This window comes from Haliotis asinina, chromosome 9 (genome assembly GCF_037392515.1).
Source record: "Haliotis asinina isolate JCU_RB_2024 chromosome 9, JCU_Hal_asi_v2, whole genome shotgun sequence".
NCBI classification, from domain to species: Eukaryota; Metazoa; Mollusca; class Gastropoda; order Lepetellida; family Haliotidae; genus Haliotis; species Haliotis asinina.
In genome coordinates, this window is record NC_090288.1 from 46863572 (window position 1) to 47125742 (window position 262171).

Sequence of the window (262171 nt, forward strand, 5' to 3'; positions counted from 1 at the left end):
CAAGTTCTGGATTTATGCATCAATCCTGCTTGACAACGGTACAAGAATCTGTACCGAAACGTCTCAATAAAGAAGTTATCCATAACAATTTGTCCTATTAGAGCGTTCCGGTATTTGCCTTATGATCTCAGTGACACGATACCAAACCAAAACTAGTAATGTCTCTGCTGCACCCCTTTGCTGGAGCTTGATTTAGTACTGATCCTCATGCGATTTGCATTTGCACAATATATATTTCAGAATGTAAGTGGAAGCAATTAACTGTCAAAAGTTATGTACATTAGATGAAACAAATTGTTGTACAATAAATTTGTAATAATCGTGATATTGGTACTCGATGTCCGAAAATACGTTTTTACTTTCTTCATAAACTCTTACTATCTGAATTCTTGTTTGTAAATAAACATGCAAATATGAAAATCGACATCGTAAACATATCCTTGAACAAACTTCATATGACCTGCACCTGTGCGATTTTGACACACATGTATTTTTCATAAAATTCAGTGACGTCACTTAACAATAGGGGCTGTCAAGTGCATCCGTAGCTTACACCAGCACAGGTTCCAGAAAACAGGGGAACAGGTCCGTTCCAAATTTCTCATGAATACCAAAGAGGAATTGTAATGTTACTGAAAGCATGACAGAAAATGTATTACCTCCTCATACAACAGGAGGATTGTTCTCTCTAATGTTTTCAAAAAACAGTGTTTATGACCAGTATAGGTTCCAGAAAACGCTCCTTGAAAGTTCCATGCAACTAAAGTTCTATTTAAAGTTAATGAGAATTATCACGTTCCCATATAATTTTCCAGATTTTCCGGTGTTCAAAAGTATGAACTGATTGTTTTTTATGAGAATGTCCATTGGTCAGTTACATGTATTTTTCACACAAGAAGTAGTTATAGAAGTCACAACCTGCGTCATGCAGACCAGTAGCATCTATAGAAATACAGTGCTGACCACTCTGTGCTCCGTTTGGCTGGCCGTCTGCCCAATTATTGTACGACATCGCGACCGCAGTTCTCTTCCCAATAAACCCATTCGCCCGTCGGTCGAGTCGGTCTCCTTGGATGTACGCTGTAAAGCAGTGATAACGAGAGGTAAATCTCCTGTCAAAATAATGGTCATATGTTTGCATAAGGAGAATATATATTTATTAAAATGTTGTTCAGATCATTTCACAAAGATAATGTTATTTTAATGTATGCAGAAAAAAATATCTTTTAAACAATACCAACTGCTTTGAGTGACATTTTAGAAGTTGAGAAGTAATATATATATATACTTGTTAAATTCCTTCTGGACAAAAGTACAAAAATGTATACTAAAACATCGCACTTATATCATAAAACCAGGCTTTATCCATATATTTGGCGGTAAAAACCTTTGAGAAATACAAATGTTATACTGCTATCTTCTTCTTTAATAGTATTTGTACCCCTGACAATAATATATTTCATACTTAACCAGAAATACAGACATCAGTTATCTCAGTTGACTTGCTAACAATTTTGGTTCTTTTGGTTTAGATTTCACTCACTCACGACACATGTCTATGTTATAACATTATTTAGTTTTCGATGAAAAACTTTCTGAACCAGATCTTTTATTTTCATATCATTTACAGAATAAAAGGAGAGTGGCTCGTTGATTAACAGGTAACATGTGTTAAAGTAGAAGTCACTGGCAACTGACAATATAAACTTAACTTGCTAAAAGATTTATGTGCACTTCAAGCCTTATGCAGCGGGAGATATCGTTTGCCGCATTTCTTATGTTGCTTAAGGACATACAGTATGGTTCAAAATTATTGAGAATAGCTAAAGCATTTCATATTATTAAACGAGAACAAATCAGATAAAATTGAATGTATTGTGAAAGTGAACTGACCTTTGCATGTTGTGTAGGTAACAGTTTAATATTTTATCAAGTCTCCTTGAGCTTCACGGCACAGTCTAAGACGGGTAGGCATACTTCCTATCAGAGAGGTTAGTGTTTCGTGAGTTATGCTGTCCCAGTATCGGACCACTTCTCTCTTCATGTCTTCAATTTTTGTCGACCCCTTTTGATTCACACATTCCTTCATCATCCCCCAAATGTTCTCAATGGGATTTAAGTCAGGACTATATGCAGGAAATGGTAATGCAGTCACATTTTTCTCCTGAAACCACTGCTTGGCATGTTTTGCGGTGTGTTTAGGAACATTATCTTGCTGCAAAATCCAGTCATTTCCATAAAACACATGTGCACTTGGAAGGAGAAAATTATCTAATATGTTAGTGTAGCGTTGACTTGTCAGATTTCCCTCAAACACAGCGGGGTCGTTCCTAATAAGGATATCCCTCCCCATACATGAAACTTTGGGCTGTATTTAGGTCGTCGATACAACGGTGCTGACGCAGACTTTGTCCATATTTTCACATTATTGGGATATACCCATATTGAGCTTTCATCAGTAAAAATCACATTTTCCCAGTCAAAGTTTTCATGTGCCAAACACCACTCAACACGCCTGTCTTTATGTTCTTGTTTCATGAAAGGAGAAGGAATTCCAGTCTTTTTCTCCCATCCAAGATCAATCAAATTTCTTCTAACTGTAGATTTTGATACAACTGTTGATCCCCTTTCTATCATTTTATACCTGATGTTGGAGATGCTTGCCCTTTGCTTTTTAGACGCTAAAATTCCCAGCCGGACGCGATCTGAGAAGTCCAATTTTCTGGGTCTCCCTGCTCATTTCTGGTGCCCAAAATCCTTTCCCTCTTTAAAATTCTTCCTAATCCTATACACAGTAGAAAGAGGAGTTCCTGTTCTCTCTGCCAATGTATTTACATCATCAATTCCTTGATTACACAACTCAAAAATCAACCTTCTTTTATCTTCAGCAGACATTGTTGACAGTGCTGAGGAAAATGACGTCTGCTACAAATTCAGGGGAGGTAACTCTAATTGTACTATACTCAGTAGGCCAAGATGAGTTACCTCCCTTATACCATTACTTAGTTTTAAGTATCAGTGAATCAGTTGAGGTGTTAGGATAGCTCAAAGTAAGAAGAAAAATTCTCAATAATTATGAACCAGACTATATGTTCTATTGAAAGTTTATTGCAATGAAAATGCTTACTTCAGTTATTTTCTCAAGACATGTCATCACTTAGAAGCCATGCTCTGACGTTTAAATTTAGCACACATACAATTTGACTTACCCATACTAATGTGTTCATTACACTGACGATACTTTCATCTTGATCCCGTATATATGTATACACTCATGTGTTTATAAAATTCTGTAGATTAAGTTGAGGATGTAACATATGTCACTCGTCCGCCTGTACATGTAACTTGCAAAGGACAAATTTAAGGATTAAAATACTTTATACTCGTAGTCTAATAAAACACACACAAAAATATTAACAATATGACTTCACAGACTCCATCGTTCACGTGGAACACGAAACAGACCAACAGATTCTGTTTTAGTGTTGAGTTCAGATTCCCTGGCATTCTATTGTGTTGACATCTCAAACTGTACTTCATCACATGATGTGATGAAAACAGACATTCAACAATAAAAAGAATTATTTACTGACTGAAAAGAAGATCAGACTTGCAATAAAAGGGATTCTTCGGAATCATTTGACCCAGTTAAAGAATAAATCTAAATTTTCCATAAAATTGAAAGGCAAAAACATTTCACGATATCATAAATCAGACAATGATCGTAAATCTGTGTGTACGTCCTTTACATACAAATAGAAATATGCTAGAAAAGGTAACACTGTCAAAATATTAGACATCATATGATCCTGACTGCACGAGTTTTTTTAAGAAATCCTGTTTCTTGTCTGTGTCGACCTTGAGAATATTTGAAGCTCCGTCGCTGATACATTTTTCCTGGCCGCTGCGTATTTCTTGGAGGAGTGGTATTTGTAGCAAACGTCCAAATGAAGTTCATACTTGTAGCCATTCATCACATCGCACACCGGGTTTGCTGGAAGTTAAAACTGAAAGTTAAAATTACAAGGATTGGGTTCTATTGTGCAAGAAAACAATATGTTGTATAATAGTATTCTACGTGAAGATGATGATTGTGTGACGTCATAATATGTAGCACAATGGCGCCATATACTATCAAAGAAAACAAGAAAAGGATATTGATGTGTTAACATATGTAAAATAGTTTTTGGTCTGGGGATGGATTTGGAAACGTCAAGAAAGGACACTGGAAACAAATGTTCTCTTGACTGTTAATTCGTTTTCACATGAGAATTTGGAAATCCGTTAATGTCGTTTGAATGCTTTAAACTGGACTTTTGTTTTATGTATGCCTCCTGGATAACCCATTTGACCATTTTCTGTTTGAGTTAAACTACGCACCTTCGTCCCTCTCTTAATCGTTTACATATGCCAATCAATTCATTAGGTCCAAGTTTGATTAATGTGGAGGCTCTTCAGGATAGAATTTTATTTTGTACTTTTGCATGTATTTATTTCTAGGATGATCCTTAGATGATGTATGTCGAGGCTCACGATGACAGCAAGGAATACCACAGCTATTTTAAGAGTGTCAAGGTTGTTTAACACGATCTGAAATTTGAGGTTGATTTTGATGATAATGGCGTTCTGCTGAACGGTAGGGCGATGGGAGTAAACCAGGGGAAGTACTTCATCAAATCTGCCCAGAGTAGGTTATTTAAGGAGAAACTGTCTGAGAAGCCATTGAATCGTGTGTACATGCACTATGTGGAACAGAACAATAATCCACCCGACTCATTCGCCTGGATGAAATTGGCTGGTCTCAAATGTGAAACTGAGGGACTCCTTTTCCGTCTCACTCACAGTCACTGGAATGTGATTCTGAAAGAAAATGTTTCCATGAAGTGCCGATTGTGCAATGAAATCACATAGACTGTCCAACACCTTGTCAGTGGATGCCCTTCCTTGGCACAAACAGCATATCTTAAAAGACATGATGACATGGATCGCTGAATTATAACCGTCTTCGCCATGCCTGTGGCTTGGTAATATTGACAATACAGCAACTACTTGTTTTTGATGATTTCCAGGGCTATACATTCTTGTCCCTTCATATTTGACGTATAGAATATGACTAATGACCAAATAACCGATTCACAACTGCCAGTGCCTAGTTGCTACAAGCTACATAGGAAGTCTGTCTCCCACATGCAGTTGGCCACCGTAGTTGGACGTTTGAATCAAACATGGTGCTGATGTGTTTCACCACCCTTGGACAAAATTACAAACGAGCATATAGTATGTGCAGGTGATACATTCATTAATCATGAATGCAAACTATTCAATCATGTGATTAAATCTCAACATGTCCCATACAGATATAGAATTGGAATGGTAATATCAATATACATAGGTAAAAATGATAAAAATGATAAAAACGACCTTAGAAACTACAGAGGTATCACACTAACATCTTGCCTTGGTAAACTATTTGAAAAGCTCTTACTCAAACGAATTGAAAACACAACCATCAATATCCCCCGCATTACCTCCAATTTCAGTCGAAGTCAAACTTGTTGCCATGGTAACGCCAAAAAGATTTCCAAAACTATCAAAAGGCACCAGCACACCACTTGACCAATCTATGTGTCAAGTTTAGTGAAGAAATATTGAAGTTTCAGAGTTCTGCTCCGGAAAAGATAAATGTGCACGGACGGACGCACTGACGGACGGGGCGCATTGTTATACCTCCAGCAGAACCCTTTGCGCGGGATAATAAACTGCTACAATTTGGATTTCGAAAAGAGCATGGTGTTATTATGTCTGGGTTTACTCTCATGGAGAGTATACAATAGTTTAACCATAGAGATTCCCATCTTCACAGCCTTTCTCGACAATTCAAAACCTTTCGACAGAATTTGGCACGACGGTTTTTCTATGAGCTTCATGAACTTGGTATTAGAGTATAACAGCCAATCATTTCTTGCATACCATGACGAGAGATCAGAAATGTACTTGATCAAACAAGGTGTTGGACAAGGGAGGGTTATATCCTCTTGGTCTTTTCTCATTTTTTATTAATGACTCAATTGCATCAAAGAAATAAAGGCTCTCTCTCTCTCTTGACCCTTTATGTGAATTTTGTATGAAATGGAACGATAATGAATACTATGTTATGCTATTATGTCTGTGTTATAAGGTGATAACTACCTGCTAATAATAATGATGATTGATATTCAAGCTAGCTCTTGTGAAATATGTTATGTTTAGAACATTTTGTAAATCACTAAACGCTCTGTTAATTGTGTCATTATAATGTTAATGACCACTCTAGATCTGGTCTCATAGCCAAAACATGCGTCATAAACTCGATCTGTTCTGTCACTAACATGTTGAATGTTCACCATATTTTGACAAACGTATCGTAAAGAGAGCGAATGATAGTATTATAACTCTGACATGAAAGGGATTCAAAATTAAACTTACTAATACCACCCTATCTTAGAAACCGTTCAGGCTGTGTCACTGCTTCGTAAATGTTAGTATGATTTTGATGATAGCCAGGGAACGGTGCAGAAATCGTGATGAAATGCGTCGCATTCACAACACGTGAAAGCAAAGTGTAGTTGGAAATATATCTCATTCATTCTGGTTTGAACTTTATCAAATGATATTTATTAACGATCATCTGGAACTTGCACAAAACTCTGGGCAGCAAATCCTCGTGTCTCCTCTTGGCAAGGATTGGGGACTATTCCGTCCTGACCTTCAAGTCAAACAAAATGTGAATTAAAAAAACCAATAAAAAACCGGACCGATTGCTTGTGAGTCTACCACGACAATGTGGTAAAGATCCTATCTTTGAGCAACGTGTTTGTTTTAGAATACTTCGATTTCAAACTTTACAAACTGGCTTTTAGGTATACATAACATATTAGCGGTTGATAATGCAGAGAAGAGGCCTTCATTTTGAGTAACGCTTAATACTACACTTTGAAACAGTGGTATTTAGGTTGATGTAATAAGATTCGATACATATAAACAGAATTCAGAATACATCTGTGAAGTTTATGTATTTAAGTAATTATGTTTTTATAGCCCGTGCGCCGACATCCAGCTCCTCTGCTCAGAGGCGGTTTGTTTTCCCTAGATCACTAGATGTCAATATCAACCCCCTGGGTAGTATACAACTCGACCGCTGGGCGCTATGAGTTCATGTGGCTTTCTCCTCCTAACGAGGTACCCGTTTATAGCTTGGTGGACTGGGACACTTAGTCGCAGTACTTTGACCAAGGCTCACTACACGTAGCTGTACCCGCAACTAGTTGTTTGCACGTATTGATGTGATCATCATCTGGTCATATACAGACGGATTCGAGGGATCTTTTAAGTGCATAGGGTTGTGTACTGTACACTAAGGGTTGTGACTACACAGAACACATAGTCACAGTACTTTGTCTAAGGTCACCGCACGTTGGGGTACCCGCAACTAGGTCTTTGCACGTATTTATGAAGCCGCCGTCTGGTCATATACCAAGGGATTCGTGGGTTCTTTCAAGTTCATAGAATTGTGTATTGTACACTAAGGGTTGTGACAACACTGAAGGAGTCTGCACACAAACTTGACTCCAAGGTTTTCATTCCCGTTTACAAGTGCCCCCGATCCCGACGCCTAAACCGCGCCCCTCAGTGATGTGTATGTGTCTGCAGTCATTGTCATAGAAATAAATCGCTACTTCCGGAGTTCTATGTGAACGTTATTTTCGGTTACCATTATTACTTTGAGGGGCTGAGTAATAATCAGCTCGGTTCGCCCCAACAGTTCGTTGTTGGTCTTGTTGTTCGTATTTGTGAATAATTAATATTTCTATTTCCAAGTTCTTGTTAACAAATTTAAAATGGGAAAATTAGCTTACAGTCAAGATAGACGACTTGACGCAGAGTTACAATTGAACAGTACATCAACTCGTACAATTATGGAATATTTTATGAACACTTCTTTTCTTATTTATATTTGTGGAATGCTGGGTACAAACCAGGGTTAAGTATTCCAACTTATACCAATATGTGCGCACATGCACACGCGCGCACAGGCACACCCCCAGTGTGGTCAGGCGTCATCCTTGATCTGTCCAAGGATGCCTGAACAACCATTTTAAGAAAAAAAACCTTCAGACCAGATTTGAGGTTTTGTGAAGTAATCGTAAAGCACTGTACATCCTGAACACATAAACACGTAAATAACAGCAAGGTACATCCATCTCTACAAGCCCAGACTGTTATTTGTATCACGTCCAGTAAGTCTTCCATACTGGCAATTTATACAAACGGCTGTTCACAAATATCCATACTGACAACAACATTTATTCAGATATTTTATAACACTTCACTACAACTGCTCTCTTAATTAAGTGATGTAGGGATGTTTCCATTGTGGGAACACATAAGCAAGTCTTCCATCGTTAGTATCTTAAAATGTCACGATTAATGTTCACATTACGATCAAATAACTCAAACAAATGACAAGTATTTTGATAACAATGTAATGTGTCTTAAAGAAAACGTTCCGATTCTTTATACATCTGTACTGCTATTAACTGCGAGGTTACCTTCCACTTACGAATTCATACCCCATGAGACTTGGTCGACATGAGTTATACATCAATCAAGGAAGATGTTCATCTATTATAAAATCACAAAGGTTCTGTCCATTCTGTAACACTGTTGAGAATTAATTTCACTTTTTATTTGTTTGTCCTGTATATAATGATTTAAGGCAGATGTATTTCCCGCAATGCCTACGATCACACAAGAATGCTACAAAACTATATTCAATACTTTCAAGTAAAGCATCCCTATTACAACATGAGACAGCTCTATTTATCCATCACGCGCTCATATTGAGAAGAGATTCACTGTAACGTGTGTCATATGGTGCATATGTTGTACATACTATACATATATATTTTGTATATGGACCACTGGCCTTTATGCAATAAACTGATTGGTTGGTTGGTTGGTTGCTTGCTTGCTTGCTTGCTTGCTTGCTGGCTTGCTTGCTTGCTTGCTTGCTTGCTTGGTTGCTTGGTTGGTTGCTTGCATGGTTGGTTGCTTGGTTGGTTGGTTGTATTTAGCTTTGATAGAAATGGATCGCCGGGAATTTGACATCAACAGTTGAAACAGAAATAAGTCAAACTCTTGTGCATGCGAATGTTCTAAAAACTAAGATGTGTTAACTGATGCTGCGCTTACCCTTAATACGATAATTGCAAAATCCAGTACGTTTTGCGTCGGATCCCACCTGTGATTCGAACCCACGTTACCAGAGTCAGGCACCTACTGGCCAACACGTAGAGTCAGGGATCCAACCTACTCAACCGTCTCGGTTTCCACAAAATGGAAGTCTGGTAACTGGTACTCTAGATCACCTGCCACTCTAGGTACCTTGTGTACCACTGAGACAAGTGTAAACAAATATGCTCATTCACTTCCACAGCAGTTTGTTAAAGGTAATCTGATTAGGGATTATTTGTGTAAAATGCATTTGTTCAGTGAAGGCTGCGATTGTAAATAGATTTGTATCGTCATGAACCCTACCATGTTAGAAATGTTGCACATTGTCTAAGATACGCATCGTTAGGCCACTATTTGTATGACTGACTTGCGTAGATTGAAAACCATTAAGTCACACGACCACTTAAACACACAAGCAATCCCTCAAACAATCATCTTTCATGAGGTGTACATGTATCCATCAGTTCCTGATTAAATTTATTTTAAAAATCACTTGAATCAGATAATGATATTTTCCAATGCCTGAGCACAGTGTTACTTGCTCTGTACATACACAATTACCACATTTGGCTCTGTTCAGCTGACGATATTACGTTGACAGACTGAGCAATAATCATTTTGGTTCTGTTCAACTAACAATATTACATTCAGGGACTGAGTAATAATCAGTTTGGCTCTGTTCAGCTGACGATATTACTTTGAGGGACTGAGTAATAATCAGTTTGGCTCTGTTCAGCTGACGATATTACTTTGAGGGACTGAATAATGATCAGTTTGGCTCTGTTCAGCTGACAATATTACTTTGAGGGACTGAGTAACAGTCAGTTTGGCTCTGTTCAGCTGACAATATTACTTTGAGGGACTGAATAATGATCAGTTTGGCTCTGTTCAGCTGACAATATTACTTTGAGGGACTGAGTAATAGTCAGTTTGGCTCTGTTCAGCTGACAATATTACTTTGAGGGACTGAGTAATAGTCGGTTTGGCTCTGTTCAACTGACAATATTACTTTGAGGGACTGAGTAATAGTCTTCGACTGACGTTTTTCTCCAGAAACAATAATTAGAATACTGCTGAATGACGCTTAAGATAACTTACAGACAGTTATGTGTTAGTCAGTGTAACGTGGACGGGAATTTGGCCAACGCGGAGCCAACATGTGTAAAATAGTTGTCTTTTGACTTGTCTTAAACCCTTTCCAGCTAGTGTCAATCTGTGTGTGAAACGGACAGTTAAATTGAACACAGTGAAATACGACATTTCTTATAAAAACTCAAAACAAGCATAAATTGTATAAATGCTGTATTCAGGCAAAATATGTGTCCCAAGAATATTATAAAGTAAAAGCAACAAGCAGCACCAAAATGGCTTATTCGTACGACCTATATACATTTCACAGAAGAAACACTCTCACGATATCGCAAGGGAGATTACTCGTGTTATCAGATAATTGCAGATGACTAGACTTACCAGCTAACTACAGATGGCTACAGTTACCAGATAACTATATGTGGCTACTAGTTAACAGGACAACTACAGGGTAGAGTTACCACTTAATTACAGATAGCTAGAGTTACCAGACGTACATATGGCTAGACTTACCAGATGCCTGCAGATAGCTAGAGGTACCAGATCACTACATATGGCTAGATTTACCAGATGCCTACATATAACTACATATGGCTAGATTTACCAGATAATTACACATGACTACAGATAACTACAGATGCCTAGAGGTACCACATGAGTACATGTGGCTAGGTTTACCAGATAACTACAGAGACCACAGTTATCAGATAACTACAGATGGCTACAGACAACAACAGGTGTATAGAGTTACGTGACAACTACCGATGGCTAGAGGTACCAGATGGCTACAGAGACCACAGTTATCAGATAACTACAGATGGCTACAGACAACAACAGGTGTATAGAGTTACGTGACAACTACCGATGGCTAGAGGTACCAGATGGCTACAGAGACCACAGTTATCAGATAACTACAGATGGCTACAGACAACAACAGGTGTATAGAGTTACGTGACAACTACCGATGGCTAGAGGTACCAGATGGCTACAGAGACCACAGTTATCAGATAACTACAGATGGCTACAGACAACAACAGGTGTATAGAGGTACGTGACAACTACCGATGGCTAGAGGTACCAGATGGCTACAGAGACCACAGTTATCAGATAACTACAGATGGCTACAGACAACAACAGGTGTATAGAGTTACGTGACAACTACCGATGGCTAGAGGTACCAGATGGCTACAGATAACTACAGATGGCTACAGATAACTTCAGATCGTTAGTGTTACGAGATAAATACAGATGGCTAGAGTTACTAGATAATTATATATGGCTAGAGTTACCAAATAACCACAGATGGCTAGAGTTGCCAGATAACTACTGATGAACACAAACTCATGAACAGCAAATTTAAATTAGCGTCAAGCTAAATTGAAGAATTACTGATGATCACTTTATGGCCTTTGATATATTTACATGTGAATGACATATCATAGTGCCTGATATCTCGCAGTTATAACACTCTATCAATGATAGGGACATTGCCGCTCTTCACAACATTATCAACCTCCGAAAGCTAGTTTCGTTTGCCATCCCTGGAAAATATTCACGTGAAACTACCTTTGAGGTGTTCAACTGGGAGAAGCAGCACCATCATATCATCCTAACGGGTACCCATTTAGTGCTGAGTGAGATAGGCTTAAATAAATGTCACTTGGATAAAGCGATTCCACGTGTATGGATCGATTCCCAAGCTATTGAACGGGTCATCCATCAATCTACTCCACAACGGCGATGTGGAACCACACTTGAGCACGCGAGTGAATTCAGCTAGTGTTACAGGGGCTGGGCTCAAAAATCAAACAGTGTTCTCTAAGATAGCTATAGCAGGCAAGTCTCGTGTATGTTTCCAAGAAATGCCCTTTAGCAATATTGTACAACTAGCTTGTTGTTCACAACAGGAAAGGAGGGCATACAGCATCAGGGAGATGGCACTGAGATTGAAAGGGTCGACTTTCGGAAGCGGGCACAGTGATGCAGGTGATGTAATAATAATAATGATAATGGATAGCATTTATGTAGCGCTAATCTCCGAAAGGACTCTTTGCGCATTTCTCTCACAAAAATTGGATGGAAAAGTACACATTAAGGGAAAGCCTGTTTGAATAGGAATGTTTTTAAACCAGTCTTGAATGAACTTAGGAATTGCGCAGTTCATTTGGAAGAGCGCAGTTCATTTGGAAGAGCATTCCAGACTGAGGGCGCACTGTATTTGAAAAAGCGCTGTCCTGCTGACTTTAAGTTGTATTTTGGGACTTTTAACAGTTTCTCACTGGAAGAACGGAGAGTTCGTGGAGCCTTGTATGTAGATCAGACTGACAATGGAGTGCAGCTACCAGTGGTCACAGCAACTCTGTGTTTTGAACTTGGTCCTATCTCTTGTAGTTGGAGTAATTGGAGTAGCCGTTGTCGGTGTCGCCACCTCTCATGAGTTTGTTGTAGGATTTCTCCAGTTCCTTGAACTTCGGTCTCTGCTTTGGTTCATGCTCCCAGCACCTCTGCATCATATCGTAGTTCCTGCAATGAAGATACTGTCATGTGAAGCAGGAGGACATCAGGACTAGCAGATATGTTAACGTATTTCGTTACAACATACGTCTCTAGTCAGTATATACACGTATCTCCAGGAAAGATATACACACGAAACTAGTCACAATACGTGTCTATAGCAAGTATACACACGTATCCCGTTACAACACGTGTCTCTGGGGAAAATACACACGAGTTTCGTTCCAGCGCGTGTCTCTGGGCAAGATGTGCCCGTGTCTCTAGGCACTATATACACACGTCGTTACAACACGTACCTCTAGGAAAGATATACATGTATGTCGTTAGAGCACGTGTCTCTAGGCACTATATACACACGTCGTTACAACACATACCTCTAGGAAAGATATACATGTATGTCGTTAGAGCACGTTCTCTAGGCACTATATACACACGTCGTTACAACACATACCTCTAGGAAAGATATACATGTATGTCGTTAGAGCACGTGTCTCTAGGCACTATATACACACGTCGTTACAACACATACCTCTAGGAAAGATATACATGTATGTCGTTAGAGCACGTGTCTCTAGGCACTATATACACACGTCGTTACAACACATACCTCTAGGAAAGATATACATGTATGTCGTTAGAGCACGTGTCTCTAGGCACTATATACACACGTCGTTACAACACATACCTCTAGGAAAGATATACATGTATGTCGTTAGAGCACGTGTCTCTAGGCACGATGATATTAGTTACAATGTGTTGAATGGACTGAACTCGGACACATGATAAATCTCCATATCAAATTCGCGAACACGTGGTAACGAATTTATCTCAACGAGCACCCTCACTAAATGCTCTAAATCTGGATTGCAAGAATGAGACAATCAAGCTGGCGGTCAGTTGTGTCTGTATACATTTTTTATTAGTGAACACCCAATGTTTTGGTTCATACCATTGCATTCAGCACACAAAAGGTCGGTCTAGAACCGTGCAACGGTTCTCAGTGATGGCATGGGTCTCTGGAGAGATTTGACTCCAACGAGAACGTCTGTAGTCCTTTTGGCTCAAAAGCGGACAGGTGAATTGTAGTTCAGCTCGAAAACTAATAAACCTAACATACTCAATGAGACGCTGATCATAATCAGAACATCATACCAACTCTGTGAGGTTTTCGCAGAATATTTTTCCTTAAAATAAACAAGTTGTCTAACAAACTGTCATTAAAATATTGACACAGTTCACTGTTTGTCACGAGGGAGGAGTGCAGAGAAAGGGACTGCCAGGTGTGCGTGAAAGCATAGGGACAGCACAGCATAGGTTCAAGATCAGCCCTTCATCGAGTATATTATGCTTATTAGTTTTCGAGTGACATTGCATTTCATCGGTCTGCTTTTGAGACAAACGGATTATAGTGTTTGTTTACAAACAATGCAAACAAGGGCGATAACTTTTGACATGTTGTTACTAGGGACGCGCGCGATCCAGTTTAACATTATACCTACGGCATGTGACAGGTTTTGACCAATGAATAGCCGACTGCTGTGCTGTGCAAGTCGCGATAAACACGTATGCCGTTACGACACATATATTTAGACAAGATATACATGTAGATATAACATATAATCCATTTTATAATGACGTTTGTATAAACGATACAAACAGATTTCGTTAAAAAAACAACGTCCGCAGGAAGTATATACAGGTATATCACCATAACGCACACCCTAGGTCATCCCGACACACATTTCTCTTCAAACATGTTACATGTAATTCGTGATACTCACGTGTCGTCAGCAAATTCTGGACGTGCCATTCTGTGACCTGCCTTGACCTTCAGCGGCAAGTCGCCTGTCTTTAAGCCAGGATAAGGGTTGTCACCTGAAAGGTTGAAGTACTTAAAATAAGAAGATGTACGCTCGCTCAACCTGATACAGTACATAGAATAGACCCCCATCACCTGACTGATTATAGAGAGTACACCCTACATCTTCTGGGGATATGAAATACACCAGCACCTCCTGACTGACTACTGAGTATATACAATCCTCATCTACCCCATTCCTGAGGATATACAATACACCAGCACCTCCTGACTGACTACTGAGTATATACAATCCTCATCTACCTCATTCCTGAGGATATACAATACACCAGCACCTACTGACTGAGGTACTGAGTATATACAGTCCTCATCTACCTCATTCCTGAGGATATACAATACACCAGCACCTCCTGACTGACTACTGAGTATATACAATCCTCATCTACCTCATTCCTGAGGATATACAATACAACAGCACCTACTGACTGATTACTGAGTATATACAGTCCTCATCTACCTCATTCCTGAGGATATACAATACACCAGCACCTACTGACTGAGGTACTGAGTATATACAGTCCTCATCTACCTCATTCCTGAGGATATACAATACACCAGCACCTCCTGACTGACTACTGAGTATATACAATCCTCATCTACCTCATTCCTAAGGATATACAATACAACAGCACCTCCTGACTGATTACTGAGTATATACAATCCTCATCTACCTCCTTCCTGAGGATATACAATACACCAGCACCTACTGACTGAGGTACTGAGTATATACAATCCTCATCTACCTCATTCCTGAGGATATACAATACACCAGCACCTCCTGACTGACTACTGAGGATATACAATCCTCATCTACCTCCTTCCTGAGGATATACAATACACCAGCACCTCCTGACTGACTACTGAGTATATACAATCCTCATCTACCTCATTCGTGAGGATATACAATACACCAGCACCTACTGACTGAGGTACTGATTATATACAATCCTCATCTACCTCATTCCTGAGGATATACAATACACCCAGCACCTCCCGACTGAGTATATGCAATACACCCTGCACCTCCTGACTGACTGTGTAAACTCTATCTCCTGAGTGAGTGTATGCAACGAAACCTGACCCTTCTGACTGATTATATACAATACACTGTACCTCCTGACTGAGTATATACACTGCACCTCCATCCTCTTAGTATATACAACACACCCTTCACCTCCTGACTGAGTATGTAGAATTTATCCTCCACATCCTGACGGAATATATACAATACGCCCTCTGTTTCCTGACTGAGTACATACAGTACAGCCTCCACCTCCTGGCACATTAGTAAACATACCATATGATTAAAATGTATACATGTTAAAGTTAATGACTAGTCAGGAAAAGTGTATATTTCCTGGTTCATTCAGAAAATGAACACATTTCCAGAAAGAGGGCCTGGTTTTCTTACACATTACAACTTTGACCTCACTGATATGCAGTCAGTGACTAAATGTGACCACCGTTGGATCATGGTGTAAACACACAAAGTATTCTGCATGCATTTCATACACTCTCCATGTCCTTCTGGGAGACTGTCTTACCTAGGGAGAAGATCTCCCACAACACGACGCCGAAGGACCACACGTCACTCTTCTCTGTAGCATCTCTGGTTGACTTGAAGCACTCAGGGGCCATCCATCGGACTGGAATACGCTCCTGGAACACACAGTGAGACTAATAGCCTTAAAGCATCCTGATCCATGAGACCTTTCCTTCTGACTACCATTCTGACACGTTCTCCACACCTGTTTACGCCCACGCCCATTGCGACTCCCTTCTCCCACAGGCCTCCAAAAACATTTGTTAAATGCCCTCCTAATACAATCACAATAAAGGCCTCTTACCACATGTTCATAAGAATGTAACATCACCAAACCATTCCTGTCCACTCATCCCCACACCCATCAACCCCATATCGTTCAACAATTCACTAACATCCCATAAACCACTCCGCAAGCTTGCAATAATTACTTGAGGCATATACACCTTTGATATTTGTTTTGTATATTTGGTTGGATCATTCGGGTGCACCATACATTGATTTCAGATAATTACGTGCTATGATTAAAGGTGAAAATCACATGCAATACGTAAACCCGTGATTAAACAAATATTGAATCTTTAAAAAGTAATCCGTGTCAATATGCAAATATACGCCCTCAAGCTCTTGTCATGTGGATTGCTGGCATGCAGTTGGGGTCCATTGCAATAGGTGTTTGTCTGGCATCCATCGACTATCAACAGACTCCATGGAAGATACTAACTACCCCTTAACGTCAATGTCAGTATTTGGATCGATCACGGGTGACAGCTTCTAGGGAGGATACAGCCCTTCCCAGAACGGCAAGACTTCATCGGTTTATTTCAAGGAGCATGTCATGTTGCATGTAGGATTGGCGTTCACGTCGGCGTTTGTCTAACAGTAAGGATCGGACCAGAAATTCGTTCTTAAACTCAGCGCCATATGTCGCCACAAACCATATGTCGATTATTTTGCTCGGGTTACCCCTCACATATCTTAAAACTTGAACTTGTGACGATCAAAATCTGATTGCAAAATGAACCCTAAAATCAGACTTACTCAGTCTCTCCAACTTCTGATTTTGGACTCAACTCACCCTCCTACTGGTGTCAGCAGCCTCGTCATCTCCATCTTCTGACATGATGGTAGGGCCAAACCCGGCAATTCGCACGTCAAGCAGGAAGGTCAGCAGGATGTTCCTTGCCGCAAGACGCCGATGAACGATCTGAGGCGGATGCGGAGATATTGGGTACATTCTTACCATTATTATTTTAGTACCACTAGTATTAGTGGGGGATGGGGCAGGGAGAAGTAACAGTAGCAGTAGTAGCAAATATCAGTTATGCGCATCATTTATTGGTTCCGGGATTTCAGAAATATACAGTAGCTGTACAGTCGTTTTGAGAGAGTACATCTTGCCTGGCCAGAGAAAAGATGAAATAGGCTTTGTATCTTTTATTAATTGTTATATGTGCCACATTAGCCATATCCAAGTGACAAGTTAGAGTAACTTGTACACATCATCTTTTTTGTCATGAACTGACGTATCTGTCATACCCCAACTTGTGCCAGGTAAGCCATTCCTTGAACAATTCCATGAGCCAGCTGGAACATCCGCTCTAGAACGTCATCCGTCACTGCACCCTTCTGTTGGACCAGCCAGGTCTTCATGGACCCCATCTCACAGTACTCCAACACCATCACCGGACCCCCTGAAATGCAGAGCCTCATCTTACAGTACTCCAACATCATCACCCGTCCCCATGAAACGTATAGTCTCATCTCACAGTACTCCAACATCATCACCCGTCCCCATGAAACATATAGCCTCCTCTCACAGTACTCCAACATCATCACCCGTCCCCATGAAACGTATAGCCTCCCCTCACAGTACTCAAACATCATCACCCGTCCCCATGAAACGTATAGCCTCATCTCACAGTACTCAAACATCATCAACTCACAGCATTCAGCCACCATCACTGGATCCATGCTATTTAGACGTCAATGCACTGACGTCCTTGACGTATGTATCGCTCATTTCAATGGGAGCACATTTACCCGAAATATGGGTACATCTCTTTGTACATTGTATTCTCATCCGTGATATGCATATCCTCGTTCAAATCGTCGTCCGGGCCGAAGACCTGGGTTCGATTCCCCACATGGACACAAATGTGAAACCCATTTCTGGTGTTCCTCGCCATGGCAATACATGTATAGCTAAAACCCCAACCACTCACTAACTCACTCGCCCGAGCTAGTTATAAAGACTTACAAACGTCATTGTCCACGACAGCACCGACCATTCTGAGGATGTTGCGGTGTTCACCAACCTCATTCAGGTAATAGAGGATCTTGCCTTTCATCAGCTGGCGGTCTCCATCATCATAGTTCTCTGTGGAAAGATGAAAAGGAGTTCTGTACGTTATGTTTTGGCAATTTAATTTCAATACATTTTTTATTCCAGATATTTTAACGAAGGTGTACTTTCGTCAATATTTCAGAAATGATACTGACGTGTAACCTATAATATTTTTTAAGATTTTGAAAGATTGAAAAACGCAGATGAAATGCACGTTGCTTCATACAAACAATTGTCACAGTAACCTTTCAGCATCTTGGCGACGACAGTCTCGGCGTTACTGCCTGCCCGTGAGAGGGTTGCCTTGTAGATCTTAGCGAACTTCCCTTCGGTTATCATCGTGTCGAGCGTCAGTCTTTCTGAAGACAGCTGCACTCCTATCGGAATGTCGTAGTCGTTGCCACCGTACACGTAAATGTCGTCATCAACAGCCTTGCCTCGCACCTGCGTTTATACGTTAAGATAATGTATAATAAAAATCACCTGCTTCAAACAATTATCAGAACCAGAAGTTGGTTGGGTGGTTGTTTTGTCTAAGGCCGCACTCAGAAATATTCCACCTATACCGCGGCGGTGTGTAAATAATCCAGTCTGGACCAGCCAATCTAGTAATCAACATCAATCTACGCAATTGGGATGTCAGTGGCGTCACTCTATTGTCTCGCCAGGTTCCCCATTTACAACAAGTGCACAAGGTATTTTCTGAGGAATTATTTCTAAAGTATATTATCGTTGGATAGGTTTAATCACGTCCGATCCCGTTAGTTACGAGGGTTACTGAAGATCAGTTCTAACCGGGAAATTCATGGGTTAAAAACCAGAAGTAAGGGTATGAATGATAACTCACAGATTGTTTGGATAATGCACACATAGAAATTTTGAATGAGTTTGAATGTGAACGATTAGAAATAGGGTCGCATATGTGTCCAATTTAATTTTAGGAATTACAGAATGTTTGGCGCTATCGTACATTATAAGTCGTTCACTGGTCGCGAGGGGGCCAGTGAACAACGTATTTATCTTACCGAACACCTGAATTTTAGTTTGAACTGTTTGAAGCACTTCTATTGAATGCGACATTTTGCAGACGACACAAGGTAAACAGATTTAGAGTTATCTCCCTTCCATTGATTTTCAATCGCAAAACATCGGTAATTTGCATGATTCATGTGTGATTCAATGTTATTCGAGGTAAAAAAGTACTACCATAAAGCACCAGAAGAGTTCGGAATTCCCAGCGGTGTACATGGAAAATAATACATCGCCTGTAAGCGGGGTACATTTAAAACAATAGAATAGCGCTTAGCCATTCAGAAAGCGACATTCATGTGTGAGGTACGAGGGGAAGTCAATATGTTCATAGGACTCGATATAAAACAGAACACAATGGTTGTGATATTGGTTTTATTTTTCAATATAGTCTCCCTGAACCTCGATGCATTTGCCCATTTGTCTTTGAGACTGTCTATGCCCTTGAAATAGAAGTCTTCAGATTGGTCCCTCAGCCACGCCTCTGTTGTTGCCTTGAGGTCATCATCATTGGCAAATCTTGTTCCACGCAAGTGAGATTTCAAATTGCGAAACAGATAGTAGTCGCTGGGGGCCAGATCTGGACTGTATGGGGGATGGTTTAGTTGTTCGAAGCCACATTGTTGAAGAGAAGCTTGTGCAACACGGCTCTTGTGGACTGGTGCATTGTCGTGGAGAAGCATGACTCCAGCTGTCAACTTCCCACGCCTCTTCTCTTTGATGGCCGCTCTCAATCTTTTCAACAAGTCAGCATAGTAAGCCCCTGTGATCGTAGTTTTAGGTGGTTTATAGTCTATGAGAATCACACCCTTTGAATCCCAGAAAACGGTTGCCATGATCTTGCCAGCAGAAGGTTGTGTTTTGAAATTCTTGGGTGCAGGAGAATGCTTGTGCTTCCACTGCATGGATTCTTGTTTGGTTTCAGGATCCCAGTGATGAATCCAGGTTTCATCCCCAGTAACCAGACGAGCATGAAAGTTATCAGGATCAGCGTTGTAGATGTCCAACAGCTCACGACTGGATTCAACTCTCTGGTGACGATCATGTGCATTTAGGTTACGAGGGACCCATCTTGCGGATACCTTGGACATGTGCAGGTGTTCATGGATCACTGTGCAAACACTTCCATGTGAAATGCCACACGCTGAAGCTATCTCGTCCGCCTTTATTCTCCGATCGGACATAATTAAGCGTTGGATCCGGGCAATTGTATCTTCTGTAATGGCTTCAGAAGGTCTTCCTGACCGTGGGTCATCTTCCAAGGAGCTGCGACCTCGCTTAAACTCAGCTGACCATTTTGCCACAGTGGAATATTGAGGGGCTTCCTCGCCATACACATTGATCATGCGTTTGTGGATTTCGGTTGCATTCACACCTTCTTTAGTGAGAAACTTGATAACTGCACGAAACTCAGTTTTGGAGGTTTCCATGATTTGTGCAGGGTAATCGTCTTTTAAAGGCTCTAACTCTCAAGTAAATGCTCGAGGAAGGTTGGGTATCAGTATACAGAGTCACAGATGAATCAACTCAATAATGACACCAATGACAACATCACCAAGGATATATCAGCACCCACTTCTATGAACTTATTGACTTCCCCTCGTAAGATAAACGGCAATGTAGTGGCGGGGAAATCAAACCCTTCTGAACGTGCGAATAAAGGAGCTAGCCGCTTTTGTGCGAGGTTTGGTTTCTTTCTTGCTCAGGATAACAGCCATGATGAATATGTGCCCAGTTACATTTCAGGAATTCCAGAGTGTTAAGCACATGAGTACATAAGACAATGTAATAGCGGGGGAATCAATTATGCAAACCTTTCTGGACATGCGAGCGAAGGCGGTAGCTGCTTTGGTGCGAGGTTTGGCTTCCTTCTTGCCCAGGAGAACAGCCATGATGCCAAGATGCCACAGAAGGAACACGCCGACCGCGATCACCACCAGCAGGATAACGCCTGAACAAAACAGATAAACCTGAACTGTGCTTCTCACTTTGGATTAGGTAACTCTTGCTTTCCCAGAATAACCGCTTTTGAGGTTTCACTTTTCTCTAGGAAGACCTCTTCCCGGGTTTTCTTTTTCGTTAGTAAGACCTCTTCCCAGACTTTACTTTGTATAATCATCTTTTCCTAACTCTGTATGAACATCAACATTCAAATGATATATGAGTGTTTGAAGTCAGTTGAAAAGTATCGCTCAAGATTAAGCTCAAGGTGCAAATGTTTTCTCTAGCAAGACAGGAACTACTACTCACAGATCTGTAGGCAGACACTCTACCACACAGCCACAGGACCGACGAAAGAAGTGGGTTTGAATTATCGATTTATGGCTACTGTCACTAAATTGATTTACGTACGCTTCTGTTAGTGTTATGAAACTTCATTAAATGATCATCTACATTGTAACTATCCATCAGAGCCAGTATATATGTTAGAGAAAACACTTCTTCTCGGTTTTGAAAGACAATGAAAACTATCAAAACCTCGGAGGCGTGTTTTCTCCTATACATATCCCTTCAAAACAGATTGCATGAGCGAGTTTGGTCATTATTTTCAGTTGAAAAGTCTCTTATGATTTGTGAATATGTCATCTACGTGCATTAAATTTTGAACATGTCACGAGGGGCTAGAGGGCTAGGAAACTGATCAGGGCTGACCACCGAGGGTCGAACAATTTTGTCCATGCCGCGCAGCCATGTGGAATCACACTTACAGTTTACACATGTATGTAATCAAGACGAATCAGTTATTCTCTGACTCATAGTAGTGTCGGACTACACCCGATGCAATCAGTCCCCACGAAGAGTGATGTGTTGCACTAACACATGACAATACTTACTGATAGCCACGCCCGCCTTCCCCCCAGCAGTGAGACCTGTGGACTGAGGGGCCGGTCCTGTTGACAGCATACAGATAATGTTTTACCCAAGTTAGAGACAGGATACACATACCTAATACAGAGACAGTAGAGACAGGATATAGTCAGTTCAAGGATAAATGTTGTCATACACGTTCACAAGTGGCTAAAGGGCATTTGTAAAAGGACAGTATTTTGGGAGCATGGCAAATGTGGTTAAAACATAATGTTTTTACTTCCAGAAGAAGAATCGGATTGCTAAACAAGCAATATATTGCTCATGTTAATACCGCTCCGGGACACAAATAACTTAGATAAACAGTCGTGAGGAGAAGAGCATGCAACGGTCTGCTTCTTACTGCAAGAAACGGCAGTATAACATCAGTTGTATCAGCATCATGCAGAACAATGAATGCATGAATGAATGAATGAATGAATGAATGAATGTCTTTATTTCCTCCAAAATACATTCGAAGATTAAGCATTTATGATATCAGTCAACTACATATATACATATGATATTAATAAAGCACATATATTTATAGCAGATGGATATTTACATGAGTGGTAGTTTAGAAAGTATACATCAAAGAGTCTTTTAAGGCATAGATATAGTTTGAAAAGTTTAATGTGATGGTTTGCCACGCTGCTTCGTCAAGGCCAGGGATCTGAAGTTTGGCACCACAAAAGAGTACAAGGGCATCTTCATCATCCAGCATTTCAATTAATACATATACATCTATATCCAGTATGTCAAGTAGTGTCATATAAAAATTATTTCGTTGGCTCATTACAGATTCACTATGTAAAATAAGGTGGGCATCATGGTCATGGCAGTACGTATTACAAAGCGTACATTCCTTTGAGAATTTGGCTTTAAAGCCGACTAGTACAGTAAGTTGTATACTGGCTTTATAATCTGGGTACAAATACATTAGAGTGTAAAGTCTATGTAGACTCAGTGTTTGGTGTATTACAGCATATCTGGACATATCTTCTCTTATGTAGAGTCTCAGTTTCCATTGAGCTTCTTCATAAGAGAAGATAGAACATACAACTATTCTTCTCCAAACTGTCTTTGACGGAAAAATACCTGTTTCCACATAAGTTACTACATATATCAGTAGATTGTACTTCCGTACAGTGCATAACAAAGTGTTGCAAATACTGCGTGAGTGAATATCTAAGTGAACTGTGAGTGATAAGAACGCACAGAACAGCGTTTTCGTTGATGAATGACAAGCGTTGTTACATAATCTTCCTAGGAATAGCAATCTACACTTATCAATGTATCCAACCATTGTCCAGAGACCTAGGTTGGCACAGAATCTGTTGACATACGTCTGTTGAACCCTTGAATACATTTAGCAAAATATCGTTGGGTATTTTCCAGCAGATCAATGTTTTTGCCATATAGCGGAGGCATGGTTTCACAGCCATAGAAACTTGTAGGTAAAACCATTCTTTTCCATATATTAGCACATGTAACAGGATGTAAGTCAGTATTGTTAAGACCCAATGAGGGTAAGGAACTTATAGTTTGCCTGGCCTTTTGACAGTTAGCGAGAACTCTGTCTTTACAAGACAGATCTGATGAAAGTAGAACACCACCATATTTTACTGATGAACTTGTATTAATTGCGATGTCACAAAACGAGAATGAGAGCTCAGGACAAGATTGTTTTCCTTTCCAAAAACCTACAACAGTGCTTTTAGATGCATTGTATGTTAGGCTCCATCGGGAAGCATAATCCGAGACAATGTGAAGTGAGTGAATTCTGCAGCCCACACGGGGAGGTACTAAACAGTGTTGTATCGTCGACTAACAGGATTGATGACACGTCTATACCATATACACATATACCATTGTTATTGCGTCTTAGTTCAGTTAATAAATCATTAATAAAGACAAGGAAGAACCATTCAGACAGGACTCTACCTTGTCCTACACCTTGTTTTACTTCAAATGTATCTGAGCTATTTCCGTTGTACTTTACAAAAGAAGAGCTGCAGGTGTAGCTATGATATAGCAGATTCCACATTTTTCCCGTTATACCCAAACTGTAGAGTTTTAGGAATAGACCGTTATGCCAAATGCGATCAAAGGCTTTCTCATTATCGAGAAACGCTGAAAAGACTTGTGAGCCACGCTCAACATAATATGTTACGCAATCATTGAGCATGAACGTTGACATAATGGCACCATGTTCTTTTCTAAATCCAAATTGTAGAGGGTCTGGAAAATAAGGATTAATATGACTTATATAACATTGAAGACGTGACAGTAATAGTTTTTCAAATAGTTTTCCTATACAGGGGATAAGGGTGATACCTTTGTAGTTTTGGGGTTTTGAACCTTTTCCTTTATAAAGTGGAACATTCGTACTCAATCTAAGGATACTGGGAAAGTAGACAGCTTTCATAATTGCGTTATATAAGACGCAAAGCTTTTCGACCAGTGCGGCACCTCCATAGATAAGGTGTTCATTGTTTACATGATCTGGTTCAAGGGATTTGTTACGATTTAGATTGACCAGATGTTGTTTCAACTCTGAAGACTGGATATCGGCATATAGTACAGCGTCAGCATGAGTAGAATCATTAGGATGTGAAATTATATCTGCTAGTTTGTTATCTACAGATGCTTTAAATTCACCATCAAACGTTTCGGCGTGGTGCGGAAAGGCAAGGTTAGTCATAGTCAGCACCCCTCAGGTTACAAATGGCCCCTGGTGTGTCCGCTTGGGTATTGTTAAACACTAATTGGTCAACCGTTGACCGCAGGCGTCTAAGTTTACGCACAGATTTAAAGAAGGTATTAATATCAGTTTCCGATGTAATTTCGAGTTCACGAGATAGATCTTTGCGTTGTTTTCGCTTTGCCTGTCGATGTAAACGACGAAATCGCGCTTTGCACGTTTGTATTAGAGTAGAGACAGGATATAGTCAGTTCAAAGATAAATGTTGTCATACACGTTCACAAGTGGCTAAAGGGCATTTGTAAAAGGACAGTATTTTGGGAGCATGGCAAATGTGGTTAAAACATAATGTTTTTACTTCCAGAAGAGGAATCGGATTGCTAAACAAGCAATATATTGCTCATGTTAATACCGCTCCGGGACACAAATAACTTAGATAAACAGTCGTGAGGAGAAGAACATGCAACGGTCTGCTTCTTACTGCAAGAAACGGCAGTATAACATCAGTTGTATCAGCATCATGCAGAACAATTACATGCGTGGAGTTAGTTTCTGACTAGGCGTTCTCATCCTAGATATCCTGTACAGAGGGTTCAAAAAGTACTTTAGCAATATAACATATAATTTATTCTGTATCGGAGTTTAAAGAACTTCTTTTGTAATATCACATGTGATATACCCTGTATCTACACACCTGTTCTGAACCGGAATTCTACAGGGTCACTCATCTCCCCACTGTATCCAGTGATAAGATGGGCTGTGTAGTTAGTTTCCGGTTGCAGGCCGGTCAAGTCGTAGAAGTCGCTGTCACGATGGATCTTCTCCTTGGTGGAGGCCCCAGTGTAGTTGATCCAGAGTTCGCTGACTTCGTAGCAGCTGGGGGAGTTGACCCATGAGATGCGGACTGTGTTGAAGCCATTCCGGATAACTCGAACGTCACTTGGAGGAGAGTCTGGTAATTTGAGGATACATTCATACAAACACATAGATGTAATGGACAGAAGGAGACTAGAACATGTCAAACCAAAGTGGCATTTAAAAATGTTAGATCAGAAATATATTTAATCAGAATACAGACATGTAGATGAAGTTGAACTCACATGTCGCAATGTTCAGACAGAATAGGTAGGAGAGGTTAAACTCACAGATCGCAATGTTCAGTCAGAATAGGTTAGGAAGTTGAACTCATAGATGGTAGTGTCCAGTCAAAATTGGTAGGGGAAGCTAAACTCCTAGATTGTAGTGTCCAGTCAAAATAGGTAGGGATCGAAGCTGAACTCACAGATCGTAGTGTCCAGTCAGAATAGGTTAGCAAGTTGAACTTATAACTCGTAGTGTTCAGTCAGAATTGGTAGGGTGTGTTGAACTCCCAGATCATAGTGCTCACTCGGAATAGGTAGAGAAAGCTTAACTCATAGATTGCACTGTTCAGTCAAAATAGGTAGGGAAAGCTGAACTCATAGACCATAGTGTTCAGTCAGAATAGGTTAGGAAGCTGAACGTACTGTTGGTGGAGGAAGAAGAGTTCAGGAACGATATTTACCAAATAAAAGCTGACAGACGAAGAAAATAACAACAGAACAGAATGAGGAACGTGTCTTGAGGAACAGAGGATAAAGACACCTAGGAGATGAAATTTACCTTTTAAGAGAATATTTGTAGTACGTACCGTTAAGCGTCGCCAGTTTATAACATAGACCTTCATTTATTTAGAATAAAGAAAATGCACTGAAGTTAGGATACTCACATTCACCTATTCCACTAAAACTGCGGATATTCTTTATCTGAAAATATATAACGATATATCACAAGCCTTTTATCAATGTTCCTTTAACCAACTGCAGCTTTCTTGAAAGAAAACAGACGCAGGGGTTCTCAAGGGATACCAAAGAACTCTTTGACAGTATATCTGATGACACTTTGACGATATACGTAATGACACTATGCCACTCTACCAGATGACACACTGCTAGTCTACCTGATGATGCTTTGACAGTCTCTTCGATGACACACTGAAAGTGTACCCGATGACTCTTTGCCAGTCTACCTGATGACACTTTGCCAGTATACCTTATGATAGTATGCCACTCTACCTGTCTACCTGAGGTTAAGTTCACAATCTACATGAGAACATTTTGAGCGTCTTACTGGCTTAGCAAAAAAGGTATATTACAGCTAACACGAGCACATACAACGGAGCCATCAACTATCCCAGCTATATGGATGCAATCTTTAAATAATGGAGTCTGGACAAGCCAATCCAGTTATCAACATCATGAACATCTATCTAGGTAACTAGGATACGATGGCAAGTGTCAACCAAGTCAGTCAGCCTGACCACCCGGGTCTAACCCGTATTTTCACGGTTCTAATTTGAGTTGCAACAACACAGAGTACACACTGACCTCGAGAGAGCGCGTGGTGCTCAGCATGGCCGCGTTGGTCACCGTGACCTCTAGGTTCACAACTTCCGTTGCAAGACTCTCCTTCTCCACCTGCAGCCAGCAATGGTTGATGGGAAGGCTGAAAGAACTTCGGAAACAGTCATTGGATGGCGTGCAGCGGCACAGTGCGAGATCTGCGTCGCACTCGGCTTTCTGGGGAACGGAAACAAAGGATAGTTTGTCAAAAGATACTGTTGAGCCCTTAATTTTGGGGGAACCTGGCTACAGTGAGAAAATTATTTCCAAGTCACTTTTACCAACATTCCAGCAATATCACAGCGGGAGACTCCAGAATTAAGCTTCAGACATTGTACTCATGTGTGGAGTCGAACCCAGGTCTTCGTCGTGACGAGCGAACACTTTATATTGGGCTACTTCATCGCCCCTCTGGGTATAGACACCTCTGTTCTTACGTAGTGTTCAAACTGAATCTAAAATTCATGTATAAACTATGGTGCAAAATTCTGAGACAATTCAAATTTTGGCAATGGTCTTAGCAATTTTTCAGCAATATCACGACACCAGGAATGAGCTTCACACAATGTGTCCACGTAGGAAATCAAACCCGGATTGTTGGCGTAATGAGCGAACCCCAAAACCACTGGACTACCCCACCGCAATGCAGGGAACAAAGTGCGAATGAACTCAGTTTTACGCCGCCTTTATAATATCCCACCAATATCACAGTGGGAGACACTAGAAATGAGATTCAGGCATCGTACACATGCGGAGAGTAGAACCGTGACTAGCGAACGCTGTAACCACTTAGCGTACTCAAACCATATTGGGTGAGAGAGTGAGTGAGTTTAGTTTTACACCGCACTCAGCAGTATTCTAGCTATATGGCGGCGGTCTGTAAATAATCGAGTCTGGACCAGACAATCCAGTGAACAACAACATGAGCATCGATTTGCTCAATTGGGAACCGATGACATATGTCAACCCAGTTAGCAAGTCTTACCACCCGATCCCGTTAGTCGCCACTTACGACAAGCATAGTCACCTTCTATGACAAGCATGGGTTGCTGAAGGCCTATTCTCTCCCGGGACCTTCACGGGTCCCATATTGGGCACCGCGAAGGTAATTTAATTCAATTAAATTTGAAGTGTGTTTCTACTGACGACCTGACGACATAGTGACGACTTAGTTCAGATGACATCTGAACTGAGGTCAAATGAAGCAATAGCCATGTTGGGCACCGCGCGGGTAGTTTGATTCATTTGAATATGGAGTATGTTTTCAACCCGACGATATCTTTTGTATGTTTTGTATGTAACCAGTTAACACTTACATTCAGTTTGTAATGTGTCCGACTCAACGTCCCTGTACGCGTCACATTCCCTGTGCTGCGACGCACAAGACGCCAAGAAACCTCCTGTATTCCGCTGTCTTCATCAACGGCCGTCACCGGAACACTGTAATTCACCAATATCTTCAAACAACAGTTCATGTGACACACGCAGAGATGGATTACATGGAACATGGACCAGTGTGATGTCAAATCCATTATTGTAATGGTGATCATATACACAGACAGATTACTTTATTCACACTCAGAAGACGATGCAAAAATAGAGAGGATAATATGCTTACAGAGGGGTGGTATAAACACAGGGAGGATGTATGTAGGGTAAAGTGCATACTAGGCAATGCACTATACACAGGGAGAGAAGGATATATACGCAGACAGGAGGATTTGCGTATAGAGAGAATGATACACGTGCAGAGAGGAGGACATACGCACCGAGAGGAGGATAGAACTGCAAAGAGGAGGCTGCAAGCACGGGGAGGAGAAAACACGTACAGAGAGCAAGGTACACATACCGACAGAAGGACGTACGTACAAATTATTAGGATGCAAGTACAGGGAGGATGACATACGTACCGACAGCAATATATACGTACAGGGAGGAGGATACAAGTAGAGAGAGGATGACTTACCTACAGAGAGGAGGACATATATACAGAGAGGAGATATACGTACAGACAGGAGGGCATACGTACAGAGAAGAGATATACGTATAGAGAAATATATATACGTACAGAGAGGAGGATATACGTACAGAGAAGGGATACGCGTACAGAGAGGGGGACATACGTATAGAGAAGAGATATACGTACAGAGAGGGGGACATACATACATAGAAGAGACATACGTACAGAGAAATATATATACGCACAGAGAGGACATACGTACAGAAAAGATATATATGTACAGAGAAATATATATATATATATACGTACAGAGAGGAGGATATACGTACAGAGAAGGGATACGCGTACAGAGAGGGGGACATACGTATAGAGAAGAGATATACGTACAGAGAGGGGGACATACATACAGAGAAGAGACATACGTACAGAGAAATATATATACGCACAGAGAGGACATACGTACAGAGAAGAGATATACGTATAGACAAATATATATACGTACAGAGAGGAGGACATACGTACAGAAAAGATATATAAGTACAGAGAAATATATATATGCGTACAGAGATGAGGATATACGTATACAGAAGCGATGTACGTACAGAGTGGGGACATACATACAGAGAAGAGACATACTTACAGAGAAATATATATACGCACAGAGAGGAGGACATACGTACAGAGAAGATATATACGTACAGAGAAGGTATGTATACGTACAGAGAGGACATGCGTACAGAGAAGATATATACCTACAGCGAGGAGGACATATGTACAGAGAAGAGATATACGTGCAGAGAGGAAGACATACGTACAGAGAGGAAGACATACGTACAAAGAAGAGATATGCGTACAGAGAGGAGGACATATGTACAGAGAAGTGGACATAGGAAAAGAGAAGATGACATACGTATAGAGAGGAGAATAGACGTATAGAGAGGAGGATACAGGTACAGAGGGGAGGACATACCGGATATACGTACATCGGATGAGGTTAGACTTACAGAGAGGAGTAATGGTAGGTCCCATTTTGCACATTTTTTGTCAGAGTTTTCAGCTGAAGATCCGGCTTGGAGTCATCAAAGCTGACTAAAGTGCTGTCTATCTTCGTGTTATTCATAATATCCGTGGCTCGCACCCAAACTCGGATACTATCACCGTTGATTCGTCTTTCATTTGAAATCGTATATTTTTCAGCAAGTGCTATCTCCTGCCATGATGCTGGTTGAAGTATTGTGGATCCCCCGGCATGATCCCGATGGTAGGCGACTTCAAATTTCACAATACCTCGGACATTGGGGATTGAAGCTAAAGTTCTTGCCCCATCGTCAACGTCATCGAACGTTATCCTCTTGATCGTAAAGGTAGAGGAGGCCGTTTCACTTTCGATGTCTGTAAACTGAGCGGGATAGGCCGCCACTGCATTCAGAAGGTTGGACTTGTGGTGAACCTGGTTAGAGAAGTGTCCTCCCCATTCTACTACGACATCAGCCTCCAGACTCGTCTGCCACGTGTGGTTGGAGGCTGCTGAGGCACTGGATATGAACAGTCGATCTTCGACACTGACGTTGACGTTAGACGCGTCGTCGTAGAGAAACAGCCGCCGGGCGTAGCGGGAGTTGTTTGCGAGGTCGGAGGCCTCCAGAATGACAGAGTACATACCAGGTGCAGGCGGGGTATACCTCACCGGGAGGGTACCGTTATTCTCAAACCACGCCCTGTTGACAAGGGGTTGGAGGGGACTTTTTTCCCCCAGCTTGCCGTCAGCGGTTACGGTGTCCAGACGGAATACCTCCCATGCGTAGCGGTGCATTCCAGACAGGCTGTCCGTCCAACCGTCCCATTTAATTTCGACCGGTGTCTACAACATAATTGAACGGGTACCAAATAAAGCTCCACATTAAATCATTTGGGCAGAACGAGGCTCCTCCGCGGCCATTAGGGGCGGGGGTATAGCCTAGTGGTTACCACGTTCGCTCGTCACGCCTAAGCATCGGATTCGATTCCCTATACTGGAATATTGCTAAAAGTGGCGTAAAACCGCCCCTATCAATAGCATATGCGTGATACACTCGAGGTAAAACATCGCCCAGGTTGCAGGCATTGCTTCCTGCGAATCAGCGTAATGTAGCTATGTGAATTTAACCGCTCCTCTCCTCCCCACCCCCGGTGTAATGACGTGATAAGATGGTATCTGATATCGTTGAGTGAGTGTGGTACGAGCGGACCCTTTCACCATTAAGCTACCCCACGGCCCCTTGTGGTCGGAACTGATGAAAGTGTTAGGGTTTGGTGGAAGAGTGTGTACAGGGTGACTCACACGAGTAATGTCTCTGTCCAGGGAGAGAGGTGATGTTCTACAAGATGATCCACCGAAGCAATGGGTAGGTTTAGTCAGGTCGAATTTGAACCGGAGCCTCTTGGAAGAAGTCAGCTGGGTGTAGTCCTCATTCTTGTAGAAACTCTTAGTATCAGGATTAATCAACTCCCTCCTGCCCCCGCTGGTGAATGTCAAGGTCACTTCAATCCTATTCCACATAAAAGAAATTGTTGAATAGTATACGGGGTCGTCGTTAACAGACAGTCATGCATATGAGCAAGCAGATGTTTATTGGAAGTAAACAATGACAGAATAGGTGTTTACATCAATACAGGTCTACACCATCATCACAAACAATAACTCCCTATAAAATCATCATCACCAATTTATTGTATCATCGTCATGAAAAGTCCCTGTATCATCCTCATTAAATCACTTTATAATCATTACATCTAATGCTCTGTATCACCACAACAACTATTTCACTATGTCATCACCACCGCCAATGTATTGTATCATCGCTATAAAAAGTCCTCTCATCATTTATAATCAGTACATCTAATGCTCTGTATCGTCACAGCCTCTAATTTCTCTCCATCGTCATCCCCCCACTTCTGTTTCATCGCCATCACTGATTCTCTATGTCATCACCATCACTAACCCTTATATTCCCACCAGCAGCACATGTTCTGTATGTTTCTGCCCGAGTACTTACTCATCTGCATTGGTAATGGACTGGTCGAACCTTGGCTCTTTAACTGAGCAGTTCCAGTATTGGACCGTACCCATGCCCCGTCCACCTCTCTGTTCACAGTCGTAGTTCTCCTCATTGGATGTGTACCGTCTACCATCGCCTATGAACAGTAAGTGCCTACAACTGGATCACCGACAGCTGTTTCACAGTCAGTCAGCAATACTGCACTTATATGCCATGGCGGCCTGCCGATGGAGCCAACCGGTGGCAGACAGCATGAACAATGCTTCCTGGGGTTTGATAAGGCGCAGTCAGCATGAACTCGTATCCTATGATACGCGTATCCTATATTAAACTCACGCCTCTAATTTGACCTTTAACCTAGTGCCATTTGAAACGTATTATTTCTAACGTAGATTCGACACCGGTAAACGTATTTCGACCAGGACGCCATAACACAATATACATGAACAGTTGAAGCAAGGAGCGATTATTTTAATATTACCAAAAGGGCAAATGAACGACTTCAGACATCGGTAAAGATGTAAAATAAATAAAGATATTTGAATACGTTATTGATACACGATGAAATACTCCAGCGTGAGTATGCTGTAAGTAGTATATAGAGGATGGTGGCGTATCCTATAGGCTAAAGCGTTTGCCCGTCAAGCCGACGACCCGAGTTCGATTTCCCACATGAGTACAATGTCGGAAGTCCATTTCTGGTATTCTCTGTCTGGAATACCATATATCCCTTGAATATTTATAAAAGCGACGTAAAATGGAAGTTCAACTCACTCAATATTCTCTCAGTATTCACACACACACACACACACACACACACACACACACACACACACACACACACACACACACACACAACACCACCACCACCACCACCACCACCACCAGTACTAATTCTTCTTATATCATTACCACTATTTGTTCCAATATGATCCCCACTACCAATTCAACATCATTACCACTGTTAATTCCTGTATCACCACCACTACTAATTCCTATATCACCACCACTACTAATTCCTTTATCACCACCACTACTAATTCCTATATCATCACCATCGCTAATTCCAACATCATCACCACGACAAATCCATTCATCATCACCACCACTAATTCACATGTCATCACCATCACTAATGCTTTGTATCATTGACTGCTTGCGACCTACCTGTATCCAGCTTTGTGTGTTTCACTTTTGCAGCTGCATTGGTCACACCAAATGTGGAACTGCGCACATAGGAAGGATTGGGATACTCAATAATTGCGTCAAACTGGGCAGCACCGTCTATCTGTAAATAATTAAATCCCTTTTGGTTGGACCAGATGACGTCCTCGGTGTCAATGTCCGGGTTGGAGGAGTCCGTGATGAATTCATACATCACCATTCCATTGAGAGCGGGATCTGTAGACGTCTTCCGACTCTCCAGACGGGCCCGGCATTGAAATATCCTAGGTGCTTGGTCCCTCACTGTGTAGATAAAAAAATACGCTAGTGTTTGGAAATACATGTACTTGAAATCGAATACATAATTTTCTGTTCACGCACTCCTATATCGTGAATACTTGTCATGGTTGTTTTGTGAGTTTTTAACGCTGAACTCAGCAATATTCCAGCTATATGGCGTCGGTCTGTAAATAACCGAGTGTCCACCAGACACTCCAGCGATCAGCAACATGAGCATCGATCTACGCAATTAGGATACGATGACTTGTGATCATAGTCATGCCTGAACACGCGATCATCAGTTGAGAAACTATAAACTGTTAAAAAATAAATATGAAACAGGAGAGCATGCTAAGTGTCCGCTCCACCGAGGACACAGAAGTGCTTTCGCAAAGTTCAGATGTGGTGTGGCCCCAATAAGATTTAGAACGGGGAGATCTGAAAATATACCGCATAGCGAACGATTTTGTTTTAATTGCCAAAATGTAGTCGAGGATAAAATCCATGTTTTACTTTTATGTCCAGCTTTTAACTGTATCAGAAAAGAGCTTATGCAAAAATGTGTTTTGAATAACTTTCATTGTAAGGATTATCATGCCATGTTCCCCGGATGTAGTTTTTAGCGTTACCAAAACCTGTCATGACATTATATTTAAAAGGAGTGCATTTTTTTTATGGGTACGTAACATGACCGTTTTATATAACCGTATTTTGTATGTGTGTATGTGTGTGTAGATGTGACTGTCTGTGTCTGCCTGATCATGTTAGTCACCTCTTACGACAAGCGTAATCTAACCCGGGTCATCACGGGTATGGATGTCTCTGGAAAATCAGACGCTGACATTGGTGTTTTGTGTTCAATGTATAATGACCGATTAATCTTACTTACAAGCCAAGCAGGTCTCTTGAGTGAATCCGGACTGACAAGTACAACTTCTAGAACAGGTTCCTGGGAAGCAAGGAGCTCGGTGGGAGCAGGGTTCAGCTGAAAACCGAATGGACACACTCAGTAGCTGGTATGTACAGGTTACAGACAACATGTATGTGTAAATTGAACTCTTTGTAGTTGTAGTAAGCGATTTTAATGCAAATGTGATCTTTCGATTTTCGGGGTGGTGAAGTAGCTAGTGCGTAAAGTGTCCGTTCGTCACCCTGAAGCCCACACACTGTAATATTGCTAGACTATTGATGACAGTGGTGTAAGAGCATACTCACTCTGGTTTGGTTATTGTTTTTTAGTGCAGCACTCATCGTTATTCCAGCTATATGGCAGCGGACTACAAACAATCGAGTCTATACAAGACAATCCAGTCTTCAGTACCAAGAGGATAGATCTACACAAACTGAATTCGATGACGTGATTGTCTCAACCAAGACAGCGAGTCTGACATCCGCCCGATCCCTAAAGTCGCCTCTTACGACTTGTATGGGTTTCTGAAGACCAATGTGACCAGGATCTTCACGAGGCCTAAGGCGGTCGTAGCCCTCATAACATAACATAGATTTACGAATGCCATAGCCCAAAGATACAACGACACGCTGGCTTTCAGGGAGCGCAGTAGTCATTGACATTGGTAACGTTCTTGCTTAAATGTTACTGTGTGCAGAAGAATCAGTTTTATGGTCGAAAACAAATCTGATTCTGTGACCTGGTCTGACAAGAAAGAGGTCTTCAACATTCCAAGTTCCAACCTTCCATATACGTCAAACAATTTCCAACAGCTTCATACATTTCAGGAATATTTTTGAAGCGCAATCAACCATGTTTTTTCTTACGTAGCTTCCACACAGTAGAGTGCGAATCTTAATCAGGAACTACTCTCATTCAAGGTGTAGACAAGCTTAGGAAAATATTTCTGCTTGATGGGTATTTGAATATTTGACTCGTCATGTCCAAAACAGAGTCAGGTAAAGTTTCATTTTTAGGTTTTCATCATATGTGCCTTAATGTTAGCACGTAGACACGCTTTGTGTGTGTTTGTGACCCAAGATAATCAGGATAAAGACGCTCTATTGCACAATTCAGACACCGAATACTCAATACGTACTTCCTCGGCAAGTCGGGCCATCGTAACCGGATCGGCATTTGCATCTGCCAGGGGCAGTGCACGTTCCTCCATTAGCGCAGGCGGGATTACAGACAGCTGAAATACAGGAAACAGTAAAGACTCTCAAAAGACAGAATCCACTGAACAGACCCTTGAAACGGATGCTTGGATATGACAATCATTCGACGACGAGGGTGTCGTTTAGCAGTGGACTCTCATGACCTACCAGTTACTTTCTCAACAATCGTCCTCGGCTGTGATATATCTGGTATTAAAAGCGGTGTAAAACCAACTCAATCACTAGTGATGACACACTCAATATCACATCAGAACAACCACTTAGAGAGCAAGCATTAAAACGATGGCTTATTAGAACAATCAATCAACAAATCACTGAACAGTCTCTCAACTAGATAGGCAACAAACGTTCAACCTATGAACAATCTGCATAGTGTGTATGGAACATGCGTTGAACAATAACAAATTGAGACAATCTGTCACCTAAATATGCAACAATCATTCTACCAATGGATTCTCAGAACATCTGTGCAATCCATTTGTCAACCATTTAGGCAACAAGTTTTCAGTCAATGACATATCAGAACAATTTGTCAACCACTCGGGGAACAGGCATTCAAACAATGGCTAATTAGAACAATCTGTCAATCAAATAGATAACACTCTGTCAACCAATTAGATAAGAAGCATTCAACAAATGGATTCTCAGTATAATCACTAAGGCAACAAGCTTTCAAATAATAGCGGAATATCACAACAATATGTCAACCAGTTAGGCAACAAGCATTCAGCCAATGGAACAGGTGTGTAATCAAGGCATATCAGAACAAGGTGTCATCCACTTGGACGACAAGCATTCAAACAATAGCTTGTTAGAACAATTTCTCATCCACTTAGACGACAAGCATTCAAACCATAGCTTGTTACAACAAGCTGTCATCCAGTTAGACAACCAGCATTCAAACAATAGCTTGTTACAATAATTTCTCATCCACTTAGACGACAAGCATTCAACTAATGAATTATCAGAATAATTGCAGTCATACTTGGAGAACAAGCATTCAACCAATGGCAAATTGGGGACACTCCTTCAACAACTCAGTTAACCAATTAGACTACAAGCAGTCAGTCAGTGTCATGTCATAACAATCTATCAACCAATTAAGCCACAAACATTCAAAACATGGATTGGCAAATAATTTGTCAACCAGTTAGACAACAAACTTTCAGTCAGTGGCATATCAGAACAAGTTTTCGACCAATGGCATATAAGAACAATATGTCCCCAGTTAAGAAACAAACGTTTCGCAATAGCTTATAATAACCATCTGCCAATGAATCAGAACGCAAACATTGATTCAATGGTTCATCAGAACAATCTGACAACCAATTAGGCAACAAACTTTCGAGCAATAGTTAATGAAGCTCCAATTTCTCGAAACAAACTTACGTCTGAATTTTGACTTAAGTTAGAGTTTTACTCAAATTTGAGAAAACTCATTTCCCAGAATGAACTGAAATCGAGATTAAAAGCAAACATATTAGACAATTTGAGTTTGGTGAATAGAATACTTAAGTTGTCTGGACTTTATTCATTCTCAAAATGCAGCTGAGTTAAAAATGCAGCTGTTTCAAATTGTTAAACTAAGTTTGAAATTTGTGTGAAAACTTCAGTTTGTTTCGACAAACTGGCACCAGAGCAATAATTCTGCTTGTGGAAAATGCTAGAATAGTCATGGGTCCCGTTTCGCAAAACTCTCGCAAGCCTCAGATCTTGCAACATTTCTCGTAGCATTCCTACTTCCTGTGTTACAGTATAGGGGATACGATTGCTGCGGGAAAAGTTACGAGATCTTCGGCTTATGAGAGCTTTGTGAAACGGGTCCCTGCCCATTAGAACTGAAACGAGTTGAAGGACCCAAAGAAACAGGAGTGTAAGGAACAGGAGCCGGTGGCGACTTGGCCAGAGTACACGGGCGTGATGTTGGTAACGGCATCTTATATGAAGAGAAAAAAATAAAGAGGGATCCATCGAAGAATCCCCAGCATCGGGAAATGGTTTTTCGATCCAAATGATCCTGACACTAATCTGTTTTATATAGTATTTTTAGAAGCAATTTTTATACCATGCCCATTCCACTCCCACCTCCTGCCCGTTAGGAAACCTACGTTCATCACAGCGACTGCCTCGGAAGCCTGAACAACAGAACCGCTCTGTCCTCACAACCGGCTTCCATACAGTCCTGTAGGCACAGCACCTGCAAACACGAAGTCTTCATAACTGGTCCCTTCTCTATCAGTGACATGGACTGTTGATAGGAATGTAGAATATACGTTGGACATAAATCGTTGCGTGGTCCATACAGCCAAGGTCACAAATCAGTTGTTGATAAGCAACGTCAGGTGCGCACATTCTTTGGATTAGTGACTCCTGGGTGTTTCTAGGACTATAGTCCTGCCCATGAAGATCACATAGAAAAAAGGCCAACTGTACAGATTTGTTTCATGGGAGCATGCGTAGGCTGGTTTTCACATAGCCACTTAATTTGAACAGTAGTTCTTAATGTTTACAAGACATGAGGGATATAAATTTATCTAGTGATAGGTAATGACAATAACACTTTGGTAGAAATTAATTTCTTACATTACTTAAATATGAGCAATATAACATGAAGTGAAGTTCATCTCCTATTGTGTTCTTACACAGTGTACATAATCATGCATTTTTAATAATATTACCCCATCTGCCTTTTTCTACTCGGAGTATGGATACAAGTTCTAATACAGGTAGGCCGCATGATTACATTAAATGGAAGGTGTAATAGATAACGTTCGAGGTAGCTGAATGACTTAAAAACATTACAGTGGCCTTTAGTGGATTTTGATTTACGTTCATTCCAGTGTTGATAAAACTGGTTGCATAGTATGGAGTTCAGGTTAATTTTAAGCCAAGTGTTACTTGTGCATGTTTGAGATATTCATATATTGATTAAGCCAGAACATTCCAAATTTGTTTGAACAACACTGATACGAGGTAAATATCTAGCGTGTGTACTTTATCCAAAGCATGACCAGAAACTTACCCTTGCCATGTTCTGTAGATACATACACGTACTCTCTCAGTCGTGCAGACAGTCCTCTGACACCATCCCCTGTAACAGGCAAAAGGTTTGTTATTAAAAGAACGATATCTTTGCCCGGTTCAGTATGACCATATCAACAAGGGGTAAGTTAGGCTCTTGTAAAGACACAAATTCAGAGATGAATAGAGCAGTGTCAAAATCAAATAATAAATTTGCCCATGACCACTGACGTAATGTTCCGACAGATATACACGTGTCACTATCTCTATGTATACTTCTATATTTTCTACAGTCATGAAGATTTACAACAAAGAATGAATGAATACACACTGAGTTTGTGAGTGAGTGATTTAAGGCTCGCTTAGAGCATTTCAGCCACGTAGCGACTAAAATATATTATAGATTCATGTTAAATACATATACACTATGCAAAAAGAAGAAACTCAGAAGCCAATGTATTTTCACCTATTACTTTTTCCTCAGTCACCAGTTATTTCCGCAGACGCTGTTTACATTCACACAAAGATGAAGTTTAGAAAATGTATCGTACATTTTTTATTTCTTTGCCGCAGCTACATGAGTCCAATATTCTCACAATAACCTGTGCGATTCGTTTTTGGAAGAATGTACATAATAAAACGAAGGATACCTAAATGACTAGATTGTTTGGAAGAGTGTATATTACATCAATAATACAACGAAGAATAACAAAATAACTAGATTATGGAAGAGCGTATATCATAAATCATCTCAACGAAGGATACCTAAATAACTAGATTATATGGAAGAGTGCATATTATAAAAAACATCTCAACAAATGATACCAAAATAAATAGATTGTTTTTAAGAGTGTATAATATATCACTATGACAACGAAGGATACCAAAATAACTAGATTGTTTTTAGAGTGTATATCATAAAACCATGCCAACGAAGGATACCAAAATCATTGGATCTTCACATATTTCTTAAAACTAGCTCAAGGCAAATTAGAATAGTTCGAAAGAATTAACTATACGATATAGATATTGGTCAGAGATCGCTAGCAACGGAATTGTAGGCACGTTGCTAAGTACTACTTACAAAATGTTTGCTTCTTTGCGGTATTTATACCATTCCTTCAGCTGATAGCAGTTGTGCGGAATGTTAACAATCTGGGTAAAAAGTTGGATTATTCTTCAAGTAAAATTGGTACAAGGTAAGGATTTTCGATGATTGAGGTGGGCTTGCATAGATACCCTCTTATAGGGGACAAACCCCCTCAAGGGCGCGACCACAACAAAGCACATTACAGTAAGTATTCAGATTTTACATCTCACTTATAAATTTGTCAGCTAGTAGATACTTCTTTATCAAAACACAATCCGTAAATGAGAACTTATATTATTAAAGAATCTTCATATTTAGCGGATTGAAGTACTTACAAATGTATCCCTTGAGATAGAAAACTCAAGCAGTACATGCTTGACTGTGATTCTCCCCATCACAAACTATACAACATGGATGATTTTCACGTGGCAATAAATACTCATGAGTGTATTTTGTATGGCCAATTCAACATCATCGGATAAGTAACAGCTTAGTGTCAGCGTTTTTTCGTGAAAAGACCTTTGGCCCACGTACAAAAACAAGATAATATTTGATTCATCAAATCTGGGCTGACAACCCATACTGGTGTAAACGAGAGTTAGTTTATTGGGTGTAACTGGCGTGTACATACTCGGGTGACCCACTTCTGTTGTATTAGATCACGGATATAATCTACGGTTTTGTAATCAGAGGTGGTGTGACAGTCGAATGTACGAAAAAGGTCACAGGAGATATTACCAGGAAAAAAGTAACGGAAAAAACTAACAGTGTTTATCTAAATACTTCTATAAATACTTAATTAAGATTAGAATCAGCTTTGTCATCTTAGTTTAGTTATATAAAAACAGTTACTTTGATCATCATATTTTAGTTAATAAATATATAAAAGCAGTTACTTTGATCATCTTATTTTAGTTATATAAAAGCAGTTACTTTGATCATCTTATTTTAGTTGTTGATGTTGCTTGTTTTTGAGCAACTTCTCACCTACTCAGCTTACTTGATAGTATAAGCCGCTTTGTAAAGTAAACTATTAATCTGTAAAAACAAATCTCTCTTGGGCAATTACCTTGACTATCTTGACCTACTCAGCTTACTTGGTAGTATAAGCTTGTTATACTCTGTTGATCACTAAAAAAACAAACAACTGAAAAAGTGTTTAAGAGGGTGAAAAAAATGTGAAAACAATGTGCGAACTGAGGACAGGATTTGTAATGTGCTTTGTTATACTTTGTTAATAAAGAAAAAAAACAAACAGCTGAAAAAGTGTTTCTTTTTTACATGTTACTTTTTCCCAACAACATCTGGTACATTTTTCCGTTTCTATTTTTCCTGTTACTTTGTTCCAGCGCACCATGCCGGTTGTGTTGATTGCTGCGTTAGCAGCAGCGCATGCCCTTGTGCTATCAGAAATATCAACATTGCTGGATCACCAACAGAGCACTTATATTCAGTAGCAAGATCATTATATAATTCACCAATTTCAGCTAAAAGTAGATATAGTGGGACAGAGACATATTTGGTAGATCAATGCCAGCAGCAGAAAGGAAATGTTTGATTCGTCGTCCTGAAGGCGGAATAAGAGAAGACTTCTGATCCACATAGACTGAGATTAAAGACACAGTTACATGTAGGGAAATACTCGTTAGAAGAGAGTTTAGTTATATGCCGTATACATAATTTTCATGGCATTGTTTTAGAGGCCTCAATGTAGAGACATCAATTCATGCCGTTGATCATTGGATTGCCTGGTCCAGACCATGTATGTATGTATGTATGTATGTATGTATGTATGTATGTATGTATGTATGTATGTATGTATGTATGTATGTATGTATGTATGTATGTATGTATGTATGTATGTATGTATGTATGTATGTATGTATGTATGTATGTATGTATGTATGTAGGCATGTCTGTATGTATCTCTGTATGTCTGTATGCATGACAAACACGGAAATATACATTACTTCACTAGAGAAATTATTGTTTAAATTTATTTGGGATGACAAAATGGAAACTATTAAAACGAACACATTGAAAAAAGATTATTACTGAAGAGGATCGAAGTATGATTGAAATTAAAGCCTTTGTTAACGCCTTGAAGCTGTCGACACAGAGTAAGTACATGAAAACAATCAAATTTAAACAATCCATACACTTTCCCACTGAAGGATATCTTAAATTATGGTGAAAATCTTTCAGGATATTGTCGATGATGAAATCGGTTTTGAAAGTATGTTCTTAAGGCAGTGGAAACGATAATGTAACCGATATATAATAGAAGCTGACAACATTAATGGAATCTTAGCTTTTGGAATCACCTTCAAGATTGGATTAACCAAAGTATACAGCAACTGCAACTGACAAAATTCATTGTTTGGTTTGTGACTTTAGAACAAAATCCAATATTAAATCATATAATTATCTCTGCTAAAAGACACATTTACATTTGCACCAAAAATGTACCCAAAATTGGACAGTTTCTTAAAGATTTTAAAAGATACATTAAAGGTAGAAAGGTTTAGTTCCCAAAGAAATAACGATTATGACAAAAGTGTTCTCCATTGCTCCCAACAGTCGAACCTGACCACCCTTGATGCTTTTTCTCTTTTATTTTGTACTCTGCAATGTAGATCTGCTCGCCTATATCTTGTATATGCCTTGGATACCTGATTTGAGAACAGTCGTTTTCCTTTTACTTTCTTACTTCTGCTTGCTTCTTTTGTTTAGTCGTTTCTTTTTTCTCTTTCTCTCTATCTCTCTTGTAAAAAAATAGAATCTATAACAATTATATTATTTTGTAAATTGGTATGGATGATGTAAATTATGCAGTTTATATGTAGTGCATATGTGATGTAATGTGAGGTATATACAGGTACAAGGTATCTGTGACGTAATGTGAGGTATATACAGGTACAAGGTATCTGTGACGTAATGTGAGGTATATACAGATACAAGGTATCTGTGACGTAATGTGAGGTATATCCAGGTACAAGGTATCTGTGACGTAATTGAGGTATATACAGGTACAAGGTATCTGTGACCTAATGTGAGGTATATACAGGTACAAGGTATCTGTGACGTAATGTGAGGTATATACAGGTACAAGGTATCTGTGACGTAATGTGAGGTATATGCAGGTACAAGGTATCTGTGACGTAATGTGAGGTATATACAGATACAAGGTATCTGTGACGTAATGTGAGGTATATACAGGTACAAGGTATCTGTGACGTAATTGAGGTATATACAGGTACAAGGTATCTGTGACCTAATGTGAGGTATATACAGGTACAAGGTATCTGTGACGTAATTGAGGTATATACAGGTACAAGGTATCTGTGACGTAATGTGAGGTATATACAGGTACAAGGTATCTGTGACGTAATGTGAGGTATATACAGGTACAAGGTATCTGTGACGTAATGTGAGGTATATACAGGTACAAGGTATCTGTGATGTAATGTGAGGTATATACAGGTACAAGGTATCTGTGACGTAATGTGAGGTATATACAGATACAAGGTATCTGTGACGTAATGTGAGGTATATACAGGTACAAGGTATCTGTGATGTAATGTGAGGTATATACAGGTACAAGGTATCTGTGACGTAATGTGAGGTATATACAGGTACAAGGTATCTGTGATGTAATGCATTATAATTTACCTTGTACATATGATGAATTGTGTTATTCATGTTCCGTGTAAATGTTTTCTATGTAAAGGCTTAATGTATCTGTTCTATGTTGTGGTATGCATGTACATGTATATATGATGCATTGTGTTGTGCCAGTAAAGGTATAACTGGTATATTTTTTGTGAATGCCAATGTATATGTGATGTATAGTGTAATGAATATACGGGCTATATATGATGCATTGAGTTATGCATGTACAGGGTATATATGTTCCATCATGTAATGCATGTACGGGGGTATATACCCCGTACATATATATATATATGGCGTTTTGCATGTACATGTACGGAGTACATGTGTTGTGTTGTGTAATGCATGTCCGGGATATATGTGATGCATTGTGTAATTCAGGTGCAAGGCATATGGTGTTATGCATGCTCAGAGTATGTATGATATATGCATGCACGAGATATATACGTCTTATTATGCATTATATTTACAGTGCATGTAGGTTGTATTTATATTATGCATACAGTGACAGTTATTTGTTTCAAATAAAAGATAATAAACTTAAAAACCCCAAAACTTGCACTTCTGAATTGCGACTGAACGCTTATAATTTTCTTATTTGTTTTCTCATAATCAGCAATGCTTATTGCATGTCATGAATAAATGATGATTGTGTTTTAATTGTGTTTAGTTTTTGGTTGCATCTTAGCCTTAATAATAAAGGAGCTGTATATTCTTAGAACTCTCCCCGTTGCTAGAGAGAGAGGGGGGGAGGGAGGGAGAGAGATAAAGGGAGAGAGAGAAACAATGCTGCCTTGGTAAAACGCATTGGCCACCATAAAAGGTTACGAGAGAGTTTTAAAACATGATGGGCCATATTAAATATGAAAAGTAGCGTTTTTGTTTCCATCATTAAAATACTTTTATGCGGTTAATATAAAAATATCAGAACCATTCATGTAGCAACAGTGAGTGAATGAATGGGTTATTAGTTATCTCCATAATATTTCAACCATACTGTGAAGCGAACAATCTCATTTCAAACAAACAAATAAATTTCATTCAAGTTAACGAAACATTTTGCCAGTCGGCTCTTCACCATTAGAGGGAATGATTTTTGTTTGCTCACTCATGATTTGTTTTCTCCATGCCTGTTTTGGTTTGGGTTTTGGTTTTGCTTCCCCCTTCGCTTTAATACAAAATGTGTGCCGTCATTTGGACTCCCATATAGATAATATATGTTTTCATATTCATGAAATACATGTACATACATCATCTAAGTAAGCACAAATACAGAGTTAAGGTTCGGTGGGTCTCACAAGAGATATCTGACTCCAAATTCTAAAAATGTCACTCAAAAAACAACAAGCATTAGTAAAAATATGGAACAGTTATGAGGTTATAGTTACGTATATATTTTGTGTGTGTCTTGATAAAGTTCAGCTGTTTTCTGGTTTTCACAGTGAGTAAGTTCTTTATTTCCGTTCACCGAAGTGACAATAGACTAGATTATATCATGGAAAAAGACCATCTTCAAGCAGGAAGGAAGACCATGATGGAGTGTAGAGATGTTGTTTCTCATTTTGTTGGACTTTGTGTATGAACCGTCATTGTCATTTCCTTTCTCACCCAAGCCACCCCTGCCAGGCCGTGTGGGATTATTTAAACCAACAAACCCAGTCGACCATGCCTCCTCTAACTAATTTAATAAACAACTTGCCCTACTGGCAAAAAAAGGAACATCCAACGAAAACCTTGTATTATTTACACATATTCACTTGAAATAATCCACAATGTATCAACCATATATCATATTGTATTGTATGTAAATATGCGTGTGTGCTTTGTCACGCCTTTTATGAATTATGAGAATATAATCCTGTTTTGTTCTGGATATAGGGTATAGAATATGATCAAAACTACGCTTTTACAGCCAGTAAGATCTTCACTTTGAGCTGTGTGGTATAGACTATGTGCACATAACTACCGACTTACAGTAAGATCTTTACATTGATCTGTGTGGTATAGACTATGTCAACATAACTACCATCTTTACATAGAATAAGACCTTTACATTGATCTGTGTGGTGCAGACTATGCGCACATAACTACCGCCTACATACAGGAAGACCTTTACATTAAGCTGTGTGGTACAGACTATGTCGACTGTCTTTACATACAACAAGATCTTTACATTGCGTTCTATGGACTATGTGCACATAACTACTGAAATACAGTAAGATCATTACATTGCTCTGTGTTCTATAGACTATGTGCACATGACTATCACCTTTACAGTCATACAGTAAGCCCTTTACATTGAAGTGTGTGGCATAGACTATGTCGACATAACTACCGCCTTTACATACAGTAAGATCTTTACATTGAGTTGTGTTCTATAGGCTCTGTGCCCATGGCTACCGACTTTACATACAGTAAGACCTTTACATTGAGCTGTGTGGTTTAGACTATGTGCACATAACTACCGACTTTACATACAGTGAGATCTTTATGTTGAGCTGTGTGGTATATTCTATGTGCACATAACTACCGCCTTTACAGTCAGTAAGATTTTTATATTGAACTGTGTGATTTAGACTATGTCGACATAACTACCGCCTTTACAGTCAGTAAGATTTTTATATTGAACTGTGTGATTTAGACTATGTCGACATAACTACAGCCTTTACAGCAAGTAAGATTTTTACATTGAGCTGTGTGGTATAGACTATGTGGACATAGCTACCACCTTTACATACAGTAAGAGTTTTACATTGAGCTGTGTTGTATATTCTATGTGCACATAACTACTGCCTTTACATACGGTAAGATCTTTATATTGAACTGTGTGATTTAGACTATGTGCACATAACTACCACCTTTACAGACGGTAAGATTTTTACATTGAGCTGTGTGGTATAGACTATGTCGACATAACTACAGTCTTTACATACAGTAAGACTTTTACACCGAGATATGCGGTACTTCGCTACCGCCATTACAGACAATATGACCTTTACATTGAGCAATGTGGTAAAGAATATGAATACTTAGCGGATGCCATTACAGACAGTACGACCTTCACACAGAGCTATGTGGTACAGAATATGTCTCCATAGTTACCGCCATTACAGACAGTACGACATTTGCTGATGCGGGTTTGTACTGATCCCATGCTTGTCGACAAGGAAGCGACTATGGGGGTCGGGCTCGCTGGCTTGCCTGACACATGTCATCCTATCCCAGTTGCGTAGGTTGATTCTAACGCTAGACGGTCCAGTCTCGATTGTTTACGGAAGGTCGCCATATAACTGGAATATTTATTGTACGACGTTAAACAACAAACCATCCAACCAACTTTTACATTGAGCTATGTGGTATAGAATGTCTGCATTTCTCAACCCCTATTACAGAGAGTACGACTTTGAGCGTCAACGTCCCTCAACATGTCGTGCGTTCTTACTCTAGGACAATACGGATGTAACGTTATCCGTGTCGTTTGTACAGCGAATAGTTACATGACATTATTGTTCATATGTAACATTGTCATAATACGCCACTAGCCAGATGACACCAATCATCCTTGTGTTCAGGATATTTGTCATGTCCCCTTAAGTCCGCGGTTCCTGTCTCCTCAGTCACAAGTGTGCACGCTGACCAGCTGATGCAGATATCACTTCCCTGTGTATCTTAGTCTACTGAATTTCAGAGAAATGTGTTCAGGGAACTACAGCGTCCGTCATCTATTCAACGTCCTTATTCTAATCGTCTAACGCTATTTCAATCCGGGTTCAAATGAGTGAGTGAGTTTAGGTTTACGCCGCACTCAGCAATATTACAGCTATATGGCGGCGGTCTGTAAATAATCGAGTCTGAACCAGACAATCCAATGATCAACAACATGACCATCGATCTGCACAATTGGGAACTGATGACATGTGTCAACCAAGTCAGCGAGTCTGACCACCCGATCCCGTTAGTCGCCTCGGACAAGCACTATCGCCTTTTATAGCAAGCGTGGGTTGCTGAAGGCCTATTTTACCCCGGGACCTTCACGGGTCGAGTTTCAAATACTGCGATGTGTTGGTGATTGACCATGACAATGTTTCGTCATTGTCCCTGGTCCCTGGTATGCTTATCAACATTCAGTTTCTGGCGATCTATAGCACATATGTATTGCCTATAGTGAAACATTTTTTTACGATATTGTACTAGTCGTAAATTAAGAACCGTGATGTTCTTGTTGTTTTACTGTTCTTTGATGACATATGTCTTTGTTTTAAAGTTTAATATTCAAATAATATATTTTTCTCGTCACGAAACTGCCTAAATATTGCCAGTATGATGCTAACTAGTCACTCACTAATTCTGCCATTCCATTGTATCTTTTGTATCATATCTACCTTAAATGTCTAACGTTTGCATATAAATATTCCCTTTTGAATAATGAACCTGAACAATACCTTATTTGTGCAAGCATGATAAAACTGTATGTTGAAAGCGAAGCTCAATGGGCTGCAAAGTCTTGAAGGTCCCAAGTAGTTTCATCTATACACGTCACGTCTCACTTGAAAGAATCGTTCATAGTGATTCACGACATATAAAGCTAACATATAATTTAGTCCTAAATTATTAATGAGAGATAGCGGAATGGTACCGAAGTTTTTAACATTAACAACTTAATCACAGTATTGTTATGAAACATCATGACTAATGTGTAATATGTACAGAATTTAAAGTGTGCGTGATATTGAGGGAATCATTGAGGAAGAAAATTGTGCTGATGCCTCTATATTTATCACTCCAACTACCTATGACGGAGAGTCTGGCGAGGATGATGGGGAAAGTATTCATAGCATGACAGGTTGCTTTTAGAGAGTTACTATTTAAGGTCAAATCAGCGATAGTGTAGCCATATCGTGATGGGAACAATTTAATTTCTATCAATTCTAAAATCAGTCAATCCAGAACGTAAAAAAACTGTCATCGAAGGACAGTTAAAATATAAGATTATCACAGCTCTTAATTCAAGACTAATACACTATCATAAAAATACACCACTAAAGACAATAGTGCAATATATAAATGGGCTAGACCACCAGCAAAGCAAAGCTGATCACCATGCTAGGAACTATAGGAAACTTACATTGTAGATTGCCCTTGCTACCTACATAGACCCTGGCTGGTGCTTGTGGGAAAGTTAACCCATAATTTCAATCACATAAATGCAACGTACGTTTAAACATTGCACCCGATAAACACACACACACATACACATACAAGTGAAATCCTTATTCACTTACTACAGATGCATTGACACATGTAAATTTTGAAAACACAAATGACATGCTGTGTCAGTGTAACTAGTCTACTCCAGATTACTGCTGTGTTACAATTAAGACAGAGACAGAAAAGCCATTTGAACTTACCCATAAGCTGTGCTTATGAGGGCGGCAACGGCTAAAGTGATTGCTAGCTGGCGTTGTGTGTCGGTCATGATGTAGGCGACGAAACTGAGAGAGGGAAGCTGCATGACAGGCTTTATAGTCCCACGACCACAAGTCACACGAGGAACTAGTATTATTCAAAAGCGTGATCATGATCATAACTCATAAGCTACATGACTGGATTTTAGATATTCATTATGATATGTTTGTCCCAAAGTGATACATTACTAATTAACGCTTCAGATTGCCTCGACGTCTTTGACGTATTAAATCATCGTCATCGTCGTCGTCATCGTCGTCGTCGACATCATCATTTTCATCACAATTCGACAAAAAAAAGACATGCATATGCCCCACACTGAAAATATTGATGTTACTGAGTTTGTTTTTCGATCGAAGTACAAATACCCTTTGTTAGAAAATTAATAACTTAAAGTCTTTAGAGTCCATTCTTATCACTCATCAAGTCAAAGGGAGCCATGAAAGATGAGAACGAGTGGCAGTAAGAGCTTGATGCTACGAAAGATATGAAACGTGACACCCGGTGGCAGCTAGACATGATACCTAGTAGCACCTAGATTCCAGATGAAACATGAAACGTGACACCCAGTGGCAGCCACTTTTTCACATGGAACGTTAGTTTATGGGTCTCCCCACATGACGTAGATGTCGATCGTTACTACACATTGGCTTGGAAATTGTATTATTGCTCTTCTTGCAATTGATTAACTGTATGCAGTCCATCACACAGATTCAAGTTGGGTTACATGCTCCTCGGACACGGCAGTAGTCATGGTAATGTAACGGAGGTGGTGGAAGAATGCAGTCGATGGAGAGGGATGTCTTCATCATTCAGATTAGATGAAAGTTTCATATTTTATTATGCATTCTGTCGAAGCCAGCATAATATGCGTTTGTTTTAGATTTGAGCTATTTGAAGTTTCTGAGGAACAATGAACATTATTTGGGAAAAACGGTTTAATCGCAAATGTCTCTTTCACTCCTACACATCCGGGCCAGTGTGGTTCCCACCGTGATCGCGTTACGAGCACAGAGAGCATATCCCCACCCTGAGTCGTGTCAGGACCTTAGTGTAGATTGTTTCAATGTATTGCATTAATTTTCATATTCCTCGTAAACAGCGGGTGGCAGCTATGGCTCGTGAAGATCCGTGTTAGAATTGGTCGTCATGAAAGGTTCGTTTGCCTCTAAAAATGCGTCAGCTCCAGAAGGATCGTTAAGGCTTGTTTCCCTCTGAAAATGTGTTAGTCCCAAATGATCGGAACGGTTGTTTGCCTTTATAGATGTTACAAAAAAAATTTGTTTTGATTTGTTTTGTTTTGTTTTGCTTTTGTTGTTTTTAGGAGGGGGGGGGGGGTTGTTAGTTTTTTGTTGTTTTGTTTGTGTTTTTTTTTTGCTTTTGGGTTTTTTGTTTTTGTTTTTGTTGTTGTTTGTGATGTTTTTTGGTTTTGGGGTTTTTTTGTTTTGTTTTGTTTTTGTTTTTTTGTTTTTTGTTTTGCGTTTTTTGTTTGTTTTTTCGGGGGTTTGGGTTTTTTGTTTGTTTGTTTGGGGTTTTTTGGGGTTGTTTTTTTTTTTTTGGGGGGGGGCACAAAAGAAGTGCCATTGATAACCTCTGGAGGTTCTACTGCACTATTTCAGAATCAAGTGCTCCCCGAGCGAGTTGCCAATGTAAACATCTGCAGAGATAGATACATGAACTAGTTGTGATTCAATGGCATAATGTAAGATTTTTATGATTTTTTTCTTTTTCGAAGCACGTCAAGTAATTAAAACTGACAACAGATTTAAGTATTTCGTGCTTCGTCATTTTTTTCACCATGACTAATGCTCAGTGTGTACCTACATTTTCAAGTAGTTGACGTTTGATGCGGAACTGGGGTTGGTGTGTTCTGCTTCCTGTGCTCGGAACTTTGGCAGGTTTTGTCTTTAACTGGACTCAATGTTTTTATTGTAGTTTAAAGGTCAGACTGTAGCCAGCGAGAACTTGGAATGGCTGTTGACAGGTTGGAGCATTTTAAAGAAAATATAACGTTACTACAGAAGTCTACAGGAAAACATTTGGCTTTGTGTAACCGGAGCGAGAGGCAGCAGTGACAAAGCACGACAGCACTCCCACTATAGTGGGATTGTTGCTCTGCGTCGGGCAGGCATCGTAGGCACGGTTTGTGCTCGGTATCTGCATGTCTTCAGAGGCAAACAGACAGACAATGTTTCATTATAGTCTCACCTCGTGTTTACAGTATAAATCAATAAACAAGTTATGCAACAAAATATCATTTATGAGCCACCCATTATATGGCAATAATGGCTAAATATACATTTTACATTGTAAAAAGACCTACACATTGTAGCTTACCTTGCCGCTTTTCCGAAGAAGGTTTACACATTTTGGCTGCTAAACAGAACGGTTCAACTTCTGACGTGATAAACTTGTGACAACCACTCAAACATTTAGAAACACAACATATTTCTTCACATTTGACTGAAAGAGTGTTTGTAACATCGAAATCAAGTAGACAATGAATCAAACATGACATTCACCCTAAACCCTCTCATAACAATTAAACATACGTGTATGTTCAGGGGCATGTTGGTGCATCAACCGGTCTCAACGCTTGACTCCACAGCGCAACATCATTAGCGCTTGGCGGAACGACCAAGGGAGGTTACTCTGTAGATACGTTTCAACTCCTTTGGACTGGAACGATATCGTCTGAACTTGTTCTTCCCATCTCCCTGCTTACAACTAGTAATCGCTCTATTGCATGTACAATGTATTTTAATTGCCTGAGGAAACGAACGAAACTTCATTGTTAAAAAAGAAATGCATATATGTGTACTCACATGTACGTTAAAAACTGTATCTACTTTTTTTCGTCTGTAAAGTTTCAGATTTTTCTAGCATAGGCAAAGTAGTGTTATAGATTCAAATGTATCAAATGTGTTTTAATATCATAGGTAATAGACGTCATATTTGTTTTAACAAATTTTATTTCAAGAGAATGAAAAAGGATTTGCAAATAAGCGCACTGGACATATATAAATGCCTCTCCAGAACATGTATATATTTGCAGAAGCTATATAGAACTAATCAATTGCCAGTAATGTAAGGGAATACACTGATACCACATGTTTGCTCTTTGAATGAAATAGGGTATTTAATTGTTGAACTTCATGAATAGTTTCATCAGTCACGTTAAATGTTTGGTGAACAGAGGAGATCAACCTTTTGTTAGTTTCAGAGTCTGCAACAAAATTACCATATAAAACCAAATGCATATCGTATCCATCATATTGATAAAAGTACCCTGAAAACAGTAAGTCATTATACAGCGGAAAGGTAAAGAAATAGTGAATATTGCCTTCTTTCGGATAACCGCAGTGGCAGGCCCAATTTGAAGAGATGTGTCTGTCGCACTTATGAGAATTTAAATCGCTACACCTGAAAGCGCATGGATTACCTGACGGTGTTTGTTTTTACCAATATTGATATCAAAGAAGAACGAGGCATCTTTACAAGTAATAATCAGTGATTGTTAACAGGGCATCCATTGTTCCATTGTTTGATTACATCATTTATAAAGGATCTACCATAGAGAGTGAGATCTGCAATAGATGTGGTTTAATGGGGTTCTTGAGGGGCATTTGAAGTCGGTATACTAATATACGACAAATGCTATGGATGTCAACTTCTTCTTCCACCTGACGAAGGGGCGAGGAATAGCCCAGAAACATCGTGACGAAGGGGCAAGGAATAGCCCAGAAACATCGTGACGAAGGGGCAAGGAATAGCCCAGAAACGTCGTGACGAAAGGGCAAGGAATAGCCCAGAAACGTCGTGACGAAGGGGCGAGGAATAGCCCAGAAACGTCGTGACGAAGGGGCAAGGAATAGCCCAGAAACGTCGTGACGAAGGGGCAAGGAATAACCCAGAAACGTCGTGACGAAGGGGCGAGGAATAGCCCAGAAACGTCGTGACGAAGGGGCGAGGAATAGCCCAGAAACGTCGTGACGAAGGGGCGAGGAATAGCCCAGAAACGTCGTGACGAAGGGGCGAGGAATAGCCCAGAAACGTCGTGACGAAGGGGCGAGGAATAGCCCAGAAACGTCGTGAAAACAATAAAGCAGAAGTTGACATCCATAACATTCGTCGTATGTTAGATATTGTTTTAACCTATTTTTGTTCCCTGAGAACCTGGTTTGGCACACCTTTGCTTATGCCAATACTTCACCGGTACATATATCATTGAAACAGATACACAACAACTGGATACAATTATATAAGTGCTGTGTAGGTGCTTATAAACCTTGAGCTTGCAACTACACTTCATTGATTTATTGCATTTCATTGTCTAGAATAGTTTATCAAATCGTTTAGATTTGAAGATGTGTTCTTTGAGGGGCATTACAGAAGTTGTGAAGGTGAAGGAAAACCAAGTTCTATGGAAAGTCAACTTCTTTATTACAATGATTGCGACGTTCCGATGTAGGTACAAACACCGTTATCAACCAAGTGATGATATTAGTTTAATTTAATGTCGCGTCTTCTTCCTTTTAATGGTTTAGACTTTCTTGCGATATATACGTTTCATAACCTACGACAGATATTAGCGAATTTGTCCCGAAATTGTTTTATGTGTGATAGTAGGTCGGAGTTTCAGTATTACTCATTTTTACATGATTAAATATCGAGGTACAAAACACAGATATAGGATCAAAGCGGATCCTTCACTATATCATAGAGGCGTTAGAAAATCCGAATCGACTACATTGATGAGATACTTTATTACAGTCAGTATTTTCAAATAACGGCATGTGGTGGGCAGCCACCATTCCCTATGTCCCGCTGTTTAGGTTGGAGAAATTCAGGGTGGACCGGTCCGATCCCCGTGTCCGTCACGGTCGAGGGATCAGGTACTGACGAACTTTCAGCATGTATTCGTCACTGACTGTTGGCGATAAACATTAATCATTCTGGATCATTGCCCTTCAACTAGCTTGACTCCGTGTCATTTGCAGATCCTTTATTCCTTTATTTACTAAGCAGGGAAACATTTCTTCTCAAAATCTTCTACTCACAAGTGCATGTGTAGACAAAAAGGATTTGTAAAATACTGGATACCCCAATGAGGTCAATTACTTGTCACAACAACCTATACACGTGTAAATACGGTTTGTCTTCGTACCGGGCAATGCTCCCGCCCACCTTCCCAACACACACACACACACACACACACACACACACACACACACACACACACACACACACACACACACACACACACACACACACACACACACACACACACACACACACCACCTCATTACATTTTACACACACACACACACACACACACACACACACACACACACACACACACACACACATACTATGAGTGGTTCTGGACCATCCCCATATAACCCATGATATAATAACCTATCCTTCCCTCACTCATCTTAATTTATAAATCCCATAATACGGCCACTTTTCATCTCCCCTGCAAAAAAGTGGGACTAGTTTATATAAGATCAATCTAAAATATTGACTTCAGCGAAACATTGAGAAACATTTTAACATGTATCTTCTATCATGTCGTTGGTTTCTGTCATTAATGTCTGTTGGACTTGTTGTATGCCTTGTTTTATATATTTTTTTCTCGTCCTCGCTTATTGCAGAACTTTTTATGACGAATCTCTTCTTTCATTTTATTGTATTTTCTAGTTCACTTAGTATCAAATGAAACTCTTCAGCTGAGATTTTATTGTCATTGAGTGCGGTACCAATATGATTTTCTATAGTGTTTAACTTTGCCTCAGCAAGGATGCTAATTTCATCGTGTTTCTTTGCTTTACGATTCAATTTGCGGGATACAAATTTAAACACCGTCCCAGCTGTTCCTGTAATTATAGCTGCAAATTCAAATCCTAACCCCACCGGTGCGACTAGGATTGTTGTCAACAATCCAGCTCCTACTGCTTCTAATCCCATACTAGTTGTCATTAGTGTGGTATCAGCACCATCTATATAGTTTAAAGCTCTATTGTATTTCTTATGTAGTGATGCTTGAATTGTTTTATTTCACATACCTGTTTAAGTCGAAACTAAAGTTGGATACAGCTCCATTCTGTGTGCCTATAATATATTATTATAAATTATTTTTAATTATCTGTCATTTAATTTTTGATTAATATATTTAAGGCTTATGAGGTTTAGATTATCATACAGGTAAATGGGTGAAATATTAATAGGTAATATTATGTTTTTATCTACAATACGAACCCCATCTGGGTGTATTAATGGTTCATAGCCTTGCCTTATTATAACTCGGAAACGTTTATTCTTATGTCTTTTAAACCCAATTATTCTCACCCCATCTAAAAGTATTCTTGGCTCAGAAATCTCCGCGAGATACACGTCTATAATTAATGTGGTGTTTGCTTTCTTACCGTGATTTGAATCCGAAAAAAATCGGTAATCGTAAATACTGCGAATGACTGAACTGGTATTCAAGTTGACTGGAGCTAACATGTTGCCTGGTAATCTGGTATTCGTAATACTTGTATAGTATTATCTTTTAAGGGATTAAAGGACGTGAGAAGGATCCCGTTTTTAGAAATTTTGGAAACAATATCATTTTGATTAAAAAAGATGAAAGGGTTGGTTAGTGTTATTTTAATTAACCATTCAAGCTAATCTGCTAGTGGCATTCGTTCATATGCCTCGTCTCTAAAGTATAAGAGGTACGGGGTGCCTTCTTCACCAGGTGAATTGAATCGCTTTGTGTCACCTAGATGACCGAGTGTTACATTGGAGTGATTGATTACCATTGTTTATATAATTGTTAGAAAATAGTTTCCAGTTGTTTTGCTAATAATGTTTCAGGCTTTAACTTCAAACTAATAAAATTTAAGTGATCGGATAGAAAAATCTTGGTTAGAGATATATAATGTCTTCCTAGGTAACGACGACACCTTGCAGGCTTGTTCGTGATTCATGCATCACACGCACATAAATAGAGCAAACTGGATTCTCTTGTTTTTTAGATCAATTGATTTTGATTCCCTGCACGATCTCAGTAGGATCAAATCTTGGTTGACCTAGGTAGACCTGGATGACCAGCGTTGAATTCTCCGGTAGTTTTTCCATTAGGGAATACACACCGTTAAATTCAGTAACCAACTGCAATACTTCGCTTTCCGTGGGTTTACCCGATAGCATGTGAACTGCTATAACTCGAGACTGGTTTAATGCACACACTGCGCCTCTGTAATGGGACGTAAGCTACGAGCATGGTTCCGTTATTTACGACTTTGTTTAGGTAGTGGTCTTTGTTTTCCGTGAAAACGCACGGAGAACCTAGTGTTATGTTGAGAAGCCAATCGATTGAAGATGGTAATATCACCCACTTGTTATCGCCAGTGAGCATTAGATAGTATGGTTTGTTTTGTTCAACGTTCATTCTTTCAAAGTCATCTAGATCGAGCGAGCAATTTACCACCAAACGATGGGTATATTCTCCATTCATCCTCGTCGTTGCGAACTATATCATATCGTGTGTTGCTGATAGATCTTGATGTGTCTAGATTAAAAGTACTACCAGAATCACCACCGACGGCGGGAACTTCAACGCGTTTGTAAATGTTGTTCATAAGCTTTATCGCATATTTTGCCATCTATTCCTAAGTCATCAAACCCTCTAGTATCTCCTAGATCTCATAATATTTATATATTATATAATAATAATATGTCTAAACCCGAAGTAAGTTATCCAAAAAACGATAATATAAATGCCTCTGACTTCACACACATGAAAATCTTAGTTGATGTGGATGGTTCGTATTTTAAAACCCAGTTTGTGGATGTGTTTGGAAGGTATAAGCTATTAGTCACTGATGAGAAATCTGTCCACGCGTGGGTTTAGTAACCCGATGCAGTTTTGGCAGAACCAACTCAATTTCGCGATATGGTGCGCTGCGAATGGGTGCGGTCTGACGTTGACAGACACTAGGCCTGATGCTTTGAGTAAATCAGTTTTCACGTTTCACGTATACTACCAGATCAGGCATATCCTCAAAGTGTTCAGCGCTCCGCTTCCACAGGACAAGGCGTTGAATGTAACGAACAACATATGTGATAGACGTGCTTACGAAAGGATTTGTAATGAATTCGGAATTGATCCTAAGACTGATTGGCGTTTACCAGGACTGGTCTAAACCATGGTTTAGGAATTCCTTACAGCGATGGGCTCTCGGTAAAAGCAGTTAAAAAAGATTTACTAACAAACTTTATGAAACGAAAAATGTTTAGTACGGAATTTTTTTCCATGCATTAGATGATATTGTTCCTAAACCTACCAAATATGGACCAAAACCAGTGAAAGATGCCAGTGATAATTCACTAAAACGAGGTATACTTAGGCAGGACTTTGGTCTGTCGAGTAATGAATGGAGAGATGATCGTATCAATTTTAAAGGCGACGTTGCTTTCACCATCCAAAAAGTGGAGCAGCCTCCCGGTTCGGAAGATGATTGGAAAATATTTATGCTGGATACATCGAAAGGATACATTCGCGCTGGTGTTATTCGTGTAAACGATTCGATTAGAACGTACGCGTGGGCTATTCTCGGGGCTCAATCACTGACGCGCTCCAGTTTCATAGGTAGTGGAACTGCTTACGACGCGCAGAAACAGTTCGTGGCTAATACTGCAGCTGAGGATGCTATTGCATCACCAGTAGATCTACCTAGTGCTATAAAAAGATACCAGGACACTTTGCAATATGCCAGGTCAAAAGTCGACTACGTGTTTGGTGTGGGATTGTACATGGCTCCGAGCGATATGCGTCTGAGAATCAATAAAATAACGGGCTACAACAATGAAATAATTATCGCTACGGCCGACCAAAAATTGGGTGTTAACGACGACGTCAACGTCTCCCTCGTACAACCCCATCAACGCATACTGGTGAAACGGGTATAGTGACATCACCACCAGAGCAAAGGGTTAAACCAGGGGTATCCCCCTCAGTATCCTCCACAGTGCAGGCGTCCACTCATCAGCATAGTGATAGTAAAACAACCCACAGATTTTGACTAAGCCACGTGACGGTTTTACCCAGTGTGGTGAGCAACCACGATACAATACTTCCTAGTATACCGGACAGAGCTTCTGCGACCATACCAGCGAGTTTAGCCAGGGTTTCCCCGAGCGATCTGAGAGTTAGTAAAAGAAGTATCTTCATCGTAATCGATATCAGAAGGAGCAGTAGCTCCAAAATCATCCATCTCAAAATCGTCCATATGTTTTAAATTATATTATATTAATATTAATATATAAATAAATATAGTGTCATATGGTAGAAAGCTAAATCCTTTTCGAAGATTTAGAGAACCACTAGGCGTCAAAGCCGTGCTTAAGTCGGTTACTTTAACAAATAATCCTAGTAAGATAGACTCAGAACCCTGAATTCTTTATTCTCCAGAAACCGCCAACGGCGGTACATGTGATAATCGTACATACATTTATATAACATACAAGGCAGCAGCTTACATAGTTGTAAAAGATAAAATAGCGGATAATATAATTTCATTTTTTAAATGCGCTAAAGATATTATTCAGTAATTTAGAAACTTATGGTCGCTTATGCTGGTAGTAGATATGAGCTTTTTATGGATTTACAAACTTTGGAATACTAGGCATTTCGTAATTAGAGACTTGTCGCAGTTGGAGAGAAGCTTCACATCTAAACAAATAGTGAAACTCATCTCCGACATCGTTAGACACACAAAGTGCACATTGTCGGTCTTCACGTGGAATACCCAACCATCGGCCAGCCTCAATTGGTAATTTATGGTTAGATGTTCTATTTCAAAATAGGGTAGTATATATTTCTCTTCCAAATTCACCGTAAAGCATATAATTTGGGGTGCTGTTTCTAAAACCGGAAGCTAATTTCAGAAATTTGAAGTGGACTCCTTCTATCATTTCTAAGTTCTCGTGTCCCCATATCTCTGAGCCATACAGTAGAATTGTAACAACCATATCACCAAATGCATCGACAAGACAATCTAAAGGTAAATTAACATTCATGGATTTCTTCAAAAGGCAATACATTGCTTTGGTGGCTCTCTCCCTAAGTGCTTTAATTGCTTGGACAAATCGCCCATTCCTGTGAAATTTAATTCCAAGGTAATCGTATGTATCAACAATATTTATAACTTCAGTTCCAAAGGTAAAGTGAAATTTCGAAGATTTCGCGGGGGCGCTTCCAAAGATAACAACTTTCGTTTTGGATAGGTTTACGTTAAGTTTCCATTTCTTACAGTGATGAAAGAAGACATTCAGAGATTTCTGTAAATCATTTGGATTTTCACTGAAGATTACGGCGTCATCTGCGTATAACAATATAATAAAATGGTATAAGAGGTCAATACTGTTTGCTTGCATTTCATATTTAAAACCATTACAACTACTGTCAAAGAGATGTCGTTCAAGATCGTTTGGGTATAAAAAAAACAAAAAGGGCGATAGGTTTTCACCTTGTCGAACCCCCTCGTAACACAGGAATTCATCTGATATAGCATTTCCAATCATTACTCTAGATTTTATGTTATGATACAAATTTTTTATGAGTGTGAAAAATCTCCCATCTATCCCAGTTTTTGTTCGTTTATGCCACAACCCAATTCTCCAGACTTTATCAAATGCTTTAGTGAAATCTACAAATACTGTATGTAGTTTCTTGTTTGAGAGTTTAGTGTTTGGATCATCATTTGCATAACAAAAATGTTATCACTTGTGGAAAAGCCTTTCTCTGAAGCCTGCCTGTGTTGAGTTAAGTATGTTGTTGGTATCTAAGAATGTAATTAGTCTGTTATTTAACACTCTTGTAAAACGTTTACCAAGACAACATAAGACTGTTATTGGTCTGTATGGGTTGGGATCAAGGTTTCACCCTTTACCTTTATAGATTGGCTTAACAACACCAGTAAGCCATGAGTCCAGTAGAATACCTGATGATAGTACAAGGTTGAAATGTTCTATCAATAGAGGCATAAGTAGATCGATTGAATCAATATGAAATCATTTTCGAGTAAATCAACGCCCCTTGCCTTATTCCTTTTTAATTGTTTTACCGCAAATTGTATTTCTTCTAGTGAAATATCGCTGGTAAGGGTTTCAGTATTGAAAGTATATGTCTCAGTCAATTTCTCGTCCAAATCAGCCTCCTTTGCTCCGAATTCCTCACTTATTCCAACAAACTGATTATGAAAAGCGTCAACATCGGGGTTATTTTCAATCTGTTTACCATGCGCTTTGTTGAGCATTTTCCAATATTCTCTAGGCGAGCTCTTCCTATGCATCTGGAATATATTATTGATTTGATGTTGATAGTTTCGTATGTGTTTATTTAAACATTGTTTTAGTTCTTAGACATTTGTCGAAGATGTGCTCTATCAATAGCTGAGTTTGATTTTTTAACTTTAAATCTAGCTTTTTGGAAGGATTTTCTGCTGTTCCGGCATTCCTGGTCAAACCAGGGTTTATCTGTATTCCTTGAATGAGTAGTGTTTATTTTTTTATGTTTCTTTTCTCCAAATGTTGCACAGGCGGCGTCAGTAAGCACATTCTCACGCTGTTGATCACCTGTTCATTCACCTGTAATTCACGCGCTGTACGTGCGCGCTCAATCAGGTCACACGCCTTGCCTTGATTGATATTGTTATTGAATGTGGAGGATAAATCAGTGTCATACTTTTTCGGGTTTCTACTTTCAAGTGGAATTCTGTCTGGAGTACCTTTTGTGTTTGTTTGGATATCTGTCTGAGGAATTGTGGCCCTGAGGGAGAACTTTACCGGGCAATGCACGTCAGAAAACAGGGGTGAGTAATCTAGAATTTCAAAATGTGCAAAACGTGATAGACAGAGGGGAGTAGTTATAACATAGTCAACAACCGTTCTGTCTTTACAGGTTGCCTTATCGACATTATGATCTTTTCCTAAACGACCATTACATATCAATAAATTAAGATGTTTACACATGTCTATAAGTTTAACTCCGAAATTATTTGTCCGGTCTATATTCTTTGTTGACCTTTCATGAGGTAGATTTAGTTCGTCTAGAACTAATTGTGGTTTAAGTTCAATGTTCAGTTCATTGAAGTCTAATCCAAATTCATCTATAATGTGTTCATCAAGTGCACAATAATCACTCAGATTTCTAGTTCTTGCATTAAAATCTCCAAACACTGTAATATAACCACGTGTTGAGGCGAGATTAAGCATTGATGTCTCAAGTTCTGTAAATACACCATGATGCACATATCTTGAACCCTCTGGGGGTTGATCAGTATTTACAAGTGACTTACATACTCTGATCCATAGCACATACTCATTGTCATCTTCTACTACAGATATGTAATCATTAAGATTGTTTCTGATTGCAATCCCTAATCCACCAGATGTTATCAATGCCTTTTGTGGATGCTTGAGGTGAACTGTGAAGTTTTCAATGTCAATCTCATCCAGGAAATCTAGTCTCCTGAAAGCCTACAAGGTGATTTTCTGAAATCAGGGATAAGAACTCGTTGCAATCTTATCTTTTTCTATGACCACATACATGTAAAGAGAGACAGTTTAGAATAGTTGTACCAACACCATCATTCACAACATCACCATCAACACAATTGTCTTGAACATTATCAACATCATTTTCATTTCCTTCAACATTGTTAGCAACACCATCGGCATTTACATCAGTGACATCACTGTTATCAATCGCGGTAGTGTCACTTACAACTCCATTAACATGTCTGTCAGTGACAGTGGTATCACAGTTATCAGTAGCGTTAGTGTTGCTTATAACACCATCAACATCTATATCAGTAATAGTAACATCACTATTATCTGCAGTGTTCACACCGACAGTGACAGTAACAACACTGTTATCACTAGTGCAGGTGTTACTTACAACACCATCTAAGTGTATGTCGGTGACAGTGATATCTCTGTTATTAATAGTGTTACTGTTTCTTACAACACCATGGGCATTGACTTTTCCGAATCTGTCATTTAAATCAGCAATATGTGTTAAGTAGTTGCCACTAGTGGCACTAGCGCATATTGAATTGTTCAGGTAACGTTCAGAATCACTTATATTACCTGTATCAGTATTGTTACAAACATTATATTCATGTTTTGTATTACTAGGTATAGATTTAGTGCTCAAAGAGCCACCATTATCTCTACTGACATAATCACGTTTAGATAAATCAGGTGGAGTTATTAAACATTGAGATATCATTGCAGTCTGGTTCTTAGAGTCACAAACAGCATTCTTAGGAACATGGTCACTGTTGATTTCAAGGATGTTTAGGGAGTAACTACTGTTACATCCAGGATTGAAAAATGGTACATGTCCTTTAGCATCGACACATGCATTATTCTCACGACCACCACCACACCCCTATCGGGGACCCGCTTTGTCAGGGGTGGGGCGATAAGGGGGTGGGGGCACTGATGTTTGAAGCACTTTGTCAATGTACAGTTTGTCGATATTTAAAAACATGCATCGGTTTGGTCTCTTCGCCTCTTTCAGGGCAGGAATCAAGACATCGCGTCTGTATTGGCTTAAGTCGTCGGGGAATTGTTCATAGATGGAATACGGTGTGTTTCTTAACATTTTCTCTGCCGATTTGGCGAGATTTATCTCTTGTGTATACAAGAACTTTGCTGTGAGGGCGCGGGGTCTGCGGGGTGGTCCATCTCCACAGCTTGGTTTCCTATCCTATGAACTCTTTTGAAATGTAACTATCGATGTCAATCTGGTTTTTAATGAACTCTTTGAGATCCTTTTCGCAGTTTTCCAAAGAAGACGAAACTTCCGTTTGGGGGATGTTTGAGAAAATGAAATTGTCCCTCATAGATCGGCCTCATAGATCTATCACAGTTTCTTGTAACTTCAAATATTCTTGTTTCACGTCTTGCATATGGGGTAGGTATTTTGACATCTCATGTTGCATTTGCTTTATATCATCCTGCAATTTTAGTTTATCTCTTTGGAGATCATCGAAACATGCACTCTTGTAACAGGTACTCTTGAATATTTCGTCAACCCTCGCTTTCAGGGTGTCCAACTCTTGTATTTTGATAACGAGCCTAGCGACATTGCCTTCAGTATCTGACACATTCTTTTCGATAGAGTCATGTTTAGACACCTTCGCGTCTAGCTGCTCTAACTTTGCCAATATGGCTGCCACACTGGGTGTTGGGTCAGGGGCTTGACTTGAAGAACACGTTGGTAATTTGGGGGCGGAGGCAGATAATATTGTTGGTCGGTGGTTGGTGTGTGTTGTATCGGGGTATTTGCTTGCAGTGTATAGACATTATCTAGAGAATGTCTTACCAACTCTCCAGTATTCATCATGGTGGTGAGTGCGTCGTCTCTCGCCGTGTGCGAGTCAGTTGAAGATGACTTCTTCTTCCGTTTACCTTTCTTTTTTGTAGGAACAGGTTCTGCATTCAGTTGTTCAGACATGCTGGTTTACATACAGGGTTGATATGGTCATGATTTAGGCATTGTTCATCCATTTAAAACCCTCTAACAGGAACATATTGTCAGAGCAGTTTCCAGTTGCGACCTACCTCCTCGTGAATAATGTGGGTCGTGCTATAGTCAAGAAGACCACCATAAAAATTAGTGGTAACGAGGTGCTTAGTATAGATGATAGCGATGTGTATTACCGTTACACGGACCTATGGAAAAGTAAGAGTGAACGCGAAGACGGTGCGTGTCAGGACTCGGTAACAAAACATCGAATAGGTTACGTATCGGATATATTTTCACGTCAGAAGAGTTAGACAACATATCGGTCCGTGAACAAGCAATCTATGAAGCGTATGGGAAAAGGTTTTGTATCCCACTAGACTTTGAGTTACTAACTGGGCATGCACTGTTTTACCAAGCCGCATTGGGTGACAGGTTGGAATACGAACTCACGTTCTATGATTACATAGAACATCATATCATTAGAGTTCGATAAAGGTACTAGTCCGGATCTTGCCAGGCAGATTCGAAATCAGTAGCCTGGAAAAATGACTACCCTCTACGATAGGATACCGCTACAAAGAATGGTAGTACTTGATAAGAGCGACACTGTATGGAATATCAACATGAACGTCCCGGCGCGGTCGTGTACAACCTCCAGGAACCAGTGACTCAAGTCACCAAGAAGAAGAACCAAAAAAGAGTTGAAGCTGGTAGAACAAATACCTTAGTCAGGCACAATAAACATAATTACAAATTATGAGTGACAGCAGGTGGCGTAGTAGCCACTGCTGTTGTTTCAAAATATATGTTGTTAGGGAAACCCCCACGCCTCCAACCATAACCAGTGGGAGTTCCTCACACCCGCGAGATCGACCCTCACATTATGTTATAATCAAAATTATATTTCCATTAATATATATTATGTCTGAGGGAAATACATTCGTTAACGATGCATACCATGCATTAGTGGTTTCCGGATTAGCAGTGGGATATGCTCGGTTAACTAAAATGATTATAAAACAACCTGCTATAAAACTTCGACTTACAAGATATTTTTATGCTAACTATGAATAGTGGTATGGCGATGGCCACCAAGGACGTTCTGGTAGAGCAAGGTATTATACCTGAAAATATTTTAAAGTATTGAATATAATATGGCCACAGTTGCAATGATAGCTGGTGTGGCTCTTGTGAATGCATTGGCATTTTCAGGGAGTAATTTTCTATTTTCACGATTTGGAGGGTCAAACGAGTCTGAGGTAGAGGCAGAACGAAAACGACATGATATAGCATTAGAAAAACTACAGGCCGCACAGGCTGAAGACGTTATGAGACGAATGAAGAGACTAGATGTTATCAATACTTAACTCCAGCGCGAAAATCATTCCGTTAGAACTTTCAAGGACGTCGATGAAGCTATGAAAGAATACTACGTTTTATATATGTTGTGAGGAATACTACGTTTTAACGGGTAAACAACACAGTACACGTCGTCAGTTTGAATCTCCATCAGTAGTGAATCCGTATCTGTGTACAACACTTCACATCTGTTTCCATACTGCTTCTTTATAGTAGAAGTCAAACATTAGGTGTTTGGATAAGTCTAGAATGCTCATACTCACGTAAACAGGGCGATTAAGTTTAATGTGACTCTTTTCATATGTATAGCTGCCAAGTCATCGTCAAAAATTGTACGCAGGACCGGCTATCAGTGTCCTGACATTGTCTTCCTCGCTTGACCGGACGAGCTTTACGTTAACTCGTCCGTGTTCATCCTGATATAGGGTTCCAACCAGAGGCTCTGGTCAACCTTCAGTATTCTATGTACTTTAGTAAGCTTCTAAAGTGATAAATACAGCTGTAAGTTACAGTAGTGAACGATATACTTTGGGTTTTTTTCATCAAATTAGGCACAAGTTTCTCAACATTTGCTAGCGGTCCATTCATAAGGTTAATGGTACTCAGACATCCAGTCTTGGTTAATCCTCAACCGTTCGGGTGCCAGGGTGTAACTGTTGTGATATCTATGAAATCCCTCCGGGTATTCAAAGTCCACTTCGAGTATATAACCCTTGTTTGAATCCGGTGTAATGCTCACGACGTCCATTTGCTGGTCAGTCAACCATTCACATCCACCCGTAGGTAAATATTGACTCATGGCCCAGCCGTACAGATTCTTGGCATCCAGGTAGAGTAGGTGGCTCGAAAGTCTCTTAGGGTTGTAGCCTTTCACATACTTGCTTTTCGCTTTAGCATAACTTTTCGATACCATAGAAATACCACCGCGTAACCCTTTCTCAATAAACAGATGCATATCGTAAACTGTGAATAATTCTAATCCAATACTGGTTTTCTTCAGTAATGCATCCCACGAGAGTCCTGGACTCGAATAATACCATGCAGGGTCCAATCCATATTGCTTTGAACATGTTTTTCTAGATATCTCAAAAACATCAGCTAACAGTAACACATCCGTTTTAAATATAAATCATGGTAATCACCCAGATTCTTACACCCAATTTTTCCCATACCATTTTAGCATGGTCGTAATCATCGTGTGAGACAGACGCATCAGAAAGCTTACTGTAGATTCGGTCAATGGAAGGTAATTGTGTTTCATGAAACGTAGACCAGTCATCCATGTATTCATACGGCTAGATTCCCTTACGTAGCAGCAAAGATCTAGTTTCGTCTTCTGTGTACCGATTAGTTATAGCTAAGTCGTTAAAGTTATTAGATTGTGAAATACCACTGGAATGTGAATAAGTTTCTGATTTATCCTTAGCTTCAACTTACACTCATTGTGAGCTGCACCTCTGTATTTACCAGTAATATGACAATGATCTCTAACTGAATCCCCATTCAGAGGTTTACAACAAACATGACAATGTGTGCTTTCATTGTGGGTTTTCCCATTCGTATTTTATTGTATAATTTTTTCGTAATCTTTATCTCTTCGTTTTGTAAACATTTCAGAAATTCTTCAGCTGCACCTGGACCTCTATAAAATAACGGGAGGGTTAGTTTGACCATCGCAACGAACGAACACAGATCCAAGCCCACATGCTTGGTTCCTGTACTCTTTGTGTGAAACTTTGTTCAGGGCATTGAGATACGGTATGATGGCTTCGAAATCAGCGTAGATAATGCATGGTACTGGCATTTTATTTTTATGGTTGGTAAATTCCAAGATATTGTTGTTTTCTTCCGGCATATCTATTCTATTCCTTATGTTTCCATTGATTATACAACAGTTGGCTAAAATGCTTGATCCATGTGTAGTGATACTTTTCACCTTGTTGTACCATAAGTATATTGATAATTTTACGAGCCTCCTTATACATTAAAGCACTTATCCTATGTACCACTACATTTTTACCTTCATGTCCGAATACGTTTATAGCTAAGTCTGATTTTGTTTTTCTAATTTTGGGACCTGAGAGATGGCGTGCGTGCGTGCGTGCGTGCGTGCGTGCGTGCGTGCGTGCGTGCGTGCGTGCGTGCGTGCGTGCGTGCGTGCGTGCGTGCGTGCGTGCGTGCGTGCGTGCGTGCGTGCGTGCGTGCGTGCGTGCGTGCGTTCATCTATACCTTCCCAATTGATCCCATCATCTTCTGGATAACTGGAAAGCCTACCAGAATGTCTTTCAGCTGGAAATTTAGCAGATCTTATCGTTATATATATATATGGGGGTCTGGTTGTGTTGTTGATAAGATTAACATGGTTTATCTGTATATTGCAAACTATGTACCACTGAGAGGTGGAAAGTACTTACCATTGCCTGAGTATTTTAAGAAAGAAAAACTGCTTAACGTTAAAAACCCTGGTGATAATTGTATGATGACAGCGATAAGAACCGATCCCTATTTCTCAGGTCATTTTACCGAAGTTAACACTCTTTTTGGATATTCAGGTTTTGGAAACACCAAAACAACATGTCATGTTTGAAGGATATATATATATATGTGTGTCATCATCTTTATTTCCTCCATTAGGAGATTATTACGGAGATATTTACAGATTTGGACAGACGAAAGTGATTTACATGTTTTCAAAAGAGGTGTTAATAATTAAAGATTGGGTTTGGTTAGGAATTCCGGAGCAGAGGAACATATGTATATGATACCATGTATCTATTATAGTTCATGCGTTTATGACATCTGCATAACGCCTGTCACTGCTCGTAGTTATGAATGGAAAGCTCCCTTTGGTAGATGGCCATGATTTTCAGTACAAATGATGCGCTTAGGTCACAGAAACGTTCACAGCAGTCAGAGTCGGATATTGGATCGCAGGGTCGTCCGATCAGGTGCTGAAGAAGAGACTCGTCATCAACGCTACTTAAAGTTACTGTGAACTGAAGTGGGAATTTGTCGGTGATGACAGACCAGAAGTTGTCATAACGGTGCCTCAGATGGCTACATGATAACATCACGTGTCTCAGTAGGTCACTGTACACGGTGTTGCACAGGTTACATCGTGACTCGGTTTGTTGGGGAACTGCTACCCATATGGAAGCTAGGTGAGTGTATTGTTTTATGTACTCTCGGTTTCTGGTTCGGATCCAAACTGATGCTGGTCCCGGAACATCATGTAGCATTCTGAATCGTGCAAAGTCTGGGTCATAGTTTGTGCGTTCTCTCCATTCAGAGCTGTATTTGGTAGTAATTCTGTGGGTAATTAGTCTCTTCCACAGGTATTTGCTTGGTCAGACTCTGGTTGTCAAGTACCGATTCAGAGTGTCCAGCAGGTTGTACCTCCGTAGAACATTTATTATGTGAGGTATGAAGCCCATCTGTTGATTGTTACGGTGAATATATAGTCTTCTGTATAGTCTTCTGTGGAGGAGCCTCTTTGACAGGTTGCCAGGTGAAAGTGAACATAGTCTGTGGAAAAACATAAGCTGGCGCTTTGAGATCTCTTCTGTAATAGGCATCCAGTTAATCATACTGAGACACATATCTGTTCTTGTCATTACTTGGAAGCCTTGTAGCGATTTTGCCATATAGTGCCACGTTGTGGAGAGGTGGCGTATATCCTGCTGAGAGAGCTGTGTCCACAGTTCGCAGCCATACAGCATACAAGGTAGCACTGTCATACGGACAGTATCTGCCGATATGAGGGGATTAACACCTTTGGGTTTTACACCGATGTCCATTAGAGCATGGAAGCATGATTTGACTTTCCTACAAGCTTCCCTTACAGCATCTCCATGCTTAAGGTTTCTGTTCAGTTGTACTCCCGAGTGTTTGGTTGAGGCGGTTGCTGAGACGATATCACCTGTTATGCACCACTTAAAGTTTGAGGTGTAACCAGGTTTGGACCCAAACACAATAATGTGGCATTTGGAGGGGTTAAGTTCTTTCCTACATTCATACATGTAACTTAACTGAAGTTCACTCAAGCCACTTAACTTGAAACATAACAAGACCAAGTGGGTGACGGACAACGCACACCCAGATCACAAGTCATGAAGTCAGAATGCATAAAGGATTTCATTAACATTCTAATTAGATGCTAAGTGATTAGTTGAGTGTTTAGCTTTCGTCACCTGATGTTACGTAATCGCTTTGCTCCTTTTTTGTGATAAAAAATGAAATTGAAAATGAAATGCATTTTTTAACATGTTGCAATTTCTACAGTGACTTAAGATATGGCCTGTGGACCTTTGCTGAATGTCTTCACCCATCTTTCTGTGAACAGGAACCATTAAGCCAGCTACATATACTGATGAAGAAACAACAACTATGTAACTCCTTAACTGCACTTGTAAATAAGTTGTTTCTATATGTATGTATGTATGTATGTATGTATGTATGTATGTATGTATGTATGTATGTATGTATGTATGTATGTATGTACGTATGTATGTAATGCATGTATGTAATGTATGCAATATATGTAATGTATGCAATATATGTAATGTATGCAATGTATGTGTATGCAGTGTATGTAGTGTAATTAGTGCGTGTAGTGTATGTTGTGTATGTGTGTAATGTAAAGTAATGTAATGTATGGTTGAGAATGCCACGCATGTATTGTGTAGTTATGTTTAATATTTAACTATACATGTGTTTTAAAATTAAAATTATATTTTATGGTCTTAACGTTAATTAGTGTCTAATAGACCTATTGGCCCGACGTTACTTTTAGTTTGTAATTCCTATGCCATTTTTATTGGTCTATGTAACACGTGACACTTAAACTAATAAATAAACTAAATAAACACAATAAACTAAATAAATAAACTTTTCTTCTTCTTCTTCTTCTCCTTCTTCTTCTTCTTCTTCCTGACCAACAGGGCAATCGACGTCTGTCATAAAGTCGTACGCTTTGTTATTTATGTACCACAAACAGCGATATAACACTAAATAATGCATCTTACTCGTATTATGCCAAATCGAATTTGCGATATTTTATTATTAGACATCATCTGCTTAGATATTTTTACACGGATGCAGTTAGTTTGCAAGCAACAGACATCATAGCATGATCTTATGTGGGTATTAGCTGCAGGGATATAGGGGTGAGACGGTGCATGTGTGTGTGTGAGTGTTGAGGAAGAGTTTTGATTCAATATTGATTGAAGGAAGTGTGTATATGTCCTGCATGTGAGAAGAATGTGTTGTATGTTTTAGTTTCGTTTCATTTAAGTATAAATGAAGGGGAAAAGACCCCTTAACTATGTGGTGTATTGGGTGGAACTTGAATAAATAATCTCTCTCTTCATAACATGTGTCACGTGTACAAGTAAAGGTACTGTATCACACCTCTTTTGTCTGTGTAATTACATAATGTGACAAAGACAGAACTCAGTGTTTTGTTTATGGTGTATTGTCTGATAGGTGTTAAGTTCAAATTACAGGTGGTCAATGATTGAAGTTGTGTATTGCATATTGTCTTTAGCAGACAGGCAGACACGTGAGTGTCAATAAAACAGACTTTGTCTGGGAAAGAGGCTGCTCTTCATAATCAGTATGCTTTTCCATAGACAAGAGTTAAAACATTTCAGTTTTCAAGCTGAGCATTTTTTAAGGGTCACATGGAATCAAAACACAAGCATGATTAAGACACAATGACTACTCATTCATGACATATTATGTGCATTGCTGATTATGAAAAAAAACAAATAAACAAAATTATAAACGTACAATCGCAAATCAAAAGAGCATTATTTCGTACTAGTGTTTGCATACGTGCATGCTGTAAATGTCCCAATAATGTCTCGTCGATTGAGTAGACATTGTGTTGACAGTAACGCAGGCATTATATTCAACAGACCAGCACAAACGGCACTACTGTTACGTTTGAACTTCCACAGTCAATAATACGTTTTTCTCTCTCCCGGCAGCCGTTATGCAAATGGTCACACACGACTACTCGGTGATGTGTATCGGCCTCTACCTGTAGTATGTACTTACTACCATGCTGTTCTTCCCAGCGTCAAGACCAGGGATGACACAGGATGATCGAAGTCATCATGAAGTAATTGTAACGTATTAAAAACCCCGCAATCTACTCATGTACAAGCTCACTTGAAATCGGGATTTCTTAAGATGAATTTACGCCAACATATGAAACAGGGATAATCCACATCTGATTATAGTCTCCCTGTTTCAACGACAAGAAATCCATATCACAAGAAGTCAAAACAAAGGCCACACATATCTTAGATGGGTCCTCCTTTGGTCAAAAGTTCTAATCTGAACTGAGTGTGTGCAACGCGATTCACACCCGTGTACAACGCGTGTCACACAGGTCTCACACGCACGGTCAACGGGTTGCACGTGAGTGACCAACGCGACTCACACGTGTTTTTCACGCATTGCACACGAGTGTAAGGGGAATGAACTTTTAGGCATTAGTGTATTCTGGTTGACTGCAACACTTCACTCCTGTAAATTGTTTTGCATCACTTTCTATTCAATCACCGATATTAAAAAAAAAACTCTTGTAACACAACAGTTTAGTCCCATGAACGTTTGCACTTGCATTTCGTATGTTGTAAAAAACACGAAATTACACGAGTAAAATGGAAACTATGCACCAAGTTACCCTTATCAAAATAGGGTGTAAGAGCTAACCAGGTTTATTCTCTTACATCATGTTAATCGAGTGAAAACCAGGAACATGCCTCGTTTAACAGCAGAGCAGAGGGTGAGAACAATCGGTATGTTACAGATGGAGCAGACGCAATAGCATGTGTCGGGGACAATGGGATGCTCCAAATCCACCATGGGAAGATTTATCTCTGCGACAGACAGGCAGTACTGCAGACAGGCCAAAGACTGCTAGACCCAAGGTCACCACCCAAAAAAAAGACCGGTATTTACGGCTGTTTCACTTGACGAACCGGTACGTCAATGTAACGTCATTAGGCGCCAACAGCACTGGGCAGCCAATCAGCAGGCAGCGTGTGACCAGGCGACTCCGCATTTATGGTCTCTGTGCCCTTTTGGGAATAGGTGGGTCGTCGTATTCACTGCTAGGGATGGCCACACTCGACATTGAACAATATGTGCTGCCGAGAAAGTTGTAAACGCTACCAGTCGAGCCTGTATTGGTGATCGATTACTGGAAAATGCATCCCAATGTGATTCATGTGATATTAGATCACGAGCTGCATCGTTTTTCTTCTTCTTGTCCATTAAATACCATTTCTGAATGAATGTTTTTCACAATGAAACATATAATGTTAGCATATCTTAGATTATCTTTGCTTACGTTTTGTTTTGGACCAGAAAAATATTTGGTGGCGTTTCGTGTGGACGGTGTAATTCATAAGAAATTGTCAAAGTTTCCGTGCAGAGTGACGCCATGACTGACGCAAAATGACGCAGAGCGACAACAGCAATCACCAGCATTTCTGGCTTCCTCTCTTGCTTACAATGAAAACAACAAAAAGATATGCCAATACACTGATAATCAGAATCATTGTGATTTCTTAATCTCAAATTTATGTACAATCGATCCCTGAATCAAGTGAAGGGTCCTCGATAAATCCTGTGTACCCTTGTCAGCGAAGCCGCCGTTTTGTCAGAAATCGGTCATCGGTAGTGATGTCATAGGTCAGCATTGTTGTACATATCAGGCAATTTCCCTGAGGTGAAGGTCAGTTGAACAAGAGTAAATACAATCGCCCTAACCTTCCGATCATACTTGCAGCATTATGAAATATATCATTCAAATATTCTTTCATGAAACTTATTTCAATATCTACATTTTGCCTCATTCAATATCATATCAAACGTGCATATAGGGTATATCTTTCTTGTTCTTTGAAAGAGTTCGATTGTTTGAATATTATATATACCTGTTTACACAAGGGTCAGCGGGTCAATTGTAACCATAATTGTCTGAATAATATTTATACCTGTTAACACGAGTGTCAGAATATCAACTGTAACCATAATTGTTTGAATACTATTTATACCTGTTTACACAAGTGTCAGAAGATCAACTGTGCCCATAATTTCAACATGTACTTTAGTTCCTGTGATTTACAATATTCAATACATTGGAACTAATATTGATCATATGCTCAGGTTGACGAAAGGTTATGATATTAATGCCAATGATTTATACGTATTATGAATAAGCACACATATTTAAAGGCATTGTCTTGCTCATTGAATTTGTTTGTGTCCTTTTACAAACATTGAGGTGTATTGTTTGGCCAGGTGCGCGTTTGTTACTAATATTATTCACTATCACTGTTGTTGATAATATAATGTATTCCTATTCGATTAAAAATATTGTGATCACAGGATATCAAACTCTAACTGTCTTTATACGAAAATTGTTTAAAAGTATATAAAACAAGTCATGTCTTAATTTGGAAAACTAATATGTCAACTAAAATGTTGTAATCTTTCCAGTAATTTACATTTGAAGAGATGGCTTGTACTCGAGTGCTATTGATGCATAATAAGTCAAAATATATCTACACAATAAAGAGAATATGGGAATATAAGAACTAGTTCAAATATCGGGCAGGGTCCTTCTCACGTAATATGTTGTCATCTTAGTTTCCTTGCAAATTGTGAAACTACCAAAACATGTCCAGTCAGATCAGGGATCTTGGTATCAGAATAATGTGGTTCACCGTGAAGAAAACATGACAAAATGACTCTGCAGTCAAAACAAAATCTCTACAAGTGACTTCACTTACAATGAGCTTGTATTAGGCATAGTGGAGTTATGCCCCCTTATCTTTTTACGTGTTTGACGATCACAGATGAAAAAATAAATTCCAAATGTATTGGAAGTCATTTATACGATTGAGAATCTAATGATATACATAACCAAACCAACATTTTTCATTTTTTCATATATATTCTAATATATAGTAAATATTTATGATATGTACATTTTATTTGTATAATGATATAATATTACTGATGCCCTTTGTAAGCCTTGAAGAGGCAATTTGATATACATGGCATCCCGCCAGTTTCAATAATTCCCAAATGATATTGAATCTACAAACTATACACTTTGCTGTACATTTGTTTCAGGTGTACTCATTAAGTTTCTAGAAAGTATGTTCGATCACTTGTCTTATGAAGACAACGAGAGGCCGAACGCGTCTCAATACACCTGTGCAGCATATCTGTGCAGAAATCTTTGTTCTGGTTTCACAGATTGGCATAGACGTTTGAAGTACGGTTATATTCCTTCACCATTCTATAACACAGTTTGAACTGATCCTGCAAGAAGAAGGAAAAACAACCAGTCCCACAGGAAATGTCCAATCTGACAGCTTAGCAACAACGATATCAAAGTATACCAAAAACTGTTGTCAAAAGGAGACGACCTATTTCTATCAGATTGTAATGAATATATAATTTTAATGAATATTTTGTAGGAATAATATATAATTGTGTAATATCTTCATTGAAGGAATAAGTCGTATCTTTTTGAGAACAGTTTTAAACCAAGAATAATTGTATGTCCTCCTGACTTCACCAAAAGTATACGTAAGTACATATATTTCAGACATGTGCAAGATTTCCGTTTAATTTATAACAACATGGGCAGCCCAAACAATTACGTTTCGATTATTTGCTTGTAAACTGAACCAGACATTGCACTCACAAAGGACTGTATAAACTGTGGTCGAACACGCTGTAGTTCCCTGATGGTGAGGAAGATGTCCACGTCTCTGTCCAGTCTCAGTCTGCTGATGATGTTCAGGACACTGCAGAAGACACCGCTAACGCAGGCACCATCGCTGGTGAACAAAGACCATCACGTCATGTTGCATAAGATATGACACATCCACAAATAGACAATATAATTTTCGCATTTGTCGTCTTTTCATTTAAACATTTGCTTTCACCTAAATTCGAATCATTGTGCATCCTCGTATACTCATGGAATCCACCATGCATTAAAAAATGATTACTTTTCAAACCATTGCATCTTTGAACATTTTTCCAATTAAACATGTCTCCATTTAAAACTATTTATACACAGTTATATTACAGCATTCAATTATTGTGTATCAACCATTCAAAAATGATTTCTTTGGGTAGAGCCACTCATAAATCCGTTATAAGTTGACACGAACCATGTTCGTTCATATTACCTGACAGTGGGAATATTCACGGCCATTGCGTGCTGTAGTGCCACAGTCTTCTAAACTGGTCCTGGCTTTGGTTTAAACGAGCACGAAGCGCTGATCACGGCTATGCTTCACACTATGTTTTAATGTTCGTACAGTAGGGAACGCTCATAGGATTTAGTTATACGTATACTTGACCTACCACGGACTGGTGCAACAAAACAATCACCACTACACCACATAACACATGCATGGGGAGTGAGTGAGTGAGTTTAGGTTTACGCCGCACTCAGCAATATTACAGCTATATGGTGGTGGTCTGTAAATAATCAAATCTAGTCAATCCAGTGATCAACAACATGAGCATCGATCTGCGCAATTTGGAACTGATGACATGTGTGAACCAAGTCAGCGAGCCTGACTACCCGATCCCGTTCGTCGCCTCTAGCGACAAGCATAGTCGCCTTTTATGGCAAGCATGGGTTGCTGAAGGCCTGTTCTACCCCGGGAATCACATGTATGTAGACGTAGGTGTTGGAGAACGAATCTTAACCACTATTTATGAACGAGACATCTTGTGTCTCAGAATTCTTATCAAAGACGTGTTTTTCATACTGTATACAAATTGCGTCACATAGTTCTTATCAAAGACGTGCTTTTCATAAAATGAAATAAAATAAAATAGCATATTTGAAAATGCATACTGGCAGTGGATGAGGATGTTATGGTCACCAGAGCTGATGATTCTGTCTACCTCGTTGATCAGCTCCAGGAGTGAAGAAGTCCTTGAAATCATGCTAGACGACTGGAGGCGGAAGACTGTGACCGAGTGCTTGTTCTCCTGTGCAGTATTGAAACACGCACAAGGTTATTATGAACAGCTTAAATCTCCAACATACGGAATGTATATTCATGTACTTGTCTGACCAATATAATGCAATTCTCAAACTAGATGTTCCGGTAATATCAGTGCACGTTATGTATTCTCGCTTTAACTGTTCTAACATTTTATGTGTCCTCATGTTCACTGAGATTAAAAACTTGACTTTACAGATTTTCAGATTGTCTGTCCTGAAATGCTGAGATGAACGCTAATCATTTCTGTTGGTTTTTAATGTACAGTATCCAGTCCAAAAGTAATCTTTGGCCCCCGGACATAATGGCATATATTCTTGCGAGAGTTGTTACATTTGTGCCATTTTAGCTTGCATTGTGTTATTACATGGCCGTACGATATTAGTTCATAATAAACTATTTGAATGAAAATAACAAATGAACAAACCAACCTCCTTTTCATACGTAAGCGTTAACCTTCTCTCAGTATAACATGCTCCATGAAATTCAGTCTCCTCTTGTGTGATACTGAATGGTGAAACTTGTAATGCATTGCTATCTTTGGGGTACATCTCATCTGTCTCCTGGTTCCAAAAGAAATATTACATGCATGTTAATGCTCACTGACGACAGCAGTATCCTATAAATCATCCTTAGCGATTGTATGTAAATCTTGAGAACGAAGAGAAGCAATTGACATCATTCATTTGTGAATGTTTGAAATTAAGAAAAAGACAAACATTTTACCTGAGATTCATCCAGACAGACAACAGTGAAGCAGTCATGGTCATAGACCAGTCTCCAGAAGTCTACCACAGTGTCTGGCAATGGGGTCTGGGTGACTATCATGGTCGATGGTCGAATGATGGACTGAAACATTTGAAGGCAACCAGTTATACAGCAGTACTTCCTCTTGCCCGAATCTTAATGGTTATGTTATTTTGAAGTTACGCAATATTTCTATCAGACTTGGTGGTTCTACATCACATGACATAAAGGATGTATATGATAAAAATTAACAACTGTCATTTGTGATACTGCGGTTTAAAATTACATCAAACCAACATACCGGCAAAAACACTGCATTGATGTAGTCATTCCGACCTGGAACTGGAGTACACAGGTAGGGTCTGGATTTGTTTCCTACAAGAATACACAATGTGATACTTTATCATAGTTCATTCTAGAAATCGAGTAGCTATGATTAGGTTGGGCCTTCTGAAGTCAGTTTGATTGAGATTGCAAAGAACTTATGTTTTTATCTCTTCAGCTGGAGAGTACATTTTACAAGACGTGTGTACCAGGGAGAATACGCTGGTTTCTATTTTTACTCGAGTTCTCTGGAAGCAGTGCAGTGATGTCTTCTTCGATGTGTGATGATTGTTCTTGGAGTAACTGAAGAACAAATAAGGAACCTTTATGTATCTACTATGCTGTGATGATACATTTACATTGTTTGTTTACGTATACGTCACAAGAAAATATAAACAGCTCAAGAAAGAAAATAGTCAACTACATAAAGGAAGGACGTCACAGCAATGTCGGCATTTGCATACCTTAAAGTGCTCTTCCAGCATCTTCTCTTGGTCTGATGTAAACGTGTCGTTAACACCAAACGTTTTGTCAAACTCAGACGAAGTGTAGAGTTTGCCTCGACTACTGAGAGCCTCCAGGACCACGTCATGCACAAACTCGTACTGTTTCTGTGTGGATTGAGTCATGTACATACATTTACAACACAAACTCTACAATAAAAGAATATTTTTAAATACTGATTTAATATATCACTATTTAGCAAGTTAATTTATCAACGTTGAGTACAACTTTAAATATCACATTAAATATCCAGTCTAGTAGTAAAATATTCACCTCCATACCAGAAGTTGTAAAAGTTGAATTCTACCATAATATTATAATACCTATAATACCTTTCACAGACGAGTTCAATTCGCCTCTCGCGCCATGCCGGATTACGCAGTGCGGAAGGAAGGAGTTCGATTCTAAATCGGTTATGGTAGAATGGAGATAAACGTACTGTGTTGGGGAAATTGGATAAATGTAATGCAGAATTGATAGTCTCTAAAATTTAAATGATTAATTTATCTCCTATCTGTATCTGTTTATCTCCTAAATGTATTCTGGCAAAGCCGAAATTTATCACCAACCGTTAGATTTAATTACCTTAGATACTTTCGGGATTTACGTACTCACCACAGTCTGAACCATGTTCATCCTGTTCTGTCTCATCTTGCTGACACACATGAACACGTTGATGTGGTTACTCTCCGCTTCATCCATCAGGTAGTCCAGGGCAATGAATGCTCCTGTTCGGCCAACTCCAGCACTGAACAAAGGAATGTCACAGTAGGAAAAATAGCATTTGTCTGAAATGTTATACATTCGTGAGTTCGAATCTTCTCAATACAAATCAGTTGAATCACCGCAGTGGTACAGTTCATCTATACGCTAGTAAAGCAGGGACGATGCATAGGTTCATGGGCTGAGCGAGTAAGTGCTTGAAGATTTTTAGGTCACGACGGCAACGTTTCATCCTTATCATGACTAACACCAAGTAATAATTTTAGGATAAAACAGGAACATTGTGAAATCCGCTCAGCGGAGGACAGTAAAACCAACTAGAACATCACAGATATGAATATAAAATTAAAGAACTGTCGGAAATAGAAGGAAAACTGTTTTTCTTGGCTGCTACACAGTATCCCAAAAATTTACACAATTGCAAATAACATATGTCGAAATGACCGACATCGGCCTAACGGGGTATTCAGTTAGATACGTAATAGGATATATATTTTCCACGCCCTTAGGTATGTTCAAAGCGCTACAGAAATGAATAAAAATATGTAGAAAGTAGAAGATGACTGAAATTATGTGAAGTATGCTGAGAAAAGGTCGGTTTTCAGTTTTGCTTTAAAACTATCCAAACTGTCACAGTCTTTGATGTCACATGGAAGAGCATTCCAGATGACTGGTGCTGTGTAGGAGAAGCTGTGGTGTCCGAAGGATTTCAGTTTGAAGGAGGGTATCACAAGAAGATTCTGAGAGTTGGAACGCAGACTGCGGGCTGGTACATATGATTGAAGCAGGTCAGAGAGGTAGGAAGGGGCCAAGCCATGAAGACATTTGTACGTCAAACAGAGTATCTTGAAATCGATTCTTGCCTTGACTGGAAGCCAATGGAGTTCTTTAAGGACATGAGTGATGTGGACACGCTTGGAAGTTCTACTGATAATGCGAGCAGAGGTGTTTTGAATCCTCTGCAGTTTATCAATAAGATTGAAGTTGATGCTAGAAAGAACACTATTACAATCGTCGAGCCTGGGTGTTACTAGAGCTCGAGTTGCTGCAGAAGTCAAGTACTGACGAATGTTGCTGATCGACCTGAGACGGAAGAAGCATGCTTTGCTCACTTGGATAACGTGGGCATTGAACGTCAAAGTAGAATCGATGTGAACGCCAAGATTCCTCACAGATATCCGCAGCTGCAACTTTGAGGGTGACAGCATCCACCTCGCTTAGTTGTTGTCTTGTGCCCACAAGGAGAGCTTCGGTTTTCGTGTCGTTCAGCTTGAGCTTATTTGTAGTCATCCACGTCTTTATGTCTAGTGTATAGTCAGCGATTCAACTCTGATGGGTGAAAGGATTCCAGAATCTGAGTGTCGTCAGCGTAAGCATGGTGAGACATATCGTGATCACTGACAATGTTTCCAACATGCCATGTGTGTAGCGCAAACAGAACCGGACCAAGAACCGATCCTTGGGGCACTCCGCAGGAGACAGCCACAGCTGGAGAGCGCTCTCCGCCCACAAGGACCGATTGATGTCGATCTGTCAGATAAGAGGAAACCCACTGAAGGACAAGGTCACTCAGTCCATAATGATGCTTCAATCTAGTCAGGTGTTTAGGGTGGTCAACGGTGTCGGAAGCCAAGGATAGGTCCAACATGACCAGAGCTGAAATCTTACTCTCGTCAGTGGCACGTTGAAGTTTGTCAGTTACCTGGAGCAATGATGTCCCCGTACTGTAGTACTGCCGGAAGGCAGACTGGAAAGAATCAATGAGATCGTGACTTAACAGATCTTCTTTGAGAGAGGAATGACCTGCTTTCTCAATGATTCTGGATATGAAAGACAAGTTTGAGACAGGCCGAAAGTTTTTCAGGTCTTAAGGATCTAGGCCAGACTTTTTCAATAGTGGTCCGACCACCGCACCCTTGAAACTGTTTGGGAACGCACCATTCTGAAGACTTGTATTGACAATCTTAGTGATGGATGAAATCAGCAGGTCCAGGTGTTTTATCAGAAGTTTGGTTGGAATGGGATCAGAGTCACAGGAAGTGGGTTTTGACGAACGAATGAGTTGTTCAATATCCTTGAGACTAAATGTTCTGAAATGTGACAGGCGGTTGCCTGTAAACATTGGTTCACTGAAATCACCATCACAGGCAAGGCCATGACGAATTGTCTCAATTTTTGAGATAAAGAAGGAGTTGAACAAGTTTGCCAGTTCCTTCTGTTCCTTTGCTGGAGAGTGAGTATCTTGGTCTCGTCCCTTTCCAAACAGTTTGCCCATGAACCGACATAGGGATGCTGGCTTACCTATGCTGTCGGTTATGCTCTGGAGACAATAGTTCCTTTTAGCTGAAATAATCAGCCACCATTGCAACACTGCCAATATATTTGCCGATGTATTTCTGGCCGAGTACTGTGCCATTGTCTCTCTGCTCTGCGCCGTAGACACTTTGAGTGACGTACAACGTCTTCATACCATGGGACATGAGGACAAAACTTCAAAAGATCAATTTCTTCTCAACTGCAGGAGCATGCTTATCCAAAAGTGATGTAAGAGTATCACACAAGAGTTGAACAAGTTCGTCAACGTCAGAAGGAGAATCACTCAGTAAATCGAGCCTGAAAATCTCAGATGGAATTTTACTGATGTTTCGACAATGCAAAACCAATCGCTCGTTCGCTGGCTTTATCAGCTTTAAGGTGAAGAAGACACTGAAGTGGTCCGAAATCTGCTGGTCCTTGACTTGAACGTCACAAACAAGTTTGAGATCACCATGTGTGATAACCCAGTCCAGAATATTTCCAGACTTAAGAGTCGGTGTGATGACATGCTGAGTCAACGAGCGAGAGTTCATGAGCTTGACAGATTTGTTTACCTCTGGGTGGTCCTGAGCATTGAAATGCATGTTAAAATCACCAAGGTAAACTGTACAGTTTCTGGAGTGTGATGCAAAAAGAGCGGATGACTCTTGATGAAAGGTACTGTTTGACAGTTTGGTTTTGTCAGGTGTCAACATTACCTCCATCTTTTCAAAAGATTTAAGACTACTGTTGAAATCTGTAAGACGAATTGTGAGTGTTTTCCTGTAGAGGATCGCAAGACCACCGCCTTTAGAGTCGAGTCTTGGATGATGCACGAATGAATGAGACATTGGCGTCATTTCAGCTATCTTAGTCTCATCACCAACATTCCTCAGCCAGGTTTGGGTAAGAATTAGCACATCTATATCATCCTCAATGATCGTATCATTCATATCTACACATTTATTACGGGTTGACTGGGCATTCCAAAAGGCATATTTTAGGGGAGCTTGAGGGTGTACTTGGACTAGATTATTGTGGTTAACAACACGACAGGACACAGTTTTTGAAACGTTTGGGAAAACATTCTGACACACAGCAATTTTCCTTTTAATTTTCCTCCCTGCTCTTTTTCCTATCTTGGTTCTCTTGCTGACTGAGATCCCAGCATTGCGTAATGTTGTCAGGAGCGAGGCGTCGATATGATGATGTAAGACTCCACTCTCACCCGGGGTCCAGGGTGAGCAGCCTGGGCTGGCTGGTTGATTGAGAGGCAAAAGATCTTCCCTGCTGTAGACACCATATGGCTAAGGTTGATTAACACTCATTTTGATCTGGGTGCTGTGGGCTTGGGGAAAGGCAAGGATGTGAATATTTCCATACACAGTAATGTGAAAAACGTCAAATATAGCATACTCAACATAGTGACAGTTTTGAAGTCTGAAATTTCACACAAACGATCCTGGTGATGACATCTTTGACAAATTTGGTCAGTGTAACAGGTATTCCACAAGAATATCAACAAAATAGGAAGAGCTACTGATTGCGGCTGCCTAGCGCGACCAATGTGCCTCACGTATCTAGAAAAGCATGTTTACTCGCAAAATCGCGCAAAAGTTATAATAGCGGCTGAAAACAATAGATCAGATTATAGGTGGCAAGAAGATCGCTCAGCCAGGTATGACGAAGGACCGTCGACTCAACTGGCATGAAATACACGTGCTGCCTACGGGCACAAGGGTCCATCTCAAAGATACTTTATGCCTTTCCGCCTGTGTTGTCTCGTCTCACGATTAACATCTTATGTGTCTTTTTTCATAACGCTTATGTTGAGATACGTAAAAGTGTATGATATATATATAGAAAAGCTCAATTTAGTCACCTAGTTAAATTGTCTCAATGTATATATTACACAGGTGGCATAACCACCCGATGATCGGCAGGACTGGATACTATTTGTAAATTCTTATGATATGCCGTTTGCTTCTCCAGTTTAATTCCCGAAATGATTATCTTATCTCAGCTGATATCTCTATCCCAAGCCGGACCCCAACCACCGTCTGTGACTACCCGTCCTGACGTTTTTAGAGACCATTCCTACCTCTTTCCTTTCATAGTCGTAGTGAAACTCATGGTAGGTACATCCGAAACAGTTTCCGTATTGTAGTTATTATTGTTTGCGCCAGCTATCGTTTATAATGAAGCCAAGTCTACTTTTAGAATGGGCATTGAAAGAGTGTCATTTGTAATAGAATATCATCTCTTCATAAAGTCATGGTCTGTTATTGATAATATAAATAAATCGCTTTGCACTTAGAAACACCGCATCGAAAAAACAGTTTCTTTGGGTTTTTTTCTATTTCCAACAGTATTTTAGTACGTAACTCTAAAACAGTTTCAGTTCCGAAGACAGTAAACTATAATCCATGGTGTGTGATCAGCAATGTCAGCAAACCGGAGAATGCCTTTGTCTTGGTGGTCTGTGAGATACACCTACATCGTATATGCATCACCTTCTGTGTTACCTGCAGTGCACCACCATGGGTCCCCTGTCCATGTCCCCCTGTTTGACCAGTCTCCAGAAATTGACGAGGGCAGGAGCAGAAGGAACGCCATGGTCAGGCCAAGATGTGAAGTGATAGTGCGTCACAGTCCTCTCGACACCCTGTAAACACCAGACATTTTTGCTTTGAATGCCCTTTATTTGACGATCTGAGAGCATCACTCATACCACGTTTTTATCATGTATATCGTTCAGAAAACAAGCTAGCTCTGATATTTACTTCTCATAATGATACAGTTATAAGCAACCTTGCTAAATATAGATTTTAGCTATGAAAAAAACGTGTAAAATATGTTGTATCCAGCTGACGATGTGTTCACATCTCTGTACAGTTATACCTCTGTCTTCATTCCGTCACTTTTAAGGCGCTTCATGCCTTGCCACGTCATTTCTTGAATCCATCTGATGTGTATGTGCTTAAAGGGCCGGTGGCACTTTTACCGAATAAACAAACATCACATCACTCTGACACTAGACATACAATTGTAACAGTCTATGACGATTCACTTTCAAGTAAACATTCCACATTGATTCTTCTTGCACAGTGTAGCTTAAACCGGTGGTTAAAAGTGGCTTAACAATACGCACTGACTTAGTATTTATACTAACCGAGTTTTCTACAAGAAACTCCGAGACTGTATAGTCAGTCCTCGCTGTCACATTTTTGTTGGTAACTTTACAGTCTGCGTATATTTCAGATTTGCCTCCTTCGGGCCAATACTGTTCACACTTTTTCTGAAAACATATACAAATAATGTACTTTTAGGGTAGAATAATTTTAAGTTGAATGTACTAACGAAGCAGAATGTATTAATCCTATTCCACAGCGATTTAATTACCCCTGACTCATCCTACCTTGTTCATCTCCTTCAGCCTCGTCAGCATGACTATCTGTGTGACGTCCTCCTGCCACACCATCCGCCAGAAGTCAGGGACTGTAGTCGGCTTGGGTCCTTGAGGAAAAACAGTACGTTTTATAACCCGCTCATGTCATATATTTTATTCACGTTAACCATAAAAATATAACACACAAAGTCAGCTGCCTTGGCTGAGGGGGTTACGCGGCTGACTTTGTGTGCTAACGATTGGGTGCCTGACTTTGAGGGTGCGGGTTCAAATCCCGAATGGAACTAAGCTCAAAAGAATAATAGAATTTGTACTTTACTCAGAAAGTGGAATCCCAAACATAACATATGTTACGGTTGACCACTATCTAAATTGCATTTTCTAATCACACATAAATGAAATATTGATTGTATATAAAAAGTACATAAATATATTATACATACCTTGTGTTGCTATATACCCTGTTTTGTTATCATATCCCTGCGAAAAGGTACACAGGTGTGTTAGTTTTGATACTGATATCGATAACTAGAGAACGTAACAGTACAGCAATGATTTCACATAAATCTGTTATGGTAGACTTTTCTATGCTTTCATCACCAGTTATTGATCGTTGAAAAAGATTAGGTGAAACGTTCACACTCACCGTGATATAATTGGCATTAATGTAATCTTCTCCTCCTTCAGTCAGCACTACCCTCGATTCATCATCTGATTTACCACAACAAACATCTTTACTAGGACTGATATAATTGGCATAAATGTATTCTTCTCCTCAATCAGCTAGCACTACCCTCGATTCATCATATGATTCACCACAACAAACATCTTTAGAAGGACTCCACGGTATTGCTTTTCAAAGAAAACAGAATCCTCCACTATGATACCTAATTTTAAGATTACACTTATTAGAACCATAACCTATATGTTCAGGGAATTGTAATGTAGAAAATAGGATTGACATCCACAATTAGTGTCACTCACTTTCAAACACTTACGTTCCCAATGTATCACAGTATGTATAGCAATGTGGGTACATGAATCGCAATATATTGCAATACATTTGCCAATCTGTCATTTCATGTCTACAGTGTACGTGAAGTTGACTATAACATTTACAGTCATATTTCATCTGAAATACTCTTATATACAATCTTCATGTAGAATATGGACTTTGCAAACGTCAGGTCATATGTTACAAGTATTTATATGCGTTGATTTGATTATTAGTTTCATGACCCCTTTTCCCGAATGCGTATCAGCCGCAGGATGTTTCAAGGAGGATGTTTCAAGGTAGGTACTTCTACAAAACTAGAACATAATATACAATTCCGCCTCCTTCAAACCAGTATGTTATATTAGTGACCAGCAGCTTGATAGACCTCTAATCATAAAGTTCTTAACATCACTGAGTGACAAGAAACAATACATTCTTTGACTGATTAAAGCTAACCTTCAGCTAGAACTTTTACACCAAGCAGATACAGAATAAGGTATGTGTGATGTGAGTGCTAAATAACAGCAAGTGCTTTAGCTAAGGAAGATAAATCAGCTGTATTGTAGCAATTTTGCGTACTATTTTAGAAATGTCCATAATGTACTTACATGCATACAGAGCAAGAAACCGATTCTTCGATATGTTCTCAGGTTTGATTGAGACCTCGTGTGGGTGTTTTGCACCATATGGGATCGCCTGTGGCACAAGATAGTACAAGATAATTCAGGAGAATGCACAAACGAGTTCACACTCGCATGGAACACTGTATTGTTCTGCTTACTGTACAAGTATTTTCACATTTGTGTCCTTTGATAAATACAACCACAGATTCCTGTATCTCCTGTATCTGTGAACTATACGTGGATAGTGATAGTAAGATAGAACACGGGACAGGACGATCCTTTTGAAGAAGCTGTTGATATCTGTATGAAGCTGCTGCCCCACTCTGCCAGCTGTACTGTTGCTGAATAGCTAGATAATGTAAACTATTTGTTTCCTTATCACTGAGCAATTCAAAATACATAATGACCATTTGCATATAGACAAAGAAAAGGCCTGACGAATTCTTAAGAATCATATGTAAATTCTCACATGCTAAAGGGCGTATCAGGCACACCTGTCTTTAATTAGAGTAAACAGGCCATCCATGATTGCATGCCAAAACAAACGATATGCAAACCTGAAATTCGCTTTCAAATGAGTCTTTTTTCCTTTTCTCAGATATACACTGTTTCAGATTATCCAGCCGCATGTGAGGTGGCACCCAGTTGTAGTAGGTGGCGGCAGCATCGTTGCCTCCGTCGACTTCGGCCTCAACAGAAAACACAGCATCCTCATCTTCCTCCACGGAGGATGGTGGCTTCGAGGCAGATTTACTGGATGATGGCTTGTCTGAAACGTCTGAAAGGGATTTCAAATATACATTATGAATGCGTGTGAGCAGTATGGTCACCAGCTAACGACTGTTGACCTATTTAACTCGACGTTTCTTGCAGTGTGTTAGTTACAAAATGTATACGCCGTCATGCAACTCGCACAATACAAAAGGTAAAACAAAGTAGTTTGTCTTACCTTTGTTTCCTTCCGTGGGAATCACGTCCAGTTGAACAGGTACTCTCTCGTTTTCGTATTTCCGTTTTCGCCTGTAGAAAATCATACAAATATAAGGATCTTTAGTACAAGCAAACGGTCGTGTGGTATTATAACACATGTTAAGCATTCACATTGTTCAGAAGTGTGAGTGAGTGAGTGAGTGAGCGAGTAAGTTCTTTTTTACGCCGCAGTCAGCAATATTCCAGCTCTATGGCGGCCAGAAGCATAAGAACTGCATACATCATGAAAGAATACTCAACAGATAAGCTTATTTCAGTGAATTCACGAGGGTCATTAGACTTTATGAATGATGCTGAGCAGTTACCGTTTCCGGAAAATGAGAACGGCCATGACAACTGCTATCACTACGACAGCTGCAGTGACGCCGCCAACGATTCCTGCTGTGGGCCCATCTCCAGCAAGAGCTTTCAAGAACAAGCAGGAGACATAAGGTAAGTCCATAACTAGTTGCAGCAACTGAATTAGACCTCAAACTACAACGCTGCAAGAAAGCGAAATAAACAAATTTGTTTGGTTTTTTTTCGGTGGGGGGTGTTTTGTGTTTGGTTGGGTTTCTTTTGTTTGGTTTGGTTTGGGTTTGTTTTTTTGTTGTTGTTGTTGTTGTTGTTGTTGTTTTTGTTTTTTTTTCCCTCAGAATCTCGCTGATAAACAAAGACGGGCAATATGTATATACTATTGTGGTCCGAGTCGGCCATAACTGAGCTGCACTGAAGTGTCACCTCGTCAATACTGTGGCCCCAGCAGCATGGAGTAATTTTTGTACACTGTGGACAGGTTGCAACTCTTGCTTAGTGATGGCATGGGTTTCTGGAGCGTATTGCCTCAAACGGGAGCGGTTTTGCAATACTAAATTGAGTCATTGTCTAATGTTTGTTTACAAATAATGCAAACAAGGGAGATAACTCTTGACGATGTATTGTTACTAGGGACGAGCGTGGCCCAGCTTAACAGAAAATATATACCTACGATACGTGACCGGTTTGGGGTAGCCGACATTGCTGTGCAAGTCGCGATAAGTAGCGTTAGTTGTTTTTATATTAATTGATAAGTTAGTTTGATTAGTTGATAAAGTTGATAGAAGCGTAAGCTTAAAGTTTACTTATAGAATACCACTTTATGAAAATCTTTAAAAATTCAGCATCATTACGTACGTTGTATACATAACATCGAGTCGTCATTCATCCATCCTGCTGCACATCCTCCAGGACATGTTCCATTTGTCTTATCACAGACGACACCATTTTGACAGTTACCACACTGAATGGCGCAGTTGTTACCGTGGTATCCATTTGGACATGCTGCAAAGGTCGTGTAGCAGCCTCTATTAAAAGCTGTTTCTAAATACTGTTAATAATATCACCTAATACAGATACAGGATAAATAATACAATAGATATTCATGTCGTTTCCAAGGAACCACGTGAATCTAAAATAGGGAATCTTAAACTATGGCAATAAAGCTGAGCTTTTACGTCCATTAGATTTTTTTAAGTCTGGGCATGACCTTCACCGGTGTTTTATGTATGGATTTACATATCTGTAATATTATGACTAATCTCCCTGAAAGTAATGTCACTGTTTGCGAATATCACTCCTGACACAACATTTGATTAAGGAGCAAATGGTTAGCTCCAGACAGTAAATCCTGTAAACAGTCTGAAAATGAAACCCAAACTTGAGTCAGCTAGATATGGACGTGCTTCGTTTATCGTATCTTTAGACGCATAGACATATTTACCTTGATTACACTTGTCATTCATCCATCCAACTGCACATCCCTTAGGGCATGTTCCAGTGACCTTGTCACAGGTGACACCATCCATACAGTTTCCACACACGGAGACGCAACTGATACCAAAGGAACCATCCTGGCATGCTGCGTAGACAAAGGCCTATAAATATATCTCCGTCAAACTGGAATGAATATACTCATCATACTCCAAAGCCGTATTTATATGTATATAATACCAATTTCATTAGATTCAAGAATGAGGTGTCATTTGTAATCCTGCTGCGCATGCCAAAGGATACATTTACCCATTTACAGACGTCGAGGTCCAGACCTTTTCCACACTGGGAGGTACATTTGCTGCAGTAGGAACCATCGGTTCAACAAATAAGCCAGAATTATAAACTGATAAAATAGCTACCAACATGCATCCAAAAGCAGTCTTTTGCTGCACCCATTAGGATGACATCAGCACTCACGTTGATCACATAACTTTGTGTCGTCATTCATCCATCCTGATGCACATCCGATTGGACACGATCCGTTTTTCTTGTCACAGATGTCACCATTCAGGCAGTTTCCACACAGGGCTAAACAGTTGTTATCATAGAAACCATGTGGACACGCTGAAGGAAAGAAAGAAGACCTAGACTCCTCTCTATTATGTCACTGAGATGATTGTTTCGGCAGTTTCCATACTGAGAGTCGCAGTTGATTCCATAAGAACTCTTTTGGTAGTTCCCAACATGATTACATCACAACTTAACCCTGTGAAGCTGACCTGACCTTTAGACTTAATATTTTTCACAAGAAACATGTATACAAATGCTGTGCCAGTCGTTCAACATCAACACTGTGACTCACGGCGTTGACACATGGTGTCGTTTATCCATCCTGCTGCACATCCATCAGGGCAGGTTCCGTTTGTCTTGTCACAGCTGACGTCATCCAGACAGTTTCCACACACTGAAGAGCACTTGATACCAAAGGAACCGTCCGGACATGCTGCAAACGCATAATCACACTGAATAAATGGTATGGTGGTATCGTACTGTACAAGATCACATTTCACTTATAAACCCATCCGACCGACATGTGTCTTGTTATCCTGCTCAATGGATGTAATCGTCACTCACGTTATACACAGATGGCACCATGGGGGTAGTTTCCATACTAGTAGGAACAGTCTGCCAACTCAGAGACAATATATTCTCACTGTAAGAACGGGCAGGACCAAGAGGTCTAATATGCTTACAAACGTAGGGACATTCCTTTGACTTCAACATTGTGACTCACGGCGTTGACACATGGTGTCATTTATCCATCCTGCTGCACATCCGTCAGAACAGGTTCCGTTTGTCTTGTCACAGCTGACGTCATTCAAACAGTTTCCACATTGTGAAGCACAGCTGATACCATAGAAACCATCTGGACATGCTGCAAACACATGAACATAACGAACACATGGCGTGGTATTATTGTGGTGTACAGAGTGACATCTTACTTAACGGTACCAGCCTGCTTAAATCTTAATTAACCCACCTATCCTGCATAAGTATATCTCAAGCTGTCGACAGATGACACGATTGTGGCAGTTCCTAAACTGGGAGGCACAGTTCATACCAGAACAATAATCATAAGTGACATTCCTATTGCTAAAAGTATACTTTAAACGTGCCAACGGGCAGGACCATGAGGTACATACATATGGACATTCGTTTGACTTCAACATTGTGACTCACGCAGTTGGCACGTGGTGTCATTTATCCACCCTGCTTCACATCCGTCAGGACAGGTTCCGTTTGTCTTCTCACAGCTGACGTCATCCAGACAGTTTCCACACAAGGAGGAACAATTACTTCCGTATGTGCCATCTGGACAAACTGCACAAACAATCGCACCATTTAGTATACAGCTATGTGATCAGATATCTATGACAGACGGGTATACACGTTGTGACCACAAGACACCATGACACACAAATCCCTTGCGAAGTAAATACCTCTTTCCGATTCCCCGGAATAGTGGTAATATCAGATTGGCACTCGTCGTGACAGTACAAACACAAACCACAAAGGTATGTCGCGTTAAATCAACATACTTATTACTTTAAGAGTGTAGCTATTATTAGGGGGTAACTATGGGAGCGAAAACAACCATTGCGATAGCGACCATCGATTGCAATTTATATTATTGCAATGCTTTGTTTTGTTTTCTGTTTGTTTGTTGTTGTTTTTTTTTGTTTTATAGTTTTTTGTTTGTTTGTATGTTGTTGGGGGGTTTTTTGGTTTGTTTGTTTTTTTTTGGGGGGGGGGTTGTGTGTGACTTTTTTTTGTTTTTGTTTTTTTTGTTGTTGTTTTTGTTTTGTTTTTGTTTTTGTTTTTGTTTTTGTTTTTTGTTTTTTGTTTGTTTTTTGTTTTTTGTTTTGTTTTGTGTTGTTTTTTTGTTTTGTTTTTTTGTTGTTGTTGTTGTTGGGGGTTTTTTTTGTTTTGTTTTTTTTTGTTATGTTGTTATTTCTTCGTTGTGTGTGTGCGTGTGTGTGTTTTCTGTTTGTTGTTGTTTTTGGTTTGTTTGTTTTGGTTTGGTTTTCCCATTTGAAGTCATATCCTAAATGAATGAATATTTTATATGAAACAAAAACAAGCTGAAACAGTTTCTATTTTAGCAGCAAACGAGAAGCTTAAATCCCAGATTATGTGAGATAACAGGGGCAGGTAACTCTAACTCCGTGTGAACAAATCTGGTTCTTCCTTCATTTTGCAGTGTCCATTAATCGCAGCTAAGTCAATTACTAATCTAACGATAGTAACACATAGTATCTATGTATCGATACTTCTTCCTTTCTACTATCGATCAGATGCTATCGCTAACTTAACAACTGCAATGCTTCGATAGTTCAATGGATCGTTACAGCCCTAGTAACTATGTGTAATGAATTTAGGGACATACCAGATTGACTACTCGATAGTACAAATACAGATATCAAAGTTACATGATCCTATGTTTATCTTCATTCCCTACTGAGATTGCATAGGCGAGAATGCTGTTTGTGCATTAAAAGAATCTGGACATCGCTTTGTTTTCCTAACAGGTTTACGCTGAATGCATTTATAATACATAGTTTTTCAATTTTCACAACTTTATATCCGATTCAGACTTACTCATCTTCTGAAAGTAACATTTTCTCCACATACAAGAGTAAAAATATATATCACGTTCTATATTGTCTACATTCTGCAGAAAACTGTTTAGTCCCAGGAAAAATGTCCCTATTTGAAGTCAAAAGGTGATCAAGCTCGCGGTGAACTGTATTTTACGTATTCGTGCGTTGTGCTTGGGCTATGTATAATGTCGCTTTGTCTGCAGTCTGAATCGAAACGATATAAAAAATATGGATATGACATTGATGCTAAAGCAAATAGCACTGCAACAACTTAAAGCATAACCTGAAAGAGAAAGTGTCATTTAAAGTGAAATTTGATAAAAAGACGATTCATAAGTATGCAGAGCGAATACGTATATGTCTTACAGGTAAGCGCTTCAGTGGTAAACATGAATAAGAATTAAATATGTATATATAAATGCGGACTTTATCGAATTAATGTTTCATACGATACCTGTTTGACAGTCGGTGCCATTGAATCCTGGGAAACATCCACTAGGGCAGTCACCGGTGATCTTGTCACATATATCAGAACTGTTAACGCATCGACACTGTTTGTCACAATCTTCAGAAAACCACCCGTTACTGCAAACTGAACATCATTCGACAATAATCATCTTCATTTGATAACACAGACGAGATGTAATCTGTTAACTTGTGAAAATGACTTTAATTGTGGTCTTTGAGGGTGTAACATCATGGAAGCATGTGCCATAATTTCGGACATCGAGACTTGGGTTGAATAGTGAAAACTCTGCATCCCTGTCAGATGATAAAATTTCCAAACATTAACACCCAGCTACTATCATAGCTTACCAAATATTTGCACTTCACACAGTGTAAGGAATTTCTCTGGACCGGGTATCCGTATTGTGACCGTGGTTCCTGTCAGTGGTTGGCGGCAGGTTACGTCAGCAAGAGGAGGAGGATGTTCAGTAGATGACCAGTTGTAGCACATCTGACTGCCCACAAGTATCTCCATGCCGTTGCTTCTCTCCTGAACTGTACAAAAATTAATGTAAAATGTAATTAGTATTAATTTCGTTGTATCCATGTTAAGTGTCAGTAGGATATAGATGACTTGATATGAAAGATCATGAAGAGAAATTAATCTATTGGTTCAAATAAATAGAATGCATATGATTTTCTAGAACTACAAAATTCAAAGGCAGAACAATCTCCTAGTTGTAACCACACATCTGTCTACATGAGAACATCCATGAAGATCCGAACTAGAATTCGCCCTCTGCCACCCGTTCTTGTGGTAAGAGGCTACTAACAGGATCGGGTCGTCATGTTCGCTGATTTGACTGAAAATGCCATCGTATCCCAACCGTGTAGATAGTTGATCACTGGATTGCCTTGTCCATACTTGTCCATAGCTAGAATATTGCTGAGTAAGGCTTTATAAAACAAAAAACCCCGAAAACCAAGCTTACATCAGGTAGTAATACCTTCCTGAAAAAAATGTTTCTTGAGCACGGTGACGTTGAATGTTTACACAAACGAAATTTAAAATTACAACAATGGCTTACCATGAATTAGAGATATGTATAACAATATCAGTACATACATTTCAGAAGCAGGTTGAACAAATCGTGACAGGAAAAGAATTCTAGAGTACTTGCTGAAGAAAGTGGACACCAGCACAGACTTTAAACATGCGTTTCACACCTCATGGTATTACTTGTTTGACAAACCATAAAAATAGAAAGTCCCACTCGACCATCAACATCTAATAGTACATTGTATAGAATGACACAGAGGGAATAGAAGCGACAAAACTCTTTCCATAACCACAAGAAATTTCTGCTACAAGCGGAGTCGATTGTACAATTCCGATTATATCATGAGCATGTGTTAATGAACCAGTAGTAAATAGTGAGTGAGTGAGTATGTTTGTTATATTTGGGATTACACATCCATAGTAAGTACAAATTCTAGTACTTTTTTTTAGCTGATTCCTATTCGGGACTCGAACTCGCACCCTCAGAGTCAGACACCTATTCGCCAGCACACAAAGTTAGTCGCCTAACCCGCTCACCTGCGCACCCGCCCACAACTAATCCCATTGAGTGAGTTTAATTTACGCCGCACTCAGCAATATTCCACCTATATGGCGGCGGTCTGACCAAACAATCCAGTGATCAACATCATGAGGCATCGATCTAAGCAAAGTGGGAACCTATGACATGAGTCAACCAAGTCAGAAAGCCTAACCACCCTATCCCGACTACTAAATGGTGATGTCAGGTGTTTAAGATTACTATCTAATTATTTACGATGTATGCTTTAATGCATCATGAAAAACTGTGGTATTGCTATAAATTGTTACCAATCCTTTATCCTCTGTCCCTGGTCTTCAGTCAAAGGTTACTTAAAATTTACGTCCCACTTGAATGTGACATGCGAAATTTCAATCGACTCTATGACATAAACTTTGAGCGCATGGCTCAACTTTGAAATCACCTTCAAATATTCAGGCAATAAAACACATTATATTATTGTCAAAGGTAGAAGGGTATACTTAGCCCCAAATATCTATCACCTGCCACATATGTATGGTATAATCACTACTTTTACAAGATCTATCATTACAGACAACGTGATTGATTTTAAAATCGGGCTGCGTCCACTCCAAACGACCTGCATTAATCTTATACGTGTGAACTCACGCCTTTCACGGATATAGAGTCTGATGTGTTGTATCGTCTCTGGAACTGAAGTATTCAGATTCACAGTCCAGGAGGGATTTGTCTTTTTCTTTGAATGAGCGCATGTCCGTGGCCTTCTATTGGCATTTGTGGTGGCTGTGCCGTCAACACCAAGTGCTGCTCCATACTCATTATCATCATTGCCCAATGTGCTACTCTGGGTGCTAGGCTTCCTCAAAGCAACGTTTTCTGAAATATGGATACATAATTAGCATCACAAGTATCGGTAAGCTGTAATCATTGTTTTACACATACCCATCTACTCATCTACCCCACACTCATGTATTCACAACATCAACCCATCTAATCCATACTCACGTTTCTGGCAGTAGTTACCGAACCATCCTTCCTGACATCTGTCTGGATCACCGACCTGGCTACATGGAGTAGAGGGGAACACGGCACAGGCAGTAGTGCTTCTACAGTGACACTCTGTTTGAAAAGAGGTACCTCCGTTTGACTGATTTCTGTACTAGTTCAAACATATTGCCCATTACAATGAAAACAGTGTTAGGATGAGACGACAGCAATGTTTTTGTGAAGCAAACCAACAATGAACTTATTTAACTTATTTCACATTCTGTGAATAACGTTCCTACCATAGAGGGCCGCAGAGACACAGGCAACAAGTAATCCCATCCAGAACCAGCACATGCTGGTTATCCAGAACCAACAGAAGCTGGATGCCTAAATGAAAAGATAAAGAATAGGGAATTTGCCATATCTGGATCACAAGAATCATTATTATACCATTCTGTTTTATATGATATTTCAACAGGTTTTGCAAATTAGAATTGAAAGAGCTTTACGGCGTATGATACGGTGTGGTTTCTTCAGAAGACAGAGCATCTGCTCAGCTGAGTATCATGTTACCGCAATGTACCTGGGTACTACGACCGTTCATAATATAGGGGATTAGATGGGACTATAGTATGGATTGCAGTGTACAGAATATCTTTCACGTAACCTTTTGTGTACGGACAGATCGTTAGCTCCCTTCATAAGAACAGTTTCTAAATTTTTCATCCGCCATTTTCCCGAATTTAGCAGATGATAGGTTCCCTACTATTGAATCGATTTGGTAAAAGCTTTCGAAATTAGTTGCCATTTCCAAATACCAAAGTAAATAAAAAGTATATGTTTGTTGAAATGTAACACGAGTGCAACAACCTGAAGCAGAGCCTCACGTCATCAGGGAGCTTCAAATTTTCACGTTTATGTGATATTCGTGTTTAGACATATTCTGCCATAAAAATAACCGAATGCATACATATTTAGCAATATTCCAGCAATGGCGTGGTGGGGGACACCAGAAATGGGCTTCATACACGGTGCCTATGTTGCCAATGGAACACGTGCTTTTGACGTAACGAGCGAAAACCTAACAGCTGGGCTACCCAGCTGCCCGATATGGACTCTAATACATTGTTATATTACGTCTTATAGATAGTGCAAGAACATGGGATAATGCATGCGTGTACAAGTCAGTATGCTGCATACGTACCTGCTTCATGATGCAGAAAAGTTTCAGTGATTAGTGGTGAAGAGTGATATCAATTCGCAAAACGACGACCTCCTGAAAGTGTAATCCTAAAATGGTAGTGTTGTACACAGTACACATCGTACAGATTGCTGCACCAGAGCCAGAGCTGGTACTGACAGCGCCTCATGGGCTGTAGAATAATTCTCATTGGCAATGTTACTGATGGTACACTATCATACCTGGATGATTTCTGTGTTCAGAGATGGACAATGCTCTCTATATATCATTACAGCGAATCAGACCTGACAAATTGTCCTTATTGGCCAAGACACAAGGAGTAGGTTAATATTTAAGGTCACGTCAGCAATGTTTCAGCTATATCGTGACGAGAACAAACACGACGTTTATAAAGAATATGTATATTTTATAAAAAAAGGACAGCAAAACAGATAGACTATCACAGTTCGAATAAAATCTAGTGTATGAACCTAAAACTAATAGCACTATTTCGACCAAACATACTGTAAAACAGGCAACAGATCACCAATACCAAACACAAAGAATTGCGTGACGTTCAGATTACTCCATCAATTCTGCAGCTGATACTTCAGTCAGCTAACCCCAATAAGATGCCAGGTAAGATGCGAGGTTTTGTAAGATCAACAAATATTAATGACAAATCTCCGTATGCGATCTGATCAGGATGGTAGAATGATCGCTGTGGCACATGCAAGCTTTGATGACTACAACTACATTTTCTCTGTGATGTCATAACTCAGAGAGTTCTCGCTAAGATGGTGGATGGTGAAGAGATTACAGATGTGAACAGAATAGCATGTTAAGGAAGCATGTTCTTTCGAGAGGAATAGTAGTCTATGTACATATAACAATAATGGTACTCTCTTTCTCTCTCTCTCTCTTTCTCTTTCTCTCTCTCTCTCTCTCTCTCTCTCGCTGTGTGTGTGTGTGTGTGTGTTCGAACTCACGTTTACATGATAACTGTTATGCAAAGTATTCATTTTGTGATGATTAGCATCCTTACCATTGTAGTTTGAGAAAGTACGGTGATACGATATATATGGCTTTGGACTTGTTACGGACTGAATCATCAGGGCGATCACCTCACTACGCGCCACACACATAATCTTGAGGAGGATATCACCCAGCACTCGCTACAACATGAATCATAGTGTAGACCATCTTTGGGCTCGTTACAAACTGAATTGAAGTGCAGGTCCCCTTAACGCCCAGTAGAAACTGAATAATAGTGCAGATCATCTCACTAACTGGATCATAGTGCAGATCATCTCAATAACTGGATCATAGTGCAGATCAACTCGGGGCTCGTTACAAACTGAATCAGTACAGCTCGCCTTAGCCCTCGCTACAATGTGAATCATAAGGCGGATCAAATTTCAACGAATAAAATATCGAGTGTCCACATGAATGCACTTCTACAGCGTTTTAACGGGACTGGCTGTGTATGAAGGAGACGCATTGCATTTTCCTGACTGAAGTATGGCAGAAATAGTGACGAAGTCACTTAAATAAACTCAATCATTCACAATGTATAGTCACAATGTAGTTGCTACTTTTCGGTATATACCATCCCCAAACACGCATATTAACGAATCTTTATCATGTAATGGCATTCTGTACTCCCCATTCAACTGTCTTCACCTTTCACCAACACCTTGAAAAACAGGTAAATTACATATCATAAAAACGTAAGGTAAACCAAAAGCCCTATTTGTCATATCATGATCAGCTGAAACGGGTTCATGGGTGTTCACGGAAGTCTATACAGATATGAATGCATGAACGTTGGCCGAACGATTTCCAAGCTGAGCTGCGGTATTTGTATATGATTCTGTATCACTGAAGTGTGATCCTGTTGTGTTTACAATAGTCTCCATGAAGATAATTAATAGGTGAAATAGGATATTTAGGAAAGCGCTGATAACATTGATGAAGCTCATCATCTGGGTATACTGGTTGTTACTCACATATACACATGGATTAGAACGAAACGTATGTCAATACGCACCTCACAAATCAATACCTCACAGGAGAGCAGAGCAGAGGGTGTACATTTTCACAGGATGCTAGCATTCTACACTACTTGGCTACCAGGAAGTGGTAGCGTGACACAGGAAAAGTGTCATATGACCGAGATATTGTGTATATTACTTTCCGGATGGATCGTTGCAATCATTCTACTACAGTTATAATATTAATATTATTAATAATAAGCAAGTGAATGTATTGATATTATTGAACAATGTGATTGGCAAGATTCAGGAAAAGCATGATAAATACACAGACCTCGCCTTCGAAATGTCTCGCTTGCATCCCAAGTACACTGTCGTCAGGCTCTCCATTGTTCTCAGTGTCCTTCGCTTGGTACCTCCTGATCCCTTCGCGCAGATCAGGAGGGTGCCCGGGTTCACCATCGGAAGCACAGCCCTTCTGACACTCTGGGTAATGCAGAAGGGTGCAGTGTTGGTGAGTCATCATATCCTCCGGACAGTTCTTGGTGGGTTCGACTTGGCAGCGTTTCCTTGGAGAAGTCCCATTCACTGCCTGGGCTGCTTTTAGAAGAGACTAGGGCCCTGAGCTGATGAGGAGCCTTACCCACCTAATTGTGCCAGGATCACCCGAACCCTTTTTTGCTGCATATTATCTTTAATCTGTAAAGCATAATAATAAGAATGATAATGTGTGGGGTTTTTTTTAAATAAACGCAAGCATGCACTCACTTGTGCATGCTCAGTGTGCTAGCGTATTATTACCCTGGATAACTCAAGCTGTCTGTGAGCCGCTAGGTTAACAGTCACACATGACTTAATCACATCAGGTACCCATTCTATGTTGGCTGAACAGAGGCAATTTATCAACTAACTCACTTGTGTGGGGTGAGACGGAATGTGTCACTTTTGCTTTGTTGTGGGGCAGATCTAAAATTATAGAAGGAAGTGTCGAAGGGTTGTTTCAAACGTTGCTTTGGTTCAACTGATTTGTAACCTTGACTGTATTGTAGAACGTCCGTGTGTAAGAATTTCCAGTTTTACATGCAATAATCATCACGTTTCTGTTTTGTGTAGAAAGAAAACTAGCCGTAAAATCACCAACCGTTAAAGGCAAGATTAGACGTGAATATTATTGCCGACACCAGGTATTCGCGAAACGGCTAGCCTGCTGCAAACCCCTTTAGATGTCCTTATATCTCCCGGATTCACCTGTTGTCAGTTACTACACACACACAGAGAGAGAGAGAGAGAGAGAGAGAGAGAGAGAGAGAGAGAGAGAGAAAGAGAGAGAGATAGGGAGAGAGAACGCGAGAGAGAGAATTTATGAATTTTATTGCAATGTCGTTTTTTTGTACTTGTGCGTGTATTGTACTAGTCATTGTGTTGTACTTTAAAACCGATTTGGACCCCGTTTCACAAATCTCTCGAAAGTCTAACGCCTTGTAACCTTTTCTCGTAGCATTCGTAGCTCCTATACTGTAACATAGGAAGTAAGAATGCTACGAGAAAAGTTACGAGACCTTAGGCTTACGAGAGGTTTGTGAAACCTGATGTTACGCTGCTATGGAAACAAAACAGTTGGTCATTCGTCTAATGATACAAGAAATGCTTTAACGAAACACACCCTCATAACAAGACGCAGAGATTTACATTTCTTATAGAGATGGATAATGCAATGTGTTTGTTACGCCCATTTGCTCTGACACAGGGAACAAGAGACCTAAAGGTTGAACACAACCGGTTGGATGTTGTTCCAAATCTCATCTAAAGGAAAGAAAAATCGTTCCTTGTGTTTACACAAAAGTAGAACATGATCTCTACCGGTGTGCCCCACTGGTGTAAACCATTCAATCTCTTTGGCTGTGATGTCACACCATTAACGCTGTCACAACATTGTAACATACGTGTCCTCGCACGACTGTAAAACCTGAAACCTAAACTGTGAACGGCATACAGAATCTCAGAGGTTGTCAAATCCAAGTAAGGCAAAGCTGACCGTGAAATAGGAAGCTCATTTAGGCCTATCGCTGGACGTCCGTGCCTGATGTTTTGCTTCCGTAAGTTAATACGTAAGTTAATTCCCTTAAAGGAGAATACTGAACCTATTTTTGGATGTATGGAAAAACGCATCCTGTTGATCACTTTTCGTTATCAAAATTTCTCAAAAAGTTTGTAAAACTCGCAAAAGAAACGTGAAAAACGGATTTCCGCCTATTACAGAAAAACTGACAGGTAATGAGGAGAAGCGGTATCACCTGGCATGAGGTCAAATGTGACTATTGACGGTGGCTTCCTTGGGTTATATTTGACCACTTGACACTGACCATGGATTCTGAATCCGTGTTCCCGACGTCATTTTTACCAGGAAGATAGAGCGTACCAATAAAAGCTGATTTTACATCGTGCAGCAGAAACGTCCAGTGAAGATGAAGAAGACAGACAGACAGACAGACAGACAGACAGACAGTTTTATTCGGTAATATACGGGCTTATGGCCCAATTTACAGTTGAGATATACTGCGTTTATAATGTCACGTGAACACAAATTAAAATAATTATCTAGCAATAAATATATGTTTTAACAAAGTTGGAACTGAATGTATAAGAAGAGGATTATGAGATGTTAGTAAATTTACCGTTAACATGTTGTTTGTATGGACATGTTTCATATGTGGAAGTTATCTCTCTCTCTCTCAAATCTTTATATTTATCGCAGACTAATAGTACATGAAATTCATCTTCAATACAACCCAGTTTACAGTTTGCGCATTCACTTAGTTCAGTATCTTCTTGTTTATGCCTTCTGGAAAAATTAATATTGAACTTGTTTAGGGAAAGTCTAAATTTACACATGGCTCTTATCAAATCCTTGTTTTCTAATAATGTTAATTGATTTTATCGAATTATAATGACATAAAAAGGATGAAGATGAAATACTATTGTGCCAATTTTGATAATACATATCTTGCAATGTTTGTTTTAATGGGGATAGAAATAGCTCTTCATCACCGAAGTCTTGCTCAATCCAGACAAAAGAATACCCACAAGTAAACACCAAAGTTCTAACATTTGAAACCCAGTTACAACTGGTCTTACCATTTTCATCGAGAGTTTTTAATACGTTATAACAATGATAAGGATATCGATGTCGTTCCATCTTTAGTTATTTACATCAATATTTGACCACTCTAACTTGGCTAAGAATGAAAAGAGGATAGCGAGCTATATCGCCTAAGATGGCCTTATTTGAGGCAAATTTCCCAACCCGTAAAAAGCGTTTAAAGTGATCTATGATGACTGAACTTTCTCTATTGCCTCACAATATTTTGTACCCCATATCTCTGACCCGTGTAACAAAATCGGCTCAATTTTCCCATCAAAAATAGAGCACGCTGTAGGAAATGGAACATTTACAAATTTTTTAAACAGTGTATAAACTGGAATAAGAGCTTTGGACGCTTGACATGCTAATTGCTTACAAGATACTGACCATGATAGTCTAGAAGAAATGAGTAATCCTAAATACTTATAATATGTCTTAATTTCTAAGGGAACACCATCGTACGTCCAGTGTTCATGCTGAGCAATTGTACCGCCATTTCTAAATACAATGACATTTTTTTTGTAAGTTGACTTCCAAACCCCATTTCTTACAAAATGAGGACAGCACGTTTAATTGTTTCTGCAGGCCACTGACAGTATATGAAAAGATAGCTACATCATCAGCAAAAGAAGTAACATTAAATCAACAATATCCGTGTCACAAATACACCACAACTACACTCTTTATATACTTCTGCTACGAGTTCATTAATGAACAAGATAAATAGGGCTGGGCTTAAAATGCAACCTTGTCTCACGCCACAAGAAGTGGAAAACCCTTTTGTTCTACCAGATGAAGTTTTAATACAAGCTTTTACAGAAGAATACACACTGCGAATGACGTTAAACAATTTTCCACGACAACCTTTAGTGAGCAGTACATATAACAATTTCTTTCTATCAACGTTATCAAAAGATTTTTTAAAATCAATAAATGCACAATAGAATCTACCTCTAGGCTTGCATAAATATTTTTTACACAATGCTTGCAATATGAATAGATTATGAACTGTCGAGTAATTTTGGCGAAAACCAGCTTGACATTCTCATAAAAGATAATTTATATCTAACCAAATTCTAAGACGGTTTTCTATAACAATAGTGCACAATTTACCTGTGACATTCAAAACAGAAATACTTCTATAACTGTTGAGGTCGGAACGTTTACCCGACTTAGACAAAGGCAAAATCACACCTATATTCCATGATTCTGGAACATCGCCAGTATATAAGACCCTAAAAGAAGTTTCAAATAAGGTATAATAATATTTCCCGACATTTTAAAAAATTCTAGGGGTAATCCATCCTGACCTGCAGATTTACCAATTTTTAAACTCTTCAAAGCATCTACTATTTCTCTATCAGTTGTTTCATCTGACAAAAGATCATCAGTGATAGGCAAATCATTACAATCTTCACACAAAATGAATTTATAAATTTGGAGATAAAACAGTCAAAATCGTTTACATCAGCATATTCACCTTTCGGATTTAACAACTTGTCGAAGTAATCGTACCAAATATCAGGAGATATCAAACAACTTGGAGCATTCCCATGTATTGCTTTTTTAATGTCTTCCAAAACTCTTAAAGTCTCCAAGCTCGGCAGACTTCTTTATATCATCACATACTTTGATATTATAAAAACGTTTCTTCATTTCACAACATTTTTTATATTCCGTTTTGGCATCCACATATAATTTTAAGTTTAAGTCACATTTAAATCGTCTAAATTTGTTAAGTAGAAAATAAACGAAGAAGAAGAATCCATCGAAACGGAGGCTCCAGTTTGATTCATTTCAATTGAATGTATTCTGTAGTTTGGCCAAGTGAACCAAAGCACAATTGATTGTGACGACATAGCCTTAATACGTGACAGGAAGAAAATATGTATATCTTCATAAAATGGAAAGCACATGTTTCATAAAAATTGCGACAAAAGTTATGGTTTGGGTAACTTTGAAACCGATAATATGTGCTTAGTGCTGTAAGGTATATAAGGTACATAATGATTTGGAAGTCGAGTCATTCTGTAAAAGTGGGGATGTACAAAGAGAGTACGCTAAATCTGGGAATATGCTCTGCTCTATCCAAACAAGTTGTGAAAAATAACGGACGGACATCCGAAACACATATATGTTTACTATTTTCATCAAGCTTTTGAGGAATAAATAACACTGGTGACTGTGACGGTGTGATTCCATTCTTAATATTTTTAACCAAACCTTTATAACACCTATTTGAATAGACACGTGCGCGTATCTACCACATCCACCCAATATTGCCTTATTTGATGCACACCTGCAAACATTTCGACATAATTCAAAGTACGTAGTTTGTACCTTTTCTGTGCATCCATAATACCTAGCCCCCCAAATTCCCGAACCATATAGTAGTACAGGCATGATTTCACTATAACATGTTTTACATGCAGCAGTAATGGAAATATGCTTACGATTACGAAATAATCTACACATGGAGCAAATTATTTGACTAGCTTTTAGGTAGATAGTTTGACATCCTTTTTGACCACTACAATGATGATGACAACAGAGCACAAAGGTATCTATAATATATTACAATTTTAACATCTTGACCACTTGATGTCAACATCGGAAAACTCGGGAACACGGACTGGTAAGTTCGTCAGATAGTCAGATAGTCAGATAGTGTCTGTAAGGGGGCAACAGGCCCATTATACAGGTACTATAGCACAGATACTTGTTGAGTAGAGGCATCCTGACATGGTGGCTAACAATTATAATACAATGTTAATGTATTTATACAAGAATAGCCGCTTTTACAAGACATATGCATTAGAAATATTTTAACGGGGAAGAACATTCGTCATATAAACAACTGTCGAATAATCGGTTTTGTAGGTTCGGTTATATTGTTAAGGTACGGAAGAGTCCTGAATGTTAAGGTGCCAAATTGTGATGCATAAACTTTATTCATGAAGTACGAATTGCTGTCTATCAGCAGTTTTGTTCATCCTAACATTTTACGCTGTATGCATTTTTTTACATCTTACAATCCATCCAACAGGTACATTTTGCTATTTCGTTCATCGGAATTCGTTTTGTGGAACCAAATCGTCTCCTAAAGTAAACGGCTTATGAAGTGTTTGTTTATAATGACATTCGAAACAAAAAGCGCGTTGTATGTTTGATGGGTAAAGTTGATTGATTCTCATTCTGAAGAAGAAGCAATTGTTTATTACAGTCACACCCTGGTAATGAGTCCAGCCTTTTTAGGCATATGAGACACAATGACAGAAGGATAAAAACCATGATGATATTAAACTGGCACAGCTGTAGTCAACCACGTTGTGTAACAGCCATCATACAGTGGCACAAACAAGCCTCAAGCACACGCAGCTACGGATAAGAACATAATATCTGATTGCATAACACTCCTCTATTCTATTCAAAAGTCAGACTGCTCAAACAAATTAAATACATAGATAATGGTATTACACACTCAAACACACACACACACACACACACACACACACACACACACACACACACACACATACACGTCACAAACATTGACCCTATCCACTCCCTGACCCTTGCACATCAATCTCGCCCCATTTACCCGCTCATACAAAGACAGTCGGAGTGTTTAGACGGTTGAATGACATAAATAATGGTATTACAGTTCACGCACACTGAGGTGCTTTCATTGTACTTTAAAATAGTCTTATGTGTGACTGTGATGAGTACATTCGAAGCCAAATGGTCTTGAAGTAAACGTGGAGGACTCGGAATGATCGGAACATTTCTCTTGCCTAAATCTGTCTTTTTTCTTGGAAAACGGATGAAATGTTCACGCTTTCATTAATAGATGATTTCGTGCAACCCAATGCAACAGAATAAACTTTCGTACCGTTTGCAAAAACGACAGAAACAACACGACTTGTATTCCTGGAGCGCTTGGTCTTTGGACTCTAGTCACATCTGAATTCACGTGACCTTCAGTGGAATATGCATAATGGCCAATGCTCAGATAACAGAAATTGTTTTCGCGATTAAGACGTAACTATGCATAGTTTGTTACTGAAACTTTGGGTATATGTTTCTGATGACTTTGGCTTTCACCCAGCAAATTATTGCAGTTCTCTCATATTCTCCTTTAATCGTTCATACCTTTGATGGGCTGTGAAGTCTATTTTTTGTGTCCCCCTGCCGTGGTATTACTGAAATATTAAAAGAAGCGGCACAAAGCCACAGGTACTCACTTAAACCTAGGAACTGCTGGGAATGTAAATATATACTGGACAAAATATGTTAGGGATATTACTATTATAAATGAAAGATATATTATCAGTGTTTCAATCAATAAATATATCACTATTAATGATTTCAAAAATTTACATATACCGTATATATCCCTAACTATTTTGTCCCGTGATTGAATGTTTAAAAGAGAGTGGGATGCAAGGTGCAATGAATGTTGACACAACTTGAATCTGTAAAGTGACACACGCCCCATTCGAAAACATGTTAATGTGATACCCTTTTCCTCGTCAACACCGTTTCTTTTCAAGGAGCACTTGTACATCCTCATTTATTCACCGTTTATTGTACGAGGTGTGTACTATCCTGCTTGTGATCGTCCAAAGCAGAGATGGTCTGCTCAACACTGGTACTGGCAATTCAGCTGGCGTTGTAAGAAATATACTGATATTGGTTTTGCACTTAAGAAATAAATGCTGTCCAATCCCTGGACGTCTTTATTGACATCCAGGATATATCACACACTCAATAATGAGTCAGGTTACATAAACAACATGACTGCATAATTATACGGTTCCGTTGTCTGGCCTGCTCGGTTCAAGCTTATAGTTACAGAGGTGTCAGAGGCCTTCAAGCACTGGGAGATACAGACTGGTTGTTATATTATAGTTGGTAGATAAGGCTGATGGGGTTATTTGATCAACTTACATGAATCAAAGTGAGTGAGGGAGGGAGTTAATATTTACCGTCATGTCAGCAATATCTCTGCCATATTGTGACGAAAACAATTTATACGACAGAGATGAAAACATTCTCAAGATAAAAACATTCTGAATAGTATTAACTGTAAATGATGCACAGTATACTAGAGTATTGCAGATACGAATATAAAAGTAGCATGTAAACCAAAAACATGTTATTTAAAGAATGCAATACAATACAAACCCGAGCTATAGATCACCATACCAGGGACCATGGGGACTTACAGTACCTTTGCACTTTGATCAGTCTGAACAAGATGACGATGATTGATACAGCATTGAATACACATTGAAGGAAAGTGTATTCTTTCTGCATCAGATGTTGTATATTTCTATCAATTCGATATCAATATGAAATACGTGCATGTTCTTGGTGATGATATTGGATTTAGGCAGTTTGGCTTCTTCGCGCCCATGTAGATACTCGTTACCACGTTAGAACAAATTGTTTGCAGCTTATCGTTTTAAGTTCGTATAATTTGCAAATGTGAATTAATGGACCATTAACAATGAAATTATTGTCAGACGTTAACAGTGTTTATCTTATTATTTGAAATTTCATTGTCGGTGTAACTGACTGATCCTGGTCGAATCCCGTATACCTGTAGTATCGATATGCCGATGACTCCGCAATATTTGATAATATTAAAAGTTGTATATGAGTCAGTAACCAAGTAATGATGAAGCGTAAGCAAAACTATAAAAGATATACATAAAAAAACGTAATACAAAATGTATCCGTGTTTGTGTAAAACACTGTCCTTTTTCCATGTCACACATTGGTATATATGTTGGTGGAACGATTGTACTCCTTCGCCATGTGATAGCACAGCTTGAACTGGTCCTGCAAACAACAAGGCTGGTCATGATAATGTACCATATCAATAATAACGAATGGACATAAGCATCATTATCAGCTTAGATTAAACGCTAAGGAGTGAGTGAGTGGGTTTAGTTTTCCGCTGCATTCAGCTATATGATAGCCATATGGCGACGGTCTGTAAATAATCGAGTCTGGACCAGACAATCCAGTGACCAACAACGTGAACATCGACCTGCGCAATTGGGAACCGATGAAATGTGTCAACCAAGTCGGCGAACCTGACCACCCGACCGCCTCTTACGACTAGCATAGTCGCAGATTAAACGTTAAACACATAGCCCAGTTGAACAACCGCATATAAATCCTGTCACACGAAGCTGCCTCCTTTCCAAATATTTGCAGATTGCTTTATCATCTTGAAAAACAAACAAATCCTGTGGCAATGTGAATTCCGATTGTGTCTGTGAAGTTATTTTGTGCAGTTCAGCGATTACAGAAGTTGCGAAATGTAGTCTGCCTACAAAGCTGCCTCCTTCGCTTCGAAAATATTTACAAATAATTTGATCATCTTTAAAAACATACAATTACCGTCGCTATGTGAATTTCGATTGCGTCTGTGATTTGCAGATCAGAGATTACATATGTTGCAATACGCAGTCCATATGTAGCGGACTACAAATAACTGCAGAGTTGTAGAAATATATCATTTGGATGAGTTATTCAACTTACAAAGGACTGTATAAACTGTGGTCTGACACGCTGTAGTTCCCTGATGGTGATGAAGATGTCCACGTCTCTGTCCAATCTCAGTCTGCTGATGATGTTCAGGACACTGCAGATGACGCCGCTCACGCTGGCACCGTCACTGATTCATAGAAACCACGACAACGTGCAAGCTACAAAGCGCTCAAGCAGCATTGTCTATGGAAATCATACACGTTTCAATTTGTAAATTTACTTTTTCAATCATTAATTTTGTTGTTTCATATATAGAATTGTCAGTATCAACTGTCGGTTCAATATTGTCTGTGAGTACGTTTTCAAATGTATATGATAAATCTAAATCAGAAATTATGTATTTTCATATTTGTAATTGTATAGCCATAGTAATAATGCATTCTCCACGATTCATGTTCTTATAACTGCACGGAATGGCATCAGATAAATACATACTGGCAGTGGATAAGGACCGTGTGGTCTTCAGAGCAGATAATTCTGTCCACCAGATTGATTAGTTCCAGAAGTGAGACACTGTTGGACGTCATATCAAGTGACCGGAGACTGAACAAGGTGACTGACTGCTCGCTACCCTAAGCAATATTGAAACATCAACAATTGTTTAGTGAACAACATGTATCCGATATGTAGAAAGTACCTTCATATTAATATATATTTGACCAATACAATACCAAACTGATTTGACGTTTTGTGATGGTTTAGATATACATGATAGTTGTATTGCCTTTGTCATTACACAGTTCATACGATCACAGTGTACGTTCATTTTGATCATTGATTGCTTTAAATAACAAAACAAACCTTCTTGTCATGTGCAAGTATAAGCTTTCTCTCGTTGTAAATTGCATCGCCCTTGTCAGGAATGGTTGCTCCTTGTTTCACGTTAAATGGCCCATTCCTCAATACTTTGTTCTTCTTTGGGTACATATCATCCGTATCCTAGAAAACAAAGTGAAATGCTGGAATCACGTTTTGTTTACAGATTTCAGCAGCAGCTGTTCCAAGTTTAATAAAGAAGATGATTCGCATTATCAAAATTGTCCACCCTCTGGAGAACAAAATACCATGATGAGATCCCCATTATGTTGTCCGCACATTCCCATGTTTCGCGCCCTCTAAGCTGAGATATTGTAATGAAACTTCAAAGAAATACACATGTTGCCTTCCATTTACTCTGTACACTTAATATGTTACCATCAACAGCCAGGTTGAATCAGGTTGAATGTCACGTGTTGCTTTCCCCGTCTACGATCAATCACCAATTACATCGTTAACGTTTAAAACACACAAATCATTGTCTAAACTAACAAAAGCCAAAAGATGTTCCACGAAATATGAAGGAACAAATGAATGATCATTTCGTGCAAATTTACATACACGTTTTATTAAATATAGAATTGATACAAATGAAGGAAAGACAGCTACGAACACATTGTTGTTACCTTTGAGTCATCCAGACAGACGATGGTGAAACAGGCATGGTCGTACACAAGTCTCCAGAAGTCTACTACAGTGTCTGGTAGCGGGGTCTGGGTGACTATCATGGTCGATGGCCGAAGTACGGACTGGCGTAAACATATTGATTAAGAGATCTGGTATGGGTTTACTTGTGGGAATATTCTTAAAGTAACATTTTAGGTAAAACGGGAAGTGCTGCTTTTTCATTTTACCTATGTAAGGAATTAAACGTGAGTCTTTGGCTTGATGCGCAAAAGCTTTAACACCAACGCTATCAGAAACACCCAGTAAAAGCATGAGTTCATGACAATTACTAGAGTATCAAGAGGGATGACAACTAAGTGAGGTTATATGGTAGATATAAAGAAAACATGTCATTGTCAGTATGGTATCAACGATTATAATCCATGTTATGTTGGTTGTGATGGCAACGCTATGTTTGTTGCCTCAACGGTTCAGCATATCTGACATCAATAGTACACAGTACACATTTGCCCCAGTATGTAGCGCTCTATGATTTCGTGATCATGTTGTTGAGCATTCCAAGGAGGATTGAAAGGCATACGTACTGGCAAAACCACAGCATTGATGTAGTCATTCCTACTCTGCACTTGAGTACACAGGTAGGGTCTTGACTTGTTTCCTACAACAATGCATCAGGCACACGATTGGGATTTTCTATTAAAATTTAAATGCACATGAACATGTATATTGTGTTAGGGACATGGTTATCAGTAATATATTAGCATGTCTTTTTCTGGTCCACCAAATCAATCTTGCGGTTGTATTTGGGAGTACTGGGGTCAAGATCAGATCAGGACAAGCCAATGAGTGATTAAATGAACAACGCCCCATGATGCCGGTTTAAGACTTATGACTGATGAGTTTCTGAAGATCTAGACCCGAGTACTTGTGTCAAATGTTATACATGACGAGGCCATGCTAAAAGGAATACCCATAGGCCGAAGTTAAATCAGTATCAATATGAAAGTTAGTGCAGTGATGTGATGAAAGTGTTGGATATATGATATGTACCAGGGAGGATTTTACTGTTCCTATTTTTGGCCGCGTTCTCTGGTAGCAAGGCATGTGAAGTTTTCTCCTCTGGTAGGTCAGATGTCTGAACTTGAAGTAGCTGAAGAAATACGGAAAAGACTTATCATGAAGTCTCAGTGGAATTTTTTAACAAATAGTGAATATTGTACGTGTTATACGCAAAATAAAACAAAACTGTGCATGTTAATCATTTTGATAAAAAACAATTTCCAGAAATTGTACGAACATACACTTACTTTAAACTGTTTTTTCAGTACGTTCTCTTGATGTGTTGTAAATGTCCTGTCCACACCAAACGTTTGGTCAAACTCAGACGAAGTGTAGAGTGTTCCTCGACTGTTGAGAGCCTCCAAGACCACGTCATGCACAAACTCGTACTGGTTCTGAATGGAACATATCAATTATTCCAACCTCATCTAAACACTGCAATGACCTTTCGATCATATTTGTCTGAACAAGCATTTAAGGTATGATGTCAGTGTATTTGAGTGAAATAAGCGATAAAGATGAGATAATGCCGCAACAATCAACAAAAAGTATCCATGTATTCAATTGGATACGTCTCATTTTCTTACGAATCGTCAAAGAGAGTATTGCTTCAAGATGCAAGCACTTCAATACAATATGTGATTGTTAATACAGAATAAGACATCTAGCTCAACTGTTGGCCTCAGGCATCAAAAACTAATGTCTAAGTGTCGGTTACAGAAGGATACATCTTTTCAATGTTAAGTGAAGCATGATATTGCTTACCGCTTTCTGCACCATGTTCATCCTGTTCTGTCTCATTTTGCCAACACACATGTACACGTTGACCCTGTTGTCACTCGCAGCTTCGTCCATCAGGTAGTCCAGCGCAATGAACGTTCCAGTTCTTCCTACCCCAGCACTGAATAAAACAAACAGCATTACTGCTCATGTTTGAACATCGTCGATCTCCAGTGTGGGAAAACGAGAACTGACTCCTTGTTTATAAGAGTATACGTCCGTGGACGTGACAAGGACTTATTAGCTGACACCAATGGGTTCACCCATCTACTAGTTACCGGCACTATGGATGCATGATCACTTCACCTGTGTCCAACTTTAAAACAATAATGAGCAGCTGTGGTGCGTGTATTGTGTCACTGTGACCCCTGCCTACACTGTAAGCTGGTCCCATTAAGGCAACCACATACTGCATATGTTACTGATTCCATCTAATTACTATTGGCTTAAAGTTGGTGTTTGTACTATGCCTGTGATGCATGACGTTATATGTTATCTGACACCATACGTACACGATTGGTCATTGTATACACAAACTTTTTATCTTTGTAAAACAGGATTGCTGACATGTTTTATAGCATTTTTATTCTTTTGTCACCTGTTATAAATTACCTTGCAGTTTACCAGGAAGAACTCTCTAAAGCAAGTGCTATTATAAGTAACTGTAGACAGTGATCCCACTTGGAACGCCTGGTCATTCTATAATTCTTTACATAAATGCTATGTCTTGTATCCATTCTGGGTCTGTGTCGGATGTACATTACCTGCAGTGCACTACCATGGGTCCCCTGGTCATGTCACCCTGTTTGACCAATCTCCAGAAGTTAACGAGCGCAGGAGCAGAAGGAACACCATGGTCAGGCCAAGATAGGAAGTGGTAGTGCGTCACAGTCCTCTCGACGCCCTGTATGTATAAAATTCACTCTTATCCATTATCACATGGAGGTGTCTTTTAGCAATCGTGTAGGACAGTTCTTATGATATGGTTGATTCCAAGAAAGTCTAGTAGAGGAAGCATGTGCATCTGTTTGTGTTCTTTCCAAATATTGTGTAACTGTAGACAATTAACATACAGTGTCTCTACCGAGCCGTATGGTCAGAACAGCACCAGATACTGTGTTTCGTAATCTTTAGATTATATGCATCCGTGCATTGAAGCTCTTGTTGATAATCATTTAGCTGTAAGGAACTTTACCTGCATAAGTTACAGAGATTTGATGGAGTCTTTGCCTAAACATAGGTGTACATTGTATCTAGCTGTTTGTACACGGGCATCTATCAACAGCCCACACATGTCAAATGTTGAATATGTACATGGAAGGTCAAGTAAGCAAATATGCAAACTTACGGATTTCTTTACCCGAAACTTGGATATTTTGTAGTCAGCCCTTACTGTGACATTCGTGTTCATCACCTGGACGTGCCCGTATGTTTTCGTCTTGTTCTCATCAGGCCAATAGTGTTCACATTTTGTCTGAGAAATACGTTTTTTTATGAACAAACACTGATATTGCATTTAACAATACATTGTTATGAACAAACTCTGATACTGCATTTAACAAGTAAAGAAAATTTCATTTGATCGAGCGAGTATATTTTTCACATTTAATGCAGATATGGAAAAATATAAAAAAGCAACCATTAACGTTAAAACCCCTCCTACCTTGTTCATCTCCATCAGTCTCGTCAGCATGACTATCTGTGTGACGTCCTCCTGCCACACCATCCGCCAGAAATCATGGACTGTACCGGGCTTGGGTCCTTAGTGCATGAAAGTATTACAAACATCTTCTTAAAAGTTAACTAAATCATATATCATGATGTCTGACCACCATCTTAACATAATGAATAGAACAGAGAACGTGTAATGAAAATGATGAAAAAGAGACCCAACCGGCCTTACCTTGGGTGGCTATGTATTTTGGACTGTCATCGTATCCCTGGGAACAGATATATAATTATTGCCATCAATAACTATAGGTAAGTTTAATCACGCTTATACGTGTTACATGGGCATGATTGAAATATATAGTACATTTCCACAATTTCTTTCTAAACAACATAAAACTAATATTTAAAAACTCACTTAACGGCAATAAATTCATCATAATAATGAGATGTGCAGATCGTAGTGGAATCTACTCACCAAAATATTATTTGCATTGATGTAATCCTCTCCTTCTTTCAACACAACCCTCGAGTCATCATCTGACAAAACACACGTAAGTGACTCAACGATATTTCCGTGCGGACGATAGATGGAGCAAGTAATTCACCAAAGTTGTTTTTTTCGCTTTGAGTGAGTGAGTGAGTGAGTTAGGTTTTACGTCGCACTTAGCAATATTCCAGCTATATGGCGACGGTCTGTAAATAATCGTGTCTGGACCAGACAATCCTGTGATCAACAACGTGAGCATCGATCTGCGCAATTGGGAACCGATGACATGTGTCAACCAAGTCAGCTAGTCTGACCACCCGATCCCGTTTGTCGCCTCTTACGACAAGCATAGTCGCCTTTTACGGCAAGCATGGGTTGCTGAAGGCCTATTCTACCCCGGGACCTTCACGGGTATTTCCGCTTTGCAATAAATGATGTAACATGTATGTGCATAATAGATTATTTACACTGGCAATATTCTTAAATTTCTTGCTGGTAATCTATTTATTGTACTGTCATTTTTATGTCAAAATATGGCTGAAAATTGCCTAGGTGTCAATAAATTGTAACTCACTCATTCATTTACAATTACGATACCATGTTGTAGTTGAAACGGTGAGCCCAACGGGCGCTTATTGGTGGAAAAGGTTTTGGTCGATTGATGACTAAGGACTCCTAAAGTATATTAAAATTTACCTAACCATGACAAAGCATTGTTTTCAGTGAGCCATAATGTCATGCATGTTGCCAATAAAATGCAATGGGCGATTTACTTACACGCATAAAGGGCAAGAAAACGGTTCTTGTTCCTGTTGTCTGCTTTCTTACCAGCCTCATGTGGATGTCTTGCTCCATACGGGATGCTCTGAAATAGTGCCACGTGGCACGTGTTCATGAATATATAGAAGGTGTACAGGATTATTAAAATGTTGACAAGTTATGATATCCATTCTAACAGCTAACTACTTCGAGCATTTCTACTATCCTATCAGCTATGAGATGAATACAATATTGAAATGTTATTGGTTATGGTGTAGGAGGATATTTCTTACAATATTCTCATGACTATTTATACCACAAGTAGGCTTCTGTCGTTCTCACGTGGGAATATGGGCTTTGAGGTGAACACTATACTACCAAAAGTGCTTTTGTCCGTTTATTATAAAGATATTAGATGTGAAACTCCAAGGACTTTACAATGGTAAAACGACCTATTTTAGGAAGCTTTGGGAACAAGCAGAAGCATTTGTTTCAAGACAACACTGCATGATAAATATGAAGTTCAAGGACGAACACTGTGCCAGAAATGAACAGAAAATGATTGAATCTTAAACTGCATGCATATGTTTCGATAAAGGTTATAGCATTGGTCTTCAGCAACTCTTGTTTGTCGTAAGAGGAGTTGAACGATGACGAATGTTCACGCTAAATTGGGTACTGCATCTTGTGGTATCCGAATTGATTAGACTGATGTTCATGATGGGAATCACTGGACGATAAGGTCCAGACTCGATTATTTAAACAGCGGTCATATACCTGAACAACTGGCGGTAAATGCTAGTAACAAAATATAACAGATTAACGTGAAAAAGAAACCTGAAATTCTGTTTCGAAGGAAGCCTTTTTCTTCTTCTCGTTTACTGACTGTTGGAATTTATCAAGCGTCACATGAGGTTGAATCCAGTTGTAGTAGGCAGAAGACGCCTCGTCGCTGACGTCAACTTCAGTCTCAACAGAAAACAGGTCATCGTCATCTTCTTCCATTGCAGGAGGTAGACTTGGCGTGGATTTACTCTCTGATGACTTATCTAAATAATACAAATGTACAGGGGCGAACATATGAAACATTTGTTATGAACTAGCTAAATCGTATAAAATCAGCTCGCTGACTTGGTTGACACATGTCATCGGTTCCCAATTGTGCAGATCGATGCTCATTTTTGATCACTCACGTCTGGATTGTCTGGTCCAGATTTGATCATTCACAAACCGCCGCCATATAGCTGGAATATTGCTGAGTGCGGGATAAAACTCACTCACTCACTATTAAAAGTATTCCCACCTGAAATTTCTAATCTACTAACCATTCATGTAATACCATCCGTATGAGCCAAGAACACATACGTATTGTTATATCCGTTTCCACGTTTTCAGCCCCAAAACACAAAAAAATAATGTTTATGGATCATGTACGAGGTAGAAACAGCATTGTTTCAGAATTTAACAACTCGATACGACCCACTATGTTAAAACCCAGAAGGCGTGAAACACGTCGACTTATTTTAGACAGCTGATTTTCTTTTAAAAAATCATCAATTCTTTAGGCGACATCGATCATATGAAGTGCATATCAGATATTTTGGAAAAGATACAATTTGATTTGATATGCCAATTTTCATGACGTTGCACCAACACAGTGGTTACCCTTGTACAACGACACGTGCTATATAATCATAATTATATAATGTATGACAAACAGTATTGGATAAATTAAGAAAATACCTTTACGTGCTGCTACTGGAAATGTTCTCAGCGAGGACGGCATTCTTACGTCATCCTTCTTCAGTCTTTTTCTTCCAAAGAATACATGATTAGATAAACATATTATAAGCAGTTTATACACAATAACGAAAGTATACGAAAGGACACTCGACTGAAATAATATTTTCCTGAATAAAATCAAATATGAAGAAAGTTTAGACTTTACCTTCTCCGACAAACGACGATAACCACTACAACAACGACGACCAAAACAGCTGCAGCTGTCCCGCCAACTACACCCGCCAAGAAACTGTCTTCTGTCACAAAACAAACAGATAACATTGGCAACGACAAACATTGCGTCTGCGTTGAAAAGATTATTGCGCCAGCGTAGACGCTTAAATAATAACTAGAGCAAGAAAACAAAGGCACGTGAACAACAATATATAAGAATCCCGGCGTTATGTAATGTCAAAATCAGAGTTTGCATTATATAATTCGACTTTAACAATCTCGAAAGCCATTCTTAGTGGGTAAACATGTCTGTATATGAGTATGTTTATCTAAAGAACTTGACTACAGTTCCCCAATCGAAAACGTCCGCGTGATTCCATGGTAGACAAAAGCAATGTAAAATACCATTATTCGCAAATTCGTAATATCAGCATCAGGACATGGTTCTTCAGGTGACATAAGTCCATACTCAGAGATTCGAAAATGCTCATTGTCTTGGTTTTTAGCGCTGCACACGTAATCATTGTGACACAAACTGGTTACGCGGTCCTCGCAAATCAGAAACACATTTGCACAGTTTTGAAGTATCAAACTTGTTTTGAAACATGTCATGCTAACCTCATAAAAACATTTTTCATCATTTGAAAGCATTCTGTTCCGTACGTAGTAAGAATATTGTATGACTTGGATCAAAGCCTCAGCAATTACTCAAGACCTGTGAAGATCCGTGACCAACAAAATCGTAAGGGGTGACCAACAAAATCGGGTGGCCAGGTGTGGTGGCTTGGATTATACATGTCATTGTATCCTGATTGCATCGTGCGATGCGTGTTATGCCACTCAATGTTTGGTCTGGTCAAGACATTATTTTCCTGGCACCGTCATACATCTGAATAAATGCTGACTGCGGCTTCAGAGAACAAAACAATAAACAACTTACTGCAAGTGTCTCCTATCCACCATGTTTCACAGCCATTAGGACATGTTCCAGAAGTCTTGTTACACACATCACCGTTCTGGCATTTCCCGCAATGGAAGTCACAGTTGGTACCGTGTTTACCGTCAACACATGCTAAATATATTTAGAACACAAAAATATTTACACATTATACTATTCGTCGTATTACTACGGAAACGTCCTAGTGCCACAGCCTGATTTTTTTATCTCCTAATTATGACTTAATATTTCCTAATTAGTACTTAATATTTCCTAATTAGTACTTAATATCTCCCAATTAAGACTTAATATCTCCTAATTAGGACTTAGTATCTACTAATTAGTACATAGTATCTCCTAATTAGGACTTAATATAGGACTTAGTATCTACTAATTAGTACATGGTATCTCCCAATTAGGACATAGTATCTCCTAATTAGGACTTAATATCTACTAATTTGGACTTATTAGAATTTAGAGGTTTGCACTGGATCGGGCAAGATGGTTGCCTTCGTTGTCTCAACCTTGATTTGAACAGCGTTTTTAATTGGCATTGGTTTTCATTTGTCTGCGCCATCATTGTGGAATTCTTGAGAGGCATTTAGAAGTCGCTGAATATAATAAGACGAGTATACTGATGACAACTTCTTTTTATTGTCTAACACGACGTCTCGACTCATTTCAACCAGACCGGAATAGTTCACTGTCTGATTTGGCATTGTCCAAACTGGGTCGAACAGTAAATACCATGAAAACATCTCCATCCTTACGTTGTAGGCATGTGTCATTCATCCATCCTGATGCACATCCTCCAGGACAGGTTCCCACCTTCTTATCACAAACGTCATGGTTCAGGCAATTTTGACACTGGGAGGAGCAGTTGACACCATAGGTACCGTCCGGACATTCTGTACAAAGAGAAATACATTCAGTTCCGAATCATTTCGGTTACGGCAAATGTGTTATTTGGGGATGGGGTTGGGGTGTGGAGGTTGTTGTGGTTTAAACCTGTCGAGATGTCTGAGTTGCTGAAGCCCATGGAGTAATTCTATCCAGCGACAAAACCCTTGTTTTACAAACGTTACAATCGAACTTCCATTGATTCTCATAACTTTGAAGGGCTGCACCCACCAAATAACAAGTCATGTCTGCAATTTTACCATATCTAGCGTGGCATGTTCTCATGACAGTGGTGTATTTCGAATCTTGTATGACTTCCAGACTTTAAACTTTAATCTGTTTTTATGGGGTGAAATATACGGCATGATGATTTCACGTATTTTGTAATATCCATACATCATGATTACATATATGTTAGAAAAATCCTACATAAACTTAGGAAGTGCTATACTGTAAAGTACCAGCAGATGTTTACCAACTTGATTTTCAGAAATCGCGTTTTCGGTGTCTCTTTGTAAGTTAGAACCCTTTCAGACTTTCGTGACAAGTGCTGGGGTTTCAAATCTCGCAGCTCTTGTTGTAGCCATTACTGTCACACCATCACCCACCATCTGGCATTTCAAGCTATGTTTTACTTTTTGCTCTGCCTACTTTCAATACCAACACTGTTATTTGACGACATGAAGTTAGAAACGGATTCGGGATTCGGGATTTTTTTCAGACTCGGGATTCAAATCCCAAATCTGATTATTTTTTCAGATTCAGGATTCGAAACCCGAAACTGAATTTTTTGTTCACATTCGGTATTCGAATCCCGAATCTGAATTTTTTGTTCACATTCGGGATTTAAATCCTGAATTTGAATTTCTGTAAGTATGTATGTATATGTGTGTGCGTGCGTGCGTGCGTGTGTATGTATGTATGTATCTATCTATCTATGTATATATGTATCTATGTATCATGTATCTATGTATGTATGTATCGTGTATCATGTATGTATCTATGTATCTATGTTTGTATCTATGCATGTATCTATGTATCCATCTATGTATGTATCTCTGTATCATCTGTGTATCTATGCCTGTATCTATCTATGTATCTATTTATCTATGCATGTATGTATGTATCTATTTATGTATGTATATATCTATCTATGTATCTATGTATGCATCGCTGTATACATCTATTTATCTATATATCTATCTATTTATCTATGCATCTATGTGTACATCTATGTATGTATATATTTATGTATGTATCTATGTATGTATGTATCGATGTATCTATGTATGTATCTATGTATCCATATATTCATGTATGTATCTATGTGCGTATTTGTGTATGTATCTCTATATCTATGTATCTATGTAGGTATATATGTATCATGTATCTATGTATGTACCTATCTATGTATCTATGTACCTATATATCTATCTATGTATCTATGTATGCATCTCTGTATCTATCTATTTATCTATTTATCTGTCCGTGTATCTTTGCACCTATTTATGTATATATGTATGTATATATTTATGTAGGTGTCTATGTATGTATCGATGTATCTATGTTTGTATCTATGTATCTATGTATCCATATATTTATGTATGTATCTATGTACGTATTTATGTATGTATCTCTGTATCTATGTAGGTATATATGTATCCATGTATCTATGTATGTACCTATCTATGTATCTATGTACCTATGTATCTATGTATGTATCTATGTATACATCTCAGTATCTATCTATTTATCTATCTATCTGTCCATGTATCTTTGCATCTATGTATCTATGTTTGTATCTATGCATCTATCTGTGCATCCCTGTATCTGTGTATCTATGTATCTATGTATGTGTCTATGTATCTATGTATCTATGAATATTTTTTCAGATGAACACCCAAACATGAACACCCAAACTAACATTTTCCCTTGATATTTCAGCCTCAACTTTCCTTTAACAATCCCGAATCCGAACAAAATATTTAGATTTGGGATTCAAATGCCGAAACCCGAATATGAAGAAAACTCAAAGTTGAGGCTGAAATATCAAGGGAAAATGTTAGTTTGGGTGTTCATGTTTTTACGAAACCCGGGTTTACTAGCGGCCCCCAGTACCTTAGAAGGGGTGAGATAATGTATATTGACACTGTTGTTCATAACTCCGAATCTGAACAAAATATTCAGATTCGGGATTCAAATGCCGAATCCGAACAAAATATTCAGATTCGGGATTCAAATGCCGAAACCCGAATATGAAGAAAAAACAAAGTTGAGGCTGAAATATGGAAAAATGTAGGTCTGGGTGTTCATGTTTCTACGATACCCAGGTTTACTAGCGGCCCCTAGTGCCTTAGATGGGGTGAGATAATGTATATTGACACTGTTGGTCATAACTCCAAATCCGAACAAAATATTCAGATTGAATCCCGAATCCGAACAAAATATTCAGATCCAGGATTCAAATGCCGAAACCCGAATCTGAAGAAACATCAATGTTGAGGCTGAAATATGGAAAAATGTAGGTTTGGGTGTTCATGTTTGTAAGATTTTAATCCCGAATGTGAAAATAAAATAAAAAATATTCATAGATACATAGATAGATACATAGAATTTAAGATACATGGGTACACAGATAGATGCATAGATAAATAGACATAGATACATAGATAGATACACAGATAAATAGATAGATACATAGATAAATAGACAGATACATAGATACATAGATAGATACACAGATACATAGATAGATACACAGATACATAGATGCCTAGAGACATACACAGATACACAGATACATTTATGATACATAGATACCTACATTGATACATTCATAGATACCTACATAGATACATTCATAGATACCTACATAGATACATTCATAGATACCTACATACATAGATACATAGACAGATACGTAGATACAGAGATGCATACATAGACAGATACGTAGATACAGTGATGCATACATAGATACGAGATGCATAGATACGTAGATACGAGATGCATACATAGATACGTAGATACATGATACATACATAGATACGTAGATACATGATACATACATAGATACGTAGATACATAGATACATGCATAGATACGTAGATACATGGTACATACGTGATACATGATACATGATACATACATGATACATGATACATACATGATACATGATACATATATGATACATGATACATACATGATACATACATGATACATTCATACATACATACATACATACATACATACATACATACATACATACATACATACATACATACATACATACATACATACATACATACATACATACATACATACATAACTTCAGGATTTAAATCTCGAATCCGAACAAAAAATTCAGATTCGGGATTCGAATACCGAATGTGAACAAAAGAATCAGTTTCGGGTTTCGAATCAAGAAAATCACGAATCACGAATCACGAATCACGAATCACGAATCACGAATCCCAAATCCCGAATCCCAATCCGTTTCTAACTTCATGTTCCTTATTTGACGGTAAATGCAAGTATAGCAGCCTGTCAAACAGACTGGAACATGGTCGGTTCCTAACTTGGTTTGTACTGTACACCATAACCATCGAGTGGGTGAGCTTAGTTTTACGCTGCACTCAGCAATATTCCAGCTACATGGCGGCGGTCTGTAAATAATTTAGTCTGGACCAGACAATCCAGTGATCAACAGCATGAACATCGATCTACGCAATTGGGATCCGATGACATGTGTCAACTAAGCCTGACCACCCGATCCCGTTAGTCGCCTCTTACGACAAGCACAGTCGCCTCTTGTTTGCAAGCATGGGCTGCTGAAGGCCTATTCTACCTTCACTGGTCCCATAACCATCGAACACAAACAGAGCCAGCAATATGTAGATTCAGTGCAATACTGTTTGTAGCAACATGTGGTCAACGTGCGCTTACTGTGGTCAAAGGGATCTTGTTACGAGCGTGTATTTTCTGTATATTTTGTTATTAATTAAGTAATAATATATTAATTATTGGGTAACAACATTTAGTGTTTTGAATAATAATTATGATGGGTCACATTTCGTGTAACAGATGGTCAGCATTTTTGGGATTTTGGCAGCATGTTTTCCGGAAATTATCTGCCCTTGGCCTTTTATTTGTTTGCTTCCGGAAAACTGAACTTTCGGGAAATGACTGAGGATATATAAAAAAGTTTCCGTGTTGAGTGGGGACACAGGGACACATTACTGGAGTATAGGTCAACGCCTGAATTTACATTAGCCGCCGCCAGACCGCTGACTGTGTTACATTTTGCATGACTGTTTCTCTCTCGCATTAAGTCTTCGGTGAGTTTGTTATGTTATATTTCGTGACCCATTGCCTTAGATTTTGTCTCATTTATATTGTATTTGAAAGCGACATTATGAAATTGACTTGTGACCTTGTATAACTTGCTCTCTTGCTTTGATCTAATAAAACAGTCTTTGAATGTTTTAGACTTGTCTTTGTTTTGTTTTGCTGGTTCAAAGGGGGTTTCTTACGTCGTTTCCCAAGGTAAATTCGTAACCGTAGCAATGTGCACTAACCTTGTTTACACAAGTCGTCACTGACATACCCTGCTGCACATCCTCCAGAGCAGGCTCCTGTGGTCTTGTTACAGATACCATCATTTATGCAGTTTCCACACTGGGAGGCACAGTTACTACCAAACGTACCATCTGGACATGCTGTACAGAAAGAATACATAAGTAATCAGCTATGAACAATATTCAGTTGTACTGACATCTAATCAGAGAAAACTGTCCATGTCATTTTGCGCTGATGTACCAACATTTATGTTTGTTCATGTGCAAGAATATATACATGTATCAACAATTATGTTGTTGGTTTTGTTTCCATGTTTTTATGTTCTACAGTGAAAATACTGTCAATTTTGGCAAATAGAAAAAAACATATATTACTTGACACATAGCACCTACTTTGGAAATTCATCAGAATGATGCCTATTGCATTAGCATACATGTACATTGGTTTGTAGTGTTATTGTGACGAGCACAACTGTTAACCATCGAGCTTCTTCGCGGTGAAAGTTTTTGAGAAATGAAAATATAACCGCACTTAACAGATTGTGACCTCTGCATCAAATTTCAGTGTAAATTCTACCTTCCGGTTTGTGAACAGTTTGACAAGACTTACGGGACATGTACTGACATCGCCTGACATACCATTACAAAATGGTAACACATACTTAGAAAAATGAGAAATTAAGATTTTGCTCTTTTCGGAAATTAACGGGGAATGTGACTCCTCTCTTACCGTACCTGTTTGACAGTCGGTGCCATTATATCCTGGGAAACATCCACTAGTGCAGTGACCGGTGATCTTGTCACACACATCAGTACTGTTAAGGCATCGGCACTGTTTGTCACATTCTTCCGAAAACCTCCCGTTACTGCAAACTAAATGTTACAGATGCATTTTGATTTGTTGGGTTTTTTTCCAATGCGTGAAAGTGACCGTATGTAACATATACTATATTAGGGATTGCTGCAAAGTCTAAGCTCTAGTACTCAAGAGACATTCAGCCGTAATTCGAACCCTTACTCTAAATATGACATACGAGAAGTTGTACAATACCATTACAACACTAATCCCACATATAATTACATTTATTTCAGGTTTGGACTTTATAGGGTTTTGTCTTCTTCAATGCAATATCCGATGATCGTTGTGAATTAAATGGATTATGTGAGATAAATTATTGTTTTCTTGAAAACAATTATAAACCTAAGATGATATATTGGTGCCTTTTCAGTGATAATCTTTATGTTGATGGAAATGGTGATACTGTCTACTTCCATACAGAAATACAGGTCGCCGTTTATAGAGGATATCATATGAGTGTCCATGTCATACTGAATTTATGACACAAGTGCCTAAATGTTGGTATTTCCCGAGCGAGAGCGATTTAGGAACATAGATATGGACACGAATATAATATGCTGTTTATTCACGAATTCGTTAAATTGAGGAAAATAACCCAAATCTACTTCCAAACCTGGACTGGCTACCCGCCGTCGCCTCATTTAGAACGCAACGTCACAGACGAACCGTGACATCACGGCATTGTTCATGATGTCACGTTGCCGTGATAAAGTGATATTTTGCTCTAGAGCGTCGTATGAAAAAATGAACCCTGAAAATATGTTCGCCCTGAAAGGTAATAAAGATATATCTGTTCCTCATACTGAATTGTTTAGCCTTCATCTCTCTCACAGCATGACACTTCCATGACATACCAAATATCTGCACTTCACACAAGGTAAGGTATTTCTGTTGACCAGGTATCCGTATAGTGACGGTGGTTCCTGTCAGTGGCTGGCGGCAGGTGACATTAGCAATAGGCGGAGGATGTTCAGTTGATGACCAGTTGTAGCAGATCTGGTTGCCCACAAGTATCTCCATGCCGTTACTCCTCTCTTGGTCTGTTGAAAATGATTAAGCGATTTCATGAGTATAAATTGCGTTGTATCAGAGTTTAAGTCATAAATGACTTGATAAGGAAGATAGTGTTCTGTTGTGACGCGTTCCAGGCTCGAATATGAACCACCCTAAAACGAATCGTATGCTGATCAGACCGTACAACCTTCAGTTCTAGCTGTCAGACTAGTCACCGACGCTTAACACTAACATTCGACGAAATTCGAATCTTAACCTGCTAATAAATTAAATATGTTTCGTGACAAAATAGAGAAGTCCATGTGGCGTCTTAATGAATTGCAGTATTAACTTCCTTTATCATGAAAAAACGTCTATATGATACTTGCTCACACGCTCATAAACACGTATCCCACGCATTCGTCTACTCGCACACACACACACACACACACACACACACACACACACACACACACACACACTAAGGTACTTCTCTCCTGAACTGTTGGATAGAGAATGTAAAATATCATATTTTTTATTAAGTAATAAGTTATCAAAAGATGAATGAAATTCAGGTGGCGTTATTCATCCGTTACAGTAATAATTTCTCTTATCGTGCATTTTTCATCGAAACCACATTTCAAATGATAACCGTAATTATATCATATTTTCTCCAGCAACACATACACACACACACTCACACTCACACACATACCCACTCACATGCATACACACACATACACTCTCTAAAAAACACCCCCACACATCGTTTAAACTTTGAGTTTTAGAGCTTGCCATTTATTTCTTTATTGATATTATTCAATAATTTTATTATTGATATTCTTCAAAACAGGCTACCTCGGAAACTGCTGGTTGATTGTATGAACACCTTTTATTCATTTCTGTATGAACAGTGTGCCGTTGTTTGTTACAGTGAAAGTAACTGGTATATTGCTTTAATATAAATATGATGGGTTTTGTATTTCTGATCTTCGTGTACGTCTGCTTTACCATATTTGAATAAATATGTTCATTTTTCATGAGCATGTATCATTTAAGTTCGAAGAACAAGGATGCGGGATATCCCTTGTGAGAACTGTTTGATCATTCAGTTATGAGGAAGTATACGTATACGGAATAGTGACTCAGGGAATGTTTGCATTCGAGCGTGTCAATGGATGAAGAGGCTGTCAATCACATGTCACATCAGCAGCTGCTGTATCTCAGCCATATCGTCAGTTTATCAAAACATATATTCATAATAATCATAAGTAAAGTAAAACACATGTAAATGAAGGACAATGAAACAATTCAACTGTCACAGGTATGTATTTTAAAACAAGTAATGAAATTTAAAACGTCCTAACCGGCCAATATAAAACAAGCTGTAGATCGCTAAAGACCAAAAGGTAGATGACCAAACTAGTGACCATGTGGACACAGCTGGATCTACAACATCCCTTCAGCCCACAGCAATTTTAGATATTCTAGCCACGAATTAAAAGGACATACATACTACGAATAAAACGAAAATAATCGCTGTTGCCAATTTATAGTACCATCACAAAATAAACTGTCATGCATATTTATCATATCTGACAGGAATGCATAAGGAGGTAGTCAAAACACAAGAAGGTTATTACAGAGCCCAGTGTGGACCAAATGTATTGAATGTGTATTCACTGCTAAAAGTTCAATGTCGTTAATTGATTTTTTTTGTCTGTAAAGAGCTTGATTTAAATGTAATCCACCGAGTTTCACAAGTCAAGTGAGATTAGAAAATGCTGTACCAACAACTCTGTTATGACGTCGATTTGAAATTGCCTATTTTTTCCAGCAGAGCATAAAGCCTGCACACGTACTTTTAGAATTAGTATCGGTGAGATTAAAACGCTATTATGACAGAACGTTCATAAAAAGTGGTGATCTGAAATGTGTGACTCTATTTAACCAGGGTTATGTATAAGACCGGAGAGATCTAAATAAACTGCTTAAGTGATATAGGTCCAGGTATTTGCCACCCCAATCCATGAACACAGCTAAATAGCAGACAATCCAAGGTTCCTTATTTACACGTGCAGTTTACAGACAAATTACATTCTGTAAGGGATCTGAAGAAGCCTGAGATTTCCAACATTGGATTACTATTTCAAAGGAGATAATTAGTGAACTACATTATTAAGGCAAAGGTTCTAAAGCAATACAGGACCAAGGAGTACCAGGTCCGATCCGAAGCTCCTCCAAAAACATCCACAAACTGCTGAAATATCATCCACCCTTAGTAGAAATATCCATCCACTGAAACTGTATATATAATCATCCAAATAAAAACTCCGCATCGCTGTTGCCAGCTGGTGGCATTCCAAACATCCGAAGTCCTCACTGTCAACCAAGGACAATATATTTATAGTCAGTTTGTCTCTCAATAAGCAAACTGTCTTAAATAAGTTTTGCGTATATTAATATGTCATCGGCTTCATCACAAATTACTCTTTCAACAGATCATCTTCTAACAATTTGAAATAATGAGAATAGATACATTACTGCTTGCTGCGTATATACAGTTAACAAGGTTGATGTATATGGGATATCTGAAACATTGGATATCTTCGTAATAGCTATCCCTTATGTCCCATAGAGGTTCATGACACCCCATAACCGCTAGATATGGATGCAAGCTCTTCACAGTCGTCTCAGCATAAAGGGATTTGCTCTCATAATCTCATAATATACTGTCCATCATCTGAAAGATGGTAACGATGTATTGACGGATAATGTTGACATTGCCAATTGGCCTGGTGAAATTCTCGCCAAGCGTTCGTCTTCATCAAATCATGAGTTTCAGAAATACCAGAAACAAAAAGGAGAAAAGATTTAATTTTAAATTGTGAAGATTATAATGAACTATTTTCATCACATGAGCTATATGCAAACCTTCAGGAAACTCAGGATACAGCGACAGGGGCCGATGATATATTAGCTCCTGAAACATTTGTCTCAATCATGCCTGGAAATGATTTGATACCACATGGCCTACAGGGATTCCCAGCTTCATGACGTAGTGCCATTGTGGCCCCATGCCAAAGAAAGGCCGGGGTCATCCTGATCCGCCTAATTACAGGCCAATCTCTTTAACGAGTTGTGTCAGTAAAACCATGGAGTGAATGTTAAGTAATAGATTAACACAGTATTTTGAAATCGTTTATCAAATATTCAATGTTCTTTCAGGAAACATCGCACAATCATTGATATTTTATACGTTTAGAATACTTTTTGAAATGCTATAGTCAACAAAAAGCATGAAGTATCGATATTCTGTGATTTCGCGAAAGCATACGATGCCATTTTAAAGAATTTACATGATTTTAGTTTGAGGGAACGTTTACCTAATATTTTTTTAGCTTTTGACAGACAGGCAATTTCAAGTCCGAATCCTGTCTGACCGTTACAATCAGGGTCAGAGTGTCCCACAAGGCAGTATTTTGTCTGTCACGCTATTTAGCATCAGACCCAACAAGTTATGAAAGGCTTCAAATGATTGGTGGATCAGGTTTTGTTGATTTACATATTACCTGTCGAGGTAAAATATGGATACAATTGAAAGGCAACTGCAGTTCTGTTTAAACAAAATATATAAATGGTGTCTTGAAAACAGCTTTAGATTTTCTAAGTGAAAAACTAATTGTCTACACTTTTGAAGAAGGAAAAAAAGCCGCATAAGGACCAGAACTATCTTTAATGATACTGTCATCTAAGTTGTCAAGGAGACCAAGTTCATAGGGCTAATTTAACATTTTCCCATTTAACTTCCACATATCAAATATCTAGAAAGTAGATGCCTGAAGGTACCTGACTTGTTGAAAATCGTTTCCAATTCTAAGTGGGGATGGGATCAAACTACTTTTCTACACATATATTGATCAATGTCTCTAATCTTGATTATGGCCCCATAGTGAAGCCTTCATATAGTGAAGCCTGCAAAAGCAACCTAAAATTTTAGATTCTGTCCACCAACAAGGTCTCAGCCTATGTCTTTAGAACTTCACCGGTTAACACCCTCTACGTCGAGGCTGATGAGCTCATAACCAACTTAACCGTATATGATAAAGTACACTCCGATCAGTCAAACCCTACATATAACTATGTCTTTAATATCCTCTGTCAGGATCTGTATGACAAGAAGTCTTGTCTTGTACCGTCTCTTGGTATGAGGGTGATTTTTTTCCTTTCTGCTGCTGGCATTGAGTTAGAAAATGTGCTCTTTCCCATCATCGTTATTCTCCGGGATAGAAAAGGCCTTCAGCAACCCATGCTTGCCATAAAAGGCGACTATGTGGCAAGAATTGAATAACAGGATCGGGTGCTCAGACACGCTGTCTTGATTGATACATGTGATCGGTTCTTAATTGTGCAGATCGATGCCAGTACTGTTGATCACTGGATTGTATGGTCCAGACTCGATTATTTACAGACCGTCGCCATATAGCTGGAATATTGCTGGACGCGGCGCAAATCTCGCTCATTATTCTCCTCTTCGGCAGTTGGTAGGGCCAGACGGCGACCTAACCTGACCACACTCACTACAGAAACTACTGAATTACAATATGAACACAAATTTAGACACCTAAAAATTAGTTATATTCTCCTGTCATACATGATTAAACTGATTTAAACTCGATTACTAGCTTTACAATATTTATCTGTAATAGTCTAGTTGTTATACTGTTCTTTGATGACAGGTTTTTATATTTTACCTATATGATTGTCAAAATATAATTTGATATATTTGATACAGCCGATGTGACTTAAAATCTTAATTAACTCACTCCTTTTTTACACTGATCGCTGCAAGAAATTGGTGACATTCTTAACAGGGGGAAACAACCATTGCATTGAAAACACAAATGGCACATCATGAACGTCGTTGCATTTGGTGGCTGAGAAAATGCGCAACTTGACTGAAGTGAAATGTTAGATTTTTAAGGTGTATGATGATGTGTGGTATTCACAAAATACTCTCGTAAAACTGATGACGCTATACCTGATCGATGCAGCATAATATGAATACAACATACGACTATTGAAATCTATTTAAAGTATACTAATCATTCTTATATAAAAACGTCAATAGACTCTCACAGATCCGATACAATAATAAATATTCTGACTCATAATACCTTATTTAGATAACAAGTTCCAAATTTAGCTGTACAATTAAAAGCTGTCATTTGAAAGGCGACATTGTCAATCCCACGATGTTCAAAAGAGACTTTTCGGACTTTGTCACCCTTTAATATCTTCTTCAAACATGTGTACTCACCCATTTCACGAATATAGAGTCTGATGTGTTGTATCTTCTCTGGGACTGAAGTATTCAGGTGCACAGTCCAGGTAGGATTTGACTGCCTGGCTGTATGAGCACATGGCTGGTTCGCCGCATCTGTTGTGACAATGCCGTCTACACCAATTCCGGCTCCATGTTGGCGTACATTCCCCCACAAAGTGCTACTCTGATTACAAGATCTCCTCAGTGCGATGTTTTCTGAAATATACATACACATTCAGTGTCACAAATATCGCCCACTTGTTAACATGACACTGACAATCTAAATCATACTCACGTTTCTGACAGTTCGGACCAAACCATCCTTCCTGACATCTGTCTGGATCACCGACCTGGCTACAGGGACTTGAGGGGAACATGCCACAGGCAGTCTCAGTGTCACAGTGACACTCGGCATCTGTTACAAAAAAGACACCTTAACTCGACTAAAAGTCATTATTACTTATTACTACCGACTAACAAATATTTGTAGCATTTACACTTTCACATTCTGTGAATAAAGTCCTTACCGGTGAGAGCTACAAGGAGACAGGGCACAAGCAGTCCTATCCAGAACCAAGCCATGTCGTACACCTAAGTGAAAAATAATCAGGAAACGTTCATGATCTTGATAAAAAAAACAAACAGACCTATCTGAATTGTAAAGCTTCAGCCATTCAGTCTTTCGGAACAAATACTGAAACATTTTCTTAGTCGTTGAGTCCAATTCGAAATATTCATAATATGCAACTATATTCCAAAGCTACGGAAGCGTAATAGGGCCAAGATGATTTTCAGTCTCAGCCACACCCCTGCCTGTCTGTCTGTGGGAATACCCAAAACTCCATCATTACATTTTGTTTTATTCCAGCATAACAGGCACGTTCACATGGGTATGCGCAATCATGACCACATTGTACAAGCTTCATAACACAGTTCGTGGAGATTGATCAAGATTTCTTTAAAATAATGTTCAAGGGATGCTGTTTAAAGAGGGCGGTGAACCAGTACTGTATAAATCTGTATAAGGTCATATATGTCATTTGTCTGTTGCAGTTATATAGTCACATACATATAGTTAATCTCATCATTTATAAAAATAAATATAATTCAAGGAAGGCAATTATAGCTATAAGTTGATAGCATGCCAATAGGCCTATATATTTCATATGCGCGGCCTGATTTAATTTGTCTGATAAGAAATGCACAGGCATGTCAAAAGCTGAAAAGTGGCAGAAAGATTGCTAGGAGAAAGTCACTCCATAACTGTTAAGCAAATGGATAACATATCAGATGTGGTCTGTCTGACGAAATGTATAAACATATCTGACCTGCAAGCCAATGGTAAACAACATCAGATATAATTTTCCTGATTAACATTTTACAGACTTCAATGGATCAAATATGATATTGTGATTTTCAGAGAGTCAATACTAGCAGTTGCAGCAATAAACAACACTCATACATAATTTATCTCATAACATTTCAAGGTATGTTTGAACTACAAAGTTCAATGATTGTACATTGTTTTCACTGAGAAATGACAGTGGCTATACACAATAACATTGCATAGTGACACTGCATCAGTGCCATGGATATGACCATACTTCACAATATAATAAGTAGTACGTAGGAGATACCAGGTCCTAGGTATGAGATATTAAGTCCTACGTAGCAGATACTAAGTAACTCAGTAAGTCTTACGTATCAGTAGGACTTACTGCAAACGGTTGAATAGATTGAGACAGTAAGTCCTATGTAGGAGATAATATGTCCAGACTCGATAAAACAAACAAAACATACAAAAGATGAATTGTGACGAATTTCTAATAAGTTTCAATTCACACATCCACAAACTCATGATGCATTTTGGATTAAACACAGAGGAAACAAACAAAATCTGATATTCCATTTATAATAATGTTCCCTTAGATAATGAGAGTTAACATTATCAGCTGTTTATTACATTCGAATAACAACTGCCAAACAAAAATATCCCATCCGAATCATAAAGAAACGCTATTACCGTAAAGAAAAACGTTTTTGACCATTAGTAATACTTAGTTTTGTACATCACCATTAAGGTTTTAAATTATTTATTTCTGTGCATATACCTGCTGATGCAAATTGAAAGAATGGCAAGAACACCTCTGGTTTTCTGGTGACAACTGATATTAATTTCACCCTTATTAATTACTTGCAGGGTTGTGGCATTATGTCTTGCGAAATATATGTTCCAAAGTGTTCTGCAAACCTCTGATAAATAGTTTCAAACGTGTGTAATCCTTGAAACCTCAGACAATTATATAATTGGGACATACCCCCAGAAACCCCACATGTTTTTCTTTTTGGTCAAAGGGGCTTGTACATATGATTAATAAAATATCAGTATAACCTAGGACCATACATTGTATTGATTCCGCGGAATCACGTGTATCACTATGAGCACGTGTATCTCGATCATCAGTATCTACAAACGTTTGCGGAAATCAATGTTAACTCATGGATATGTATTTTACGTTTGAGAGGAAACTCGAAACTGTTGATTCAGCACGAGGACTATACTTCTTAATCACTACTTTCGCTATGCTTCAGTCACTTCTAGAAATGCTTTCAGCTTCTCGTGACTCTAGCCTTTTACTCTCTACTTCAAGTTGCCGAAAATTTAATTGAATAGACATTAATCGAAGAAATAAATACATGAATTAAGATAATTTTTTTAAAAACAGCATAATATATGCTACAAACGTAACAGTTCAATGCTTTCGTGTATATGCATTTGAGGGAGCTCAGACGTAAAGGCCATGGTCCCTAGTATGGTGATCTACCTTCTGTCGTTGGTGATATATAGCCCGCATTTTATATTGTCTTGTCCAAATAGTGATATTAGTTTTAACTTTGCACACTAGTCTTAAATTGTACCTGTGATATTCTGGTCGTTTTATTGTCCTTTAATGACGGGTTTTTATGATGTACATGGCTTCCAATTCAGTATTAAATGTTCTTGTCACGATATGGTTGAAATATTGCCTGCCAATGTGACGTTAAATAGTAGCTCACTCAATCAAAGGTAAGTTTATCTCTGTAAAGGGAAAGTATTTCTTTCCCTATTACGGGCTGTCTCAGAAACGAGACGGCACTTCACTGCAGTTTAAAAGCACACACACTGCTGTATACAAGGTTTACAACAAGGCAACTGTCTCTGCTGTGCATATTCAGTGGGTGGGTCAGCCATACACTACAGATCCTGTTTACATTTGCGTGTCATGTTTAAAGACTGACTTCAGTTTTGAGTTCACAGACAGCAGTGACAAGGTATGAAACACGATCATATATTGTCCATAATACGCTGTGATCAACGCTGTGGTTATATGGGACTAGATGTATAGTTACCAATGATACAAACACGCTAATCATCAGGCAATATGAACCTAAAGCTGAGACTAATGTCTATCAGAATCATTTAGTGCGCCATGGGTAATTATTGAGATATCGTTAATCAGAATATCTTCAGTGGATCTCACTTAGTTCAATGATAAAATTACTCACAGCGCACACGTTCACCCTGCATCCAACACGATCTCAGTGCACAGCAACCAGGAAGGAAATAACACATAATGATAGGTGAAGTCACGTGATTAATACATGTCTTATGTGTATTAAAGGTGGTGCAACTTAACATGCATTACAATTCAAATTGTAAAGCCCTACAGGCTCGTATGATGAACAGATACTGGATACCTCAGTCTTTATCTTAGCTTCTACCTCTGCTTACTTGTGATGTAGGCAAACACGCCGCCCTGATGATATTACATGACTAGATGTAAACTGCGAGCACGGGAACAATAATTCAATATAAACAAATGACATTATAACACTTACAGTACTATTAACACACTGATACGGAGAGTTTATCTACATCTCCCCACACTGGTTTCGTAAGTGAACAAGCTTTGTATTGAATCTGCCATTGTCAAGCCAATAAAACATGACATCACGAAAAGTTCTTTTCAAGCTAAAGTTTTCATGATAATGCCATACAAGGTTACAATATTTCATATGAAAGGCGTATGCAAACACTCCCGTATCGGTTGTCTCAAGGTAACAGCTGTGTTTCTGCGTGTTCGTTCTCTAGTCATCATTTCAAGACTGAGTCGAACCTTCTATAACTGGAAATATACAACTAAGCCCCATCGTCTCCAACACGAAACGTTCATCAATATTCATTAAATGAAACGTTCATCAATATTCATTCAGTGTTGCCACCGCGAATGAATTTATTGTTCCTTTACCAGTAACGAAGCACACGTGACACGTGTGGTATCCCCTTTGGCAAGTGACTTTGTCCACGAATTGCCTCTGTCCACAATGAACACAATGAAGACGTAAGAGAATATGCTTATAAGTGACATAATCCTTCCTATAACCATACGAACGTGTAATACCCATTCTACGATGTCGTTAGGCTGTGTCTATGAAAAACTGATCCAGTTATAAGATCGTTATGCAACTTTCTGAATCCTGAAGCACCTGTACCTTTAAGATTAAGTTAAAATAGACTGTCACATCAACGGTATTTAAGCCATATCGCCAATATGAGCAGTTACAATGACCCCGTCACACAAGTAGCTATATACGCATGATGACGTTATAATGCGTTCACGTTCTAGTTGCTTGCAGGGCTTGCTTAATATGAGATGTTTTAGCACGATGGTGACAGGAAGACTCAAACACACGCGCACACGCGCACACGCTCAAATGCGCACGCGCACGCGCACACACATCCGCGTTCTTTGTAATACTACCCTGCCCATAACGCACCTGTATATATTTCCAAACTAGTTATAACGCCCCTAGTGACCTTTCCTATAACAATGGCTTCAGTTCCATGGTAGTAATGCCCATTTTCATGGGTCAGATGATCATCTTCAACACACTACACGCAATGGCCATGTGATTATTCAAAAAGTGTCTAAAGAAAGGTGACTTGTTCAATACTTTATTCAGCTCATTATGAGTTCATTACAAGTACAATTACCCAGGTTGCAACCACTGTCCATCAGCATTATGGCCAGTTTCCATAACAAGAGTACAACTACAAAGCATTCTCCTAACATCTCCTAACCACTACTGAAAAGTAATTTTCAGCAAACCATTATCATTATCACAAAGAAACATCCTATTCATGGCGTTTTTCGGGGTAGGTATGAAGGTAGATCATGATGTCGTGACGAGTATTTCATGGTCCTAACATTGAGCATAGATAAAGTAGAAACAGACCAAGACTTTTTACAGGTATACAAATGAATTCTTTAAACTGTTCTAAGCCCCACATACCGCATGCATTTCAGTATGTGCGTATGTCTTTTCTTTTGCTGGAATTTTGGTCCAGTCATCAACTTTCATCCCGAAGATGATCGACTGTATTGTAGTAGGGCGTTGCATTGTCGATATGTTCATATGTACTTTCTGTGGCTGTTGTCTTTGTCTTCTCATCAAGTGTCACATAATGTTCATCTCTCATCTTCGTCTTCAAGCTCTCCAGTTGTTTCAGTAATCTGACGTAAAAAGAAGCCACATCACAGCTAAAACAAATTTAAGAGACAGTGGTTAATAGTTAGAAGCATTTTTTTGCATTTCCTTTGGATTGGGGATGGATGGGGGTCAACGATTCAAAATGTATATAGTTATGGGATGAAGTATAAATATTGTAGTAGTGAAGACAACAAAGTGAATGATTATTTTCGGTATTATTTCACACATACATTAATGTAGTAAAGCAAGACCTCTACAAGTTTTGCACTGGTTACCTGGTTTAACATTAACGTACGTACCCTCTCAGGAGGACAAAGATTTTACAATACTTCAACACCAATTCTAGTAATTTATCACCAATCAAACGTTTCTTTACAGGGTGAACAGATCAAGACGTTTTTGATGTTCAAAGGAAACAGTAAGCATAAACCTGAGTTCATTCATTTAGTGTATTAACTAAATTAGTGAGGCAAAATACACTACCGTCTGATGTATAGTGTTCCCCCAGTCACCGTGCAGATCAGCAACACACCAAGGACAGCCGCCACTGGGATTCCCCAGGTGGAACACTCCTCTGTAGGGGTCAGAGACGTACACAACTGTGAATGCAGTTTACAACTGAAAATACAAATCACACACAAAGTATTCACATGCATGTCAGTTTCAGTTGCATTTGTGGTGATTAGCACTAATCTGAAATTCCGGTTTTCATTTCATCAAACTAGACATGTCCTATATATAATAACAATAACATATACAAATCTAATCCCCCATAGCAATTGCAGCTGTGTTTAAACAAAATACATATTTGGTGGCTTTAAATTTTCAAACTCAATATCTACTTGTATACATTTCAACCGTACATATAAACCGCGTTAAGATCCAGAACTGTTGTTGAATGGTACTCCCATCAGAGTTGTCAAGACGGCCAAATTCTTGAGTCTGATTTTCAATTCCCATTTCACTTTTCTTCGACACATGAAATTTCTTATAAGTAAATGCCTGAAGGCGCTGGACTCCTTCACTTACATCGATCACTGGTGCGATCAAAACTTGACTATGGCTCCATCGTACATGGTACGGTCTATGAGTTTGTCTAGGGTCTTTTAGAACTTCTCCAGCTAGTCTATGTTGAGGTAAATGAGCCTTCTCTTACCCAACGCTGTATGAAACTATTTATACAATATATTACCAAACTGTATTTTAACGACACTAATCGTGCAGTTAACAGTGTCGCAGTTAATCCTCACTATAAGGACTTGTACAACGGGAAATCTCTTGACCAAAATGTCACAAATACATCCAGTCTATCTCTTAAACATGTAAATCCAGATGACTACCCCAGCGGGCCATCTCTTTTTGAGGGACTCCTACCAGGGCCAAGTACGGACAGTTTGGAGACAACTTTTCATGTTCACTCCAAGGATCAAAATCGACTTCCCAGTTCTTGAGAATGACGCCACATTGAATACACTTCCAAGCACCTCCTCCGAGCAAGTACACAAATCCTGCCCGTGCCATGTGACTAGGACTCTGTTTCATTTGTACAGGCCAAGACTTGGAACTGTGTTTGAGGTTTGAGAGGGATACTGTCCGCACATAGGTAACGACCATCATCATATTCGGTCTTGTCTGTCTCCAGTCCCAGCAATGCCATGGCCTGTATCTCTCCGCATTCCTCCAGGGCTTTGCAGAACAGGGTGTATGCTTGGGGGCCTCGTCTAGGTAATGTGGGCAGGAGTTTCCTGACCCGATCAAAAGACGTCTGTGGTTTCTCAGTAATCTCAGCTTTCATGAAGATGGCAAGCACTCCAGATTCTACCAGTCTGTCGACCACCTCTTCTACTCTCTGTATCGCTTGCACGAGGCCAGAATAATTCTTCCTCAGATGATCACGGTGAAGGGCTTCCATTTTCAAGAGGGAGAGAGAGACCTAGATGTGATGTGTATTCAGGAATGAAACTGATGTATGATCCAAAATGAAAGGGTTTTTTTATATAGGTAAGACATGAAACCGGATGAAACCGGTTGATCTATCTGCATGGTTGCTAGGCATCTGACCAAACAATTCACCCATGACTGTGAGGACCACGTCATAGTGTTTTCCAAGGTCATTGACTTCCGCGAAATGAGGTCACGCAAGTGTTTGATGACGTCAGAACCAACATGGCGGAGTTTTGGACTATTCCAACATATATAGAACAAGTAATTACAAAATATTATTTACAAATGGGTCTAAGGGTGGTCATTGGATCCAGAATAATATCTTTTCGAATACCGGATAACACCTCAGTGTTTACAGCAGAACTCCATATTAACGGCTCTTATATACATGCAAAGACACCCTAAACATAAACAATATATATTCTATTCAGATTCTCTTGAGTACAGGCTATTTCCTTAAGATGTAAACATCAACTCTTAATCGAAATTATTGAACTATATAACGATATTGCTACTGGCCAATACGACATCGTCGTCTGTTGGTTACCTAGCAATGTTGGCATTTCTTGTCACAAAATGGCCGATCGTGCTGCACTCAACAAATCAGTGACTCCATCTCATTTCATGAGATCTTATATCCGTAACCGGATGCAGAAGAAGTGAAACACCCAAGTAGGTATAAATAAATTACATGCAATAAAACCTTTCTTATATTGGTTATACCTTCTTGGGGTTTTAGTCCCGATTTGTAAAGGTCCTCATGCTACGATGTCACATAAACCGTTATACTCACAAATACTTGTTAAAGAGTGAAGATCCTCCATTTTGTATTCCTTGTGACGAGAGAGTCAAGCATACCCGGCTTGACTGGACTGAATTCTCCATATCTCCGGGGATAAATATTTCAATGTGAAAACTATTTACCACTGTTAATTCTCATTGAAGTGTTGTTGTTTAAAGAAAAATTGATTCATCGATGAATTCTGATTAATATTTTCTGTAGACACGTGCATTTTAATGATTGGTAGTTTACATTAGTAAATTAGATTGCTGACGGCTGAAGGGATGGTATTAATCCATCTAGGATCCGTGCAGGAAGCAAGAGTACTTAAGTCCCCATGGTCCCTGGCACTGTGATCTGACGTCAGTTGTTGGCAATAATATTGTCTGTTTTTATTTTGTATAGTCACCCTTAGTTAAATCTATGTTGGTGTAGTGTTAATTACTAACTTAAATTGATTGAAATCTGTGATATACGAGTTGTTTTGATGTCTTAAGCTGAGGGGTTTTATAATTTAACTTTACCTTATTGCAAAAGTGTTACTCTAGGTGGCTGAAATATTGCCAATGTGACTGAACCTCCTAAATCTCTCACTCCCTAATCCTCATAGATTAGGTGTTAAATCAAATGCATGTTTTTCAAAACTAACGAATTACAAAGAAACTAAACGTTGCTAAGTCGAACCATTCCATTTGGTATAATTCTATTGCATCGTCTCACCACTCTATATACCACAGGGCTTGAAATCCGTACCTCCACAATCTGGTGTACTCCCATGCGTTCCAGCGGCAGACTCTATGAGAAAAAAATGAAATCATTGCAAGTACAAACATCACGTTTGATAGTCAGTACCTGTAACCTAGGTGTCCAGGATTTGATTGTTGGAATCCCAGAACGTTACGACAGCGCAGGATCATATCGTTCACGTTGTGAAATTATGTCTATTCTAAGAATGAATCTGTCATCAATAACAAAACGTTTCTCTTGATGTGGTTGTTGGCAGCAGTTCGCACCAGTGACATTACTGTACTAAATGGTGTGTTGGGCTGCAATGACCACAACTAGTGGAAATGACCACTAAATACAGCTACATGTGTTATGGATTGAATTTAACTTCAATAACTTAGCTTGTATATATCTGTATCTGAAGTGCAATGTAAGTCAGTCTTACTCACGTAGTACACACGTGCCGTCATTATTCCACCCTGCTGCACATCCTTTGGAACAGATTCCGGTTGTCCTGTTACAACTGACACCATCCGCACAGTTTCCACATTTTGAGGAGCAGTTGATACCATAGAAACCATCAGGACATGCTGTAAGCACATACGTCTAATGAAGTCATTCAAAAATTGTTTCCTCATAGAAAGATACAGCTGATGGCATAAACGCAATGTGGACATGGTACAAACACATTAACAGAATGAGCATATGATTTAACGCATTCCTCACTTAAATTATACCGTGTAGATATGTTCGTTTACTCTGCCGTCCCAAAATCTCTCTTTGTTTTTGTCATATTTGTTTAAAGCCAATATCTACATTGCTTCTAACGCAACGTTCTCAAGAAAGCATCAGTACTCAAGCTTTAACAAAATATTAAGTCGTCATTCATCCTTCCTGAAACACATCCTCCAGGACATGTTCCGTTTGTCGTACTTCAGCTGACATCACTACGACATCATCATATAAACCCACCCTCCATGCATGTACTGCTCATCCATCTTGCTGTCCATCCTTGAGTACAGGCTCAGTGTGCCTTGTCATAGAAGTCTTTACAGTGTTATCGTAGTAATAATAAGATTTTCTACGTTTCAGTTTGATTCATACAGACCCACCGAGTTCATGTAATGTTTATCCATCCTGCTGCATACCCTTCAGTACAGGTTCCGGTGGTCTCGTTACAGATGTCCTCATTGAAGCAGTTTCCACACTGGGAGTCGGAGTTGACACCATCGGACCCGACCGGTCAAACGGTGTACTCACCTTCTTTACACAAGTCGTCACTGACCCATCCTGCTGCACATCCTCCAGGACAGGCTCCTGTGGCCTTGTTACAGATATCACCATTGAGGCAGTTTCCACACCGGGAGGCACAGTTACTACCAAACGTACCATGTGGACATGCTGTACAGAAAGAAGACATAAGTAATCAGTTATGAACAATACTGATTTGTACTGACATCTAATCAGAGACAACTGTCCATATCACAACACAATATAAGATGTCCCAAAGTCTTACAAATGCATGAATTCTATTTGGTGCAAATATACACTCTAGGATATCACAATTATGTGCCTGCATAAATCTGGATAAGTGTGACATGCGTTGCATATGTTCTATAGTGAAAATATTGTCCATTTTGTCAAACAGACAAAATATATTACTTGACACATACCACCTACTTTGCCAATTAATTAGGATGATGCCTATTGCATTTGCATATATTTTACTTAGCAGACTGTGTCCTCAGCTTCAAATTTCAGTGTAAATTCTACCTTCCTCTTTGTAAACAGTTTGAAATGACCTTGGGGACATGCACTGACATCGTCTGACATACCATTACAAAATGGAAAACACATACTTAGAAAAATGCTAAACTGAGATTTTGGTTTCTCCTACTGTACCTGTTTGACAGTTGTAGCCATTGTATCCTGGGAAACGTCCACTAGAGCAGTGACCGGTGATCTTGTCACATACATCAGTACTGTTAAGGCACTGGCACTGTTTGTCGCAATCTTCAGAAAACCATCCGTTACTGCAAACTAAATATCACAGATGCATTTGGATTTGGATTTTTCCAATGCGTTAATGAAAGTGACCATATGTAACATATACTATATTAGAGATTGCAGCAAAGTCCAAGCTCTAGTACTCAAGAGACATTTAGCAGGAATTCGAACCTTTTATATAAAAATGACGTACGAGAAGTACAATACCACGCAATATTAATCCCACGTATAATTACATTTATTTCAGGTTTTGATTTTATGAGGTTTTGTCTTCTTCACTGCGACAACAATGGAAATGGAATGGAAATGGTGATACTATCTACTTTCATACAGAAATACAGGTCGCCGTTTATAGAGGATATCATATGAGTGTCCATGTCATCCTGAGTTTACGACACGAGTGACATTGTTGGCATTTCCCGAACGAGAGCGAGGGATGTACCGATATTTAGGCACACAGATAAGGGCACGAATATAATATGTTGTTTATTACCGAAGTCGTTAAACTGTGGAAAATAAACCCAAATCTACAATCAAACCTGGGCTGGCTACCTGCCGTCGCCGCAACGTCACAGAAGAACCGTGACGTCATGGCATTGTTCATGACGTCACGTTACCAAGACAAAGTGACATTTTGCCCTAGAGCGTCGTATAAAAAATATGAACCCCGATATGTTCGACCTCGTAGTTAATAAAGATGTATCTGTTCCTCATACTGAATTGTTTAGCCTTCATCCCCATCACAGCATGACACTTCCATGACATACCAAATATCTGCACCTCACACAAAGTAAGGTATTTCTGTTGTCCAGGTATCCGTATACTGACAGTGGTTCCTGTCAGTGGCTGGCGGCAGAAGACGTTAGCTATAGGAGGAGGATGTTCAGTTGATGACCAGTTGTAGCACATCTGGTTGCCCACAAATATCTCCATGCCGTTACTTCTCTCCTGAACTGTTGCAAAATGAATTTAAAATAGCATAAGTAATAATTGCGTTCTGTATGTTAAATGTTAAATGGATATAGATGACCTGAAAGGAAAGATTATTAACGCAAATTCTGTTGTCTAAGCTTGGATATAGAACATGATATAGAGTAGCATATTCAGATCAAATCTTATTTCATAATTTAGCTGGTTGTCGGACACTGACTGGAGACGAAGACAAAAGGCAAGTCGGATCAAATATTAACTATTCTTTCCTATGTTTTTGGGGATTTTTTATGACAAGATTTCAAACGTTAAATGAAATCCAGGGGGCGTTATTCATTCATTACAGTAATAATTTCTTTTACCGTACACTTTTCCTCGAAACCACATTTCAAAGATAAGGTATATCACATTTCCTCCAGCAACACATACACAAACACACTCACATACATACCCACTACACTCACTAAAAGACACCCCACACCTCGTTTAATATCTGAGCTTTAGAGCTGGCCATTTGCTTCTTTATTGATATTATTCAATAAGTTTAGACGGCTTTGTTATAGCACTCTGTTCATATAGATATGCGTAAATGGTGTTCATACAATCAACCTATTTTGTTTCATAAATATGATGGATTTTTATTTGTGATCTTCATTTACGTCTACTTTACCATATTTGAATAGATATACTCATTTATCAACAACATGTATGATTTAAAGGACCACTAAACTCAATTTCTTGGTACTCTTTTTATCACTGCATATGAAAGACTTCTGGTTAGTCATAAACGGAACACCATTTTTAAAAAAAAAACAAAAAAACTTGTGGTTCATTAATACCAAGCTCTTAAGAGTTGCTAAAAAGCCGTCTGCTTCTCTCTCGCCCGCAAACGAAACCGCAGACTGGTTACGTAACCCTGCAGTGACGTCATAGAAGGAACGATTTTCAGTAAGTTGTATAGAAAATGTGTAGGAAGCTCGGCATTTTGTTGATTTCTCGACGTCACCAAAGACATGCCGAGTTGTTGTGTTGCTGTCAATTGCCCTTTGGGGTCGGGTGATGGTGTCACTATGCACAGATTTTCACCGGATCCCGTAGTTTGTGCTTAAATTCGTTGTTAGTGTGTGCGAAGTGAGCGGTGTGGAAGCCTGTGGTATATACTAAATCGGATAGTTCGCCCCCTACCACGCTTCCAGGATAGAAAATGGAGTTCAAGTTTCATCGAATTTATAAAAATCAAGACTGTTTACTACACATTGCCGACTAAAGGGAATTTGCATGAATATAACGCTTTCTACCTCGGAAACGAGGTTGTGGTCGAAGTGACAATATTATCGTCAGTAATATTATATTGACCCCGTATATTGACTGCTCCAAGAGTGAAATTGTTATGTTATAAGCAATGTCATGCAAAATCCTATTGTCCATCAATAAAAAACATATTTTACTACCAGTAGAAAGTAATTTTGCTTTTGTAAGTCGGTAAAAAACAAACTTAAATAACATTCATCCTAAGACAGGGCGTCGCCATTTTTTAAAATCGTGAAGTCAAATCCATTTGAATTAATGAGATTATGATTTGTTTTCATCAAGTTAGAAAATCAAAACTACATTCTACTAGTAGTTAAATATGTATTTGAATTATTACCAAAAGTACTTTGCATGACACAACCTGTAACATAACCTAAGCGAGGTCGGTGTCAAAGTGAAAATACAGCGCGATAAATTTCCTCACTTGCTAAATTTACTTGGTTTGTAACGTTCACTCATCCGTATGTAGACACTTGTCAATATACGTCTTTATACTTGGTCTCATAATCCCGATTACTTTATAATCATACTTGTATGCATTTTGAAAGTTAATAAAAAGAAGCGATCTGCGAATGTATAACAGGAATGTAATATGTAGACATTTTATAGTTTGCCTATATGAATCATAATTCGCACGACGCCCTAGTGTATGTCATCTGCATCATTACACTTCACGACGAAAACGATGATTCTGTTGAAAGCTACGACAACTTAACGAAAACCAAAATGCAAATACAGGAGCAATGTCAGGCTATTGTCTTGTTCGAGGAATGTATCCATCAACGACCACAAAAACGAGTGATATATTATTCATCTGCAGATTTCCCAAGTGATGTCTTTTAACAGTCTAATATACGAAAACGTGATTCACATTCCTGTACAGTTTCATTGGTCACCCAACATAGCACACCTGGCAACTAGTTGCATAATGTGCGTCATTCTTTAGAAAAAGTTATTTAGTTAGCCAATAATGAGCAATCAATCAATATATTGGCGGTTAATCCTTTGAAAGAAGGGTGTTGTTTTTACATAGACACAGATACGACAGAGTGTATTCAGTATAGATTAGTAAATGTACATACATAAACACTACCTTTTGACAAATCCCCCATTTAAATGCGCATAAAACTAATTAATCAATCAGCGTGATATCGATTAATCCTTTGATCGATCCAGACACAAGAAATGCCCAATAGGGGCCTTTGTCGGGTAATCTAAATGGCGTTACCACTAATTATACCTGTTATAAATTCATTAACTGAGCATCAAGTGAATGGTGACAAATAACGTGTAGGTTTATACCACCTAACACGGATTCCAACCTATCGACACCAAGTGATTTTGACAGAATCGTCTATGAAAACAAGGGTTGTAACTCGAAAACTAAGCAAAGCAGGAGACAAAACTAAGTGATAGTAGATTGTGATAACATATAGCTTTCATTTTTCACAAACCTGTAAACGAAATAGCTTAACCCCTGAAATGTAGATGAATACTGCACAGACCCTAATTTCTATACCTACAATTACGTCACTTAGACGCGCCCCTGTGATTGGTTGAAATTTCGTTTGCGGCTGAGAATTGTGCATTGTTGACAAAGTGGTCGATTTAAATTAATTATAGGTCCAAATGAGTAGTTGTAATGGTGAGGTTTCATTTATAGCGATATCAGCAAGTAATTTTGTATTTGTACCCTACTAGAGTATATGTGATCTTTAAGTTGGAAGAACAAGGATGCAGGATATCCATTGTGAGAAATGTTTGATATTGATGTCAGTTATGAGGAAGTATACATATACGGAATAATGACTCAGGGAATGCTTGCATTCGAGCGTGGCAATGGATGAAGAGGCTGTCAATCACATGTCACATCAGCAGCTGCTGTATCGCAGCCATATCGTGAGTTTATCAAAACATATATTCATAATAATCATAAGTGAAGTAAAACACCTGTAAACGAAGGACAATGAAACTCTCACAGATATGCACATTAAAACAAGTAATGAAATTTAAAACGTCCTAACCGGCCAATATAAAACGAGCTGTAGATCGCTAAAGACCAAAAGGTAGATGACCAAACTAGTGACCATGTGGACACAGCTGGATCTACAACATCCCTTCAGCCCTTAGCAATTTTAGATATTCTAGCCATGAATTAAAAGAACATACATACTACGAATAAAACGAAAATAATCGCAGTTGCCAGTTTTTAGTACCATCACAAAATAAACTGTCATGAATATTTATCACATCTGACATTAATGTACAAGGAGGTAGTCAAAACAGAAGAAGGTTATCACAGAGCCCAGAGTGGACCAAAAGTATTGAATGTTTATTCACTACTAAAAGTTCAATAACGGTGCACGCTATGTTATATATAATATGTCGTTAATTGATTATTTTTGTCTGTAAAGAGCTTGATTTAACTGTAATCCACCGAGACTCATAAGTGAGGTGAGATTAGAAAATGCTGTACCAACAACTCTGTTATGACGTCGATTTGAAATTGCCGAATTTTTTCGCCAGAGCATAAAGCCTGCACACGTACTTTTAGAATTAGTATCGGTGAGATTAAAACGCTATTATGACAGAACGTTCATAAAAAGTGGTCATCTGAAATGTGTGACTCTATTTAACCAGGGTTATGTATAAGACCGGAGAGTTTTAAACAAACTGCTTAAGTGATATAGGTCCAGGTATTTGCCACCCCAATCCATGAACACAGCTAAATAGCAGACAATCCAAGGTTCCTTATTTACACGTGCAGTTTACAGACAAATTACATTCTGTAAGGGATCTGAAGAAGCCTGAGATTTCCAACATTGGATTACTATTTCAAAGGAGATAATTAGTGAACTACATTATTAAGGCAAAGGTTCTAAAGCAATACAGGACCAAGGAGTACCAGGTCCGATCCGAAGCTCCTCCAAAAACATCCACAAACTGCTGAAATATCATCCACCCTTAGTAGAAATATCCATCCACTGAAACTGTATATATAATCATCCAAATAAAAACTCCGCATCGCTGTTGCCAGCTGGTGGCATTCCAAACATCCGAAGTCCTCACTGTCAACCAAGGACAATATATTTATAGTCAGTTTGTCTCTCAATAAGCAAACTGTCTTAAATAAGTTTTGCGTATATTAATATGTCATCGGCTTCATCACAAATTACTCTTTCAATTTGAAATAAGGAGAATAGATACATTACTGCTTGCTGCGTATATACAGTTAACAAGGTTGATGTATATGGAATATCTGAAACATTGGATATCTTCGTAATAGCTATCCCTTATGTCCCATAGAGGTTCATGACACCCCATAACCGCTAGATATGGATGCAAGCTCTTCACAGTCGTCTCAGCATAAAGGGATTTGCTCTCATAATCTCATAATATACTGTCCATCATCTGAAAGATGGTAACGATGTATTGACGGATAATGTTGACATTGCCAATTGGCCTGGTGAAATTCTCGCCAAGCGTTCGTCTTCATCAAATCATGAGTTTCAGAAATACCAGAAACAAAAAAGGAGAAAAGATTTAATTTTAAATTGTGAAGATTATAATGAACGATTTTCATCACATGAGCTATATGCAAACCTTCAGGAAACTCATGATACAGCGACAGGGGCCGATGATATATTAGCTCCTGAAACATTTGTCTCAATCATGCCTGGAAATGATTTGATACCACATGGCCTACAGGGACTCCCAGCTTCATGACGTAGTGCCATTGTAGCCCCCATGCCAAAGAAAGGCCGGGGTCATCCTGATCCGCCTAATTACAGGCCAATCTCTTTAACGAGTTGTGTCAGTAAAACCATGGAGTGAATGTTAAGTAATAGATTAACACAGTATTTTGAAATCGTTTATCAAATATTCAATGTTCTTTCAGGAAACATCGCACAATCATTGATATTTTATACGTTTAGAATACTTTTTGAAATGCTATAGTCAACAAAAAGCATGCAGTATCGATATTCTGTGATCTCGCGAAAGCATACGATGCCATTTTAAAGAATTTACATGATTTTAGTTTGAGGGAACGTTTACCTAATATTTTTTTAGCTTTTGACAGACAGGCAATTTCAAGTCCGAATCCTGTCTGACCGTTACAATCAGGGTCAGGGTGTCCCACAAGGCAGTATTTTGTTTTACACGCTATTTAGCATCAGACCCAACAAGTTATAAAAGGTTTCAAATGATTGGGGGATCACTTTTTGTTGATTTAAATATTTCCTGTCGAGGTAAAATATGGATACAATTGAAAGGCAACTGCAGTTCTGTTTAAACAAAATATATAAATGTCTTGAAAACAGCTTTAGATTTTCTAAGTGAAAAACTAATTGTCTACACTTTTGAAGAAGGAAAAAAGCCGCATAAGGACCAGAACTATCTTTAAATGATACTGTCATCTAAGGTGTCAAGGAGGCCAAGTTCATAGGCCTAATTTAACATTTTCCCATTTAACTTCCACATATCAAATATCTAGAAAGTAAATCTCTGAAGGTACCTGACTTGTCGGAAATCGTTTCCAATTCTAAGTGGGGATGGGATCAAGCTACTCTTCCATACATATATTGATCAATGTATCTAATCTTGATTATGGCCCCCATTGTGAAGCCTGCATATAGTGAAGCCTGCAAAAGCAACCTAAAATTTTAGATTCTGTCCACCAACAAGGTCTCAGCCTATGTCTTTAGAACTTCACCGGTTAACACCCTCTACGTCGAGGCTGATGAGCTGATACCTAACTTTACCGTATATGATAAAGTACAGTCCGATCAGTCAAACCCTACATATAGCTATGTCTTTAATATCCTCTGTCAGGATCTGTATAACAAGAAGTCTTGTCTTATACCGTCTCTTAGTATGAGAGTGAATTTTTTCCTTTCTGCTGCTGGCACTGAGTTAGAAAATGTGCTCTTTCCCGTCATCGTTATTCTCTTCTTTGACAAGTGAAGGTCCGGTATAGAAAAGGCCTTCAGCAACCCATGCTTGCCATAAAATACGACTATGCTTGTGGCAAGAATTGACTAACGGGATCGGATGCTAAGGCACGCTGGCTTAATTGACACATTTGATCGGTTCCTAATTGTGCAGATCGATGCCAATACTGGTGATCACTGGATTGTATGGTCCAGACGCGATTATTTACAGACCGCCGCCATATAGCTGGAATATTGCTGGGTGCGGCGTAAATCTCACTCATTATTCTCCTCTTCGGCAGTTGGTAGGGCCGGACGGTGACCTAACCCTGACCACACTCACTACAGAAAGTAATAAATTACAATATAAACAAAAATTTAGACACCTAAAAATTAGTTATATTCTCCTGTCATACATGGTTAAACTGATTTAAACTTCATTACTAGCTTTACAATATTCATCTGTAATAGTCTAGTTGTTATACTGTCCTTTGATGACAGGTGTTTATATTTTACCTATATGATTGTCAAAATATAAATTGGTATATTTGATACAGCCGATGTGACTTAAAATCTTAACTCACTCACTCCTTTTTTACACCGATCACTGCAAGAAATTGGTGACATCTTTAACAGGGGGAAACAACCATTGCAGTAAAAGCACAAACAGCACATGTTGAACGTCGTTGCATTTGGTGACTGAAAAAATGCGCTGACTGAAGTGAAATGTTAGATTTTTAAGGTGTATGATGATGTCTGGTATTCACAAAATACTCTCGTTAAAACTGATGACGCTATGCCTGATCGATGCAACATAACATGAATACAACATACGACTATTGAAATCTATTTAAAGTAACCATTCTTATGTAAACACGTCAATAGTATCTCACATATCCGATACAATAATAAATATTCTGACTCATAATATCTTATTTAAATAACAAGTTCCAAATTTAGCTAACAATTAAAAGCTGTCATTTGAAAGGCGACATTTCCAATCCCACGATGTTCAAAAGAGACTTTTCGGACTTTGTCACCCTTTAATATCTTCTTCAAACATGCGTACTCACCCCCTTCACGAATGTAGAGTCTGATGTGTTGTATCTTCTCTGGGACTGAAGTGTTCAGGTTCACAGTCCAGGTGGGATTTGACTGCTCGGCTGTATGAGCACATGGCCGGTGCACGGCATCTAAGGTGACAATGCCGTCTACACCAACTCCGGCTCCATGCCGGGCTAAATTATTCCCCAATGTGCTACTCTGATTACAAGATCTCCTCAGTGCGATGTTTTCTAAAATATACATACACATTCAGTGTCACAAATATAGCTGACTTGTGAACATGGCACTACTTCTACCACTGTAAATTACACTCACGTTTCTGACAGTAAGAACCAAACCATCCTTCCTGACATCTGTCTGGATCATCGACCCGGCTACAGGGAGTAGAGGGGAACACGGCACAGGCAGCATCAGTGTCACAGTGACACTCGGCATCTGTTTAAAAAAAGACACCTTAACTCGACTAAAAGTCATTATTACTTATTACTACCGACTAACAAATATTTGTAACATTTACACTTTCACATTCCGTGAATAAAGTCCTTACCGGTGAGAGCTACAAGGAGACAGGGCACAAACAGTCCTATCCAGAACCAAGCCATGCCGTACACCTAAGTGAAAAATAAACAGGAAACGTTCATAATCTTGATAAAAAAACAGACCTATCTGAATTGTAAAGCTACAAACATTCAGTCATATATTGAAGAATTCTCTTAGTCGTGGAGTCAAATTCGAAATATTCATAATATGAAACTCTATTCCAAAGCTACGGAAGCGTAATAGGGCCAAGGTGGTTTTCAGTCTCATGCATAGCCCTGTCTGCCTGTCGGTCTGTCTGTCTGTCTGTCTGTCTGCGTGAATACCCAAACTCCATCATTGCATTTTGTTTTATTGCAGCATAACATGCACATTCACATTGATATACGGAATCATTACCACATTGTACAAGCTTCATAACACAGTTCGTGGAGACTGACCAAGATTTCTTTAAAATAATGTTCAAGGGATGTTGTTTAAAGAGGGGGGTGTTAGCTGTGGCAATGAACCAATACTGTATAAATTTGTATAAGTTCATATATGTCATTTATCTGTTGCAGTTATACAGTCACACACATATAGTTAATCTGATCATTTCAAATATAAAATTCAAGGAAGGCAATTATGGCTATAAGTTAATAGCATGCCAATAAGCCTATATATTTAGTATGCACGGTCTGATGTAATTTGTCTGATTAGAAATGCACAGGCATGTCAAAAGCTGAAAAGTGGCAGAAAGATTGATAGGAGAAAGTCACTCCATAACTGTTAAGCAATGGACTACTATATTAGATGTGGTCTATCTAACGAGATGTATAAACATATTTCACCTGCAAGCCAATGGTAAAACAACCATCAGGTGTCATTTACCTGATTAAAATTCTACAGACTTTGAATTCAAAGGATCAAATATGGTATTGTGATTTTCAGAGAGTCAATAGTAGCATTTGCAGTAATAAACAACAATCATACATAATTTATCTCATAACATTTCAAGGTATGTTTGAACTACCTATCAGTGATTGTACATTGTTTTCACTGAGAAATGACAGTTTCTGAGAGCTAAATACAATAACACTGCTTAGAGACACTGCATCAGTGCCATGTATACTCACTGACTTGAATTTCTTCTATTTAAAGTCTATAGCCAAATATTTCTCAACTTAATGACCATACTTCACAATATAATAAGTAACACGTAGGAGATACCAGGTCCTACGTAGGAGACATTAAGTCCTACGTAGCAGATACTAAGTAAGTCAGTAAGTCCTACGTATCAGTAGGACTTACTGCAAATGGTTGCATAGATCGAGACAGTAAGCCCTACGTAGGAGATACTATGTCCAGACTCGATAAAGCAAACAAAATATACAGATGAATAAGATGAATAGTGACGAATTTCTAATAATTGTAAACTCACACATCCACAAACTCATGATGCGTGTTGGATTAAACACATAGGAAACAAACAAAATCTGATATTTCGTTTATAATAATGTTCCCTTAGATAATGAGAGTTAACATTATCAGCTGTTTATTACATTCGAATAACAACTGCCAAACAAAAATATCCCATCCGAATCATAAAGAAACGCTATTACCGTAAATAAAAACCTTTTTGACCAATAGTAATACTTAGTTTTGTACATCACCATTAAGGTTTTAAATTATTAATTTCTGTGCATATACCTGCTGATGCAAATTGAAAGAATGGCAAGAACACCTCTGGTTTTCTGGTGACAACTGATATTAATTTCACCCTTATTAATTACTTGCAGGGTTGTGGCATTATGTCTTGCGAAATATATGTTCCAAAGTGTTCTGCAAACCTCTGATAAATAGTTTCAAACGTGTGTAATCCTTGAAACCTCAGAAAATTATATAATTGGGACATACCCCCAGAAACCCCACATGTTTTTCTTTTTGGTCAAAGGGGCTTGTACATATGATTAATAAAATATCAGTATAACCTAGGACCATACATTGTATTGATTCCGCGGAAATACGTGTATCACTATGAGCACGTGTATCTCGATCATCAGTATCTAAAAACGTTTGCAGAAATTAATGTTAACTCATGGATATGTATTTTACGTTTGAGAGGAAACTCGAAACTGTTGACTTTGAAATATGATTCAGCACGAGGACTATACTTCTTAATCACTACTTTCGCTATGCTTCAGTCACTTCTAGAAATGCTTTCAGCTTCTCGTGACTCTAGCTTTTTACTCTCTACTTCAAGTTGCCGAAAATTTAATTGAATAGACATTAATCGAAGAAATAAATACATGAATTAAGATAATTTTTTTAAAAACAGCATAATATATGCTACAAACGTAACAGTTCAATGCTTTCGTGTATATGCATTTGAGGGAGCTCAGACGTAAAGGCCATGGTCCCTAGTATGGTGATCTACCTTCTGTCGTTGGTGATATATAGCCCGCATTTTATATTGTCTTGTCCAAATAGTGATATTAGTTTTAACTTTGCACACTAGCCTCAAATTGTACCTGTGATATTCTAGTCGTTTTATTGTCCTTTAATGACGGGTTTTTATGATGTACATGGCTTCCAATTCAGTATTAAATGTTCTTGTCACGATATGGTTGAAATATTGCCTGCCAATGTGACGTTAAATAGTAGCTCACTCAATCAAAGGTAAGTTTATCTCTGTAAAGGGAAAGTATTTCTTTCCCTATTACGGGCTGTCTCAGAAACGAGACGGCACTTCACTGCAGTTTAAAAGCACACACATTGCTGTATACAAGGTTTACAGCAAGGCAACTGTCTCTGCTGTGCATATTCAGTGGGTGGGTCAGCCATACACTACAGATCCTGTTTACATTTGCGTGTCATGTTTAAAGACTGACTTCAGTTTTGAGTTCACAGACAGCGGTGACAAGGTATGAAACACGATCATATATTGTCAATAATACGCTGTGATCAACGCTGTGGTTATATGGAACTAGATGTATAGTTACCAATGATACAAACACGCTAATCATCAGGCAATATGAACCTAAAGCTGAGACTAATGTCTATCAGAAACATTTAGTGCGCCATGGGTAATTATTGAGATATCGTTAATCAGAATATCTTCAGTGGATCTCACTTAGTTCAATGATAAAATTACTCACAGCGCACACGTTCACCCTGCATCCAACACGATCTCAGTGTACAGCAACCAGGAAGGAAATAACACATATGATAGGTGAAGTCACGTGATTAATACATGTCTTAAGTGTATTAAAGGTGGTGCAACTTAACATGCATTACAATTGAAATTGTAAAGCCCTACAGGCTCGTATGATGAACAGATACTGGATACCTCTGTCTTTATCTTAGCTTCTATCTCTGCTTACTTGTGATGTAGGCAAACACGCCGCCCTGATGATATTACATGACTAGATGTAAACTGCGAGCACAGGAACAATAATTCAACATAAACAAATGACATTATAACACTTACAGTACTATTAACACACTGATACGGAGAGTTTATCTACATCTCCCCACACTGGTTTCGTAAGTGAACAAGCTTTGTATTGAATCCGCCATTGTCACGCCAATAAAACCTGACATCACGAAAAGTTCTTTTCAAGCTAAAGTTTTCATGATAATGCCATACAAGGTTACAATTTTTCATATGAAAGGCGTATGCAAACACTCCCGTATCGGTTGTCTCAAGGTAACAGCTGTGTTTCTGCGTGTTCGTTCTCTAGTCATCATTTCAAGACTGAGTCGAACCTTCTTTAACTGGAAATATACAACTAAGCCCCATCGTCTCCAACACGAAACGTTCATCAATATTCATTAAATGAAACGTTCATCAATATTCATTCAGTGTTGCCACCGCGAATGAATTTATTGTTCCTTTACCAGTAACGAAGCACACGTGACACGTGTGGTATCCCCTTTGGCAAGTGACTTTGTCCACGAATTGCCTCTGTCCACAATGAACACAATGAAGACGTAAGAGAATATGCTTATAAGTCACACAATCCTTCCTATAACCATACGAACGTGTAATACCCATTCTACGATGTCGTTAGGCTGTGTCTATGAAAAAGTGATCCAGTTATAAAATCGTTATGCAACTTTCTGAATCCTGAAGCACCTGTACCTTTAAGATTAAGTTAAAATAGACTGTCACATCAACGGTATTCAAGCCATATCGCGAATATGAGCAGTTACAATGACCCCGTCACACAAGTAGCTATATACGCATGATGACGTTATAATGCGTTCACGTTCTAGTTGCTTGCAGGGCTTGCTTAATATGAGATGTTTTAGCACGATGGTGACAGGAAGACTCAAACACACGCGCACACGCTCAAATGCGCACGCGCACGCGCACGCGCACACACATCCGCGTTCTTTGTAATACTACCCTGCCCATAACGCACCTGTATATATTTCCAAACTAGTTATAACGCCCCTAGTGACCTTTCTTATAACAATGGCTCCAGTTCCATGGTTATAATGCCCTATATCATGGGCCAGATGATCACCTTCAACACACTAGACGCAATGACCATGTGATTATTCAAAAAGTGTCTAAAGAAAGGTGACTTGTTCAATACTTTATTCAGCTCATTATGAGTTCATTACAAGTACATATTACCCAGGTTGCAACCACTGTCCATCAGCATTATGGCCAGTTTCCATAACAAGAGTACAAATACAAAGCATTCTCCTAACATCTCCTAACCACTACTGAAAAGTAATTCTCAGCAAACCATTATCATTATCACAAAGAAACATCCTATTCATGGCGTTTTTCGGGGTAGGTATGAAGGTAGATCAAGATGTCGTGACGAGTATTTCATGGTCCTAACATTGAGCATAGATAAGGTAGAAACAGACCAAGACTTTTTACAGGTATACAAATGAATTCTTTAAACTGTTCTAAGCCCCACATACCGCATGCATTTCAGTATGTGCGTATGTCTTTTCTTTTGCTGGAATTTTGGTCCAGTCATCAACTTTCATCCCGAAGATGATCGACTGTATTGTAGTAGGGCGTTGCATTGTCGATATGTTCATATGTACTTTCTGTGGCTGTTGTCTTTGTCTTCTCATCAAGTGTCACATAATGTTCATCTCTCATCTTCGTCTTCAAGCTCTCCAGTTGTTTCAGTAATCTGACGTAAAAAGAAGCCACATCACAGCTAAAACAAATTTAAGAGACAGTGGTTAATAGTTAGAAGCATTTTTTTGCATTTCCTTTGGATTGGGGATGGATGGGGGTCAACGATTCAAAATGTATCTAGTTATGGGATGAAGTATAAATATTGTAGTAGTGAAGACAACAAAGTGAATGATTATTTTCGGTATTATTTCACACATACATTAATGTAGTAAAGCAAGACCTCTACAAGTTTTGCACTGGTTACCTGGTTTAACTGCGCGCTTTAGTTAAAATCTACGTACGTACCCTCTCATGAGGACAAAGATTTTACAATACTTCAACACCAATTCTAGTAATTTATCACCAATCAAAAGTTTCTTTACAGGATGAACAGATCAAGACGTTTTTGATGTTCAAAGGAAACAGTAAGCATAAACCTGAGTTCATTCATTTAGTGTATTAACTAAATTAGTGAGGCAAAATACACTACCGTCTGATGTATAGTGTTCCCCCAGTCACCGTGCAGATCAGCAACACACCAAGGACAGCCGCCACTGGGATTCCCCAGGTGGAACACTCCTCTGTAGGGGTCAGAGACATACACAACTGTGAATGCAGTTTACAACTGAAAATACAAATCACACACAAAGTATTCACATGCATGTCAGTTTCAGGTGCATTTGGGGTGATTAGCACTAATCTGAAATTCCGGTTTTCATTTCATCAAACTAGACATGTCCTATATATAATAACAATAACATATACAAATCTAATCCCCCATAACAATTGCAGCTGTGTTTAAACAAAATACATATTTGGTGGCTTTAAATTTTCAAACTCAATATCTACTTGTATACATTTCAACCGTACATATAAACCGCGTAAAGATCCAGAACTGTTGTTGAATGGTACTCCCATCAGAGTTGTCAAGGCGGCCAAATTCTTGAGTCTGATTTTCGATTCCCATTTCACTTTTCTTCCACACATGAAATTTCTTAAAAGTAAATGCCTGAAGGCGCTGGACTCCTTCACTTACATCGATCACTGGTGCGATCAAAACTTGACTATGGCTCCATCGTACATGGTACGCAACATATGTCATATTTGGGATTTCACTTTCTTAGTAAAGTACAAATTCTAGTACTTTTTTCGGTTGAGTCCCATCCGGGATTCGAACCCGCACCCTCAGAGTCAGGCACCTAATCGCCAGCACACAAAGTCAGCCGCCTAGCCCGCTCAGCCACCGCGACTTCCACAAAAATGAAAGTCGGACAACTGGTAGTCTAGACTGCGTACTTTGTGTACCCCTCTGATGAGTGTAAATTGGCACGGCTCCCACGGCCGAAAGCTATGATTACACGATGCCATTTAGAAAGTGGTCAAATGCAACATATGTCATATTTGGGATTTCACTTTCTTAGTAAAGTACAAATTCTAGTACTTTTTTCGGTTGAGTCCCATCCGGGATTCGAACCCGCACCCTCAGAGTCAGGCACCTAATCGCCAGCACACAAAGTCAGCCGCCTAGCCCGCTCAGCCACCGCGACTTCCACAAAAATGAAAGTCGGACAACTGGTAGTCTAGACTGCGTACTTTGTGTACCCCTCTGATGAGTGTAAATTGGCACGGCTCCCACGGCCGAAAGCTATGATTACACGATGCCATTTAGAAAGTGGTCAAATGCAACATATGTCATATTTGGGATTTCACTTTCTTAGTAAAGTACAAATTCTAGTACTTTTTTCGGTTGAGTCCCATCCGGGATTCGAACCCGCACCCTCAGAGTCAGGCACCTAATCGCCAGCACACAAAGTCAGCCGCCTAGCCCGCTCAGCCACCGCGACTTCCACAAAAATGAAAGTCGGACAACTGGTAGTCTAGACTGCGTACTTTGTGTACCCCTCTGATGAGTGTAAATTGGCACGGCTCCCACGGCCGAAAGCTATGATTACACGATGCCATTTAGAAAGTGGTCAAATGCAACATATGTCATATTTGGGATTTCACTTTCTTAGTAAAGTACAAATTCTAGTACTTTTTTCGGTTGAGTCCCATCCGGGATTCGAACCCGCACCCTCAGAGTCAGGCACCTAATCGCCAGCACACAAAGTCAGCCGCCTAGCCCGCTCAGCCACCGCGACTTCCACAAAAATGAAAGTCGGACAACTGGTAGTCTAGACTGCGTACTTTGTGTACCCCTCTGATGAGTGTAAATTGGCACGGCTCCCACGGCCGAAAGCTATGATTACACGATGCCATTTAGAAAGTGGTCAAATGCAACATATGTCATATTTGGGATTTCACTTTCTTAGTAAAGTACAAATTCTAGTACTTTTTTCGGTTGAGTCCCATCCGGGATTCGAACCCGCACCCTCAGAGTCAGGCACCTAATCGCCAGCACACAAAGTCAGCCGCCTAGCCCGCTCAGCCACCGCGACTTCCACAAAAATGAAAGTCGGACAACTGGTAGTCTAGACTGCGTACTTTGTGTACCCCTCTGATGAGTGTAAATTGGCACGGCTCCCACGGCCGAAAGCTATGATTACACGATGCCATTTAGAAAGTGGTCAAATGCAACATATGTCATATTTGGGATTTCACTTTCTTAGTAAAGTACAAATTCTAGTACTTTTTTCGGTTGAGTCCCATCCGGGATTCGAACCCGCACCCTCAGAGTCAGGCACCTAATCGCCAGCACACAAAGTCAGCCGCCTAGCCCGCTCAGCCACCGCGACTTCCACAAAAATGAAAGTCGGACAACTGGTAGTCTAGACTGCGTACTTTGTGTACCCCTCTGATGAGTGTAAATTGGCACGGCTCCCACGGCCGAAAGCTATGATTACACGATGCATCGGGCCATCTCTTTTTGAGGGACTCCTACCAGGGCCAAGTACGGACAGTTTGGAGACCACTTTTCATGTTCACTCCAAGGATCATCATCGACTTCCCAGTTCTTGAGAATGACGCCACATTGAATACACTTCCTAGCACCTCCTCCGAGCAAGTACACAAATCCTGCCCGTGCCGTGTGACTAGGCCTCTGTTTCATTTGTACAGGCCAAGACTTGGAACTGTGTTTGAGGTTTGAGGGGGATACTGTCCGCACATAGGTAACGACCATCCTCATATTCGGTCTTGTCTGTCTCTAGTCCCAGCAATGCCATGGCCTGTATCTCTCCGCATTCCTCCAGGGCTTTGCAGAACAGGGTGTATGCTTGGGGGCCTCGTCTAGGTAATGTGGGCAGGAGTTTCCTGACCCGATCAAAAGACGTCTGTGGTTTCTCAGTAATCTCAGCTTTCATGAAGATGGCAAGCACTCCAGATTCTACCAGTCTGTCGACCACCTCTTCTACTCTCTGTATCGCTTGCACGAGGCCAGAATAATTCTTCCTCAGATGATCACGGTGAAGGGCTTCCATTTTCAAGAGGGAGAGAGAGACCTAGATGTGATGTGTATTCAGGAATGAAACTGATGTATGATCCAAAATGAAAGAGTTTTTTATATAGGTAAGACATGAAACCGGATGAAACCGGTTGATCTATCTGCATGGTTGCAAGGCGTCTGACCTAAAAATGCACCCACGACTGTGACAACCACGTCATAGTGTTTTCCACGGTCATTGACTTCCGCGAAATGAGGTCAAGCAAGTTTTTGATGACGTCAGAACCAACATGGCGGATTTTTGGACTATTCCAACATATATAAAACAAGTAATTACAAAATATTATTTACAGATGGGTCTAAGGGTGGTCATTGGATCCAGAATAATATCTTTTCGAATACCGGATAACACCTCAGTGTTTACAGCAGAACTCCATATTAACGGTTCTTATATACAGGCAAAGACACCCTAAACATAAACAATATATATTCTATTCAGATTTTTTTGAGTACAGGCTATTTCCTTAAGATGTAAACATCTACTCTTAATCGAAATTATTGAACTATATAACGATATTGCTACTGGCCAATACGACATCGTCGTCTGTTGGTTACCTAGCAATGTTGGCATTTTTTGCCACAAAATGACCGATCGTGCTGCAAGGGCAGCACTCAACAAATCAGTGACTCCATCTCATTTCGTGAGATCTTATATCCGTAACCGGATGCAGAAGAAGTGGAACACCCAAGTGGGTAAAATAAATTACATGCAATAAAACCTTTCTTATATTGGTTATACCTTCTTGGGGTTTTAGTCCCGATTTGTAAAGGTCCTCATGCTACGATGTCACATAGACCGTTATACTCACAAATACTTGTTAAAGAGTGAAGATCCTCTATTTTGTATTCCTTGTGACGAGAGAGTCACGGTCAAACATACCCGGCTTGACTGGACTGAATTCTCCATATCTCCAGGGATAAATATTTCAGTGTGAAAACTATTTACTACTGTTAATTCTCATTTAAGTGTTGTTGTTTAAAGAAAAATCGATTCATCGATGAATTCTGATTAATATTTTCTGTAGACACATGCATTTTAATGATTGGTAGTTTAGATTAGTAAATTAGATTGCTGACGGCTGAAGGGATGGTATTAATCCATCTAGGATCCGTGCAGGAAGCAAGAGTACTTAAGTCCTCATGGTCCCTGGCACTGTGATCTGACGTCGGTTGTTGGCAATAATATTGTCTGTTTTTATTTTGGATAGTCTTCCATAGTTAAATCTATGTTAGTGTAGTGTTAATTACTTGCTTACATTGATTGAAATCTGTGATATACGAGTTGTTTTAGTGTCCTAAGCTGAGGGGTTTTATAATTTAACTTTACCTTATTGCAAAAGTGTTACTCTAGGTGGCTGAAATATTGCCAATGTGACTCTTTACTCTCTCACTCCCTAATCCTCATAGATTAGGTGTTAAATCAAATGCATGTTTTTCAAAACTAACGAATTACAAAGAAACTAAACGTTGGTAAGTCGAACCATTCCATTTGGTATAATTCTATTGCATCGTCTCACCGCTCTATATACCACAGGGCTTGAAATCCGTACCTCCACAATCTGATGTACAATTACTCCCATGCGTTCCAGCGGCAGACTCTATGAGAAAAAAGTGAAATCATTGCAAGTACAAACATCACGTTTGATAGTCAGTACCTGTAACCTAGGTGTCCAGGATTTGATTGTTGGAATCCCAGAACGTTAGGACAGCGCATGATCATATCGTTCACGTTGTGAAATTATGTCTATTCTAAGAATGAATCTGTCATCAATAACAAAACGTTTCTCTTGATGTGGTTGTTGGCAGCAGTTCGCACCAGTGACATTACTGTACTAAATGCTGTGTTTGGTTGCAATGACCACAACTACTGGAAATGACCACAAAATACAGCTACATGTGTTATGGATTCAAACTTCAATAACCTAGCTTGTATACATCTGAATCTGAAGTGCAATGTAAGTCAGTCTTACTCACGTAGCACACACGTGCCGTTATTATGCCACCCTGCTGCACATCTTTTGGGACAGATTCCGTTTGTCCTGTTACAACTGACACCATCCACACAGTTTCCACATTTTGAGGAGCAGTTGATACCATAGAAACCATCAGGACATGCTGTAAGCACATACGTATAATGAAGTCATTCAATAACTGTTTCCTCATAGAAAGGTACAGCTGATGGCATACGCGCCATGTGGACATGGTACAAACACATTAGCAGAATGAGCACATGACTTACTCGTATTATGAACGCATTCCTCACTTACATTATACCGTGTAGACGTGTTCGTTTACTCTGCTGTCCCAAAATCTCTCTTTGTTTTGTCATATTTGTTTAAAGCCAATATCTACATTGCTTCTAACGCAACGTTCTCAAGAAAGTATCAGTACTCAAGCTTTAACAAAATATTAAGTCGCCATTCATCCTTCCCGAAACACATCCTCCAGGACATGTTCCGTTTGTCGTACTACAGCTGACATCACTACGGCATCATCATATAAACCCACCCTCCATACATGTACTGTTCATCCATCTTGCTGTCCATCCTTGAGTACAGGCTCAGTGTGCCTTGTCATAGAAGTCTTTACAGTGTTATCGTAGTAATAACAAGATTTTCTACGTTTCAGTTTGATTCATACAGACCCACCGAGTTCATGTAATGTTTATCCATCCTGCTGCATACCCTTCAGTACAGGTTCCGGTGGTCTCGTTACAGATGTCCTCATTGAAGCAGTTTCCACACTGGGAGTCGGAGTTGACACCATCGGACCCGACCGGTCAAACGGTGTACTCACCTTCTTTACACAAGTCGTCACTGACCCATCCTGCTGCACATCCTCCAGGACAGGCTCCTGTGGCCTTGTTACAGATATCACCATTGAGGCAGTTTCCACACCGGGAGGCACAGTTACTACCAAACGTACCATGTGGACATGCTGTACAGAAAGAAGACATAAGTAATCAGTTATGAACAATACTGATTTGTACTGACATCTAATCAGAGACAACTGTCCATATCACAACACAATATAAGATGTCCCAAAGTCTTACAAATGCATGAATTCTATTTGGTGCAAATATACACTCTAGGATATCACAATTATGTGCCTGCATAAATCTGGATAAGTGTGACACGCGTTGCATATGTTCTATAGTGAAAATACTGTCCATTTTGTCAAACAGACACATACCACCTACTTTGAGAGTTAATTAGGATGATGCCTATTGCATTTGCATATATTTTACTTAGCAGACTGTGTCCTCAGCTTCAAATTTCAGTGTAAATTCTACCTTCCTCTTTGTAAACAGCTTGATATGACCTTGGGGACATGCACTGACATCGTCTGACATACCATTACAAAATGGAAAACACATACTTAGAAAAATGAGAAACTGAGATTTTGGTTTCTCCTACTGTACCTGTTTGACAGTTGTAGCCATTGTATCCTGGGAAACATCCACTAGAGCAGTGACCGGTGATCTTGTCACATACATCAGTACTGTTAAGGCACCGGCACTGTTTGTCACATTCTTCAGAAAACCATCCGTTACTGCAAACTAAATATCACAGATGCATTTGGATTTGGATTTTTCAAATGCGTTAATGAAACTGACCATACGTAACATTTACCCTATTAGAGATTGCAGCAAAGTCCAAGCTCTAGTGCTCAAGAGACATTTAGCAGGAATTCGAACCTTTTCTCTAAATATGACGTACGAGAAGTACAATACCACGCAATATTAATCCCACGTATAGTTACATTTATTTCAGGTTTTGATTTTATGAGGTTTTGTCTTCTTCACTTCGACAGCAATGGAAATGGAATGGAAATGGTGATACTATCTACTTTCATACAGAAATACAGGTCGCCGTTTATAGAGGATATCATATGAGTGTCCATGTCATCCTGAGTTTACGACACGAGTGACATTGTTGGCATTTCCCGAACGAGAGCGAGGGATGTACCGATATTTAGGCACACAGATAAGGGCACGAATATAATATTCTGTTTATTACCGAAGTCGTTAAACTGTGGAAAATAAACCCAAATCTACAATCAAACCTGGGCTGGCTACCTGCCGTCGCCGCAACGTCACAGAAGAACCGTGACGTCATGGCATTGTTCATGACGTCACGTTACCAAGACAAAGTGACATTTTGCCCTAGAGCGTCGTATAAAAAATATGAACCCCGATATGTTCGACCTCGTAGTTAATAAAGATGTATCTGTTCCTCATACTGAATTGTTTAGCCTTCATCCCCATCACAGCATGACACTTCCATGACATACCAAATATCTGCACCTCACACAAAGTAAGGTATTTCTGTTGTCCAGGTATCCGTATACTGACAGTGGTTCCTGTCAGTGGCTGGCGGCAGAAGACGTTAGCTATAGGAGGAGGATGTTCAGTTGATGACCAGTTGTAGCACATCTGGTTGCCCACAAATATCTCCATGCCGTTACTTCTCTCCTGAACTGTTGCAAAATGAATTTAAAATAGCATAAGTAATAATTGCGTTCTGTATGTTAAATGTTAAATGGATATAGATGACCTGAAAGGAAAGATTATTAACGCAAATTCTGTTGTCTAAGCTTGGATATAGAACATGATATAGAGTAGCATATTCAGATCAAATCTTATTTCATAATTTAGCTGGTTGTCGGACACTGACTGGAGACGAAGACAAAAGGCAAGTCGGATCAAATATTAACTATTCTTTCCTATGTTTTGGGGGGTTTTTTATGACAAGATTTCAAACGTTAAATGAAATCCAGGGGGCGTTATTCATCCATTACAGTAATAATTTCTTTTACCGTACACTTTTCCTCGAAACCACATTTCAAAGATAAGGTATATCACATTTCCTCCAGCAACACATACACAAACACACTCACATACATACCCACTACACTCACTAAAAGACACCCCACACCTCGTTTAATATCTGAGCTCTAGAGCTGGCCATTTGCTTCTTTATTGATATTATTCAATAACTTTAGACGGCTTTGTTATAGCACTCTGTTCATACAGATATGCGTAAATGGTGTTCATACAATCAACCTATTTTGTTTCATAAATATGATGGATTTTTATTTGTGATCTTCATTTACGTCTACTTTACCATATTTGAATAGATATACTCATTTATCAACAACATGTATGATTTAAAGGACCACTAAACTCAATTTCTTGGTACTCTTTTTATCACTGCATATGAAAGACTTCTGGTTAGTCATAAACGGAACACCATTTTTAAAAAAAAAACAAAAAAACTTGTGGTTCATTAATACCAAGCTCTTAAGAGTTGCTAAAAAGCCGTCTGCTTCTCTCTCGCCCGCAAACGAAACCGCAGACTGGTTACGTAACCCTGCAGTGACGTCATAGAAGGAACGATTTTCAGTAAGTTGTATAGAAAATGTGTAGGAAGCTCGGCATTTTGTTGATTTCTCGACGTCACCAAAGACATGCCGAGTTGTTGTGTTGCCGTCAATTGCCCCTTGGGGTCGGGTGATGGTGTCACTATGCACAGATTTCCACCGGATCCCGTAGTTTGTGCTTAAATTCGTTGTTAGTGTGTGCGAAGTGAGCGGTGTGGAAGCCTGTGGTATATACTAAATCGGATAGTTCGCCCCCTACCACGCTTCCAGGATAGAAAATGGAGTTCAAGTTTCATCGAATTTATAAAAATCAAGACTGTTTACTACACATTGCCGACTAAAGGGAATTTGCATGAATATAACGCTTTCTACCTCGGAAACGAGGTTGTGGTCGAAGTGACAATATTATCGTCAGTAATATTATATTGACCCCGTATATTGACTGCTCCAAGAGTGAAATTGTTATGTTATAAGCAATGTCATGCAAAATCCTAATGTCCATCAATAAAATACATATTTTACTACCAGATGAAAGTAATTTTGATTTTGTATGTAGGTAAAAACAAACTTAAATAGCATTCATCCTCAAACAGGGCGATTTTTGAAAATCGTGAAGCCACGGGCTAAAATCCATTAGAATTATTGAGATTATGATTTGTTCTCATCAAGTTAGAAAATCCAAAATACTTTTTACTAGTAGATATATATGCATTTGAATCATGGCCAAAGGGATTTTGCATGACACGACCTTTAACATAAGGACGTCTTCCAAGGAAGCAAGGTGGGGGTCGAAGTGACATTTATATTGCAAGCAATATTATATTGACCTCCACCTCACTTCCAAGAGTGAAATTGTTATGTTATAAGCAATGTCATGCAAAATCCTATTGTCCATCAATAAAAAACATATTTTACTACCAGTAGAAAGTAATTTTGCTTTTGTAAGTCGGTAAAAAACAAACTTAAATAACATTCATCCTAAGACAGGGCGTCGCCATTTTTTAAAATCGTGAAGTCAAATCCATTTGAATTAATGAGATTATGATTTGTTTTCATCAAGTTAGAAAATCAAAACTACATTCTACTAGTAGTTTAATATGTATTTGAATTATTACCAAAAGTACTTTGCATGACACAACCTGTAACATAACCTAAGCGAGGTCGGTGTCAAAGTGAAAATACAGCGCGATAAATTTCCTCACTTGCTAAATTTACTTGGTTTGTAACGTTCACTCATCCGTATGTAGACACTTGTCAATATACGTCTTTATACTTGGTCTCATAATCCCGATTACTTTATAATCATACTTGTATGCATTTTGAAAGTTAATAAAAAGAAGCGATCTGCGAATGTATAACAGGAATGTAATATGTAGACATTTTATAGTTTGCCTATATGAATCATAATTCGCACGACGCCCTAGTGTATGTCATCTGCATCATTACACTTCACGACGAAAACGATGATTCTGTTGAAAGCTACGACAACTTAACGAAAACCAAAATGCAAATACAGGAGCAATGTCAGGCTATTGTCTTGTTCGAGGAATGTATCCATCAACGACCACAAAAACGAGTGATATGTTATTCATCTGCAGATTTCCCAAGTGATGTGTCTTTTAACAGTCTAATATACGAAAACGTGATTCACATTCCTGTACAGTTTCATTGGTCACCCAACATAGCACACCTGGCAACTAGTTGCATAATGTGCGTCATTCTTTAGAAAAAGTTATTTAGTTAGCCAATAATGAGCAATCAATCAATATATTGGCGGTTAATCCTTTGAAAGAAGGGTGTTGTTTTTACATAGACACAGATACGACAGAGTGTATTCAGTATAGATTAGTAAATGTACATACATAAACACTACCTTTTGACAAATCCCCCATTTAAATGCGCATAAAACTAATTAATCAATCAGCGTGATATCGATTAATCCTTTGATCGATCCAGACACAAGAAATGCCCAATAGGGGCCTTTGTCGGGTAATCTAAATGGCGTTACCACTAATTATACCTGTTATAAATTCATTAACTGAGCATCAAGTGAATGGTGACAAATAACGTGTAGGTTTATACCACCTAACACGGATTCCAACCTATCGACACCAAGTGATTTTGACAGAATCGTCTATGAAAACAAGGGTTGTAACTCGAAAACTAAGCAAAGCAGGAGACAAAACTAAGTGATAGTAGATTGTGATAACATATAGCTTTCATTTTTCACAAACCTGTAAACGAAATAGCTTAACCCCTGAAATGTAGATGAATACTGCACAGACCCTAATTTCTATACCTACAATTACGTCACTTAGACGCGCCCCTGTGATTGGTTGAAATTTCGTTTGCGGCTGAGAATTGTGCATTGTTGACAAAGTGGTCGATTTAAATTAATTATAGGTCCAAATGAGTAGTTGTAATGGTGAGGTTTCATTTATAGCGATATCAGCAAGTAATTTTGTATTTGTACCCTACTAGAGTATATGTGATCTTTAAGTTGGAAGAACAAGGATGCAGGATATCCATTGTGAGAAATGTTTGATATTGATGTCAGTTATGAGGAAGTATACATATACGGAATAATGACTCAGGGAATGTTTGCATTCGAGCGTGGCAATGGATGAAGAGGCTGTCAATCACATGTCACATCAGCAGCTGCTGTATCGCAGCCATATCGTGAGTTTATCAAAACATATATTCATAATAATCATAAGTAAAGTAAAACACATGTAAACGAAGGACAATGAAACAATTCAACTGTCACAGGTATGTATTTTAAAACAAGTAATGAAATTTAAAACATCTTAACCGGCCAATATAAAACAAGCTGTAGATCGCTAAAGACCAAAAGGTAGATGACCAAACTAGTGACCATGTGGACACAGCTGGATCTACAACATCCCTTCAGCCCACAGCAATTTGAGATATTCTAGCCATGAATTAAAAGAACATACATACTACGAATAAAACGAAAATAATCGCAGTTGCCAATTTATAGTACCATCACAAAATAAACTGTCATGAATATTTATCACATCTGACAGGAATGTACAAGGAGGTAGTCAAAACACAAGAAGGTTATTACAGAGCCCAGAGTGGACCAAATGTATTGAATGTTTATTCACTACTAAAAGTTCAATAACGGTGCACGCTATGTTATATATAATATGTCGTTAATTGATTTTTTTTTTGTCTGTAAAGAGCTTGATTTAAATGTAATCCGCCGAGACTCACAAGTCAGGTGAGATTAGAAAATGCTGTACCAACAACTCTGTTATGACGTCGATTTGAAATTGCCTATTTTTTTCGTCAGAGCATAAAGTCTGCACAAGTACTTTTAGAATTAGTATCGGTGAGATTAAAACGCTATTATGACAGAACGTTCATAAAAAGTGGTGATCTGAAATGTGTGACTCTATTTAACCAGGGTTGTGTATAAGACTGGAGAGTTCTAAATAAGCTGCTTAAGTGATATAGGTCTAGGTATTTGCCACCCCAATCCATGAACACAGCTAAATAGCAGACAATCCAAGGTTCCTTATGTACACGTGCAGTTTACAAACAAATTACATTCTGTAAGGGATCTGAAGAAGCCTGAGATTCACAAACTGCTGAAATATCATCCACCCTTGGTAGAAATATCCATCCACTGAAACTGTATATATAATTATCCAAATTAAAACTCTGTATCGCTGCTGCCAGCTGGTAGCATTCCAAACATCCGAAGTCCTCATTGTCAACCAAGGACAATATGTTTATAGTCAGTTTGTCTCTCAATGAGCAAACTGTCTTAAATAAGTGTTGCGTATATTAATATGTCATCGGCTTTATCACAAATTACTCTTTCAACAGATCATCTTCCACTAATATAATGAAGGAAAAACAAGTTCAGTGGATAGTCAACTTCTTTATGGCAGTGAGTGCGACGTTTAGGCGTAGGTACTAACAATTTGAAATAAGGGGAATAGATACACCACTGCTTGCTGCGTATATACAGTTAACAAGGTTGATGTATACGGGATATCTGAAACATTGGATATCTTCGGAACAGCTATCCCTTATGTCCCATAGAGGTTCATGACACCCCATAATCGCTAGATATGGATGCAAGCTCTTCACAGTCATCTCAGCATAAAGGGATTTGCTCTCATAATCTCATAATATACGGTCTATCATCTGAAAGATGGTAACGATGTATTGACGGATAATACTGACATTGCCAATAGGCCTGGTGAAATTCTCGCCAAGCGTTCGTCAGAAATACCAGAAACAAAAGGAGAAAAGATTTAATTTTAAATTGTGAAGATTATAATGAACTATTTTCACCACATGAGCTATATACAAACCTTCAGGAAACTCATGATACAGCGACAGGGGCTGATGATATATTAGCTCCTGAAACATTCGTCTCAATCATGCCTGGAAATGATTTGGCACCAAATGGCCTACAGGGATTCCCAACTTCATGAAGTATTGCCATTGTAGCCCCCATGCCAAAGAAAGGCCGGGGTCATCCTGATTCGCCTGATTACAGACCAGTCTCTTTAACGAGTTGTGTCAGTAAAACCATGGATTGAATGTTAAGTAATAGATTAACACAGTAGTTTGAAAACAATAATCGTTTATCAAATATTCAATGTTCTTTCAGGTAACATCGCATAATCATTGATATTTCATACGTTTAGAATACTTTTTGAAATGCTATAGTCAACAAACAGCATGCAGTATCGATATTCTGTGATCTCGCGAAAGCATACGATGCCATTTTAAAGAATTTACATGATTTTAGTTTGAGCAAACGTTTAGCTAATATTTTTTAGACCCAACAAGTTATGAAAGGCTTCAAATGATTGGTGGATCACGTTTTGTTGATTTACATATTACCTGTCGAGGTAAAATATGGATACAATTGAAAGGCAACTGCAGTTCTGTTTAAACAAAATATATAAATGGTGTCTTGAAAACAGCTTTAGATTTTCTAAGTGAAACACTAATTGTCTACAAATTAGCCGCATAAGGACCAGAACTATCTTTAAATGATACTGCCATCTAAGTTGTCAAGGAGGCCAAGTTCATAGGGCTAATTTACCATTTTCCCATTTAACTTCCACATATCAAATATCTAGAAAGTAGATGCCTGAAGGTACCTGACATGTTGAAAATCGTTTCCAATTCTAAGTGGGGATGGGATCAAACTACTTTTCTACACATATATTGATCAATGTATCTAATCTTGATTATGGCCCCATAGTGAAGCCTTCATATAGTGAAGCCTGCAAAAGCAACCTAAAATTTTAGATTCTGTCCACCAACAAGGTCTCAGACTACGTCTTTAGAATTTCACCGGTTAACACCCTCTACGTCGAGGCTGATGAGCTGATACCTAACTTTACCGTATATGATAAAGTACAGTCCGATCAGTCAAACCCTACATATAGCTATGTCTTTAATATCCTCTGTCAGGATCTGTATGACAAGAAGTCTTGTCTTGTACCGTCTCTTGGTATGAGAGTGATTTTTTTCCTTTCTGCTGCTGGCATTGAGTTAGAAAATGTGCTCTTTCCCGTCATCGTTATTCTCCGGGATAGAAAAGGCCTTCAGCAACCCATGCTTGCCATAAAAGGCGACTAACGTGGCAAGAATTGAATAACAGGATCGGGTGCTCAGGCACGCTGTCTTGATTGATGCATGTGATCGGTTCTTAATTGTGCAGATCGATGCCAATACTGTTGATCACTGGATTGTATGGTCCAGACTCGATTATTTACAGACCGCCGCCATATAGCTGGAATATTGCTGGGCGCGGCGCAAATCTCGCTCATTATTCTCCTCTTCGGCAGTTGGTAGGGCCAGACGGCTACCTAACCCTGACCACACTCACTACAGAAACTAATGAATTACAATCTAAACAAAAATTTAGACACCCAAAAAATTAGTTATATTCTCCTGTCATACATGGTTAAACTGATTTAAACTTCATTACTAGCTTTACAATATTTATCTGTAATAGTCTAGTTGTTATACTGTTCTTTGATAACAAGTTTTCATATTTTACCTCTATGATTGTCAAAATATAATTTGATATATTTGATACAGCCGATGTAACTTAAAATCTTAACTCACTCACTCCTTTTTACACTGATCACTGCAAGAAATTGGTGACATCCTTAACAGGGGGAAACAACCATTGCAGTAAAAGCACAAATGGCACATCATGAACGTCGTTGCATTTGGTGGCTGACAAAATGCGCTGACTGAAGTGAAGTGTTAGATTTTTAACGTGTATGAGGATGTCTGGTATTCACAAAATACTCTCGTTAAAACTGATGACGCAACACCTGATCGATGCAACATAACATGAATACAACATACGACTAATGAAATCTATTTAAAGTAACCATTCTTATGTAAACACGTCAATAGTATCTCACATATCCGATACAATAATAAATATTCTGACTCATAATATCTTATTTAAATAACAAGTTCCAAATTTAGCTAACAATTAAAAGCTGTCATTTGAAAGGCGACATTTCCAATCCCACGATGTTCAAAAGAGACTTTTCGGACTTTGTCACCCTTTAATATCTTCTTCAAACAGGTGTACTCACCCACTTCACGAATATAGAGTCTGATGTGTTGTATCTTCTCTGGGACTGAAGTGTTCAGATGCACAATCCAGGTGGGATTTGACTGTTCGGCTGTATGAGCACATGGCTGGTTCACGGCATCTGTGGTGACAATGCCGTCTACACCAATTCCGGCTCCATGCCGGCCTACATCATTCCCAAAAGTGCTAGTCTGATTACAAGATCTCCTCAGTGCGATGTTTTCTGAAATATACATACACATTCAGTGTCACAAACATCGCCCACTTGTTAACATGACACTCACACTCTAAATCATACTCACGTTTCTGACAGTTCGGACCAAACCATCCTTCCTCACATCTGTCTGGATCACCCACCTGGCTACAGGGAGTTGAGGGGAACACGGCACAGGCAGTCTCAGTGTCACAGTGACACTCGGCATCTGTTTCAAAAAAGACACCTTAACTCGACTAAAAGTCATTATTACTTATTACTACCGGCTAACAAATATTTGTAACATTTACACGTTCACATTCTGTGAATAAAGTCCTTACCGGTGAGAGCTACACGGAGACAGGCCACAAGCAGTCCTATCCAGAACAAAGCCATGCCGTATACCTAAGTAAAAAAATAATCAGGAAACGTTCATAATCTTGATAAAAAACAGACCTATCTGAATTGTAAAGCTTCAGCCATTCAGTCTTTCGCAACAGATATTGAAACGGTTTCTTAGTAGTCCAATTCGAAATATTCATAATATGCAACTCTATTCCAAAGCTACGGAAGCGTAATAGTTCCAAGATGATTTTCAGTCTCAGCCACACCCCTGTCTGTCTGTCTGTCTGTCTGTCTGTCTGTGGGAATACCCAAAACTCCATCATTGCATTTTGGTTTATTCCAGCATAACAGGCACATTCACATGGGTATGCGCAATCATTACCACATTGTACAAGTTTCATAACACAGTTCGTGGAGATTGACCAAGATCTCTTTAAAATTATGTTCAAAGGATGCTGTATAAGGAGGGTGGTAGCTGTGGCAATGGACCAATACTTTATTAATCTGTATAAGTTCATACATGGCAGTTACACAGTCACATACATATAGTTAATCTCATCATTTATAAAAATATAAAATTCAAGGAAGGCAATTATGGCGATAAGTTGATAGCATGCCAATAGGCCTATATATTTCGTATGCGCGGTCTGATGTAATTTGTCTGATAAGAAATGCACAGGCATGTCAAAAGCTGAAAAGTGGCAGAAAGATTGCTAGGAGAAAGTCACTCCATAACTGTTAAGCAAATGGATAACATATCAGATGTGGTCTGTCTGACGAGATGTATAAACATATTTGACCTGCAAGCCAATGGTAAACAACATCAGATGTCATTTTCCTGATTAAAAGTTTACAGACTTCAGTGGATCAAATATGATATTGTGATTTTCAAAGAGTCAATACGAGCAGTTGCAGCAATAAACAACAATCATACATAATTTATCTCATAACATTTCAAGGTATGTTTGAACTACAAAGTTCAATGATTGTACATTGTTTTCACTGAGAAATGACAGCGGCTATACACAATAACATTGCATAGTGACACTGCATCAGTCCCATGTATATGACCATACTTCACAATATAATAAGTAGTACGTAGGAGATACCAGGTCCTACGTATGAGATATTAAGTCCTACGTAGCAGATACTAAGTACGTCCGTAAGTCCTACGTATCAGTAGGACTTACTGCAAACGGTTGAATAGACTGAGACAGTAAGTCCTACGTAGGAGATAATATGCCCAGACTGGATAAAACAAACAAAACATACAAAAGATGAATAGTGACGAATTTCTAATACGTTTCAATTCACACATCCACAAACTCATGATGCGTGTTGGATTAAACACAGATTAAACAAACAAAATCTGATATTCCATTTATAATAATGTTCCCTTAGATAATGAGAGTTAACATTATCAGCTGTTTATTACATTCGAATAACAACTGCCAAACAAAAATATCCCATCCGAATCATAAAGAAACCTATTACCGTAAAGAAAAACGTTTTTGACCATTAGTAATACTTAGTTTTGTACATCACCATTAAGGTTTTAAATTATTAATTTCTGTGCATATACCTGCTGATGCAAATTGAAATAGTGGCAAGAACACCTCTGGTTTTCTGGTGACAATTAATATTAGTTTCACCCTTACTTGCAGGGTTGTGGCATTATGTCTTGCAAAATATATGATCCAGAATGTTCCGCAAACCTCTGATAAATAGTTTCACATTTGTGTAATCCTTCAAACCTCAGAAAATTATATAATTGGGACATACCCCCCAGAAACCCCACATGTTTTTCTTTTTGGTCAAAGGGGCTTGAGTAATGAAATATCAGTATAACCTAGGACCATACATTGTATTCATTCCGAGTAACTTGGAGCACTTGTATCACGATCAACATCTACAAACGTTTGCAGAAATCAATGTTAACTCAAGGCTATGTATTTTACGTTTGAGAGGAAACTGTTGACTTTGAAATATGATTCAGCACGAGGACTATACTTCTTAATCACGACTTTCGCTATACTTCAGTCACTTTTAGAAATGCTTTCAGCGTCTCATGACTCTGGCTTTTTACTCTCTACTTCAAGTTGCCTATACACACACACCTACACACACACACACACACACACACACACACACACACACACACACACAAACAAACAAACAAACACACAAACAAACACATTTTCGTGTTTATAATTAGATGTATTTAAGTAATGAGGAAACCATCAAAATGTCGAAAGGATGTTGTGAATGCCGAAACTTTAATAGAATAGACATTAATCGAAGAAATAAATACACGAAGTAAAGATAAATTTAAAAAAACAGCATAACATATGCTACAAACTTGACAGTTCAAGGCTTTCGTGTATATGCATTTGAGGGAGCTCAGACGTGAAGGCCATGGTCCCTAGTATGGTGATCTACCTTCTGTCGTTGGTGATATATAGCCCGCATTTTATATTGTCTTGTCCAAATAGTGATATTCGTTTTAACTGTGCCCTCTAGTCTTAAATTGTAACTGTGATATTCTAGTCGTTTTATTGTCCTTTAATGACGGGATTTTATGATATACATAGCTTCTATTTCAGTATTAAATGTTCTCGTCACGATATGGTCGAAATATTGCCGATGTGACGTTAAATATTAACTCACTCACTCAAAGGTGAAGTATCTCTGTAAAGGGAAACTATTTCTTTCCTATTACCAGCTGCCTCAGCAACGAGATGACACACACACACATACAAGCACACACAATGCTCTATACAAGGTTTACAACAAGGAAACTGTCTCTGCTGTGCATATTCAGTGGGGTGTGTTCAGTCATACACTACAGATCCTGTTTACATTTGCGTGTCATGTTTCAAGAAAGACTTCAGGTTTGAGTTCACAGACACCAGTGACAAGGTATGAAACATGATCCTATATTGTCAATAATATGCTGTGATCAACGATGTGATTATATGGGACTAGATGTATAGTTAACAATGATACAAACACGCTTATAGGCAATATAAGCCTAAAGCTGAGACTAATGCCTCTCAGTAACATTTAGTGCGCCATGGATAACTATTGAGATATCGTTAATCAGAATATCTTCAATGGATCTCACTTAGTTCAATGATAAAACTACTCACAGCGCACACGTTCACCCTGCATCCAACACGATCTCAGTGCACAGCAACCAGGAAGAAAATAACATATATGACAGGTGAAGTCACGTGATTAATACATGTCTTATGTGTATTAAAGGTGGTGCAACTTAACATGCGTTACAATTGAAATTGTAAAGCCCTACAGGCTCGGGCGTATGATGAACAGATACTGGATACCTCAGTCTTTATCTCAGCTTCTATCTCTGCTTACTTGTGATGTAGGCAAACACGCCGCCCTGATGATATGACATGACTACATGTAAACTGCGAGCACGGGAACAATAATTCAATATAAACAAATGACATTATAACACTAACAGTGCTATTAACACACTGATACGGAGAGTTTATCTACATCTCCCCACACTGGTTTCGTAAGTGAACAAGCTTTGTATTGAATCCGCCATTGTCAAGCCAATAAAACCTGACATCACGAAAAGTTCTTTTCAAGCTAAAGTTTTCATGATAATGCCATACAAGGTTACAATATTTCATATGAAAGGCGTATGCAAACACTCCCGTATCGGTTGTCTCAAGGTAACAGCTGTGTTTCTGCGTGTTCGTTCTCTAGTCATCATTTCAAGACTGAGTCGAACCTTCTTTAACTGGAAATATACAACTAAGCCCCATCGTCTCCAACACGAAACGTTCATCAATATTCATTAAATGAAACGTTCATCAATATTCATTCAGTGTTGCCACCGCGAATGAATTTATTGTTCCTTTACCAGTAACGAAGCACACGTGACACGTGTGGTATCCCCTTTGGCAAGTGACTTTGTCCACGAATTGCCTCTGTCCACAATGAACACAATGAAGACGTAACAGAATATGCTTATAAGTGACATAATCCTTCCTATAACCATACGAACGTGTAATACCCATTCTACGATGTCGTTAGGCTGTGTCTATGAAAAAGTGATCCAGTTATAAAATCGTTATACAACTTTCTGAATCCTGAAGCACCTGTCCCTTTAAGATTAAGTTAAAATAGACTGTCACATCAACGGTATTTAAGCCATATCGCGAATATGAGGAGTTACAATGACCCCGTCACACAAGTAGCTATATACGCATGATGACGTTATTATGCGTTCACGTTCTAGTTGCTTGCAGGGCTTGCTTAATATGAGATGTTTTAGCACGATGGTGACAGGAAGACTCAAACACACGCGCACACGCTCAAATGCGCACGCGCACGCGCACACACATCCGCGTTCTTTGTAATACTACCCTGCCCATAACGCACCTGGATATTTTTCCAAACTAGTTATAACACCCCTAGTGACCTTTCTTATAACAATGGCTTCAGTTCCATGGTTGTAATGCCCATTTTCATGGGCCAGATGATCATCTTCAACAAATACACGCAATGGCCATGTGATTATTCAAAAAGTGTCTAAAGAAAGGTGACTTGTTCAATACTTTATTCAGCTCATTATGAGTTCATTACAAGTACAATTACCCAGGTTGCAACCACTGTCCATCAGCATTATGGCCAGTTTCCATAACAAGAGTACAAATACAAAGCATTCTCCTAACATCTGCTAACCACTTCTGAAAAGTAATTTTCAGCAAACCATTATCATTATCACAAAGAAACATCCTATTCATGGCGTTTTTCGGGGTAGGTATGAGGGTAGATCAAGATGTCGTGACGAGTATTTCATGGTCCTAACATTGAGCATAGATAAAGTAGAAACAGACCAAGACTTTTTACAGGTACACAAATGAATCCTTTCTAAGACATTAAATTGTTCTAAGCCCCACATACCGCATGCATTTCAGTATGTGCGTATATCTTTTCTTTTGCTGGACCTTTGGTCCTGTCATCAACTTTCATCACGGAGATGATCGACTGCATTGTAGTAGGTCGTTGCATTGTTGATATGTTCATATGTACTTTCTGTGGCTGTTGTCTTTGCCTTCTCATCAAGTGTCACATAGTGTTCCTCTCTCATCTTCGTCTTCAAGCTCTCCAGTTGTTTCTGTAATCTGACGTAAAAAGAAACCACATCACAGCTAAAACAAATTTAAGAGACAGTGGTTAACAGTCAGAAGCATTTTTTGCATTTCCTTTTTTGGAGTGGGGATGGGTGGTGGTGGGGGTCAACGATTCAAAATGTATCTAGTTATGGGATGAAGTATAAATATTGTAGTAGTGAAGACAACAAAGTGAATGATTATTTTCGGTATTATTTCAGACATACATTAGTGTAGTAAAGCAAGACCTCTACAAGTTTTGCACTGGTTACCTGGTTTAACTGCGCGCTTTAGTTAACATCTACGTATGTACCCTCTCAGGAGGACAAAGATTTTACAATACTTCAACCCCAATTCTAGTAATTTATCACCAATCAAAAGTTTCTTTACAGGATGAACAGATCAAGACGTTTTTCATGTTCAAAGGAAACAGTAAGCATAAACCTGAGTTCATTCATTTAGTGTATTAACTAAATTAGTGAGGCAAAATACACTATAGCTACCGTCTGATGTATAGTGTTCCCCCAGTCACCGTGCAGATCAGCAAAACGCCAAGGACAGCCGCCACTGGGATTCCCCAGGTGGAACACTCCTCTGTAGGGGTCAGAGACATACACAACTGTGAATGCAGTTTACAACTGAAAATACAAATCACACACAAAGTATTCACATGCATGTCAGTTTCAGGTGCATTTGGGGTGGTTAGCACTAATCTGAAATTCCGGTTTTCATTTCATCAAACAAGACATGTCTTATATATAATAACAATAACATATATAAATCTAATCCCCCATAACAATTGCAGCTGTGTTTAAACAAAATACATATTTGGTGGCATTAAATTTTCAAACTCAATATCTACTTGTATACATTTCAACCGAACATATAAACCACGTAAAGATCCAGAACTGTTGTTGAATGGTACTCCCATCGGAGTTGTCAAGGCGGCCAAATTCTTGAGTCTGATTTTCGATTCCCATTTCATTTTTCTTCCGCACATGAAATTTCTTAAAAGTAAATGCCTGAAGGCGCTGGACTCCTTCACTTACATCGATCACTTGTGCGATCAAAACTTGACTATGGCTCCATCGTACATGGTACGGTCTATGAGTTTGTCTATGGTCTTTTAGAACTTCTCCAGCTGACATAGTCTATGTTGAGGTAAATGAGCCTTCTCTTACCCAACGCTGTATGAAACTATTTGTACAATATATTACCAAACTGTATTTTAACGACACTAATCGTGCAGTTAACAGTGTCTTTAATCCTCACTATAAGGACTTGTACAACGGGAAATCTCTTGACCAAAAGGTCACAAATACATCCAGTCTATCTCTTAAACATGTAAATCCAGATGACTACCCCAGCGGGCCATCTCTTTTTGAGGGACACCTACCAGGGCCAAGTACGGACAGTTTGGAGACCACTTTTCATGTTCACTCCAAGGATCATCATCGACTTCCCAGTTCTTGAGAATGACGCCACATTGAATACACTTCCTAGCACCTCCTCCGAGCAAGTACACAAATCCTGCCCGTGCCGTGTGACTAGGCCTCTGTTTCATTTGTACAGGCCAAGACTTGGAACTGTGTTTTAGGTTTGAGGGGGATACTGTCCGCACATAGGTAACGACCATCCTCATATTCGGTCTTGTCTGTCTTTAGTCCCAGCAATGCCATGGCCTGTATCTCTCCGCATTCCTCCAAGGCTTTGCAGAACATGGTGTATGCTTGGGGTGTATGCCTCGTCTAGGTAATGTGGACAGGAGTTTCCTGACCCGATCAAAAGACGTCTGTGGTTTCTCAGTAATCTCAGCTTTCATGAAGATGGTAAGCACTCCAGATTCTACCAGTCTGTCGACCACCTCTTCTACTCTCTGTATCGCTTGCACGAGGCCAGAATAATTCTTCCTCATATGATCACGGTGAAGGGCTTCCATTTTCAAGAGGGAGAGAGAGACCTAGATGTGATGTGTATTCAGGAATTGAATTGATGTATGATCCAAAATGAAAGGGTTTTTTATATAGGTAAGACATGAAACCGGATGAAACCGGTTGATCTGTCTGCATGGTTGTTAGGCGTCTGACCTAAAAATACACCCATGACTGTGATGACCATGTCATAGTGTTTTCCACGGTCATTGACTTCCGCGAAATGAGGTCACGCAAGTGTTTGATGACGTCAGAACCAACATGGCGGATTTTTGGACTATTCCAACATATATAAAACAAGTAATTACAAAGTATTATTTACAGATGGGTCTAAGGGTGGTCATTGCATCCAGAATAATATCTTTTCGAATACCGGATAACACCTCAGTGTTTACAGCAGAACTCCATATTAACGGTTCTTATATACATGCAAAGACACCCTAAACATAAACAATATATATTCTATTCAGATTCTCTTGAGTACAGGCTATTTCCTTAAGATGTAAACATCCACTCTTAATCGAAATTATTGAACTATATAACGATATTGCTAGTGGCCAATACGACATCGTCGTCTGTTGGTTACCTAGCAATGTTGGCATTTCTTGTCAAAAAATGGCCAATCTTGCTGCAAGGGCAGCACTCAGCAAATCAGTGACTCCATCTCATTTCATGAGATCTTATATCCGTAACCGGATGCAAAAGAAGTGGAACACCCAAGTAGGTATAAATAAATTACATGCAATAAAACCTTTCTTATATTGGTTATACCTTCTTGGGGTTTTAGTCCCGATTTAAAAAGGTCCTCATGCTACGATGTCACATAGACCGTTATACTCACAAATACTTGTTAAAGAGTGAAGATCCTCCATTTTGTATTCCTTGTGACGAGAGAGTCAAGCATACCCGGCTTGACTGGACTGAATTCTCCATATCTCCAGGGATATATATTTCAGTGTGAAAACAATTAAGGAACTATTTACTACTGTTAATTCTCATTTAAGTATTGTTGTTTAAAGAAAAATGGATTCATCGATGAATTCTGATTAATATTTTCTGTAGACACGTGCATTTTAATGATTGGTAGTTTAGATTAGTAAATTAGATTGCTAACGGCTGAAGGGATGGTATTAATCCATCTAGGATCCGTGCAGGAAGTAAGAGTACTTAAGTCCCCATGGTCCCTGGCACTGTGATCTGACGTCAGTTGTTGGCAATAATATTGTCTGTTTTTATTTTGTATAGTCACCCGTAGTTAAATCTATGTTAGTGTAGTGTTAATTACTAACTTAAATTGATTGAAATCTGTGATATTATACGAGTTGTTTTAGTGTCCTAAGCTGAGGGGTTTTATAATTTAACTTTACCTTATTGCAAAAGTGTTACCCGAGGTGGCTGAAATAGTGCCAATATGACTAAACCTCTTAACTCTCTCACTCCCTAATCCTCATAGATTAGGTGTTAAATCAAATGCATGTTTTTCAAACTAACGAATTACCAAGAAACTAAACGTTGCTAAGTCGAACCATTCCATTTGGTATAATTCTATTGCATCGTCTCACCACTCTATATACCACAGGGCATGAAATCCGTACCTCCACAATCTGATGTACAATTACTCCCATGCGTTCCAGCGGCAGACTCTATGAGAAAAAATGAAATCATTGCAAGCACAAACATCACGTTTGATCGTCAGTACCTGTAACCTAGGTGTCCAGGATTTGATTGTTGGAATCCCAGAACGTTATGACATCGTACGTTGTGATATTATGTCTGTTTCATCGATAACAAAGCGTTTCTCTTGATGTGGTTGTTGGCAGCAGTTCGCACCAGTGACATTACTGTACTAAATGGTGTGTTGGGCTGCAATGACCACAACTAGTGGAAATGACCACAAAATACAGCTACATGTGTTATGGATTGAATTTAACTTCAATAACCTAGCTTGTATATATCTGTATCTGAAGTGCAATGTAAGTCAGTCTAACTCACGTAGTACACACGTGCCGTCAGTATTCCACCCTGCTGCACATCTTTTGGGACAGATTCCGTTTGTCCTGTTACAACTGACACCATCCACACAGTTTCCACATTTTGAGGAGCAGTTAATACCATAGAAACCATCAGGACATGCTGTAAGCACATACGTCTAATGAAGTCATTCAAAGATTGTTTCCTCATAGAAAGATACAGCTGATGGCATAAACGCCATGTGGACATGGTACAAACACTTTAACAGAATGAGCATATGACTTAATCGTATTATGAATGCATTCCTCACTTAAATTATACCGTGTAGACATGTTCGTTTACTCTGCCGTCCCAAATCTCTCTTTTTTTTGTCATATTTGTTTAAAGCCAATATCTACATTGCTTCTAACGCAACGTTCTCAAGAAAGCAGCAGTACTCTAGCTGTAACAAAATATTAAGTCGTCATTCATCCTTCCCGAAACACATCCTCCAGGACATGTTCCGTTTGTCATACTATAGCTGACATCACTACGGCATCGTCATATAAACCCACCCTCCATACATGTACTGTTCATCTATCTTGCTGTCCATCCTTGAGTACAGGCTCAGTGTGCCTTGTCCTAGAAGTCTTTACAGTGTAATCGTAGTAATAACAAGATTTTCTACGTTTCAGTTTGATTCATACAGACCCACCGAGTTCATGTAATGTTCATCCATCCTGCTGCATACCTTTCAGTACAGGTTCCGTTGGTCTCGTTACAGATGTCCTCACTGAGGCAGTTTCCACACTGGGAGTCGGAGTTGACACCATCGGACCCGACCGGTCAAACGGTGTACTCACCTTCTTTACACAAGTCGTCACTGACCCATCCTGCTGCACATCCTCCAGGACAGGCTCCTGTGGCCTTGTTACAGATATCACCATTGAGGCAGTTTCCACACCGGGAGGCACAGTTACTACCAAACGTACCATGTGGACATGCTGTACAGAAAGAAGACATAAGTAATCAGTTATGAACAATACTGATTTGTACTGACATCTAATCAGATAGAACTGTTCATATCATTTTACGCTGAGTTACCAACATTTATGTTTTTTCATGTGCAAGGATACATAGATGTACCAACAATTATGTTTTTTCATATATATATATATATATATATATATATATATATATATATATATATATATATATATATATATATATATATATATATATATATATATATATATATATATATATATATATATATATATATGATTTCACAACACAATATAAGATGTCCCAAAGTTTTACAAATGCATGAATTCTATTTGGTGCAAATATACACTTTGGTATATCACAATTATGTGCCTGCATTAATCTGGATAAGTGTGACACGCGTTGCATATGTTCTATAGTGAAAATACTGTCCATTGTGTCAAACAGACAAAATATATTACTTGACACATACCACCTACTTTGCCAATTAATTAGGATGGTGCCTATTGCATTTGCATATATTTTACTTAGCAGACTGTGTCCTCAGCTTCAAATTTCAGTGTAAATTCTACCTTCCTCTTTGTAAACAGCTTGATATGACCTTGGGGACATGCACTGACATCGTCTGACATACCATTACAAAATGGAAAACACATACTTAGAAAAATGAGAAACTGAGATTTTGGTTTCTCCTACTGTACCTGTTTGACAGTTGTAGCCATTGTATCCTGGGAAACATCCACTAGAGCAGTGACCGGTGATCTTGTCACACGCATCAGTACTGTTAAGGCACCGGCACTGTTTGTCACATTCTTCAGAAAACCATCCGTTACTGCAAACTAAATATCACAGATGCATTTTGATTTGGATTTTTCCAATGCGTTAATGAAACTGACCATATGTAACATTTACCATATTAGAAATTGCAGCAAAGTCCAAGCTCTAGTACTCAAGAGACATTGAGCAGTAATTCGAACCTTTTCTCTAAATATGACGTACGAGAAGTTGTACAATACCACGCAACATTAATCCCACATATAATTACATTTATTTCAGGTTTTGATTTTATGAGGTTTTGTCTTCTTCACTGCGACAACAATGGAAATGGAATGGAAATGGTGATACTATCTACTTTCATACAGAAATACAGGTCGCCGTTTATAGAGGATATCATGTATATGAGTGTCCATGTCATCCTGAGTTTACGACACGAGTGACATTGTTACCATTTCCCGAGCGAGAGCGAGGGATGTACCGATATTTAGGCACACAGGGCACGAAAATAATATTCTGTTTATTACCGAAGTCGTTAAATTGAGGAAAATAAACCCAAAACTACTTTCAAACCTGAGTTGGCTACCTGCCGTCGCCTCATGTAGAACGCAACGTCACAGAAGAACCGTGACGTCATGGCATTGTTCATGACGTCACGTTGCCAAGACAAAGTGACATTTTGCCCTAGAGCGTCGTATAGAAAATATGAACCCCGATATGTTCGACCTCGTAGTTAATAAAGATGTATCTGTTCCTCATACTGAATTGTTTAGCCTTCATCCCCATCACAGCATGACACTTCCATGACATACCAAATATCTGCACTTCACACAAAGTAAGGAATTTCTGTTGTCCAGGTATCCGTATACTGACAGTGGTTCCCGTCAGTGGTTGGCGACAGGTGACGTTAGCTATAGCAGGAGGATGTTCGGTTGATGACCAGTTGTAGCATATCTGGTTGCCCACAAGTATCTCCATGCCGTTACGTCTCTCCTGAACTGTTGCAAAATGAATTTAAAATAGCATAAGTAATAATTGTGCTGTGTCTGTTAAATGTTAAATGGTTATAGATGACCTGAAAGGAAAGACTATTAACGCAAATTCTGTTGTCTAAGCTTGGATATGGAACACTATATAGAGTAGCGTATTCAGGTCAAATCTTATTTCATAATTTAGCTGGTTGTCGGACACTGACTGGACACTAAGACAAAAGGCGAGTAGGAACAAATATTAGCTCTTCTTTCCTATGTTTTTTTTCATGACAAGATTTCAAAGGTTAAATGAAATCTAGGTGGTGTTATTCATCCATTACAGTAATAATTTTTCCTATCGTGCACTTTTCCTCGAAACTAAATACATTTCAAATGATAACAGTTATATCATTTTCTCCAGCAACACATAAACAAACACTCACTCACTCACACACATACCCACTCACATGCATACACACACATGCACTCACTAAAATCACACCCAACAGATCGTTTAAAAAATGTTTTTGAGCCTGCCATGTATTTCTCTATTGATATTATTCAATAATTTAATTATTGATATTCTTCAAAACAGTCTACCTCGGAAATGGCTGGCTGATTGTATGAACACCTTTTACTCATTTCTGTATGAACAGAGTGTTATAATAAAGCCGTTGTTTGTCACAGTGAAAGTAAATGGTATCTTGTTTTTTTATAGATATGATGTGTTTTTATTTGTGAGTTTCGTTTACTTCACCATGTTTGAATAGATATACTCATTTAGCAAAATTAAGTTCGAAAAACATTGATGCAGGATATCCATTAGGAGAATTGCTTGATCATTGATGCCAGTCATGGAGGAAGTGCACGGAATAATGACTCAGGGAATGTTTGCGTTCGCGCGTGTTAATGGATGAAGAGGCTGTCAGTCAAATGTCACATCAGCAGCTGTTGTATCTCAGGCATATCGCGACTATCTCAAAACATTTTAATAATCATAAGTAAAGTAAAATAACCTGTAAACGAAGGAAGTAATGAAACTTAAAACATCTTAATCGGACAATATAAAACAAGCTGTAGATCGCCAACAACCGAAAGGTAAGTGACCAAACTAGTGACCATGTCGACATAGCTGGATGTACAACATCCCCTCAGCCCTTAGTAACTTTAGATATTCTAGCCACGAATTAAAAGAACATATATACTAGGAATAAAAATAATCGCTGTTGCCAGTTTATATTACCATTTATTGTAAAATAACTTTTATCTATTTAAAAACATAATTCTATTTCTTTTAAATAGATATAGTGATAATTTACATTGTAAAAAATCACACCACTGTTTACGCAGTCAAATACTGAGAGGCTGGTGTAAACACTCATGAATATATATCACATCTGACAGGAATGTAAAATGAGGTAGTCAAAACACAAGGAGGTTAACGTCGAGCCCAGAGTAAACCAAATGTATTAAATGTTTATTCACTACTTAAAGTTCAATAACGGTGCACACTATGTTATGTATAATATGTCAACCGTGCCGATATGCCGAACGTCGATTTACGATTGCCTAAGTATTTCGTCAGAGCATAAAGCCTGCACACGTACTTTTAGAATTAGTATCGGTAAGATTAGAAGGCTATTATGGCAGAACGTTCATAAAAAGGGATGATCTGAAATGTGTGAACTCTATTTAACCAGAGTAATGTATAAGGCCTAGGGACTTTTACATAAACTGTTTAAGTGATGTAGGTCCGGGCATTTGCCACCCCAATCCATGAACACAGCTATATAGCAGACAATCCAAGGTTCCTTATTTACACGTTCAGTTTACAAAAAATACATTCTGTAATGGACCTTAAGAGGCCTGAGATTTATAACAATAATCATATAAAAATATGTACATTAAATTTTATATTGCGCGAAACTCACGAGGTGAATGCTCATAGCGCTAACAGTCAAAGCAAGCATATTATTATTACCCCGGATAACCCAAGCTGCCTGTTAGGCGCTAGAAGGTTATAGTTACATGACATATTCCACCGGGTACCCATTTTCTACTGGGTGAACACAGGCAATTTTGAACAAACTCACTTGCCTAGGGTGAGACCGCATGTGTCATGTGCTTCGTTGGGGGTGGGCAGGACTAAAGTCCAAGAGTCCAGTAATCCATTATTGGATTACTTACAAACGTCTCATTTTGTAATTCAAAGTGAACTACAGTGGAAGCTGTCAAACCCGCATCTATCCAATCCTGCAAGTTGTCAACACCAGAATACAATCTCAGCCCCATCCATGGCTTGTACATTTATCATCAGCTCTACAATCCAGCACCTTGTCTAAACCGGATCATTCCTTCAGTCCCAACGAGTGCAGTTTAGACAGCTGTGCATTACTAAGGCAAACATTCTAAAGCAACACAGGACCAAAGAATTTTAATAATATGTTTTGTAAATACATCGTAAATAAATCGTATAAATTAGCAACTGCGATTGTTAGTGGCTGTACCCTTAAACGGGTACATGCCCTCCTGTGAGGGTACGTGAGTCCCCAAACTTTCAAAGTTCAACTTAAGCTAAACCGATTTTTTAACGTAGTGCTTTTGTTCTTTTAAAATTAGGCCACATTCTTCCTACAATCGCCAACGGCCGAAGGGATCGTTAGCAGGGAGCAAAGACACTGTTAGTCGCCTTGTTCCCTAGTATGGTGAACCATGTTCAGTTGTTGGCAATCTACAACATGTTATTATATTCTCCTGTCATGTATGGATAAACTGATTTAAATTTCATTACTAGTTTTACAATATATGTCTGTGATAGTCTAGTTGTTATATACTGTTCAAAATAAGTAGGGGATATTCGGGAAAAAATGAAGTAACCAAAATTGTGGCGAATATATTTTATTACTAATAGGTCGGGACCAGTAATAATTTGTTTGATTGGCATTATTAGAAGCTGGTGAGTAATAAGAGGGTAAGATTCTTTAAGGATAACAACTTCCTTATTTCATATGATGCGACGTTTCGCTATGGATCCTTATACCGTTGTCAAGCAAGAGTGGAGTAATACAGCACAGGACAGACTTATATACATGAACAGGGATAAAGCAATATCAACATGTAGGTATGAATCAAAGACGGGGGATTAACAACGACAACAACAAAGGATGGTAGTAATGATGTGACAATAAGAGGAAGCCAATAGTGGCTGTAGCTGAAACAAAGTATACATGGCTGATAGGGTAATTAGTAATGTTGGCTGGTGAGCTCAAATCAGTTCTTTGTATGCATTTGGGATGAGATATCCGTGATATCTGTTGATTGAGGGCTTGTGTCTCCTGATTTGAACTGCTTCTGCCAGTTTTCTTTGGGTGAAGTCCTTGTGGTTTTTAGATAATATCTCTACATTGTCCAAAATTATGCTGTGATTGGGACATTTGAAGATGTGGTCGGATATAGCAGATTTCCTATCTGATTTGGTTGTAGATGATAAGTGTTCTTTGATTCTGATGTTTATTGGCCGGGAGGTTTCACCTACATATGCCTCGCCATAGTCGCAGTTGATTTTGTAGACGACACCTTTCGGTAGCTGATGTTGTTTAGAGGTGTTCCTGCCATTCGCTTTGAGCAGGACTTTCAGAGATGTAGAGCTGGTAAAGTAGGTTTCGATACCTGCTTGTTGCTTTAGGAGACGGCTGATGTGGTAGGAGGTTTTTCCAATGAAGGGCAAAGCGATGCGAATAGAAGCTGGTTCAGGTTTGTTGGTGGCCTCTTTTCTTGTTGGGTGGAGCGTGGATCTGATAATTTTATCAACTAACTTTGGTGGGTAGTGGTTGAACTTGTTGAAAACATGGCGGGGGTGCTCTATTTCTTCACTAGGACTGTTGGAGGAGAGGTTTATGGCCCGTCTGGTGAGGGTAACCAGAGCCCCAGATAACAAGAGAGAAACCAGTGTCTACAGAAAGCCAAGCCACTAGACCAATACATTCATTTCGACTCCAACCACCCCCTGAAAACCAAAACTGGAATCATCTCTTCCCTCACGAGGAACATCATCGACATTTTGGGTTCGACGATACCGGGCCCACAATCTACTGATGACAGATTGGGAAACATTTAGACTTTGGGCGACTATTCTCTGTTTTGTTCCGATCTGTAACATGCCAACGGCCCTTAGACGTTCCCCTCGCTGCCGACGTCGCATTGTGTCGCAAAATGTAAACAAAGACAATAATGTGCTGTAAAGACGACAAACAATCGTTTAGTCATCGGATGCTTTCTTGGGGCCACATTACTCAAGAAATGCATGCTAATGTAAAGTGTAAAATCACCAGTTGCACCCCTACCACGTGCAACACACTGTCATGTGACATGCACAGGTGCCATGAGCTGAAATAAATGGGTACGTGGGCTTAAACATCAACACACACAATAAAGATGAAGCTTCATATTTGTCACCATTTTCCACGATGTTATTCAAAATCATATTTCAATATCCCCTACTTATTTTGAACAGTATACTATCCCTTGATGACAGGTTTTTATAATTTACCTATATGATTATCAAAATATAATTGTAAATATTTGATAGAGCCGATGCGACTCACTCACTCCTTTTCTACACTGATCACTGCAAGAAATTGGTGACATCTTTAACAGGGGGAAACAACCATTGCAGTAAAAGCACAAACAGCACATGTTGAACGTCGTTGCATTTGGTGACTGAAAAAATGCGCTGACTGAAGTGAAATGTTAGATTTTTACGGTGTATGAGGATGTCTGGTATTCATAAAATACTCTCGTTCAAACTGATGAGGCTATATTTTGTTCGATGCAACATAACATGAATACAACATACGACTATTGAAAGGTATTTAGCTGTTTAAAGTAACCATTCTTATGTAAAATGTCAACAGTCTCTCACAGAATCCGATACAATAATAAATATTCTGACTCATAATATCTTATTTCGTTAATACGTTTCGAATTTAGCTGTACAAGTAAAAGCTGTCATTTGAAAGGCGACATTGTCAATCCTACGATGTTCAAAAGAGACTTTTCGGACTTTGTCACCGTTTAATATCTTCTTCAAACATGTGTACTCACGCATTTCATGAATATAGAGTCTGATGTGTTCTATCTTCTCTGGGACTGAAGTGTTCAGGTTCACAGTCCAGGTGGGATTTGACTGCTCTGCTGTATGAGCACATGGCTTGTTCGCGGCATCTGTGGTGACAATGCCGTCTACACCAACTCCGGCTCCATGCCGGGCTAAATTATTCCCCAATGTGCTACTCTGATTACACGATCTCCTCAGTGCGATGTTTTCTGAAATATACATACACATTCAGTGTCACAAATATCGCCCACCTGTTAACATTACACTGACAATCTAAATCATACTCACGTGTCTGACAGTTTGGACCAAACCATCCTTCCTGACATCTGTCTGGATCACCCACCTGGCTACAGGGAGTTGAGGGGAACACGGCACAGGCAGTCTCAGTGTCACAGTGACACTCGGCATCTGTTTAAAATAAAAGACACCTTAACTCGACTAAAAGTCATTATTACTTATTACTACCGACTAACAAATATTTGTAACATTTACACTTTCACATTCCGTGAATAAAGTCCTTACCGGTGAGAGCTACACGGAGACAGGCCACAAACAGTCCTATCCAGAACCAAGCCATGCCGTATACCTAAGTGAAAAATAAACAGGAAACGTTCATAATCTTGATTAAAAAAACAGACCTATCTGAACTGTAAAGCTTCAGCTATTCAGTCTTTCGCAACAAATATCGAAGAATTCTCTTAGTCGTAGAGTCCAATTCGAAATATTCATATTCTATATTCCAAAGCTACGGAAGCGTAATAGGGCCAAGGTGATTTTCAGTCTCAGGCATAGCCCTGTCTGTCTGTCTGTCTGTCTGTCTGTCTGTCTGTCTGTCTGCCTGTCTGTCTGTCTGTCTGTCTGTCTGTCTGTCTATTCGTCTGTCTGCGTGAGTACCCAAACTCCATCATTGCATTTTGTTTTATTCAAGCATAACAGGCACATTCACATGGATATACGCAATCATTACCACATTGTACAAGCTTCATAACACAGTTCGTGGAGATTGACCAAGATTTCTTTAAAATAATGTTCAAGGGATGCTGTTTAAAGATGCTGTTTAAAGAGGGTGGTAGCTGTGGCAATGGACCAATACTGTATAAATCTGTATAAGTTCATATATGTCATTTGTCTGTTGCAGTTATACAGTCACATACATATAGTTAATCTGATCATTTCAAATATAAAATTCAAGGAAGGCAATTATGGCTATAAGTTAATAGCATGCCAATAGGCTTATACATTTAGTATGAACGGTCAGATGTAATTTGCCTGATTGGAAATGCACAGGCAGGTCTGAAATACAAAAGCCGAAAAGTGGCAGAAGGATTGATAGGAGAGAGTCTGATGTGATCTATCTGAAGAGATGTATAAACGTATTTCACCTGCAAACCAATGGTAAACATTATCAGATGTAATTTACATAGTTTACATGATTAAAATTCTACAGACTTTGAGTTCAATGGCTCAGACATGGTATTATGATTTCCAGAGAGAAGACAGTTAATAGTAGCAGTTGCAGTAATAAACAACAACCATACATAACTTATCCGATAAAAATTTCAAGGTATGTTTGAACTACAAAAGTTCAATGATTGTACATTGTTTACACTGAGAAATGACTGTCGCTGAGAGCTATACACAATAACACTACATAGTGGCACTGCATCAGTGTCATGTATATTCTCTGACTTGCATTTCTTCTATTTAAAGTCCATAACCAAATATTTCTCAACGTAATGACCATATTTCACAATATATTAAGTAATATGTAGGAGACACCAAGTCCTACGAAGGAGATAATATTTCTTAGGAGATAATATGTCCTACGTAGGTAATAGTGATACCGAAAGTAATATCACCATGGCCCTACTACGTTTCCGTACAAAGCACATACGATAACGGCTGGAACTGGATTTTTAGCAACACATGCTTGTCGTAATACGTGACTAACTGGATCGGGTGATCAGGATAGATGATAATGGTTGCATAGTTCGATACTCGTGACGTCAGTTACATGAATGCACGGTCCAGACTCGATACAACAGTTAAACAAAACAAACAAGAGTCATCAGAAGATGACATATACCCCCGGCCCCCACATATTTGAAAAGACAAATCATCCGACAGTTACTTATTGTGTTTTTAGAAAACACAAAAAATAAAAATGCCAAGTCTCTGTAAATAGCAAAAGGCACATACATGGGCACATACGACCATCGCCAACACTGTAGAAATCTCTAGCAGTCTCCCGTGAGTAACAACAACGAACCAAGGGCACATTTCCAGTCAGCCTGCTACCAAAATCTTAAAAAATGCTGACCATGTATTATACGAAATGTGACCCATCATAATTATTATTCAAAACGTTGAGACCCAATAATAATTATTACTTAATTACTAACAAAATATGCAGATAATACACACTCCTAACAATACATACATACATACATACATACATACATACATACATACATACATACATACATACATACATACATACATACATACATACATACATACATACATACATACATACATACATACATACATACATACTCGTAGCTTCAAATTTATCTTCATACTTTTTAAATAGATGTATTAAAGCAACGAGGAATTCATCAAAATGACGAAAAAATGTCTTAAAAAACAAACTGAAAAATATAGCATATGCTACAAAGGTGACAGCTCAAGGATTTCGTATACATGAATCCCAGGGAGCTCAAAGGTGAATGGTCTCTGTAAAGGTAAGTATTTCATTCCTATGGAACTGCAGTTTAAAAGCACACACAGTGCTCTATACAAGGCTTACAACAAGGACACAGTCTCTGCTGTGCATATTCAGTGGGCTGTGTTCAGTCATACACTACAGATCCTGTTTACATTTGCGTGTCATAGTTTCAAGGAAAACTTCAGGTTTGAGTTCACAGACAGCGGTGACAAGGTTTGAAACATGATCCTATATTGTCAATAATACGCTGTGATCAACGATGTGATTATATGGGACTAGATGTACAGTTAACAATGATACAAACACGTTTATCATCAGGCAATATGAACCTAAAGCTGAGACTAATGCCTCTCAGAAACATTTAGTGCGCCATGGATAACTATTGAGATATCGTTAATCAGAATATCTTCAATGGATTTCACTTAGTTCGGTGATGAAATTACTCACAGCGCACACGTTCACCCTGCATCCAACACGATCTCAGTGCACAGCAACCAGGAAGAAAATAACACATATGACAGGTGAAGTCACGTGATTAATACAACTGGCTGTCTTGTGTGCGTTAAAGATGGAACAGCTTTTTACAACTGAAATTGTAAAGTCTTATAGGCTTGGGTGTATGATGAACAGATACTGGATACCTCAGTCTTTGTCTCACCTCCTCTGTTAACATGTGATGTAGGCAAACGCATTGCCCTGTCGATATTACCTGACTAGATGTTAATTGAGAGCACGGTATCAATACCTCAATATGAACAAATGACCACTAACAACACTAACAGTACTATTTACATGCTGGTATGGAGAGTTTATCTACATCTCTTGAAACTGGCTTCTTAAGTAAACAAGCTTTCTATTGAATCCGCCAATATCATGCCAGTAAAACACGATATCGTGGAAAGCTCTTTTCAAGCTTAAGGTTTGCTAACAATACCACACAAGGTTGCAATGTTTGATATGAAAAGCGTATGCAAACACTCCTGTATCGGCTGTCTCGAAGTAACAGCTGAGTCTCTGCATGTTCCGTCTCTAGTCATCATTTCAAGGATGAGTCGAACCTTCGATAACTGGAAATATACACCTAAGCCCCTTTGTCTTCGACAAAACGGTGTTTATACCGAATGAAATTAAATGAAACGTTCATCAATATTCTTTCGGTGTTGCCACCTCGAATGAATTCGTTGTTACTTTGTCAGTAATGAAGCACATGTGGTCTCCCCTTTGGCAAGTGTTCACGAATTGCCTCTGTTCACACAGCAGTGAATGGTACCCATTATTTACTCTTTGTTTACTTAAATATCAAATTATCAAATTCTAATTCTCAAGCTATTGATATAATTTCTATCGACTATGAAAACAGAATGAAGACGTAAGAGAATTGTGCTTATAAGTGACATAATCCTTCCTATAACGATACGATCGTGTAATAAACATTCCATGTTGTGGCTAGGCTGTGTCTATGAAAAAGTGATCCAGTTATAAAAATATAATGCACAACATCCTGGAGCACCTGTCCATTTAAGATTAAGCTATGCTTTAAAACGTGATGCAGGTTCCGTTCCTTGTTTGTGTTTATTAAGAATTACGTATCACCGACAGTGCATAAGTTAAAATAGACTGTCACATCAACAGTATTCAAGCCATATCGCCAATATGAGGAGCGTCTATGTCACACCGTGTGACTGACCTCGTCACACAAGTAGCTATATACGCATGCTGACGTTATTATGCGTTCACGTACTAGTTGCTTGCAGAGCTTGCTTAATATGAGATGTTTTAGCACGATGGTCACAGGAAGATCCGCTGTACACACACTCGCAGACTCAAACGCGCACGCGTGCACACGCACATACGCGCACGCGCACACGCACACACACACACACACACACGCGCATCCGCGTTCTGTGTAAGACTACCCCAGCCATAACGCACCAGGATATATTTCCAAACTAGTTAAAACGCCCCTGATGACCTTTCTTATACCAGTGGCTCCAGTTCCATGGTCATAATGCCCTGTATCATGGGCCAGATGATCACCTTCAACACACTAGATGCAATGACCATGTGATTATTCAGAAAGTGTGGAAAGGAAGGTGACTTGTTCAGGTCTTTATTCAGCTTATTAGGAGTTCATTACGAGTACAAAAGGTAAATCTGCAACCACTGTCAATCACCATTATGGCCAGTGTCCATAACAATAGTACAAATACAAAGCATTCTGTTAAATGAAAGTCAAACGAAGTAAAATGAGCGACGGTATGTAGACCTATTCAGAGGAATATTTGTGACATCTTCTAACCACTACAGAAAAGTAATTCTCTAACCCCAGCAACCCAGTTTCACTTAAAAAAAATAATTTCCATTTTAATCATAAAGAAACATCGTAATTATAGCGTTTTTCGGGGTCGGTATGAGGGTAGATCAAGACGCCGTGACCAGTATTTCATGGCCCTAACATTTGAGTGTAGGTAAAGTGGAAACCGACCACGACGTTTCTACAGGTATACAAATGAATTCTGTCTATCACATCAAACTGTTCAATTATTTGCTGAATCGTTTTGATGGAATTTTAATTCAAAATATACTAAGTCAAAAAAGAAACTTAACACACTGTAACTTTTGAAAATGATGAATAATGTTTCTCAGATGATACATCTATGTATCCCAAATGGGAACATTATCTTTCGACTCTATGAAAATGTCAGCAAAACCCACTCAAACCCATCCATTCGTCGTGCAAATGACGTTAGTGTCAAATCAGGTTTTGCACGTGCAGTCGACGACATGAAGTTTTCTTCACTTGCACGTGTTTGCACTGGCCTCAAGAATTGAAAAAAAACACCTTTAAACCACAGTTCTAACGGTACTTTAAATGCCAGGATTGTCAAATGTGCAACGTTAACGTGCCGTTGGCATGTTGCAAGCGGGAAGATCAGTTATTGACTGATGGGATGCAGCCGTCGTACTGTGTATGACTTGCGAGGTCGTCTACAAGAAACTGGCACCACTTCTGATCGCCTGAGGTCGGGTCGCCTATGTTGACGTCACGAGCAGAAGACCGTCAAATCGTCCAACCTCATCTACGCGATAGATTTCTGCCGGCTACATGAACAGGGCTGAGATGTTTAGAGGTCGACTGTCCTTACAGACCATTCGAACTCGGTTGCGGACTGCCAGTCTCCATTGTCGACGTTTATATCGTGAGCCAATATTGACGCCGTTTCATCAACGTCACCTCCGATGCACCCAGGGAGACTGGAATCGAGTTTAAACACGAATCTTTAACGATGAATCCATATTTACCCTCAGATTCGCGGACAGCAGGTATATAGTGTCTGGAGACGACGTCGTGAACGATATGCCCAATGTTTTTTTGTACAGGAAGTCGACAGATTTTTGGGGCGGAAGTTGCATGGTGTCGGGACGTCTGGTCATCCGTGGAAACCTCGCAGCTGCTGCTTTCCGAGGCCAGGTGCTCACCACTGAACTCGTTCCTTTCGTGGCGACTCATTGCTCAGGTCTAGAGTTCCAGCATGATAATACCGCAGTGGTGACAGCGTTGATTCAATACGCTGGAATCAACGTCACAGAGGCCCCTGGCTTTAATCCAATAGAGCACGTTTGGGATGCACTTGGGAGAAGGCTTCGTGTTCCTAGGAACCAGCCTCAGAATTTGCAGGAACTTGGTGCATGCTGCCTGCGCAATGGCGCAGAATCCCCAACCACGTGTCAAGCATCAGGCAGTCGATGAGGAGACGATGTTTGGCAGTGGTGAACGCGTGGGGCGGCCATCCGCAATATTGAAGTGAGAAACTTCGAATTCTTATTCTCGTGACTTGACATTCTGTATACGCATGTTTTGGAACGGCGGTGTAGCCTAATGGAACTGACTGTGGCACTGTCAGTGTATTGAGTACATCACAAGGATCTCTAACAATTTAATCATTTTACCATCTCATGTCTTTTATAGTGCCCTTAAGAAAGGATGTGAAGTTTCTTTTTAGACTCAGTATAGTTATATCTAACATTTCCATGGTTGACAAAACCCTGGCATTAAAACGAGTATAGAATGAACAGTCTCAACAAAGTTTTTCTTAACTGCAGATGGGACCATTCTTTTGTAATTTGCACACATCTGATGATCTTTCATACTTATAAACCACAAAAAGACACACAAAGTCAGCATTCTACTGTTATTTCGAACCCAATAGGGTTCTGTCTGAAGGCTACAATTCCCTGTGGACCCGATTACATGACTTCTTTGCAAGCTATTTAAAAGCTGGAGCAGTATAGACCGATACGAATACATGCATGAATGACTTCAATAATACTTTGAGAGCGACGTTTCTGTGTAGACTGAGTGATTGAAGGCGGTGTTAGAACGTACACCGAAACGTCAGTCTCGCTGTGCTAAAGAAAGTTTTCTTCCATATGCTTAAAGCTACATTAATTTTATAAAGATTGATTCATAATTAATATCTGACAAGGTAATAATAATGTCAAATGCTTTTTTTCTTTCACTCACTAAACGTCCGCAATAATGTGTCACTTTATGGTGATTCTTATTTTGACTTAGATGCATGCATTTCTACAATCTGGCATTGAACCCTAAATTCCATCCTGAGTGAGTGAGTGAGTTTAGTTTTACGCCACACTCAGCAATATTCCAGTTATATGGCGGCGGTCTGTAAATAATCAAGTCTTGACCAGACAATCCAGTGATCAACAACATGAGCATCGATCTGCGCAACAGGGAACCACTCACATGTGCTAACCAAGTCAGCGAGCCTGACCACCCGATCTCGTTAGTCACCTCTTACGACAAGCATAGTCGCCTTTCATGGCAAGCATGGGTTGCTGAAGGCCTATTCTACCCCGGGACCTTCACGGGTTCCATCCTGAAGATGGTCGACCATATTGTAATATGATGTGTTGCATTTCAGTATGTGCGTATGAATTTTCTTTTGCTGGAAGTTTGGTCTGTCATCAGCTTTCATCCCGAGGATGATCGACTGCATTGTAGTAGGGCGGTGCATTCTCGATATGTTCATATGTACTTTCTGTGGCTGTTGTCTTTGTCGTCTCCTCAAGTGTCACATAGTGTTCCTCTCTCATCTTTGTCTTCAAGCTCTCCAGTTGGTTCAGTAATCTGACGTAAAAAGAAGCCACATCACAGCTAAAACAAATCTAAGAGACAGCAAGTAGCAGTTTTAGTATTTCCTCTTTTTGGAGTGGGAATGGGTTGGGGTAGAGGTGGGGTCAACGATTCAAAATGTCTGCACGCTTAACATCTGCCAAAACATAGACGTAGGAGCCCGGTGGTGGAAGTTAGAATCAGAACTCAAGAAATTAACTGTGAACTGATAAATTCTAGTAATGTATTTATCTTATCGCCAATCAAACGTTTCTCTACAGGATGAACAGACAAAGACGTTTTTGATGTTCAAAGGAAATGTTCAGTAAAACCCGGAGCTCATTCATATAGTGTATTAACACGAGTGAGGCAAAATACACTACCGTCTGATGTATATGGTTGCCCCAGTCACAGTGCAGATCAGCAACACACCAAGGACAGCCGCCACTGGGATTCCCCAGGTGGAACACTCCTCTGTTGGGATCAGAGAAATACACAACTGTGAATGCAGTTTGCAAAACACAAATCACAAATTCCGGTTTTCATTTCATCAAACTAGATATGTCCTTTATATAACATAAATCTAATCCCCATAACAACTGCAACTGTGGTTATACAAAATAAATATTTGGTGTCTTGAACACGGCATTACATTTTCTAAATCAAAATCAATTGTTTACACGTATGGCTTATAAAAAACACGTAAAGATCCAGAACTGTTGTTGAATGGTACTCCCATCAGAGTTGTCAAGGCGGCCAAATTATTGAGTCTGATTTTCGGTTTCCATTTAACTTTTCTTCCGCACATGAAATTTCTTAAAAGTAGATGCATGAAGGCGCTGGACTTGTTGAAAGTCATTTCCAATTCTAAGTGGGGAGGGGATCAAACTACCCTCCTTCACTCATATCGATCACTGGTGCGATCAAAACTATCTTTACAATATATTACCAAACTATATTTTAGCAACACTAATCCTGCAGTCTTTAATTCTCTCTATGAGGATTTGTATCTCTTGTTCCCCCACTTGGGCTCAGAATTAAACCATTCATTACTGCTGCTGGCATTGAGTTATATATCGGTTCATATAACTCCTACCGGTCTTCTTTATTTTTCTCCTTGGCAGTTGGTGAGGCCAGAATTTGACCTAACATTGACTACGTTTAAATAAATCCGAAACTATTGACTTACATTATAACCAAGAGTATAATCTAGTTAAAAGTAAGAATAGTAACTACAAAATATTATTTACAGATGGGTCTAAGGATGACCACTGGATCCAGGATAATATCTTTTCGAATACCTGGTAACACCTCAGTGTTTACAGCAGAACTCCATATTAACGGCTCTTATATACATACAAAGACACATAAACATAAACAATATGTAGTCTATTCAGACTCTCTTTCTTGAGTTCAGGCTGTTAACCTAAGATGTAAACATCCACTCTTAATCGAAATTATTGAACGATATAGCGATATTGCTACTGGCCAATACGACATCGTCGTATGCTGGTTACCTAGCAATGTTGGCATTTCTGGTAACAGGATCTGATGCAGAAGAAGTGGAACACCCAAGCAGGTATAAATAAATCACATGCAATGAAGTGAGTGAGTTTAGTTTTACGCTGCACTCAGCAATATTCCAGCTATATGGCGGCGGTACGGTCTCTAAATAATCAAGTCTGGACCAGACAATCCAGTGACCAACAACACGTGCATCGATCTGCACAATATGGAACCGATGACATGTGTCACCCAAGTGAGCTAGCCTGACCACCCGATCCCGTCAGTCGAGTCTTAGACAAGAATAGTCGCCTTTTATGATAAACATGAGTTGCTGAAGGCCTATTCTACCCCGGGACCTTCACGGGTCAGATGCAATAAAACCTTTTTACATTGGCTATACCTTCTTGGGTTTTCAGTCCCAAGGTCCTCATGCTACGATGTCAATTGATCGTACTCGTTATACTCACAAATACTTGTTAAAGGGTGAAGATCCTCCATTTTGTATTGCTTGTGATGAGAGAGTCACGGTCAAGCATATCCGGCTTGACTGTGCTGAATTCTCCATCATAGGGGTAAATATTTCAGTGTGAAAACAATTAAGGAGCTATTTTCTTCTGTTATTCTCATTTAATTATTGTTGTTTTAAGCGAAACTGATTTGATTTCATCGATAAATTCTGATTAATATCTTTTGTAGATACGTGCATTTTAATGATTGGTAGTTTAGATTAGTGACGTAGATTGCTAACGGTTGAAGGGATGGTATATATCCAGTTAGGATCCGTGCAGGAAGCAAGAGTACTTAAGTCCCCATGGTCCCTAGCATTGTGATCTGACGTCAGTTTTTGGCAAGATATAGTCTGTTTTTATTTTGTATAGTCATCTGTAGTTGACCCATTCCATTTGGTATAATTCTATTGCATCGTCTCACCACCCTATATACCACAGGGCTTGAAATCCTTACCTCCACAATCTGATGTACAATTACTCCCATACATTCCAGCGGCAGACTCTATGGGAAATACAAATGAAATAATTGCAAGTATAAAGATCACGTTTGATAGTCAATACCTGTAAGCTAAATGTACAGTATTTGATTACTGGAATCCCACAACGTTATGGTATCGTACGTAGTGATATTATGTCTGTTTCATCGATAACAAAGCGTTTCTCTTGATGTGGTTGTTGGCAGCAGTTTTCTCTAGTGACATTACTATACTAAATAAAGCAACATGAAGTTAGGAACGGATTGGGGATTGGGGATTGGGGATTGGAATATTTTTTCAGATTCTGGATTCAAATCCTGAATTTGAAGTTCTGTTCACATTCCGGATTTTTCTTTTCTAGATTCAGCATTTGTAGGTAGGTAGGTAGGTAGGTAGGTAGGTAGGTAGGTAGGTAGGTAGGTAGGTAGGTAGGTAGGTAGGTAGGCTCCATACTCTCTGCTGAACATTCTGCAGTTGAAAGAGCACTACACGAGATCCAGTTTGTTCAATCGAGAAACGATTCACCTAGAATAAAATATGTCATCCTGTCAGACTACAGATCATCACTTCAAGCCCTGTCCTCTTACACTCCATCAGAGTATTATCATCAAACCAAGGCAATTACTGACCTCATGTCTGATATACAGGACAGCATCACTCTTCAGTGGATCCCCAACCATATAGGCATTCAAGGAAACGAAATAGCAGATGAAATAGCCAAAACTGCATCAATGAATGGTCCAGTCAACAAGCACATACCCACGCTTTCCTCCCTAAAAATAAACCTAACCACAGCACCAAACACCCGTGGAAGAATAACTTGGCAAAAGAAGTGAAAGGTCGTCCATACTACAAGTTACAAGACCACCCAAATCCACTGCGCTAAAAATCTCTCTCCAGGGAAGATCAAGGTCTCATATCCAGAATCAAACCTGGCCACTATCCTTGTCAAAGCCATCTGATCAAACTTCATCGGACAGACAGTGATATGTGTCCATTATGCTAATCAAGACCCAGAAACTATAGAACACATCCTCTCAACCATACGCAATTTTGGCTCCATCCGTGACTTGAAAGAAGTTATGACAAACAGAAATAATGAATGGACAATTATTGTAAGAATGCTGAAGGAAAGGAAGAAGAGGATCCATGCAGGGGCCCTGCCGCCGGACGCATGACAATATTCAACAACATTTTGCCATATTTCAGCCTCAAGTTTGACTTTTCTTCATATTCGGATTTCGGTATTTGAATCCCGAATCTGAACAAAATATTCAGTTTCGGGATCCGAATCCCGAATCTGGGAACAATATTCAGATTCGGGATTAAATTCATTCAAATTCAAATCCCGAATCTGATAGAAATGTTCGATTCTAATCCCCAATCCGTCTCTAACTTCATGTTCCCGCTATACACAAATATATTACGTCCAGTATTAAGAGAAAGGACAATATTCTGTTGTTAGCAGCATGCATCTTTGTACCCTCATGAAGTGTCAGATGTACACTAAACAACCCCTTGTGGATATCAACAACCACGTGCTAGCACTGCAGTCCACTGAAGGGCTGTCAGTTGGTCGGAAACCTGAACCGCTGGTCAAAGTGTAGCAACTTCGGATAACTTTCCTCAATATTGAATGACCAGGAGGGTCAACTGTGTATCATTGGTCCAGCATCTTAAGCGTTTAGTGTCTGTGTTTCAAACATTTGAGGTTCAAGCAAGTGTACTGGACTAGTTGATTGAGAGAGTGGTAGACACCTTTTTTCTTAAGTCATTCAAGCAAACTTTAGACATTAAATGTTGTAATAAAGGGTTTATACGATTTCAAAATGCACACGAGGAAGATTTCTTAGTGCTTAATAAGTCCAGTGGTTAATATGTCCATGAACTCCAGCTGACATAAAATAAATAATTTGGGACTATAACAACACAATTGCAAACAGAACAAAGAACATGTACTCACGTTGAAGACAACTATCTGTTCGCCACCCTGGTTCACAACCACCAGGACAGGTACCTGAAGACTTGTTACAAAGGGCAGCGTCAAGGCAGTTTCCACACTTGGTGATGCAGTCTCCATAGTAACCGTCTGGACACGCTGTACATAGTGTAAAACAACATGTTTGTCAAATACATAACATGTTTCAAATAACATCAAGCAATTTAGATGTAGGCATACATATTTTCAAATAGTACCATCATTTCCGGAAGGCGAGAGCAACACGAAATTCTGTCGAAAAGCCGTCCACACATGTAAGGTAACACCGACGAAATTACGCTTTATGTTCAACCAACTTCATTTGTAACAAATTATGCTGTTTCAAAGCAATGCTTTTGCGTTTGCTGATTATGTCTTCAGTGTTCCTGTGGCGTTAGTGTGACGATATTACAATTGTATAACTTGCACTCTCCACAGAGAAATATTCTAGAAAATCATGCTTTGATACCTTCATAACATTTACGCATTAATATACACAATTACTAACGGATTCCATCAGCTCTTGCTCAAATGGTGTTACATGAAGGATACAATGTTCAAAGCTAATTGAAAAGGTTTTATAAGAGAGACATATAGAGGGCATTTCCAAAGTGGATGCACCAGTAGCATAATTTTTTTTCAAGAAGGAGAGTGTTTTCTCGTGCTTGTGAAAGTATTCTTGGAATATGAATGGAAAGACACATTTGAAATTTCAGGAAACAATATGAACTCACGTTGAAGACAGGTGTCTCTATGCCAACCTGCTGCACAACCATTAGGGCAGATGCCTGTAGCCTTGTTACAATGGGCAGCGTCGAGGCAGTTTCCACATTTGGTGATGCAGTCTCCATAGTAACCGTCTGGACACGCTGTACATAGTGTAAAATAACATGTTTCAAACAGCATGAAGCAATTTAGATGTAGGCATACATATTTTCAAATAGTACCATCATTTCCGGAAGGCGATAGCAACGCTTAATCCAAGAACCATAGACATTTCGTAATTTGAATTTTAAACCATCGCAGGATCAATACTTATTGAAGGAATTTTGCTTATAACGTTTATCCAGTATGATTAAAATCTAAATACTTTAGATATTTAAATACTTACCTTACCATTGCATATTACCTCAAGCATCCCTTAAAAGAGATCAGAATGGCTACCTCATGTATCGACAAGTGTGTAGGAACGGAAGTGACGAGATCTCCCTATCCGCGCATGCGAGAACAATCCAAAAACTTCTCTTTTCCTGAAAAGAAATAAGTTTGAAGAAGTCCAGAGTGGGGAGGAAAAACATCCAACGTTGGGTGGGCGTAACCTCCCTATGGTAAGGTAAGTATGTAAATATCTAAAATATTTAGATTTTAATAATTTTTAACTTACCTTACCATAGGGCTTTTGCATATGAATTCGACAGACAGGATGGTGGTGTCGGGCTTCGGAGGACCAAACGTGAGGAACCAAACGTGTCTGAATAAAATCAGGACCAAGGAAACTAGCTGATAACTGGAACAAGAGACAGATAGTAATCCTCAGTAAAGCCAAACTCCGGAAGAAATCAGCAAATAAACAAAATTCACCAAAATCATACACTTCCTTAAAACCCCAAGGTAATAAGCCATAATTACCTAGTAGGTGGAAGGTCGGTTGAGTTGCCGGGCCACCACCAACAGGCCGAAGGACTGGAAACCCTCCATATCTTCAACATACTGACATTGTTGAATACAAAGCGCAGGAACTTCCTATGCGGCCGGTAAATTGGGACATGTAGATAGGCGTCCTGAAGGTCTAAACTGGCTAGCCAAGACCTGGGGCCACGCTTGGCACGTAGTTGTCCCAAGGAGACAATGCGGAAGTGCGGCGGGTCATGAAGGTACAGCCTGTTGAATGTTGCCATATTGTGAGTCATTTGCATCTTCCCAGAATCCTTCTTGGGCACGAAGAAGATGGGTGAGTAGAACCCCGGGCACTGCTAGGGTTCTTGCACTGTCTCTAGAGCATTCTTGTCTAATAAGGTCTGAATGCTGTCGACTAAGAGCACACTTTGGGTTGGAAAGTATACACATGACTGGGGCGTCATTGTCAGAGGCGGCGACACGGTAATGGGGAGCTTGTAACCGGTCCGAAGTATGTTGGTGACAAATGAATATCCTAGAAATGTCCAGTTCCTCTAGAAGATCAATAGTCTCCCGCCTACAGGAGTGGGTCAGATCGGGACGACTGGGGAGCCAGTCGCACAGGACAGGACCAAACTTTCAACGAGCCTCAGCTAGGGACGCTTGCCTCTGCCCCTACTGGGTGCGCTGAGGCGCACGGCGCTGTCCATCATTGTCGGCCCTACCATGGGTGCGTCCTCAGCCAGTCATAGCCAGCGCCGCTTTAAAATGTGCCAACAAGTCATACAATACTTTCCCTTGCCACTGAAACAGCATCGAGAGATGATTCACCCTAGAGGCGCTGTCTTCAGTGAGGTCGGAGGCAGCTGCCAATGTAGCTGAAGTTAAAGCTGAAATGTGTTTAAGCATACGCTTTAACTCCGAATCAATAGCCAACATCCTGGAGTCCTTGACTCCGTATGAATTCTGTGGAGAACTAGCCAAACGTTTAAGCGATTCGTCATGAGCTGCCCCTTTACCGGCGAAATCCAAACTGTGGATCTTGTTGTCGCCCTTCTTAGATTTCGGTGCCTTGATTGTAGAAGAGAGGGAAAGCTTGGCAAAATCCGCATCAAGAGAAGCAATCGCGCCCGCCACCATCAGATGCTTTCTGATCATCCATGCCAGGAGACAGAGAGGGACAATCCGGGAGCCTGTCGGCTATCCAGTCATACACCGCAGGCGGAGGTAGATGGTACCCCCCGTCATCTGAGTCAGGTACATCCTCATTGTAGTCAGGTGAGAAAAACCTTTCCTCCATGTCGTCCCATGAGACTGAATGATGGCCAGCTGCAGACGTCGACATCCGAGGCTCCACACCAGAACAAAGACGAGCGTCAGCGGAACGCGAGGAGAGAACGATCTGGATCATGAACTACGACGACGACAGTGACGAGGGCTCCTGGAACGTTTACGGGACTTGGGAGTAGTCGTGCGATACCGTCTAAACGCCTAGCACGCTCTTCTATACGTTTTTGATGTAACATCTCTTCCCTAGAGAGTGTAGCGGTAGGCGTACGCTTGGGAATTCTGTAAGACCCCATTGGTGCCGGTATAGGTGTAGGCACTGACAATGGAACGGTGGATGGAGGTGACGAAGGCGTTGGCGTCGGAATAGGCGTAGACGTTGCTGCTGTAGACAATAGCATCAAAGGGCGCAGCCACAGTCGTCGGCGTCGACGTCGGCATCGACGTCGCATCAGAAGAGTAGATGCCAGAGTAGAAAGCAGCGCTGGTGATGGTGCTGGATCAGCGCTCGGGTGCAAAAGAGTTCACAAAAGCTTCTGCACCTCCGGGTGAGAAAGGGCGTTCGGGGTGGGAGAGATCGACGAAAGAATCCGACGAATGCTGTTGTGAAGGCGTCGGGTCCATCGGAGATAGGGGAAGCGTCGACAGACTCGCCAGAGTGATAACCATGATCCCAGAGATGAAGCAGGAGAAGACTTTTTCTTTTTCTCTGAGTGAATCGTTTCCTTTTTGCCGACAGATAGGCCTTGAATTCCGGAATATGGAGTGACGAGCAATGATGGAATCATCGATCATCAAAAGTACAAATAACAACTGCACAATCCGGACACCAGGGGTGGGGATCCTTTGCAGACTTCTGCACCTTACAGAGTGTGCAAAACTGCCGAGTCATAACCAAGTTGCAACACGCAGAGAAACAAACAAATAACTTCAATCATAAAACGCCATAAGGGAATTGGTTTAAACAAAACAAACCTACAGCAGAAATGGGGTAATACCCCTGCAGAAAAATGCCCTAACGACGAGACAGCAGAGAGTACACAACCAACATGGCTGCCCCACTGAATCACGCTGAGCGCACAAAATTAGTCACAAAACGGATATTTAAGCACAACAACACACACTGGTAAAGGAGACGGACTAGAGTCCAAAATTTACCAACTTGTGCAAGGAAAAATGGACAAACAACATGGAAACAAGAACATAACGCCGCGAGTCAAAAAACACGAGGTAGGTGAAGTGAAGGTAAATTACTGTAAACTTCACTACCAATAAGGGAAAAAGGTAGAAACACCATACCTACCAGTGCAAAAAAAACAGCTTTAATACAAAGCAAGTAGCAAATAGCGTAATCAAACAAAAATCACGTCAGACAGGTAAGACGCTTGAAGTAAAAGTGAAGTTTTTGGATTGTTCGCGCATGCGCACATAGGGAGATCGCGTCACTTCCGTTCCTATACACTCGTCGATACATGAGGTAGCCATTCGGCAGAATGGCGTATCAACAACTGTCTGATCTCTTTCAAGGGATGCTTGAGGTAATATGCATAAGCCCTATGGTAAAGTAAGTTAAAAATATATATATTAGGCAGCTGACATAAAATAAATAATTTGGGACTATAACAACACAAATGCACCCAGAACAAAGAACATGTACTCACGTTGAAGACAACTATCTGTTCGCCACCCTGGTTCACAACCACCAGGACAGATACCTGAAGACTTGTTACAAAGGACAGCGTCAAGGCAGTTTCCACATTTGGTGATGCAGTCTCCATAGTAACCGTCTGGACACGCTGTACATAGTGTAAAACAACATGTTTGTCAAATACATAACATGTTTCAAATAACATGAAGCAATTTAGAAGTAGGCATACATATTTTCAAATAGTACCATCATTTCCGGAAGGCGAGAGCAACACTTAATTCTGTCGAAAAGCAGTCCATACATGTAAGGTAACATCGACGAAATTATGCTTTATGTTCAACCAACTTCATTTGTAACAAATTATGCTGTTTCAAAGCAATCCTTTTGCGTTTGCTGATTATGTCTTCAGTGTTCCTGTGGCGTTAGTGTGATGATATTACAATTGTATAACTTGCACTCTCCACAGAGAGAAATATTCTAGAAGCTCATGCTTTGATACCTTCATAACATTTACGCATTAATATACACAATTAAAAACGGATTCCATCAGCTCTTGCTCAAATGGTTACATGAAGGATACAATGTTCAAAGCTAATTGAAAAGGTTTTATAAGAGAGACATATGGAGGGCATTTCCAAAGCGGATGCACCAATAGCATGAAATAATGTAAGATTCAGTTCCCTACTTTGACTGACCAGGGCAAAATGTACATTACTTCATGAACACCGGAATCATCACAATTTGATAACGGTTCAGTATAACATGGTCGCTATCTTTAGAAATTATTTCTTTTCAAGAAGGAGAGTGTTTTCTCGCGCTTGTGAAAGTATTCGTGGAATATGAATGGAAAGACACATTTGCAATTTCAAAAAAACAATATCAACTCACGTTGAAGACAGGTGTCTCTATGCCAACCTGCTGCACAACCATTAGGACAGATGCCTGTGGCCTTGTTACAATGGGCAGAGTTGAAGCAGTTTCCACACCTGGAGGTACAGTCTCCATAGTAACCGTCTGGACACGCTGTATGTGATGTAGAACAACTTCGTAGTGATGCTTAAATTATATTATTCTGATGCAATTTAAATATATATATATATATTTGCAAATATGCCAATATCTATTACTATCCATCAAGATACGTAATGCAAATGGTACATACATGTATCTGGAAAAACAAGTCAGACATTATCATTTGCATTCGACCAACGACATGTATAGCAATTTATACGTCTTCAAACAATTGCCGTAGGATTGTGTATGATTGGCTCAGTTTGTACCTGTTTGGCAGTCTATCCCCGTGTATCCTGCTGCACACCCACTCAGACACTGTCCAGTGATCTTGTCGCATACTTCTGTGTTACGTGCACAGTGACACTGTTTGTCACAGTCCTCGCCAAACCAGCCGTCACTACAAACTGAACACGAGCAAATACAGTGAGACCTCATTGTACCATCAAATGTGCCCTTACATACGTAGTTTGTGTTTTAAAATCATCGATAAATTATGCAAAACAAACGCTAAACTGAATTTAAGCATAATGCATCGCATCTCGCGCATTCCGGGTACCTCGACGATACTCTATAATGCATGAATTCCGTTTGTAATGAAATGTCAAATGATCAGTGACACCAATATTAAGTGTATCTCTGGAAACAAACAAAATGCATCAGGTGTTCAAAGAACGTATCAAAAAGCACTTGCTGGAAATTAAAGCAAAGTTGGGTTGGTACACTATACATTTTTTTGCAAAACCCAAGATACAGTGTCTTATTATTGTTAAAATATGAAAATATGAATGGTAAGAGTATTGTAAAAAGAATTTGTCAAATATATACACATGTATTTGAATGAACTGGTTCATGCAACACAATATATGATACTTTCATGACTGACTCACTGAGGCAACGGCACTTCTCCACTTCTCATTATTGCCTATGTTGCAAAACCTCCGTATGTATACACGTGTATGTGATTGTCGTATATCGGGTGTCAGGGAGCGTTGAGTTGGTTGATATATGTCATTGTGTCCCAGTTTTATAGATCGAAGCTCATGATATTGATCTGGACTACATTCATTAATTTACCGACTGCTGTCATATTCATGTAATATTGCTCAGTGCGGCACTAAACAACAACGTCAATTTGAGTGATATGTGTATTTTGAAACACTGATATTAACGTATTCAAATTTCCGTTTTGTATCATGTAAGCGACATTTTCCCGTGCATTACCTGTTTAAGCAATCATCTTTTAATATAGGTAAACTTCTGTCCTGATGAGCGTTACATTTACAGTCTGTTACTTATACGTTTCAGGTGTATGTTAACCTACCGAATATCTGCACCTCGCACAGAGTGAGAAAAATGCATGTCTGTATGGTGAGGTTGTTTCCTGTCAGTGCTTGTTGACATTTGACATCAGCTACAGATGGTGGGGAGGTATCATACGTTTCAGGGTATTGTTAACCTACCGAATATCTGCACCTCGCATAGTGAGTGAGTGAGTTAATATTTTACGTCACATCGGCAATATCTCAGCCATATCGTGACGACGAAAACGATTATAAATTGCAAATGAATAAACACATACATTGTAAAACCTGTCAACGAAGGGCAGTAAAACTAACTATAATATCACAGAGCAGAATGTAAAACTAGTGATTAGACCTAAAACAATGTATCTACAGAGGACTGCTCCATATAAGAATGAGCTACAACAACTAAAGGTAGATCACCATACAAAGGACCATGGGGACTTACATGGACCCTAGTTGGATTTACACCATCCCTTCAGCTGTTAGCAATGTAGACAAATCTAGCCATAAAGTAAATGAACACTTATTCTACGATTAAAAACCTGGAAAAATGAAATTTACTTCAAATGTTTTGGGACTTAAGTACCCTCTCATTTGGACAATTATTTTAGAGTACTTCAACCCCCTTTGAGGGTACAACCACTAACGATTTGAGTTACTAATTTAATCTTCAAATTATATAATATTTATCTATTTACAATTCAGCTAACAAATCTAATTCCTTTAAAAATGCAATAATGAAATGAGGACTATTATTTTTAAAAAGATCCTTCATAGTTCGTGAATTAAAATACTGATCCCTTGTGATGGAATATTCAACACAGTCAAGCAAGATATGCTTCACTTTGATACTTTCATCACAAGGGATGCAGAATGGAGGATCCTCACCTTTCAAAGGTATTCATGAGTATATCTCGTATGGCCAATACGACATCGCCGCAAAATGACCTCCTCAAATCCGACTGAACCCAAGTGGGTATAACCAATATAACGTGTAATTTATGTAATTTATTTACACCCACTTGGATGTCCCACTTCTTTTGCATCAGACCACAGATATGCGATCTATTTGTAGCTTTATAATCAGAGTATGGAGTAAAATGTGCTGTCACTGATTTGTTGAGTGCTGCCTTGGCAGCAAGATCAGCCAATGTGTTATCAGAAATGCTTACATGGTTGGGTAACCAACAAAAGCCGATGTCGTATTGGCCAGTAGCAAAATCATTATACAATTCGATCATTTCTATTAAAAGTGGATGTTTACATGACAGGTTTTGAATTGCCCGGAGGCAAGAAAGAGAGTCGGAATATATACTATACTGTTTATGTTCAGGATGTCTTTGAATATATTTACGAGCCGTTAATATAGCGTTTGCTTCCGCTGTGAAAATAGAACTGTTATCCGGTAATCTGAAAGATATTGCTCTGGATCCAATGACAGTCGCACAAGCAACTGCACCACCATCCTTGGACCCATCTGTAAATAAAGATTTGTATGTATTATAGTTACTTTTTAATTGATTATATTCTTGTTTATAGTGTAATTCATTTGTTTCTGATTCTTTAAACGTCGTCAGTGTTAGGTCAGCTTTGGGTCTAACCAACCGCCAAAGAGGAGAAGAAAGTAGACGGGAAGGAGATATATTGGCTAGCTCAATGCCACCAGCAGAAAGAAAAGGTTTCACTCTAAGTTCCAGAGGCGGAACAGGAAAAGACTTTTTATTGTATAGATCCTCATAAAGAGGATTAAAAACACAGTTAAATGCAGGATTGGCTTCATTAGAATATAGCTTTGTTATATACCGTAAGGAGAGTTTTATACGTCGTTGAGTAAGAGATGGCTCATCGGCCTCGACGTAAAGACTGTCAATTGGAGAAGTTCTAAATGACCCAAGACAAAGTCTCTGACCTTGATGGTGGATAGAATCAAGTATTTCGAGGCTGCTTTTACAGGTTCCACCAAAAACGACGGAGTCGTAACTGTTTCGAACGGATGAAAGATCTGTATAGGTGGAGTAGGGTAGTTTTGTCTCCTCCCCTCCCTCCCAATTGGAAACAACTTTTAACAGATCAAGTGCCTTCAGGCATTTAGTCTTAAGGGATTTAATGTGGGGTAGAAAAGTTAGATGTGAGTCGAAAATAAGACCCACGAACTTGGCCTCCTTTACTACTTTGATGGGGGTGCCATTTAAAAATAATTCTGAATCTTTATGCGGTTTATACTTTCTGCAGAAATGCAAGCAGTTTGTTTTTGTTATAGAAAATTTAAACCCGTTTTCAAGTGAAATTTTTTCAATTTTATTGAAACAAATTTGTAATTGCCTCTCTATTGTATGCATATTTCTACCTCTACAAGAAACATTAAAATCGTCAACAAATAGTGATTCATCTACTGAATCACTTAAAACCTTAGAAAGACAATTGATTTTAATACTAAATAAAGCTACAGACTTCACAGCTTCCAAATAGTATCATATGCTTTTTCAAGAGCAAAAAATATTGATACTGCATGCTGTTTTTTTATGAAAGAATATGTAACTTATGATTCTAAATGAACCAAAATTTCAATATTCTGCTTCGGATTTTACGGAAACCACATTGTATATCAGTGATCAGATCGCTCCATGGTTTTGCAAACGCAGCTAGTTAAGGAAATAGGTCGGTAATTTGATTGATCTGTATGATCCCTCCCAGGCTTTGGAATAGGAACAACTATGGCTTTTCGCCACGAAGGGGGAAAATGTTTTGTTATCCAAATATGGTCAAAAATGCCAAGTAACGTTTCGAGACATGATTCAGGCAAGTGTTTTAAGAGTTGGTAATGGATATCATCAGGTCCTGTTGCAGTATCGTGAGCCTGTGTTAGCGCAGTATGACGTTCATGTAATGAAAATACCTCATTATAATCTTCACCATTATAAGATTTAAAATTCACTGTTTTCTTCTTTTGGTGTGTTTGATAAGTCTGGAATTTTGGATGATAATTTGAGGAGCACGAATGTTTAGCCAAAGTTTCACCCAACTGATTTGCAATATCAGATTTTTCAGTTAGTATGTTATTATCATTTTTTAGATGCTGAATACTACTGGATTTGGAACATTTGCTTTTAATTTTTGGATCATATTCCACACTCTTGACATAGCAGTACGGGGATTTATTTTGGAAACGTATTTTTTCCAAGTATGACGTTTAATGTGCTTAAACGTTTCATACGTTTCAGGTGATTGTTCACCTACCGAATATCTCCACCTCGCACAGAATGAGAAAACTGCTTGTCTGTATGGTGAGCGTGTTTCCTGTCAGTGCTTGTTGACATTTGACATCAGCTACAGATGGCGGGAAGGTGTCCGTTGACCACTGGAAGCACAGCTGTCCACCAACAAATATGTTCATGCCCCTGTTTCTTTCCGCGACTGCATTTCAAAGTTGGAAAAGTTGGCTTCAAATATCAAATATTACAGGTGAGCACCACATCGATTCGCACCATGTGAAAGGGGATATTAATAAAGTGTATTTACAAGTAAAACGTAAAACGACGTACGAGGGGATGTCAATAACTTTTGAGCCTTGAGCATTTTTCATACCCAGGTGTCACTGCCTGTGGTACGACATCGAACCTTGGGGTGTAGCTGATGTGATATATAAGTTTTGGTATCCTACTCTCCGAAGTTATTGAACAGCTCACACTGAGAACCCACCCCCACCCCCCCACCCCCCGGAAGTGAATATGAATAAAATTGAGTATAGTGCAGTAATTAATTCAACTCGGCGAAGAACATTGAAGAAAGGCTTTCAGCACTTTATGGGAAGTCTTCCCCTTCATCTGCTACCATCAAACGATGGGTCAATGAATCGCCCAACAACAAGCACTAGTCAGGAAAACATTGACAGAGTGCATAGACTTGTGCTGGAAAATCGTCGAATCACACTCCTTGAGTAAGAGGAGACCACAGGCATTTCACATGGATCCATCGAGACAATTTACATGAACATCTGGTCATGTCTAAGGTGTGCGCAAGATGGGTGCCAAGAATCCTTACAGATGAAATGAAGCAAACAAGGGTCACCATAAGCTACTCCATGCTAACCATACTGTATGTTCGTCAACAAGAATCCAGAAGATTTTCACTTTAGGCTAGTAACCTGTGATGAAACCTGGATCCACCCCTATGGTCCTGAGAGCAAACAAGAATCCATGGAATGGAAACATGTCACTTCTCCTAGGACCAAAAGGTTCAAAGCCTCCAGATCAGTGCAGAATGTAATAGCGACAGTCTTCTGGAAAGCGCCGGGGCAAGATCAGACGTGGTATTCTTCTACATCAAGACAATGCTCCAGTACACACCTCTCGCGTTGCAGTCGCTGCTGTCCAGGAATGCGGGTACGAAATCTTGCCGCATCCCCCCCTACTCTCCAGACCTGGCACCAAGTGATTACCATCTGTTCCCAAATCTCAAGAAACACTTGCGTGGTCGTAGATTTCAGGATGATAATGAGCTTATTGCTTCTGCTGAGGCTTGGTTTGAGGACCAAAATGGCGCCTTCTAGAGAGATGGCATCAGCGACTGGCAGAAAAGATGGAACAAGTGTCTTGACTCACAAGGGGACTATGTTGAAAAATATATGTGGTTCATACCAATATTTTGTGTTTTTCTATGCAAGGCTCAAAACTTATTGACAACCCCTCGTATCTATACTGACATACTGTATGTTCGTCAGTGAACATGACGAATTCAGAAATGAGACTGCGAATTAGGGTTTATTTTGGCGGCTGATACACAAGAAATACACTACTGACATGCTGACACGATGATGTGCTAACTTCACTCACATACTCAGTCAAAAAGTCACGAAGTGTTCCTTCGTTGTCAGCCAGCTCTTTTTCCTTGTGATTCTCAAAATGCAACGTGCGGTCTAAGGGAGATAACCCCGTTTTTAAAATGATCATAGCGTACCACCACAAAAACAACAAAACAAAAATACATGTCTCTTCATAAACTAGCAAAATCATTCACAAAATATCCAACACTGTACGTACCTGCTTTTAAGCAGTACACGAAAAACACGCTGTACATATTGTTTGGTTATGGATTTTCTGCAATATTGTACAGGCTACATTCCTCAATGAAAACCGTACGTGTTAATACTAATACTTACAGTCCTGTCGCAGGTACAGCATTATGTGTTGTATCTTGTCTGTGGTTGAGTTGTTCAGAAAGACAGTCCATCTTTGGACACCATCTAATAATGTATGTGTACATGTCAGTGGTTTACTGTAGAAGTCGGTGGTTGCTCTGCCATCCACGCCGTAGCGGGCGTCATAGCTGTGAAGTGTATTCCCTGTCCTGTCGCTGTTTTCAGTGAATGTACTGGTCTGTGTGGCACTTCTTCCTAGGGCAATATTTTCTAAAGAAAATGAAACCATGTACAACATACAGACTGGAGGCAAAGTGGAAATATAGGCCTTAGGTACATTGTGAGAAAACAGCTAATTCGTGTACATTAAAGTGTACATTATTTTGTAATATGTATTTTACTTATCATATCTGGGCTTAAGATATTCGTGGTAGGGGGTAGACCCTTGATCACCAGGAAGGTGTCTAAATTTTATTGCTTGTGCCCATAGCCTAGTTATAATTGATACTAAACATAAATTCTGAATTGATTTTCTATATACATAAGCAGTAATACTGGCCTACTGTTTTTCAAAAGCAACAAATCTATGCTGATTGCAATATGGCAGCCAATGTGACATACTGGCTAAGTTAGATCGGCATGATGGTTCTATGTGATATCGCTTGTGACTTTGTGATGTATTTGTAGATCTAGATGCTATAGAAGGACTTCTATCCACGTTTTAAGCAGAAAATAGTTTGGGAAATACTACTGATACAACGAAGGGATTGCTTGAAATCAATTAGTTCGATCATCTTTACATCGATAAACCACATGTACGAGTCATTTACTCACGTTTCTGGCAGAAGGAACCGAACCATCCTTCCTGACATCTGTCTGGATCACCGACCTGGCTGCAGGGTGTAGAGGGGAACACAGTACAGGCAGCTGCAGTGTTACAGTGACACTCGGCATCTGAAGACATAATGAAAACATATCTAGGATGAAATACCAAGAAAATAAAGCATCAAACGTGTTCTGAAAACATCGAAATATTCAACTTTCCGAAGCTGACATTTTGGCCAATCTTATTTGCAGTTATGTACATGCTGATCATTCATGCTGTTAAACGTCAGATAAAACTTTATCCAGCATGTCGTGTGGAAGATAGAACCAGTTTTCACAAATGGTAGCATACCAATGACCCCATAAAACGTCCTACCTGTGAGAGTCCCAGAGATGGAGAAATACAATAACCCGATCAAAAGCCACGCCATTGTGTCCTAGGTTTGTTCCTTCAGGGATGGAACCTGCAACGAAACAGTCAGATTTCACATAACGGTTTGTCATTCGGGACATGTTCCTCTTTCAAGTTCAAACAGGGAGACATGTGTGATTATCTGATAAACAATTACTGATCGGTGCGCCAACAATTAAAAGACACGCAGTCACTAGTCAGACAAATCAAGCAATCATAAATATCGCCGCTCATGAGTAAAATTGATGAATGTGCAATTGACCTGATTGACTAGATAATTGCATGTTCACCCAGCCATGTTAACCGACCTCACAAAGTCACAACAAAATATTTACTATTTATTATTATAAATATCTGCTGACTTGACAAGCAAATGATTGTATACATGGACGTGCAGAACCGTCATTGTATTTATATGCATTGTTGTTTCGCTGTGGACCTTTGCCAGAACTTTTGACTACAAAGACATGATGATATAATGTGTATACTAAGATCTAAACAGTTTCAAATGCATCTCAGCTATCGTTGTGTTTGTTATGAACGCCAAATGCATGTTCTCTCTCCTATAGCGTCCTGTTAAATATGTGTGGTAGTTGGCGTTCTCTCTTATTGCGTCTTGTCAAACTAGGTGTGGTAGGTGACGTTCTCTCTTATAGTGTCTTGTCAGCCAGGAGGGCCCGGGGTAGGTGGCGTTCTCTCTTATAGCGTCTTGTCAACAAGGTATGGTAGGTGGCGTTCTCTCTTTTATCGTCTTGTCAACAAGGACGAGCAGGTGGCGTTCTCTCTTATAGCACCATGGTGGTTGCAGTGTATGTCACCCTCAGGCTCAACAAATGGCAGTATATTTGACTATGTACGAGGGGTTGTCAGTACGTTTTGAGCCTTGCATAGAAAAACACAAAATATTGGTATGAACCACATATATTTTTCAACACAGTCCCCTTGTGAGTCAAGACACTTGTTCCATCTTTTCTGCCAGTCGCTGATGCCATCTCTCTAGAAGGCGCCATTTTGGTCCTCAAACCAAGCCTCAGTAGCAGCAATAAGCTCATTATCATCCTGAAATCTACGCCCACGCAAGTGTTTCTTGAGATTTGGGAACAGATGGTAATCACTTGGTGCCAGGTCTGGAGAGTAGGGGGGGGATGCGGCAAGATTTCGTACCCGCATTCCTGGACAGCAGCGACTGCAACGCGAGAGGTGTGTACTGGAGCATTGTCTTGATGTAGAAGAATACCACGACTGATCTTGCCCCGGCGCTTCTCCTTGATTGACTGTCGCACTTGCCTCAACAAGTTAGCGTATTATTCCCCATTCATTGTTCTTCCTTTTGGTAAGTAATCTATGTGGATGACGCCTTTGCTATCCCAGAAGACTGTCGCCATTACCTTCTGCACTGATCTGGAGGCTTTGAACTTTTAGGTCCTGGGAGAAGTGACATGTTTCCATTCCATGGATTCTTGTTTGCTCTCAGGATCATAGTGGTGGATCCAGGTTTCATCACAGGTTACTAGCCTAAAGTGAAAATCTTCTGGATTCTTGTTGTATCTGGTTAGCATGGACTAGCTTATGGTGACCCTTGTTTGCTTCATTTCATCTGTAAGCATTCTTGGCACCCATCTTGCGCACACCTTAGACATGACCAGATGTTCATGAAGAATTGTCTCGATGGATCCATGTGAAATGCCTGTGGTCTCCTCTAACTCGTGGAGTGTGATTCGACGATTTTCCAGCACAAGTCTATGCACTCTGTCAATGTTTTCCTGACTAGTGCTTGTTGTTGGGCGACCTGGACGGGGGCCATCTTCAAGTCTCTCTCTACCATATGCTTAAATTCATTGACCCGTCGTTTGATGGTAGCAGATGAAGGGGAAGACTTCCCATAAAGTGCTGAAAGCCTTTCTTCAATGTTCTTCGCCGAGTTTCCTTCAAGAACTAAAAACTTAATTACTGCTCTATACTCAATTTTATTCATTTTCACTGCCGTGAGGGGGGTCTCTTTCTGTCAATGTGAGCTGTTCAATAACTTCGGAGAGTAGGATACCAAAACTTATATATCACATCAGCTACACCCCAAGGTTCAATGTCGTACGATAAGCAGTGACACCTGGGTATGAAAGATGCTCCAGGCTCAAAACTTATTGACATCCCCTCGTATGTTACGTCTACTTGAATAGTTGGCTGCATTGACATGAGTAATAATATGAAACACAAAACACATTTCTGACACTCTCCATACATACAATGTCTGTCATGGAATATGCACTAAACGTATAGACTATCTTACAAGTATTCCAAAACAAGGTACGACCAACAAGGATGCATGATCAAATTCGTTATATGAAGCTGCTCGACCTGATATAGAGGCTGTTATGTTGATGTTTGTGAACAGCACACTGACTGTTCCATACCAGTGATTTCTCCGTTCCGGTGAGTCTGTTGAGAGCAATGCCGCGTTACGGATGGGATGCACTCTCTTTCCTAGTTTGTTACATTCGGAGCAATGATGGACTGAAGGTATACAGGTGTGCCCTTATGTATTACGGGAAGATGGACACACATATCAAGTACCATGAACGAAACAGGTACCCACCAATACCTTTGCATATCAACTCAGTTCGCTATGTACTGCAACCTAAAATACACTCGAATCAATTTCTCACTGTCGCATATATGCAGTGGTCCCAAAGTCGGACGTTCAATTATGGAATCCGAGAAGGGACATTGTCGCGTTGTCGCATTGTCGCGTTGTCGCCCTCTCAAAAACAAGCAAAATGAGGCAAAAAATAACCAAAGCGCGACAATGCGACAACGCGACATTTCGCCTGTTTGTCGCATTGTCGTGATGTCGCGTGTCGCGTTTCGAATAACATTTTCTCTGTTCCTCCAAAGTGCGACACGCGACATAGCGACACTTTATAGGTCAAAATATGTCGCGTTGTCGCATTGTCGCCCTATCTACGATGTGTAAAAAAACCCAAACATTTACTAAAACGCGACACGCGACAATGCGACATATTGAAATGTCGCATTGTCGCGTTGTCGCGTTGTCGCCCTTTCCGATTACCGATGCGCATGCGTAGAAAGTAAATTATAGTACGCATGCGCAGGAAAAGTTAAACTCTATTTCACACTTCAATGGTCCTTTTGCTACTTCCAATGGTTTTTAAAATGAAGTAGTGCTTGAAATGGCAGTTGGACTGCTTTTCTTGAACTTAATGCAAATCTTCATTGTTGGTTAGAAAATTATTTTATATATAAATGTATTTAGTGATTGAAGTGTGTTTTAGCAGCAAGACAAATGTTTGATACTTTTCATTGTAATCAGGGCACACGTTTGCCTTGTCATTCAAGGCGGGGCAATTTGCTGTGCAGATTAATGTCTCTTTGTCACACCAGATAGCTATTATCATAAGTTCGAATCCCAGCACCATACACATTAATCACTTTGAACATTTCGCCGATATCTAGATGACAGGTTGTGAGAAACTGAAATATTGTTAAAATTCAAGCCACATCGGCAGAAACATCAGGTGATGTCCTCGAATGAGACACTGTGTTCCATAATGTGGCTCCTGACACAGTTTCATGGTACACTCCTGTCCGATGCTGATGAATTTGTCTGAGATCTGCCAGCAGTGGATGGATACCAAGTAGAATGAGATATCATGTAACCACCCGACACCTCAAAGACAGTTTAGGTCGGCTTTGAACGTGATAATGGGAAAACGCCATACAAATGGACTGTTATCATTGTGATATACTATCCCAAGAAATAAACGCATAGACGAGAAATCTGTTGAGAAAAGTTTCAAACGTGTATAACTCGTCCATAAATAGACTTTAGTGCATGAATTTTACATCAGTAATGAGTGCATGTGCTTTAGAAGAAGGTAATGTCTATAAAACAAATAAATACTAAGCGAAGACGTTGATGACGACGTAGCACGACCCTGACGTCGGGTTTTCTGGTTCTCAAACGAATCTCTTTCAGCCTGTTCCGTACAGTTTGACCTGACATCCTCTGAAGCCCAGGTGCCCTGGCTGTTGTGCTCTCACCCGTGGGAGTACCATCACGCAACTGTAGTACCCGCATGTACCTGTTTGAGCTGCAGTGGCAACTCTAGGTCTGTCTGAAAGGGGGCGGTGATTTCTTATATCTGTTTGGCTGCAACGAGCTGCAAGTCATTATATCTTGCTCAGACTAACATTCAGACGCCTGGCAACAGAAGAGTTGTGAAAATACAAATCGTCTATGCGTTTCTGTTGGAGGAATGGTTTATTAGAAACGATGAAATAGCTTGGTAGTGTTGCGTACCCTTGAAGTGCCAGAAACCAGTTCTCCCTCCATCACTCCTCCTACTCTGCGAAGCTCCACTCCATTTCACACCACACCTCTCCTCTCCTCTCCTCTCCCCTCCTCCTCCTTCACTCCTCCGGCGCTCCGTTCTACTCCACTCCACCCTAGCCCACTCCTCTCCGCTTCGCTCCACACCACTCCTCACTCCTCCACCGCTGCACTCTTTCAAGGTTTGGGAAGCTTCGCAAATTAGCCAGGTATTTCAATACAATAATGTGTTGTCATGTCTGTTTTTAGTTCTATTTGAATCCTGTCTTATTAACCCTGCACATGAGATAATTCACAATATATCTCATACTTTTCTCATATGGATACTTGATCAAGTGATACTTATGTACTACTTTCAAACATGCACCTACTGAATCATAATATTCTTCAGCAAAATGGACAGTTTGAATGCGCCATTAACCACGCACCCTTAACCCACACACTACACGGCAACATGGATGTTCATTTATCATTGTTCTGAGTTCGAATCAGGGGTATCTCAGCTCTTAAAAAGCATATAAAATGATCATGCTTGTGATAGTTTTTGGATTCCGCCGTAACTAATAAAACGCGACAATGCGACGAAATGTCGCGTAGTCGTATTGTCCCGTGTCGCGTTTTAGTAAATATCTTATAATACATACTGTAGTCAATATTTTAACAAAACGCGACGCGCGACAATGCGACAATGCGACATTTCATTAAAATGTCGCGTTGTCGCTTTGTCGCGTGTCGCGTTTTAGTAAATATCTTATAATACATACTGCAGTCAATATTTTAACAAAACGCGACGCGCGACAATGCGACATTTCATCAAAATGTCGCGTTGTCGCATTGTCGCGTGTCGCGTTTTAGTAAACATCTTATAATACATACTGTAGTCAATATTTTAACAAAACGCGACGCGCGGTAATGCGTGAATACATTTCATCAAAATTTTATTAGTTACGGCGGAATGTAAAAAAGAAAATATGACAAGCATGATTATTTTTCGATATTTTTAAAGGATTCAGGTAGCCAGGGATCGACATCAGAACAATGATAAATGAACGTACATCTAGTCGTAAAGTCCATAGTGGTTGAGTGTCGTTGCTTAACGGAATGGTTCTATTCAGACTGACCCTTTTGCTGAATTTTTTTTGATACAGCAGCCGTAGGTTTGAAACGATACAAGTACATGTGTATCGCTGAATCTATATAGTATCCGTATGAAAAAATTATGAGGCATATTGCGAATCAGGCTATGTGCAGGATTAATAATATAGGATTCAAACAGAAATGAAAAAGGACATCACAATACATCATTGTAATGAAATACCGTGCTATTTATACCAATAAACCTTGGGTGAGTGGAGTGGAGCGGCGAGAAGAGTGAGAGGAGTGAGGGAGGGAAAGCTAGTTTCTGGCACTACAAGTGTACGCAACTCTACCAAGTGATGTCATTGTTTCTAATATCTTACTGCTAACTGTCCATTCGTAAGGCGTTTTCCCACTATGACGTTTCAAAGTCGACCTAAACTGTCATTGAGGTGACGGATGGTTAAGTGATATCTAATTCTACTTGGTATCCATCCACTGCTGGCTGAACAGAGGCAGATCTCAGACAAATTCATCAGCGTCGGACAGGACTGTACCACGAAACTGTCAGGAGCCATATTATGGAACATAGTGACCCATTCGAGGACATCACCTGATGTTTCTGCCGATGTGGCTTGAATTTTAACAATACTTTAGTTTTTCACAACCTGTAATCACAACCTGTCATCGAAATCTCCAAAGTGATTGGTGTGTATGGTGCTGGGATTCGAACTTATGATAATAACTATATATCTGGTGTGACTAAGAGACTAAATCTGCGCAGCAAATTGCCCCGCCTTGAATGACAGGGGTACAGAGAGCCGTGATTACAATGAATAGTTGCATTACTAATTCGTTTTGCTGCTAGAACACACTTGACTGGCTAAATCCATTTGCAATATGTAAAACAATAAAGAAAGATTTGCATTAAGTTCAAGAATAGAAGGCCCGTTGCCATTTCGAGCACTACTTCATTTTAAAAACCATTGGAGGTAACGAAAGACCAGTGAAGTCTGGAAAAGAGTATAACATTTTCTGCGCATGCGTAGATTAATTGACTTTCTACACATGCGCACTGGTAACCAAAAGGGCGACAACGCGACAATGCGACATACATTTTGTCGCATTGTCGCGTGTCGCGTTTCAGTCAATTTGTTAAATGCATGCTATGGTCAATATTTTAATAAAGCGCGACACGCGACAGTGCGACATCGCGACATTTTGATGAAATGTCGCGTTGTCGCATTGTCGCGTGTCGCGTTTTAGTGACTTCTTACATATCTTAGATAGGGCGACAATGCGACAACGCGACATATTTTGACCTTGAAAACTGTCGCTATGTCGCGTGTCGCACTTTGGAGGAACAGAGAAAATGTTATTCGAAACGCGACAATGCGACAAACAGGCGAAATGTCGCGTTGTCGCATTGTCGCATTGTCGCGCTTTGGTTAATTTTTGCCTCATTTTGCTTGTTTTTGAGAGGGCGACAGGGCGACAACGCGACAATGCGACAACGCGACAATGTCCCTTCTCGGATTCCATATTCAATAGATATAAAAAGCTAAGTGACAACACCGTCGGTGTTCGGTCGAAAATAACATACGACACATAATATATTATGAAACTGACAATTCTGGCATCAAGTTTTAGTTACAAAGGTGTGATTCGCATGTAAAACCTCATGGATACTCAACAGGGTCAACAAAGGAAACATAAAAAGTAAAGTGAGCGACGTTGCCACTGTCTTCCCGGAAAAACAACGGCATCTGTCCCACATAATTATGATGAAGCGACATTACTGACATCAAGAGTAAATCGCAAATGTAAGATGGAAGATATAGAATGCAATGTAAGACCTAGCGGATACTCACCCGTGTTCACGTTAGACAAATACGGCGACACACAACCAGGAAGAAAATAGTAGGTAGGAGACTTCACGTGATCCATACCAGGGAACACAGAGATATTTAAACAGTCCTTTCAAGATAATATTACATCCTGCTTTGCAGGTTACCTTGTACGTGGTTTAATGTTATTTTTGACTTGACGATGTGTGATCCTTCAACATAGGGTAATTTTGGGGGTTATGCCCCACTTCATATGCTGCGATAATCATATAACGTATGTATTAACGTTTCAATCAGATAACGTATGCATTAATGTTTACAGCAGATAACATTGCTTGGTAGCAAACACCTGATCGGATCTATTACAGTGGTGACATAGCTACTGTCACGCATTGTCATTTGTGTTCTACGTCAATATGTCGAAAGCCATGTACAGATCGTCCGCTTGAAAGATATCATCTCAGCTCCCCGGGCGAGAACCCTATCCAGCTACATTCCCTGTCGTACATTTACACCGAGACAGTAAAACCATAAGATGACCTTGTGACAGAAATGAACGGGTTTGAATAATTGAGGTCTCAAGTAACAGAGTAAAGACATACACTTTAATAGCTGTGGGGGAGGCTAGTTGTTTAATTCGTTATAAACTAACAAGCACATTGGCTGAGGGGTAACTGCCAAGGTCTAATTTGATTCATATTAATATTTATGTGTACTTTTGTATTCTGGTAGATATGGAGTCAGAGTATGAGCATGGTCTTAGTCGCTTTAGCAATATTACAGCAGTGTCAGCAATGTGAAACCAGAAATGGGTTTCACATACTGTACCCACGTGCGGAATATCAAACCCGGGTCTTCAGTGCGACGAGCTGCCGCTTTAACCACTAGGCTACTCAACAGCCTCGACAGCGTTCGAAATAATCGCCGGTTCGGATGCCCAGTGCTGGGTAATATTGTATCGGGCCGGCAGTTTCAAATGTTTGCAGGCCCTTTTATCCTGTCTGTCATTTTGTTTTGTCTTTTCAAGTCACGTGGAATCCCCAGAATTAATCTGTTTTTATTATCCTTCGGTATCCGTCCATGATGCTACTTAAACAAATGGACCTGCAGATTTCATTCAGGGCTTGTAGAATGTAACGCCCGCAGGCCCTGATGGCCAGCTAGCAAATTAAAGTTTTGCAAACACTGAGCCTCGATATGTTACAGAATTTTCAACAGTAGCTGGTTTGCATGCACGAAGGAGTGAATAATATTATACTCATAATATGATGAGTAGTAGCAATATTTCAGCATTATCACTGCTGGGGACAACGGACATGGGCTTTGCACAATGTACCAATGTGGGCCATCGAATCCGGGTCTTCAGCTTTGGCGAACACTAGGCTATCCCATCAACCCTTGCATTCCTTGTAACTTGTAATTGCTGTTCCCGACACTACGGAATACGTGCACCTTTCAGCGACTTGTGACCCGTAAAGGTCCGAGGTAGAACAGGCCTTCAGCAACCCATGCTTGCCATAATGAGCGACCATGCTTGTCGTGAGACGCGACCAACGGGATTGGGTGGTCAGGCTCGCTGACTTGGTTGACCCACATGTCAGCGGTTCCCAATTACGCTGATCGATGCTCATGCTGTTGGTCACTGGATTGTCTGGTCCAGACTCGATTCTTTACAGACAGCCGCCATATAGCTGTAATATTGATGAGTTGGGCGTAAAACTAAACTCATTCGCACTCACTCATTCGGCAACTTGTACGGCAATGTTAAAGGTGGTCTGGACACTTTACGTGACGACAACCGAAATCCCTGACACCGCAAACGACTTACAAGCTGTAAATAAAACATAACTGAATAGTGAGACAATGATAATGATATATTACATGAGTATAAGGATCCAACATCTCTACTTCGCTTTCCGTGGTCATGGTCAGTGACCAGCAAGACATATGGCGAAAACACAGAGTGTTAAGCTCATGAATGTATTCAAATTACAAATCACAGATGCACTAAAAGCACATGTTTATTGTTTCGTGACAAAGTGTCATTGAAACAGGTGACAGTACACGCATTACTGTATCATATTTTATTATAATGTGACGTATCGCGTGTGACCTAATGGTTTTGTTCTAACATAGCAAGTGTCGAAGGTGTCTTGGCATTTCTGACATGTCCGTGATACAGGTATATGTAAACATATATACAACATATACATATATGTATACATGCCTAAACAGTGAAACTATTCGGAGCATGGTACTTGATATTCTTTTCCGTTCACATGTACCTTTAACATGATTTATGGATGTTCAAATGCTGGAATCTGTTTACATTAGGGCGTTTACATTAGAAAATACTGTGGAAAATACCACTGATACAACGAGGAGATTTCTACTGTGATTGAACTTCCATTATTCAGTTGGAATGAGTTCGATCTTACACATCGATAAAGAAGGTGAGAATGCCCTCTACTAACCTTTCTGGCAATAGGAAACGTAGCATCCTTCGTGACATTTATCTGGATGACCGACCTGTTTACAGGGAGTAAAGGGGAACACGGCACAGGCAGTAGCGCTCCTACAGTGACAGTCGGCACTTGACGAGATCAGGAAAAAGAAATTATGTTATGCTTGTTATAGTAACATTTTTAACTTCCATTTTTGACGTTTATCACTTTGTTATGGATATAGTATATTTCCTGTCATCGCCCTTGTTATCGACCCGCTTTCTGTTTAAATATGTGCTACTATTGACAAAAACGAAATCTTAAAATTATAGCATTCAACGACAATGATCTTAATCATCAGGTTGAACATTCTTTCTGTCACTAAGACATACGTTTAACAACTTTTTTACCTGCCAGATTTCGCTTGATATTGTCATTAGAATGGTGATTCAACGCAAGCATTAAAAACCTAGATATATATTTAAATGTACTTACTATTCAATATTCCATAATTTCTCTGTGCATCGGACCGACCATGGGTACGAGGGGGGATTACCACCTGCTCCTTGCCAACTCGGGGTGATGGGGGAAGTAATTATTGTCCTGAAAGGGTAGGTAAGTCTCAAAACCTTCAGTTTAATTTTCGCTTACCCTATATTAAACGCAGTATATCTCTTTTTTTAAAATTTTGGCTGAACTTCCCTACAATCGCCAGCGGCTGAAGGGATGATGTAAATCCAACTAGGGTCCATGCAGGTAGCAAAGGTACTGTAAGTCCCATGGACCTTGGTATGGTGATCTACCTTCAGTTGTTGGCGGTTTATAGCCCATTTTCATATTGTATCATCATCTGTAGTTAATCTGTTTTAGATTTACTTACTAGTTTTAAATATCTATCTGTGATGATCTAGCTGTTTTACTGTCCTTCGCTGACAGATTTTTTACCATTCACTATTATGTATAATATTAATGGTTCTCGTCACAGCTGCCCCAACAGTGATATCAGTTTTATCTTTCAATATTAGTTTTAATTGTCATTGTGATATTCTAGTTGTTTTACTGTCATTTGACGACAGGTTTTTTCTCTATTTTACACATATTCAATTTCAATGTCAAAATATGTTGTCGTTACGGTATGGCTGAAATATTGCTGATGTGACGTTAAATATTAACTCACTCACTCAGTCGCTCGCTAATGTCTCATTACGACGTAGATGTAAGTGTTTAAGGAAGAAGACCATCATCACCTAATAGAGAGTAGTCGACATCAATGATAACAAGAACACGTCTGGATAACAGCATTTCCCCAAAAGCATAGTTTAATTTTAAATTGCTTTAGGAAGTTGTGCAAAACGTTTTTAACTTGATGACTTTCTCATGGATAATCTCGCGAAATAGCCGATTGTTTATAACATGGACATAAGAAAGAAACTTCACAAAATGTCATTTTCAAAGATAATGAATAATTTTTCTCTGACGATGCATCTATGTCTCCGAAATGGGATCCCTATCTTTCGATGTTAGCAAAGTCCACTCAAACCCATCCATTCGTCGTGCAAATGACGTTAGTGGCAAACCAGGTTTTGTACGTGCAGTCGATCATGTGATCTTAGCATCGAAGTTTTATTCATTTGCATTTGTTTGCACTGGCCTCAAGAATTGAAAAAACACCTTTAAACCACAGTTCTAACGGTACTTTAAATGCCACGATTGTCAAATGTGCAACGTGAGCGTGCCGTTAGCATGTTGCGAGCGGGAAGATCAGTTATTGACGTCGCAAGAGCAATGGGATGCAGCCGTCATACTATGTATGACTTGCAGGGTCGTCTACAACAGACTGGCACCATTTCTGATCGGTCGTCCACGTGTGACGTCACTGGCAGAAGACCGTCAAACAGATTTCTACGGCAACACGAACCAGGGCTAAGAGGTTTAGAGATCGACTGTCCTCACAGACCATTCGAAATCGGGTGCGAGTTACCAATAATCTCCATTCTCGACGTCCATATTGTGACTTGACATTCTGTATACCCATGTTTTAGAACGGCGGTGTAGCCTAATGGAACTGATTGTGGCACTGTCAGTGTATCGAGTACATCACACAGATCTCAGCAATGAAATAATAACAATGTAACCATCTTACCATCTCTTGTTCTTGTGAAGCTTCTTTTTTGACTCAGTATACAATGAACACATAGTAAGTGTAATGTTCAAAGTAATTCGCTCTGCAACTGCTTGACCCATGAGCCACATGGACATACGACTCTAGGTAAATACACCATTTGTTGATTTTTTAAATATATTTAATTTCATTGAGATAATTTGATCAATACCCTTATTAAGATCATTTGTAAAAATGGAGTTTCTGTAATATCAAATACAATGCACTGGGCATAGCGTGACCCGCCGATTGTTAGCCAGTCTAGGTAGAGTCAGGGCCAACTGCAAAGTGGTGTGTTAGGCAAAACGAACGGGTTCAGACTGCTATTGCCCTCAACCACCAGGATCCCTTCCTCCACCGCCACAGGGCTGCAACCTATGACAAACGGGTTATTGGACTTAATATTCCCCCAGGTGGTTTCCAAGTGCGCAGATCGATGCTCGTGATGTTGATCACAGGATTGTCTGATCTAGACTCAATGAGCAATTTTCAATGACTTTAGTAATCAAGACGGGGAGTCGGGGACTGAGCATTAAATAATGCTTAACTGCTCCCTGGATTGCAAGGTACAGTTATCAAGGACTTGCACACACCCGGGAATCTGACACTAACAATGCATTTTAATAGATCGTTACAACCGCCCTCAGAGCACAGTGAGTGAGTGAGTACGTGAGTGAGTCACACTGGTTCAGCTATATCGTGACAAAAACAGTTATATGTTTATAAAGTCAAATTTTATAACCATGTAATAGAAGGACAGTAGCACAACTAGGAGCACATATACAGACATGAAACTAGTCTGGAAATCCAACACATTTATCTACAGAAGACAACACAATATAAAAAGATTGCCAACAACTGAAGGTAGGTCACCATACATGGAAGTCGGGACCATGGGGACTTACAGTACATCACAGCATTGTGACGGAAAGTCAGAATGACGTCACAAATGAGCAGATCCAGATGCCGCCATGGAAACCAGAAGAAACGGCCAGCTGATGACACTTCACTGCTGTATACTCGCACCTCGCGGCATTCATGGTATCGCGGCAAGAGGTATTTCCGGTTTTCTGCTCGAGACACGCCTCCTAGCGGTCATTTGCATATGTAAATCGGCAGTCAGACGTCAGTGGCTTGTGGACATTTTGGAAACAACCACGATGTATCAAATCTTCGTAAGTATTATCCAGGAGAAATATTAACATTAAATTCAGGAATCTTTTGGAATCTGTTTCAACCCCATGCATGAAATACCTGCAATAATATTTACGTGTGTCGTTTATTACCCTTCCCACTTGATCTGAACTTGGTCGCCTGCATCTTGTTGATGCCATATAAGGTAACGTAAGTGACGTTAGGAGCCATATTAATCTGCCAAAAGTTGTAATTCAAATAAGGAAAGAAAATGTGAAATGATCCCTGATCAATGAAAAAGAATTTGCACACTCAAACAAAACAGAAAGTAAGAGAGAATTTTATTGTACTATTGTACACATGGTTACTTATTCATATGCTGTCATTATTTAACATCATATTTTGCATTGAAATGCCTAAAGTATAAAATCAAACAATATATGAAACATAAAGAACATTAAAATGAAAATTAAATACTTTTAAGATATTAAATTTTCTCAAATATTCTTTCTCTTTTTTATTCAAATATTTTTAAAAAGAAATGTTTTTTTAAATAATAATTTCAATTTTAATTTTTTTTTTCAGGATTTTTGCAAAACTAAGAGAAAACTCAATTTTCCTGCTAGGGCAAGACAACAGTATGATCCTGTTAGTTTGCAACAAGCATTTACTGCCACCCAGACTGGGATGTCAGTTTATCGTGCTGCACGCCAGTATGGTGTTCCGGAGTCAACTCTCCGGGACAGAACAAGGGGTAATGTTGCAGTTGGTGCATAGCCAACTGCAAGAGGAGAAAGTTAGTTGAACATGTTAAATACATATCTTCCATAGGCTATGGGTACACCAAACCTAATGCACAATATCTTGCTGCAGACTTCGCAGTCACTCAAGGTGAAAAAACACCAACTGACAAACCTTTGAGTGACAACTGGTTTTATGGTTTCCTGAGACGCTGGCCTGACTTGAAATTGGCGAAGCCTCACAAACTCTCAATGTTGCGAGCTCAATATGCATCTAAAGAAGTCCTCTCTGCATACTTCAGAGAGCTGACCACCATCATGACGCTTCATGGTTTACATGACAAGCCTGAACGTGTCTTTAACTTGGATGAAACGGGTGTGACAACTAAACACGCACCACCCAAGATTGTATGTGATGCTACATGTCAACCACAGGCTGTAACGTCACCAAGGTCCTCTACAGTAACCATCTTGGAGGAGGTAATGCTGTAGGAAATTACACACACACCATTCCCCCACCCCACCCGTATAATTTATTTCCTGGAAAAAGACGGAATGATGGGTTATTAAAAGGTGCTCCATCAGGTTCCTCTGGTTGCATGTCAACGAGTGGCTGGTCCTACACAAATATATTTCAGAACTATCTGACCAAACACTTCATTAAGTATGCTGGTATTTCGGCAGATCCGTCAGGACCCAAGACTCTTTTTCTCTTTGACCGCCATAGATCACATGTGTCTTTGACGCTTGTGGAATGGGGGAAAATGCACAACATCATTTTCTTCATGCTGCCACCTCACACAAGCCACATCACACAACCACTGGATGTTGCTGTATTTGGACGCTTTAAATGTATGTACAACAGAGAATGCCAGCTCTTTCTTCAACAGAATCCAGGAATGAAGATCACAAAGTACGAAGCTGCCAAGCTCACAGCTAGCTAAACCATACTTGAAAGAGCTCTTCAACATTCAGAAAATCTGGCATCTTCCCTCTCTGAAATCATGCATATCATGTGGTGTTGGTCTCACCGGCTAATATCTATACTGCTGTACAAGATCAGAATCAGAATCAGAATAAAGAAAATGAGGTGCAGGCATCAGCTAACATGCCACCGTCATCATCACAGGCATCAGCTACTAATCCATCATAATTTTCACAGAGAGCACACAAGTTCTTTGAGGAGAGGAAAATTACTTCAGTTACCACCAAACCGAAACAGAAGAGATTTGTACCACCATATCTTGGACGAAACCTGCTCAAACAGAAAAATGTAAACATCATGAAATCAACAACAACACCCAGAAGAAAAAAATGTTCCTCCAGTAAAGAAAACCAAACCTTCAATAGCTGTACCAAACACTTCTACTTCCAGTCCACAGCCCGGCCCATCGGTATACCATGTAGATGATTCGGACCCCAGCAATTCTTCCCATGCATCTGATGATGACTATGAAAATTGTGTTTGTGGTAAGAACAGTCCTCCAGCCATGAGGTCCCACCCCTATCTTGTCTTAGTGAAGTGGGCTCACTGTGACAAGTGTCAGCACTGGACTCATTTGTCATTTTGCACTGGCATCACACAGTAAATTTCTCTGTCCACATTGTGAATAAATTCTCTAAATGACTGTGAAACTAATTTGATTGACCATTTGTGCATTCTATTTTGGAAGTATGGTGGTTTCCCGGGATAATGTTTCGTTATGGACACAGTTTTGTTCAACTTGGATAGCAAAAACATATCTCGACCGTTTTCACATTGAGGTGACTAAAGAAATTTCATTTTTCCCCTATTTCACCTTGCAATCCGAGTTTTAGTGTTTACGATACGATGAGTCATCTCCTTTGGTAAATATTAACCGGCTTCATTCGTCTAATGGCTCTCGCTGAAATACTACCAAACCTAAAATAATATTTTCTTCACAAATGCACTGATTACATGTCATGTTAATCGGATTTCATTATGAAATAAGCCATATAAGTTCCAAATTCTGTTGACGATTACGGGTATGCTAAGTACCGCGATACAACGAGGTCGCAGGCTACCAGTACTCGATGTAAACGACAGCAGACAGGAAAACCATTTAGTTTACTTTTTTGTTCACAATGTTGATAAACAACATGTTTGTTCCAAGTGTATTCCATTGCTTCAAATACTCAATAACACCCGGAATCCTGGCCAACACATAATGTTTACTCACTGTTTTGTGTGAGTGTTTTAAGTGAATCTAAACTTTTGACACAGCTATGATGAATACGATACACATAAAAAGCGACATTATCATGTACGTGTAAAACCTCATAGAACTAACGCTCATCTTTCCAGTTAGGTAGTGTACTGACGGTTAAAGTTGATATTACATCCTGGGCCCCGTTTCACAAAGCTCTCGTAAGCCAAACATCTCGTAGTATTTGTCGTAGCGCTCGTACTTACTTCGTTACAGTATATTAGGTTACATGTTACGATTATACATTGTGCTAATTTTGATATTAAGTTCGACAGACATGGTATGCCTAAATACACACACTGTGTTATCCTCCTTGGGTTGAGGTCATCCGTGGAAGGTAGAGAGAAATTTGAATTCAAGCTTATGTTTACTGGAAAACGATATACCGTGTACGTCGTTCAGGTTTGTGTGAGGAAGGTACAATGTGATTATGAAATGTTTTTGCTGACTCCGCATTAAGCCCTATTGTGTACAACATTACATCTATCTGCGCCAGGACTTTGAGATTTGTAGTAAAATATATGATTATGCTTTCACATTTGCTGAAAGACATAGCCAAGACCTGGTCTGCTTGCTTGAAAAAATATATCATCTAACAATATGTCATCAGGTACTGTTCATACTGACAGTGGTTAACATCTATCATCTGCTTTGGCACGTTAAAGTTGGCATTCATTTATATGGCTTGTTATACGTTTCAAGTATTAACATGGTAAAATAATCACAGTTTCACCACTTGTCCATGATAAAAACATGTCCGCATAAAGTTTCATTTTTTAAAAAATGTCTTCAAAGACTAAATGGGTGGGTGAGTAAGTTTTAGCAATATCCAGCAATATCACGCTGGGGGACACCTTTTATCCAGGCAACCCCACTGCCCACTCATGGACTAAGAGTCATTCTCGTTTATGAAACATAGTGTACGAAGACACGTATATGTGCTCATAATAACGTGATGCATAAGTAACAGGTGATACTTTCACAAAGCGGCCGTAGCGCTATGGTGATCGCAACTCCCATACTTTAGCATAGACTTACGACAAACGTAGCGCAACGATCGTTTTGTAACACGGACCAAAGAACATTAACAGGACGTTATCACTCGTTGGTTCCGATACCCATATATAAGCACAAGAAGATCTTCATACACAGGACTGATTATAGCAGAAACATGTCTCTACGCTGCACACCTCTCACATAAACAGTCCACATTCGCCTTTCTGAACACCGATATATTACTATTATATCCGGCTATCAGGAAGTTGTTTCAGTTAAACATGTATTTAAAAAAACATCATAGGGACATGGCCGCAGTCTTGTCATACTTTGTGCAAACATCAGCTGGTTTAGCTGCTACCAGTTGAAATGCCTATTATACAACTGCAGTTATACAACTGCGAAACTGCTTTGCTACGCATGAGTGTAAAGGTATAAACTTCTCTGTCGTACCCTAGATGCATTCTTTCCAATATAGTGCAGAAAAATGAAAAACAAAATGAACAATATATACTGAGAGACTCCACACCCTTACTCACACACCCTAAACAAACACAGGCACTCAAACACTAACACACACACAAACACAAACACGCACGCACACATACACACATACACACACATTACGTCTGAGTCGACGACGACTTACAGGTTACACGACACCAAACGTCTTCCCGAAGACTTCTATAGTAACGATATATCTTCTTAAAACTCATACAGGCTATCAACAGCCATTCCATGTAAACATGGGCACAGTCTGGCCTCTAAGCTACAATAAAACACAAGCTGTGGCCAACTTGTCCTGCCATTTTTCCCAGCACAGGAGGCGGAACACATCAACCCCCATCTCCACACCAAATGTCACCTACTTCAAAATATATGTAGACACATAAACATAACCGATGGTGATAAATATGACAGCACTAAATGCTTAAAATTGTGGTCAGTTTTAATAACAGGGTGGATGTGCTTTTAAAACACATAAACATCTTACACTATTACATCCAATTACAGCTGTCACAGGCCTCTGTCCGCTCGGGGAGCATGTGATGTTGATATAGTGTAGTGGAACCTATACTATGGAGTAACACAATACAAAACTCTGGCAACGCACTGGCTGCCAGTCTGTTTTGATGACGAATTACGAGTTTTGTCCACAGTTAAGACGGACGACGGCGCGTCCACTGACGTTGACGTTGACGTTGACGTTGAATAGACATTTGTCAGCGAACTGTTTTGGACAAATCAATGGAGTCGATGGTGTGATCGTATGGGGAGGCACATACTACAAACGGAGATTTAAATTTGACTTGGTGGTGATTCTATGGAATTTGACACCAATCGGAACATTTCGAAATATTTCGCCTTCACATATTTCTTATTATTCACCGAGAACGTTGTTTTAACGTGCCAACGCTACAACATACAGAAGTCGTTTCCCTGCTGGTTTGCTTTCAAAATTCAAACACCAATGGCTTTCTACGGAGAATTCCAAAGGGCAGAATCCTAATTCGTATTCAGTGGTATAAACAATGATGACAGTCCAGGATAACTACGTCATATACTGATTGGAAAGTCCCGTCTTTGAGGTGCGTGTCTTATATTTATGATAGGACAACGAGCTTTGCCATTGTGTATACAGGACATGTAACTATCACCATGCATAGTTTGATTCTTGCGTCAGCCAAACTGACTTCACCGTACGGAACTTAGTATTATATTCTAATTTCACCAGTGCGTTCTGTTTCTTTCTTTCGTAACACATAGCAAATGCTCAAGAGGACATGCACCGTACACTGGTGGCGCTGTAGGCACAGAGAGGCAATATAAATGAATGAGTGGGTGGGTATTGGGTGAGTGAGTAAGTGGGTTAATAGTTATTGTTACATCGGCAATATTTCTTTTGACTAAGACGAATTTGACATACCTAATAAGACCCGGGTACAAAGAGAAGCCCATTTCTCGTGTCCCTCGTCGTGACATTGGTGGAATATTGTGCAAAATGGTGTAAACCCAGACTCACTTACTCACTTTGGAGACATACATTAGTGATACCATTGGATATCAACTACAACTCTTTTAGCATTTGCAAATTCTTACTATCCACTTAAACAAATGACTCATGTGCTACCAATCCCAATCCACTTACAATCCACTTAAACAAATGACTTATGTACTGACAATCCCAATCCACTTACAATCCACTTTAACAAATATACTCTTCTTCCCAAAAATCTGTCTCCTTTCGGCGACTATACTCGAAAAGAAACTGGAGAGACAGTAAAAAGACGGCACATTTATGGAGAGACAGTAAAAAGACGGCACATTTATGGATGAGGACATTTTATTCTTTGCGTCAACGCAACAATGTCCATACATCAAATATATATCATTTATATGTATCTGCAAGCTGACATGTTTACACGAGGCTGGTCTTAGCAACAAAGGTAACTCCTCAGTACAAGCAAAACATCAATATCAATGCCTGTTAAAAGGTACACTCTACACAGGTTTTGTAATGCAAAAATGAAGCCAGTCACTAACCGAGACCAGTGCCAACTTAAAACTTTAAACGTATTACGTCTATGATATGTCTTGTAATAAGACCAGCCTCGCAGTATTACGATCATGAATGGTACACCACAATTCACCACAGTTTTGTGCAAAGTTTAGTTTGGATGCGTTTTAAGTTCCCCTTTTCGACATGCACGAGATGCAGGGGTTCATTTGAAACCTGGTTCCACTGCCGGTCCCCATTTTGTTAACGTACACATCTGGCGAACTGTCTTTTAAATACCACAAAATGAAAATACGTTCCAAATACATACTACTGGTAATGTTTGAACGAAATACTTTTTGCTCCCTGGCCACAGGTTAGAAAATATGCAAATAAAATTCAAAGAAGCGTCATTGAGAAACGTGAAATATTATAGAAAACAACGTGTTATCATGCTGATACATTTGTTACAAATCAAAACAAGAACATTTGGAAATAGTCAAACATCACACGAGAGCAGATATATATATATCATACAAAGGGTAGTGATCTCGGCAGGATAAAGCCTGCGGATATTTTCGGTATCCGTTGGGGTCATATGCGGATACCGATACAAATTAGAGAAGTCATATGCAAATTTTAGGGATTACTTCCACACTGTAAACAAACATGGCGTCACACCCATCTATCGGCGATCATGTCCAGAATGACGGCCGTGGTCACGGTACTGTGAGTGCCTTGGTGAGAGAGAATTGTTGTTTCGTAATGATAGACGGGGCTGATTGCGACTTCACCAGCACCGAAACACAGGCGTCTTTCAATCATTAACTCAGACAGCAGCCAGGAAACTCTCGAATGAACTGTTTGACACTTTGTCAGTTGACAAGTGCGCTTGCAAAATGCCTCGCGAACACTAGAATTATTGTTGAAACGTTTAACTGAACCCAAATTCCACACGTGGTTTTTGTCATTTTTCAAACTAAGTTAATATTTGTTGACAATAATACGCTCTTTAACATAAAAGCTGACTGGAAACTACGTAACGTAACGCAGTCAAATGAGTGATCAGTAGAAAACTGCGTCACCGAGCTTGTGACGTCACATATTACTATGCACATATTTGTGACGTCATAGATATGCAGGCGCATCTCAAGTTTAGTTTCATGATCTGTGGCAAATGAAATCGCATTTTTTTCAAGTTTTAAAGTAAGAATGACACTGTATGATAAATAGGTTATCACATTCGTGTGTTTTGGGATAGTTAATATCCTGCATTGGGAATACACACTGTATTTAGCGAGCCATGGCTCCAACACTTGGAACAGTAAATATCATTTCTACATATATTATTTTCTTCTTACCTTCTGATGTAAATAATGGATGTCAGATGGGCGATGACAGCCAAGACGAGAAGTGTACCAAGTGATGCGACAGCTGGCAGTACCTGGTTCGAGCATTCTGACGATGCCGGGCACTCTGTGCAAAGTTCCAGAACAAATAAGGAGTTCTGGTTTTAAACTGTCCAACAATAAATCATCCGTTCCTGTTTCGGATTTCTTATTTGTTTGTGCACTTTAGAGGATGCAAGTGATTTACATATTTCAACGCAGCAAAATGGCTGCCTACAAATAGGCTTTTCATCATTACAGACCACGATGTTTCTGTTGTGTGAGTGGCGGTACCTGATTTCCAGTTAAATTTGTCAGTAACCCATTCATATACTCATCAATATTTTCATGTCTTGCCACATAGATTTGACCGAGTGAGAGAGTGAGTCAAAAATTAACGCCACATTTGAAATATCCAAGCCATATCGTGACAAAAACTATTTATACTATAAAGATGATGTTCTCGTCACGATATGGCTGAAATATTCCCGATGTCATGTTAATCATTAACTCACTCACTATAAACATGAAAACAAGTTGAAGAGTAAAACTTGTTGCAGTAAAAATGCAAGAGTGATATGACTATAAAACTAGCATGTTAAGCTGAAACATTTTATTTGAAGAAGACAATACAATGTTAAACATGGGCCATACATTATCCGAAACTGAAAGTAGGTCACTATTCTAGGGACTGTGGGGATTTACATTACTTTCGCTGGCTGCTTCGATCCTAGCTGCTTTTACACCATCCCTCAGCTGTCGGCAATCCTTGACAATCTAGCGATGGATTTAATAAATTACAACGATACTGCATTTAAAAAAACAGTAAGTTCAATTTGTTAGGGACTTAGATGTTCTCTCGGGGCGACAATTTCGAGAGATATTTGCGAGTGGATATTCTCTGGTGTAACGTTGATGTTTAGAACATGATATATGATCAGTGATTTTGCTGGGATATACGTTTTACAGTTGTACCCCAATGTATTATTTGATACTGTAGTCACCGACCCGTGAAAGTCCGGGGTAGAATAGGCCTTCAGCAACCCATGCTTGCTATGAAAGCCGACTATGCATGTCGTAGGAGGCAACTAACGGGATCGGGTGGTCAGGCTCACTGACTTGGTTGACACATGTTATCAGTTCGAAATTGCGCAGATCGATGTTCATGCTGTCGATCACTGGATTGTCTGGTCCAGCCTCGATTATTTACAGACCGCCGCCATATAGCTGGACTATTGCTGAGTGTGGCGTAAAACTAAACTCTCACACTCACTGTAGTCACCAAATTGGCTGTTAGTAGTCAGTGCATAGTGTGTGACCACCCGATCCCATTAGTCCCCGCTTGAAGACCAATTCTAACTCGGACATTCACATGTTCTGCGTTAAATGAAGAACTTCACTGAATATAACAATACATTTTTATTGTTGTTTGATTCTTTGACCAACGAATGGACACCCAACAACGCATTTTCGGTGTTTGTTACAAAGTATGATCTTCGCTATCAAATACACGGAATACAGTGTTAGAGCGAAATAATATTCTTACGAAATAAATCTTTACCCTGAACGTCATACCCTGGTCTCTACATTCAAGAAGAAGAGCAATACAATGGTTGGATTTTAAATGCATATATCTATATTAAATAAATAAATGAGGAGGAGGAGGCTGTCTTCACCAAGATTCGAGGGGCTCAATGGTCACCTTAACTTGCCAGCGGCTGCACAAGGCCATGGCGGTATGCCAAGTGGTATTCGTCTTTTTTATCACCCGTGTGGGGAATCAAACTCATGTCTCCGGTGGACGAGAGAACGCTGGAGCCGCTTGTATCCCAGTGCCTGCGTGTGTAAGTATGTGTGTCTTAAGTGAGTGAGTTTAGTTTTACGCCACACTCAGCAATATTCCAGCTATATGGCGGCGGTCTGTAAACAATCGAGTCTGGACCAGACAATCCAGTGATCAACAACATGAGCATCGATCTGCGCAATTGGGAACCGATGACATGTGTCAACCAAGTCAGCGAGCCTGACCACTCGATCCCGTTAGTCGCCTTTTACGACAAGCACGGTCACCTTTTATGGCAAGCATGGGTTGCTGAAGGCCTATTCTACCCCGGACCTTCACGGGTCTGTGTCTTAAGTAATGAATTCCAATTACAGGAAAGAATTAGACTGAAGTGTAGAAGATCCTTGTTTTATGAAAGCCAAATGATCTTATGCTGTAAAAATGTCAATATATACTATAGTTTTGAATGTCGGTACGCGTTCATCTTGATATTGTATAGAAGACCCCAATCTGCTCTTATCAATCACAGTCACATTACAATACCCTCGCCACTGCATAAGCATCTTATGTCTGACCTGCATTGTTCAAACTAGCGCTATTTGATTTGAGAGGCCTCTGTGTATATGAGCCAACTAGCTGTGAGATACTGACGTACTTACTGACACATCGGCTAATTACTAATGTGAAACTGATTGTCGATTATAGACTAAGAACATTAACCACAAAGAAAAACATTAGTTTAACTGTACGATGAAGATGATATACTGTAGGGATTTTTTCAAACAGATGAATTCACGACCACATGAACACGTAAACGCACGTTCTCCAAAACATCAAGGGATGTTTATTCCTAAAATGAAACGGTTATTTGTAAATGTATCAACTACATTGTCATGAACTGGGCAAGGCACCTTTCAAACGAAAATGGTTACACACGATGATTAAATAGAAACAAGAGGTACAAATGGCATTTGAATGAAGGCACTCTTGTCCTGAAGGCGAAAGTCAAGTTCCTCTCTCAGGATCATTTCTAGCAAGTTTACCGTGCATCGGGGATATGAACTGAGTGCCCAGGTGAGGTACAATATATGTTAATAATTTGTGTAGGATGTTTCGTAAATGTACACTCCATTAATAGTTCCATCATACTCAACAATACATTGTCATAGTCCCATTGGTACCAGGCGCTGTCATGACGTCTTATCCTGCTTGAAGATACTATCGTCTTTCAACGCAGAGTACGCTATGTCCTGTTTTTCATGCCGATGTATTATATGAGCTCTTGATGAATTGACAAACCAGTATGCATATGTTGCTTAGAATAAAGGAGAAGGTGCATTATACGTTGTTCACTGGTCGCGAGGGGTTCATGGACCCCTGTACCCCCGAGGTTTGTTCATGTTCCCCGACCCCGCAGGCCCGCAGGGCTCGAGGAACATAAACAAACCTCGAGGGTACATGAACCGATGGACCCCTCGCGACCAGTGAACAATGTATTTGTCTTACCGAACACCTGAATTTTAATTTTGAACTGTTTGAAGCACTTCTTCTGAATGCGAGGCGAATCGCCATTTTACAGACGACACAAGGTAAACAGATTGAGAGTTATCTCCCCTCCATCGATTTTCATTCGCAAAACATTGGTCATTTCCGTGCTTGATGCGGGATTCAATGTTATTCGAGGTAAAAACAAGTACTACCATGAAGCACCAGAAGAGTTCTGAATTCCCAGCGGTGAACAATGAAAATAATACATCGCCTGTAAGCGGGGTTACACTGGAAATTATAGAATAGCGCTTAGTCAATCAGAAAGCGACATTCATGTGTGAGGTAACATAAGCTAGAATGGACATGCAGAAGGGTTGCATCAAGGTTGCATCAAGGTACGAGATGAAGTAAAACATATTTACTATACGTTAAGTAGTGGGTAAAAGTGCCTATAAGCCCTACAGAGCTTTATTTAACCATGGAAATGGACACATTATGTACAGGAAATAGAGAGTAAATGAGAGTTCATCTTCAGTCTGGTTCAGACTGGTTGGTGTTCTGTTGTTCTGCATACGGAGAACCTTTATTGCACATTTATCACAGACTGATCACAGATTGGCGTAGACGTTGGAGGCACGGTTGTATTCCTTCACCATGTCATAGCACAGCTTGAATTGATCCTGCACATGAATTACAGTGATAGTCAAACAACGATAAAATGGCAGTTTTCAACAGTAATACCAATTCAGGAGCAATGAAAGGTTTCAAAAGTTTCAGTAATGCACACGTGAAATGGGTGTTGAAACGTTATTGCATTGCTCGTCATGACACCGAGACACTGACTTGCAATAACCAAGGTGCATCTCGATGGGGAATTCAGAGCAGTATTGCCAAGGCAGCTGCAGCGAGGCTAATGTCAATACTGAGAAACATATAAACATAACCGTAGTGAACAGGGGTTCGATCCCAGGACCATAGGTTTCGGGTTTGACGCTACTACTTACATAGCCAACTGCGTGTAATACAATAACTAAACAGTAATCACTACAAACCCAAACACAGAATCGAAGTAAAGCAAATTTTATATTAACATTTACATGACTGTGTGAAATGCAACAGATGTTGAACGCAATAACTGACTCTGTTAACATCCTTGGGAAGTGAAAGGTTACAAATCACACACACGAACTGAATATTTTACAGTACACTGTTAGAAATGACGTAGCTACTCACAAGGGCCTGTATGAACTGGGGTCTTACACGCTGTAGTTCCCGTGTGGTGAGAAAGATGTCCACAGTTCTGTCCAACTTCAGCCTGGTGATGATGTTCAAGACGCTACAGAACACACCACTCGCTCCGGCACCGTCACTGGATTGAAAAGCACGGTACCATTAAATGTTTTCTCAGAGTACACTCCTTTGGCTGATAATTGAAAAAAATGTCATCATAACGCAGAATGATTCCATCGTTTAAAAAAAACAATGAGACAAATTCTTACATTATCCATTTAACGGTATTATGGTTAAAATAACTAGAGTGTGAGTGAGGTTTTAACAATAATTAGGCAATGTGAAGTCAGGGGGAGCCAGAAATGGGCATTATACAACATCGTCATTTAGGGAATCAAGACCCGGAGCGAGCGGACGTTTAAATCACTATGCTTTTCCATCGCTCGATCAGTAATTGCACATTGGACGCACTCGAAAAAGACACCGCATGGGGCCGGTGAAACTTTAACTGTAGAGGACGATATAATATTAAAAAAACAGACTATAGATCGTCAACAACTGAATGTAGATCACGATATTGGGGACAACAGGGACTTACAGTATCAGATCCAATATAGCTTCGTATTAAGTATATAACAATGTCATAGGCTGTACACATATGTACCTTGCAATTTCGAAATTCTATTTTGGACTCATAATGCAATCCGGTTTTCTGTTTACTAGACTTCCCTTTTTGATTTTGCATCCCCCCAGTAGGCCAATATTGTGGCGTTTTGTGTTGTGGCCTTTGTTTAACTTCGAGCTACTTTACTGACCCCACCATATCGCTGACAAGCCAGATACTCTTGTCACGCACATGTCTCTGAAAGTTATCTTTGAACATTATGAACCAGTAATTATACACGTGTTAAGTGTCATAAATGGCTCATTGGCTTAAATTATATCAAGCTTAATCCACATAAAATCCGCACTTACTGACAGTGCACCAAAACCTTGTGGTCAACAGAGCTGATGATCCTGTCCACTCTACTGACCAGCTCCAGGAGGATTCCAGTGTTGGTCAGCATGTCCAGCGATTGGAGACTAAACAAGCTGACCGACTTCTCGCTATTCTGTTTCAGTGAATGAAATCATAAAACGCATGTAAAGCTGGAAGACGGCATGAAATGCGCATAAGATAAATACCTAATGAAAACCAGCAATATTACCTCAATGGCTTCAAAACCTGTCAACGAAATGTACAAAAAAATCAAAATCTTCTGACGACCAATCATAATATTTCTGTATCAGATGCTGCGAATGACGACGAGACACAATGTGACTAAAACCTCAAAACAAACCTTCTATCAAAGGTGATATCATTATTCTGACAATGCGTATGATTATCCTCAATATACCTCCTTATCATATGTAAGCTTCATCTTCTTCTCCGTGTAGAATTCTCTGTTTGAATCCGCTTCCACCTGCACAACACTGAATGGCCCCTGTTTCAGCTCTTTGTATTCTTCAGGGTACATTCCAGTTGTTTCCTGCATATAAACCCAATGTGGAAGTTGCTCTGTGTTTAACAGTATTCCATGTGTAACTATGAAGTAAGAGAAGAAGAAATAAGGCAACAGTGTGATGTTTGATACCAGACTTTACCTACTTACCTATTTTTCCATATATGCTTTTCATTAGTCAATACATCAAAAATTTAAAAGTGTAATTTTGACAGGAGAGCACATCACCGTTCCTCTTTCTGACAAATCATCATGTCAGTTTTAACAGAACAAAGCTGAAGAGTTAATTCTCATGCTGAATTCATAAAGTCGAGGCACAGAATCTCCCGAGTGTTTATGGAATGACTTGAATTCAACTATTGTTTCATAGAACCACAGACATGACTATCAGACAACGTTTGTCCGGTTTCGTAAGGGTGGTCAGAAAAAGAAAACCGGCTGAATAGATACAAATATTTCCCAGTGAATCAATGACACCAAGCATGAAAATGATGCTAAAGTAATGTAAGACTGATAATTTGATTATAAAATGAGATATCACTCAAAACATTTACCTGTGCGTCATCCAGACAGACGATGGTGAAACAGTCATGGTCGTACACCAGTCTCCAGAAGTCTACTACAGTGTCTGGTATCGGGGTCTGAGTGACGATCAGGCTTGACAGATGCAGAGTTGACTAAAATAAAAATAATACTATCGGTACTGGTATCAAGGGATTGGCAAAATGTCCCTGAGAGTTTGGATGTTGTGCCTGTTTTCTTTTTACTTTATGTTTTTAAGTTACTTTGAAATTTACACCTCACAGAACATCCGCTCACGTGTTAATTTACACCTAAACAGTTTTGAAATACAGTTACTTTAACTGTTTTGTTCCGTAGCTTGAAGGTTATTATAGACTCACTGGTAGAAATACTCCGTTGATGTAGTCATTCCGCTTCTGGACAGGTGTACACAGATACGGCCTTGAATCATTTCCTTAAATACATAAAGTTATAATTTACTGAACATGGAATACGTCATAACTGTGATCCGAATTTTGAATTTTTGTTGGTCTCATTTGGTATCTAACAAAATATATAATAGTTGAGTCTGACTGGAGATACTGCTATTAGTTGGAAATGATATTCACTGCACTCGCGCAATGTGTTTCTTCTAAGTTAAAAAAATTCATGACTAATCTATTTTATCTTTAGGATGTATAAAATATTCCTTGCCGTTATGTTTTGTTTACAACTGTGTTCCACTTACACATTAAATGTTACTGGGGAGGATCATATACTGTGTACTAAAACTGTTACTTTGACATAGGACAAACTTGTTTGTACCGGGAAGAATATCCAAGCTCCTGTTTTTGTCAGAGTTCTCTGGAAGTAATGCATGTGACACTGTCTCTTTCGAAAGGTTAGATGACAGCTCTCTCAGTAACTGAAAAGGAAAAATGTATTACTGTTTACCTAACAGAACATAATACCATATGATTTAGCTGTTCCTTGAATTGTTCCTAAGGCATGTCCATCTGTTGACTCAGTGAGACTTGATCTCACAACAGAAAAAACAGAAAATGTCTCAGCCGCAGGCTGTTTCCGATAGGGACTTCCTACTGGGATGCCTACAATCATATAGTGCACATGGACGACAACCACTTGATCTTGCTGTCCAAATACATTGAGTAATTTCGGTAGCGGAGGTTGTTCACAAGCTACTCTTCTATGATCTTCTATTGAAATACCTTGAACTGCTTCTTCAGGATGAGCTGCTGTTGAGTCGTGGCGGATTCTTCGAAGCCGAATGTTTTGTCGAATTCTGGCAAAGTGTAGAACGTTCCCCGACTGTGGAGTGCTTCTAGGACGACATCATGGACAAACTCGTACTGACTCTGAACAGAAACAATAAATAGCCATTGTTATGAACATACTGTAGTTCATATCAGTGTGTATATCGTATTGGCAGGTACACACACACACACAGTCCCACCTGATACGTGTCCCCTTACACAATCTGTTACTCAAGTGGTGACATGTTTGTAAAATATTTGACCTGATACGGATAGATCGTACACATACCACTGTCTGGACCATGTTCATCCTGTTCTCTCTCATCTTGCTGACACACATGAACACGTTGATGTGGTTACTCTCAGCTTCATCCATCAGGTAGTCCAGGGCAATGAATGCTCCTGTTCTCCCCACTCCAGCGCTTGAAAAGTAAAAATATTAAACGTCCTAACACCATGACTTTGAGCAGAGTGTAGTTAATAAACTGAAGGGGAAGGTCACTCCACTATATGCGCTTCGTTCTCTGTAATCGTTGCAAAACGATACAGCTGGAGCATCGTGAATGATGCACAGGTGGGAACACAGGTGGCAAATTCGTCCACGATACTGCAGTGGCACTTTCAACAAATGGTGGATTCTAATCATGAAAAATGTTGAAATACTTCTTAATGTTAATTCCCGTGACTGGCCCAACTCAACTAGTTTTAGAATATGTCATTTAATGAGAAAGTGAAGTGTCTGTCTCACTGTCAAAAATTACCTGCAGTGAACTACCATGGGCCCTCTGTCCATGTCCCCCTGCTTGACCAGTTTCCAGAAGTTGACGAGGGCAGGAGCAGAAGGAACGCCATGGTCAGGCCAAGATGTGAAGTGGTAGTGCGTCACAGTTCTCTCGACATCCTATGCGGTGCAGAATTGTAATTAAGAAATTGATTTATCACTTAATAAATCAAGATAATATAACCGATACGTATCAGGCAGAAAAATTTATACACTTCGAAACGAGATAATGAAGCATCATATTTTCACATTTGATTCAGCAGAGAGCAACTGACTTTCACATTAACGTATACTATTTTAACAGGTTTCACAAATAAGCCTTGTGAAGGGATAAACATCACGCACGGGACTTGTTGGTCTACTTTCATTTCCTTGACTGCAGTAACGTACTTTACCTTTAAAGTTACAGCTGAAATCGCAATGTACAATGTTCCATCAAAAAAGTATATACTTACAGAACATCGCACCAGGAAAGTAGAAATTGTGTAATCAGCTCTTGCTGTCGCGTCCTTGTTTTTAACCTGAATGTTTCCATAACTTTCGGTCTTCGTCGGATCAGGCCAATATTTTGCACTTTTTTTCTAGAAAAATAAATTGCTTTGGATTAGTTCACCTTTGCTCCGGAACCTATCACCACTTTCAGGGTACATGCATACACTGACACACATTTTCAGTCATTTTCAGTATGTGAACATGTAGATTATTCACTAGATGTTCAGCGGAACCATGGAACTATCATGGAACACATCCTACCTTGTTCATCTCCATCAGCCTCGTCAGCATGACTATCTGTGTGACGTCCTCCTGCCACACCATCCGCCAGAAGTCAGGGACTGTACCCGGTTTGGGTCCTGTGGTGTCAATATACTTTCCTTAGGTCTACGAAGGATATTTCTGGTATATACAAGGTATGCCGGTCCATGTATTGTATCATAATAATAAGAAGAAGAAGACGAACAATGCAGCTAACCTACCTTGTGTGGCTATGTACTTCTGAGTATCACCATAACCCTGAAAATAACATAAAGTACACTTCAACTTCGTTTGCATGTGCCGAAGAATTGACATGAAGCTCTGATTCAATATATCAAAGTGTGCATGATGTTACATTTACATGACGCAGAAACACCATGTCACGCGAAATCTTGTATTACTTTGGTGAGACTATGGGCTGGTCTCGAAAACGATGCTAATGTCCAACACAATTTTGCCTTCTTCGTTTAACAGAAAACACTAGAGATTGATTAGTCTCTTTCGTTGACAATGCAGAGATTACATAGTGCTACTTACACTGATGTAATTGGCATTGATGTAGTCCTCCCCATCTGCTAACACTACCCTCGATTCATCATCTGAAAAACACAACAATCAGGATGAAACCTTATGTATGTGTTGTAAATCCCAAAGTTTGCGTCTTGAAATCTTGGTTTGTATGTTTGTGTGTAAATAGTTTTTGTTCTTTCACATTTATGTTTGGATGTTAAACTCACTGCAGATATGTGTATACACGTCTGTCACATATGAGAAGTACTTTTTGATAAATTTTGCGATCGGATCTAAGATTATCAGCTCACATGGATACAGAGCAAGGAAGCGGTTCTTCATCTTGTTTTCTGGCTTCTTGCCGATGTCATGTGGGTGTTTAGCTCCGTATGGGATGGCCTGTAAGAATATGTGGTAAGTTAAGTACAAGGTTGTAAACGTACACTCTCACTAGACTTAAACCTATCTTATTGACGCGTCGCATTGAAAGGTATTGAGTTGTAACTGTCTCTTGAGGACTCCTTTTTAGTCTTGCAGATACATGTACATGTTCCTTTGCTTCTAATCATACTGTGTTGTGTAGCAATAATACAGGGCTTGGCCCTGTTCCATGGTCATGCATGTATTTGTGATACATGGCATAGATGTTCTCTTGTAAGGCTGCATAAAAAAATAAATATTTCTCGGGCATATTTTGTTTCAAAAGTGACAAGAGCGATGGCGATGGTTTAGAGAGTTGCAACTGTCCCTCCGATTATTCCACTCACAGAGCCTTCTTTGTCACCGTTATTATGCATTAATTTTGACCGAAAAATGGGACGAGGGAGGAACACATGTTTAGTTGTTTTCCTCTCAGAAATACAGCCTGGGAAGGTTAGCACATGTTAACAAGTTGCAGATTCAGTCACATTCGTTCTTACAGACACTCATTCTTATAGTGAGCAAATGGATGACCGGGACGTGGCCAAGTCAAAAGTATTTTTTCAAAATGGCAATAGAAAATTGTTACGCACACAAATAAAAGTGGCCAACCGATGCCCGAGAAACATTTCACCTTTTTTATTTAGCCTAAGCAGTATCTGCATATTGTTGTGCATTTGGTAGAAATGGTAACCACTAGATAGCTCACAATGCATGCGGAGACTGAAATAGCAGATTATGTGGTACAAATTGTTAGATCTTCCAGTTATGGTATATCCTGTTGCTTTGGATCATCGGACCAGCCCATGATTTTCACATGACTCTTTAAGCATTTAAGCATTAAGCATTAATTAGTTCCACTCGTTTTCAAAGCCCGACTGAAATGTACAAGAAGGATGTGTATAATTTTAGCAAACCTGAAATTCTGTTTGAAAAGTGGCCTTCTCTTTCTTTCCAGTTATGCACTGTTGTAAAGTGTCCAGTGTCATGTGAGGCGGTACAAAGTTGTAGTAGATGGCGGCAGCATCGTTGTCTACGTCCACTTCAGCTTCAACAGATAGGATTGCGTCTTCATCTTCATTGTCTTTGGTCGCTGGTGTTGAACTGGGTTTCTTTCTGACTGCCTTGTCTGAAAATATTCAAGATGCTTTGAAATGACCTTCTCCCTTCCCCATTCATGATTCAGTTTATGCCGTCCAAACAGAACACAAGGGTGACGTCTGCCATTGATCATGCATTACAAAACCACATGCCTTCATGGTTTACACGCAAAAGGAATGACTGAGTGTGTACACTATTATTTTCGTAGTAATAAGAGAGAGATTGAGCTAAAGAGAGAGAGAGACATGGAGCACGGACTCAGTATAGCAGTTATGTTACATTTACATCAGGCAGAAGTGGGGAGCGAATTTGCGTCATCATGAAAATTTGATTTGACCTACAACACTCCAATCTTACCAGTTCCGTTTTTTAAGTTAGTCATATCTTGGGTAGACTTCAGCCTTTCATCGTCATGTTTTGGCTGTTTCCTTGAACATACGAGAAAAGAACGCAATTGAATACCGAGAACACCTATCCTGTTGACATAGCCACCGGCTGGAGATGTCAAAGGGTTCAATAAGATGATTGGCAATACGTTGTGATACTTATGGATACACCATCCAGGCTCTCAACAGATCAATGGAAAGGATCAACTGTCAATGTGCTCATACCTCCGCCTGAAGATGATAACAACGACGATGATTATGACGATGGCGATGGCCAACAGAGCTGCAACTGTCCCTCCAATTATTCCACCCATAGAGCCTTCTTTGCCACCATTAACTGACAGACCTTCAAAAGTCATTATTTATACGGCAGCTGTGAGAATGGCCAACATTCTTTACTTTATTATTGAGCTCTGAAGACTATAATTGTATCTTACGTTGCTTTTGATACAAAATATTTAAGTAATTTATGATGAGGCGTCACTTGGTAAATCGTGATTGTGTATAGGTGACCCTCCGTAAAATATTCACAGACTACACTTCCAAATCTGCGCCATGTCCATCTAACACTTAGCAAGGTCAACGTAGCATACGAAAAGTATTGCAATATGGGTGACTATTAATGAGGTACAAAGCAACAGTATACTTCAATAGTATTTCCAGTTTCCAGATTTTTATTCAAAGTTATTATAATTGTTGTTTGAAATATATTTCCTGTTTATCTGAAAAACGGAAAACTTCCGTTTCCAAGTTTGAACATGTCTGCACACACTTACGCTCGCAGCGAGCACCTGAATACCCTCCATCACATCCAGTCCCGCAGGTTCCGTTAGTTTTGTCACAAACTGTGCCGCTCCTGCAGCGACCACATTCTGACATACATCCGCTGCCATACTTCCCGTCCTCACACACTGAAATAACAAGCAAGGTATCACTAAGCCGTGTGTTATCCTTCATGTGTACCTGCTTGTGTTAGAGGATACGTAATACATGCTTATGACAGGTAAAGTGTGGTCAGCTGTGGTTAAGGTTCATGCAATAACTCAATTACTGCTCTGATGGCCAGAGCGGTGGGGTAGCCTAGTGGTTAAAGCCTTCGCTCGTCACGTCGAAGACCCGGGTTCGATTCCCCACATGGGTACAATGCGTGATGTCCATTTTCTGGTGTCCCCCGCCGATATATTGCTGGAATATTGCTATAAGCGGCGTAAAACTAAACTCACTCAGTCATTCACTCTGATTACCAGGACTTTGTGCTTGTCAAACACAGAGAAAACAAAGTGCGAATACTCAAAGTCATGGACATGGGGGTGAAAGCAAATACAGGGGCGCAAGCGTAATTTCAGATTTCAGTTCAGGGTTGGTTGGCGTTGTGGAACGCATTTCCATCCCCTGTTTCCACAGCTTCTCTCTGTGCGCTATCATAAACAACTTCTTGTTCATACGCATTAAGAGAGACTGCACGATGTTACACACAATACAGCAATTTTCTCACTTGATCACTTGGCATGTGATGAAAATGAGGTTACTGCTATATTACATGCTGATGGATGCCAAGTTCCTGTATTGCTGTATGCATCCTCTGTGTGTGACATGGATTGGAACCAAATCAAATATTTACTGTTATGGCACGTGTTATTTATCCACCCTGCTGCACATCCTCTTGGGCATGCTCCCGTTGACTTGTCACATACATCTTTGTCCAGACAGTGTCCACACTTGGACGTGCAGTCAGTACCATAGTAACCATCTGGACATGCTGTGAAAAGAAGTGCACTTCAAATGAAATGACACAAATACCTAAAGCAATTGGTAAACTAATGTTAGTATATAAATAGTATAGTTTATGACATACATTCCAATCTTTGAAGACCCCACACAATACTCATCTCGTCTCTACAAGGAAGTCTTTTCTTTCAACTGACTGTTTACAGTATCACCTGGTTATATTGCGTTCAAGTCAATTAATGTGTGTCATACTGTACACATGTATGACTTGCCTTGTTTACACATGTCACTGATCCACCCTGCTGCACATCCTCTTGGACATGTTCCATTTGTCTTGATGCAAACATCACCATCCACACAGTTGCCACACTGGAAGCCACAGGCCAGACCATAGTAACCATCTGGACATGCTGTGAATATAAACAAATTGTTTGTTCGTGATGTCACTGACCGTTGAAATGACGTAGAATAGCTGTATTATTACTCTAGATCTATTACAATGTTTATAAAATGCAGTTAGGAACATTCATTATAAATATTAAGACAGATGTCCAAAGACAGGGATTACCAAACAAGCACTAAGCATTGTAAATATTAAATTTACAAAAATATATTTTTCAATCATTATTAAAGTCGTAAATATATTTAATGGTATTCCACTGCGGACAAATGTCACTTGCATAATTCTACACACTCACGATGAAGGCAGGTGTCGTTCATCCATCCTTCTGCACATCCTCCAGGGCACATGCCTGTTGACTTGTTACACACATGACCATCAAGGCAGTTTCCACACTGGGTGGCACAGTTCATGCCATACCATCCATCCAGGCATGCTGTACAAGAGTATATCACGTTATGAAAAGAAAGTAGGACAATATTCTTTTATAAGCAGCATGCATCTTTGTACCCTCTTGAAGTGTCAGATACACATTGAACAACCGCTTGTGTGTATTAAAAAGCACGTGCCACAGTCCACTCAAGGTCTGTTCTCTGATCAAAGTGTAACAACTTCGGATAACTTTCTTCAGTATTGAGGGACCAGGAGGGTCAACTGTGTGTCATTTTTTTCCATCATATCCAGCCTTTAGTGTCTGTGTTTCAAACAGTTGAGGTTCAATCAAGCCTACTGGACAAGTTGATTGAGAGAGTGGTAGACACCTTTCTGTGTTTCAAGCAAAGCTTACTAGGCATTGCATGTTGTAATAAAGCGTTTATAAGATTTCAAAATGCACACAAGGAAGATTTCTTGATGGCGCTTAATAAGTCCAGTGGTTAATATGTCCATGAATTTTTTGTTGTTGTTGCATAACGAATCCAAGAATCATGAGAATCAGAAATCAGAATTTCGTCTGTCAGCCAGCTGACATAAAATGAATAATTTGGGACTATAAGAACACAACTGCACCCAAAACAAAGAACATGTACTCACGTTGAAGGCATCTATCTGTTCGCCACCCTGGTTCACAACCACCAGGACAGGTACCTGAGGCCTTGTTACAATAGGCAGCGTCGAGGCAGTTTCCACACTTGGTCATGCAGTCTCCATAGTAGCCGTCTGGACACGCTGTACATGCATAGTGTAAAACAACATGTTTGTCAAATACATAACATGCTTCAAAGAGCATGAAACAATATTAATGTAGGCATACATATTATCAAATAGTAGCATCATTTCCGTAAGGCGATAGCAATACTTAATTATGTCGTAAGGCAGTCCCTACATGTAAAGAAACAAGGACCAGATTATGATTTATGTTCAACCAACTTCGGTTGTAACAAATTATGCTGTCTCAAAGCAATCCTGTTGCGATTGCTGGTCTTAGTATGACGGTATTACTCTCCACAAAGATAAATATTCTAGGAGCTCATGCTTTGATATCTTCATAACATTTACTTATTAATGTCCAAAGTTACTAAGGGATTCCATCAGCTCTTGCTCAAATGGTGTTACATGCAGGATACAATGTTCAATGTTTCAATGTAACTGAAAAGGTTTTATAAGAGAGACATGTGGAGAACATTTCCAAAATGGATGCACCAGTAGCATAAAACAATGTCCGATGCAGTTCCCTATTTTGAGTGACCAGGGCAAATGTACATTATTTCATGAACACCAGAATCATCACAATTTGATAGCGGTTCATTATCGTATAATATAGAAATTATTAGAAGGAGGGTGTTTTCTCTTGCTTGTGAAAGAATTCTTGGAATATGAATGGAAAGACATATTTGCAATTTCAGGAAACAATTTGAACTCACGCTGAAGACAGGTGTCTCTTTGCCAACCTGCTGCACAACCATTAGGGCAGATGCCTGTGGCCTTGTTACAATGGGCAGAGTTGAAGCATTTTCCACACGTAGAGGTGCAGTCTCCATAGTAACCGTCTGGACACGCTGCATGTAATGTAGGACTTCGTAATGATGCTTAAATTCTTCTGATGCAATTTCAATATAGATATTTGCAAATCAAAGTTTCATCCCCGGAAGTTAATGTCAATATCTATTACTATGCATCAAGATACGTAATGAAAATGGTACATACATGTATATGGAAAAACAAGTCGGACATTATCATTTGCATTCGACCAACGACATGTATAGCAATGTATACGTCTTCATGCAATTGCCGTAGGATTGTGTATGATTGGCACAGTTGGTACCTGTTTGGCAGTTTATCCCCGTGTATCCTACTGCACATCCACTCAGACACTGTCCAGAGATCTTGTCACATACTTCTGTGTTACGTGCACAGTGACACTGTTTGTCACAGTCCTCGCCAAACCAGCCGTCACTACAAACTGAACACGAGCAAATACAGTGAGACCTGACTGTACCGTCAACTGTGTCCTTAAAAAAGTAATTTGTGTTTTAAAATCATTGATAAAGTATGCGATACAAACGCTCAACTGAATTTAAGCCATTTTGCATAGCATGTATAAAATCTCGAGCATTCTGTTTGCGTTTGCCTGTTACATTTACCATGATGCTCTATAATGCATGAATTCCGTTTGAAACGAAATGTCAAACGATCAGTAACGCCAATATTAAGTGTATCTCTGGAAACAAGCAGGTGTACAAAGAACATGTAAAATAGCACCTGTTGGAAACTGAAGCAAAGCAAAGTTGGGATGATACACTGTATATACATTTTTCTTGCAAATCATAAGATACAGTGACTTAATATATACATATGGAAATTAATTAAGCAACACCAAATTCAAAGACACATAAAAACTTAACAAAGTTTAACGAAGTAATTTTGATGATTGATTATTCAATTTTGATGTATTGACATACAGCATGAGCTTTTCATGGGTTGATATGACGCGCGTGAAGCTTGCACAGCGCACGTGCATTGCTTTAACCTCAACTTTCGAAAAATGCACTTTTTCCCTGGGGTGTTTACAAGCGCAGGTTGTCGATTGCATTCGGTTTTTCATTCATTTCAATGTCATGGCACGTAGGAAATTATCAGAGGCCACTCGTTGGCAAATAATCGGCATGAGGAATGCTGGTATGTCTCTAAGACAAATCGGGACTCAAATCGGACGACATCATTCCATAATTTCAAAACTTTTGAAAAAATACCGGGCCACTAATGAAGTTAAAGACCTGCCTAGACCAGGAAGACCCAGGAAGACCACAGTCCGGGAGGACAGAGCTTTACTGAGACTTGTACGGCGCAGGTCCTTCGACTCGAGCTCTCGGTTGAGACAGGAGTGGCTTCCAGGGAGACCCATCTCGAACAGGACTGTTCGGAATCGTCTGAAAGCTGCAGGATACCGGGCAAGGAGGCCAATCAAGCGACCCAGACTGTCTCCAGCCCATAAGGCAGCCCGACTGGCCTGGTGTAATGACCGTTTGCACTGGAACATTGCCTCTTGGAGGAAGGTCCATTTCTCAGATGAGAGCCGGTTCTTGCTGCACATGGTGGACGGTCGTACTCGGGTCTGGAGGCAGAGGAACACAGCAATGGCTCCACGGAACATCCAGGAGACTGTGGCCTTTGGGGAAGGTTCCGTTATGGTATGGGGGTGCATTTCCATGAACTGCAAGTTGGATATCATTACCATCCGTGGCAACCTTAACGGTGTTCGTTACCAACAGGAGGTTCTTGACAGGGCTGTGGTACCTCATTTTGAGAACCATCCTCTGGCAACGAGACCCATATTTATGGACGACAATGCTAGACCTCACAGGGCGCATGCTGTAAATGATTTTTTGCGGCAAAATGCAATTGACAGAATTCCATGGCCTGCCATGAGCCCTGACCTCAACCCCATTGAACATTTGTGGGACTTTATTGGCCGTCGTGTGAGGCAGAGAGACCCACCAGTCCATAATCTCAACGAATTGACGGCTGCCCTGCATGAGGAGTGGAACAGGATCCCCCAGAATCAGATCCGGAGACTCATCCAAGGAATGAGGAGGCGTCTGGAATCGGTGGTGCGTGCGCAGGGAGGACACACTAGATATTGATGAAAGTCGGTGTGCAGACTCTCAGATGACTGTTCTTTCTTTCCATGTGACATTTGTGTTAATACACCTGACAACAACGTCTGTGGATGAATAGTAAATTGTGTCCATTTTTTCATGAATTTAAGACAGTTTTAAGAATTTGGATTTCGTTGCAATAAAGCAAAGTCTTGATACTTTTTCCCTTTAAGTTGTTTGTCAGAGATCGTCTGTTGAATAAAAAAGTGTCAAACTATATCAACCCGGCATATTTTGATTGTCAGAACACTTCAAAGTTGCTCCAATAGAAAAAATTGGGGTGTTGCTTGATTAATTTCCAGGTGTATAGTTAAAATATGAAAGGTAAGAGTATCGTAAAAAGAATATGGCAAATATATACACATTTATTTCAATAAATTGCTTCATGCAACACAATTTATGATACTTTCAAAGCACGTCATGACTGACTCATTGAGGTAACGGCACTTCTCCACTTCTCATTATTGCCTGTGTTACAAATCACAACTCGCGGATATAAAACATGTTTTGATAACTTTCATGTAACATTTTTGCAAAAGTTATCAGCAAATCCTTCAAAAAAACCCGTATGTATACACATGTATGTGCTTGTCGTAAATCGGGTGTCAGGGAGCGTTGAATTGGTTTATATATGTCAATGTGTCCCAGTTTTATAGATCGATGCTCATGATATTGATCTGGACTACATTCATTAATTTACCGACTGCTGTCATATTCGTGTAATAATACAACGTCAATGTGAGTGATATTATGTGTGTAGTGAAACGCTGATATTACCGTATTCAAAATTCCGTTTTGCGTCATGTGAGCAACATTTTCCTGTGCATTACCTCTTTAAGCAATCATTTTTTAATATAGGTAAACTTCTGTTCTGATGAGCGTTACATTTACAGTCGGTTACTTATACGTTTCAGGTGATTGTTAACCTACCGAATATCTGCACCTCGCACAGAGTGAGATAACTGCTTGTCTGTATGGTGAGCGTGTTTCCTGTCAGTGCTTGTTGACATTTGACATCAGCTACAGATGGCGGGGAGGTGTCCGTTGACCACTGTAAGCACGGCTGTCCACCAACAAATATATTCATGCCCCTGTTTCTTTCCGTGACTGCATTTCAGAGTAGGAAAAGTTGGATTCAAATAACAAATATTATATGTGAGCACCATATCGATTCGCGCCATGTGAAATGGGATATTAATAAAGTGTACTAACAAGTAAAAAGTCATGACAATGTTACTCTGATATTCATGACACGACGCACCTATACTTACAGACTGTACGTACCTGCTTTTAAGCAGTACACGAAAAACGGTGATGGATTTTCTGCACCATTGTACACAATGAAAACTGTACGAATTTGTACTGTAATATTAATACTTACAGTCCTGTCGCAGGTACAGCATGATTTGTTGTATCTTGTCTGTGATTGAGTTGTTCAGAGAGACAGTCCATGTTTGGACACCACCTAATAATGTATGTGTACATGTCAGTGGTTTACTGTAGAAGTTGGTGGTTGCTCTGCCATCCACGCCGTACCTGGCGTCAAAGCTGTGTAATGTATTCCCTGTCCTGTAGCTGTTTTCAGTGAATGTGCTGCTCTGTGTTGCACTTCTTCCCAAGGCAATATTTTCTAAAGAAAATGCAACCATGTACAACATATAGATTGGAGGCAAAGTGGAAATATAGGCCTTAGGTACATTGTGAGAAAACAGCTAATTCGTAGAAGTGTACATTATTTCGTAATATGTATTTGACTTATCATATCAGGGTTTTATATATTCGTCATAATTAACAAACGTTAAATAATATTAAAACCTGTCGACAATGGAAAGTAAACATACTTGTGTATCACAGATATGAATATAAAACTAGCATGTAAAACTGAAACATTTCAATCAAAGAAGACAATACAAAATATGAAATACGGGCTTAAGATCACCGACAACTGAAGGCAGATCACCACACTAGGAAGTCATGGGGACTTCCATTACTTTGCTACTTGCGTGAACTCCAGCTGGATTTACGATTGTAGTCGAATTAGCCATATTTTAAAATCACACATATTCAACGATTAAAAATACGTGATATGAAAAATCCTTTGAATGAAATGGAGCTTACATGCCTTTTCGGGGTCAGAAAGGGGTCTAAATTATAATGCTTGTATCTGTAGCCTAGGTTAAATTGATACTACATTATAAATAATTCTGAATTGATATTTTATATACATAAACAGTAATATTGGGCCTACAAATTTGTGTTGATTGCAATGTGGCAGCCAATGTGACATACTGACGGCATGATGGTTTTATGTGATATAGATTGTGACTTTGTGATGTGCTGTAGATCTAGATACAACATAAAGGACTTCTATTCACGTTTTAAGCAGAAAACAGTTTGGGAAATACTACTGATACAACGAGGAGATTGATTGAAGTCAATGAGATCGATCATCTTTACATCGATAAACCAGATGTACGAGTCAATTACTCACGTTTCTGACAGTAGGAACCAAACCATCCTTCCTGACATCTGTCTGGATCACCCACCTGGCTGCAGGGTGTAGAGGGGAACACAGTACAGGCAGCTGCAGTGTTACAGTGACACTCGGCATCTGAAGACGTAATGAAAACATATCTAGGATGAAATACCAAGAAAATAAAGCATCAAACGTGTTCTGAAAACATCGAAATATTTAACTTTCCGAAGCAAGCATTTTTTCTAATCTTATTTGCATTTTATGTCCATGCTGATCATTCATGCTATTAAACGTCAGATAAAACTTTATCCAGCATGTCGTGTGGAAGATAGAACCAGTTTTCACAAATGGTAGCATACCAATGACCCCATAAAACGTCCTACCTGTGAGAGTCCCACAGATGGAGAAAAACAACAACCCGATCAAAAGCCACGCCATTGTGTCTTAGGTTTGTTCCTTCAGGGATGGAACCTGTAACGAAACAGTCAGATTTCACATAATGGTTTGTCATTCGGGACATGTTCCTCTTTCAAGTTCAAACAGGGAGACATGTGTGATTATCTGATAAACAATTTCTGATCGGTGCGCCAACAATTAACAGACACGCAGTCACTAGTCAGACAAATCAAGCAAAATAATCAATCATGAGTAAAACCGATGAATGTGCAGTTGACCTGATTGACTAGATTTTGTCATGTTCACCCAGCCTTGTTAACCGATCTCACAAGATCACAACAAAATATTGAATGGATACTGTTATAAATATCTGCTGACTTGACAGGCAAATTATTGTATACATGGACGTGCAGAACCGTCAAGATATTTATATGTGTTGTTGTTTCGGTTGATTACTCGCTATGGCCGGCGCCATTTTGCCAGAACGTTTAACTGCAAAGACATGATAATATATACGAAGATACAAAACAGTCTCAAATGTACCTCAGCTATCGTTGTGTTTGTTACGAACGTCACATCGTTCACCGTTTTTATTACCACTTCGCTATGGACACGTGTTATATTATCATAAAGAAAACAAGAAAACAAGGTTTGCCTTTTTCCTACAGTCGCCTCCTTATTTTCGTCTTGTGAAATAAGTGTGGTAAGTGGTGTTCTCTCTTATACCATCTTGTCAAATAATTGCGGTAAGTGGTCATGGTGTTCTCTCTTATACCAACTTGTCAAATAAGTGTGGTAAGTGGTGTTCTCTCTTATACCATCTTGTCAAATAATTGCGGTAAGTGGTGTTCTCGCTCATACCATCTTGTCAAATAAGTGTGGTAAGTGGTGTTCTCTCTTATACCATCTTGTCAAATAAGTGTGGTAAGTGGTGTTCTCTCTTATACCATCTTGTCAAATAAGTGCGGTAAGTGGTGTTCTCTCTTATACCATCTTGTCAAACAAGTGTGGTAGGTGGCGTCTTCTCTTACAGCGTCTTGTTAACAAGGACGGGTAGGTGTCGTTCTCACTTACAGCGCCATGTTGGTTGCAGTGTATATAACCCTCAGGCTCAACAAATGACAGTGGCTTTGTGTGTTACGTCTGTTTGAATAGTTTACTGCATTGGCATGAGTAATAACATGAAACACAGAACACATTACTGATATTCTCCATATATACAATGTCTGTCATGGAATATGCACTAAATGCATAGGCTATCTTACAAGTAATCCAAAACAAGGTACGACCAACAAGGACACAGGATCAAATTCGTTATGTGAAGCTGCTCGACCTGACATAGAGGCTGTTATGCTGATGTTTGCGACTAGTACACTGACTGTTCCACACCAGTGATTTCTCCGCTCCGGTGAGTCTGTTGAGAGGAATGCCCCGTTACGGATGGGAGGCACTCTTTAGTTTCTTACGCTCGGAGCAATGATGGACTGAAGGTATACAGGTGTGCCCTTATGTATTACGGGAAGATGGACACACATATCAAGTACCATGAACGAAACAGGTACCTAGAAAGACCTTTACATATCAACACAATTCGCCATGTTATGTACCCGAAAATACAATTTGTCACTGTTACGTACATGCAGTGACCCCAAAGTCGGATGTTCAGTAAATATAATAAGCTAAGTGACAACACCCTCGGTGTTCGGTCGAAAATAACATATAACACATAATACATTATGAAGCTGACAAGTCTGGCATCAAGTTTGAGTTACAAAAGTGTGATTCGCATGTAAAACCTCTTGGATACTCAACAGGGTCAACGAAGGAAACATAAAGATTACCATGTTACCACTATCATCCCGGGAAAACAACGATACCTGTCCCACATATTTATGATGAAGCGATATTACTGGCATCAAAATTAAATCGCAAATGTAAGATGGAAGATATAAAATGCAATGTAAGACCTAGCGGATACTCACCCGTGTTAGAAAAATACGGCGACACACAACTAGGAAGAAAATAGTAGGTAGGAGACTTCACGTGATCCATACCAGGGAACACAGGAATGTTTAAACAGTCCGTTCAAGATAATATTACATCCTGCTTTGCAGGCTACCTTGTACGTGGTTTAATGTTATTTTTGACGTAACGATGTGTGATCCTTTAACACTGGGGGTTATGCCCCACTTCATATGCTGCGATATTCTCAGAAATTAACGTTTCAATCAGATAACGTATGCATTAATGTTTACAGCAGATAACATTGCTTGATAGCAAACGCCTGATCGGATGTATTGCACTGGTGGCACAACTACTGTCACGCATTGTTGTTTGTGTTCTACGTCAATGTGGTGAAAGCGATGTACATATCGTCCGCTTGAATGAGCTCATCTCAGCTTGCCGGGCGAGAAACCCATCCAGCTACATTCACCGTCGTACATTTACACCGAAACAGTGAAACCATAAGATGACCTTGTGACAGAAATGAACTGGTTTGAATAATTGAGGTCTCAAGTAACAGAGTAAAGATATACACAGTGATAGCTGTGGAAGAGGCTAGTTGTTTAATTCGTTATAAACTAACAAGCACATTGGCTGAGGGGTAACTGCCAAGGCCTTAATTTTGATTCATACTATTATTTCTGCGTCCTTTTGTATTCTGGTAGATACGGATATGTTGAAGTGAGTGAATCGCTTTAGCCATATTACAGCAATGTCACGGCGGGGGTACCAGAAATGGGTTTCACATACTCTACCCAAGTGCGGAATCAAACTCGGGTCTTCAGTGAGCCGCTTTGACCACTAGGCTACTCAACAGCCTGGATAGTGTTTGAAGTAATAGCCGGTCCGGAGGCCCAGTGCCGGGTAATATTGTATCGGGCCGGCAGTTTCAAATATCTGCAGCCCCTCGTGGCCTTTCTATCATTTTGTTTTGTTTTTCCAAATCCTTCCCAGAAATGTTTTATTTATTATCCTTCGGTATCCATTTATCATGTTACTTAAACAAAATGGACCTGCAGATTTCATTCAGAGCCTGTAGATTTTAACGCCCGCAGGCCCTGATGGCCAGCTGGCAAAGTTTTGCAAACACTGAGCCTTGCCATTGGACTATCCCATGGGCCCTTGCATGCGAGAGGATATAAAATATATGTAACTTGTAATCACGACACTACAAAATTAGTGCACCTTTCAGCAACTTGTGACCCGTGAAGGTCCCGGGGTAGAATAAGCCTTCAGCAACCCATGCTTACCATAAAAAGCGACTATGCTTGTCGTAAGAGGCGACTAACGGGATTGGGTGGTCAGGCTCCCACACGTCAGAATGACACACGTCCCCAGTTACGCAGATCGATGCTCATGCTGTTGATCACTGTATTGTCTGGTCCAGACTCAATTATTTACAGACCTCCGCCGTATAGCTGCGATGATACTGAGTGCGGCGTAAAACTAAACTCATTCGCACTCACTCTTTCGGCAACTTATACGACAAAGCTAAAGGTGGTATGGACACTTTACGTGACGACAACCGAAATCCCTAACACCGCAAACGACCTACAAGCTGTAAATAAAACATAACTGAATAGTGAGACAATGATAATGATATATTATAAGGATAAGGATATATCCAGTATAAGGATCCACCATCTCTACTTCGCTTTCCGTGGTCATGGTCAGTGAATGAATTGAAATTACCAATAAAACAGTTGTAGTAAAAATAGATGTTTATTATTTGGTGACGAAGTGCTATTGAAACAGACATTACAGTATCCTGTTTTATTATGACGTGACGTATTGCGTGTGACCTTATGGCTTTGCTCTAACATAGCAAGTTACGAAGGTTTCTGGGCATTTCTAACATGTCCGTGATACAGGTACACGTATACATGCCTAAACTGTGAAAGTATTAGGAGCATACACTTGATATTCTTTTCCGTTCATATGTACCTTTAACATGATTTATGGATGTTCAAATGCTGGAATCTGTTTAAAGTTACATGGTCTGTAGTTCAACCAACAACCAACCGATTTGTCATATCGAGGCGTTTGGCAATCTTTTATCTGCCAGATTTCGTTTGATATTGCCATTAGAATGGTGAAGAAACGTGATTCAACGAAAGCGTTAAAAAACTAGATATATATTTTAATGTACTTAGTATTCAATATTCCACTATTTCTCTGTGGATCGGACCAACCATGGGTACGAGGAGAGATTACCACCTGCTCCTTACCAACTCGGGGTGATGGGGGAAGTAATTATTGTCCTGTGAGGGTAGGTAAGTCCCAAAACATTCAGTTTAATTTTTGCTTACCCTATTTTGAACGCAGTATATCTGTTCTTTTAAAATTCTGGCTAAACTTCCCTACAATCGCCAGCGGCTGAGGGGATGGTGTAAATCCAGCTAGGGTCCATGCAGGTAGCAAAGGTACTGTAAGCCCCTATGAACCCTGGTATGGTGATCTACCTTCAGTTGTTGGCGGTTTATGTCCGTTTTCATATTACATCGTCCTCTGTAATTTATCTGCTTTAGATATAATTACTAGTTTTACATATCTATCTGTGACAATCTAGTGTGTTTTACTGTCCTAAACAGATTATTTACCGTTAACTATTATGTATAATATTAATGGTTCTTGTCACAATATGGCTGAAATATTGCCGATGTGACGTTAAATATCAACTCTCTCACTGGTGGGGGAAGGGGTCTTATGTCTGATAGATGACCTGGGTGCTTACTGAGTAATTTCCCTTGACGTTCGGGCTCAACGAATAACAGTCTATTTGATTCGGTAAGGTTGTTGCATCAACGAGCACTCATTTGGAGTAAGTAAACATTTAACCACTGAAGATATGAAATATGTTGCTTCACCTAAGGCATGTGAGCAAAATTGCATCTGTTTCACCTAACAGAAAATGGGTATCCGGAAGGACAAGTTATGTGACAAAACTTTTTAGCTCGTCACAATCAGCTCGAGTTATCAAGTATAATATATAATATAGGTGGTAGTTTGTTGGTATAAACACTCGTTGAGTTTTAATGGCACTCTGAATAGGAACAGTACATGTATCCGTCGAGGAATTTTAGAGGTGGGTGACAAGAGTGCTGAGGAAGTAAACCCATCAGTGCTTTCGCGACTAATTACTTACCTACATCTTCGCACAATGCATGATCAACATGAAAATCTATATTTACCTAGGTATTCCCACATTGAACAATGCACGGAATCACAAGCAGGAAGAAGACTTTGGTGAGGCAAGACGATGTCATCCACACTGAGTATTGGAAATTTGTATTAACTGGCGTGTTTTAAAAAAATGAAATTAGATCCTGCTAGCTGACCTCGTACCTGGTTTTAAGTTTTAGATGTGTAGAAGGGTATGTGTGATTCGCTCTTTTTCCATCACAGAGTACAAGTATTTCAATGTAAATGCTGTTAAAGATCTTTTCACTTCTGTAAGTTTTCATCTAATTATTGTTTTTAAAAGAAATAAAATTGTTGCATAAACTTTGATATGTTCAGTAAATATACAACTATTTATAGTTAGTTTAGAAAATCATCTTGGCCTGTTCGGGGCTGTGTCCTCAAATGGTGTGTGTGTGTGTGTGTGTGCGCGTGCGTGCGTGCGTGCGTGCGTGCGTGTGTGTGTGCGTGTGTGTAAGGTTGTAACTGTTACATTATTGTCCTCCTGAGAAGGTAAGTAAGTCCCCAAACGTTGAAAGTAAATTTATAACTTTTTTAACCGCGGCATATATGTCATTTCAATTCATGGCCTGCTTCACTCGACAACAGCAACACTGTCCTGTCTGGCATATCATTTAGCCACATTTAATTCACATACTGTGAATAGTTCGCCAGTAGCTCGTACTACAACACCGTACGCATTGCCGATTGCATTAAACAACAGGTTTCAATGGCAAACAGCTGACTCGTTGTTGGGAGCGTTATAAAACTGCCATGTTCATGCATGTGAAACTGTCTATATTTCTCTGCTTCAGAGAAACATTATCTCCGCTTGGCTGACGATAAGCTCATCTAGGCAGCTTCATCAATATATAGATATAGTTACCACCCGCACAAAATACTAGAGTGTATGAATATAGATTAATAAAGAAAATGTACTGAATTTAACATAACAGAAAGTGGAGATAGGGTGAGGCTATCAAACAGTCTTTTCCTTCTAAATTCCCCTGTGTGTGAATGTGTCTGTGCTGTCATAAAACTTATTAAACATTGAATCTTTGTACGTGTTGTATTTGTAGATTTGAATAAAAACGACCGTTATCTTCAACGAGGATTGCATAGACTGCAACGGTTATAAACTGGCTTTTCCTTATCCTTATGTCTAGTGTAACCCGGAGATTTATTTGATGTTCATTTCATAATTTCATGGTAGAAATGGTCTAACATTTCTAAACATATATACATGTATCTTAAAGACATCTTGCACAATTTCCTTATATAGAGGCAATGTGATGAAACAGCTCGTTAGTACATGCATATAGTATTAAATATATAATACAACCGCACAAATAAACTACGTTAAGTCGGCGATGTCTGTGGAAAATATAAATTATGCAGTAATCCTTTTAACATGAGTTTAAAATTGCATAAATCTGTTGCATTTGACGATAAAAAGGTTAACTGATTGAATGAGGTCGATGTTTGTGGAACCGCTGACTGGCCATAAAGTACTGATGCCAAGTCATGCCCATGTCTGAAAAAGTATGTAGTCTTCTGATATTATCGTTAATGAGTCAGATAAAGCAAGTAATTCGTTATGCCCTTAAATAGATACCTACACTTGAAGTCAGGAGTTTCTGATACACAGTGCCCTAAGATAAGTGTATAAGTTGAGTCCAGGTATTCTTAATTCTATCAAAACGATTGGTTAATGATTGTAATTCTTTTAATGAGTCTGCATTAGTAAAGTCATCTGGTAAATTATTCCACAAGTCGATCGTGTACAGAACAAATGCTTTGGCACAAGAATGGGTTTTACATACATAGTACATACATAGTATCAGTATCAGTTTACGATGGATGTTCCCAAAGCAATTCTCCCATGGACTTTCCATCCTAATAAATTCGTGAGCAATCACTCTGAGGCGCGATATCCTAAATCATTATGACTGATACCCATCTTGTGTAAAGAAGGTCTAACACTAGACACGACGTTACGACTAAATGTATCATGTATACCAGGCTTCAATCCGCCTTGCTATTTGCGGGTCAAGTTTGAAATTTTGGCTAAATAATACGATTTGCTGTACAAATTTATCGTCAGCATTAATTGTGTCCCTGACAAGCTTTTGATCAAAACTATCCAGTTTTAATTTCCTACCAACTTTTGAGATGGTCCCTGGAATGTCCGTAGTCGAGACATGGATAATTGCACTCATCACGCCCTTTGAGAAATCCAAGGCATGTTGGGTCCGTCTGAAATACTTTTCATGAGCTACAAATGGACGGCCCCTTTCACTTACAGCTAGTCTCTGAAATGAACATATTTTACTGAAAAAACGCTCATAGTGAAAATAATAATATAATGAAATGGAGCCCTGAGGCTTTCTTCATTTTCAGACA

The 262171-nt window shown here is 39.4% G+C and overlaps 7 protein-coding genes and 1 pseudogene across 12 annotated transcripts; 1 reads left to right on the top strand and 7 right to left on the bottom strand.

Moving 5' to 3' along the window:
* Window positions 1-10558: 10558 nt before the first annotated feature.
* On the bottom strand, window positions 10559-49485 carry LOC137295954 (uncharacterized). The gene is made up of 22 exons (XM_067827551.1): window positions 49405-49485; window positions 39236-39304; window positions 38322-38410; window positions 36135-36230; window positions 34976-35071; window positions 33811-34110; window positions 32641-32779; window positions 31926-32133; window positions 30610-31466; window positions 28962-29085; window positions 27631-27822; window positions 26973-27009; window positions 25920-26177; window positions 22509-22565; window positions 21489-21625; window positions 18891-19089; window positions 18559-18678; window positions 17838-17992; window positions 17377-17505; window positions 16300-16414; window positions 14658-14751; window positions 10559-12885 (listed from the first exon to the last, which is right to left on the bottom strand). The coding sequence occupies exons 1-22, from the start codon at window positions 49470-49472 to the stop codon at window positions 12741-12743; spliced, it is 3684 nt and encodes a 1227-aa protein (XP_067683652.1). The 5' UTR covers window positions 49473-49485; the 3' UTR covers window positions 10559-12740.
* A 24913-nt stretch (window positions 49486-74398) lies between these two features.
* Window positions 74399-98221, bottom strand: LOC137297035 (receptor-type tyrosine-protein phosphatase epsilon-like). The gene is made up of 31 exons (XM_067828985.1): window positions 98160-98221; window positions 96134-96205; window positions 95229-95316; window positions 94948-95061; window positions 94591-94818; window positions 92732-92917; window positions 92370-92507; window positions 90495-90635; window positions 90049-90189; window positions 89617-89757; window positions 89232-89378; window positions 88762-88899; window positions 88176-88322; window positions 87329-87428; window positions 86983-87053; window positions 86591-86811; window positions 86019-86106; window positions 85060-85124; window positions 84857-84893; window positions 84423-84520; window positions 84177-84302; window positions 83530-83669; window positions 78602-78734; window positions 77947-78093; window positions 77692-77785; window positions 77460-77533; window positions 77138-77260; window positions 76843-76974; window positions 76261-76397; window positions 75088-75223; window positions 74399-74699 (listed from the first exon to the last, which is right to left on the bottom strand). Exons 2-31 carry the CDS (start codon window positions 96140-96142, stop codon window positions 74628-74630), a joined length of 3612 nt encoding a protein of 1203 aa, XP_067685086.1. The 5' UTR covers window positions 96143-96205; window positions 98160-98221; the 3' UTR covers window positions 74399-74627.
* A 7571-nt stretch (window positions 98222-105792) lies between these two features.
* LOC137297039 (receptor-type tyrosine-protein phosphatase epsilon-like) lies at window positions 105793-152500 on the bottom strand. Of its 3 annotated transcripts, none has more exons than XM_067828991.1 (27): window positions 133103-133157; window positions 130084-130147; window positions 129852-129971; window positions 129551-129772; window positions 124092-124277; window positions 123114-123251; window positions 122379-122519; window positions 117672-117809; window positions 116905-117036; window positions 115957-116047; window positions 115752-115822; window positions 114846-115057; window positions 114027-114114; window positions 113238-113299; window positions 112995-113031; window positions 112755-112852; window positions 112440-112565; window positions 111856-111995; window positions 111077-111212; window positions 110560-110706; window positions 110303-110402; window positions 109837-109910; window positions 109252-109374; window positions 108611-108748; window positions 108245-108381; window positions 107801-107936; window positions 105793-107092 (listed from the first exon to the last, which is right to left on the bottom strand). In XM_067828991.1, the coding sequence occupies exons 2-27, from the start codon at window positions 130136-130138 to the stop codon at window positions 107021-107023; spliced, it is 3120 nt and encodes a 1039-aa protein (XP_067685092.1). In that variant the 5' UTR covers window positions 130139-130147; window positions 133103-133157; the 3' UTR covers window positions 105793-107020. The 3 variants fall into 3 exon arrangements, with proteins under 3 accessions (XP_067685092.1, XP_067685089.1, XP_067685090.1); XM_067828988.1 differs by lacking the exons at window positions 123114-123251; window positions 124092-124277; window positions 129551-129772; ... (1 more) ...; window positions 130084-130147; window positions 133103-133157 and adding exons at window positions 140442-140579; window positions 141314-141499; window positions 148792-149013; ... (1 more) ...; window positions 149331-149394; window positions 152458-152500 and having other exon boundaries at window positions 105794-107092; XM_067828989.1 differs by lacking the exons at window positions 122379-122519; window positions 123114-123251; window positions 124092-124277; ... (2 more) ...; window positions 130084-130147; window positions 133103-133157 and adding exons at window positions 139800-139940; window positions 140442-140579; window positions 141314-141499; ... (2 more) ...; window positions 149331-149394; window positions 152458-152500 and having other exon boundaries at window positions 105794-107092.
* A 1388-nt stretch (window positions 152501-153888) lies between these two features.
* LOC137297041 (protein draper-like) lies at window positions 153889-173668 on the bottom strand. Of its 2 annotated transcripts, none has more exons than XM_067828994.1 (11): window positions 173576-173668; window positions 170423-170486; window positions 170191-170310; window positions 169890-170111; window positions 162187-162372; window positions 161315-161452; window positions 160690-160830; window positions 159868-160008; window positions 159444-159491; window positions 154942-155032; window positions 153889-154464 (listed from the first exon to the last, which is right to left on the bottom strand). In XM_067828994.1, the coding sequence occupies exons 2-11, from the start codon at window positions 170475-170477 to the stop codon at window positions 154302-154304; spliced, it is 1305 nt and encodes a 434-aa protein (XP_067685095.1). In that variant the 5' UTR covers window positions 170478-170486; window positions 173576-173668; the 3' UTR covers window positions 153889-154301. The 2 variants fall into 2 exon arrangements, with proteins under 2 accessions (XP_067685095.1, XP_067685094.1); XM_067828993.1 differs by having other exon boundaries at window positions 153895-154491; window positions 173576-173623.
* Window positions 173669-175005: 1337 nt separating this feature from the next.
* LOC137297042 (protein draper-like) lies at window positions 175006-190560 on the bottom strand. Of its 2 annotated transcripts, none has more exons than XM_067828995.1 (11): window positions 190499-190560; window positions 187846-187909; window positions 187612-187731; window positions 187311-187532; window positions 182049-182234; window positions 181164-181301; window positions 180321-180461; window positions 179500-179640; window positions 179103-179150; window positions 176080-176170; window positions 175006-175615 (listed from the first exon to the last, which is right to left on the bottom strand). In XM_067828995.1, exons 2-11 carry the CDS (start codon window positions 187898-187900, stop codon window positions 175426-175428), a joined length of 1332 nt encoding a protein of 443 aa, XP_067685096.1. In that variant the 5' UTR covers window positions 187901-187909; window positions 190499-190560; the 3' UTR covers window positions 175006-175425. The 2 variants fall into 2 exon arrangements, with proteins under 2 accessions (XP_067685096.1, XP_067685097.1); XM_067828996.1 differs by having other exon boundaries at window positions 175006-175588; window positions 190499-190558.
* Window positions 190561-192145: 1585 nt separating this feature from the next.
* On the bottom strand, window positions 192146-220277 carry LOC137297040 (protein draper-like). Its single transcript, XM_067828992.1, has 13 exons — window positions 220195-220277; window positions 212863-212950; window positions 212496-212615; window positions 211683-211931; window positions 209762-209938; window positions 205487-205624; window positions 205095-205229; window positions 204220-204354; window positions 200389-200523; window positions 199640-199774; window positions 197655-197702; window positions 195569-195659; window positions 192146-195200 (listed from the first exon to the last, which is right to left on the bottom strand). Exons 2-13 carry the CDS (start codon window positions 212915-212917, stop codon window positions 195038-195040), a joined length of 1581 nt encoding a protein of 526 aa, XP_067685093.1. The 5' UTR covers window positions 212918-212950; window positions 220195-220277; the 3' UTR covers window positions 192146-195037.
* Window positions 220278-225712: 5435 nt separating this feature from the next.
* On the top strand, window positions 225713-227687 carry LOC137297295 (uncharacterized; annotated as a pseudogene).
* An 8255-nt stretch (window positions 227688-235942) lies between these two features.
* Window positions 235943-256699, bottom strand: LOC137297038 (receptor-type tyrosine-protein phosphatase alpha-like). 2 transcript variants are annotated; one of them, XM_067828986.1, is made up of 30 exons: window positions 256567-256699; window positions 254572-254659; window positions 254204-254323; window positions 253094-253342; window positions 252643-252819; window positions 249879-250016; window positions 249478-249612; window positions 248648-248782; window positions 247914-248051; window positions 247488-247625; window positions 247109-247246; window positions 246264-246398; window positions 245713-245833; window positions 245459-245529; window positions 244918-245129; window positions 243892-243979; window positions 243608-243669; window positions 243292-243328; window positions 243071-243168; window positions 242773-242898; window positions 242298-242437; window positions 241826-241958; window positions 241492-241638; window positions 241088-241187; window positions 240664-240737; window positions 240316-240438; window positions 239657-239788; window positions 239235-239371; window positions 238263-238398; window positions 235943-237709 (listed from the first exon to the last, which is right to left on the bottom strand). In XM_067828986.1, the coding sequence occupies exons 2-30, from the start codon at window positions 254624-254626 to the stop codon at window positions 237638-237640; spliced, it is 3567 nt and encodes a 1188-aa protein (XP_067685087.1). In that variant the 5' UTR covers window positions 254627-254659; window positions 256567-256699; the 3' UTR covers window positions 235943-237637. The 2 variants fall into 2 exon arrangements, with proteins under 2 accessions (XP_067685087.1, XP_067685088.1); XM_067828987.1 differs by lacking the exon at window positions 247914-248051.
* Between the last annotated feature and the right edge of the window lie 5472 nt (window positions 256700-262171).

Bases quoted from the DNA above. Each gene is read 5' to 3' on its own strand.
- LOC137295954 (XM_067827551.1), bottom strand. From the start codon at position 49,472: ATGACCGACACACAACGCCAGCTAGCAATCACTTTAGCCGTTGCCGCC. The intron at 26,178-26,972 runs GTGAGTATCCTA...TCAAATTACCAG, and splicing joins TTTTAGTGGAATAGGTGAAT to ACTCTCCTCCAAGTGACGTT. The intron at 17,993-18,558 runs GTAAGTCTTTAT...TCTGCATTTCAG, and splicing joins TGTCGTGGACAATGACGTTT to GGGGTCCGGTGATGGTGTTG.
- LOC137297035 (XM_067828985.1), bottom strand. The intron at 90,636-92,369 runs GTATCGTATGAA...TTGTTTGTGCAG, and splicing joins TGGCACCGACTGTCAAACAG to TTTGTCCAGATGGCACATAC. The intron at 78,735-83,529 runs GTAACACAGAAG...TCCTTTGTTCAG, and splicing joins CCCATGGTGGTGCACTGCAG to TGCTGGAGTTGGCCGAACAG.
- LOC137297039 (XM_067828991.1), bottom strand. From the start codon at position 130,138: ATGGCTTGGTTCTGGATAGGACTGCTTGTGCCCTGTCTCCTTGTAGCT. The intron at 122,520-123,113 runs GTACGGTAAGAG...CTTTCTGTACAG, and splicing joins TGGCACCGACTGTCAAACAG to CATGTCCAGATGGTACGTTT. The intron at 114,115-114,845 runs GTTTCTTTTTCA...GCACTATTTCAG, and splicing joins CCTTCGAAACAGAATTTCAG to AGCATCCCGTATGGAGCAAG.
- LOC137297041 (XM_067828993.1), bottom strand. From the start codon at position 170,477: ATGGCTTTGTTCTGGATAGGACTGCTTGTGGCCTGTCTCCGTGTAGCT. The intron at 161,453-162,186 runs GTATGTCATGGA...TGTGATATTTAG, and splicing joins GTGTGAGGTGCAGATATTTG to TTTGCAGTAACGGATGGTTT. The intron at 155,033-159,443 runs GTACGGATTTCA...TGACCCCTACAG, and splicing joins TTGTACATCAGATTGTGGAG to AGGAGTGTTCCACCTGGGGA.
- LOC137297042 (XM_067828995.1), bottom strand. From the start codon at position 187,900: ATGGCTTGGTTCTGGATAGGACTGTTTGTGGCCTGTCTCCGTGTAGCT. The intron at 187,533-187,611 runs GTGAGTATGATT...TGTATATTTCAG, and splicing joins TGGTCCAAACTGTCAGACAC to AAAACATCGCACTGAGGAGA. The intron at 179,151-179,499 runs GTGAGTTAGACT...TTTTTCTCATAG, and splicing joins TGACGGCACGTGTGTACTAC to AGTCTGCCGCTGGAACGCAT.
- LOC137297040 (XM_067828992.1), bottom strand. From the start codon at position 212,917: ATGGCGTGGCTTTTGATCGGGTTATTGTATTTCTCCATCTCTGGGACT. The intron at 205,625-209,761 runs GTAGGTGAACAA...GCTCGTGTTCAG, and splicing joins GTGCGAGGTGGAGATATTCG to TTTGTAGTGACGGCTGGTTT. The intron at 197,703-199,639 runs GTGAGTACATGT...TATTTCCCATAG, and splicing joins AACAGATAGTTGTCTTCAAC to AGTCTGCCGCTGGAATGTAT.
- LOC137297038 (XM_067828986.1), bottom strand. From the start codon at position 254,626: ATGGCGTGGCTTTTGATCGGGTTGTTGTTTTTCTCCATCTGTGGGACT. The intron at 250,017-252,642 runs GTAGGTTAACAA...GCTCGTGTTCAG, and splicing joins GTGCGAGGTGCAGATATTCG to TTTGTAGTGACGGCTGGTTT. The intron at 245,130-245,458 runs GTAAGATTGGAG...GAATATTTTCAG, and splicing joins TAACTTAAAAAACGGAACTG to ACAAGGCAGTCAGAAAGAAA.